The sequence below is a fragment of the Stegodyphus dumicola genome, chromosome 9 (assembly GCF_044657685.1).
Source record: "Stegodyphus dumicola isolate Sdum_Otavi_A_Nest chromosome 9, ASM4465768v1".
Lineage (NCBI taxonomy): Eukaryota > Metazoa > Arthropoda > Arachnida > Araneae > Eresidae > Stegodyphus > Stegodyphus dumicola.
In genome coordinates this window covers 14,561,718-14,850,075 of record NC_140776.1, presented here as the reverse complement: position 1 = coordinate 14,850,075, position 288,358 = coordinate 14,561,718, and the positions used below count along the sequence as shown (strand labels likewise).

General features: G+C 32.5%; 2 protein-coding genes across 2 annotated transcripts; one reads left to right on the top strand and one right to left on the bottom strand.

Annotated features, from left to right (window-relative positions):
- The first annotated feature begins 110,203 nt into the window (after window positions 1-110,203).
- On the top strand, window positions 110,204-233,620 carry PolG1 (DNA polymerase gamma, catalytic subunit tam). Its single transcript, XM_085823247.1, has 24 exons — window positions 110,204-110,704; window positions 122,044-122,357; window positions 135,267-135,465; window positions 146,314-146,475; window positions 161,704-161,835; window positions 163,131-163,210; window positions 167,274-167,456; window positions 169,118-169,289; window positions 174,416-174,540; window positions 181,963-182,041; window positions 182,127-182,263; window positions 184,401-184,566; window positions 195,551-195,634; window positions 199,256-199,413; window positions 202,736-202,789; window positions 206,951-207,068; window positions 207,360-207,495; window positions 209,593-209,699; window positions 224,416-224,555; window positions 224,665-224,748; window positions 224,844-224,958; window positions 225,213-225,464; window positions 233,241-233,358; window positions 233,453-233,620. Exons 1-24 carry the CDS (start codon window positions 110,468-110,470, stop codon window positions 233,518-233,520), a joined length of 3,420 nt encoding a protein of 1,139 aa, XP_085679373.1. The 5' UTR covers window positions 110,204-110,467; the 3' UTR covers window positions 233,521-233,620.
- Window positions 233,621-237,692: 4,072 nt separating this feature from the next.
- Window positions 237,693-287,767, bottom strand: Mnn1 (menin 1). Its single transcript, XM_035356238.2, has 6 exons — window positions 287,345-287,767; window positions 280,270-280,422; window positions 274,563-274,747; window positions 265,794-266,059; window positions 254,260-255,049; window positions 237,693-250,995 (listed from the first exon to the last, which is right to left on the bottom strand). The coding sequence occupies exons 1-6, from the start codon at window positions 287,760-287,762 to the stop codon at window positions 250,777-250,779; spliced, it is 2,031 nt and encodes a 676-aa protein (XP_035212129.1). The 5' UTR covers window positions 287,763-287,767; the 3' UTR covers window positions 237,693-250,776.
- Between the last annotated feature and the right edge of the window lie 591 nt (window positions 287,768-288,358).

Below are 288,358 nucleotides of genomic sequence, written 5' to 3'. Positions count from 1 at the left end.
CTCCTCAAATAATTTCTTAATAAGCCAAACCCCGATCCTATGTAATCCGGGGGCAGAATGGACTCTTAAACACTTAATTGTATAAGAAATTTTTCATAGGTAAAAGCATCTTCAATTTTGCAATAATCTTCCATATTGACCTCCCTCCGCGATACTTAAATCACTATCCTGCTTTACATATATGACTTTTTTCACAATTTTCCTATAAATCTCCTCCACAGAGGCGACCCCCACTTCCTGTGACTGTTTCAAAATCATTTGACTTCTTAACCTTCCTTTTGCAGTCCGATAATAATTATCATAATACTCCTTACTTAGTAGAAAGATCCTATTTATATAATTTCTTTTAGTTTTTTTAATTTTCCTTTTATAAAGAGCCAAATTTCTTTTTTATTCAATTTTTCTCTTAAGTCTAACATTATCATCGATCTCGCTAACCTGGGAACTCTTCCTTAGTGCACGAATAATCCTCCTTTGCTTGTCCAAATCTTGAGTCCACCAACTAGTAATTTGTCTTTGTTTTTTCTTACATTTTACTTTTAGATACTTATCCATATTATCGATTAATAATTCTTCCAGTCGAGAAACACACTCATTAATTTTCATTGATGTCTCGCACTTAATTATTCTATCTTCATAGTATTCAATGCTTTTACCAATATTATGATGCATATGTTTGACTTTTCTTAAATTTCTACTGTAAGCAAAGGGGTAATCATCTTCAATTTGGAAATCTTTCAGTCTCACTAAAATATATTTATGATCACTCAGTGATTCAGCATCTAGAATTTCCATTTCAGTGCTCCTCATTTTTAGTGTCGATGACCCAAGCGCGAGATCAGTCCATCCAACACCCACCGGCGAGGAAAAGGTAGGTCTAGAATCACTATCGTTAAAAAGTTGTAAATCATGTTGTAAAATAAAATCGTTGACTAAAATCCCGCTTTGATCCAAAGTCTTAGCCCCCCCCCCAGTTAAAACTTTTAGCATTAAAAATCACCAATTATAATAAAATCTTCTGCATATACGTTAAAACCTTCTTCCAGTTCACCAAGATGTCCATTCAGGTCTTCCGTCGGTGAGAAATAAACAGAGGTGAAACTCATTTTAAAAGCCTTCCCTTTCTACAGTAATTTTCAGAATACAATCGGAGGCCGCCCCTACGGAAAACTCCAAATTTTCATTCACACTAATAATGGCCGCTCTTCGGTTATCTGCGTTTATAGTCCTCCATTTACTTTTAACTAAACTGTGTAATACAGCGCTAATTGGTGACTTAATCAAGCTGATTTTAATCGCACAGTGAAAGTATAAACTAATAAAATAAGCGATAAAAAGCGAAAGATATGTTCAATCGCTTTTGTCTACGCCATGCTATGTCCACCTGCTGTACAGGTCATATTATGTTGCTTATTTTTTTTATTTATATTTTGTTTTGGTTATAAAAATGTTTTGTCAATATATATGTCACCATGCTATGTTCATATACAGGGCTATGGTCTGTATGCCGTGTAGGTTATATGACGGTGTGCATTTTATGTTACAAACCTGTGACGTCAATATGTTACGTCCCAATACTATGTATGTTATGTCTATGAGATGCTACAGTATGTCGCTACGCTATGTTTACCTTTCGTGTAGTTAAGTTACGTTGTGTATTTAATACTGAAAATATGTTATGTCCTTATGCTATGCTCATATCTTGTTGCAATGCTGTGTCACGTTATGTCTGTGCTACGCTATGATATGTCACCATGCAATGTCCACCTGTCGAGTATGTCATGCCACACTTTGAACAGTATGTTGTAAATATATAACCTCAATATGTTACGTCGCTCTCCTGTGTCCATATGTCATGATATGCTATGTTGCAACACTATGTCATGTCTTCTCTATGCTTAACTATGTTATGTAGCTATAACTATGCCGACCTGTCGTGTAGGTTATATTACGTTGTGTATTTAATGTTGTAAATATGTATGTCGCTATATTCTATAGTATGTCATGTCTATGCTGAGCTATGTTATGTGACCATGCAATGTCCATCTTTCGTGTAGGTAATGTTATTCTAGGTATTTTATGTTGTAAACATGTTACGTCGCTATGCTATGCTATAGATAGAGCGGGTCCCGGACTTTCCCCGATTAATCTTTGAAAGCCGTCCGAGTGTCCGTCCCTGCTGCCACCTGTGCCGAAGGGCCCGGGTTCGAATCCCGGAGAGGCACGGATATTTGTAAATCTATAGTGTCCGGGGGTGGTGGGAAGAGCGGTGGGAGTCTCTCGGACCTGTCGTCCCGGGTGCTCTCCATCAAAATTGGGGGCGAAACTGAGTTAAATCGCGCTGTCAGCTGTAAGGTGCTCAGGGGTGTTGCCAACGATAGGCGTAAACTTGCGCTCCTTGCCACGAGGAATTTCGTGGGATTGGGCTAACTATAGGTCAGACAAATGAGTATTAGAAATAACAACTGTTTATGTTTTGTGGCGAAAAAAGCATCTCCCTTAAAAAACCAATACAGTATTTTGCATTGTAACAAAAATAACCCGATTTCAGGTTGAGAAAGTAGTTGCATTTTGCTTTTGAACTCATTTAGACATTTTGAGGTGAACATAAGGTGCGATTTTCAAAAGTCATTACGCTTTTGTATAAGGTAAATTTTATAGACTAACTTTAATTTTTTAACTTGAGTAAAAACTACAATCTGTTAGAAATAATGCTCTAACTTAAAAAACATCCTGTATACCTAACTCAAAATTAAAAAAGGCTTTTCACCGGGAATCGCTTTTGAATTGCTATGTCTTACCATACTTAATTAGCTTTTGCTACAGATAATTGCTATTAAACAAGGCTGAAACTTCAAAAAACTGTAGACAGTTCAGCGTTGATTATTTGAACTTACTTTCATTTCATCATTGTCGAACATACACTTGCCCATGTGCCGCACACAGCAAAGTTTTAAGCAACGACTTCATGAAACCATCCTTGATGGAATGATTGAAGATCATCTTAGGAGATGTCATCCTGATAAAACAGGTAAAGATTTGAACTACTTTTAAACACTGAAAGAAAATTTTCAGATGAGACCCACGGTGAGTAAGTAGTATATTGATTTCGACAATTAGGAAGAGACGATGATGGTTTGCAGGCTGCTTACAATAAATCACTACTTGTAACAAGATCAGGAAAGCCCCATAGTAGAACGACTAATTCTGCCAGCCACTGAAGAGGTTTTAGAAGATATTGTACAGAAATCTGCATGCTTGAGATGTTTCTTATTTACTGCATTGCTAAAACTTTGAGAGGCAGAATGTATTGATCTCGTCAATCCTTCCTAAATGCAGTAAACAACATTCTTGAAATCTGAGGTTTCTCTTTCTCTCTCTTTCTCCCATTTGCGGGAAGAAAATGAAAAGAGCTTTCACTGATTATTTTTCTTTCACACTGAAGTACGCTGACTGTCACAAAGGCTTAAGTTTGACAAGAAGTTTTTACTTTTTAGAGGTTTTAGAAGTTAGGGATGCTAAAGATCACTTTTTGAAATAACATTTAATCAAATGGAAATCAGACACTGCTTATTTAACAGATTTGTTTACTAAATTTCACGAAGTTAACTTGCAGTTACGAAGTGACAATCTATGTTTAATAAAGAGCAACTCCATCATTGCAGATTTTATTTCCAGAACTACCTAATGAAGCAAAATACTGAATTGCAGAAATCTTCCAGTTTTTCACTGATAAACTGCCACGATAATTACACTTCGGCTTACGTTTAACGTTTAAATGCTGTTCGTACAGACTTGATGATGCATTGTCAATGTATATAGTAACATTCAGGGATCGGATATCATGTTCGAAGAAGAACCTATTGGAATAAGCCCTACCGAAAAACGTTAGATCCAGTTTAACCCTTTGCGGCACAGTGTGTCTGGTCTGGACACACCTAAACATTTCCTAAAATTGAATGAAAAATTATTTATAGGTTACTCTGAACCTTCTTTATTTATAGTAGATGGCAGCTCAACACAAACCAGTCCATATACTTTAGCCATGTTTAGTTTTTTAAGACCTTCATTTTTCAAAGAAATCTTCCAGATTTTTTAGGGTATAAAAGGAATTGTTTGAAAAGAAATTTCTATATTATTTTTTTGCTGTATACTAATCTTCTTATTCTATATTAATTTTAAATTTTTACCTTGAAATCTTGCCTAAAATCAAACGGCGAACCTTAGATGTGACCAGACCGGGCTCACCGATCATCTAGGACAACTGAGAGTGTGTATTCTTTCTTTCTCCGCATCTCATCGGTCAGTTCATTGACAACAATGCTCGTTTCAGCCCTCTTTTCGAAGCTCTATTCAATCAGTATGCCCACATTGGGCACACCCTCAGAATTAAAACGATAAGTGCTATCTTCACAAAATTTTACTTGTGTACTCCTCTAGGCCTAATTATACTGCCTATCTTTTCCTTTTCTTTTATCAAAACTCCAACTTTAAAAGGTAGCGTGCCGGAAAGGGTTAAAAAGGAATAGCAGAAATTTTGTTTTTAGAGAGATATGCTAGTACTTATCTTGCATGATGGATTATCGCAAGAAAGGTTTTGATAGCTTTTTTATCTTCATACCTCGTGGAAATGAGTTTACCTTCGTTGCCAGTCTCCTTACAAAAAAGTGGAGACAGACTGGAAATTACTGGCCGAGGAGATTTAAGATTAAACCTCACTAATTTGAAACCAAATATTAAAAATTTGCTATTAAAGGATTGCGTTCATACCTCCCATTAAAAGCTACATTTTTTATACCAGGATGTTACAAGATTTTCATTTTATGCCGTTTTAACAGTTAAAATATGTGAAAAAACGCTTTACATGTTTTCTTCTAAATTACAAATTTTCACTACAGTAAACCCTATCAAACTTAGTAACTATGTGTTAACTATCAAATAAGTTTAAAGTTGATGAATTATTAAAAATTCAGTAAAAAGGTAATGTTCTAAAACCAATTATCCAGTGTAAAATTTTGCCTGACAGCTGTCACTTTCAGGTAAATCGTTTCCATACATTTTACTTTTACCTAAATGTTTTGGAACCCTTTGGACGAAACTTTACCTTGGGTTTCACTCTGTTTTGGAACGTCCGAGTGTAAATATTACACTGCATGACTGATTTTGGAATGAAATCAAGGTAAGGATTATAAGATATTTTCTCCCTCCTTCCTGCATGCTTTCGTGGTGTAAAGGTATAACCCTCGGCGCGTATTCAAGAGGTCCAGGTTCGAGTCCCGGTGAGGGCATTGCTCAATTTTTTACATCTCCTGTTTCAAAACAACCTAAACTCTCTACCTCTCTTTAAAACAACCTAAACAATTAAAACTCTCTGCAGTGGCTCCCGAATTGAAAAGAAGGTGGTGAGCAATAATTCGTCAGCATCAGGATGTGGCGATCGGGTCCTCTAATCCCCGGTCGCTCTTTAAAAGTTAGGAGTACATAAGGTATTTTCTCCCTCCTTTCTGCATGCCTTCGTGGTGTAAAGGTACTACACTCGGCGGGTATTCGAGAGGTCCAGGTTCGAGTCCAGATGAGGACATTGCACATTTTTCACATGTCTTTTTAAAAAGAACATACAGTATCTACGGAAAACAGAAAAAAATGGCAAGTGGACAAAAATGTTTGAAATTCTGAGATATACATAAATTTATCAATCAATCTAGTTTAATTTTTTCTCTTTGGTAGTGTAATCTGATTCTTTTTTTCCAATTTAATGCCTAAGTAAGTGCAGACAATAATTTTATGAAAAGGGAATGTGACGTATCCAGCCCATCAGCACCTGCTTATTTCATGTTAAGACATGGAATTGATGGAATAACAACAACGAGCTTTATGTAAACTCTCATCTCCGGTTGATCTTTCGTAAATAAAACCTAATTTATTTATAAACTTTATTGTTCAATGTTAATTATAAATGCTACTCATTTTTTATTATTCTGTTCTCGAATACAGTGAACAATGATAATTATAAATGCTCATGTATACATCAGTTCTTATGTTTTGATCTGAAAATAACGCACCGATTTCAGTACAATATTGTTTTCAAACACATTTTACATGCAGTTACAAAACAGCTTCGTACCTAAACAGAAAGTAAGGATAATGCCAAAAAGCACTGCCTCAGAACGCGATCATCTTTTCTCTATTTTAAACCCAGAATGTGAGGTTCTCATTCATTTTAGAAAGCTGTAAAGACTTAGCTGGCCTTACTGAGAAAAAAATAAGCAAAAAATGCCATTCTATTAATGAGAAATTTTATCTCAGTTTTCTGAGACTCCTTTTTTGACGCTGTTTCGATAAACACCTTGCTTCTTATCGAAAAGTTTGAAGACAGTCGCACATGCAATAGAAATGGAAAATCCATTTAATTACAGCACTAGCAGGCGAGAGGGGAAAGAGGAATGGGATGGTGAGAAAATTTCTCTTTCCCTATCCTCGAACCCCTGAGGGAGATTCTTTCAACAGAACTGCTATCTTAATCTGCGTAAAGCGATTTCTTTGTTTTAAAGAGTCTCTTTATCATAGGGATGGTCTGCGCAAATTCGAATGAAGTTTCCGTCGACGTGTTTTCCCTTTTTGTCGATTTTTCCTCCTGCCGTGTGCACAGTTTACCTTTTCACATAATGAGTCCTTGCATAAAAGAGCTTGTTCGCCTGGAGCAACTATTGAATAAGGCGGAGTGGATATTTGCGTAATCGAGTCGAAGTGAAGTGAAGCGAGTTAATGACGAAATGAATGTTGGGAATTTGAATGCTGGCCGCTCGGCTTTGATGTCAAAAGTGTTTACCGCGGCTTGCCTTTTATGGAACTTTGTATTAAATACACAAGTTATTCGCAAAATTGGAAAGGGATTTAGTTTCAGATATTTATTTTTTCGTGAACGTTGGAAGCAGATGTATTTGATACAACACAGAATCATTAGAAGTTTGAAGGTATTCAGCTGAGCAAAAGGAGAGCGAGAAATAAACTGACAATAAATTCTGAGACAAGTTCTAAATGGATGAAGTTATTCAAAACATGACTTTTATCTGGTACTCTCCCAATATATCCTTTTAGTACCGTATTAAAATGTAAAAGTCGTGCTGAAAAATCCACATTACATTATATTGAACTAGATTTATATTAACTGTAAGGCATAAATTCGTCTTTATAATAATTTTCATGCATACCCATATTAGTATATAGTTTTCGTTGGGCGTCTACTTGTTACTACCTTGCACTAAGTAAGGCGAGTATTCTAATCATGAAAAATTTTGGACATCATATGTCAATGGAAATATCCATTTTCACGAATCCATGTCGGCGACTTTTTCGCGTGACGTCTCTAGGTACGGATAGAATAAAGGACTCTTTTTTCCGTAACGGAATGTAAAATGGAATTAAAATGATTTCAAAAGAGACTTTTCTTCGTGACGTCTGTAGGTACGAGTTTACGTATGTACGTATCTCGTATAACTCAAACCATTTAGCCGTAGAACCTTAAAATTTTATATGTCTGACTTGACTGCCATAACATCTGGTTGTGCACCTCCCTTTCTTATTGCAATCTAATTTGCTAAACGCATATATATAGTTCATAAGGGCTAAAATTTCGTTTTTTGATCTGTTAACGTTGGCGTAGCTTCTTAGAGTTTGCTTTCTGTGATTTGCTGTAGCTGATCTGCTGCTAGGTATTGCTCCGTTCATTTGCAGATTTGGAGTGATTATGACGTTATTTGGCATAGATCTCGGCCCACGGAGTTTAGGAATCTATATTGTAATTTCATTATTCAAGATGCATAAGCTGCTGAGTTATAGTAAATTTTTTGAAATCAAGATCCAGATTTGCAGGTTTGCGTAAAGGAAGTTCACAAGTAGGGAAGCAGAAGAATACATAGTGATCTGCATCTACCGTTTCTTCACAAGTGCAGTTTTCACTATTTGAGAGTCTTCTCTTGTAGAAATATTCTGGATATGACCCTGTTCCGCGATGTTTGGAAGAATTTGGTGATTAGGAGGAATCTGCTATTTCTAGTATTGGTGCTAACATCTGGAAAAATTCGTGGGTCCTTCGATCTGTTGCGGCGGTGTTCCATTCATCGCCATTTATCCCTTATATTTTTATTTATCACCTGTTGGTGTTTTTTAAGTAAACTGATATCAATAAATTCTTCTGGTTGCATTACAGGAACTTCTTTAGCTAAGCTGTCAGATGTACCATTGCCGATGTTGCGGGTGTGACCTGTAACCGAGAATTGTTATTTCAGTTTGAGTGATATTATTGGACATATTATTGACTTCGCAGGCTATTGTATTTGAAGTCGTAGGCTCTTGTCTGCGGATTAATAGTATTGCATCCAAGAATAAGCTGAGGGTGATTTGTACCTTCGTCATTATTGGAAGCATCATTTTTATGAAAATGGGTGGTCGTTGGTTTTAAGGTCTGATTAGTAGTTCTTTTCTACAGTGAGTTGTAAACATCTTGATTATTGCTGCAGTATGTCTGCCAGGCTTTGATTTTATCTTCAGCCATTATATGTTTGCATCTGGCTTTTTGCTTTTGGAAGACTAAATTTATTATGTTTCCTTCTCCGTGTTTTTCTGTGGAGAGATTGTTGATTTTGAGATCTGTCCAGCCTTTGCTTCAAATGTTATCAAAAATGGAAGGGTCCGCCGATTAATTATGTAGCACGAGATTGTTAGCATTTAGAAATTCAAATTCTTCATGTTGTACCCCTTTGAAGTTAGTGCTTGTATAACCCCAGGAAGACTGTGACAGTTGATGTTGTCCTAGGTGATTTAAGGGCTTTATAATAAAATTTAGGTTAAGATAAAAATTTAGAATAAGATAAAATTAGAGTAATATAAAAATTTAGCATAGGTAAAATTTAGTATAATATACAAATTTAGGATATATAAAATCTAGGATAAGATAAAAATTCAGGCCAAGATATAATTTAGGATTAAGATAAAAATTTAGGGTAAAATAAAACATAACATCAAGAGTCCGTATATGTTCCTCTGCTGAAGAAAAGTATATACTAGAGCAGTAGTCTCAAACTAAAATGTGGGCCGCAAACGGCTCTCGAAGCAATTTTACACGGCCCACGAATATATTTTCCATAAATTAATTATCATTATGATAACAAATTGAAGTAAATATTTGCGATTTTAATGATGTGAAGTCCAGTTTTACCAACGAATCCTTTTTCTTACGAAAAACAAACTGGATTAGCAGCTAAGAAAATCTACAAATGGAGTTAATTAATTCATACTCTGATATAAATCGTATTCGAAGATCTGAAGATACAAATTTTTAATGCTTGTTCCTACTTACTGAAAAGTAAATACCTTCAATTAGGAACTTTTGTAATAGAAATTACTATTTATTGTCCATTTTCCATGCGAATACATTTCATTGAAATTTCCAATATATATTTGGTAATGATCTTAATTGCAATTATTTTTTCTCAGCTACTTAGTTCTTTATTAGCTTCTAGTTTTCGTTTTCTTGTTATGTAAAAGCAGTAGTTATTTTATGTTCCTTCCTTTGTGGATAGAGACTGCATTAAGCATTTCTCAATCCTCCGTTAGTTCGGTGTCTTCCTCCATGGATATTTTCCTCGATTTGTTTATTAGAATAAGATTACGTGAGTACGGTATGACTCAAAGAATCAATCTATTGCCAGTCTCATTTACTACTTCATAAATGTGCTCGTAATTTTACTTGATTCATTTCGTAATTCAGCTTTACTTTTCGGCCTTCTCTTGAATGTTTGTATTAATCATATCATCTAAGACTTTTCGTAAACATTTAGTAAGCTGAACTATTGTGCCAACTCTTTTTCTGGTGCTTTATCCTTTCTCGCCACATACTTTTCTATTAAAATTTAGTTTTTACATTCACATTGACAAAAATCAGAAAATCTACTATAATACTGTCACAAAGAGAAATTTGATTGACTGATCCTGAAATAAATATCCAATTTACATCTAACTTAATTTTTAAAATACAAAAACTTATCAATGCACTTAATAATGTGGAAAATTATTGTGGTATTTATTTTTCGTGTTTACTAGGAGCATACATGTAACAGAAAAACTGATGTGATAAACTGGTGGTTAAACTGGTGTGATGAACTCATCACGGTAATAATAGTAATATGTGAAGTGGTTTCGCTTACCCCAAGGTAGGCTCCTAGTCTGTGCTCGACCGTGGTGAGAAAAGACGACCAACACAAAACGAAATTGTTGAACATAGTCACTTTATTTATAACTCTTTCCACGTTAATACGTTTTACTCCCTTGTACGAAGCAAAGGAAGTATTGTAATCTCGAAAACTTTCAGATATCATATTTTAAAGAAAATATCCATTTTGACCACTCTCGAATCCATCTGATTTACTTTTTTGCGTGATATATGTACGTACGGACAGAATAAAGAACTCTTTTTTCGTAAAATATTATGAAATGGATTTAAAATGGTTTCAGAAAAGATATGTTTCATGACGTCTGTACGTACATATACATCTTGTATAGATCAAAACGTAGTTGCCGTAGAATGTTCAAAATTAGTATATGGGATTGTAATAGCATCTTCGTGTGCACCTCCCTTTTTTGTTGCAATCGGCCTCACCAAACATATATGTATACATATTCTCATCCAGTTGCCCGACTCGGTAAACTCAGTATTTTTATTCTTGTATGTCGGTAAATAGTTGTGTATTTTTTGCTTTAAAAATGGTTCATTTTGCTTTAAAAATGGTCAAGTTTTTTATTCCTGTAGTTAATCTGTATGCAATAGCTGTAAAATTATCAAAAATTTAAAAGTTTAAGTGACGCTAGGACTAAAAGCTGCCATTTGTGTACATTTAAAAACCTTAATAGAATACTAAATTAAGTCAGTTTTCACATCGACTTCAAGGTCTTTTTGCCCAATGAAACCAAATGTTAATTTTCAATTTTGTGTACAGAATATTTTGTCTTCCTTCCCGCTGGCAGAATAGCTTGCTTTTGCGTAAAAATTCTAACTTCGTAATTGTGAAAAATTGCTTTTTTAACTGTTTTGAACTGCATTTGGTATTTTATGTTGTTCTGTATTTTACAATTTTTTATGGGATGTTTTGAGTTTTTATGTACTTTGGTCTTGCTGCGAAATGAAAACTGAAGTAATTATCTTTAATGAAATTCGAGGAAATGTGTTTTGTACAATTTAATATAGGCCGTACAAGGATGTCATATGGTATCCACATTTGATATTTTTATAAACCTTCAGGAAAGGAACTAATGACATGATCGGCGATATGCGGTGGAAACAACAGTTAAGCATCTCATCCAATGAATCAGTTCCATAGTGAGAAGAGCAACCAGTCAAAAAATTTCTCTAGCTTATCAAAAAAACTGAACCTGCATGAGTTCTTGTACGATGAAACTTCAAATTTCCTAAAGGTATAAAGTATTTGAGATTTGGTCAAATCCGGTGGGTTAATAATTGATTTACCCATCACACGGTAACCCTTCTTCTAGTTTACTTCTTTTCCTTCTAATAACCTTTCTCCCGTTTTAATCCTCCTCTCTTACTAATAAACTTCTACACCTCCCTCTAAAGAACTATCATCAGCTCTATTCTTCTTCTATCCTTCACTCCTTAAATAACCTCACTCATAGCCGCGAGACTTACCAAATCTCTGCCACGCAGACACTTAACCTCACAGGAATTTAAATTTTCTCTAGTCGGTTAGTTTTTGGGGGTCACTCTTTGTTTCTGACCATGAGACCACTCCTTGGCTAGGAGGGTCTGAGTATACCCCCTATGCCCCTCTAGTCGGTTAGTGTTTGGGATCTGTACCTTTTCGTTCTTTAATGAAGTTTCTGGCGCTGCCAACACTTTTACCTGTACCTGGTCTGATAAAATTGCTTATTTATGTTACAAAAAACAAGCTGGCCAATAGCTCTACTGCCTGAAGAAACTGAGGAAATTTCTTGGATGTGTTGATCATAATCTAATGCAATTCTCAGTTGTTTTCATAAATGTTGTCATAACTCAGAAACATAAATATAATATAATCTCGTCACAAAAATCCTTTTCTCACTTTAGTTTTTTTCCAAGAAGGTAAGGAAATCTACCCTCTATCCGACCCATCGTAAAGCCTGTAAGCTCTGAGTAATCTAAAATCATAACTGTGTCAAATCATATTTATGAGAAAGAGACCTTTTTATTACGATTTTTTTGTATGGATCATGTGCTTTAGGAAAGCTTTTTTAAGTTCTGTAATCGAATTGAATTTGAAAGCCCATTATTTGTATATAGCAGTTTTGTGTTAATGTTGCCTATATTAATTGGCCAGTCCTGATTACAAGGATCTGAGTTCTTCCAGGAATTTGAATACTAAATATTAGAACTGTAATTTTTTTAAACAATCAGATGTCTGTGCATAGTCATTGATTATATAGTTTTTATTAGGAATTAGTAAGGTGTATTTTAATCTTATAACAGTTATTTTTAATTTTGAAACCCTTTCCTTTCAATTCTTGTTTCCCACTTACAATTCCTTACCAGAATGAGTGTTTAGAATCACGTTGAATGCAAATGAGTTAGTAAATGTATTTAAATAAAGTTCAAGTTATTTCGAGAGAGAAGCGCTTAGGAGTTCTTAGTCGAGCGTGCTCGCCTGGTTATTTCGTTCTTGAATTATTATACTCAGCCGTATTGTACGTGCCTGTTGAAAATCGCCTGCTAGGTTAATGTGAGGGTCACGTAAATTAGGTATTTGTGTCTAGCTTCGGCTAAGTCTATTTAGTTTAGTATTAGATTAGTCTCTTATTTTCTTATCCTGGTTTAGAAGCTCGAGTGGAGGCTTTCATGTAAGCCCAAAAAAGGACCATCTGTTATTATTTCTTTGAGTGAATAGAAGGGTATTTTAACCCTTCTTATGTCTCTATAGGAGCTATTGAAACTCGGTGATAATTCATTATTTAGTTCACTAGGTTCCTGGACGATTCACTAGGTTCCTACCTAGACACTATCTAGACAATCACTAGGTTCCTATCCTAGGTTCACTTGGTTTGTATGTAGACAAAGTATTGAAGAACATTGTAATTTTATTAAGTTTAGATTTCGGTTGCTGGTATAGAACATAGAGGTCTTTGATTATCGCCGAAGTCAAGGCTTGGTCTTTTCAATGCTCCTTAGATGTCAACAGTAATGTAAAGAATCTTATACACTCTCATTACAATGTTACTTTTGCAAAAATAAGACAAATGAAATTTCTGGAGAAATCGTTCGTTCTGTCTTGACTGAAATCCTGACATATTTACAACAAATAATATACAAATAAGAAAAAAATATCCACTGCATAATTCAGAATCTATTAAAGAATAAATAAAACATGAATTCAAACTGCATTAAGAATTATCAGGTTTTTGAGTACATAGAATGCTCTGTTTCCTTGGAAGTCAAATCATTTACTTGTCTTTTCTAATTTCCAAATTGCTTAATTGGCACTTTAATGTCTATGTACATACTAAATTCTTTGAACGGCTTACAAAAATACGTCGCGTATATCAAGGGAAATTATTTTTATGACTTTATATTTGAATTTACGCTATTTCCCAGAAAATTTCCTTTTAACCTTCCTTTCAGTGTAATACATTATTCCTCTGGGATTTGTATTAAAAGAGTCAAAGAATTTCAATTCTGTGAAGAGCAGTATCTGAATAAACATACCAGCACATATTCATTTTGATTTCAATCAAAACATAAAAATTGCATTTAGCTGCTCCTAAGAATTCATATTCTATTCTCTTTCTAGTAAAGCCGTCAGGAAATAATCAAATTCTGAAAAGCTTTGTTTTCATTACTTTTTTCTTTCTCGTACTCTTCAAAAGTATCTAAAGGTATATGTATATGTGCTTGCATGAAAAACAATTTAACTATATTTTGAAAAGCCTTTATGATAAAAGTGAATTCTCAATGTTTTCTTTCAGAATAAATAATGCGCTAAGATACATCTTCCTGCTTTTAGTGAGAAGATGGCGGACAAGAAGATAAAACTTCTTTGACTGCCGAATGTTATGATTACGGATAGGAAGACAGGCACTGAGAAAGGGACTTTTATATTGGATTATTTCTGCTTTATTTTGTTAGAAAGTACGAACCTGAAGAATGTTTATATGGAAGTTATAAACTCGAAAATCAAAGTTAATGCAAAGAACCTATCTTGTCTACCTATATTATGTAAATTATGATTTGATACTAGGATTAGATGTTATAAGAAAACTTTTCCGGATAAGGAAACAAAGTAATAATGAAATAATTATTCTTTAACTTCTGATATGCGTTTTGGGAACAAACCTTTAGTTATTTTCTTTTTGAATACCATAAATGTAAATATACGCTGATAATATCTGAATTTATCTAACAAGAATGAGTGGATTATTGTTTTGTGGTTACAATTATTCTCGAAGAATACATTTAACAAATTATATTTTCTTCATTTTGTTAACATTTCAGAAATCATCGAAATTAAATTTAAAAATAGAAAAAACATCAAAAGACCTCATGTTGCACACATATGGTCATCAGCTTCTTTTCTACAAGCTCAATGGCAACCTCAACAACAGCTAAATGCTTCTGCAAGCTGTGTGACAGAATTTAAGATTCCGCTATTGAGACAAAGACGAGAGACGAAAGCAAAAGCAGCAGAATGACGCGGTTTGAGGGAGCAATAGAACTATGGACTGTTTATTGCATGGAGGTAGGAAGTTTCTTACCTGCATGTTTAATGATACCGTTTTGATGTGATGTCACTCCATTTGCATGATGCTCAGGACTCCTTTTTTCATCATACTTCTTTTCATTTTTCTACGTTGTCTTCGCGTTAATTATGTTCGGGTGTTCTGTTAAAATTCCAAAAATACTACCAACGTCTCCATCAATGGTGCTGAGTAACGATAACCTACAAACTCACATCGTATAACATGATGCGTTTACATTGAAACATCGTATAACATGATACGTTTACATTGGACACTCCATGCACAACCCGCCCCAAGACGACAGTAAATCGATGACAGTAACTGTTTCACACTTAAGCAGAATCACAAATAGCCTTGTTTCGCGGTTGCACCTAAACATGTTCAAAATGGAAATGAATCTAACAAGATTGAAACAAGATTTCAAGCTAGGCTAATTAAAAGAAAGTAATCCTCCAAAAAATGCTAAATGACTAAGTTTAGCAATCGCTCTGCTTATTTCTGTACCAGTAGTGGTTTCCCATTACTCTAACCTTGTAGAGTCACTAGGAATTTTTGAAGCACGATACGTTAAAAATGTACAATGCCCTATCCGGAACTTGAACCTGAATCTCGCGAATACAAGCCGAGTGTGCTACCGTTACACCACGAAGGCACGCAGAAAAGAGAAAGAAAGCGCCTTATTTACGCCTCCTTTTAAAGGGCGACACGGAACCCAAATAGCCAAATTCTGGTGGTGAAGAATCATCATTCACCGCCTTTTAGTTCCAATGCCACTGTCGAATCATTAGGTATTTTAGAAGCAGGAGATGTGAAAAATATGCAATGCCCTCACCGGGGCTCGAACCTGGACTTCTCGAATAAGCGCCGAGTGTGCCACCCTTACACCACGAAGGCATACAGAAAAGAGAGAGAAACTATATTACAACCTAACCACCGCGGTTAAAGTAAATTTCAGTGATTCGTATCAATCAGTAGGACAATGGAAGAAGCTTTCCAGTTTCAATGAACCATGCCCCATATCCTAATATTTGTGGGTCTTTTTCACATCTTTGAATGAAACATAAAGAATAAAACAAATTTCAAAAGTGCTGGAATAAATCTAGCCCCCCAAAAAGTAATTTTGAATTTTCTCTCTTTTTCTAATCTCATAAATACTAGTAAAAGGGCTGTCAGTATCCACACCTATTTCTCGAAAAGCCCCCTCTTGATTAAAGTCTCGACGCAGGATAGTGAGCTTCAGCTTCAAGCGGTTTTTGTTTGATGTCTACAACATTTCTATTTTCTAGGAATGCACTTACGAATAAATTCCTAACGTACAGTATCACATATAATAATAATTAGTAATTTCGGATACGGGGAGAAATATATCATACGATAATAATCAATAATCATATACAGTATCTAAGGGGGTAGTATCTAAGGTATCTATCTATACTTTACGGAATGCGCATACGAATAAATTCCTAACATACCAGTATCTAAGGGCTGTTATATTGTAAGGATCCTAAGTTTTACTAACGTTTATTTCATTTTAAAACTGTACTAACACTTATTATTTTCTACTTCCGGTCAGAATTAAATGCTGTAACTTGTTTATGCAAATTATCTTGCTAACGCCCAAGTATTTAAGTTGTGGCTTTTTGCCAAGAGTTAGAGAGAGAGTGAGGAAGCGAGTCGCTTGACACTGCATTCTTACGAGTTTCAATCGGTTGTTGTTTGCCTTTTAAGGACAGAGATTTGTTATGTTAAATGTTTCGACACCAAGGTTAAATAGTTTTACTTCTAGGTACCATGTTATATCTGAAATTCCTATATTGTTAAATGTTAAATATGAAACTACTTGCCGTTAAAGGTAGTAATCGTATAGTGAAAAGTGTACAGCATTTTTGCGTTGTGAAAAAAATGCATTCCGGGACCGCGCCGTGAGAGGATCGAAAACATAAAACATATACAAGATATAAAGGAAAAGTTCATATTAAATATATAAAGAAAACATACTGTAAGAGGTTCCAGATTAAATATCAGTTTATTCAATTACAACACAATAAGAAAAATCTTAACCTCATCTGAGAGTCTGTTCATTTAAATTCATAAAAAAACTTAAGGTTTGTCTGGTGATTTAAAAGAAAGGAAAGGGAAACAATTTAAGGCCTGAGAGTTAAATTTTAGATTTGACGTTGTTTTTTTTACTGCTAAGGACGTTTTTGAAAAGCTTGCCTAAAGTTCAAACACACCAAAAAAAAATAAAACTTATCTTGAAGGGACATCTTGAAGCGGAGGACTCTTATCTTATCCCGCGTTGATGTCGGCCGGCTAAAAATGTAGACTCCACTTCACTACTGTAGAACAGAAACAGGAGCACTGCTGCCCAGGACGGCTATCTGCTTGGTCCTGAAAGTCCTATGTCAACACGCAGGTAACTCGTTCAAATTTCGCCGGTCAGAAACGTTGTTGCTAGGAAATTACTGCTCGCCTGTTCTTACTCATCCCAAGAGCAAGCCTCACGGGTAACGTCCCAAGTAAGTTCCACCCACCAGTCAGTAAGGGAGAGAATCCAACTCCAATTTTCTTCAAGCCAGTTTTCAAGAGCAACGTCCACAAGTCCAGCAAACCCGAAAGTCAGCGAGTCCAAGAGTAAGTGAGTCCAGAGAAAGTGTGAATCCAACTCGAATTTCCTTCGTCTCCTTCACAAAACGGGCTCCCACTATGGCTTCACTTATCGCCCCCTTAATTATGGCAAAATCTTCGTTTTCAACTCCAGAATGCGGAAATAAGGGTGATCGCGCATGCGCGCCCTTCTTCACTTAGCCAACAACCGGACCCTCAATCGCCAAAAACCTGAATGACTTACATTGAAAGACAAGTAGCAACCTTTGACCTTTCCGTCACGTACTTTCCTCTCTTAAGGTCAACTAACAATGAAAATTCTTTCTCGAACATTCTAAAGCGCGCGAAATCATGACTTGGCGAAAATTGCCTCCCTTTCCCTGCTTCTTTCACAATGAATAAAAGTTTGTACAAGATTTGCAAATAAAAGAAAGTAAATAATATTCATTTATACTAAATAATATTTCCCGAAGCATCTGTTTCTCCCCAAAATTAAAGCCTTAAATTAAATAATTCAGAATCAAAATAAAATTTAAATTTCCATAAATCATAAAAATCATTCACCTAGTTTTTACAACGCTACCAGATAATTTCTCTACATAACATTCCTTTCCCCTAAGGAATTAAATTTTGGTTTACCAAAATTTAGCAGACAGACACTTCTTGAAATACCATGACTCATACTGTGCAATAAGGCTAAAGGATAACATAATGTAACAATATTTCACACGACTCCTTGGTAACAGTGACGTTACTGACACATTAAATTTCAAGTCCAAAATGTGCAAGTAAAACAACAAGATTAATCAAAGCAATTACTAATTAAAATACTCAAGGAAGATCATCAAAAATAATTAATCAAAAACATCAATTAAATCACTTAATTAATTACATAGAAATATTCAGAACACATACAAAAATAAAAATAAAAATAAGGCGCTAATCACAAACAAAATATGTCTAAGATCAATCAATAATGACAAAAAGAATTTCTCTTTTTTTTTTCCAGTTCATTGCATCACATTAGTGTTGCAGTCTCTGTGTGGCCACATTTCTGAACGTTTATTTATCTATTCATTCCTTTTCAGTCCATTAATGTAAACAATTTCACCTGAGGTCGAACACATTCTACTATTGTGACAATTTCTGCTGAGCACAATCATGGAGTACATTAAATGAGTACGGAGTTGTCAATGCAAGCGAGGGAAAACCCTGTCGTTAGAAATCATTGTGTTAACAACTCCCCCCTGCAGCCTTCAACGCGAGAAAATGAAAGCAACCAACCCCGGAATGTGAACTCAGCACCACAATACTCCTTAGTAGAGGAACTTGACCTTAAAAGAAACCAGATTTCACCCTCCTACGTCTCACCTTCGACCAAGGAAGAACAATCACTCTTTCAAAGTTGAAGAAGACTTTATCTTTCAATTTTTTCCTTACGATAGATAAGCCACTGAATGTGTTCGAATACACACACCTGAAGAAAGAAATAATCTAATCCAATTGTTCACACCAAAAAAAAATGAAATAAATAAAAATAAAATAAGTAACGCGCCGCAGATACATAAAATAAATTCCTGAGAAAATAAACACACTAATAATTCAAACAATTCCAAATAAAATATGTCACATGAACGTATTCAAATAAGGAGTAAAGACCCCTAAGTACTACGAAAATGAATAACTTCCAGGAATGAATCCCAAACAATCACGTCTAAGAACAGAAGCGGCCTGATCAGGGCCAAGCATTAGAAAAGAAAGGAACGTTACAACACAAGGAACCTCGGAACCAGCCGAAAATACCCCACACAAAGATCAGAAAGAAGGAAAACGTGATTGTCCAAAAATTCAATTCAACCAAAATCAATTCCGAAAATAGCATAACGAATACGCTGTGCAAATACCAATTAGAATTTTATCCAAGACACACAAAAATAATAGTAATAATACAACCTAATGCATATACAAAATAACGTTTGGCCAAACTGAAAAAGTCAAACTATATACAACAAAAAAAATATATATATATGAATATATTTCGCTAAAGTCTGATTTACTGAGTCCAAAAATAAATGTTTGCAAAGCCCTACATTAGTAAGCAACAAAACCCTGCGAATCCCTACGTCTCAGGTTATAAGGAATATCAGCACATTGATTATGAATTCTCTCTGGAGCATCAGAGTTGCACGCCTGCAATGAAGGAAAGTTTATACGTTCAGGTACCTTTGTCAATCTATCCACATGTACTACCTGCGACTGCTGTGGGCTCGTAACTGACTCAATTTTAAAATTCACTTTGGTGACCTGTTCGACCACTCTAAATGGACCCTTATTAAACTTCGCAAATTTCTTAGTCAATCCAGGCCGCAACACAGGAGTATAAAGATACACCATATCCCCTATTTTAATATTTTTTGAAAAGACAACCTTGTCTCTAATCTTTTCCTGTCTTTCAGCCGCTTCCGTTAAGTTTTTATTTACTAAAGAGAAAACCCTGCGGAGTCTTAAAATTAAATCCCTTGAATAAGTGTCTGTGTCACGATAAGTCTTAAAGTCTGTTTGTGTCAACAAATCAATAGGTAAATTTAAATCTCTTCCATAAAGAAAAAATGCTGGGCAGTCCAGTAATGCGCCATGCCATCCAGTTCTGTGCGCTAAAAGTGCGAAAGGCAAATGTCTGTCCCAATCTTCCTGCGTCTCACTCACAAGGTGGCTGAGAGAATTTATTAGAGTAGCATTTAAGCGTTCAACGACTCCGTCAGACTGCGGGTGGTAACTGGTGGTGGTGTGCTTAGTGATGCCTAATTTCTGATATACTTCTTTTATTGCATGTGAAATAAAATTCGAGCCCCTGTCAGTAACTACATGTAAAGGCACACCGTGAGCCGAAATAAAAAGTTCCAGTTTTTCTATGATAGATTCAGAAGTAAAGTCTTTCAAAGGATAAGCCTCGGGCCACCTCGTAAAATAATCAGTGATAACTATTCTTTCTATCGAACGGGAAGCCACAGGCACTCTCAGAAGAGGAGCCTTGTGAGAAGGCCGGTGACCCCTCCTTCTGATACAGGAATGACAAGATTTTACATAATTATGAATGTCCCTATACATGCCTTTCCAATAAAAGGATTTTTGAATACGTTGCAGTGTGCGATGGAACCCGGAATGTGCCGCCACCGGCGAATCGTGGTGCTCTTGCAGAATACGTGAAACTAAAGATCGTGGAACAACCAACCTGTGCAGTTTTTGCCAACGGGTACGTTGCTTAGCATATTCACAATATAAAATGCCATTACGCATAAAAAATTTCAAAAAACGAGGACTAGGAGTCAAATTTTTTTTTTATATCTGAAATAATCTGCTTACAATGCATATCTGAACCCTGCTCTTCTTTGAACGCCTGTAATAAGTCTGGACTGACAGAATTTTGAACAAGGTGCGTTACATTTACTGCTCTAGACAAGAAATCAGCTGTTACGTTCAATTTCCCTGGTTTATGTATTATTGTATAGTCAAATTGGGACAAGCTCATAATCCACCTAGCTATCCGAGAAGTGGGATCCTTCAATTTTAGCACGTGGGACAGCGACGCCTGATCTGAATAAATTGTGAACCTTTTCCCTAAAAGGTACTGGCGAAAAAAGGCAGTAGCCCAAACTACTGCTAAAACTTCCCTTTCAACTGTACTGTATCTGGTCTCCGGATCTTTTAACTTCCGGCTTGCGTAACAAATTGGATGCAAGAACCCAGTATCATCCTCCTGACAAAGAACAGCTCCTAAGGCTAAATTGGAAGCGTCCGTACAAAGCGAAAACGGTTTGGAAAAATTGGGTAGAGTTAAAATAGGTTCCTTTAAAAGTTCATTTTTAAGAGTGTCAAAGGAATTTTGAGCTTCATTGGTCCATTTAAATACAACTTTGTCTTTTGTTAGCTGTGTAAGAGGAAGAGCCTTCTGTGCGAAATTAGGTATAAATCTTCTATAAAACCCTACAAGCCCGAGAAACCTTCTAACTTCTTTTCTATTCCGAGGAGGAACAAATGCTTGTACCACTTTTAAATTTCTGTCATCTGGTTGTAAGATACCTTTTGATACCTTAAATCCTAGATAAGTTATTTGGCTTTTGAGAAAATGACACTTGGACGGTTTCAACTTAAGATTATGATTTCTGAGTCTGTCAAAAACTATTTTAAGCTTTTCAAGGTGTTCGTCAAAAGTACTCGAAGCTATCACAATGTCATCTATGTATATGCCTATTTTTAACGGGGACAGATTGGCTAAGACAACAGACATGAGCCTTTGAAAGGAACTGGGTGCTTTGCGCATTCCGAAAGGTGTCCGAAGCCATTCGTAATGCCCGGAAGGGGTCGAAAAACCACTTTTAAATGTGTCATCCGGGTGGATCTTCATTTGGAAAAATCCCGAAGTTAAGTCCAACGTTGAAAACAAATTCGCATCACCCAATTGTTCCACAAGCTCGAGCATATTAGGAAGAGGAAATGAATCTTCAACAGTTTTTTCATTAAGTTTCCGAAAATCCGTCACTAATCTATACGTATTATCAGCTTTCTTTACAAAAAGAACCGGCGCACTATATGGACTATCGCTTTCTTGAATAATATTGGAATCCAATAATTCTGTTATTTGCCTATCTAATTCCTCGCGAAGATGAAAAGGCACTTTGTATGACCTTTGTCGAACCGGAATACTATCCTTAAGGTTAATATTGTGTAGAATTGTATCGCACCCCGTTAGCTGAGTTACAGAAGAAGCGAAAATGTCATTGTAATGGCTTAAAAGCTTAGTCAAGTGCTGCTGCTGATCCGGTGACAAGTGAGAAAGGTCAAATTCTCCCCCCCCCCACGACTCAAAATCCTCTCCTTTCTCCATGGTCGTCGTGTTATTCACGCAAGCAGTTTCTATTGAAGACACAGTAACAGGAAGAATAGATGCTAACTTAGTTCTTTTGTTAATATGAATAGTCTGTGGAGTAAAATTTGCTATCTTAACGTTAAAAGTCTTAGAATCATTATTTAAGTTAACTGATCTTGCCACAGAGAATTTACTATGAGAGTTTTTATCAATCGGCTCTAATAGGACTGTGTCATGCGAATCATTAAACGTAGGAGCAATTACCTTTACTATATTCTCAGAAAACGGCAAAAGTTTATGTTTACGAACTGCATAGCAATAATCCAAGGAATCTATCGGTCTCGGAAAGAGACAATTTGAACTGTCACACCAACGTAAAGCAAAATTTTGCCCAAGTAATTGTTTAGTGCTAAAATCCAGCATGAGGGCATTATCAAGTAAAAACTGTGTTCCTAAAATGGCACCATAGTGCAAAGAAAAATCCTTGTCCTTAATGAGAAAATCAACAGGAAAAATCCTGCCTTGCAATACTACGGGAAGTGAAACTTTCCGTGTGATTAGAACATTCTGATTAGAAATTCCTTTTAAATAAAGTTTACAAGGAGAAAATGAAACTTTATCCCCTAACCCTGCAATAATTTTTTCCTCTATAATATTAACCGTTGCCCCCGAATCTATCAAAAATTTAATTTCTGTCTGTAATATAGAACCCTCTACTATTGGTAATGAATACTCTCCTGTAGTGACTACAAAGACGGATGGCACCTCCAAAAGGGCATTCGAGGAAGAAATGGAAGCGTGTTTCTCCCCACCCTTTTTCTAGTTTAAATTAAATGTCTGAGCTTGGTGATTCAATTTGCTACCAGTTGCACCTCGATCCTGAGATGCTACCGTCAAATGTTCGGGTGCCATATGAGAATTAAGTGTATTCGCCGTTCCTGCCTCTCTTTGTCGAAATCTGTGATCTGATCTACCCTGCTCGTTATTAGACCTGCCATATATATAACAATTTCTGCTTATGTGTCCTACCCGGTTACAACGGAAACATCTAGGCTGTAAGGATCTCGACCGAGGATTATGCCCCATCAAAGATTGCATTTGGCTCTGCAAAGTATTCATCATCTGTGTCAACTGGGTTAAGTTCTGTTGTTGCAATCGAATAGCCTCTACAAGCTCTACATTATCACCCGAAACACAAAGAGTGTCCTTGGAATTTACCGTACCCGTAGTATGGACCGCCTTAACTTCCGCTGACTGAAAATCTGCCTCAGCATGGTTTTTTATCCACATCTCTTCCTCCAAAACTGCGTGGTTTTTCGCTGCTACAAATGATTTATGATTATGGGGCAAAAGCAGACGTCTAAGGTGCAAATGCAATCCTTCTAGAAAAACAGATAATAGCAATTCCTGTCTCTGAGTCTCTGCTGCCGGATCGCCCATCCTTTCTACTGGCACTGTTTTGTAAGATAAAGCCTCGATACGCGCAGCGAATTGTCTGACTGACTCCCGCGGCTTTTGAAATGCCTGTATAAGGGAGCGAATATGGGAATGTAGACTTTGAACTGTTGTAAACCTGTCCTTCAAGGCACCTACCAGGTAGGAAAAATCAGCTTCGCTCCTCAAACGCGGATTATTCCTAACAAATTCCGCGGCTTCCCCCCCCCCCAAGTTTAACCCGAATTACCGTAACTTTATCTGACTCCGTCCATCCTACATGTGATGCTATCAGTTCGAGTCTATCTAAAAAATCAGCTAGGCTAATGCTATTTTCTCCTCCCGTAAAAATAGGAACTGACTCCAGTGGGTCCAAGCCAAAAACTGAAGTACCCTTTACGCCCGGGGCTGTCTCTTCCAACATCTCTACTGATGGGTCAGGCTGTCTAGTAGAACGGCGCGTTTTCTTCGACATATCGCCCTCTAATAGTTTTGAATCATTCAAAAAGTTTCCAAATTGTCAAGCTAATTTAATCAGCTGCCAGTTACGCGCAAAACTTAAAAGAACCTCCACTCATTGACAACTCCGGTACTTTTACAGAAAACATAAGTATCGATCATTACATCTAAAACATACTGAGTATTTCGAAAGCCTCAAAATTTGAAATTCACAAGCCTTCTTAAAACCTAATACTTTTGTACTAGTAAACAACCTAACAGGCACAGTATGAAATCATTGAATCACACGTACTAAAACACTAACTTTTTGGTTAATATTATACCAAAACAGTTTAACTAATCTTAAATTCAAGTCTTAACTTAAATTAGAGAATTAATATCCTGCAGTAACCAGTAAGCAAACATAATTCAAAGCAAAACCTTAATTAGTCCTCACACATAAAATTTAACACTTTCATAAAACAGTAAGTTATACAAAGTAAATAAATTCAAAAAATAAGTTACTGATTCGATCCTTCACTAAGCAGAGGTCACGGCACCAATGTTATGTTAAATGTTTCGACACCAAGGTTAAATAGTTTTACTTCTAGGTACCATGTTATATCTGAAATTCCTATATTGTTAAATGTTAAATATGAAACTACTTGCCGTTAAAGGTAGTAATCGTATAGTGAAACGTGTACAGCATTTTTGCGTTGTGAAAAAAATGCATTCCGGGACCGCGCCGTGAGAGGATCGAAAACATAAAACATATACAAGATATAAAGGAAAAGTTCATATTAAATATATAAAGAAAACATACTGTAAGAGGTTCCAGATTAAATATCAGTTTATTCAATTACAACACAATAAGAAAAATCTTAACCTCATCTGAGAGTCTGTTCATTTAAATTCATAAAAAAACTTAAGGTTTGTCTGGTGATTTAAAAGAAAGGAAAGGGAAACAATTTAAGGCCTGAGAGTTAAATTTTAGATTTGACGTTGTTTTTTTTACTGCTAAGGATGTTTTTGAAAAGCTTGCCTAAAGTTCAAACACACCAAAAAAAAATAAAACTTATCTTGAAGGGACATCTTGAAGCGGAGGACTCTTATCTTATCCCGCGTTGATGTCGGCCGGGCTCATCTTGACACTGGTTCTAAAAATGTAGACTCCACTTCACTACTGTAGAACAGAAACAGGAGCACTGCTGCCCAGGACGGCTATCCGCTTGGTCCTGAAAGTCCTATGTCAACACGCAGGTAACTCGTTCAAATTTCGCCGGTCAGAAACGTTGTTGCTAGGAAATTACTGCTCGCCTGTTCTTACTCATCCCAAGAGCAAGCTTCACGGGTAACGTCCCAAGTAAGTTCCACCCACCAGTCAGTAAGGGAGAGAATCCAACTCCAATTTTCTTCAAGCCAGTTTTCAAGAGCAACGTCCACAAGTCCAGCAAACCCGAAAGTCAGCGAGTCCAAGAGTAAGTGAGTCCAGAGAAAGTGTGAATCCAACTCGAATTTCCTTCGTCTCCTTCACAAAACGGGCTCCCACTATGGCTTCACTTATCGCCCCCTTAATTATGGCAAAATCTTCGTTTTCAACTCCAGAATGCGGAAATAAGGGTGATCGCGCATGCGCGCCCTTCTTCACTTAGCCAACAACCGGACCCTCAATCGCCAAAAACCTGAATGACTTACATTGAAAGACAAGTAGCAACCTTTGACCTTTCCGTCACGTACTTTCCTCTCTTAAGGTCAACTAACAATGAAAATTCTTTCTCGAACATTCTAAAGCGCGCGAAATCATGACTTGGCGAAAATTGCCTCCCTTTCCCTGCTTCTTTCACAATGAATAAAAGTTTGTACAAGATTTGCAAATAAAAGAAAATAAATAATATTCATTTATACTAAATAATATTTCCCGAAGCATCTGTTTCTCCCCAAAATTAAAGCCTTAAATTAAATAATTCAGAATCAAAATAAAATTTAAATTTCCATAAATCATAAAATCATTCACCTAGTTTTTACAACGCTATCAGATAATTTCTCTACATAACAGATTTGGCCCTCTTGATATTTGAAAACGTATTGTAGTTTCAGCAGCTCGGCGTACTACATACGTACCCTTTTAAAAAAGACCAGTCTTAGTGCTAGGCATTTGTATTCAAAGTTATCTTTTTAGTTAGCAGTTTATATTTTTACGTACAGACCACAAGTGGTTGGTCTCTGTATCCCGAAGTACGGGAGCACCTGTAAAGTAATCGAGAATAAAGGGTTCAGTATACCCTTCCTGCTTGTGTCGTCTATTCCACACAATCTGGAACGGAGCTTCAGTAAGCTCCCTGTTCTTATTCAGTTTACGTTATGTTTCCGAAGCAAATTAAAAGACATACATCTCCTGACAATATATAAAAATAATTAGTAATTGCCGACACGCCTGAAAAATATATCATACTATAATAATCAATAATCACATCTGCGAATCATATCTTTTAAGTGGAACTGTTGAATGTTTCTAATTCTCGAATAATGTTGAATTATTTAATCTTCTTCCAACTATCAATACACAAGTTCTACAACAACTCTGAACAAAAGACATCAAATTCAAAATTTTATTGTTGTTATTTATGTTGTTGCGAAATGCCCAGCTGCGGTAAGATAGCTTCTCCGTAAAGCGGAGATAAGTTACCAGAAAGTGACAGGGAAAGGCAGGTTTGTCAGATTTGAAGCGAAATCTGCCATTTGGCGATATTTAGCGACAAAATTGGCTCTATGCCTAGACGGAGCGAGAACAATCTAGAACGTAATCATAGCAGTTTCCAATAGAATGTTCTCGAAGGCAGGTCAAAAGCTATATATACGCTGCCTGTACGCAGGGTAGTAGAAAAAAATCTGAAACATCATTCTTCATGAAATAATTTTAAAGCCTAGTAATCAAACTGGGCCAAAATACCAGACATTGCATTTATAAGCTTAGATGGCAGAAGTCCTCTTGTTGCACAGTTCGCTGAATTTTGAACTCCCTGTAAATATCGCAGTTGAACATTTAATACTATGTTCATGTTTTTATGCTACTCTAATAGCAAAAAACGTTTACGATGGACTCTGCTTAAACTAGAATCAATGTAATCATTGAATCAGAAGACGCATTACCTTTGCACGTGAACGTCCATGAATACTAAAGAGTAATTCAATAAATTAACCAAAAATAAAGCAACATTTGCCAAATCGATTAAATCCATAAAAAAAGAAAATATGCATTGTTTTACACAATTACATAAAACATATACGTACAATAAACATAGTTTTTTAAAATTATCAATTCAAAAATACGATGTAGACTGTATTACTCCAGACGTATCTTTTACCTAATGATGTACAGAAAGTACAATATAGAATATGCTTGGGGTAATAATTATTGCTACTAAAATTTTTTCATGATTAAGGGAATTAATTGAATTGGCAAGTAAAAGAAAATTATTAATTCAAACTCAGTCTTTGAATTATTGCTTTATTAAGGAAAATTTCATTATATAAATACATACATGTTTTATTTAAGATTTTACTAAAAACGAAAACAACTGTTACTGTTACATAATATTACGAGGACTATTACTTTGTTCAAATTCATTTATCGTCAGTATAAATGATGTCTTCTTCGTTAGCTGCATTTCAGCTCCCGTCGTGTAGATTTGTCCTTAAAGTCTTAATACTCATATTTAATAGGAGGAATGAATTTCAAGAAGCCTGTCGTATCCTTCCTCTTTTCTCTTGGTCACAGATCTACCTGTTAGATTCAATAAAGGTTGATCTACATTTTTCAGACGTAGACCTACTACACATTTTCTTACATAAATGGTATTAAATTCGGTATCTTGGTTAAAGTCACACTTGAATTGTATGAGGTGCGGTTTCAACTTTTCTAATTTTATCCAGTGCATTTTACATTACAATATTACATTGAAACACTTTTGTCAGTTAGTGGAGGTAATACTTATTGTTAGAGAAATTTGTGTTGAATTCTACAGTTCGGAGCCAATCAATTGCTTTAATATTAATATTTAATAAAATTCAAACAAAGGCGTTAATCGATTTGGTAAGTTGTAGAGACATTAGGTTTTGTGAAGGTGAGAGACGTGAAATGAGCAATACCCTAGTCGAGAATCGAACCACGGACCTCTGGAATACGCGCCGAATGTGCTGACCACTACACCACGAAGTCATGCTAAGAAGGCGAGAGAAATACCTTATATACTCCCCCTTTTAACGGGCGACTGGGGTTTAGAGGATCCAATCGCCAAATGCTGTTGGTGAAGGCCATCTTCCACCTTTTCTTAGTTCGGGCGCCAATGTAGAGACATTAGGATGTTTCATGTTGAGAGACCACGAAGAAGGCGAGATAAATACCTTATATACTCCCCCTTTTAAAAGGCGACTGCGGTTTAGGGAATCCAATCATCAAATCCTGGTGGTGAAGACCATTCACCACCTTTTTTTAGTTCGGGCCATTAGGATTTTTGATGCTGAGAGACGTTTACGTATAGCCTATTGTAGCATTATACGTAGCTCCGACTATTCGTCCAAAAAGTTCGTCCCTCCACTGTACATTTTTATTTTTTTAAACATTTTTTTAATACAGTCGCTAACTGTAACGGGTAAAGCCTGCCACGTAATAAAATAGGTACCAGGTCTTGTGGCAATATAAATGAGATCAGTAATGGATTAATTCTTTACGATAAGCTCTTGAAAGGTTTGCAGGAAACATCAAGAATCCACATGAAGTTTGCTTATTTAACTCGACCCCTTTATAACTGCGTGATGGAACATGTAAAAGGATGGTTATATTTAACATTTCTTCATGTAATAAAAAATCTGTCTATTTCATATATACAGTCCAGGTTTGTTGCAAAGCCTCTTTCAAGAGAAGGAAATTTAGTTAAGCTAGACTTTTGAAATCCTAAACTTAGATGGAACTGTGCACAATATCACTTCTTAATGTATTTTGTGTATTTATCAGAAGAATGGATCTTCTGATAATGGTTTTCTTTCATTGATAAAACTTCCACGGATAAAGCTTTTCTTCCATTTCAGACTTAGGAGTTGCTTCAGGCACTGGATCGAATTTTCAATATTTGGAGAATATAATTTCGATTTCTAACTGAGTATTATTCAATTCGAATTTAAAACGGTTTCTCAGAATGAGCATTTTCCTCTCGTTCAGTTCGATCATTTCTCTGCACTAGAAATGGGATAATTATTCTTAACAGACTATCAATTTAACAAGGTTAATAAAATAGCAAATCTTCCAAGGTTAACCCTTTCCGGCACGCTACCTTTCAGAGTTGGAGTTTTGATAGAGAAAAGGTAGGCAGTCTAATTAGGCCTAGAGGAGTACACAAGTAAAATTTTGTGAAGATAGCACATCGTTACTTATCGTTTAATTCTGTGGGCACGCTGATTGAATAGAGCTTCGAAAAGAGGGCTGAAACGAGCATTGCTGTCAATGAACTGACCGATGAGATGCGGAGAAACAAAGAATACAGACTCTCAGTTGTCCTAGATTATCGGTGAGCCCTGTCTGGGCACACCTAGGGTTCGCCGTTTAATTTTAGGCAAGATTTCAAGGTAAAAATTTAAAATTAATATAGAATAAGGAGATGAGCATACAGCTAAAAAAATAACATAGAAATTTCTTTTCAAACAATTCCTTTTATACCCTAAAACAATCTGGAAGATTTCTTTGAAAAATGAGGGTCTTAAAAACTAAACATGGCTAAAATATATGGACTGGTTTGTGTTGAACTGCCATCTAGTATAAATAAAGAAGGTTCAGAGTAACCTATAGTAACCTATACATCCGTTTTCATTCAATTTTTCTGTGCTACAGAAGGAAATTTTTAGGTATGTCCAGACCGGACACACTGTGCCGCAAAGGGTTAAATGCTTAAAGTTTCTGCAGGTTTGAACGCAGCTTTTGAAGCAAATGCATACACCATATAAAATCCAATTAAATGCGAACGTTTGTTTGGTTCCATAAATAAAAAAATTCGCCATCAAAGCGGTTATTAATAGCAGAAAACTTATGACATGGCTATTCATATTTATGATACGAACATGGATTAAGCATACGTAAAGTTCACACTTCTTTTTCATGTTTAGTAATTGTATTAAAATGTTTCTGTCCATTCAATAATCATAGGAGTCAAATGATCATTGTGTATCAGCGAAAGAGAATTAGGTAAAGATTATCAGTTTGACCCAAAAAGAAGAATAGTAGCAATTTGAAAAACTCTCAAGTGACAGCAAATGACTTCCTTGTTATACACAAAGTAAATTTTTGGCTACATTTCATTTAAAGTTTATTTCCTCGAATTTCATTAGAGATATATTTCTCATTCCATGAATTCAGTTCTCACTTCGCGGAAAGGCAAAAGTACATAAAAACTTGAAACATTTCCATTAAAAATTGTAAATGCAAAAAATCATAAAATACTAAATGCAGTTAAACAAATTTAAAAACGATTACAAATAAAATTAGAGTTTTTTATGCAAAAACAAGCAATTACAGTGGGCAAGAAGGCATATTTTTTGGTGCACAAAACTGAAAGTTTACTTTTGATTCCAGTTGGCTAAAAGGCACAGAAGGTGCAAAAACTGACTGAATTCACACTTCTACTGTGTTTTAAGTGTAAATAAATGGCGGTTCATTAGTCTTAACTCTCCACTCAAACTTTTAATTTGTTGATAAATCTCTAACTATTGCATGCAGATTAACTAAAGGCACAAAATCCTTAACGGGAGCATAAAAGCTACATAATTCAATCACGTTTAAAGCAAAAGTTTTCTACGGCAAAAACAAGCAATTCAGCGTTCTACGGCTATCTGTTCTTGAGTTATGCAAGATACATACATACGTACGTACGTGCGTCACGTCAAGAAAAAAATCTCTTCTAAATACATTTTACAGACCTTTTTGGCAAAAGCAGTGCTTTGTTCTGTCCGTACGTACAGTTGTGACTCAAAAACATCGTTTAAATGGTTTCGAGAGCGGTTGAAATGGATATTTTCGTTGAAATATGATACCCGAAATTTTTCGGGATTACAATACTTCTTACAAGGAAGTAAAAATTCGTGTAAATTTATAAATAAATAGATAACGCTCTTTTCCCGTAGGGGAAAGTCACGTAGAAGTATGAAAACATATAAAACTTGCAGTTGCAGTAGACGTAAGCTTTTTTTCACTTTACAGAAGCATTATAGTTCGGTCTTAGTCCAACAAGTGTTGATGGAGATTAAAAATCCATTTCTAACTCAAAATGTTCACAGTAAAATTATAAGGTATATATCCCGCCTTCGTGGTGTAGTGGTCTGCACGCTCAGCGCACAGAGCCCCGGTGAGAACATTGCTCCTTTTTCATATCTCCTGCTTCGAAATAACCTAATGACTCTACAGTGGTGCCCGAACTAAAACGTGGTGAATGATGATTCTTCACCTCCAGGAGTTGGCGACTGAGTTCCCTAAAACCGCATTCGCCCTTTAAAAGGGGGAGTATATAATGTATTTCTCCCGCTTTCTTAGCGTGCCTTCGTGGTGTAGGGATCTGCACGCTCGATGCGTATTCGAGAGCTCCGTGGGTCGATTCCCGGCGAGGGCATTGCTCATTTATTATCTCCTGTTTCGAAAGAACCTAATGACTCGTAAAGAATAATAACCCGCAAAATAACCCGTAAAGAATTAAGAATCTTATTTGTACAAAAGACTGAAACGATGTCAGAAGATGGCGACAGGCATTTATGTATAGCTCACTTTCATTGTGCTTTTTTCCTCTATTTCTGCGCTCAGTGTCTATGCGTGGAGTTCTTGAATTCTCACTACTGCGATATTAGGAAAAACAGATATCCAGTGGCTTATCTCCTGCTCAGCAAATGATTATTCCCGGATGTTCAAAACTAGACACTTTAAGGCTGAAGTCATAGTCTTTCACTCTAAAGTTTCTTCGACATGACATTATTGCACAACAATGGCTTAAGTTAAGCAATTTTTTAATTTAATTTTCTTATTATATGTATGCATGAATTAATATATCATATATTACTTTAAAGAAAAATATTCCTTCATCCCACGTTTTTTCAATTTTCTTTCTTACATAACATATTTTTATCTGTATGTATATTTCAGTTTTTAATTTTGGGGTATTTATACATCAGCCCAAATGAATTCATGCAAATTTATTTAATAGATTTTTAAATATCAGTGCTTTATTCATGTAAATTTATACCAAATACATTTCCAATCTTATAAATACTAGAAATACTTTATAAGGTATTTTCTCCCTCCTTCCAGTATGCCAGCGGGGTGTAACTGTAGCACACTCGGCGCACATTTCAGAGGACCAGGCTCGAGCCTGACCAAGGGCATTGCACTTTTTTCACCTCTCTTGCCTCAGAAAAATCTAATGTCTCTACAGTGGCGCCCGAACTAAAAGTTGCGCAGTTGTTGTGACTTATCTCACTTGTCCAAAAGTAATATCAGGACAAACCTACGAAACTTTTCGTGACAAGGAGTGCAAAAATGCGTCTGTCATTAGCAAGAGCCTTGAGCACCATACAGGTGACAGTACAATTTTGCTCAGATCCGCCCCCAATTTTGATAGAGTGCACCCCCGGATGACGGGTCCGAAGGTCCTCCAATCCCTCTTACCTTACCACAACCTCTCGAGAGGACTTTCCGCTTGCTGCATATTTAGAATGCCCCCATGCCGCATGGACACTATACATTTACAAACATCTCAGTGATTTGAATCCGAGCCCTTCCGGTACCGCAGTGGGCTGCTTCGCAAAGACCCTCACTCATGTGGGTGCCCGCTCATACGGGAATAGAAGGAAATGAGAGATCAGATGTTGTCGCAAAGGAAGCAGCGGATTCAGCCACTTTGCGAGAAGTCCCGACCCTTAGGCCAGTCTCGAACCTAAAGAGTCGGACATTCCATCAGCTCCTAAGAATATGGCAAGAACGTTGGGATCAAGCCTCCACAGCGACACGTGTTTACAATCTCATTCCCAAGGTCAAGACAACAATCCAAACTAATAGCAATTACATGATGTATTTCCTCACTGGTCATGGGACCTTTCCTTCATACCTCTGCCGCTTTGGCTTGAGAGAGAATGGTAACTGTGAATTATTTGGAGGAGGGTCATCCAGACCATTTTGTGTTCTCCTGCCCCCACACAGCATTTAACAGCCTCAAGCAACCAGGAACCAGATTCTGGCCAAATTGGTTCCAGAATCTACAAAGTAACAGAGTTGCCCAGCGGAAACTGAAAGCAATAATTGAGTACTGTACTAGCAATTACTCTTCTGACGGTGGAAGATAGTAGTCATAAAAGTCTATATAAGCTAGCTCAATATGTCAGCAATAGAGTACGTGATATGTATGTTCAATATGTAATTTTGTATTTATGCTATTTATGCAGATTCTCATACATAAAGTTCGTACTGTATCTGAACGCTGTAATATATCTGTACATGTTTATATCTTTTATTTATGGTACCTAATTTATACTAAGGATCACGCGTACCTTAATGACATGCTTCTTGTAAACTTTAACTATCATGATAACGTATATTTATGGATGTATATATCAATATGAGTGAGAGTATGTATACTTTTATTTGTTTCGGAATATTTATGTATGTGAGTGTGTATATATCTGTATATGAGTTGGTATTTATATGTATATACATATATTTTGATTGTACTCTTCTTCAAGTGCCTTGTATGCACATGTATATATTTCTTTGTACGTTGTTGTACTCTTCTTCAAGTGCCTTGTATGCACATGTATATGTCTTTTTTGCATTTTATAAATGTCGTCTGCTTAACCGGGGCTGCCCAGGGATGCGGCCTGGTAGCAAGTGGTTGACTCCCGCCGAGTTGGTAACCAATTCTGCATGGATATATCTATACCTGTGTCGGAAGCCAACTCAGCGGTTTACCTCCTCTAACCACTATACCGCTTGGATGGGTGGTAGACGATAATTCGTCTCTACCAAGATTTGTGACTTGTTGCTCTAATCTCCAATCGCCCTTTCAAAGGGGGAGTATATAAGACATTTCTTTCCTCTTTCCAGCATGCCTTGGGGCTGTAACGGTAGCATACTCGGTGCGTATTCGAGAGACTCAGATTTGAGTCGAGGAGAAGCCACTGCGCATTTTTCACCTCTTCTGCTTGAGAAAAATTTAATGTCACTAAAACTTTTAAAGCTGCCCTCTTCTGTTAGCTCTTTATCGGCAAGGGCTTCGTCTTCTATGCTAGTTGATACATAGAGAATCCGGAATTAAACGCACATTTGTCCATGTAACAAAATCATGTATTTCCTATCATCATTGAAATGAATCACTAAAATATAATTACCCATGAAATGGTATAAATTAGAGTACAGATGCTAGATCTTAAACTGCCAATAATTACACTTACTGCTAATGAATAAAATTTATTTAAATGAATTTTAAAAAATCGTTTTATTCTCTTCGAATTATTACATTGCAGTTTTGAAAGAATAGGTACTTTTTCTCGAAACATCTACTATCTTACTGTATTCAATACATCAGATGTTTATCAAGAAAATAAGACAAAATTCATACGGCTTATTTATTAAAATTATAAAGAAAATATTTGCAAGGCGTGTTTGATATTGCAAAAAAAATTTATCATTTAACTTTAATCTACATATACTTTAAAATTAACATTTCAAGAGATTAGCTTTCCAAATATTTAGAGGTAAGTGTTACGGATTTTGTATTTATATAGTTAATTTTAGTAGAATTATAATTAAAATTCTTGTATTTTCCCGTGCAATGCAGGGAGAGACAAATTTGAAGAGAAAGCTATGCCGAAAAAGTAAAAATACAGGGGCACCTGCATTTTTATATTGAGTAAATGGATAGCTCAGTAATTTGTATTTAAGTTGAATAAATGTAACTGACCATTATGTTAGCTGTAACCGTATTCCATCTTCTTATTGCTTTTCAGAAATCTCGAGAAGCAGAAATTACTAGAAATTTCTCGCGACCGGTTGAAAATTATAGAAGGCCAGAGAGAGAGAGAGTCTCAGTTTAGTTGCTATTGTTGCGAGTTGTTATTTCGGCGTGAAATGAGAAATCCAAGTTAGCTTTCTCTTTAGATTCGCTTTGAACTTCGTTGTATTTTTAAGTTTTTTAGTAGTTTGAAGTATATCTACCGATTATACTGCGTGATATTTTAAACACTCGTAAGAATATCTCTGAGGAAAATTCCAGCGTTCTGATATATTTCTTTTGATAAGAATAAATTTTATTAACCTATTATCGGACTTGTGCATTCAATCTATTACAAACCGGTACACAAGTAACAATACATATACAAGAACTTTAACATTAAAAGGTATTTCTCCCACCTTCTTAGCATGCCTTCGTCGTATAGTGATCAACACGCTCGACGCGTATTCCATTAAAAGGTATTTCTCCCACCTTCTTAGCATGCCTTCGTCGTATAGTGATCAACACGCTCGACGCGTATTCGAGAGATCGGTGGTTTTTGTCCTGGTAAGGGCATTGTTCATTTTTCATCTCTCCTACTTCGAAATAACCTAATGTCACTACAGTGGCGCACGAACTAAAAGGTGGTGAATGATAATTCTTCACCACCAGGATTTGAGGTTGGTTTTCCCTAAAACCCCAGTTGCCCTTTAAAAGGGAGAGTATATAAGGTATTTCTCCCTCCTTCTTAGCATACCTTCGTCGTGTAGTAGTCAACACCCTCGACGCGTATTCGAGAGGTCCGTGATTCGAGTCCCGGCGAGTGCATTGCTCATTTTTCATGTCTCCTGCTTCGAAATAACATAATGTCTCTACAACATTTCAAGAGATTAGCTTTTCAAATGTTCAAAAGTATATAGAAAAGTGTTTTCTTTGCTCTTTTCTTCTCAGTTTTATGATCAAAAATACGAAAGGTGAAATTTTGACAGGCGGTATTTTTCTATAATAGAACAGTAGTAATAGTTAGAAAACCCCTATCTGTATTTATAATACGAAGAAATATGAAAACTTTTTTTTATGCTCGCAGTTTCAACTACACTTCAAAAATGTAATTTGTCTCAATTCATGATACTCAGAAGACATTCGAGAAAAATCAGACTAATTATGCGAGTAATTCTATGTCAGTGATTTTTCCAAATTTCGAATCACAACCTTAAACCAACGTTCTTCGCAACAGTGATCCTTACCCCATGTCCTCTAAACGAGCATTGCACGTGTGATTAAGTTTAATGTTTTTTCATCACTCTAATGTACCGAGCGCTTCGAAAGTAAGAGAGGAAAAGCTTTTCCTCTAATGAAACGGAAAAGAGGAGAATAGGAAAAAAGTAAATAATTCCTTGTGATGAAAGTCTAACGGACTGACTACAGCGAAGGGAACTTCCAAAGGGCAATTTCAGATCTCGAGCAATAAGTTATGACTGCAAATCTTCTTGTTTTCTTGCTGTAATCGGTTTTGATGGAGATTTAGCTCAAAGTGCTGCCCAGATGCTGAGTTCTCAGGAGGGCAAAGCTGCTTTCGTGTAGCTCCAGAGTAATTTTTAATTTCAATATCGCACGTAAATCGGGGTTTAAAGTTACAAATTATGTTCTCCCAGTTCTGAAAGTTGCGTTTTATTTCGAGAAGAAGATAATTAATTTTATGCTTCACCTAAGCATATTTCAGCTTTAAAATTTTTAGTTTTGTGTTCCATTTCAGAGACCGAAAACGCGTACAATCTGTAAACTATCCCATAATATCGTCTCCTGCCCAAAACTTTAGAGACGTTAGGTAATTTTGAAGCAGAAGACGTGAAAAATGGACAATGCCCTCTCCGGAACTCGAACCTGGACTCTCGAATACTCACCGAGTGTGCTAACCGTTACACCGAGTGCGCTAATTGAGGGTATTGCTGCTTTTTCAAGTCTGTTGCTTCAGAATAATCTAATGTTTCTACCAAGTGCAAATGTCTGTGGAATAACGCAACTCCATTGATTTTAAATCTTAGAAATACCTTTCTCACAAAAGCATATTATATATTTCCTGATCTTATAGGCTTGATTTCATACGGAATATTTTCATAACACATGTTTTCAACTTGTTTAATTATTGTGTACGCCTTCTTAATTTACCTTAGAATTCCTCATTTTTAAATACATTTTTATACATTGTTCTCTCCGCCCCCTCTAACTTTGTCCCAACTGTACAGCTGAAATCGAAAGAAGTCTTTTATTTTTTATGAAAAGTATCACGTTTCACTATTGATAGAGTTAGCCGTTATTTCTAAAAGTTCTGTAATAGATTAATCTAATAAATTATCAAAATTTTAATAATATTTCTTACATAGTTCCATTTTTTTAGTCTAGTTTATACCTTGACATAAAGCTACTTCAGAAATATTACCAACATCAAATGCCATAAACTTTTGACGATATGATATTCCCAATAATATTATTTAATAAGATCTAGTTTAAAATTTCAGTAACTTTTTCTTTGTTTTTTCCCCCTCAACATGAGCGAGCAAGGAAAGTCAACAGTTTAAACCAACTTATTAATTTTTTTTCATTTAATGTAACAGGCACCCGATGTTTCCTATAAATAAATAGGTATAGCCTTATTATATTTTCATTTTTATCAATTTTGAATGTAATAAACACACAAGTGTGTACAGTCGGTGCCTTTGCACTTACAAACTTTGAAGTCATTTCCAGAATTTTGGTAGTACAAATTTTGTAATGGGATGAGAATATAACTATTTGGTAACAATTTGGTAGTATATACATAAACATTTGAATTAATGTCTCATAAATTTTAGTTCGTGATACATAATAGCATAGTATATAATGAATAGATGTGATGATAGTGTAGTAATAATATATAGTATACAAAATATCTTAAAAGTTCACTATATTTCATAATGTTTCATACTAGTGTTAAGCTTGTTAATTCATTCATTACAGTAACGATAGTTCGCGATAGTTATGATAGTTCGTGGTAGTTCGTAATAGTTCATAATAAATTTGCAATAGTTCGTAATATTAATTGTTCGTAACACTTTTGCGGTGTTTTTACAAACATTCATGACAGTTCATAGGTTCATTTGTTATTTATAATGGTGGATTCATAAATTCATTCATAATAGGTCATAGTATTTCTAGCTCATACGTAATAGTATTTGTCATTTGTAATGGTGTATTTATAAATTCATTCATAATAGCTCATAGTATTTCATAAAGCTCCTTAGAGGTCATATGTAACAGTCCATTTGTCGTTTGTAATGGTGTATTAAGATATTCGTTCGTAATAGCTCATAGTATTTCATAAAGCTCTTTAGAGTTCATATAGTTCGTTATGATGTGAGCTTCATTTAGTTTATACTTATACACTTTTAAGGGCCCACCAGCGGCTGAGCGGTAAAGTCGCTGAACACTGGTAGTTCGGTCCACGGTTCGAATCCCACGAACGGGTTGGCTGCATGGGTGTTTTCGTGGTTTTCCACATGTGTAACGTGTATACGAGCCAGTTTCTCTTAGAAAGTCCTCCACGAAGGCGTCCCTCCACTTAGGCAGACAGCTCTCCAGGCTTTGTCGTAATTAAATAACCTAATCTAACCTTATACACTTTTATACATACGTTTTCATCGCACTATTATATACATTTGCATATGCACATTTATATACACTTTTGTTTTTTTTTTTTTTTTTAGTCCTATAAAAGTAATCATATTAGATCTTTAGGATCAAGCTTATAACAGATCATATTTTTCATAATTCATCAATTGTAGTATATGTTTGTATATTCATAACTAGAAAGCCCGGCGGTCATACGAAATGACCCCTGTTCTAGATATTATAAATTGTAATTAAAATGATTTGTGCAAAAATGTCTGCTAATTCAAACTGAATCACCCAGGGCAGGCGGCGAGGAGGCCACTTTGCTTACTGCCCCACGAGGTTTTCCCCTTCTACTTGCTTAATTGCTTAAAGTAGAGCGCAATGAAGGAAACTACTGGCGGTACATTTCTTAAGAGCCACCCCTAGCTCAATAAATAAAGGTGATGTAAATAATAAAATGTTAATTCATATGTCAAAGATCTCTTTGTATACAACATTTCTTGTGTAAATCTTTCCATCATTTTTAAGCTCGCCTTGCAGAGGACCATCCATTATTTTTAATTTTACATCCGTTCTTTCACGAACTCTTGAACAGGCAACATAAAGTTGACCTTGTCCAAATGCAGGCTCAGGTAAAAAAATGCCAAAACGCTTATGCGTTTGGCTCTGAGACCTATGGATGGTCATAGCAAAGGCAAGTTTTACGTGAAATTGGCTACGCTCACTTGAAACGGCAAACCTATGCCGTGGCAGCTTCACCCCATTGGCTAGTATAGTTACGCAAGCAACCCATAAACTATCGGTGACAAACAGACACTTAAGCCGCATATAATAAAGATATTTATTTATTTCATTTTTTTATTTATTTTTTCTTCGTTGCCGGTTGTTGCCAGTTGCATAATTCCGAATTCTATTATACAGAGATGTTAAATTTTTTATTAAATGTTAAATGCACGTGCTCTTGTATTTTTAATTTTTCCGGCTTAGCTTTCTCATAATATTCGTCACGCGATGCACTGCACGGGGAATAAAACAATTTACCGTTACGCAAGCAACCAATAAACTACCGGCGACAGACACTTAAGCCATATATATATATATATATAAGATTCGCAATAGTAAGATTTATTTATAATTCATAATAGAACTGTTCAATTAATGTAACAAATCCTCTATATGATCCAGCAGTGAGGAGTATCGTGATCTTCATTAATACCCAAGCAAAAATAGCAATGGCATTTGTAAATTTCCGATCAAGAAATAAATTATTACTTATTGCTACAATAGGTTCTGCAGTCTCTGCTTACAATAAGCATCAGATAAGAAAGTCGCATAATTCATCAGTATTTTGTAAGACTTTTCATGCGCATTATATAAATCTTTAATTGGAAATTTCATTTTTTTTAGCTGATCTATTACTTAAACCGCATGAGGGACACTGACGAACAATAATTATCAAAAACTTATTATCCATAATTTGTACGCCTTTTCAACAAATATCTGCAAATAATGCAGAATAAAATGCAAATATATATCCGCAGTTTCATACGTTTCACCAAAATTTAAATTAGTGTTTGAGTTATTTACATACTTTGCTATTTGAGCATCTAACTCCTTATGTTTTTCGGTACTATTCCGTTTTAAGGACCGTAAAAAAAATTGCAGCGAAAATGTATGCGCAAAAGCGCCAAATCTAGCAAACGCTCCAAATCTGGCATACGCACCCATTCAACAGCGCACCAAATTTAGCTGATTTCAAATTGCGTAAGTTTAGATAGTTCTATATTTCTTAAGACGCCATTGAAATAATAGTTTAATATTTAAATCCTTTTTTCGATATCCTACGGATTTAACAATTTGGAAATTGCCTATGACGAAAAGTCTGCAATAGTAGTTTTTCAAAGAAAAGGTATCATTCATTATAGAAAATTATGTTTGAACGATGAAATTATGCTTTAGCAATAGCTCTGTAGAGAAATAGTGATGCAGGAATCCATTCAGTTATGTTTAGCCTTTTTTAGATAAATTATAATAATGATCTGAAATAGTCATTTACTCTTATGCTTCCATTGAGTTATGTTTAGCCTTTTTATATAAATTATAATAATAAGTATTATATGAAATTAACCTTCCATCTAAATTAAAACAATAATCTTAAATAATTATTTGCTATTATACTTCCTTCCTTGCCTTAGGGTTGCCACAATTATTTTTGGCAGCACTGGCATCAACAATAGTTTGGCGATTTTGTACGGTCCTCAAAACGGAATAGTACCCGTCTTTCTATTATGTCCATTTTGAGGGCATCTTCCACAACCTTTTATTCTTGCAGTACATCTGCCTTGTAGTACTCTTGTAGTCATATTTAAACCCAAAATATTTTTAATTACCGGCCAACCAGTGGTTAGCGTCGCTGACTGCCGTGCCAAAGGGCCCGGGTTCGAATCCCTGAGAAGGCATGGATGTTTGTAAACGTATAGTGTCGGTGAGGGATGGCGGCACTCTAAATATGGGACGAGCCGAAAGTCCTCTCGTATGGTATGGTGGAAGGAGAGAGGGGTGGGAGACCCTCGGACACTCCTCGAGGCTCTCTCTATCAAACTTGGGGGAGGGGGAGGCGGAACCGAGCCAAATCGCACTGTCACCTGTTAGTTGCTGAGGGCTTTTGCTAACGACAGGCATAATCTAGCGCTCCTGGATAAGAGGAATTTCGTGGGCTTGTGCTCACTATGCCAGACAAGTGAGCATAAGCGACGAAAAGAACATATTTTTAATTACTCACATTTTATTTTAAATTAATTTTTTCAATCGTCGTAACTTTACTGAAATTTAATCTGCAGTCAGTAGTTAATTTTTGCCAAACATTGCACTTAAACAAGAACCTTCGTTCAATAACAACATTTTTCTGATGATAGTATTACATCTTGAGAATTTAACTCATTTTTCTTTTCCCATCTTCATCTGGATCTAAGCTTTGTACCAACATCCACACATTTCATTTTTAATAAGCTCATATTTCTTTCCCCATTTTTTTAGATTTCATTTCAGAAGCTAACAGTTTCAAAAATTTGTGTATGACAAATGACGATACGTATATATGTTGACACTTGTAACTGATTTCCTTTTTCCTTTATTTTTTGTACATATTTAATTTCGATTTTTAATTGCGTCGGACTGGCATTCCTTAGTAAACGTCGTATAATTTTTTTCTAAACGTTTCCATTTCTTCATAAGTTATCATAACATATTGCAATTGTTTTTTCTTTGATAAGATTGGAGGTTCAATACTATTCCATTATTTTATTATAAGATTGGAGGTTTCCATTATTTTTCCAATTCGATAAAATTAGAGGTTTCCATTATTTTTTGCATTGTCAACGTATAGGGACTTTGTAAGTTTAGTTATGTCTAAACATATCAAGTACTTTTCACTATAATATTTTTAGAACAATTCCATTAGACGGACCATAAAAAATCGCTAAACTATTGTTAATGCCAATGTTGCCAAAAATAATTACGCTAACCCTAACGCAAGAAAGAAAGCATAATCAATATATAGCATTACAGCGCGTGACGAATATTATGAGAAAGCTAAGCTGGGAAAATTAAAAATACAAGAGCACGTGCATTTAACATTTAATAAATAAATTTAACATCTATATATAATAGAATTCGGAAATATGCAACCGGCAAAAACCGATAACGATTAAAAAACAAATAAAATGAAATAAATAAATATCTTTATTATATGCGGCTTAAGTGTCTGTTTGTCGCCGATAGTTTATGGGTTGCTTGCGTAACTATACTAGCCAATGGGGTGAAGTTGCCACGGCACAGGATTGCCGTTTCAAGTGAACGTAGCCAGTTTCATGTAAAACTTGCCTTTGCTATGACCATCCATAGGTCTCAGAGCCAAACGCTTAAGCGTGTTGGCATTTTTTTACCTGAGCCTGCATTTGGACACGGTCAACTTTATGTTGCCTGTTCAAGAGTTCGTGAAAGAACGGACGTAAAATTAAAAATAATGGATGGTCCTCTGCAAGGCGAGCTTAAAAAGGATGGAAAGATTTACACAATGTTGTGTACAAAGAGATGTTTGAAATGTGAATTAACATTTTATTATTTAAATCACCTTTACTTATTGAGCTAGGGGTGGCTCTTAAGAAATGTACCGCCAGTGGTTTCCTTCATTTCACTCTACTTTTAAGCAATTAGGCAAGTAGAAGGGGGGAAATCCCATGGGGCAGTAAGAAAAAGGACGTCCTCGCCGCCTGCTGTGGGTAATTCAGTTTGAATTAGCAGACACCTTTGCACAAATCATTTTAATTACAATTTATAATATCTAGAACAGCGGTCATTTCGCATAACCGCCGGGTTTTCTAGTAGTAAATAGCTATCTAATATTATTGTTTTAATTTAGATGAAAGATCAATTTCATATAATACATTTTTAATAATTATAATTTATTAAAAAAAGGCTGAACATAATGGAAGCATAATAGTAAATAGCTGTCTTAGATTATTATTTTTAATTAGATGAAAGGTTAATTTCATATAATACATTTTTCATTACATTTATTCATATAAAAAAGCTAACCATACCTGAAATTAAACAGGAGGCATAAAATTTTATGTCTTCCAACATAGCAGGGAAAATTTCAGTTTTTTTATTCAAACGTCTGCACATAAACTCGGACAATTAAGAATCGCTATGCTGTCGAACAGGGCCCCTATGGCGTTTATTACGCCATTTATCACTGCTCCACAGCTGCTCTACTGTTTGTACATGACACCCACTTTTGGGGGTCCACAAAGTTGTAGTTGCGGTTGACAGTAAACTGTTCAAAACCGGCATCTTGCAGCTCAGTCCGACTTGTATCATATAGAGCAGTTAGTATAAATTTTAATGCTTCATCTGCGATATTGTCCTTTATGATGTTCAATAAGGTTTTCGCCGATCGATTGGAACAGCCATTAAGAAACATTCATTTGATTCTCTACACAAGATGCCGAAAACCCATTGTGGCGAAAGAACACGTCCAACATTATTCTTTTAACTGAAAAGCAAATACTTCAATAATTTTGCCACATCCACCGATTTTCAACTTAGGCCGAGGAATTAAAGCTGCGGCACACACCTCACGCCTGTTTTAGTCTACAACTGTATTGTGGTTCATCTTCAGCCATAGGTCACAACATTCAATAGATGTAATTTCCTGACACCAAAAATAGATGAGCATGGCCATAAGAAAGGGGATTTTCGATCCTTCGAACCAATTTTGACTTCTTGGTCCTTTCTTTTCGTGGTTTTCCCCATGTGTAACGTGTATACGAGCCAGTTTCCCTTAAAAGGTCCTCCACGAAGGCATCCCTCCCGTTAGGCAGATAGCCCTCGAGGCTTTGCCATAATCACACACACACACACACACACACACTTGGTCCTTTCTTCTGATTACAGGTTTCTTTCCTGCACCACCATTTCACTACTGAGTTACCGCTAATTTCATCTCGTGGTTGTTCGAACATAATTTCCTATCATGAATGATGCCTTTTATTTGAAAAGAATCTGTTGCAGACTTTTCGTCATTAGGCAATGCCCAACTTGTTAAATCTATAGCGTTGCCAAAAAAGTATTAAAAACATAAACTAGCATTTCAATGGTGATATAGAATTTACGCACTTTGAAAAAGGGAGGTAGAAAATACCTTATATACTCACCCCTTTTAAAGGGCGACTGCGAATTAGTGAACCCAGTCACCAAATCCGGGTGGTGAAGAATCATTATCCACTACCGTTTAGTTCGGGCACCACTGTAAAATCATTAGGATTTTGAAATAGGAAACACGAAAAATGATCCACGCCCTCGCCGGGATTCGAACCTGAACTTCTCGAATACACGCTGAATTTGCTACAGTTACACCACAAAGGCATGCAGAAAGAAGGAGGAACATAACTTATAACACTTCTACGTTTAATATTAATGTTTTTTTTATTCTTAAACGTTTGCTTTTTTAAATAAAAATGTTACTTTTACATCATACCATATATGAATAAAATGAGCCTTTTATTTCCTTGCGTAATGCAAGAACGCTCCCGCATCCAGTCTTAAAATTTCTGTTATTTTACTTAATTTCGCAAGGGAGAATTCATAAGTGGTAAAAATGCATTAATTTAATCTTTGCCATTAAATGAAATCTCAAACTTCAACATAAAATTTTACAAAAGTCGTCTGCTCATTTACGATTTAAATTTATAAATAATTAAATATCTACTTTGCAGGATGTTAGAAAATATTTTTGCAAAACTAATACCGAGGAACAATTTTCCACTGCTTTGAAATATTATCAAATCTTCAGAGAAATGAAGCATTTTATATTATAACTAATATAATTTTATACTTTTTGATGCAAATTTAGATTAAATTAGAAATTTCCAGTATTCTTCCTCAACCAAATTTATTTTGTTTAGCACAACAGTTGTTTTTTTTTTTTTAAGTCGTAATTTTATAATTAGTACCTCTTTATTTTTTTAATATACTATTCTGGTTTAGTAGAAAATTTTCCATTGATTTAACTTCCTTTTTAAAGCTTCTCACTTTCTCTTTCTTCTTATTGCTGAAGGAATTCTAACACAGTTTTGATTTATCCAGAGGGATATAACAATATTTGCAAGGTTTGACATTTATGAGTATAACACAATGGAAAAGAAAACATTTCATTAGCTTAGATGATGGAACAGTCGCTTATCTATTTGTGGAGATCTTATGAGCTTTATTAGTCACAGTTACCAGTTACCAATCACAAAAGCAACATTCTAATAATTTTTGCTCGGCAATCCCGTCCGTGGTTCGAATTCCGGCGAACAGGCTGCCCTGCATGAGCTTTTCGAGGTTTTTCCCATGTGTGACGTATCATATGAGCCAGTTTCAGTTCTTGGACAGTCCACCACGGAGACATTCCTCCCTTTAGTCAGCCCACCAGCGGCCCAACGATAAAGTCGCTGAACACTGGTAGTTCGGTCCGAGATTCGAATCCCGCGAACGGGCTGGCTGCATGGGAGTTTTCGTGGTTTTCCCCATGTGTAACGCGTATAGGAGCCAGTTTCCCTTAGAAAGTCCTCCACGAAGGCATCCCTCCCCTTAGGCAGATAGCCCTAGTGTGCTTTGTCATAATTAAATACACCTCCACCTACCTTTAGTCTGATTGCCCTCGAGTGCTTTGCCATAATCAAACAATACAAACCAAACCGAAGTAATATTTATTTTTATCTGGCTTACAAAATAAATGAAATCCATCATTTTTGCCTTTGTCGTCTATTATACAGCATAACATATAAATATATATTTTATTTTATTTTATTTAACGTATAAAAAATGTATGAAATAAAAAACACGAAGACGTTCTTTGTTACTCATGGAATTCACAGTCGGTGTTTAAATACATTTTTTAATATCCAGTAACCTTTTTATCAAGACAGAAGGTGAATGAATCAATATTTTCGTAATCGTTAATCCTCTTTATTTTTAAAACTGTAAATTCCAGAACAGATTTTTTTAATGGCGGTCACTAACCATTTTTAGGCTTTCGCCATTACTAAGTGTACCACCGGCTACCGTTACCTCCTGTGAGGGATTGGATTGGATTATTTAATTATGGCAAAGCACACGAGGGTTATCTACCTAAAGGGAGGGATGCCTTCGTGGAGGACTTTCTAAGGGAAACTGGCTCGTATACACGTTACACATGGGGAAAACCACGAAAACGCCCATGCAGTCACCCCTTTCGCGGGATTCGGACCGAACTACCAGTGTTCAGCATCTTTACCGCTCGGCCGCTGGTGGGCCACCTCCTGTGAAGGAACAGACAATTTACATCCATGCCTACTCAGGGACTCGAACTCCGGTGCCACACTCGACTTCATTGTACTCTTCTTCAAGTGCCTTGTATGCACATGTATATTTCTTTTTTGCATTTTATAAATGTCTTCTGCTCAGCCGGGGCTGCTCAGGGCTTCGGCCTGGCAGCTAGTGGTTGACTCCCACTGAGTTGGTAAGCTATTCTGCATGGATACATCTGTACCTGGGTCGGAAGCCAACTCAGCGGTTTACTCCCGTAACCACTATACCGTCTGGGCGGCAGAGAATCGATATGTTGAAGGTTATTCAACATAATATTTCCTTTAAACAATCTTGTTGTAATAAGAACATTTTTGGAGACAAGATGAATTCCTATTCTGAAGGGCCTCATTTTCGCCTTAGACGTAACTTATACGGAGCTTTTATTAGTCTTTTTTCTTAATTGCAATGAAAATGTTTTATTCGTCTCCTAATTGTCACTAATTGTTTTTCTTTTGTACCAATATTCTCAGATATATCAATCCAGCTTCCATGATACATAATGTTTGGTATAATCTTGAAACTGTCATAGATTTTCCCCTTGCGCAGAGGATCAACTTCTCCATACGCTTTGGTTCGGTGGGGGGATTCTTCATAAGATCATGAAACATAAATTCCTGTTACTGGTTCATACATAAAGAACCCCATCAAACTTTTCTATCTAAAATCGACAGGAAAACTTATTTTTCTTGCATTTTAGAACAGAAGATGTAAATGTAGTGTGACGTAAGGTCTTCAAATTTCTCAATAGTTAAGTAATTACAGTTACTTCTTCTCTCAACTATAAAAGTTAATAAAATTATTTCTCTATTTTTATTCATTACAATACAGTTAAAACAAGTTAATATCAGAAATTCGTCTGTGAAGGCCTATACAAAATTCCTCTCGTGTTTTCCTATAATTATATACACTGCGAAAAAAAAAAAAAAAGAGGTACAGTTCTATATCTTTCGTTCTACTGGGCCGATTGACGAAATTCAAATTGCGTTTTCCCTGTCTCGAAAGCGCAAATTATCTATTTTATTTATATATAGCATTATTCTAAAGTAGGTGTTTTGACATAAGATATGATTTCCTCTGAAATGATACGCTACTTTTTTCCCATATTTCGATTCTGCGACACAAATCATGCGTAAATATTAAATTTTGTAAAATTTGGTGCGAAATTTACGGAAAAATTCAAAAATTTATCTTGCCGCATTTTTTTGGGTTGCGCCAAGAATGATTTACTTGGCGAACTTCTTAATTTATAGCAACCTATTTTTCTTTCCCCCCCCTTTTTTTCCCTTTTTTTTTTTTTTTTTTTTTTTTTTTTTTTATTGTAAACGAGCAGAAGAAAAGTTATCCTTCATACAATTTTGACAAAAAATTTTAACAAATAATTTTAACACTTTTAAATAAAGTGCGTAAACTACATTTGCGTTATTATCGCTCAAAAAAAAGATGCCAAATTTCAAAACACGCCAATATGTAAATTCCTGTATATCTTAGAAAATCTTCAACAAAAAGCTCTAATTTTTTGTAGGTGTGCCTAGAAATATACATCTACTTTAAGAGGATGTTAAAAATTTTATAGGTTATAAATGCAAAAAGGTTTTCGAAAAATTTTTAAAAATACATATGTTAAAAATAAATCATAAGAAAAGTTAGAATTATATTTGGATTAAGTCTAAATTTCGAATTTTGGAAGAAGAAATCAAGTAAGTTTAATAAAAAAAAAGAATGATTAATAAATATTTATCAAATTAAATTAACATTGAGGGGCTAGAATTTTGAGAGCTATGGAAAAAAATGGCATATCATTTTAGAAAAAAAAATCAAAATGTGTCGAAATACCTACACTAGAACAATGCTATATATAAATCTAACACATATCCTAAGTCGAGCTTTCGAGACATGAAAGATGCAAGTTTAATTTCGTCAAGCGAACTAGTAGAACAGGAGATACAGAACTGCCCCAATTTTTTTTTGCAGCGTACGATTTGATTACTTTTAAAATATTTTAATTAGGATTAGTATCTAGCCTTTAATACCTATCCATAAATTAAAATAAACGACAGTGAATATGACAAAACTAATACACGAAAATCTGGAAGGTTTCAGATTTTATGTTACGCACAAAAGGGCGTTTTTTTAACGTTTTGTGCGTTACCTTTATTTATTAAGTATCATGTTTTTCGCACTTAAACCACATAAAATTCATTTCAACAGCAATATTACAAAATGTTTAGAAACAGCAAAACAGCCTATCTTTAGAATTTCCAATGCAGTCTTGCGTGCTGGAGATAATTTTTTTTACAGTGTTGTCATTACTCGCTTTAAAATCGTTGAGTTTGTTAATCAAAAATTTGTTAAAGTTCTACAAAATTTGAAACAGATAATAAAACAAATTCAAAATTCGAGCTTTCAGGTGCCCATGTTCGGTTGGAGAACTACGTTATTCAAAATTTGATTTCTCTGGGTACTGTTGTTTTTTTACAATGTGAGAAACACCTATGCAGATTCTTCATTATTGTTTCTTGAAATAGAATATATAGCGATAATATTTGGTGGCAACAGTCTGAAACATGAATGGACGCAGGAAGTGAAAAGGCGCAAAATACCGTTTTGAGACTAATAGCCCTTTCGGTCTAACAGCCAGAAATATTTCAGTAAAGAGCAAATGAATATTTATTAAAAATCTTTAAGAAATTAATAAGAGCGGAAAATCTTCAAATTCATAAATTAAAAAATAAACAAATAAAATTAATCTGACATAGTACTTACAGCATTGTCAAATTTACTGAGATGAATGATTTTTGCATTAACGTTAGAGCTATTTTGCGTAAATGACACTGACGCATTTTTAATTTTGACCTAACAAAATGAGAAATGTTACATATTAACCTCTCAAAATTGCGTGTTTCAGAATTTTAACTTCTTTTTCATTTTAATTTTGAAGAAAATGGAAAACCTGCTGCTGAAAAGAAAAAACATTTTTTTTTTCCTTTTTCATTTACTACCTAAGTAAAAGTAAATAGCTTTATTGCATTTTTCAAAATTAATTTTTCGAAATGTAAGGGGATTTCTCAAATGACTCAATAAGTACTTTCTTACGACCTTTAGGTTATTTATCCATTATTTGATATTTTAAGAGCGTAACTTAAAAAAGAAAGAAATTGAAAAATACAGAAAAGAATATATCGCAAAAAGGGAAAGAAATTCTGACTGGAAAACTAATATTCATTGAAAAAGGAAAGAAATTAAATTCTTTATTTATTCAGAGTTTCAAAATGTCGATAAAAGATAAACGGCAATTTTCTGAGGAGCAGTATAAAAATATACTCAGTATATTTGAATAAAATATAAAAAAAGACATAGCCCAAAATACATAGCGCATGCAATATTTGATTTTCTTTGCAGTTTATAATATAATTTTACTCATTTCTATTAAGTCGTATTTGCTTTGCAAATTGTTTTTATTAGAAAATGAAAATATATTATGGATTTTATTAGGCATTTAAGATGTTCTGCTGGCGTGTCTGCAGAATTGCTATCAGCTCTTAACGTTTTATCAAAACGTAAATACATATATGGAATTGACGACCAAATATTTAAATGGGGGTCTTTTAATAGTATAATAATAATAGTATATACTGTATTTAACTTTTATACAAACTAAAAAAGATATTTTTGGATTTCTATCAATATATCTATCACAAAAAAAATAAGTTATTGCCCAAAATAAAAAATAGCGCATGTAATGTTAAATTTTCTTTGTAATGTAAAATACACTTTTATTCATTACTATTAAATCGTATTTGCTTTAGAAAAGGTTTTTACTAGAAAATGAATATTAGGGTTATATTAAGGATTTAGGGATTATGTTAGGGATTTCAGTAGATATGCAGTATACTAGGGATTCTCAACTTTATGCCCGCCGATCATTTAACGTGTGCCCAACGCTGTGCGATCAAAATAAAAATAAAGTTTTCAATAAAATTATATATAAAAGTTTTTTTTTTTTTTTTTTTTTTTTTTATTATTATTTTGTTTTCATTTTTTAATTAATTTTTTTGCAATAGAAATTGCGTTCAACAGAGATACTAGCACAAAGCGAAATGCGATAATTTTTTTAGCCCAGAAGAGCTATTAATTTAGTTTTGGTATTTTGCGTTGAAAACTTTAAATCTCTCTTCACTTTTCAAACTGTTGCCACCAAATATTACAGGCCTTTATTATATTTAAACAAATTAAATAATGAAGAATCTGCATAAACGTATATATGTTTCTCGCATTGTAATATAACAATGGTACCTACAGCCACCAAAATTTGAATAACGTACGTTTCCATCCGAATATGGACATTTGGAAACCCAAATTTGGAATATGGAATGTGTTTTATTACCCATTTCATATTTTGTAAGACATTAAAGAATTTTTGATTAACAAACTCAACGATTTCAAAGCGAGCCATGGCAACACTGTACGGGAAAAATATGTTTATCTCCAGCGCGCAAGACTATATCTAAAATTCTCAAGATATGCTCATTTTAAAATTATTTTGCGATATTGCTGCTAAACTGAATTTAATGGTTTAAGTGCGAAGACCATGATATTTAATAAATAAAGGTAACCCACAAACCGTTAAAAAAAGCCCCTTTGAGAGTAATGTAAAACTCTAAAAGCTTTCAGATTTTTTTTTATGTATATCCAATTTTATGTGCATTTTTATGTACGACGGTATCTAGAGCCATCAAATTTTGAATAACGTAATCCTCCACCGAACATGGGCGACCGACGCCCGAATATCCAATTTTTTTTATTATGTACTAGCAGCTACGCGGCCAACCTTCGTCTGACTTTTAAATGTACTGGAAAAATGCCTGAAGGGAACACCAAACGTTAAATTTAAATACTGTGCACAATTTTATTCTGCAGAACAACTTCATCAAAAAAAAATACCACAAAATTGTTTTAAAAAAAGTGTATTACATACATAAAAATATTACAATGAAATGAGCAATATCCCTTAATACAAATATTAATTATACTAATAAATAAATTAATCAACTTCCCGTTGCCTTCTCTCAACAAACGCCCAGTATCCAAGAGAAACATTAAATTTAAAAACTGCACAGAATTATCGCCCTCATTTTTCCAAGTAGCAACAGTGGTGATTTTCAACAGTTAGCAGTTCAGTATACAATTGAATGAAAAACTGTTGCCAAAACCAAATTTCTAAAAGAATGAAACTCTTCAAAATGATGCGATAATATCGAAAAGATAAAATTTTAAAAAAAATCTGATTCGAATTTTGAAAAAATCGTTTCGAGTTGCACTGCCTCTTGTCTAGAGCACCTATATTAAAGTGACCAGATTTTAACATTATCAAAGCGGAACACCATTTACCGGCGGGGGGGGGGGGTTCTTGATTAAAAATGTGGTCTATATGGAGCAACACAAATTTCATAGAACGCATAAATAGTATTCTAATATATATTTTTTAATTTCAACATAAGTAAATTTTACAAATATAATACATTAAAAAATTACTTATAGTATTATTTTATTCTTTGTCATATTTCTCATACGAATGAATTCTTTCAGTAGATTGCTGTCGGTTTTTGTTGAATAACTTTTGGACAACTTGTGGTGTACAAGACCTGAACGAATGATTGTGATTATTAGCAAGAAAAGACATAATTCCTTCCGCTAATGCTAATTTCTTTTCTTCGTCTCCGTAAATTATTTTCTGAAAGAATTCCTGCATTTTGGAAGAAGATGCAGAAGTATTTAAATATTTTTTATGTTTCTGTGTCCCCGAGTAATTTGAAATACCATTCTTCCAGCCGAGCGAAATAGAAAATTCACTATTACATTTCTCACATTTTACCATGTAATCGCTTTTGGTGTTTTTTTTTTTTTTTTTTTTTTTTTTTTAAGAAAAGGAAATTCACTTCTTATATCATCTTTGAATTTGCATCCTCTGTTCTTACTCATTATATTAAAAATCTAAAGAAGTAATTTATTATAAATTTATAAATTATATTATAAATTTTTATCTATATATGTATATTGCTTAAAAACACAGTAAGTAGGTGCATAATTACATGAACATATTTTATTGTTCGTTTAAAAATTAAATTAAGTTGTTTGTTATAAAGTAACTATATTTGAAAAATTATTTTAACTTTAATCCTATATTTCTTTCTAAATAATACTAATATTAATTTATATTACTTTTCCTCTGAATTTGCCGTAACGTAGGTCATAAGCGTCACTTTCAAAGCCGACGCTAGACCTTTTACCGCCACTATGAAATAAAATATAAATAATAAGAGTACTGTCTGCTAAATTCAAGAACATTTATGTGTTTATGAAATAAATAAATAAATAAATTACGTACCTAAATTATCTGAATAGCTGATTTGTTGACATCCTTTGTTTAAACAGCACTAGCACGAAGTTTGATGTGTATCGTCTGAGAGACAGTTACAAAATTTTTCGTCATTGCCAATGCCAAAAAATGACAATAAGTCCAAACAATGGTGGTCGAATTCTAACAACTTGATCAACAATGCGAACTTTGATAAGCAGTTCTCGATAGTCAGTTGTCAACAATTATTTGTTATTATTAAAATTTAACTTTATAAAATTTTAAAAAATAATAATATAAGACTCATATCTTGGTGAAGTAGCCACATGGCTGCCGAAAACCGTATTCTCCCGCCGTTCCCTAGCTTGTCGTGCATTCTTTCCAAAAATCGAGACTTTTTTAAAACGTCGCAGGACGCGGAACAAATTGTTAAATGTCGGGACTGTCTCGCCAAAAGCGGGATGTCTGGTCACCTTAACCTATAACCTTAACCTATAACCTATAACCTTAACCAAATTTCGTAGCCCTGGGTCTATTAGCTTATGCGCAGCACCAACAAAAGACACGCAGACTCTTTCTTTTATTATATGTAGAGATTTCATATTTTGTCAAACTTTAATGAATTTTTGATTAAATAACCAACGATTTCAAACCAAGCAATGGCAACTCTGTACGGGAAAACATTTTATCTCCAGCGCGCGAGATTGTCTATCGGAAATTCTAAAGATATGCTGTTTTTAAATATTTTTATTGTGTATTTCAAATTCTGTAAGACCTTAACGAGTTTTCGATTAACAAACTCAACGATTTCAAAGCAAGCAGTGGCAACAACGTACGGGAAAAAGCATTTTTATGTCTAGCACACGAAACTTTCTATCAGAAATTCTAAACATAGGCTGTTTTTAAATATTTTTAACCGAAAGAAACATTATCTCAAATGCTTTCGAAGCGTTTATGTGTACGTAAATGAAAAAAACACCCCTTTGGGCATAATATAAAATGTGAAAGCTTTCAGATTTTATCTTTTTTTTTCCCCCACTACCAAAACTAAATGGCTGAAGAAATTTTTATACGTTGCCTTTACTGTATTTTCTCCCTCCTTTCTGCATGCCTTCGTGGTGTAACGGTAGCACAAACGACGCATATTCCAGAGGTCCAGGTTCGAATCCCGGCGAGGGCATTCCTCATTTTTCACATCTCCAAGATCGAAATGACCTAATGACTACAGCTTCTTCCTCTTTCCAATTATAAAAAACAAACTTCCATTAAATTGAATCTGATTATTGCTAAGCAATCACCGTAACTTTTACAGTTATTTGAAAGATTTTTTTTAGTATAAAAGTAAGTCAAAATGTTGCATGATTTCATACAAGCTCTTTCAGTTTAAATGATCATAAACATCATTCATGTATCTGTTCCATCCATTATATCTGCCGAAATGTTTTTTTGAAGAAAGAGTCGTGTTATCATTATATTAAAACTCACGGCTTTAAAATAAATACCCAGTTACTTTATTATTTTCTGCAGACGAATAGAATTATTTGCTCTGCGACAAAAATCAAAAGCATCAGGACACGAAGTACTTCTTATAAACTAAGTAATTCTTAACGTGGGGAGATCCATTGTTGACCGTTGTTTGACGACATCAGTCAGAAATTCAGACGTGATTTCGGTGCCGGCTAGTCTCTTCGTGACCCGCTCACTGGTCATCAATCATTCAGCAGCTCATCGCTCTTCATCAGTTCCTCCTTGCATTCCGGGCAAAAAGGAGACGTGGAATGAATTGGTGAAGATATCAGAAAAGAGAAAAAATGTGGATAAGCCAGAGGCAATATTTTATGGCTTAGTCCATGATAAAATGCAGAAAATGAATCCGCAATGAACTAAGCCACAGGTCAGAGAACAATGCAGTTATGCGTCTTCTCTTGAAATGAAGCCCCATATAATATGAATGGCAAAGAATATCAGTCACGTAATAGTGGGACGATCGAGATATTCGAAAGAATAGATGCCATAACAATCTCTTCAAGCACAGAAAACTCTTTGTTCATTTATGTCAGGTGGCTACTGAAATTTTCCGGCTTTCCAAGGCTTTACATAACTACTAACGGTTTTTTACTTAGCTTTTAATTTTATTGCTTGCTCATTCACATATACAGGAATACGGATACCAAGTAATGTGATTCATTATATATATTATTGCGTGCGCAGGGGTTCGTAATAGATTGAATGCACAAGTCCGATAATAGGTTAATAAAATTTATTCTTATCAAAGGAAATATATCAGAACTCTGGAATTTTCCATAGATATATTCGTACAAGATTGCACAGTATCACACATTATAATCAGTAGTTCTACTTCAAACTATTAAATCTGTTAAACACAAAGTAATGCGAAAGGCATCTAAAGAGAAAGTTAATCCGATCTCACGCTGAACTCGCAACAGTAACAACAGCAGCTAACTAAACAACTGAGAGCAGATGCTCTCTCTTCGGCCTTAAATAGTTTTCATCCGGTCGCGAGATGTTTCTAGTATTTTCTGCTTCTCGAAATCACTGGAAATTAGTACAAGGGTGCATTTACGGTTACAGCTAACATAGTGGTCAATTACATTTATTCATTGTCAATACAAATTGCCGAGATATCCATTTACTCAACGTTAAATGCAGGTAACCCTGTATTCTAACTTTTCCGGCATAGCTTTCTCTTCAAATTTGTCTCGCGCTGCATTGCATGAAGAAATGCAACGATTTTAATTATAGTTTTACTAAAATTGCCTATATAAATGCAGAATTCGTAACAATATTAATTTTAAATTCCATATAACGTTATTATCATACGAATTTTGTTTTAAAATCTGTTTGAATCACAAAGAATCTTAACCACTTCCCAGTTTTGCCCGAACGCCGTTCGGGTACTTTGAAATGGCACTTTACATTCTTTTCCAGTCTAATACACTGATTTGCCCGAAGTTTTTGCTTGTTTAGTGTGTAATGTTTCTAACAGATGGCGCTAGTAATCCAGTAAAGTTAGAATTCCAAAACAAGGTTTCAAGGTCAGGTTTTACTGAATTCTTTAACGCAAATAACGGAGCGAAATTTTTTTCCACTAGCTCGGTGTTCCGGCTACTGCGAATACTTTTTTTTTTTTTTTTTTTTTTTTTTTTCTCCAAATTTCGAGCTAAAATCGAAAAGGAAATGAATGATAATGAGCAGCTTATAACTGAAGATAACTCTGATATTGACTCAAATAGTGAATCTGAAATTTCACTAAATGATTCTGGAAGTAATGACAGTTTGTTGTCTGACTTCTCTAGTGATGAAGAAGCGGAAAGCCATAGATAATCTAACGCAAATTCGGAGCTTTTGTGAACTTGATATTAATAATCCTTCTTTCTTGATATTAATAATTCTTCTTTGGAATCGAACAGATATGTAATAACAATAAAACATTTTAAATTCTGACATCTATTTTTGTAAAGTGTTATTTCTAGTTCGCTTACTTCTTCGAAAAAAACCATCTTTAAGGAAAAATGTGCTTTTTAAGATGAAAATAAAAATTAGCATAAATCAATAAAGTCAACAATTGCAATAGTTCTGACTGCTGATTTGGGTTTATATAATGAATTTCTTCATAAAAATGTCTAACAAAAATATGCTTATTTTTTGTCATAATATGACGGAGCCTTTTAAAAGGTATTTCTCCCGTCTTCTTGACATGCCTTCGTGACATGGTGGTCTGCACGCTGTGCGCGTATTCCAGAGGTCCGTTGTTCGATTCCCGGCGAAGGCGGTTGCTCATTTTTCATATCTCCTGCTCCGGAGGAAAAAATTTCTCTACAAAGTAAGCTACAAAAGAAAATCTTAAATGAGCAAAATATCTCTTCAAGTATAATACAAGAAAATATTTCAGATGCTTCAGTGCTTTTAATGAATTAAAAATGTTAATGTAGAGAAATCTGATCCGGATAATGTAAAGTACATAACATGCTTTATTTGGATCAAACCAAAACACAAGATATCATTTCTTGTGTTTTACTTGTGTCTTCTTAGATTCAAGGAAGACATATGATATTTTCCTAGCAGTATTTTAAAGTGTTGATACTTTATTAAATGAAATCAAAATAACTCTACTGCTAAATTAAGCTGACATATCTCTTATAGCTTGTTTTAAATATCACAAACTCTTTTCCAGCATTCAGAATTTTAAGAATAATTTATCAATGGAAAAAATCCGAAAAGTAATAACAAAAAATAACATTCTTTTTCATTTCATGGATTAGATAAATGTTAACATTTATTTCCATGTCCATTGACAATTAACAAATAACACTTCCATTAGTGAATCAATAATTTCCACTTCTTCAATTTTTGGAAATTCATCTCCTTTTCTTCGTAACGAACTGAGCATCGGCTTGTAGAGACATTAGGTTATTTTGAAGCAGGATAGATGAAAAATGAGCAATTCATTCACCAGGACTAGAACCTGGACCTCTCGAAAACGCGCCGAGTGTGCTAACAGTTACACCACGAGGGAATGCTGGAAGGAAGGAGAAAATACCTAATAGGCTGATGTTTGCTTTTTTAATAATCAAGAAATCGCACAATCGCTTTTTCTACCAGATATATGTTTTAAGGGGCTTTCGAAGTCCATAAAAACACGGGATGTGTAAGAACATTTTGTGCTTAGAAAAGAGCTGTGAAAGTAAACCATCAAATTAATTTTCAATGGATCGCCTTTTGAAAATAAAGTGGAATGTAAACACATGGAGAAAAATTTAGCTTTTCAGATTCGAAAAAGTAATTTTTGCATATGAGCTTATAGCAAATGTAAGAGGACATGATGTAAGGTATAGGTAGACTGCGCAAAAAAAAAAAAAAGTAGGACAGTTCTGTAACTCCCATTCTACTGGGCCGATTGAGGAAATTCAAATTGCGTTTTTCATGTCTCGAAAGTGAGACTTAAGATATGTATTATTTATAAATAGCATTGTTCAAATATGGGTATTTTCACTCAAAATCGGACTTTTTCTGAAATGACAAGCCAATTTTTTTTTTTTCACATTTCGATTCAACGACTCAAATCGTACCAAATTCCGAAGTTTTGTAAAAATCTCACAAATAATTTTTAAAAATTTAGCTCTCAAAATTTTAGTTAGTCAATGTTAATTCACTTTGGTGTGTATTTATTAATTCAATTTGGTGTGTGGTCTCTATTTTTAAGAAACTTATTTGACTCCTTCCTACACAGTTCGAAATTTATATTCATTCCAAATAAAATTCACCCATTTTTTATGATTTATTTTTTAAACTTGTATATTTAAATAATTTCTATAAATTTTTCGAAAAAAGTTTTGAATAATAACCTATAAAATTTTTACAATCATCTTAAAGTAGATGTATTTCTTAAGCATACCTGCAAAAAAATTAAAATTTTTTACTCAAAAATTTGTATTTGTATGTTCGCGCGTTTTGAAATTTGCCATATTTGTTGAAAGCGATAATAACGGAAATGTGGTTTACGCACTTTGTTAAAATTATTTGAAAGTAGGAACAGTGGGACTTTTTTTCGCTCACCCACAATGTAAAAAGGTAGAAACGATGTCACTTTTTTGCCGCTCCTCTACAATGAAAGGGAAAGGATAGGAAAATAGGTTGCAATATACTAAGAAATTCGCCAAGTGAATTATTCTTGGCTCTCTTGGCAAACTTGTAAAAATACGCCAAGTTAAATATTGAATTTTCAAATTTACCAAATTTTACAAAATTTAATATTTAGGCATAATTTGAGTCGTAGAATAGAAATATGGAAAAAAATTGGTATATTATTTCAGAAAAAGTCCCATTTTGTGTCAAAATACCTATATTAGAACAAAGCTATATATAAATCTAATATATATCCTAAGTTGCGCTTTCAAGATATGGAAAACGCACTTTGAATTTCGTCAGTCTGCCCAATAGAACGGGAGATATAGAACTGTCCTTTTTTTTCCCGCAGTGTAAAAGTAAAAGATTAGCGACTGGTAATGCTTTCCATATTAAAACTACTTAAAGATATTCAAGCTTTATTGGAATTCACAAAGAAAATGTTGAGAGAAGTATCTGAAGCTTTACAAATGATCTACAGTTTACCTAGGTACCACCTCGTGCAATACCAGCAAAAATTTCCTTGTTTATACTCTCTTTTAACATGTTTCTCTTTCCTTTCCTGTAATAAGAGTGATTTCGAGAATCAAAGCGCGAGGGAATTCTCGTCAGGTCAGGTGTCATGAAAGTTTGGTCCACAGCTCTTGATTTCACGCTTCCGAAGAGTATGTTGATTGGCGGGATGGTCCTCTGGCTCTCATAGCTGTCAACGAATGTCAGTGCTCATTTGTCACACGTGTTTGTTTGTTTTATGCCAGGAGAGTAGCTTAGATATTTCCGGCAAAGGGAGAAACAAAAACACAGACCCGCAGGATATCAGCTTATATTTTCTGCCTTTGAAGATAACTACAATACTGTAATTCTTTTCATTTAATGGCAGATTTTTAGTTATTTCAATACATATATCTGGAAGTTTTGTTGCCATCGTTTATACAATGTTAAATTTTAGGACTGAGTATCCTTGGACTGCGTTGGAAGTTCATTTGTAAAATTCCAGTCAGATATTATTATAATAAATTGCCTTGTGATAAAAATGACTTCCTGATAAAAATAATTCTGCAAATTCTTAAGAAAACTTGTAGGGTTCTTCCCTCCTTTGTCTAGGACGAAACGTCGAGGAACCTAGTGAACTATGTAGCGACTTATTGCTGAGTTCAGAACAACTAGGACGTAGATTTGAGAAGGGTTAAAATACCCTTTTATTCACTCAAGTAAGAATAACAGTCGGCCCCTTCTCGGACTTACAACAAAGCCTCTACTCGTGCTTTAATTAAGAATAAGAAATAAGAAACTAAACTATAATTAACTAAACGAGACTTAGCCGAAGATAAACAAAATTATCTAACGTAGTTAGCCCTTAATTTAAGCTAGCTGCCGAATATCAAAAGGCACATAATAATACGGCCGACGGGAAACCCTTCAAGAATGACTTAGCCAGAAGGCAAACACGCGTTACTAAGGTTTCCTAGTACTTTCTATCGAAATAAGTTGAACCTTCCTTAAATACTACTTCTAACTCATTTGCATTCAACGAGATTCTAAAAACTCATTATGGTAGGGAATTGTAAGTGGAAACAAGAATTGATCCGAAAGGGCTTCAAAATTAAAATAATTGTTATAAAATTAAAATATACCTTACAAACTCAGTAGTCAGTAGTTAGTAGCACATTATTTAGTATCTTGAAGCATTTGAGTTTCCCATTAAATTTTTGTAGCGTTTCCGATTAAACCTTTTCGATTAGACTTTTATAGAAACCAATCAACAGGCAATTTCTTTTATATAAATTATATAAATCAATCGAGAAATGTAATTTTAACGATTTTAAGGCACTTGGCAAAAGCTTTTCGTACTATCTTTGGTGTCACTTTCTTTAAAAATGTTAAATATCATGCAAAAGCACAACAAAAATTGTGCGTATAAATTGTGTTAATTTATACGCAGAATTCTTATTATGAATACAAGATAGGTACAAGTACTGAGGGCACCATGTCATCGTCATGGACAAAAATGGTGTGGGCCCCCGTGTACTAACCATCTAGAGCAGGACAACTCCCTGGAGCTTCATGGTCTTGCATCGGGAGTTTATAATTTATATCAAAAATTGTACAATGCCATACAAGGTCTCTGTGCCACACTGAAGCCTTGAATTACAGTCATATTGCTTGTGGTGCACAGTTTTTACAGACAGGGCTAATTTATATAAAACTAGCACATGACAGACAGTACTAAATCATAACGTTACAGATAATAAATACCGTTACTAACTGTATAACATTGATACTAATTATACAATACTATTACTAAGTATACAATATTAAGTCGTGATAGACAATGTTAATTCATAACTAAAAATGCACAATGTTACTGTTGATATTACTTTGTTTTGTACACTGGACAGTGCTTATTATGAATACAGAGTTGGTTAATTTATTTATGACATTATGAGGTATTTCCTCCCTCCTTTCTGCATGCCTTCGTGGTGTAACGTCAGCACACTCGGCGCGTATTCGAAAGGTCCAGGTTTGAGTCTCGGCGCAATTTTCACATCTCCTGATTCCAAAAATATACCTAACGACTCTACAGTGACGCCCGAACTAAAAAGTGGTGGATGATGATTCGTCACCACCAGGGTTTGACGTCTGGGTGGCCTTTAAAAGCAGAGGTATACAAGATATCCCCCCCCTCCTTTCTGCAAACCTTCGTAGTGTTACGGCAGCACACTCGACGGGTATTCGAGAGGTCCAGGTTCTTGTCCCGGCGAGGATATTGCTCATTTTTCATGTCTCCTGCTTCAAAAATAACCTAATGTTTCTACAAACGAAATGCTTGATTTTTCAAACTTCGTCATGGAAGAGATTAAAGGAAAGAATTAGATGAACACTAAATTTGATAACAAATAAAATACGCTTTTCTATTTTCTCTATTGACCGTATTTGTGAATTTACGTTGGGTGCCAGTGATGAAGGTTTTTCTGCTTTAGTTACGCAAAGGAAACAGAAGCAATTAATCAAGACATGAATTATTATTGAAATATAAAGAGGCATTGATTTTAGATTGCGGAAAGTGTAATCGATTAATTAAAAGTAAGTTTAAGAAATTTTCGGCATCAAAAACAATATTTAATGTTCCATGTATGTATAAATTTTTTCTTTCGGGCAAGACAAAAAAATTCGTAGGTTTATTTATTTATTCATAATTCAAGTTTCTATGCATATAAATATGTAAGGAATGAGATTAGGGATTTTTTAAATTTGTTTGGAAGAAGAATTTATAGCTACAGGTATTATCAATTACAAAACATTCAACATATGTAAATTTTAGTTTCCTGTTTGAACTCAAAGATTTAATACGAATTTTTAAATTTGCACGTTTAAATATTTATTTTCCTTAATAAACCCAGCAATTTCAAATACCGAAAAACCTTCCCACTTATGTATTCTTTTCATTAATCTTTACCTGCATTATGTGATTCATTGTCTCAAGCTCACGCCATTGTATTAATAAAAAATTTTACTTAACTCTTAATCTCCAAAACAAAAATTTGATTTTTTTTACAGCTTTAAGTTGCATTTTATATGCTGAAATCAACAGGCAATTTTTGCAGTGTCAGGTTGGAACTCGAGAAAATATGCACGTATGTTCTCAAAACAAGAGAAATTCAAGAAATTAGGAGAAAAGAGGCATTTTCTTTCATAATTTCTTTTGTTCACATCTGCTGAAATTTATTATATCTATCTTATTTCAGAGGAATTATGCCTTCCTATTGACGCTTATCCAAAGCAACTTAAATTTAAAAATGCTGAAGCTTATTGGAGTCAAATAGCAAATATGAGTAAAATATAACCTGCTGATTTAAAAGCAGTGCTGATTAACCTCGAAACTTTCTTGCTATTCTCTCATTCTTCAATCCTTTTGTTTCATTTTTATTTTACGTATTTCTAAAGCCAATGGGTGTGAAGTAATTAATAGAGTTAGAAAATCAGTAGGGGATCCTTAGGAGAAAACAAATTTACTAGCTCTCAAAACAAAAAGTGTCTCGCAAAAAAAACATTTTTGTTATTTGGAATAAATTTAAATTACCAGACAATAAAAAAATGAAATTATAACAATGAAAAAAAACTCTGAAAGCTTTCGGATTTTATATTACGACCAAAGGGACTTTTTTTAACGTTTCGTGTATTATCTTTATTTATTAAATGTCCTGTTCTTTGCAAATTCAATTCAACAGCAATATCACAAAATAATTAAAAAAGATCATATCTTATAGAATTCCCAATACAGTCTCGCGTGCTGGAGATAGGAATGGACCTTTTTTTTTTTTTTTTTTTTTTTTTTTTTTTTTTTTTTGTAGAATGCTGCCATTGCTCATTTTGAAATCGTTGAGTTTGTTAATCAAAAATCCGTTAAAGTTTTACAAAATATGAAACAGATAATAAAACAAATTCCAAATTTGAACTTCCAGATGCCACATATTCGGATGGAAACGTACGTTACTCAAAATTTGATGATTCAAGATACCGTTGTTTTACCACGAAGCGAGAAACATACATGCATTTACGCAGATTTTTCCTTATTTAATTTCTTTAAATGTAATACAGGGCTCTCATATTTGGTGACAATAATTTGAAAAGTGAAACGATATTTCAACGCAAAATGCCAAAACGAAATTAATAGAATTAACGAATTCATTTTTGAAATATAATTAAGTTTGCTTATGTCGTTTAATGCAGAAAATTTAAAATATATATTAGAAGTCAGCAATTCCTCAAATTTAAAATACATGACAAACTCCATAACCTACATTATTTTAATTTCTATTTCAGTATATTCTTCCTCCACAGCAGTTCTATAATGTTGATGTCATTCTTGACAAAATAAAATTTCAAGCTAGTATTAGACAGATGGCGTCCTGGCATTTTTTAGCAAGAGCTGTCTTTCTGAACTTTTGCCTAAAGCACTTCCGCTGCTTTTATGAGTCATGTCTGATTTACAAAATATGCGTTCAAAAGAAAATAGAAATAAATGCTGATATGGAATATTTCAAATTTAAAATCTGACAATTTAAAGAATGAGCCTCGGTATTTCCGGATACTTGTGCGTGATTCCTGGAGGTATGTAAGATTTAATTTAAAATGAGCAGCAACCAAAATGCTGTGCAATAAATTTGCTTATTCAAAGTATGTGATACAATATGAGATGAATTTCAAACAGTTTTAAATTTACATATATTTAGACTTCCGCAGATTTAATGCGCTCAAACCTGGAAATATTGTTCAGGAATGATTCTTGCTCTAAATACATTTTGATAATATTTTAATATAAAAGAACATTAGTTTAAAAAAGAATGTTGAAATTGGCGTTCTATTTTTATTTACTTATTATTCGGCACTGTGTTACGAAAATAAATATTGAATAATAAAAAGTACATCTCCTTTAGAATTTACTTTTATTTAAAAGGTATTACGAAAGGAAATTTAGTTTCAATTTAAATATTTCTGCTTTCATTTTGCAGATATTTGTTATAAAATTCTGATGATTCTACTTGGTTACATTCATCCTGATAACACCCCCGTAGCGGGTACTGCTTGTATGTGTGTATCTGCAATATTTTTTTACATAACTACGTAAATTTAAATAAAGGTAATTAAAAAAATAATGAATGTCAATAATGTATTTTTTCTCACATAAAATTTTATTTACTGACTCGATATGCAAAATGTCTGCAAGGAAGTTTTTTTTCTCATAACTCTTTGGAATATAAAGATGCATCTTGTATTTTCACATGGTTTACTTTAATTATCTCAAATGATAATTTCACAAATTCTTGTTATCATGTTTTGCATTCAGTCGGGTGAGAGAAGGATTTATCATGCCATATATCACTGAACAGTTTATGACTAAGTATAAAACTTTGCTTTCTAAATCTACTTTTACAATTCGCGTTAAAAAAATTATCACATATTTTGCCTAAATTGTAGAGTTATACCGGTTTTTTGATGCTCGAGAAGTGAAAAATGAGCAATGCCCTCACCGGGACTCTAACCTGGACCTCACGAAAACGCGCTGAGTGTGCTACCGTTATGCAACGAAGGCATGCGGAAAGCAGAGAGAAAATATCTTATAAATAAATTAAAATTATTTTCATGAGCTCATTGTAAAACGCTGCTGTAAAGGGTATGAAAGATAAAGTTGGCCACTAGAAAGTTTATGTAATTCAACTTCACTGCTTCTTGTAAAACAATACAAATCTGAAGGCTTATGGCTGTGACTGTACCAATTAAAAGAAATTTTGTGGCAGAGTGAAGGATTCGTAAGAATGAACGAGTTGATGTACAAAATCATATGCATGTCAAAATCAGATTATGAACAGACAGAATTTCAATAATTATTAATACAAATTATAATTGTTACAGTTACTTATCTGACAAACACCAAAAGAACCTCAAAAATCTCAATTTTGGGATTAAAAAATATCCGATGGGGACACACGACTTCCTTGCATCACCTATTGGATTATACACATTTTTACTGCATTTCATTTAAACCCATTTCCTCGAATTTCATTAGAGATATATTTCTCGTTCAGTCAATTCAGCTCTCACTTCGCAACAGTCATTTGTAAACCAAATAATGCACAATTTATCAACATATAAAGTAAAATCTAACCTCACCGAGCCTAGTAATAGAGTGGGTATATATATATGTATACACTTTTGGTGTTACCGATTACAACCAAAATAGGATGTGCATCACTACATATTATAGTAGTACTATATACAAAATTTCAACGTTCTGAAGCAACTCGTTTTTGAGTTATACGAAATATATACGTACGTACATACGCACGCACAGACGTCAAGAAAAAATCTCTTCTGGCTACATTTTAATTCCCTTTTGCAACCTGTTTTGGGTAAAAGAGTCCTTTAATATGATCTTACATCTGTACAGATGTCATGCAAAAACATCCTTAAATTGCGTTCAATAGCGGTCAAAATGGATATTTTCAATGAAATATGATACGCGAAAATTTTCGCGATTACTATGCTTCCTTTACTTCATACAAAGAATTAAAAAGAAAACTTATATAATGATTTGGAACTACTCTTATATGCTCCCTTAGGTCACCAAATTTCTTTACGCCGCCATATTACTACCTAAATTTTTTGTCTACATTTCGAATTTTAAGCCTAAAATGTCTCCAAAAATGCGATTTTCGCACATGCAAAACTTCCTCCAAAGTTAATATATTACACGAAAAACACAATTCAAATCTTAAACTCCGCTGACAGCCACATACTTTACCAGCAACCATTTGACTGCAAATCCCCACAAGAACTATCGGAAACGCCCTTCTTCGTCCGAGTTCTCATAGCAGCTCCGCATTTCGTACTCCGTTTTAAAAGTCACACAGAAATTCCAAAAATACACTTCAATCCTCATAAACACATCCGTGAACAAAAGACTCGTTAACAACCCCAACATCGTACAGTTTAATACTAAATTTACTTTCCACACAACCTAAAATACGCGACTGAAATCTTGCCACCACGTCTATCATTGCAACATAGGCCATTTCAAAACACGCTTGACACGAACCAACGAGCAATTAAACCCCTCCAGTAAAAAAATTTTCAATGTCAGCAGGGTTGTCATATAACACGCAATCGCGCCAAAAACCAGTGCAGAACACATATCGCCACATTTGATATTAGGGCGCATATAAGAGTAGAGCCAATGATTTTAATGAGTAGTGCAATTTCGTAAAAACATTGAATTTTTCTAATTAGACACCTTGTGGTTTTAATACACGTGCCGCGTCTAAAAAATTCCAAAACTCATACAAATCTCATTTACCTGACAGGTGTAGCCTAGATGGTATAGTGGTTAGGTAAGCGTACTACGGTACCGAAGGCTCCAGGTTCGAATTTTCCGGATGTTTATAAATGTATAGTGCCGGTAAGATTGCTGAAATGCCCCCACCCACCGGATTACAGAGTGATCTTATGATCTAAAAGGGTCACCCCATTCAGACCACAAGCGACGGCGGCTCCCACCCAACGAAAAAACAAGCAAAAATAAGACGGGATAAAGTTTAAGTCAAATCAGGCCAAACAGGCAAATAGTAATCATAATTTAAAGCCCCGAGAAACCAGCCCCGGCATTCCGAGTAACTAATAAAGTTAATATAAACGAACTAAACAAAATGATAAAATGCATCCAGCTTGGTTGCACCAGTTTTTTTTCCCCTTTTTTGGTTTTTCTCAATAAATTAGCTGGAGAGACGACACAAAAGGAAAGCAGAAAACTAAAAATAACTAACTAAGAAAAATGTATGTTAGTAAATCCTAACAAAAATAAAAATAAGGAAAAATACATATACAAACACAAAAACAAACACATAAAACAACTATAGAAACAACACACATCCGGAATTGACAGGGGCACCAATACAAATCAAGAATTAAAATCCATAATATCCCAAAATTAATTAAAATAACAGTTAAAAAAATCCTACAAATTTTCATGCTATTTATAATACTTTCAATGTACGTCTCTCAAACCAAAATGCCAACAGCGTGCTTATTTTCATTAATAAAACTCATCAGAGTTCGAGAGAAATATTTGAAATGTTTTGCATTCAAATTCTTATAATCAAAAGACATAACATTAAACTTTTTCCTAATTAAATCTGTTAACAGACAGTCCACCACGAAGTGTCTGGCGTCACCAAGAACTCCACAATTCAAACAAATATCACTATCTTGAATGTTGAATCTCTTCAAGTATTTTGGGAATCTACCGTGTCCTGTAAATAATTCATTCGTGTCTATATCATTACAGATATACATTTTATTCGAAATATTAATATCTTTGATCAAATCTTTCTTTCTGTCAGAGTTCTCCCACTGTCTTTTCCATTCATTAATAAAATATCCTTTCATAAGAGTAAGAGTAACCTGTTTAGAGCCCGGAAGTTCTGTAGTAAATATATCCTCTTTAATAGCAGCCTCCTTGGTCAGAATGTCGGCCCTGTCATTACCTAGGTGGCCCACATGGGCTTTAACCCAGTGCAACACCATTTTAGGATACATACTTTCAAGCAGAAATTTTATCTCAGCAATAAATACATTTATATTGTCGGGGCGGGAGAGCAATTGAAGCAGCGAGTGACAATCAGTATATAAGTGAACAGTAGCCTTATTATGTGCACTCATCTTGATCCATTTTATAGCCTGTAAAACCGCAACACATTCTGTTTGAAAGATAGAGGTGTGTATAGTGTCGGTGCGACATGGCGGCACCTTAAATATGCGGCGAGTCGAAAGTCTTCTCGTGTGGACTGGTGAAAGGAGAGAGGGGTGGGAGACCCCACGGGATGCTCTCACTCAAAATTGGGGGGGGATGAAAAACAGAAGTCCAACCTGTCTTTCGAGTAGGCTCTGGCAACCATTGTTCCATGTAATATGCGCAAGACAACAACCTAGCAGGTCTTTCCGTCGATACCGTCGCTGTTCTGATGTCAATCGTAAATCACAGTCTAAATTACTGTGCATACTTATAATGAAAACATTTATTATTCTTTATTTTATCGGAAGAAAGTTGAACATTTTTGCGACGAATTACATATTGTCAAAATAATCACAGCTATCTGTTATAGTAAAAGACAAGAAAATAGATGCTCAAGCGATCCTCGCAACTTTTTCTAACTTCAAGAAAAGAATACAAAATCGAACGGTAACAGCTTTTGGCATGCAATGGCTCAATACATAAATCAATCATATTAAAAACAAGAAAGAAATATTCTTAAGAATTGCGTTTATATTTTTTAAATCGCTTAGTTTATTAATCAAAAATCTTTCAAGTTAAATTCAAGAGTATCTTGAGTTTTACTGAGTAGCAACACCTAGAACGTGGAAGATATAAGTATTTCACTTCCAATCGCGGCAACAACCTTTCCATTCGCGGCTTTGTTCATATTCATTCGATTAGGTTCCTTAGACCCAGGCACACTGGTGTTACACCACTCTCTTAAGTACTTGTTAACTAAAATTGAAAGTCATGTATCATATATTTTTCCGAATGGCAACAGTCTCGCACGCTGGTTATAAAAATGTTTTAGTTCGAACACTGTTGCCACAGCTCGCTTTCATATCGTTAAATTTGTTAATCAAAAATTTATTAAAGTTTTGCGAAATTAAAATTAAATAATTAAACAAATCCGAAATTCAAATTCAGGCTTCCAGGTGCACATGTTCAGGTGGATGACTACGGTATTCAAAACTAAATTGCTCTACGTATTTTTTCACAAGGCGAAGAACATATACATATATGCAGATTCTTCATTATTTAATTTCTTTGAAAATAATACAGGGTGATAATATCTGCTGACAACAGTTCGAAAAATGATATGCCGGTTTACAATGAACCGATGAAAAATCCCTTTTTCAGACTAATAGCCCCTTTTAAGCTAAAAAAAAAGAAGAAATAAATTATATTAAATAAATAACATCTGAATCTCTTTCGGGCACTTGGACTATGGTTTATCAGCAGAGATTGTCAATCGGCCTAGATGGAGTACAGAAGTAATTTATAGGATAATACATGAATATGCATTTGTATTAACTTGGGAATGTTCTACATCTTCCGTTTACGTGAAAAGTAATAAAGTACAGAACATCATTCAATGTAAATATTGAATGTTTTTAATGAGATATACCATCAATGAAGTTCATTGTTATTTAAATCAACCAGATTAAAAAGCAAAAAAATTTAATATTCTTAAGAACTGCATCGATTGTTTTTAAATAGATTAATTGATTAATCAATAGCAGACAGCTTAAATTTTAAAGATAAATATCTTATATTTTGCCAAATGGCAACAGACTCGAATGAAAAGTGAATCAACGCATTTACGTCGGGTACTTCAGCTAATCATGGGTAGAGTGATGTTATAGATTAGTTATAGTTCGTCAGAAAATAGTATAAATAGTTTGATAGATTAGTTAGATCAATATTCTAATATTTATATTGATATTACAGATTTATGGCCGTAATATTAAATTATAATTAACTTAATACAGAATACATTTAAAAAAAACAAACCTTTTTATTAGTTTGTCACCCGAACACTTTAACAAATTATGCAGTGACAGAATTTAAAATTTCCCAGTTTGCGGAAATAACAGAAACAAAGCTTAAAAATAAAAATCTGATGTGTCCACTGCATGATTTCCTTGTACTGCCTATTAAATTACACGCATTATTTTGCTGCACTTCAGTTAAGCTTATTTCTTTGAGTTTCATTAGAGGAAAATTTCTTATTCAATCATTTTAGTTCTCATTTCGTAGCAAGGCAAACATATAAAAAAACTCCATCTTCATTATAAATTGCAAAATAAAAAAAAAATCTAAAATATTAAGTACATATAAAAACATAATTTTTACAATTAAAATTAGAGTTTCTAAGCAGAAACCAGCAATTCGGCCAGCAGGTAGGAAGACGAAATTTTCGGTGCACAAAATTCCTATGGCCCTACCTATGGTTAACCTATGGCCCTACTGGAGAAAAAGAGCGTGAATTTGGTGCACTTAACCTATGGCCCTACTGGATTAAAAAGACACTGAATTTGGTGCAACTGACTTAATTCGCTATTCAACTAAGAGTTTCAAATGTAAACAAATGGTAGCCTCTTTAGGCTTAGTGCCATTTTTAAATCGTTGATAATTCTACAGCTATTGTATGCAGATTAACTAAAAGCACAGAAACCTTAACCGGAACATAAGAACAGCATAACTAAATCACTTTTAAAGCAAAAAAAAATGTAAAATTTATCAACATATAAGAATAAAAAAATAGAGTTCATCGAACCGGATAAAAGGTTGTGCTTTATATATATATATACACTATTCATTCATAATAATTTATAATAAGAAAACGTTCCGTATATCATCTCCAAGGTACAGGAATTCAATTTAAAACCACCAAAGAAAAACATTTTTTGTCAGTATTTTAAATGAAATTTTAAATAAGTTTTTTTTTTTTTTTTTTTTTTTTTTTTTTTTTTCTTTAGTGGTTTTAAACTGAATTTCTGTTCCTTCGAAATGATATATAGAAAGTTTTTTTTTATTATAAATTATTATGAATTATTGGCTTTACTTTACAGCTTTAGCGCAAGTCATAGGTTTTTTTTTTTTTTTTTTTTTTTTTTTTTTTTTTTTTTAAATTTACTTCTAATTACTTTCATTTAGACTTTATATATATATATAAAGAAATATAAAAAAAGTAGGCTAAAAAGTAGAATTTAAAAAATTTTTAAACCCGTCCTGTCCTATAGCTGCTGGATTGAAGTGGAATAAACTTAAAGCATCTAAATTTATTCTTAAATTGGAATAAAAAGCAAGGCAATTCCTCTGTAATATAATAATTGCAATCGTGCAAAAGAGGTTTAACACAAGATCAAACCAAATCCAATTAAAGAAAGAATTTATTGTAGAACAAACTCGATTAAATACAAATGCGAAATGGAAAATATACAAAATTATACAAATAAAAATTAATCTCCTTTTACTGAAACTCCAATTCAGAACTCATCAGGGGAAAAGGAAGTAAAGCTTCATAAAAGTCGATTAATATGTTTCGTTCTCCTGGTTCATTTGAGATCAAAAACCGTAATTCATCAAAATTTTATTAAAGATTTTAAAATTCACATAAATCCGAAAAACTCGAATCTCAAATGTACCAGAATTTTCCCTGCACATTTTTGAAACACTTAGAAAAAAGAATAAAACATAACATAAACAGAATAACATTGCGCCAAAATAACAATTAAAAAACCACAGAACTATACATTGTGTACATTGAAATTAAAAAAAAAAGAAAGAAAGAAAAAAGAATGTCTAAAACCAATATATGCTAATCCAAAATTCAAGTATAAATAAAGAGCAAAACTAACAATCATTTAGAGAAAACTATATATATATTCTGGCCTTTTTGTATATTATGTACATTTAACTTTGTACATTTCTTTGTACCTTTTTTATATATTCCAATTTTTCAACTTATATATCATAATTTTGCAAAGATTGCATTGTTTTTTATGTTTCTCTTGTTTTTCACGATTACTTGGAATTTTGTTTCATTAATATAGCAAAGGTTCACTTCTGCTTTCTATATTTAGAAATAGTTTTGAATTTTGCAAAGATTGCATTGTTTTTATATTTCTCATTTTTATTACGATTACTTCGAGTTCTATTTCATTAATACAGTAAAGATTCACTTCTGTTTATTATTTATATAAAAATAGTTTTGAATTAACGTGCATGAATGCGAAGGTGTCGGGGGACACTTTACTCAATGCAGTATAATAAAAATGTATAATAAAAATTTGTACTACTTCAGTTGGCTATATTAACTCGAGATTTCTAAAACATCCATTAACTTAACGGAAATCCTGCATTCAAAATGAATTCTTTATAGTACTCTACCTAATTTGACTATAATATCTCGAGTTTTCTAAAAATTTAGTAACTTAACGGAACTACAATTCTGGCTTTAACTAAATTTGCCAGTCTGGCATTATCATTCTTACCTACTAAATTTATATTATTAGAAGATAATATAATCAATATTTCTTTAGTAAATAAACTAGGTGTCTATATATGCATAATCATTTAGTCGCAAGGCAAAAGTGCATAACAGCTCAAAACATCTTCGTTAAAAATTTCGAAATACAGAAAAACATAAAAACTTATATTCATTTACTTGTATTTATATACCCGAACCAAGACTCTCCGTATTTTGTCATCTGAAATAGTGTGTGGTTTCCAAAATATCATTATTGTTCTTAGACACAAATGAAAAAGATATCCTGGAGCAAATATAGCATGAATTTGATTATCGGCTTGGTGGTTTCTGTGTAATTAAATGAATTTACACAGAGCACTTTTAAGTAAAACGTGGAACAGTTTTCCTTTCATTTTATAAATTACTGATCCTTCTACATTCATTAAAAGCCACCTACCTGAAATATTGATGTTAATTTCGCGTAACAATGACTTTCTGACTCTGCATCAGGTTTCTTGTCATAAACTCCAGAATCAACGGGACAGTAATAAAATTTCTCTCAGAGTAGTAAAACTCAAATTTTCAACCATAAGAAAGATAAAATGTTAGCTTATCTAACAAAAGTGAAAGGTATACAGGGAGCAAAAAATGGTTGAAAACCATTGAATTCATGAATCGTTTTTCCACACTACATACAGTTTTGAACAAATATAACTTCAGGCGGTACTGTTCTGTTATCAAGACCGAAGTTGTCGCCAAATGTTTCGATAAACTCGCCAAGGGATTGGTTCGTATGAAGTCGCCAGTGTTCACTTTTAAATTCGTTACAATGTTAACTTTTTTTTTAAAGGAAAAGAATGCCTTTTCAAAATGGGCTACGAGAATACAAATTTTAAAGACGTAACGGTAACTTGTGTTTTTATTATTATTGTATTTATCATGGATATGAAAATTTAGGGCTTACCTAACGATGAAACACCTTCCATATACAATTCTTCAGGAACGAGGAATTTTTCAGTCTGAAAGAAAGTGCACAAAAAACCATAAAATGAAGCTCTACTTCATTTCGAAGGAACACCGAAATGGAAAAAGATATATATGACGTATCAAGGAAACAAAAAAACAAACAAAAACGATTAATTTCTCAAAATGGATTTGAAGAATAGAGAATCAGTTTCTTACCGGCAATTCCTTTCATTTATGCATTGCGTTTAAAATTAACTTCCCTTGAATTTGATTAGTATCAACTTGATATAAATCATTGCATTGTTGTTGATTGGCACAGCTACATAAGGGAAGTCTGTGGCCATGTCTAGACCGTCAGTTAAAATAAGCAGCACTGGTAATATTGTCGAGGTCTTATTTTACGCATCGAAAAAAACAACGTTGGTCGTATCTTTCAGCCCCACATGGTGTACGGCAGAATTCGCCAGGGAAGAATTTTTAGTTGCTGTGCCTAAAATCTCTGCCAGGACTTTAACAGAACTAGTTATTGAAGAAAATACTATTGATGGCACTACAATGTACCGAGACAGTTGCAAAGGGTATAATAGTGAAGAATTAATAGAGACCGTATTTGAAAATTTCTACGTTAACCATAAATACAATTTTATTAATCCCGATACTAGCCGTCATCCGCAAACTATTGAGAGGTTGTGGGACGGTGCGAAATGACGAAATAAACATCAACGCGGCAGTGAGGGTAGCCAATTAGATTCTTATTTAATTGAGTTTATGGGATGGCAAAAACGTCCTAAAAGGCAATTTTTTTTTCTCTTTGTGTTGGTTTGATTTGGTTTATTTGTTTACTGCAAAGCATATTAGGATTATGTGCGTAATGGGAAAGATACCTTCACGGAGAACTTTCTTAGGAAAACTGGCTCGTATACACATTACAAATGGAGAAAACCACGAAAACGCCCAATCAGCCAGCCCGTTCAAATAGAAATAGTTTGATTAAAACCCAAAGTCTGAAACACCAGTGTTCGACGACCAGTGTTCTTCAAAGCCGTTGATGGGCCTTTGTTTCTCTGGAAAGTTGTTTTATTTACATTAAAATTTTCTAATACCGGTTATGATTCAGAAGTCAAACAACAAAAATCAGCGTTAATTCACAAAATTTTCACAGGACTAGTTTCGATGGTTTTACCGAACCATCATCTTCAGCTGCAAAACCGCAAATGAACAAGATAGGAAATAATGTTTAGATAAGATAAGAAAGCCTGGACAAGAATAAGCAAGTGGTGCCATCTGTTGGCGAAACCAGAACTAAAACATAATTTCTCTAAAAGCCGAAGGCAAATTTGGATTGGAATTAGGATCGTTAACTAGAACAGAAAGATTTTTATGAATGTGAAATGCCTCTAGAAAATCCAGTTCTCCAACGGAAGATGTTTTTTGAATAATTTTGGCAGCAGAAAAATTGAAAGTGTGATTTTCGGACCAACAATGTTGAGCAACAGAAGACTTCTGTGTTTCCTTTTTTCTAACATATGCCTCATGTTCTTTGACGCGAAATTTTAAGGCTCTCCTAGTTTGGCCAATGTAAATTAAACCGCACTCGCAAGGAATCCTATAAATACCCCAGGAATTCATATCCGGAATGGGGTCCTTGAGTATAGAAGTTGGAATTTTATTGATGGGAGAGTAAACAACCCGAAAGTTAAATTTCTGCAAAATATGTGCCACTTTATAGCTAATTGATGGAAAGAAGGCAATGACAACAGAATTTTTATAATCTCCTAAAATAAGAGTGTGGCTTTTAGTGTGTTGAGATGAGAATTTTTTAACTGCTTGATTAATAATGTTGGGTGAAAGCGCCTGTCAATAGCTATTGCTTTTAAATAATTTAGTTCTTCATCAAGGGCTAGTTTGGAGGAGCAAACTTGAAGAGCACGGAAAACATAGGAATAAAATGAAGCTAACTTTTGTTTAGTCGGATGACATGATTTAAAGTGTGGTGGAAGGCAAACCGATGAAGGTTTACGGTAAACTGTAGTACTGAAGTTGGATGTGTTATGTGTGACCAGAATGTCGAGAAACGGAAGAGAATTGCAAGTCTCAAGTTCAAAAGTGAACTGAATAGCAGGATCAATAGAATTCATTGTTGAAAGAACTCTATTTAAATCATCTTTATTACCTTCAAACAGGGTAAAAGTATCGTCTACGTAGCGGAACCATGCCGGGAAGTTTAAAGTTTCAAACAATTTTGATTCATAATAATGCATGTAGATATCAGCCAGGATGGGACTGAGGGGGCTTCCCATGGCTAATCCCTCAGTTTGCTTGTAATATTTATTTTGGAAAACAAAATGTGTTTGTTTCAAACAGAGTTGAGTGAGAGAAATTAGCTCATCAATTTCGATGCAAGAGAAATGAAATTCGCGAAGTCTGGTTTCTAGACATCTTAATGCACCCTCCACTGGGACATTGGTGAATAATGATTTTACATCAAAAGAAACCATGAGTAAATTACGAGGAGAAATGTTTTTAACCTTTTTTACAAACTCTATTGAATTTTTATGGTGTAAATGTTATTGTCTAATAGAGTGGAAAATCTAGAAACTAAATATTTAGCTAATGGATACGAGGCAGTACCTAAATTTGATACAATAGGGCGGAAAGGAATACCACTTTTATGAATTTTGGGAAGAGCATATAATCTGGCACAATTCGCAACAGATGGGATAAGCGAATGTTTTAAGTTGCTTGAAATGATTTGCGAAGATTTGATCGCAGTTTTTATTTTGGATAAGTCCGAAGGTGAAGGATCTTTAGGGATTTTATTGTATTTATCATGGATATGAAAATTTAGGGCTTACCTAACGATGAAACACCTTCCATATACAATTCTTCAGGAACGAGGAATCATATTGACTTTTTACTTAAATGTAAATGTAAAAAATTGATCCCCAATTTTATTCAAATCAAATCTAATCAAAAACCTTCGAGTCGCGTTTCAAGAATTCTGTTAAATTGCAAACTTGCCTTACTTCGGTCCGTGATAAGGGATACACGTCAACAATTGTCCAAAATTGAACATGAACTCTATAAGCTTCATCTGGAACTCGCTAAAACATATCCAAAATTCACTGCCCTTGAACAAAAGTCTTGGTCTAGAACGGAGAATGCAGTTAACCGTCATAAAAACACCCTTGCAGTTAAATTCGAAAAACTTCTTTTACAGTCTTCCAGTTCAAGTAGTTCAAAAAATCTTCCCATTGTAAACATCAAGCCAATAGTTAATATTTCTAATGTTAGTCTTTCAGAAGAACAAGAGAGAATTCTAAAATATAATTTTAACTTCTCACAAACCTGTAAACCCTCGATTCCAAAGATTTTGGCTCCTATCGAAAAAGCTTTCAAGTTCAGTAAAGTTTAAGATTCACAGAAAGAAATGATTAGGCATCTTATCGCTCATAATGTGAAATTCAATAATAAACCTTTGAAACCAAATCTAACTGCGAGAGAAAGAGCTACAATGCGCGAGATTCATTCTAACCCGGATATTGTCATTTCAAAGGCCGACAAAGGTGGCCAGATAGTCGTCATGGATAAGAACACTTACATCGATGGTGTCACTAAACTCTTAAACGAAGGACCATATAATCCGATCCCTAAAGATCCTTCACCTTCGGACTTATCCAAAATAAAAACTGCGATCAAATCTTCGCAAATCATTTCAAGCAACTTAAAACATTCGCTTATCCCATCTGTTGCGAATTGTGCCAGATTATATGCTCTTCCCAAAATTCATAAAAGTGGTATTCCTTTCCGCCCTATTGTATCTTCAAGTTTGCTCCTCCAAACTAGCCCTTGATGAAGAACTAAATTATTTAAAAGCAATAGCTATTGACAGGGGCTTTTCACCCAACATTATTAATCAAGCAGTTAAAAAATTCTCATCTCAACACACTAAAAGCCACACTCTTATTTTAGGAGATTATAAAAATTCTGTTGTCATTCCCTTCTTTCCATCAATTAGCTATAAAGTGGCACATATTTTGCAGAAATTTAACTTTCGGGTTGTTTACTCTCCCATCAATAAAATTCCAACTTCTATACTCAAGGACCCCATTCCGGATATGAATTCCTGGGGTATTTATAGGATTCCTTGCCAGTGCGGTTTAATTTACATTGGCCAAACTAAGAGAGCCTTAAAATTTCGCGTCAAAGAACATGAGGCATATGTTAGAAAAAAGGAAACACAGAAGTCTTCTGTTGCTCAACATTGTTGGTCCGAAAATCACACTTTCAATTTTTCTGCTGCCAAAATTATTCAAAAAACATCTTCCGTTGGAGAACTGGATTTTCTAGAGGCATTTCACATTCATAAATATCTTTCTGTTCTAGTTAACGATCCTAATTCCAATCCAAATTTGCCTTCGGCTTTTAGAGAAATTATGTTTTAGTTCTGGTTTCGCCAACAGATGGCGCCACTTGCTTATTCTTGTCCAGGCTTTCTTATCTTATCTAAACATTATTTCCTATCTTGTTCATTTGCGGTTTTGCAGCTGAAGATGATGGTTCGGTAAAACCATCGAAACTAGTCCTGTGAAAATTTTGTGAATTAACACTGATTTTTGTTGTTTGACTTCTGAATCAGTATTTATTCGGTGTGTTATTGTGTCTTAACCGGTTATGATGTTTTTTTCTCCCTTGGATTTTTCTGAAACTTAACCGTGTGGTAAATATTTTGACGATTATTCTTATGCTTCGAATTTTTCGCCAAGTCATCAGCTTTTGGCGATATTTGAATCCAGTCCCGATAACAGAATAGTACCCTTCAAGCTAAATAAAGCACAGAACTTCAAGATCCTCGACCAATGTCCACTTTCAAAAGCACATCTTAGGAAAAACTTAAGTTTCTTTATGAAGAGTTGCTTTATGTAATAGTTGTTAGCCTTGGCCATTTCAACATGGAAGCACTTAACAGGTGGCAATCGTTGCCTGCTATGAAGGGACGGGAAGTTACAGCCATGCCCTTATTCGGGATTCGAACCCAGACCCATAACTACGACAGTCAGACTCACTAACCACTATGCCTACTGTGCGGCAGAAAAATCTAACTAGTAGTACCTTCAGCTAGTTCAACAACCCTTTCAATGTGGAACACCAGCAGCTTAAACAGCATAAGAACAATATGTTGTATAGTTTTTAATGCTTTCGAAGTTGGAAAAGCTCTTCGATTTTACATCAGATTCAGTTTTTAAATTTTAATTTGTGTCATCCTTTCTACCACTGAAAACATTTTAATATCCAGAAACAGAGCTTCTGGAATTCCTGCTTCACAATGAAGTTTTCCATACCGATTCTGGTGAGAATAGTAGTGGCTGTCATCAAAACTGTAGTTTCCAACTATCAAAACCATAGTCATCAAAATCATTGTTTTAGTAGAGGCTCTTATCAAAACTTCCAACCGTCAGAACTATAGTCAGCAGAATGATAATTTTAATAGTGACTGTCATCAAACCAAATACAGGTCCAGAGAGAAGTTTGAATAAAGACGATAAGTACGATTTTCAAATTATTTTCATGATTTAAAGATCCAGGCGAGGGATGAAGTTAACTTACTTTTCTATTCAAATCTGATTTTACTTCAAATACCCTAAAATATATTATTGGTAAAGTTACTTTTTGTACTAAGTATGCATGATACATTCCCACTGTCGTTTAAATTTTTTTAAATTTAAAGACAATTTTTTGCACAATTAGTGTTCAAGCAAAGTACAGAAAGGATATGTAGGAAAATCAGTATGTGAAAAGGTTTATTAAGTCTGATCGTAAAATTTTTTTTCTGGTGAAGGAAGTTTCATGCATGTGATAAGGAAATTGTTGATTTGTAATATCTTAAAAAGACTTATGTGTAATTCCAATGAATTTTCGAATGAATAAGTTAAGCAATTAACTATGTAGCATTTTTGTGTATAACTTATTCATTAATAATATAATCATGTTGACAACTGAAAATTTACTTCCTTTTGTAGGGACTCTCTTGCTTGCATCTTTCTAACCATTGTAATTCGTTTGGGATATGTGCTGCCATCTGTTGTGAATTAATGTAACATCAAAGTTTCGGTAATACTTGAGATCGTTAGCTAATCGCCAGACTGAATTTAAAAAATATGAGATTAGGAGTAGAATCGCTGTTTTATATAATTACAACTAATTAATATTTCTATATCAATTATTAATTATAATATACAGTTTGAAACTGATGGCATTTCAAAATTCAATTCATATCACAACTCATACTTAAATTATATTTAAAAAAATTAAAAAGGTTTTTGAAGAATAAGCTTATTATGGGTATATTTAAAATGAGTATATCTAATGCACAAAAATGGGTATATCTAATGCACAAAAAGAAGAAATAGATATAATAGTTTTAATAATTAATTTAATAGCTTTAGTTTAATAATTCTATAGTTGACAATTTCATATACCGAATAATAAAAGCATTTCCTCGCGAAAATCCGACTGATTAATTAAAATATTGCTTTATTAATTAATAATTATAGTATACAGTTTGAAAATAATGGCGTTTCAAAATTCAGTTCATATTACAACTCATACTTAAATTATATTAATGTGTGTGTGTGTGATTATGGCAAAGCCTCGAGGGCTATCTGCCTAAGAGGAGGGATGCCTTCGTGGAGGACTTTCTAAGGGAAACTGGCTCGTATACACGTTACACATGGGGAAAACCATGAAAACGCCCATGCAGCCAGCCCGTTCGCGGGATTCGAACCTCGGACCGAACTACCAGTGTTCAGCGACTTTACCGCTCGGCCGCTGGTGGGCAAATTATATTAAAGAATTTAGTGTAAGTGAAAGATGCGATACACCGACATGCCCATAACATTCCTCCTGATATGCTAAGAGCTACTGTTGAGAATGCAGTGATACGATTTTTAGGAAAATAGTTGAAGCCATATTGAGCATACTTTGTAACACGTTTCAGAGAAACGATTAAACACATTTTAAACCGACGTCCTTATGTCTTATTTCGTTTAACAATATTGCATACAACGCCATTTCCTTCCCCTGGTGGTGAGTTTTTGAACTTTTTTTTTTTTTTTTTTTTTTTTTTTTTTTTTTTTTTTTTTTTGCAGAACATAAATTCCCATGACTTCCTTTACAAGATTACCAAGTTTGATAACATTTGGCCCAGTAGTTTTCCTTTTATGACCGTTTCAAAGTGGAACTTTATATTACAACCACCCTGTAGATCTATTTGTAAGAAATTAAATGTAAAAATTTAAAAACCATGAAAAAGCCATTTTATTTCCAATGAACTGAGTCCATAAAACTACCTCATATCACCCACATACTGTAAAATGGTAGTGTAGTGGGTCAGTTATTGCATGAGTAATAATAATTATTTTTAATTTCAAGTAGTTTGTAATTTTGCGTGTGTTTAATTCTTTTAATTGTAATTCTTTTGTGTTTAATTAACTTTTAGTCAACTAATTAACTTTTGTTAATATTTATATTTCCTATGCTGAATGGCAGCAAGTAATTATTAGCCCAAAGGGATTTGAGTCCCGAAGAACTAATACTTTCGTTTTGGCATTTTGCGCCGGACTCCTATAAATGTCGGTTCACTTTTTAAACTGTTGCCACAAAATGTTAGTCTTGCATTATATTTGAAGAAATTAAATAAGGAAAAAATCTGCATAAATGTATGAATATTTCTCGCATTGTGATAAAACAACGGTATCTAGAGCCATCCAATTTTGAATGACGTAATCCTACTGCGAATATGGGCATCTGAAATTCCAAATTTGAAATTTGGAATTTGTTTTATTACCGATTTCATGTTTTGTAAATTTTAACGAATTTTTGAGAAACAAACTCAACGATTTAAAAGCGAGCAACTGCAACATTCTACGTAAGGGGGGGAAACTTTTTATATCCAGCGCGCGAGATTCTGTATCGGAAATTCTAAAGATATGGTCATTTTAAAATTATTTTGCGACATTGCTATTGAACTAAATTTTATGGTTAAAGTGCAAGGAACATGATATGTAATAAGAAAAGGTAACACACAAAACGTTAAAAAACGCCCCTTTGGTCGTAATTTAAAGTCTGAAACATTTCAGATTTTTTTTCTTGTTCATATTTATAATTGTATTTCTTTTATGCTCAATGGCAACGAGTAATGATTCATGATTACTTTGTTTTTCGAATGTTGTTATTCTAGTATCAGCTCATTTTGATAGCTGAAAAATAAAAAGCAATAAACTTAACTATTTGTAATTTTTCCTGTTTCTAATTATAATTTAGTTTGAACATGAGTAGCCAAGACTACTGTAGTAAAATAAAAGTGGTAATATGACATTTGTAGAGAGTTTCGCACTACACAGGTTAAATTTTTAACTCTGAGTAATTGGATGTTAATGTCATGCTACTCTGGCTTTAAACAATCATCCGAGATATTGCCTTCCCTAGATTTCCTGCAGCGTAAACACGTGCATGCTTGAGACTTTACAAGTACAGTACTTTGTAAATGCTTGCTCAATAAACTTCCAGTGAAACACGCAATTTCAACATAACTCTATTTCACTTTAAATGGGAGTCATAAAACACAATTATTCGCTTGTTGAGAAATAATTTTGTCTTGAGCGGCACGTGTTGGCAATGTACTAGAGATCTGCTGCAACTTTAATATTTGGGAGATAGGTAAGGTAGCGATAACAATTAATATTTTATTCGGATCTAATATAAATAGGGTAAATTCGAAAACTTTTTACCTAAACCAAGGGGTCAAGTACTAATTGAAAATATGTTCAAAAATTATATAACTTCTTTACCGAAATTAAAAGTCTTCTTTTTTTTCATTTTATATGTTCTGCATGTTTTCCTAAACAAGCGAACAGGCATCATTTATTAGTTTCAAAGTTTTATTTTTTTCTTTAAGTCTATTAAATAGATATTTTTCCTTAATTTCTTAATATATATGCTAAATTAATTGTTAAGCTATAGCATTCTATAACACGTATTAAAAGGAAAGAGCTGTGACAAAATATTCTCTCCAGAAAGGCAGTTATAGCAGATTTGTTCAATTATCGCAACTAAAGTACAGCAATATCTCACGTAACGAAATACAGCAGTATCTCATATTAGTCCAGGTAATAGGTTTCGTTAGTATCTCACACTGCTTGTGTTACGAACCACATAATACGAGTTTCGAGAGGCTAATAGAAGACTTGGAAGATTCTTAGAGTAGCTTCCGAATACGAAAGCTACTCTGGTTTCGACTAGTTTACATCGATGGTTATTTTGTCTTGATTTGGTACATAAAACTGATGACTACACTTTTCGTTTCTATGGAGTTTAATGAAAACATCACCAAAATATATGACAGTAATACAGCAGCATCGCAACGGCGCACCAAAAGTTACATAATATAAACACACAGAAAAAAATTCTTTCTGTGCAACAGCACTCTCTACCATGAAACGTTGCAACACCCACCCCTGTACTCTATTAAGAGTACACTAAATTTACACATCAATAGTGAATGTTGATACAATTACAAATCAATATACACGAATCAGTACTGAAAATTACATTGCAAATTAATGCTACAAAGGCTGTTCACACATTTTTTAGACGACGTATATTGTATTCACAAAACTAAATTACATAAAATTCTTGTGTTTTAAACGTTCTATTTGACATCCCTTATTCTGAACTATCTTTCGACACCGCAATTTCCGGGATAATAATGCCTTTTGAAGTGGCAGAAGAGATATTCTATCCCATTCCTCCCGAACAGCTTTCCAGAGTCCTGTTAGGGTTTTGGGACAACGTTTGGATAATGCAGATTTTAAAAGTCCGAAAGCACAAAAATCCATAAGTGACACATCGGGAGATTTAGTAGGGATATCAGTGAAGGGTATGGCCTTGATACCAGTTTTTTGTTCCATTTCTTTTAGGAAATTTACAGTGGATTTTGATGTGTGACTGCTAGCTTTGTCCTGATGGAGTCTCACAGATGGATGGCACTGTGCGTAAAGCGATGGTATTTCATTCAGAACAATTGGCGATAAAATATGTTCCTGGTAGTATTTGGAGTTAATCTTGACATTTTTTGCACTCTCTTTATTTTTAACTTGCCATTATAAGAAAAACCAGCAACAATCGTGAATCCCTTAGAAAAACTTTCTTTCGATTCTTTGAACCATGTACTTAAATTTTTTTTCTCCCCTTTTATGATAATACGAGTAAATGGCTCTTTTTTTGTTACAATCATTTAAATACACCCATGCTTCATCTATTGTGACAATTGTTTTCCATTTTTCTTTGGATAAGTGTTTCTCATATAGAATTCTGCAGCGTGTCCTGCGTTGAGCGATATGCTTTGGAAGAAGACGATGCACATTGCGTTTTTTCGCTTTCTTAAGATTTAAATCAACGTTTATCATTTTGTTCACAGTGGACACCGAGCATTTTAATGATTGTGCAACTGTCCTTTGACTAGAGGGATTTTCTTTTAACATTAAACAACGTACCTTTGCAATAGTCGAAGATGTCCGTTTTTTCCTTGAATCCTTGTTTGGAATTTCTGTCCCACTTGAGGCTCTAATTTGACGTTTTTTTTTTTCCTTTCTTGTTGATGATATTACCTATCGATGCTTTAGATATCACAAAATCATGACTCTCACACCGTTTTGGGATACCGGACTATGCATATTTCTTTTCGGAAGAAGCGTAAATGTAGCCTTCGAACCACTGCTTTGTTAAATTCGCCATTTTTAATAAAAACAAAACTTTCAAGCCACAGACGATAATTTTGACTTTTAAAAACATAGTACAATTTCAATTACTTCTTTTGCAGCAAACGGTTTTTTATTACCGCTTACCAAAATCGTCTAAAACATGTGCGAACAGCCTCTGTATATGACACAAACATTTATTATGCGTAAGTTTTAAACTTCAAAAGGATAAATCAATTGGACGTGTCTTGGATAAAGTCCTTGAGAAGTACGAATCAAACATGAACGCACATACCCATCTCTACCTTTATAAACTTCTATAATTCCAAGAGGCCATAATAATTTTGATTTCGTTGACCCCTCTAGCAAACTTATTTTTCGGCTGAGTTACATCTCATTGTAACATTATACTAGTTCAGTTACAACATGATATGATTTACATATGCAGTGTTATATTTGCTAATTTTTTTTCATAAAATAATAATATTGAATTTAAATCAATTTCAAAACCTTTTCTTTATCCGTATTTTACATAAATATGTTCAGGTGAATTGCATTATCAAATTTAAATGAACGTGCTCCTGTATTTTTACTTTTCCGGCATAGCTTTCTCTTAAAATTTCTCTCGCGCTGCATTGCACATGTGCAAGTGCACATGTTCGAATACGCTTTCTTTTGAATTTTCTAAAATTTTCCTGAGTTTTTAATTAAACTGGACGACTTGAAAGACAACATTGCGAACACTGTACAGGACTAAAATAATTCGAATGTATAATAATAATTCGAATGCGAGACTAAAATAATTCGAAAATTCTAAACATACGCTGTTTTTAAATGTTTTGTAATTTTGCTGTTGAACCGAATTTTATGTGCCATAACTGCGAACAACATGATGTTTACTTAATAAATTTAATACACAAAACGTTAATAATAAAGAAGCAAAAAAAAAGGTTTTGCGAGCCATCTTATTTAAAAAAATTTACATTGATATAATAAACTGAGAAAAAGACTTACAAAAAATGGAAACTGTATGCTGATACTTCACACTGCATTGGGAATTCGAAACGTATGCTGCTTTTAAAATTTTTGTAATTTTGCTGTTGAACTGAAGATGGAGTAAGTTAGAAGAAAATTATGCTTAATAATAAAGCTAAAAAGAAAAAAAAATTCGCAGCAGTAAATGCAACAGCAGGCTGGAAGACCGCGAGCTCAGCGATAGCGTAAAAATAGCCTAAAAAAAACTTTTAAGAGTCAATTAAAATCTGAAACCCTTCAGACTTTTCTTTATCCCTCCCCTCTTTCTCAGTTCAGAAGTCTTTTCTCAGGTCATCATATCAGTGTTCAGTTGCTCAGTAAGATGGCTTACAAAACTTTTCTTTTACCTTTTTATTACCGTTCAATATATGAGCTTGAGGATATGAACACATAGTCCACAGTGAGAATCCTGCATACAACTAGAAGTTTCTTGCAATTGCACTTGATCTTTTTCCTCAAGAGTGGGATCAACATAACTTTTACAGTACAACTCCAACTTTTTTTTACTTTTATACTGCTAAGGAGGACTACTGACTGGGAACAAGCCCTTTATATATGATGTTCACCTTGCAGAAGCCATAACGGCATTTATTAAGTGTAAATTAAAAAAAAAAAAAAAAAGATTACAGAGTCACATCTACATAGGGAATACAAAGGACTACCTTGAATACATATGACATTCTTGATTGCATATATTAAGAAAAAAAAACTTATAAGTATAAAGCTGCATTGACACAAAACTGGTAAGGGTAAAACAAAAACAGTAAAATTTAAGACTTGTAAGGATCCTAAGTTTTACTAACGTTTATTTTATTTTAAATCTTTACTATCACTTCTTATTTTCTACTTCCGGCCAGAATTAAAAGCTTTTAACTTATTTATGCAAATTTGTCTTGCTAACGCCAAGTACTTAAGTTGTGGCTTTTTGCCAAGCAAGAGAGAGGAAGGAGTTATTAGAAGCAGGCCGCTTGCCATAGTTTTTTTTACTCGGTTGCTGGTTGCCTTCAAGGCCAGAGGTTTAATCCTCGTGATAATTTTAAACGTATCGTAGTTTTAGCAGCTCTCTGTACTACACGCGGCATTTTGTTAATTTATCGGCCAATCTTAAAGTAGACACTTGTATATTAATCCAAAGTTAGTTTTAATTAGAGCTTTTAGTTAGTATTTTTATATTCTTACGTTCAGACCACAAGTGGTTGGTCTCTGTATTCCGAAGGTCCGGAGAGCTCTGTAAAGATAGAAAAATAAAGAGTTTCGTATACCCTTCCTGTGTGTATTGTCTACTTCACAATTTATTGAACATAGCTTCAGTAAGCTCCCTGTTCCAAATCAGGACAGTTAATGTTTCCAAAGCAAGTAAAGAGGAACACCAATCCAGATAGTGGCTCCCAACGAAGAAGAATAACCATGGCCGAGTTTCAAGAAGAACCTGTGGTGCCTGCAGAAGGGGCTCAGAATCCAGAAATGCTAGCTGCCGCCCTGGAAGGATTTGGTTACATCGTCCAGACCATGCGCGCATCGATGAAACCAGAAGCAACATTTAATGGAAACTCACCGGTAACCAGTTTTTTGGAAAAATTGGATGACCACTTTATGCTGTATCCAGTACATGAGTTCCAAAAAGTCACCTTAGCTACCAGTGCTTTGAGGCGCCAAGCGCTTAATTGGTTCAAATGTATAGGCAGAAGCCTCTTGGGTCAAGCAGGAAGTCCCACCTATACTTACGAAAATTTCAAGGTGCCCTACTAAAAGCCTTCCCTGCTGTAAGGGATCGTGCGAAATTAGAAACGGAACTTTTTAGTATATATCAGCAAAGAATCGAAAATCTCTCAAGCTTTATTTTAAGAAAAATTCACGTCTTCAAACTCTTGTATGGAAACCGTCCGGATCCTGAGATAATTTAAGTGATTTTGCCGAGGTTACTTCCCCAAGTACAAGACTTTATTGAATTAAGGAATCCGACTACACTGGAAAAGTTATTTGAGCTAGCAATCCAGTTTGAAAGTAGAAGAACGTCGGACATTGAAAGAAGACGCCAGTATGAGCAACGAAGCCAATTTGGTGCGCCAAGGCCACAGCAAAGGCAGGAACACGGCTACGGAAGCAAAGCGAATCAGTGGGCAAGGAAACCCGAATATCTAAAAACAACCGGCGAACGTCGACAGTTCAATAGTAAGCCAGAAAAAATGTCTGAAGGCCAGCGGAAAAAGAAGGAAGGCATGGAAAGGAAGAAACAAAATTTTAACTAAAACGGATTTCTGCTGACGGGAGGGTGCGGAAATCCGAAGGCCAAGAAAACCCCTCTTCCTTCAAGTTAAATACAGTTATGGTGAAAAATTTGACTCTTCCAAAGATTGAAGTTTTGGTGAATAACATCCCAGCCACCGCACTCCTGGATACAGGCGCGCAGTGTTCCTGTGTAGCAGAAGAATTTTTTAAGAAGTATTTACGTAAATAACGCGTATATAATTCGGATAATACGACAGTGTTAGATGCGCAGGGAGCAAGATGCAAGTGCATAGGTAAATTAACGTTATACATTCGTATCAAGGACGAGCAAGTAAAGATTATGTTTTTTATCGTAAAAAAATTTACAAGCAGATGTCATTTTAGGGATAGATTTTGTTTCAGAGGCAGAAGCAACGCTGGATTTTAACGAAGCGTCCCTTAAGCTGACGATAAAACCAGTTCGAGAAGAAAGAACAGAACCACCGACGTTAAACCTCGACCACCTGCTTAAGGAAGAACAACAAAAAAATTCGACAAGTGGTAAGTGAATTTGCTTCGTTATTTAGTGATATTCCCGGATTTACTCAAGTTACTAACCATAGCATCGACACCGGAGATTCACTGCCAGTTCGCCACAAACCATATCGATATGATAAGAATAAAGAAAAAATTATAGAATGGCACATTCGAGATATGTTACGTAAAAAGATCATAACGCCCATCTCAAGTAGTTATGCTAGCCCGGTTGTGTTATGTAAGAAAAACAATGACTATCCGGTAACACATCCGAAAAGGTGGCGTTTTGCAATTGACTATCGTAAATTAAACTCCATGGCTAAATATCCGGTATATCCGTTACCTATTATTGAAGAAATTCTAAGGAACATAACTTCTACCAAATATATAACTACGTTAGACTTAACGACTGGTTATTTTCAAATAGGTGTTAAACCGGAAGATGTGCCTAAGACTGCTTTTATAACCAAGTCTGGCACTTATGCATTCTTGCGTATGCCGTTTGGCCTTTCAGGGGCACCGGCAACATTTCAGCGATGTATGGACATTGTGCTAAGGCCTGTTCTTGGAAAGACGACATTTATCTATGTAGACGATATCATTATTACTAGTGATAATCTGGACCAACATGTACAGGATTTAAGACAGGTGTTTTCATTAATAAATGAGGCCGGTCTAAAAATTAATGTCGAAAAGTGCAAATTTGCAGCCCCTGAATTAAAATACTTAGGTTACAAAATATCTCAGAAAGGAATCGAGACAGACGAATCAAAAATAATCGCTGTGCAAAAGCATCCGCCGCCAAATACGGCGAAGAAGCTCTCTTCTTTTCTAGGACTTTGTTCATATTATAGGTCCTTTATAAAAGATTTTGCAGCTATTGCTGAACCATTGTTAAAACTAAAAAGGAAAATGGCAAGATTCTCATGGACGGCCGAAGCCAATAGTGCTTTCGAAAAATTAAAGCAAGCATTAACGCAAGCCCCTGTTTTGAAATTTCCTGAGGACGATGAGAATTTAGAAATTTCAGCGGATGCTTCGGATTATGCGGTGGGAGCGGTACTTTCGCAAAATCAGCAGCCCGTGGCATTTTTAGTAGAACTTTAAATCAAACACAAAGAAATTATTCCACGACTGAGAGAGAGGCACTTGCAGTTCTGTTAGCAGTGCAAAAGTTCCGAGTCTATTTTGGAAAGGCGCCAATAACAGTGTATTCTGATCATGCGGCGGTAACTAGATTGTACTCAGGGAAAAACTTATCCCCAAGGTTAATAAGATGGGCACTCAAGTTACAAGAGTATAATCTGGTAATCAAGCACACCCCCGGAAAGGAAAATATCGTAGCAGATGCCCTATCCAGAATAAAAATAGATGAAGAAGGTAATACTGTAAAGGTGGCAATGCTCACAGCATGTACGATACATTCCCGAGAAACTAATAAGCGAACTGGGTAAGGATCCTGAATTTAAAAACATTTATGAGTATTTAAAGGATCCTGAAAATTTTAGCCACCAAGATATTGTGGCGATAAGAAATAGGGCGGCCCATTACGAACTAATAGATGGTCTATTGTTTTATACAAAAACTACGAATTCCAACAACGAATTTCGACCTGTTATCCCAGCTAGTCTTAGATTAAATATACTGCAGGAGTTACACGACTCCCCATTAGCTTCTCATGCTGGTATTCGAAAAACCATCCAACGCGTACGCGAAGCAGTTTATTTTCCTGAGCTGCAAAAGTTAACAAGGGCGTATGTCCAGTCCTGCCCAACATGTCAAGCAGTTAATTATATTAATTTCCGCCCGGCCGGGTTTCTAAATAGCATTAAATCCGAATTTCCAAATGAAATAATTGGCATCGATTTATTGGGCCCTTTCCCAAAAAGTCAGTTAAATAAAAGTCGGTATCTCCTTGTTATGGTTGATCATTTTAGTAAGTGGACCGAAATTGTTCCCTTAAATCGAGCCTCCGCGAAATTAGTTACTGATTCTATTTTAAATAAATATATTTTAAAATACGGGGCGCCCCTAAAAGTTATATCGGATAATGGTCCTCAATTTGTAAGTAATGTATTTGAAGACATGTGCCAAAAACTGGGCATACATCATTTAAAAATGGTCCCGTATCGGCCGCAATCAAATATAGCGGAACGGGTCAAGAGAAATACAGTGAAAATTATCCGTAGTTATGTTAAAAATTTTCATAAAAGCTGGGATAACTATGTCAATGAATTTGCTTTCGCCCTTAGGACCGCAAAACATGATACAACGGGCAAAACTCCTGCTGAGTTACTTTTAGGCAGAAAGATTATAACGCCGTTAGATAAATTATTTTATGTGCAACAAAGAGCCCCAGAATTTAAAATGGGTGATATAGAAAAATTAATTAAAAAAGCAAAAAAGAATACTGAAGTAGCACAGAGAAAACAGAAGCTGTATTATGATATGAAACGACGGGGAGTAACTTATAAAGTAGGGGATGAAGTGTTAAAAATTAAGCATTCACTTTCTTCAGCACCAGAAGATAAAACTGCCAAATTTTATCCACGATTTGAAGGACCATATGTCATAGAAAAAATAACTCAGGTTGTAGTGGTGTTAAAAGCCAGGAATGGTGAAACATGCACTGCAAACATTGACCAGATATAACCATTCTATAATCTTAATAAAATGCCAATATTTAAAGATCTTTTGCAGGATCCGGCACGGCAGGCACAAGCTCCAGAGGTGGAACAACGACAATCACAAGGGCAAGCGATTACTAGACAGGAGCAGTTGAAAAGAAAGTTCCCCCGTTGGAAAATTGAATGTAACAAGAAAAATAAGCCGTTCCACCGACCAGAAAAGAGGGGGCACGACCACCCCCAGAATGAAGAAGGGAGAAGTACGACGAATGCAAAGAGAGCCAGGAGAAATGACTGCAACTATAACCCGGCTCCAAAACGGAAGATCTACGCATCGGATAGGAATCTACGCAGCAAATGTCGACGAATGGATAAAGGAAGACCAGCTGCAGATGCAAAGAAGCAAGAAAAATTTGAACAGCCAGCAACGAGATCCAAGCAGGAACGAGAGAGATTTGTCCCGGTTCCGCCAAGACCAGCTGCCATCAAACGGCCGAGACCACAGGCAGAGGCGAAAAAGAACGTCTTCAAGGGTGACCGCACTGGAAGAAAAAGAAAGCTCATCGAGGAAAGAGCCGAAGGGCGAACCCGCACAAGAAAGAAGATAAACCAGACCATAGTCTTCGCCACTTTCCAAGACTGGGCAAAAAAAAGGATGTCTGAATATCACAAAGATAAGTAAAGCTTTATGTTACTTTGAAACCTTAAGTTAATTTTTCATTCTTACTACAAGTGGCAGAATTCAAGAAGTTTTACCTCATGTGAGGCCTACTTTTATTGCCAAAAAGGCGAGAAATGAGTTGTTACCTATTTTGGTATTGTTTTTCAATTACTCGCGAGTAAAACTAAAATTAATGTATAATAGGAATGTGTAAATACTTGAATATTGTAAAAGAATTGATAATCTTTAAGAAAGGTACCTTAAGAAAATTGTAAAAATTATTGTATAAAATTTTATTTAAAAGATTCTGGCAAGAAAGAAGTTTTAGTCTGAAAGACTTTTGAAATGTAGTATTTCAATGTAGAAGAATTGGCACTTGCTTGGAAAAGAATAGAAGTTAACTATGTACTACTAATGTATCTTTTAAAATGTGTAAAATTAACGGCATGTTAATATGTCCTTATATACAATGTGAACTGTTATTTTAAAAGTTAAGAAATACTGCGATATGTTAAAAGTGAAAGCAATGCCAAAAAATTTTAACTTATTCGTGAGACTGTAAAAAGAGCAAATTATTGTGAATATGTGTTAAAGGTTGAATGAATGTAGTTAGGCTCTCTGACGCTACACTTCAGAGTTAGCCACTTTTCAGAATAGTACCTCAGGGTTTAGAGATGAATATAAGGTGTGTTCTGAGGTCTTGTTATTTTGAATTTTAACACGTTAGTGTTTTGATTGCAGGCGGTAGTGTTGAACACTTGTACATAGACACGCTCGTGTTGGGTGTTTCCCTTTACAACACATGTCAGAGAGCACGGGAAGATAATTAAATAACGTCATGAATGAAATAAGAATGTTAAAAGAGAAATATAAGTATTCATGTTACTTGCCATTTAATTGTGTAACATTTCATTAAACTAGTATCTCTGGAAGGAACCAGATTTCAACTAGAAACTCCTGTTCAGATGCAGTACAGATGAAAAATCTTGTCCATGGAGTTGATAATGTAAAAGCGACATTTTTAATTTCTAGTTTCTAGTGAGAAATGTTTGTAAAAGATTGGCCTCGCGTTAGATTCTAGAGCTAAAAGTTTTCAACAAGGTAGTTTTAGACCTCAGTCTCAAACTAATTAACTCTGGCGGGAAGTATGTAAGGATCCTAAGTTTTACTAACGTTTATTTTAAAAGTTTTACTAACTAGCCCTTGATGAAGAACTAAATTATTTAAAAGCAATAGCTATTGACAGGGGCTTTTCACCCAACATTATTAATCAAGCAGTTAAAAAATTCTCATCTCAACACACTAAAAGCCACACTCTTATTTTAGGAGATTACAAAAATTCTGTTGTCATTCCCTTCTTTCCATCAATTAGCTATAAAGTTGCACATATTTTGCAGAAATTTAACTTCCGGGTTGTTTACTCTCCCATCAATAAAATTCCAACTTCTATACTCAAGGACCCCATTCCGGATATGAATTCCTGGGGTATTTATAGGATTCCTTGCCAGTGCGGTTTAATTTACATTGGCCAAACTAAGAGAGCCTTAAAATTTCGCGTCAAAGAACATGAGGCATATGTTAGAAAAAAGGAAACACAGAAGTCTTCTGTTGCTCAACATTGTTGGTCCGAAAATCACACTTTCAATTTTTCTGCTGCCAAAATTATTCAAAAAACATCTTCCATTGGAGAACTGGATTTTCTAGAGGCATTTCACATTCATAAAAATCTTTCTGTTCTAGTTAACGATCCTAATTCCAATCCAAATTTGCCTTCGGCTTTTAGAGAAATTATGTTTTAGTTCTGGTTTCGCCAACAGATGGCACCACTTGCTTATTCTTGTCCAGGCTTTCTTATCTTATCTAAACATTATTTCCTATCTTGTTCATTTGGGGTTTTGCAGCTGAAGATGATGGTTCGGTAAAACCATCGAAACTAGTCCTGTGAAAATTTTGTGAATTAACGCTGAGTTTTGTTGTTTGACTTCTGAATCAGTATTTATTCGGCGTGTTATTGTGTCTTAATTATAGAAGCCCCAAACAGGCTTACATTTTGCTTTCTTTTTTGCACGTGGTGTGGCCGCCATTTTATGATTGTAGGAGTTTAGGTGAGTACATTTTTGCAATTTTCAAGTTATGTTTATGTTTTGTACATTTGGATATTGTGCTTTGCTTGTCTGATTTCATGCATTTTGCTTAACATTTTGTTTTCTATTCATTTCAGTGAGGGATTTTTCTGCTATTTTGTGTGTACTTTATTATTGCTCAGTTAATTTAGTTTGATTTTCTGCATTGTTTATCATGCCTTCTACCGTTAATCGTTTCACTAAATTACGCCTGAAACGGCAAAAATTCCTGAATCATCTTGACTTTTTACTTAAATGTAAATGTAAAAAATTGATCCCCAATTTTATTCAAATCAAATCTAATCAAAAACCTTCGAGTCGCGTTTCAAGAATTCTGTTAAATTGCAAACTTGCCTTACTTCGGTCCGTGATAAGGGATACACGTCAACAATTGTCCAAAATTGAACATGAACTTTATAAGCTTCATCTGGAACTCGCTAAAACATATCCAAAATTCACTGCCCTTGAACAAAAGTCTTGGTCTAGAACGGAGAATGCAGTTAACCGTCATAAAAACACCCTTGCAGTTAAATTCGAAAAACTTCTTTTACAGTCTTCCAGTTCAAGTAGTTCAAAAAATCTTCCCATTGTAAACATCAAGCCAATAGTTAATATTTCTAATGTTAGTCTTTCAGAAGAACAAGAGAGAATTCTAAAATATAATTTTAACTTCTCACAAACCTGTAAACCCTCGATTCCAAAGATTTTGGCTCCTATCGAAAAAGCTTTCAAGTTCAGTAAAGTTTCAGATTCACAGAAAGAAATGATTAGGCATCTTATCGCTCATAATGTGAAATTCAATAATAAACCTTTGAAACCAAATCTAACTGCGAGAGAAAGAGCTACAATGCGCGAGATTCATTCTAACCCGTATATTGTCATTTCAAAGGCCGACAAAGGTGGCCAGATAGTCGTCATGGATAAGAACACTTACATCGATGGTGTCACTAAACTCTTAAACGAAGGACCATATAATCCGATCCCTAAAGATCCTTCACCTTCGGACTTATCCAAAATAAAAACTGCGATCAAATCTTCGCAAATCATTTCAAGCAACTTAAAACATTCGCTTATCCCATCTGTTGCGAATTGTGCCAGATTTTATGCTCTTCCCAAAATTCATAAAAGTGGTATTCCTTTCCGCCCTATTGTATCAAATTTAGGTACTGCCTCGTATCCATTAGCTAAATATTTAGTTTCTAGATTTTCCACTCTATTAGACAATAACATTTACACCATAAAAAATTCAATAGAGTTTGTAAAAAAGGTTAAAAACATTTCTCCTCGTAATTTACTCATGGTTTCTTTTGATGTAAAATCATTATTCACCAATGTCCCAGTGGAGGGTGCATTAAGATGTCTAGAAACCAGACTTCGCGAATTTCATTTCTCTTGCATCGAAATTGATGAGCTAATTTCTCTCACTCAACTCTGTTTGAAATAAACACATTTTGTTTTCCAAAATAAATATTACAAGCAAACTGAGGGATTAGCCATGGGAAGCCCCCTCAGTCCCATCCTGGCTGATATCTACATGCATTATTATGAATCAAAATTGTTTGAAACTTTAAACTTCCCGGCATGGTTCCGCTACGTAGACGATACTTTTACCCTGTTTGAAGGTAATAAAGATGATTTAAATAGAGTTCTTTCAACAATGAATTCTATTGATCCTGCTATTCAGTTCACTTTTGAACTTGAGACTTGCAATTCTCTTCCGTTTCTCGACATTCTGGTCACACGTAACACATCCAACTTCAGTACTACAGTTTACCGTAAAGCTTCATCGGTTTGCCTTCCACCACACTTTAAATCATGTCATCCGACTAAACAAAAGTTAGCTTCATTTTATTCCTATGTTTTCCGTGCTCTTCAAGTTTGCTCCTCCAAACTAGCCCTTGATGAAGAACTAAATTATTTAAAAGCAATAGCTATTGACAGGGGCTTTTCACCCAACATTATTAATCAAGCAGTTAAAAAATTCTCATCTCAACACACTAAAAGCCACACTCTTATTTTAGGAGATTACAAAAATTCTGTTGTCATTCCCTTCTTTCCATCAATTAGCTATAAAGTTGCACATATTTTGCAGAAATTTAACTTTCGGGTTGTTTACTCTCCCATCAATAAAATTCCAACTTCTATACTCAAGGACCCCATTCCGGATATGAATTCCTGGGGTATTTATAGGATTCCTTGCCAGTGCGGTTTAATTTACATTGGCCAAACTAAGAGAGCCTTAAAATTTCGCGTCAAAGAACATGAGGCATATGTTAGAAAAAAGGAAACACAGAAGTCTTCTGTTGCTCAACATTGTTGGTCCGAAAATCACACTTTCAATTTTTCTGCTGCCAAAATTATTCAAAAAACATCTTCCATTGGAGAACTGGATTTTCTAGAGGCATTTCACATTCATAAAAATCTTTCTGTTCTAGTTAACGATCCTAATTCCAATCCAAATTTGCCTTCGGCTTTTAGAGAAATTATGTTTTAGTTCTGGTTTCGCCAACAGATGGCACCACTTGCTTATTCTTGTCCAGGCTTTCTTATCTTATCTAAACATTATTTCCTATCTTGTTCATTTGGGGTTTTGCAGCTGAAGATGATGGTTCGGTAAAACCATCGAAACTAGTCCTGTGAAAATTTTGTGAATTAACGCTGAGTTTTGTTGTTTGACTTCTGAATCAACGTTTATTTTATTTTAAATCTTTACTATCACTTCTTATTTTCTACTTCCGGCCAGAATTAAAAGCTTTTAACTTATTTATGCAAATTTGTCTTGCTAACGCCAAGTACTTAAGTTGTGGCTTTTTGCCAAGCAAGAGAGAGGAAGGAGTTATTAGAAGCAGGCCGCTTGCCATAGTTTTTTTACTCAGTTTCTGGTTGCCTTCAAGGCCAGAGGTTTAATCCTCGTGATAATTTTAAACGTATCGTAGTTTTAGCAGCTCTCTGTACTACATGCGGCTTTTTGTTAATTTATCGGTCAATCTTAAAGTAGACACTTGTATATTAATCCAAAGTTAGTTTTAGTTAAAGCTTTTAGTTAGTATTTTTATATTCTTACGTTCAAACCACAAGTGGTTGGTCTCTGTATTCCGAAGGTCCAGAAAGCTCTGTAAAGATAGAAAAATAAATTGTTTCGTATACCCTTCCTGTGTGTATTGTCTACTTCACAATTTATTGAACATAGCTTCAGTAAGCTCCCTGTTCCGAATCAGGACAGTTAATGTTTCCAAAGCAAGAGGAACACCAATCCTGATAGACTAACAATGGAATTTCAAGCCTGCAGTTATACATCACACTGACTTACTATTATACAATTATACAATTACTATAATTCCGCACATTATTAAAAAAACCTATTATGCAGTGGCGTAGTTAGGGTGGGACATCTGTCCCCGGGCGCAGAATCCAAGGGGCGCCAAATTGATGCTACGAAATTTTTTAATGAAATATTTTTCATTTTTTGGTACACAGAAAGGGGCGCAAATTCTTCAGTTGTCCCCAGGCGCTGGAAACTCTAGCTACGCCCCTGATATTATGCAATATATTACTAGAATACCGAACAACACACTGGCATAGTAAAGCTGATACTACAAATAAAATACAACGTATACACTGCTCTTATCAGAAAAGTAGACAATTCTGTACATGACGCTGTACTGTAACGTTAAAACTAATCAAAAGATACTAGACAATAACCTTCGGAAACAGTCGCAGTGATAATTAGGAAGTTAATACTCGTATATTGTAGCAGAGTTAGAATACTGAGTCAATTCAAAACATTAAATCCAGCAAAACATTTCAATACATATTTACAAAGTTCTACAACCAAGAAAGTCTGGTTCAGTACTACTATTATACATCCCATTTACTTATCATTATACAACACTAAGCTGTTATACTCCACATTAAAAGAAAATAAATTATACAACATACTTAATGGAGTGCTGTACACACACTGAAATGAAATGGCGAATACTACAAAATAACAATCAATATACAATGTGCTTATCAGAAAGTTGGTTCTGAGGCCACGAATATTTGTTAGAAACTGTTACATTTTGCACAATACTAGAAACTGTAACAAAACATTTGCACACAATATTTCATGGTACTACCCGAGAGCTCTATATATGTATTTACTATTATACCGCAAATTTAATTTGAAAACATAACACAACGCACTTACTACTTAACAGGTCAATACATTAAGACAATATGTAAATTGAAATACACAGAATACAATACAAAAATTAAGTAAATGCAATAGTGCAACTCCAACTATCCGAACTCCGAACAATCCGAATGGCTGATTATCAGAATCGTTTTCAGAATTTAAGAGAAAAATTAAGACGGAAACTTTTCGTCGTTCACCACGGCTTCTAAAAGAAAACGTCTTGTGTTACCGTTAGCGAATGAATTAAAAATTATATAGTAATCGGATAAAGGAGTTATAGGTAAACAGTTGGCTGAGATGTACGGTATTGGATAATCAATGATTTCCGACATTAAAAGGAGCAAATGGTGTGTGATTCATCAGACCCTGAATTTCAAATTGTAAATGATGATGAACTTAGTGAAAGTGTGAGAGAAGAAAGTAACGAGGAGGGAGATGACCTTAATAGCAAGCGGATGCGCAACTTAACTGCCCGAAAACGGATGAAGACAGTCAGACAGCTTATTTTGACCCAGATGTCTAGCAAGCAATGACTTTCAGCACTTGTAAGTAATGTACAGTACGCTATATAACTCGTACATAAAAGTTTTGCCTTTTCATTTTAATTAATTAAAATCTCTTTTTCTTTAAAAATAGTTTTTTTCCTCCTATTTTCAACATACAGTAATTAATTACAGTGTACGTAGACTTATGATTCTTTCTTCGTAAAAAATCCAATTATCCGAATTTTTGATTATTCGGTTGGGGTCCGGTTTCAAATGATTCGGATAATTGGAATTCTACGGTACTTCTATTGGAAGCACAAACGTATCACTACTTTCTTTTTTTTTTTTTTTTTTTTTTTTTTTTTTTTTTTTTTTTTTCTGAATATAATTTACGAAATTCTGATAAGCATTTTCGCAGTTTCTAAATTATTACTACTCTTGATTTTCGAAAACATAAAGAAGCTTCTCATTACAGAAGGTATCGAACTGTGATATTGTTGCATTGCAGTTATCCTGTGAGATGTCCCGTGTTGGTCCTCTGACTATGAACGTGGCAACACCAACAAATGCAAAATTTTTCATATTCATTAGCTAGCGCGCTTTGCGGATAAAACTTATTTTTTCTGAGGCATAGAAATTATTATAGAGAGCATTTTATTCTTAGATAACCGAAAGATCACTATTCATCGTGAGTTTTCGGTTATCAGAATACTGTGTACATTGCTTTATCTTCTCATATATTCCATTAGTAGCTCTCGTTAAATCTTTAAAAATATTTTATAGAAAAATTTTTCCAGTTGTTGACATTCTAATTATTTAAAAAAGAAAAAAGAAAAAAAAGCAGAAAAAATATGCATGCCCTTGAGTACTGAGACATTTAATTGTAAATAAAGAATTTATTGTCACATATGGTTGGTGGCGACATCTATCGGTACTGAATGATAATAATTTAAGACACAATAATTCAGAAGGCAAACAACAAAAATCAGCGTTAATTTACAAAATTTTCACAGGACTAGTTTCGATGGTTTTACCGAACCATCATCTTCAGCTGCAAAACCGCAAATGAACAAGATAGGAAATAATGTTTAGATAAGGTAAGAAAGCCTGGACAAGAATAAGCAAGTGGCGCCATCTGTTGGCGAAACCAGAACTAAAACATAATTTCTCTAAAAGCCGAAGGCAAATTTGGATTGGAATTAGGATCGTTAACTAGAACAGAAAGATTTTTATGAATGTGAAATGCCTCTAGAAAATCCAGTTCTCCAATGGAAGATGTTTTTTGAATAATTTTGGCAGCAGAAAAATTGAAAGTGTGATTTTCGGACCAACAATGTTGAGCAACAGAAGACTTCTGTGTTTCCTTTTTTCTAACATATGCCTCATGTTCTTTGACGCGAAATTTTAAGGCTCTCTTAGTTTGGCCAATGTAAATTAAACCGCACTGGCAAGGAATCCTATAAATACCCCAGGAATTCATATCCGGAATGGGGTCCTTGAGTATAGAAGTTGGAATTTTATTGATGGGAGAGTAAACAACCCGAAAGTTAAATTTCTGCAAAATATGTGCAACTTTATAGCTAATTGATGGAAAGAAGGGAATGACAACAGAATTTTTATAATCTCCTAAAATAAGAGTGTGGCTTTTAGTGTGTTGAGATGAGAATTTTTTAACTGCTTGATTAATAATGTTGGGTGAAAAGCCCCTGTCAATAGCTATTGCTTTTAAATAATTTAGTTCTTCATCAAGGGCTAGTTTGGAGGAGCAAACTTGAAGAGCACGGAAAACATAGGAATAAAATGAAGCTAACTTTTGTTTAGTCGGATGACATGATTTAAAGTGTGGTGGAAGGCAAACCGATGAAGGTTTACGGTAAACTGTAGTACTGAAGTTGGATGTGTTACGTGTGACCAGAATGTCGAGAAACGGAAGAGAATTGCAAGTCTCAAGTTCAAAAGTGAACTGAATAGCAGGATCAATAGAATTCATTGTTGAAAGAACTCTATTTAAATCATCTTTATTACCTTCAAACAGGGTAAAAGTATCGTCTACGTAGCGGAACCATGCCGGGAAGTTTAAAGTTTCAAACAATTTTGATTCATAATAATGCATGTAGATATCAGCCAGGATGGGACTGAGGGGGCTTCCCATGGCTAATCCCTCAGTTTGCTTGTAATATTTATTTTGGAAAACAAAATGTGTTTGTTTCAAACACATAATAATAATTTGCTGGAAATAATCTTTTCCCCGACGAAAAAATTACATAAAATTACGATTAGTTATAACTTCCGATATTATCAATAAAATGAAATAAAAAAAAATATAACAAATTCTTTGGCTATTATGTCACAGATCATATAATGTATCACTGATTGAAATATTAGTCTTATTATTCAAAAAACATTCATAATAAAAATAGTTCTTAAAAGTCTGAAAGGTTTCATTGGGACGCTAGGCGTCCCACCTTTTTTATCAGTTTTTATCTCCCAGATGAAAGCTGCAAAATTCCATTTAAAATACATATAATTACGCCTTTTAGTTCTCTAAATGTATAACAGATGGCAGCACTAGTATTCTTTCATGGAAATAATGTAAAATTTAAATTTTTTGCAGGTCTAATTTTGAAACAGGTTTTTTTCCTTAATTTCTGTTGTAATTTAAATCGTCTGGACAACAGCTTTTGGTGTTAGAATGAATATTTTTATGTGAAAGTTTCCTTTTCTAAAAAAAATATTATTTGAATTCATATATATTAATTAAGAATGTTTGAAATTAAAAGGTGGGACCAAATACGTCCCACATGCAAATTTATATTTTTTGATAAATTGCAATAATGTTAAAACTTGAAAAATATTTACTATTTTTTCCGAAAGAAAGGAAAATATAACTCTGCAACATGGAATGCCATTGAATACTGAATGGATATGTAAGCGTTATTCGCCATAGAAAAATACCCTAAGCAGAGGAAAGGGAGGTAAAATGTAAATCATGACAGCCTTCTAAATATCTTTCTTCCTTTTTAAACCTGTAGCAAATAAAGTACTGGAGCGAAAATCTTCTCTGTTTCAAATCTATTATGAAGTCATTAAAAAATATCTAAAAAGTCGTGCAGAGATCGACTTTTTTTTTAATTATGTAATTCTTTTTAAAAAAACATATTTTTTATTTTGCGAATATGATCAATATTTTCTAGATAATTATTCAAAAATGTTTTTTATATCTTGCATTTTCATTTGGTTGCTAACACTAGCGCTTTAGATAAGCATGTTAGAAGAATTGAGGCTGTGGCAAAGATGCCATTTTACTGCTCTACGTGCGCGGTGGGACAAGCAGTGTGTAGTTAATTACTCTAGGGCTATCTGGCTAAGGGAAGGGATGCCTTCGTAGAAGACTTTCTAAGGTAAACTGGCTCGTATGCACGTTACACATGGGAAAACCACGAAAGCACCCATGCAGCCAGCCCGTTCGCGGGATTCAAGCCTCGGACCGAACTACCAGTGTTCAGCGACTTTACCGCTCGGCTGCTGATGGGCCCGTGTGACAACGGGTATCCTACCATGTCATGAATTACCTTAAAGGTTTACCTGCGTTTTTTATTTATTTTTTTTTCATGAAATAACGTTGTATTAGGAACTAGTTATCTATGTGTAAAGTTATTTTTTCCAAAAAATTTTTTTCATGCACCGAACCTCAAAAGGTTAAATAAGAATAGGGTCATATGATTCCTGCCTAGGTTTCTCAATCATGGCAACAACAGAAACTGAATCATCACTAAGAGAAAACGTTATTACTTGCTTTACATTGTAATTTATAGTTATATACGTTACAAAATTATCTTTAATACTTAAACTATTATCATGTGATTGACTTCTATCTCGAATAAATTCCTGAATTTGAACGGTGGAAACACCTAACCGTGCATAATTTTTTTATTTGATCACGACAACTTTGACTAAGCTGTGGAAATTCGGAATTTTCAAACGGACAGCTCATTTCGGACAGCTCATGATTATTACCTGAATAAAAAACAGTTGTCTCAAGATCTTGTTCCGCAGAAACTGAAATTCTAGATGGACATCTGAAGCTTAATGGTAAAGTACCTTTAAGATTTTTTAGACTTGAAACTGGCACTGTTTTTTTTTTTTTTGTGTGTGTGTGTGTGTGTGTGTGTGTGTGTGTGTGTGTTAACATTGAAGTGACAACAATAATAATGATATGCTTTATTAACCTTACGTGCACTCACAAAACACTTTTTAAAAGAACTGAATGTTTCCTTAGAATGAGATTCTAAAAGCCATGGCTGAAACTCCACCACTTATGAAAGCTCCTTCACAGCCATCTCACAATTGTGAAATTTACCCAAATGTTTATTATGATCACTAATAAATCGGAAGGATGCCTTGCAATCATGAAAAATAAGTGGTTTACAAATATTTAAATTATTTTTAGAATAGATATTTTAGGTTACTGCAGGTTTTACAGTTAACTACCTCACAGTTGTCACAAATATATGATTTTGAATGAATTTCAGAGGACACAGATTTACACCTCTTTTATGATTAAAAAATGATTGTCTTGACGCATATGATTTCACACAAACCTCATACATTCTCGGATATTTATTTTCTATTTCGTTGCCATTTTTATGATAGTACACACAAATTATCCTTTTTTAAAATTTTACAGTTATGTTAGTGTCTTGACAGTTTCTTTACAAGAAAAATATTTATTACAACATGGACAAATTAGAGTTGCTGTTTTCAGATAGCCCTTTTCAGATTTCTGTATATTACTTTCAACCTGATTAGAATCATTTACACCCCCAAACTTAATGTCAGAACACTCTATATAATTTTTAAGAATAGAAAACTTTAAAAAAATGAAAATAAGGATGGTAAAAAATTTGCACAAGAATCAACAACTGCTGGGAAAGTATTGGAATCGGTGACAAGCTGAGTAGATGAAACAGAGTAGCAAAAGTCAGTAGGCTGAGAATTGACAAGCGAAATAACAGAAAATCTAGGGGCAGATGAAGTGGCATTACGCAAATCAAAAGCAGTGCTGAAAATGAACCCTCAAGAACTGGAAAATTCGACATATAAGTACAAGAACTGAAACTGATACCAAGCCAAGATGATGATGAATCAGGGCACCAAGAGCCAGCAGGCTGAGAATTAGACACCGAGTTTCCAGGAAGTCCAAAAATAGATGCATTATCAGGACGTTGAGATCCATTAGAATTTAGAAAACCTAATGTAGTGTCGACAGAACATTTGAGAGCTGGAAAATTCAAAACACTAGAACTGCTCTCCAAAATTGTACTAGTAAAACGTTTCAAAAGATCTGCATAAAGTGTCTTAAGAGGTAAATTAAAAAAAACTTACACTAGTGATGACTGAACATTCAAGAAGTGGAAAATCCAATAAACTCGAAATATTGGGGTTACTATTCAAAACAGAGCTAGTAAAACAATCATGCTTTAAGTAAAGTTTATAAGAAACATGGAGCAAGAAATCTCTAGAATTACAGATCCGAATACTGGAAACTAAAGAACCACGTTTCAAAACATCTGAAAATACTGGTTTGGAAATATCAGCACCAAGATTACTATCCAAACGAGTGCTTAGAAGAGAAGGAATATCTAATAAACCTGGGAAACTGCTAAAGCAGGTAGAACAAAAAGGTGCACTTAACCTCTGCAACAAACAGAAGAGTCGAAGTTATCCTGATACCTTTTACAAAGATCTTTCCCATCTACTCATTACCTCTCTGATTAAGGTGCAAACCGTCTCTAGATAAACAAGTATTTCAAGAATAGTCAAATGAAGCGCAAGAGAAAAGCCCATCTTTACCTTGGTATGTTGCTAGAAGTCTAGAATTTATCTTTACTATGTTCCTATTAAGTTCTTGTAGGTCATACAAGTTACTATCTCGAAATAAATCCAGACATCCCGGGAGAACACCTGAAAGCAGAATGACCTTCGGGTTTAAAAGTTCAATTCCCTTTTACAGACAACCATATTTACCGGGTGTTTCATCTAAATCGTCATTTGAATTATTGGTACCAGCGTGTGTTGAGAATAATCACATGTACTCCCCGTTTCTGATTTAATGTCATGTATTTTAACCGTAACTGTTTTATACTTTTGCTTAGGTTGATCTGGCAACAGTTGTAGTGTTCTTGGTCATGGTTTGATATGTAGAAACGTGCTGTTCCATGTGCGTGAAATTCCATCATTTAATAAAGCCTCTACTTAATTATCATCGGCCTCTGATTCACCTTTTTTTAAATCTTTACAGCAGAGCGTGGTTCTTATATTGAACACGCTAGAGGCGGAGCAGTTATATTTGTTTTGTGGAACTTATTTGTTTGGAACAGAATCGCGCGTTAAGTGAAATTTGAAATGGCAGCACGTGATGAGAACACAAGGTATTGTGTTGAGCCGTTTAACGGTAAAAACTTTTCTCTGTTTAAGCGCCGTGTTGAAGCTGTGTTTGCAGCCAAAGAACTTGATAAATATTTAGTCGTTGAAGCGGATGAAACGAAAGTTGCTGAAATCAAAGATGCAAAAAAGGCTTACGCATTGCTGCTAACCCTTCTGGATGATGCCATATTGGCGACCATGTCGAGTGAATCTTCTGCATGTGAAATTTGGAGCAGTTTAAAGAATAAATACCATAAGGTGAGTGAAGTTAGTCAAATATTAGTACGAAAGAAATTATTGACACTGAAGAAACGTCGAGATTGCAGTGTGCAGTCACATATTAACGAATTGTTGGCGATCGTAAATGAACTTCGTCTCTCGGGTGCTGAAGTCAAAGATATGGGTGTGATTATTTATTTGTTGATGTCGCTACCTTCTGAGTACGACATTATTAAATCTACGATTGAGAACCAGCCAAATGAAATGCTTACGCTGGACTTTGTTATGCAAAGGCTCTTGAATGCTGAAGAATTGCAAGGTGAGAGAAATTCTTACGATTCTCGTATTTCTGGCTCAAGTAATAACGTATCTTTTAGCGCTGATAAGCGTGATATCATCTGCCACAAATGTAAAAGTAAAGGTCATATTGCCAAGCTTTGCAAGAAAAAATTAGTTTGTTTTGGATGGGGACGCCCAGGGCATTACAAGAAGGATTGCAGATTTAAGCATAAATCAGATTATAGAGAATCGGTTGCAGTAACATTCATGGTTGGCGAGCCTGCTGGAAATTTCATTCTGGATTCTGGAGCATCTACACACATGTGTAATAAAGGTGAGTGGTTTGAAGAAACTAAACCTTTTTCTGGAACTGTTGCATGTGCTTCGAAAAATGAAGTTTTAAAGGTAGAAGGTATTAGTGCAGTACCTGGAACATTAAATGGAAGAGAAATATTACTTAAAGATGTGTTATATGTGCCTGAGTTGAACGGTCAATTAATATCTGTGAAGAATATTCAAAAAGCAGGTTACAGTGTAATTTTTAAGAATGATGTAGCTGTTATTGAAAAGAGGAATGAAAAATTTGAGTTTGCTAAACTCAATGAGAAAGGACAGTATGTGAGTCAATTTGAACCTGTTAAAGCTTCAACATACATTGCAAATCATAGTGCAGAATTATGGCACAGTCGCATGGGGCACTCATCTGATAAAATATTAAAAGAAATGGGTTTGCCAGTATCTGAATCACCTTCAAGCTTTTGTGAAGAGTGTGTACTAGCAAAACATTCCAACACTCCTATGAACAAAGGTCCTAGAAGCAGAGAGCATGTGCCAATGAGAATGGTACACACTGACATATGTGATCCCATTGATCCACCTACTAGGGAAGGTGAAAAGTATTTTGTTACAATCATAGACGATTTTTCTAGATTTACTGAAGTGCATCTCTTAAAGCACAAAAGTGACATAAATGAAGTGTTTAAATTGTTCCTAAAGCAGAATCCTGATGTCTACAAAATTCGGTGTGATAATGCCAAGGGCCAAGGAATACGTGTCTGGTGAACTAGCTCGTTATTGCAAGAAAAATGGTGTTATGATAGATCCTGCTCCTCCATATTCACCTTCTTTAAATGGTGTGGCTGAGAGAGCCAAAAGATATCTTTTAGAGAAGGCCCGAGCTCTAATATGTGAAGCAAAGCTTTCTAAATCCTTCTGGGGCTGTGCTGTACAGACAGCTGCATATCTTAAGAATAGAATTCCAAATCAGACTGTGGAAAATGTACCTTATAAGCTCAAATATGAAGCCGCCTGATTTGAATATTATTAAGGTGTTTGGATCTGATGCAGACATGAGAGTTCCTGATAACTTAAGAAAGAAATTGGATCCAAAATCAAAAAAGATGATTTTTATTGGATACTCTACCATGGGTTATCGTTTACTGGACCCAGTCACAAATCATGTTGTGGTTTCTCGAAATGTATTGTTAAATGAAGAGAAAAAGAAATGTATCTCAGTTCAAGATGATTTTTCCATAGAAAGTAAAGATCCTGCTAAAGATAAAGTAGTATATGATTCAAGTGATGTAGAATCCAGAAATCTTGAAGAAAGTCATGAAGAAATTACTAGGCAAAGAAGAAATATAAAATTACCTGTAAAGTTGAATGATTACTTTGTGTATGAAGCTAATGTGGCAACTCTTGATACAGTAACATATGAGGATATAACATCATTGCCAACAGAAGTCCTATGGAGGAAAGCCATGGATGAGGAAATAGCTTCTCTTAATAAAAATAAAGTGGGGGAGTCAGTCAACTTGCCAAAGGATGAAAAGCCAATATCCTGTAAATGGGTGTTGCGCATCAAACGAAACAATGTTTACAAAGCTAGATTGGTTGCTCGTGGCTTTGAACAGAAGCCAGGTATTGATTACTTTGAGACCTATGCTCCTGTAATTAGTACATCATCACTTCGACTTGTGCTGGCTATCATTGTTCAAAAAAATCTTGAAATCTATGCATTAGATGTAAAGACTGCATTTCTGAATGGTGATCTCCAAGAAACAATCTACATAGAACAACCAATGGGCTACAGTGACAACAGTGGTCATGTGTGCAAGCTTCTTAAGAGTCTTTATGGACTTAAGCAAGCACCGAGGCAGTGGTTCAAGAGATTTAGTGATTTTATAATTCTGTTAAACTTCCAACAACTTAACTGTGAAGCATGTACTTTTGTAAGAAGAACTAAACAGAGTGAAATATTTATTGGGCTGTATGTGGATGACTTGCTAATTGCTGGTTCTAATGATTCAGAGGTAAAAATTGTGATTGAACTACTTAGAAATGAATTTGAGTTGTCCAAGGCTGAAGTTGCAAATGAATTTCTTGGAATAAGTTTTGAATATTCACAGAACAAACTTACTTTAGGCCAAAGGTCTTATGTTGAAAAATTGTTAAATAGATTTAGAATGTTAGATTGTAAGCCATCTGATACTCCTCTAGTGCAAAGTCAACTTCATCAAATTTTGCGAATGGTGAAAAATTTCATGGCCCTTATCGTGAACTTGTAGGTGCTTTGCTGTATCTGTCTACGACAACTCGTCCTGATATTCTGTTTTCTGTGAACTGTCTGAGTCAGATACAAGAACAACCCACTAACAGTGCTTGGGCTGGTCTGAAGCAAATTCTTCGATATTTAAAGGGGACATCTGAACTGAAATTATTATTTTGTAAATCTAATAGTGTTGATATTATGTTAAATGTTTATGTTGATGCCTATTGGGGGTCAGATACAAATGATAGAAATTCTATTTCAGGGACATTATTTTCTTTAATGATTGTCCTGTAACTTGGTCTGTTAAAAAGCAAACATCTATTGCTCTGTCCTCTACTGAGACAGAAATTTTGGCTTCAGCAAAAGCTATTCAAGACCTAACTGTACTTTATAATGTGTCTAAAGAAGTTCTAGGTGTCGACAATATTAAAGTTTCAGTTTATGAGGATAATCAAGCTGTAATTAAAGCAATATTAAATGAAAGTAATTGTGATAGACTAAAACATTTGAACATTAAATTAAAGTATATTAGGGATATTGTAAAATTGTATGATATAAATCTTGTATATGTTTCTAGTGAAAATCAGTTAGCTGATTTGTTTACAAAATGCTTGCCTAAACCAAGATTATGGTATTTAAGAGATAAATTTAAAATAATATGTGATTAAGGGAGGGTGTTGAGAATAATCACATGTACTCCCCGTTTCTGATTTAATGTCATGTATTTTAACCATAACTGTTTTATACTTTTGCTTAGGTTGATCTGGCAACAGTTGTAGTGTTCTTGGTCATGGTTTGATATGTAGAAACGTGCTGTTCCATGTGCATGAAATTCCATCATTTAATAAAGCCTCTACTTAATTATCATCGGCCTCTGATTCACCTTTTTCAAATCTTTACAGCGTGGACCAAAACTAAATGAAAATTAGTGTTCATAAAGGTAACCTCACGTGTCAACTTTACAATATTAGCCCCTGGAAAGCAACAAAAATCAAATTCATAATCAGGTAAATTCGCAGACAAATATTCTTTTAAATATTTAATAACCTGTGAATAATCATAGAATCCCCGATTATGAGTATTATCATCTTTTAAGACTACCTAGTCGAAGACATGGCTAAAATAAGATGATTAAAACACAAATTATCAGCTCTAATACTACGTACCTAATTACATCGGACGCAAGTACAAGCAAATTGCCCAGAACCGTATTGCTTACTTACAGAAATTACATTGGCTTCAATTTTCAGTTTACTACGCTAGTGAACTAATTTTTAAATTTAAAATTTTGGACATACGTCACTCGAATCTGTGAATAATTATAAATTTTATAATGAGTCGGACCTCGGTGCCGAGGTCCATTCAACCCACACACAGATCGTATTTTATTCTCGAGTGTCAAGATGTAGAAACATCTTTTTACTCGACTTCTGATAATGATCGGGTGGGAGGAGAAAGAGTAAGGTGGAAGGAATTGTGCAGAGTCGTAGCTAGGGTTTTCAGCGCCCAGGGACAACTGAAGATTTTGCTCCCCCTACTGCTTGCCAAGGATGGAAAACATTTAATTCCAAAATGTCGTAACATGAATTTGGCGCCCCTTGGATTCTGAAACCCCTTGGCGGGGACAGATGCCCCCCTTGCCCCCCTCTAGCTACACGGTATTGTGGGAGGCGGAAAAAAGAGATTGAGGTCCGCACTAGCGGCGGCGAAAAAAAAGGGGGGTGGCAAGTTTAGTGTCGTTATAAGATGTAGCCGCAGGTGATAAACCGCAGAGTCAGTTTAGCGTGAATGAGTCAATTAAGGTTGTAATTCTTATGTGGATAGGATGTCACATGGGTACCGATGTTTTTCTCTGGGATGCGGGGAGTGTCTGAGAGTGCTAATAAGGCTATTACTGTGGGTTTGTACTGAATAAAAGAAGTTGACCGCTAATCGTTTAATATACTCTTGAATAAGTTCGATTCGAAGGTCTCTGTGAATATAGATGTTTGGAATATACCAAGGAGCTTTGATAATTTCTCGTAGAATTTCATTTTGTAGAATTTGTAACTGTTTAATATTGGTTTTACCTGCATGTCCCCAGATCGGTGCTGCATAAAGGAGGGCTGGGCGAAGTATGGAGCGATATAGAATTAATTGTTTTGTAGTAGATAAGTTGCTTTTTCTACCAAGAAGAGGTCGCACAGTAGCTGTGGTGATTTTAAATTTTTGTACTACGGACCGGAAGTGGGTTCTGAAGGTAAGCTTTGGTCAAGGGTAACTCCAAGGTATTTGGTTTCATTAATCCAGTCTATTTCTTCGTCAAATATTTCAGAGGGTGGAGGATAGTATTTCATGTTTCCTTTACGGAAAATTATTATCTTAGTTTTATCAGTGTTAATTTTAATCCTCCAAACGGTGAGCCATTTTTCCAGTTTTATGAGATAGTTTTGGAGTTGGTTTCTTACGGCGATAACTGTGCAGGCTCTAGTAAGCATGGAGGTGTCATCGGCAAAGAGTGCAAGAAGAACAGAAGGGTCTTTAGGGATGTCTTGTGTATATAAAAATTAAAAAGGTACGGCGAAAGTGCCGACCCCTGTAAGGCGCCAGCATTGATTACTCTGGTGGTAGAGTAAGCAGTACCGATTTTGATTCTGAATGTTCTGTTGCTGAGAAAAAAGGCTATTAAGCGAATAAAATGATCTGGAAAGTTGAGAGTGATTAGTTTGTAAATAAGGCCTCGATACCATACCATGTCAAAAGCTTTAGCGATATCGAGGAATATAGCACCGGTCGGAAACTTGCAGTTCCATTCAACCCTAGCGCATGAGCGTCGTCTTCTATCCCATTGGTTATTTTTTTAGAGGAAACCGATGATTTGTCTTAGGGCAGAAAGACTGTGTTTAAGAGGATACTTATTTATTATTTCAGTTTCCGCGCGCTAAGTTTATAAATGTAAAAATGTTTATTGCTACAATGTTTGTGTAAAATTGAGCTTTTTTCTTCCATAAAGGACAAAAAAAAAAAAAAAAAAAAAAAAAAAAAAAAAGGAACTTGATGGATTCTAAAAATCCAAACCTCTGACTTTTTTTTTTTTTTTTGCTGTAGCTGCATTTTTATGTATTATAAGCAGCAAAATTTGTGCATTGATGTTCTCGAATTCTTATATAAATTGAAAGGAAATGGCTTTGAGAAATATAATTCCGGTTAATTATAGTATTCTAAGGTTCTCTCACAGGAGTTGTCAGCTAAATAAGACTAATGAAGAAAAGCATTCAAGATTTAATGCAATAAATATACAAATGCTTTCTTATGACCTTCATCGACAAATATTTGGAACTAAACGTGAAATAAAACCAGATGCAAAAACTTTATCTAAAGTTATATCTCACCTAAGCCAACATAATTTATGGGAAGCTGTAAGCATATATTTGCATATATTTTGTAATTAAACCTTAATTTTCTAATTTATCTTTCTTTTTTTGTTGCATACTTGAAATACTGTATAATATATTTTCAGAGCACTGATTTATGCTCAACGTGATCTTTCTGAGCTATCATTTCACTGGCAGTTAATGTGTATGTTTTTCGTGTTAATTTTCAAAACGCAACTTTCGAATAATGTTAGCAAAGTAGTGTATAGTGTACGATTTTTACGTGTTAATTTTCAAAGGGCAACTTTCGAATAATGTTAGCAAAGCAGTGTATACTTTGTTAATACTTTGTGATATAAACTAACACTTTGTCTGCATAATTTATGGGGTGCTAACCAGGGCTGTGGAGTCAGAATCGGAGTTGGCCAGATTTGGGGATAAAAGGAGTCAGAGGTGGAGTCGCTAAAAACAGGTCGACTCCAGTTTTTGTTGGACAGTTTGAATCTGAAATTAAATTTAAATGAATTGAAAACAATTAATGACAAGCTGAGTTATTATTTTTATTTATGAACTATATACAGTAATAAATGGTTATTTTCTATTTTATTGACATATTAACAAATAAATATAAGGGAGGAGAATGAATGTGATATTTGCCATTAGTGATTAAATTGATTCATTTAGTTCCAAATCTCGCTGGTAAATTTAGGTAAGCGGCAACAGCAGCAAGAACTCCCAAATTTGATGCCATTCTTAGGAAGCAAGCAGGGAAAGGAGCAATTATAGATGAAGCAAAGTGGTGATATAGAAGTTGTTAGAATTAAGAACTTTTTTGAAGATGTAAATAACCCTAATGTTTCACTAACAGAAAGACTGCGGAATGATCTTGCAGAATTGGAAACTCTTCTTTCTATACTGTATATAGCCACAAAAAAGCTGCAATCTGAAGAACTGATAGGAGGTGAGAACGGAAGAATGGGATGTTTGTTCTTTCTAAAATAAAGGGTTTACTGCAGAAGGAATCATTTTTCCAATGAATAAAAGAGAAACTAGTTTGCTATACAATGAGATCATGCTGGTTTCAATAAATGTAGATCCGAAGTACTGAATTTTCTTGGATGAGGAACAAATTAAAAAGGCAAAGGGAGCCATCTATGAACTTTCATTAAGAATGAAATTATTCTCAGAACAATTAAAGAATTCGAATCAGGATAGTCAAACTGCAGACATTGCAATTGAGTCACTATCATCCTCTTCCAGTGATGAATTAGAATTTGAGAAATATTTTTGGATAATATTGAAAAAGCTAAGGCAAAGTGAATGAAAATAAAGAACCAAGAGCTTTTAGATGTAAAAATACAAACAAGATTTCTACATGGCCTTTGAAGAAATAGAGAAATATTATTGCACTTGTAAGACACCTCTTTTAGAACTTCTAAAAATCTATCCTGAAAAGTTAAAAGAAATAGCCCTATCAGTAACAGCTCTTCCTCCTATTCAAGTTAGTGTGGAAAATTCTCAGCACTGAAGTTTATCAAATCTGATCTATGGCCCTCCAACAAAGATCTTGCCAAAGCCAAATTTACTGTTTCTTAGAAATAACTAATGCCAGTTTTCCGTTTCATAATAAATGCTAATTAATATAAATAATTTACTATGCCATCATTTTTTTTTTTTTTTTTTTTTTTTTCTGTAGCATCTATTATTTCTTTTATATTAAAAAAATAAGCTTTAACCCGTTTATATATGTTTACATATATATATATGAAGAAGTCAGAGTCGGACTCTTTAAAATTCCAGGAGTCGGAGTTGGTCATCTTCCCTACTAACTCCACAACCTTGGTGCTAACACATGCACCAGTGTTTGCTATGAATATCAAGATTGTTTTATATTGTTAAAGATGAAGCTGGACGAGCTTACTTGTCACTGAGTAATTACAATGAATATGTGTTTTGTTACTGTGAACTCCATACTCTTTCACTGGCTCACAACACAATGATGGGTATCTTTAAATATCGTATAGTGTGTAGTGTGTGTGTGACACATGTGCATGTGAGATGGCACTATAGGTATTTATTGCCCTTATGGATGTCAGAACTCCCCTCTTTTACAATGGCATATGTTCCTTTTGCACGAATTTTGTACATATGTTTTATAATTACTGTATTAGCATTTTCTTAAGTCTTGTACCAAAATAGTCGCTCATATTATCTAAAAAAATATTTGGGTAAAATTATATTTATGCGTGCCTCTTGGCGATAATTGGTGGCTTTAGACCATACATGGATACCGAGCTTGTGAAATTCTTTGACGTGTTATTTTGGCTTTGTGTAGCAGTGATTTTTGCTCCAAAGATTGCCTCTACACAAATCCAAAGTAACAAGTCAAAGACGTGCATAAACTAGGCATTGCGCACTCCCTTGACTTTGTCCATGTACACAGCGATCTATATTTACTTAAGTGAAAGGAACAGGTAACAAAAAATATATAATCTTAATAAACTACATTTTAAATGAAACAATGAAATAACATAAAAAAAGATAATTCATCTTGGTACTACACAAAGGAAATATCCACTTATTTATGAATTTACATGTTTTCCCTCAAAGAAAATTCCTTAACAGCATCCAAAATCTTCTAAAATTATGTGAACTATAATCTGTATAGTGGCATCACCACATAAATTTGCAAAAATAAGAGTAAAAAATATCCTCCATAGTGCCAGTATCCTCCGGCATTTCGACCATATGCATTTCCTTTCTACAAACGGGACACTTATAATGGCTACCAAGTAAACCTTCATTCACACACCAGTCAATTAATGCTTTTTTCCCTTTCGTTTCAAATTGTATAGAAACTCAAATTAATCTTACAACATTCAGCCATTTTACAGCATGAACCACAAAATAACAATGTACCAAAATCCATCCCATCATTCATTCACTGCAATCATGTAACCAATTACATAATAATAGGGTTTCCATAGCATTCAACTACTCAGGTTATCATAAATGAAACAACTTAGCGATATTAGGATCTTTGGCTGATCTTTTCTGTTATTTGCAATTCATTTAGTTTTGTAACTGATAAAATTTAATGGAAATCACAATTTTGAAGTGCTCAGAATCCAAGTGTCACTAATTCTAGCACAGTGTTTTTATTCTTGGCATTTTATTTGCCTTATTCTTAAAAATAAAATGGTGAAAATATATTTCAGTGTGCCCCTTGGGGAAAATTGAAAATTGGCCAGCAAGGCACAATTTCTAGATGGCTGCTACACAAAATCAAAACAACAAGTCAAAGAATTGCACAAACTTGGTGTCCATGTACACATCGATCTATTTTCACTTAAAAAACATAAGAGAATTGCACAAAGTTGGCATTACACACTCCCTTGACTTTGTCCATGTACACATCGATCTATTTTCACTTTAAAAAAAATCATTAGAATAATGACATCGTATAAAGTTAAGACAAAGTTACTCATTACCAAAATTGAACAAAATTTATAGCGAATCAATGCTCAATAAGCTGCATTTTAAACCACAGAATGAAATAACATGAAAAAGGAAATATATGTGATCGCATATATGCACTACAAAAAGGAAATATCAGCTTGCCATATTTAGAAATTTCTGTGGCACACAAAATTCTATAACAGTATCCAAAAACATTCTAAAGTTATCTGAACTAGAATTTGCATATTACCGTCACCACATAAATTCACAAAAATAAGAGTTGAAAATGTCCTTTATAGTGCCGGACTGTCGGTGGCATTTCTTGCATGAACCTTTCTTGCAACAAACCATCTGAACTATCTTTATGTTCGACCATACACATTTCCTTCATACAAAAAGAACAGTTATAATTACTACTAAGTAAACTTTCATTTACACACCAGGTCAATTAATGTTTTTTCCCCTTTTGTTCTAAATCATACAGAAATTTCTAATCTTGTCACATGTAGCCATTTTATGGTGTACGGCAAAAAATAAGCAACTTACTTCCTAACTGACATCTAGTGCAGAAATAAGCCCTTACAAATATTTTCCCATCAGTCAAATTCACCGCAATCACGCAACCAATCATGTCATAATAGGGTTTCCATAACATTCAACTACTCAGGTTACTATAAATAAAACAACTTGCTGATAATCTAAGGGGTATACCCTAAAATATAGACAATCCAATAAAATATTGATATATGGCATAACTGCCAAATTAGTCTTGCAGATTTCTTTGCACCTGAAGCAGAGGGACCTGTGTCCTCAGAACAGTTAAGTTTTTAAAGAAATGTGCCAAACACAAGGTTGTTCCTTTGCTAATTTTATGTTGCATTTTGACATATTTATCTTCTGTTTTGATAATAAATTCTTCCCATAACCCCAAAAGATTACTTTTGGTTACTACAGTACAATTATGGTTGTTATTGTTTATTTAAGAATTTGTTTTGTATGTTAGTGTTCTTAGATTCAAAATTGTATGCAGCTTTAAAAAAAAATAAAAGCATGTAGTTGTTTTGCAGAAAATTTTCTACATGTAAAATGTTTATATATATCATATTGAATATGAAAATACATGAATAGTTTTCTTCATAGTGTGATACCATTTTACTGTATAACTTCAACAGTTCTTAATTTCCAACATTCACTGAAGCGTAATGAAACTATTTAAGGCTGATAATAGCTCGCTCTAATGTATTTTCTAATCTAATTGAAAAACAACATATGAGTTTATATTGCATTTAAAATCTTCGAGGTGATATGCCAGAGCAAAACCAGATGAGAACTGACATTTCTAAAACCTGTGCATTTTTTATTTTCTGAGAAATGTTGCCCAGATGGTGTAGTAGTTAGGGGAGCCTATTATGGTACCAAAGAGCCTAAATTTGAATCTTGAAAAAGGCATGGTTGTAACTGCCCATCTCTTCATAGGAGGCAATGGTGGCTGCCGATTAGGTACCTCCACAATAAAATGGCCACCATTTCTGACCTTAAGAGTGGCCAGTGCTGAATAGGCAAGTGCACATCATCGGATTAAAAAAAAAGCTTTGAGAAATGGTAGTGTTAATACTTGCTGAAAAGTATTAGAATAAAAACTGGGAGGTTAGAGTGGAGAGAAGGGTACCCCTTGTATTATCACGAAGTTGTTGTTTCATTTTTCGCCAAGTTGTTGTTTCATTTATGGTAGCCTGATTAGTTGAATGTTGTAGAAACCCTATTATGACGTAATTGGTTGCATGATTGCAGTAAATTTGTAAGGGCTTATGGTCTGTGTGTGTTGGTTAGGAAGTATATTGCTTGTTTTGTGGTTTAGATGGTAAAATGGCCGAATGTGGTAAGATTAATTTGAAGTTTTTGTAAGATTTGGAAAAAAAAAAGGAAATGAGCATTACTTGACTGGTGTGTAAATGAAGGTCTACTTAGTAGCCTTTATTAGGTATCCTGTTTGTAGGAAGGAAATGTGTATAGTCGAACGTCAGAAATGCATACGGTCAAACATCGCTACAGAGAATATTTTTTACTTTTATTTTGTGAATTTAGGTGGCTACAGCAATATACAGATTCTATTTCAGATAATTTTAGGAAGTTTTTGGATGTTGTTAAGGAATTTTGTTTGACTGAAAACATGTTAATTCTTAAGTGGATATTTCCTTTGCGTAGTGCTAAGATGAATTTCCTTTTTTATGTTATTTCATTGTTTGATTTAAAATGTAATTTATTGAAATTATATATATATTTTTTTGGCTGCTTCTTTGACTTTTTCTGCAAAGCTCAATGTGTACATGGACAAAGTCAAGGGAGTGCGCAAAGCCCAGTTCGTGCAATTCTCTGATGTATTTTTAAGTTAAAATAGGTTGATGTGTGCATGGATAAAGTCAAGGGAGGGCGCAATGCCATTTTTGTGCAATTCTGGGATGTTTTTTTAAGTGAAAATAGGTCGATGTGTACATGGATACCAAGTTTGTGCAATTCTTTGTCTTGTTAAATTCAAAATATTGCACAAACTCGGTATCCATTTACTGCCAAGAATCACCAATGGATACTTATAAATATGCTGGTACTTTCCCATTTTGCCGGTGCAGGCGATAAAGTTGCCAAAATGGTATAAACGATGCCAAACGGAATATCCTCCCTGGTAACCTTTTACTCTTGATTTTCAAAACAAGTTGCAGCAATTTCGTATCGGATTGATTGTTTCTTTCAACAGTGGCATAAAATTACATACAATTTTTACCAGCTAGTTCAATTTTGTGCCCTAAGTGATAGAAATTACTTTCAATGTGTTGGGCTTAGCTTCGCTGGCGCTGTGGATATTGCTTCTTTTTCTTTTGGAAAAATTTAAATTTCTTCTTCTTTTCTGTTAAATAAAATTTTTTAGAGCATATCGTGCTGATAACGTGATGGAAATTACTTAAATGGCAGATATATTTTGAATATATAGTAGAAAGAAATAAGCAAACCACAAATGCACATTACATGTTTAGTTAGCCAAGTAAATAAACATGTAACATGCATTTGTGGTTTGCTTATTTCTTTCTACTATATTTTCAAAATATACAGTCAAAAGTCGTTAATCCGGACACCAAAGCTACAAACTTTCTGCGCATGCGTCAACGCATGCGCGTAATACCTTTACGCATACGCATAACACATATAACAGACGGTATAAGCTAAGCTAAAATTATCTAATTATCTATTTCAGTTAATGTTGCAGATTGCGTTGTTCCTTAATCTTCGAATTGGAACTGGCTTATTATTTTTTGCAGACTGCTAGAGCAATTTTATAAAAGTAAGCTTGAACTTTCGATTATGTCAAATAGAATTTCCGATATATATTTACTAATATGTAAAGGATCTACAATGTGAAAGTATGTTTCGATGTCCATCAAACAAAAAGTGAAATTGCTGCAAAAAATGGATAAAGGCATGTCCTTTGTTTCTCTAACCATTCCGAAATCTGTTTATCAATTTCACGCTGCTCTGCAGGGGGGGGGCATCGTGGTGCACAATGAACTGGAAGTTGATCTGTCAGCACTATCCTTATCTTCAGGGCAGATGTTTTTATTTTATTCAGTTTATAATTCCCTACTAAATGTAGTATTTCATCTTGATGTATTCCGTCTTTGATATGATTTAAATTAAATTACTTGTCATTATAAATATCACTAGTACACATCAAATAGTTTTCTGGTTGCAATTTTCTAATTTTGACTATGCGTAATGTATGCTTTACGCATGTGCGTGTTGAAAGAAATGTTTAATAAAGTAAACAAATAAATATTAAGCTTTTTTTTTTTTGTAAATTTTGATACCCTTTAAATCATAATTGCTCTTTATTTCAAAAATTATGGTTTCATGTTTTTAATTTTGTAATTTCTGCATGCCATTTTACCAGATTTAAACTGATGATCTATAATCCCGAAAAATCGATAATCCGGAATCGCCGAAGTCCCGACGAATCCGAATTAAAGACTTTTGACTGTAATAGCTTATTATTGGTATTTTGGTTGGTGCCAGCTAATACCAAGTACCTATACTTTATCTTGATACTTTTGAAAAAAAGTATTTTTCTATTCTTCAGAGCAGTATTTTTTTTAGATAAAAATAAAAATAAATGAAGGTCTCTTCCACAAAAGAAAATTTTCTTGATAGAATAGGAGCAACTACTGACAATTGTTCACTATCATCATTAATGTTCTCACACTGTTCAACAGCAGCTACCGGTGTTGAGAAAGATATTAAATATGAGGCAAAATGATGTTCAGCAAGTTCTAATGTTCAAGCAAGTTCTAAATTATAAACATTTTATAGTTTCACATATTATATTTTTCCTATAAAAAACTATTAACATTTTATGTCTAATGATATTCATTTGGAAATTCACACAATTCTAAAACTTCTCCCCTTCCTAGTCTTTTAAACTACCTTCCTCAGAAAGTGTCTATGAGTGGATGTCAAACAAAATTTAATTAAATTTATGTTATCCAGATCAGTAATAGAATGTTTTCAAATTCAAAGCTATGCACATGAGTTTTTTAGGTACTGCTCTTATATATGCCCTCAGATGTATGGTATCACCAAATGGGGTGATATGTGTTCTGTGTTGGTTTTTGGCATGATTGTGTGTTCTGCGATGATGTTTGACACAATGTTGTTTATATGGCAACCCTTTTGATGTTGAAACTTGATTTTGCTGGAGTGGTTTTTATTTGCTGGTTGGTTGGTTTGGTGGTTGTTTTGAAATGGCTTATGTTGCAATGAAAGACATGATGGCAAAATTTCAGTCGCGTATTTTGGATTGTGTACAAGGTAAATTTAGTATTAAAAGGTACAGATAAAATTTTATTCATGAATGTATGCTGGACTTTGTATGCTCTGTGTCTCGGAAGATAGTGGGGAAAGGATAAAGTAGTGGAAATTGATAAGTTTTGCTGGTGTTTGAAATTGATGGTTCTTTTCCATTTCGCCGGTGCAGGCGATAAAGTCACCAAAAATGATATAACCTACTCCAAATGATATATTTCCAATGGTAAACTTTTACCGCCACATTTTCAAAACAAGTCACAGCTGTTTTTTATTAGTCATGTCTTTACCCTAATACGTAAAAAAAAAGGATGAAAAACCAATGGAAAATATTGATTTGCCCAGAACGGAGGAAGAATCTGTCAAATTTTTTTAAGCGAAAGGCGTTTTGAGCTAAAATTGCTACTTGTGATAATAATCATGAAATGAAATTGTATCTCAGAGACTAAATTTAGTGGCGCTGCGACCTTCCAGTTTGTCGCAGTAAAAGAAGTATCTGGTAAGACACATAGTTTAAGTCATCAAAATCGAATTTCTTGTAGTGTGTGAGGTTTATTTGTGGTTGGAGCAAAGAGTAACTTCAGTTAAATCGTGTAAAAAATCAGTCAGTTGAAAATCAGTTATATAACAATTGTGGACTCGAAGAACTACATAAATACTACTCAAATAACTACACAAGGTTTGTGTGGATTCTTTGCTTAAACATAAATAATGGAAAATAGTAGAACCTGATATGAACCTGACATGATGAAAGTATGTTCACGAAGCGCAAAAAACAATGCAGGACGGATTCTACCACAACAGTGGATCTTTGGTTGAGCTTGTCGTAAAACAAAAGAATGTTTCCTTGTAAAGCTGCCAGATCGTTACATGAGCATTATATTAGAAACAATTAAGGAAAATTTGAAAAATTATATATTATAAAATATAATACGTTAAGATTCGTGGAAATCATGCTGGACTGAAAAACTGGCAGAGGAAAGTTTCGAACATTTCAAAGTGAACTATGAATACAATTTTGTTGATACTGGAACACACAAAAAATAGAAAACTCTTGCGTAGCATCAAATGGCGAAATAAGAAACACAGAACAAGGCACATCATCATCTAAAAAGTTATCTCACGGAATTTATGTGCAGAATTGGAACGAAAGACCCATTTGAAAAAAATGTAAACGATATTAAAATGTGTATGCCTCTAAAGAAAAGATTGTTAGAACCAACATTTGTTAGCCTTTTTTTTTTATATATATATTCTGCCATTAAAGTCTCCTTGGTGAAATTTGCACTAGCAAAAAAGAAAAGTACCAAATTGATATTTCTGCTGTTTGAAGAAGCGTTCACAATAGCAAGTGCATTTTATTTTATTGTTGTTCTTATTTTGTAGAATGTTATGCTCATTGTTTTTTGCTAGGAATTTCTGTCGTTATTGTTGTTTTATGAATTGTTTTTAGTTTATTTTGTTAATTTGTGTGCAATGCCACAACTGTGCACGATGCTTAGATTGTGCAATTTGATTTTTTTTAAAGTTAAAACAGAATGCTGTGTACATGGTATTGTTTGAAATTTATTGTTGCTATGTTAGTTTATTTTAGCAAGGTGTGCGTAATTCCTAGATTCCTACGCTGCATAGATTGTGCAATTCTCTGTTTTTAAGTTAAAACATATCACTGTGTACAGGGATTCTTATCAAATATTTTTGGTTAAAAACTTTATGTTTTTGCTATCTAAATTTTTTGTGTTTGTTTCAGGTTTTTGGCATAAATTGTATGTTAAAAACGTGGGTTTTGCAAAAATGCGATTTTTGCAGACATTTTAGGTTTAAAGTTCGAAATGTAGACAAAAAATTTAGATAGTAATGTGGAGCCGTGGAGTTTCTCACCAAATATGTTTGGTGAGAAATTTGTCACCAATCGAGGGCGTATATAAGAGTAGTTCCTTTCTTTACTATAAATGTTCAGATATAGTTATGTAAGCAAAGAAAAAAATTTATAAGCACTTTCACATAAATTGCATCTGCAAATATAGCTGGATAAAAAGTTTGCATGCTTTTATAATCAACTAAAAGCATGCAATTCATAGGATCACTGTATCAGTGATTTTAAATGTATCTCATCAAATTAGCAAATAAGTTTTTAAATGGCAAAGTTTTTTTTTTTTTTTTTTTTTTTTTTTTTTCTTTCTTATTTATTTTTATCTATCTGATAGTATTCAAAATATCTTGCATGTCAATTTCCTATTGTTTTAGTTATTTTGTGTATGATTTTCTGGTACTTGCATACTGTTGCCCCCACCTTGGCACAGTTTCGTGATTTTTTACAGATAAAGAGGTAAATGTTGCTTAGATGCAAGTTGGTGATTTTCATGACTTTTTTTTTAAATTATTCTCAAACTGTTAATATTTATTGTAAGTTGGCAAAAATTAACAAATGTGAAAAGGAAATATACTTTAGTAATTTAATGTAATACTTTAAAAATAAAAACACTTACATTTTTCTCCAAATCTTTCTGTAATTTTTTTGTGCTATTCTCTCCAAGTACACAGCAATCTGGTTACTCTTAAAAAAATCAGAACATTGCAGAGATTTGGCATCACGCAATCTCCAGTAACATCTGCTATCTACCCAATACATTTTCTCGTTCTTCCCTTTAGATTTTGCATCAGAATTCTGTATTTCTGAAAAATTTTATTCTTCCATTGCTGGCAAATTCCATAAGTGCATAATTTAAAATTAAGTTTAAGACATGAAATATTACAATTAATTTATAAAAGTCATAGAAATGTAACAAAAAGATTTAGTACAAAAATGATGATGTTGCAATACTGAAGGATTGTTATAAGCGTGGATGTCTGAAGAATTGTTATATACATGGCTGCCAGAGTTTGGCACGCTCTGAAATTTTGGCTCCTAAGGTGATTGTGATAATAATGTAAGCACTGATTTTCTGTTAGTGCCTGTGTGTATTGTTCAGAGAAATCAAATTATTTATTCCTCTGTATGTGAGTCATCAAGTATATGGTGAAGATGTTTTTGTTGTTATTTTATGTAATCTTTGTTTGATTTGTTTCTTTTATAGGAAACCAGTACTCTGCCTGATATAAACTTCAAGATTCCTGATCTATATAAATCTGACATTGAAAAGCATTTTAAATACATAGCAAATCAATTACTATGTGATTACAAGAATTTGCTAGTCAAGCTTTTAAATTCCAAACTTCCAAAACTGCCACAAAGGTGGAATCTATATGAAGGATGGATGCAATACGATAATTCTGGTGAAGCAAGACCTGTAGATTTTCCTGAAGAATCTGCATTAGTTTTTGATGTTGAAGTCTGCATGCAAGATGGAAATTTCCCTACAATGGCTACTGCTGTATCTGAAAAGTACTGGTATGTATGTATGCATTACATGATCCGAAGTATCCAGACACACCTAAAAGGTACTGGATTAGTGCACACTGGCATTATGTTATGAGCTTTGACAGGCAAGTTTAATACAGTTATTACATCATAAAAAGTGCAAAATAAGAAGAAAAAGTGATTTAAATATGTTTGAACATGATAAAGTTTTCCAGTAATACATTGTGAAAAATCTCTTACAAAATTTCTGTGGTGTTATACCTACGGTGACCAGACGTCCTTTATTTCAGAGGACAGTCCTTTATTTGAAGGCTCTGTCCTCTAACTTTATTTATTTCCTGAAATAAGCATATTGTCCTTTATTTTGAGAAATCGTCGCAAAATCAAATTTCTCAAATTGGTTTTCTGCAACTCTAGATCGTAATATGTAAATATAAACCTATATTTACATATTACATTATTTAAAACTCGTTGAACATATTAATGTCTGCTTCTATTGTTTTAATAAACCTTTTGAATTACTAAGTTTTTTGGAGTTTTTTTTTATCAGGAGGCGTCCATAAATGATCGCAATATTTGGGATAATTTTGACCCTGCCCATCCCCAATCCCCATGTCACAATTTGTCACACCTTGGAAGACCCCAAATTAACATTTGTGACGTCACACGAGCGCACAAACCCCCACCCCTAACACAAAATTATTGAGCATGAATTTAAATTACCATACCCCCCCCCCTCATGTCACGTTACAAGTGTCCTTTATTTTCTCCGAAAAAATATGGTCACCGTAGTTATACCTTCTCCTTTCCACCATAAATACACTCTATAACAAAAAAAAAAAAAAAAAAAAAAAAAATTGATGCACCAAGAAGGAATCATCCAATTACTTTGAAATTTCATAAGTTGTTTTGACCAAATATGCTAATGAGTAAAATTTGGTGTCTAATGAATGAGTAGTGCAATCTCCAGCGCATCAGAGCTGCGCATCCAGCAGATGTATATAGAGAGCTGTTCATCAATGGTTGTTAAAAATTTTTGTTGCAGTGCGATTTAGGATACCCTTCAATGACTGAAGAAATACCTCGCCGCAGGATGAGCTCATTATGAGCAACTGCCAAAGTTTGAAAGAGGTTGTGTCATTGGATTGAAAGAAGCAGCTTGGGCAAATCGGAGAATCACTCGTCACATGAGTCGAAGTGATATGGCAATTAGAAGCTGATGGAAAGAATGGGTGGACAGTGGCAGATTTCAGCGTCATGATGGTAGCAGTCGACCTAGGGCCACAACAGATCGAGAGGACAGAATAATTATCAGATCAGCTGTCACAGTGCCTGATTCATCACTATCAACCATCAGACAGGCAACCCGCACACGAGTTTACAATATGACCATTCCCAGATGGCTGATAGAGCGAAATCTATGCTCGTACCAACCGTTACACCACCTGCCACTCATGCCTGCACACTATCGAGCCAGATTACAGTGTTGTTTAGCTCGATCAGGTTGGAATGATGCTGACTGGGGACGTGTCTTCAGCAACAAATCCTGCTTCCAACTTTGTTGTGACGATCTTCGAAGGCGTGTCTCTGGAGATGCCAAGAACAGAGTGCCAATCCTGCTTGCACTATTCCATTCCACATAGGCCCTCAACCAGAAGTTATGGTCTTTGGTGCCATTTCCCTTGATAGCCGGACCCCTTTGGTCATTATTAGAGGAACACTTACAGCACTGTGGTACGTCAACGATATTCTGAGACCTGTTTTGTTACTATTCCTTTTGAAGTACCCTGGCCTTATTTTTCAAGAAGATAATGCCAGACCACATATGGCACGTGTTGCTATAAACTGTCTTATAGCTTGTCAAACACTTCCTTGGCCAGCCAGATCTCTCTCCCATTGAGCATGTCTGGGATATGATGGGAAGGCGACTGCATTTACCAGGGAATGTTGATAAACTAGTCCGACAATTGGAGCAAATCTGGTGAGAAATACTGCAGGAGACCATCCGGGAGCTTTATCAATCTATGCCACACCGTGTGGCAGCTTGCATCCAGGCTAGATTATTACTACTTTATTGAGCTCGTTACTTTGTAACTATGTAACTCTGAAATAAATCATTCAATTGTTCTGAAGTTTTAATCATTTTCTATTCTGTACATAATCTTCCTATCCACCAATTTTTGTCTCCGGTGGACAACTCCTTCTTGGTGTGTCGATCTTTTTTTTTTTTTTTTTTTTTTTTTTGTTATAAAATGTATTATTATAATCAAACCTGAAATCAAAATATATGACTGTGCAACCCGAACCTTGTTGGTTATGCTATCTACCAAATAGAGATCAAAGAGTACTGAAAAGGATTATGAAAAAAGGTTTTCATCACCAACTTCAATAAAAGCAGTGAAATCAACTTGATATATGTGTGGATCCCAGACCTGAGCTTAACAGCATACATCCAAAAATAGAATAGCTTTGCAAGAATCAGCTGGCTTATCCATCTCGTTAGATGTGAGTATCAACATTAATTTAATTTTTCATTAATAAGATAAAAATCACAAAAATTTATTAGCTTGAATCATTAAAAATGAAAACAAAATTCCTGTGTTGCATCAATATAAAATTAAATGTGTTTTTAAAATATAAGTGTGCTAGTAATAATATATGTTACAAATTGCTAACAAAGGGGATAAAAAAAAGGTTGTCCGCAGGACATTTACATTGTATCAGCAAAAAACATTCCTATCAAATTTCCAAGCTGAATCTCACTACTATCACACTTAAATTAAAAGCTGTAAAGTTTAGATTTCATGCCAAAGCAACTATATATAAACTAAAAATTAACACTACCAGTGTTTAGCACAGCTTAACCAGTAATATAAGCTTTAACTGCATTGAGCCTTGAGCACTAGCAACATGTATTATGAAGTGGTGAATCTTTCTACATTATCTCATAATGGGAATGTTATGTGTAGGTGTGTTGAATGCTAAATGAATGGTTATTCATTCATCTGGCATTGTGCCTAAAGTAAAGCTTAATCTATGCCACATGAATGTGCCATAGCATGTTAAAGTAAGCATAAGCATAAGGATTCTGAGGCTGTTTTTCATAGACTTGACATTTTTTGCTTTAAAAGAAACTCTAAATTGAGAGAAGACTATCTCAATAGTTTCGATCAGCGGTTCTCAACCTTTTGACTAGTGTGTACCATCTAAACAAAAATTGAAAACCTTTAGTAGCGCCACTACAAAGTACTACTACCACTACCATTACCACTCTTAAACAAAGCTCAGATCGCATAAATTTACGAGTGTTAGAGAAAAAACTCAATCATTATATTGGGGTTTTAATTTTGAATGTAATAGTTAAAAATACTTTGCTTCTTTGCTTACCACATATTTTTCTTTTGCGTACCACCAGTTGAAAACCCCTGGTTTAGATCAATGTTTCAGAAGCTTTTTTTCAAGTTGGGACCACTTTTATGAGTTAATAACAAGGCGGTCCACAGAACATTTTTACAAGTTAAAATATTCTGCATACCTGGTTTTTATCCCTTTCAAAACAGTTTTTAGCATATATTGCTACCAGGATATTTATATTTTAAAAATACATTTAATTTTATTTTGATGTTAAATAGGAAATTTATTTTCATTTTAAATAATTTTAAAATAACAGATTTTCATGATCTTATTAATGAAAAATCAAATGCATGTTGGTACTTACAATTAATGAGATAAGCATGCCAGTTCTTGCGCAGTTGTTCTAGTATTTTTGGATGGTGGATGCTGGTAAGCTTGTAGAGACATTAGGCTCTTTTTGAAAGCAGGAGAGATAAAAAATGAGCAATACCCTCACCATGACTCTAACCACGGACCTCTCGAAATATGCGCCATGTGTGCTGACCACTACACCACAAAGGCATGCTAAGAAGGCGGGAGAAATACCTTATATACCCCCCTTTTAAAGAACGACTGGGAATAGGGGACCCTATCTCAAAATCCTGGTGGTGGAGAATCATCCGCCACCTTTTTTAGTTCGGGTGCCACTGTAAATACATTAGGTTCTTTTGAAAGCAGGAGAGATGAAAAATAAGCAATACCCTTGATGGGACTCGAACCACAGACCTCTCGAAGCATGTACCGAGTGTGCTGACCACTACACCACGAAGGCAAGTGAAGTACCTTATAAGCTTAGGTTTGAGATATGCACACAAAGTCGATTTCAGTACTTTGCTTTTATTTGAGTTTGTGATGTTAACCCTCTCTCACACAAAGAGGCAAACTGAATTGTAGTTTTCAAAGTACAGTTGTACAGTTCACTATATTCTGTTTTTATTGGCAGTGAGCCCAGATGTGCAGGATGGCAAGAAGCACCACAAAGCATAGTGCTTTAAATATTTCTTTTGTTGCTAAGACTAAAGGGGCACATCCATATGTAGGGTAACCGGTAATAAATTTCATAAAATGTCAATCTTCAGAGAAAAGGTGATAGATGATTTCGAAACTTTAAGATTTTCAGCTGTAATGTGACAGCAGTTATTTGAATTTTATTTTTTATCTTTTTTGGAAATCTTAGGAGCAACAAAGGCAGGCTTCAAAGACCACTTGTTGTCTGTGGGCCATAGTTTGAAAAACATTCTTTAAGACAATTCTGTGTTGCTTATATCATAGCAACAATTTGTTGTAGGTCCATTCCTGTTTCAATACAATCATGTTCCTGTCAGAGTTGCCAAAGTGTGCAGCTTTTCACAAGTCTGAATACTTTTAAGAAAATGCTATTAAAATTGCTAATTTTTCACTACTCTCATTATGCTATTTTTACTACCTTAAAAATTTTATTAATCTTGAGGCATATATATTTTTACATAATATATCTATGAAAACTAATTTTCAATAATAGTAATTTACAACAATAAAAGTAATAATTTACCTATATTTAAATAAAAGTTGTCATATGGCAATTTTATATTCAGAGGGAAATCAAAATTATCTTAGAATTAATTAAGTACAGATTAAAAAAATAAAGTAGGCATAGAAATTTTCAGATTTACTCAGGTCTAATTCATAAAAGAGATAAAAATCAAAATACAGACGAAAAATTGTTTACAGTAACTTTGTTAGCATGTGGGACTTCTGATGTCACTAGAGTATATCTTATCCTACATCTCTGGCAATGCTTTTACTACCCATAGGTTACATGCCTGACAGGCAGGGCTTAGTTTCTAAAGTTAGAAGTGCCAGAGCCTTATGCAAGACCGTCAGAAAAGAGGAACAAGAGTAAATAAATAAATAATAATAATAATAACAAATATGAGAATTTTCAGATTTTAAATTACGTCTAAAGGGACTTTTTTTAACATTTTGTATGCTACCTTTATTTATTAAATATCATGTTCTTTGCACTTAAACCATAAAATTCAGTTTCACAGCAATGTCACAGAATAATTTTAAAATGAGCATATCTTTAGAATTTCTGATACACAGTTCCACGTACTGGAGATAAAATGGTTTTCCCCCCTGTAGAGTGTTGCCATTGCTTGCTTTTAAATTGCAGTTTCTTAATTAAAAATTCATTAAAATTACAAAATATGAAATTGATAATAAAACAAATTTCAAATTTGAGCCTTCAGATGCCCATATTCGCAGTAGGATTACGTCATTCAAAATTGGATGGCTGTAAGTACTGTTGTTTTACCACAATGCAAGAAACATACATACATTTATACAGCATCTTCATTATTTAATTTCTTCAAATATAATACAGGGCGATAGTATTTGGTGGCAACGATTTGAAAAGTGATACAGCCTTTTAAAGTTTTCAACGCAAAATCGCTAAACAAAAATAAAATGGCCGTTAAAATCATTACTAATTTAAAAATTAAATAGTTAATTATTAATATTAATAATGAATGTTAATGTTTTGTTATTTAATTAATAACTAATTATTATTCATTAAAATAATTAAAGATTAAAGTAATTAAATTATTAAAATTAAATTAAAATTTAATAAGTGATTTTTAATATAATTTTATTGCTAAAAATGACATTTTCGAGATCAGAATTTTACTGAAATTGTTGTTCAGTTACATAGAAGAAGTGCTGGAGCCTTCTTATTTATTGCTTCAGGATGCACTCCGTCTAGAATTATGATTTATCTGAAAACCTAAGAAGTACTGGAGCCAGGCTCCAGCGCAATTTAAACTCTGCTGACCTATCAACAAACAAGCGGTAAAGTTACTGAATACTAGTAGTTTGACCTGGGTTTGATTCCAGACAAACATTCTGGCTGCATGGGAATTGTGGTTTTCCCCATGTGTAACCTGGATACCATACAGATTCCCTTTGTGAATGATTTGTAAAAAGATATTCCTTCCTGTAGGGATAGAATAGGGATACAAGTATTGTCCTGTAGGGAGGTATCCGTAGCATGCTTTGCCAGAATGAAATACACCAAACCTTCTCTGTGGGACAAATTAAAAATGTTGGCTGTATGCCAGGCTGCATTGTTTCACATTGGTGATAGAACTACCCACTTCTCAAGTAAAAATAATGCTTTACATTCAATTCAAGCTGCAATATTTAAAAAAATCAGTATAATTCTTCAATAGAAAGACAGCTGTCATTACAATAAAAGGTGGAGTTGGATTCTTTTAATTTCTTATTTTACAAGAAAACCATAATGTTAAGGTGCCTGAATACTTTTGATCACTTAATATATATACTAGTCAGTTACCTTCCATTTAGTATTTTTAAATTATTAATCTTTATGTACTCTGTAATGTTATGTTTTTTATAATAATTATGATTCCATGTTTATATTTTTTAAATATTTCCACAGTATTATTTGTAGTTTTGAGAAGTTTAAAGAAGGCAGTCTGAAACTGTCTTCCATAAAGTGAATTAAAGATAAGAATATTTCAAACCATGCCAAATCACTATGTCATATTATTACTCAAAATTTATTTTTATCAAAAACTGTTGTATCATTATTGTATAGTATAATAGATAAAGGTCCATTAGAATTATTTTTATGGTGTGGTACGGTAAAAATTATACTATTGTGTGAGAAATATTTATGACATAAATTCAAAAAAGGCCTTGAGAGGAAGCGTATATTAATAGCATCTCCCACATAGTTGAATTACAAAAAGCATTTTATATTTATATCATTTTTGTTTGATAGAGATTATAATGCAACTTTACAAGTATCAATTGTTATTCATTAACAAATTTATTAATAAAAAAAAGAATAGTTTGTTCTGTATGAAATATATCTATAGAAAATTAACATTTAAGTAAGTATAAATATTCAGTGTGATAATATTTTAAATTAGTAATAAACCAGTAACCCTTTATTAATGTGATTTATTAATCCCTTAACTCTTATTAAATATATTTTTAGAAGAGAATTCATATAATGGCCAAGACTGTTGCTGTTACAAATCACTACCCATGCATCATACTATGTGCCTTGTGTCCTTGGGTGAGTACAGTCACTATCCCCATCGTACCTCTGATGCAGATTAGAATTTGCTCAGTCAAGGTTGGCAATAGCAAGACTGATGAGCAAACAACATTTGCCTCAGAGTGGGAAAAAATTAATTATGAATTCATTCGAGAAAACATCTGAAATTTGGCAGAAACTCTAAGCTTAGTATGAAAACAAGTTTGAGTGCTCTAAATGGTTTATTCAAGACCAGAGCACATGAAGAACATCCATCACCCCTAATAAACACTGATAGTGTGAATGCAGTTATTCCTGAAAATAGGCGCATCACTTTAAAAAAACTTGCATTTCAGTACTTTCAATCAATAATAGTTTAAGAACTATTGTACAAAGACATTTGCATTATGGCAAGGTACATGCCGTGCTGATTCCATGCATGTTGACAGATAAGAAAGTGATGTTCATGTTAACTGCCAGTTTTCTCTTATGACAGTTTTAAGATAAAGTGATGCATATTGGAAGCCCATAATGACCCACAATGAAACATGTATCCATGACTTCAAATCTGAGTCTTAGGCTTAATTCCCCTTGGAAGGCACACAGTTTGTGGATAACAGTGCTGTCACTGTCAGTATTCAGGTGTGGATTCACAGCCAAATGAAATATTTCTGTGGAAAAAAAAAACATAAAATTGTTTCCAGAACATTGGTATAACTGTATCGACTCTAGAGAAGAATATGTTGAAGGATGACATGCTCAACTCTTGCATTCACTATTAAGATTTTGGTTTAAAAAAAAAGTCAATCCCAGTCATATTTGAAACACCTTGTTGTATCTGTTTTTTATTCTTGCTACGTATTTTAATTCAACATCAGAATTTTTATTGATAACACCAGCTTTGATTTTATAAACTTCACTGCTGAAAATACTGATTTGTATTGGATAGAAATATTATAATATAATACCATCATATCCACCTGTAATTCATTCCAGGATGAATTTAAGCAAACCACTGTACAAGAATAGGGGAAAATTTGGTCTTTGTAGAATCACAATGCAAATGACATTTAAATTTACAAATAATATGGATGACATTTGCATTTGGCATTTTCATCATTCATTTCTCATGAGATATAATGTCAGATGAACTTTAATAGCTTATGAAATTTGCTAAGAGCCCAGTGAATTAAGTGGCCATGAATGCTAAATGTTTCCTGCTTATTCCCATACTTAACTTTTGAATTTAAGACATTACATATAAATAAGGTTTAAATGAAGTATATTTATTAGTGTATTACTGACTACCAATAAGTATTTGGACACCTGTGATAGAAAAGAAAAACTAACTTTATTCAAAATCAATACAGTCAAAAGTCTTTAATCCGGACTCGTCGGTACTTCGGCGATTCGGGATTATAGATCATCAGTTTAAATCTGGTAAGATGGCATGCAGAAATTATAAAATTAAAAATATGAAACCGTAATTTATGGAATAAAGAGCAATTATGATCTAAAGGGTATCAAAATTTACAAAAAAAAAGCTTAATATTTATTTGTTTACTTTATTAAACATTTCTTTCAATGTGTGCATGCATAAAGCGTTCCCCCTCCCCCCGCCACAAAGCAGCGTGAAATTGATAAACAGATTTCAGAATGGTTAGAGAAACAAAGGATATGCCTTTATCCACTTTTTGTTCGATGGACATCGAAATATACTTTCGCTTTGTAGATCCTTTGGGAGCTCCAGCATCGGAAATTCTATTTGACATAATCGAAAGTTCAAGTTTTTATAAAATTTCTCTAACAGTCTGCAAAAAATAATAAGCCGGATCCAATTCGAAGATTAAGGAACAACGCAATCTGCAACATTAACTGAAATAAATAATTAGATAATTTTAGCTTATACCGTCCGTTATACATTAAACGCGCATGCGTAAACTTATTATATGCATGCGCAGCCATAAAGGTCTTATGTGCATGTGTAAGCGCGATGCATGCGCAGAAAGTTTGTAGCTCTGAGGTCCGGATTATGGATGTCCGAATTAATGACTTTTGACTGTAGTTGGTAGAGCCTCCACGAGAGGTAATTACAGCGTGGACCCTTCGGGGCACCACATTAACAGAGCAGTGCGGTTGGACTTTGTGATCAAAGGCTTATGGGCAGCAGCACGGCCATGAAAACCAAGCAGATGTGCTTCCTTACGGATGGTATTCATTGAAACAATACTCCCGGATGCCTGTTGAAACTCCTCGCAGATGAGGGCCATGGGTTGGGTGCGGTTCTTCCGAATTTCTCTGGACAGCACTCGTCAGTCTCTATCTCCTAGTTTCGTTGGTCTGCCGACTCGGGGCACATTCCGACAATCACCGCTCACCTTCCACTTCTTAATCACATAGGCCACTGTCGATTTTGGGCACTTCAGATTGCTAGATATGTCCCTTAAAGATCGGCCACATTTGTGATACCCGATAATTATACCTTTCTCGAAATCAGAGAGCTCTGAACTGCGAGGCATCTTGCATGCGACTAAAGCCGATGCTGTTTCCTACACGATATATACCAGCGGAGTCCATGATTACCTTAGGACCACAGATATCGTAATTTGTATAGGTGTCCAAATACTTATTGGTAGTCAGAAATTAAATGGTCCAATAAATCATTGTACTCACAGAGTCAGTTCTCCATGACATTATAAGACATTATAACCTTCAGCATTCACCCACTCACATTCAGTGCTGCCATTGATTGCTGGTAACAGTTTTGCAATGAGGTTTTTGGAATGCCTTTCAGGAGATTCTCCGTTTTTGCCTCAGGTAAAATGGCTTTCCTTTAAGCAAGATTTAACTTAATAAGGAAATTTTAAAAAGTCACACAGAGCCAAATCAAGTGAATTAGGAGGATACCCCATCACAGTAATGTTTTTGCTGGTCAGAAACTGCTTGACAGATAAGGCCGTGTAAGCAGGTGCATTGTCCTGGCGCAACAGCCATCCATTACTTCACAACTGTGCAGTTGCACATGTTCACTCAATGACACAGCATTCCCAACTGGCGTGATCGGTTAAGTCGAAACTGGACACATGGATAGAGGAGGTGTGAGGGATGGTGTCCCCAAAACAGTTGTTGCCAACTCCACTTTTTGTGTCACACCTCGTGTGTATATATATATATATACGCCGAAAATTTATTATTAGGAACAGATATATATTATTATGAAATGTACAGGCGTGGTAAGATGGCTTCCCCGCAAAGCAGTTTCAGGGTTGCCATAAAATGGCAAGGGAAAACACAGGGTTGCCACATTTGGCGAGAAATCGTCCATTTGGCGACAAAATTGGCGATATACCATGGACAAATGTAGAAACTCCTGGAACGAATTCTTACCGGTTTAGCCCAGAATGTTCTTGAACACAAGCCGAAAGCTATATAAACCCTGCTGGTCCGCAGTCAGTGTGTGCTTCATCGAGAGAGCGAGTCAGAGTCCCTCGTCTGGAGTGAGAGTGTGTGTGCCTCGTCAAAAGGGCGAGTTAGTTAGTATCGAGTTGATGTCTTGTCTAGCAAGTCAATCCCTGCGAAGTCGATCGAGTTGACAGCCGAGCAGGGAGTGCCGAGTCGTCGAGGTGCATCGAAAGCGTCTCTTCGTATGATGTCGCGGTTAGTGCATTGTCGAGAGAGTGTGCTGAGCTCCAGGAATGACTGAACCGAAGAGTCAGGAGCTGTGCTCTGTGTGTCTTCAAGAGCATCGCGAGTTGTGGCGTGGAGAGTCTCGAGAGTACGTGGAGTTCCAAGAACGACCAAGCAGAGTCGGGTGCTTTGCAGGAATCTGTCTCCACTGTGATAGCCTGAAGGCTGTGTCGCTGATTGTTCCAGCGCGTTTATAGTAGATCTTCGACGACTGTAAAAAGTGTTATTGGAGCTGTTCTGATTAATATGGACTGAATAAAGTGTGTTTTGATGCTTCATCAAGTGTCGTCGTTATTCACTCCAAATCCACACGAACCACGTGCAAACAGGAAGGAAGAAAATAACGTAACAACTGGTGTCAGAAGAATAAAAAACGTAACAATATGTATATTTTATCAAGCATAGGAAAAATTACAAAGAGTAAAAATGTTATCTCTGAATGCAGAAACTAATTTCTTTTTAATCAATTATTGTCATTCTTTTTCGAGATCTGTCAATTAATTCCATAGGTTATATACCTTCAACATTTCATTATTCATTTAAGTTAGATATCTAATCTCATTATCACTTAATATCCTAAGGCTGCTAACAAAAGATTAAATCTTTTGATTTAAAAATGCATTGCTGCTAGCAGATGTATGTGGTAGTTTAGAAAATTTAATGAATTATTTCAAAATTTATTTAATTCTTTTTTTCTTTTAAAAGATTCTTTTTGATCTACCTAAAAAAAAAAAAAAAAAAAAGATTAGAAATACATGCTGATTATTTACTAACCACCATTAAACAAGAATATGCAAGAATAATTCAACTCTAAATGCATAAAAATTTAGTTTTTGAAAAAAATTCTGCTCAACATAGTTTGGTCCTCATAAGTACATAGATGTCTATTTCAATGTGAAAAATTCCAGGAACATTGATTTGGTAGACCAGGGTAAAAAATTAATTTCAAGTGGATAAAGTTACTTTTCGAGTGATACTACATTTTATCAGGTTAGATAAATGGAAAAACTGTTTTGCTTGATGTCAATTTCAATTTGGAAAGAATTATCATAATTTCTGTTCAAGAATAACACTATTTTTTTATTATTATTCTTAATTTTAATCAAAGAACATTGTCATTGAGAGCAGTTTTTGTTTTGTTTGCAAATCTTCTAAAATAGACATATAAGCTTTAAATCTCATAAAGTAAAAACAATTTAATGTTGAATATATTGTTCTTTAATAAACTAATGTATTGTGAATAGAATGATAATGTAAGTTATGAAAAAAATTAACTGAGCTTTTGCTTGTGCAGTTACTGTTGTTGCGATGCCATCTTGTGGTGAAAATGGTAATTGCACTGTTGTAGTATTCATGGCATCGTAGTTGCATGACGTCCAGGGTTCAAATTTTTACACTTGCATTTTACACGTGCATCTCAAAGTTTCTCCTTTCAGTAGAAATAAGACAAACTTTACATAAACAATCAATATTAAGTATAGTTTTGAAATTAGAAACCTGCTGTGCAATCTTCTCTTTATACATAATGTAGATAGTATTACTCATAACTGCTTTGTTCACATGTAGTACCTTTCATGCAGATTTGACATTTGTTGCATGTTGCCTTCATGGTATAGCAATTCTGATGGCCATCAATGTGTTTATACTTCCGTGTTAAAAATTCTGTAAAATTTCCTAATTTCATTTGCATGTATATCTGTTTGTATTTGTTTTCTCATATATGTGTAACTTTGAAACACATGTCCAGAGCTATATCTATTCATACGTAATTTAGATTTGCTTTTTAATATCTGTATTACTTTGTAAATTTTCAGGTATTTATGGTGTAGTGAAAAATTAGTCCAGAATCAATTTGTGCTGTCAAAGAATGTTTCCTTGAATGATCTTATACCTCTAGAAACAAAGAAAGGAGAGGTGAAACCTCCAGGAAATGAAAAATGGGTTCCAAGACTTATTATTGGGCATAATGTGGCTTTTGATCGAACATATGTGAAAGAACAGTATTTTTTAGAGGTAAACTCTGCTTATTTTCTGCTAAATTTAAATTAGGTGAATAGTAATTTTTTTTTAAGTCTTTCAGACACAAATGTTGATATGTCTTAAATGTAGCTGTTGATATATAGCTACAAATGTTGATATGTCTTAAATGACCAAAATGGACTGTGTGATTAATTGGTCTCTCGCATCCAACTTGTTGGCCATGCCTGCTATGAACACATGATAATGGTGTCAAACTTTGAAATAAAAGCCATTGCATATTGGTTTAGAAACATTTATTTCCAGCTATTATCTTCATTGTTGAAATAGTTACCCCCTATTGCACTGTTTTTTAGATTAAAATATAGTTTCAATCTAAAAAAAGAAAATTTTTTTGAACAATCTTTTTTATATTAAAACCAGAATTCTGATAAATATAAAAGATCCCCAGAATCCTTAAAGTAGAAAAACGTTAAAAGAAATGAAAAAATTCATACCAGCTATAATTTTTATGAGACCTTAATGACTAAAGAAGGAATTGCAGTATACTTTAGTACTACTCTTTAATAGGATTTCTTATATTAGGAAAACAATGAGCAGAATTAGCTGGAAACAAATCTGGAATTTCTGGCATTTTAGTGGTAACTTGTTTGTTCAAAATGTGGGTGACAGCAAAGTTGGATTGGTTCTCCAACATCTGTTGAAGCAATTACATACTATTTGTAAGCCACCATAGGAATTTTCTCTGAATGAGGCAATGATTCTATATGAAGACCATTTAAGGATATTGAATTGATTTATTCTATTTCCCATCAATAGCTATATATCATAATAAAATAACACCACACACATTACACAGTTTCAATACGTTTATTTTCCATAGCGACTCTCTGGCGCTAGGTTTCACCTTACAGCGTAACATATGAATCGCAACATCCAATGTACCCCAAAAATCAAGTTTCTCATAGAATACATTTCAATACCAATTCCGGCGGCGCATGCGCCATTAGCCAAGATTCCGCTATGGCGCCAAGCATTTCTCAGCTAATACAAAACACTCCCGGCGTTGAAATTAATAATTTCAAACTATTATTTCAATAAATGTAAATATAAAGCTACTACAATAAATTACTTCACAATAACAAATCACAATATTGAAAAATATACATTCAAATTATTACAACAAATACTAGTTTATAATAGAAATAAACCATCATTCTACAAGAAGTATACATATATCTCAAACATTTCCTTTCAGCAAATGCTGATTAGGCAATCTTACAGTTACTACTCTTATTTTCTTATCCCTACCATGAAAAACCTCAGCTATTCTCCCCACTAACCATTTGGTTGAAGGCAAATTTTCATCTTTTTTTAATACAAGAGTTCCCAACTGAACGTCATCCTTTAAAAATTTCCACTTGTGACGTTCTTGTAAATTATTAAGATAATCACGTTTCCATAATTTCCAAATTTTTTTGTGTATACTTAGAGATTCTTTGCCATTTAGAAAGTCTGTTTTCATTTATGTTGGATAAATCTGGCTCAGCTAGAGTTGTGATAGGTCTACCAACCAAAAAGTGACCTGGGTTCAAAGTTTCAAAATTATTGTAATCAGCTGAAATTGGAGTAAGAGGTCTTGAGTTCAATACTTCTTCAATTTCAGTTAAAACAGTTAAAAATTCTTCTAAAGTTAAACACTGATTACCAATAACTCTCTTCAAATGACTCAAATGACAAAATTTGGGAGGCCAGGGTTAAATGATTTAAACCTAGCCTCCCAAATTTCGGTGGAGTTTGGGAGGCCGGGGTTAAATCATTTAATTGTGTGTTTTCCACAAACAGGAATCGCACTGCGTCTTGATCTTTTTCTGCCAAAGCAATCTGCAAAAATGCTTTTTCTACATCCGGTGAAATTGCAACTTTATTTAATCGGAAATTAATTAGCACATGGAACATATTAGGATTTAAATTTGTCCCTGTCCATAGACAATCGTTCAGTGATAGCTGCCCGAACTCATGTGAGCTGCCATCAAACACTATTCTAGTCTTCGTTGGAGCACTGGTTTCTCTAAATACCGGTTGGTGTGGTAGGTAAAACACTGGTTTACCGATAGGTATATTTCCATCTGACACTCTTTCAATGATATATTGCTTGAGATAATCATCTAATATTTCACTATATGTAGAAAACAGTGTTTTGTCATAATTCATTCGCTTTGCAAGAGTTTTTAATCTATTTTCCACTACTTGGTAATTATCAGCTAATTCCCTCCAGTCCCTTTTCCAAGGTAAAGTAACCTCATAGCGACCAGCTTTAAAACAAACTGTCTTATTAAATATTTCCAATGCTTTGTCTTCCTCATGACAATAAGGATCATAATTAAGACACAATAACACGCCGAATAAATACCAATTCAGAAGTTAAACAACAAAAATCAGCGTTATATTTACAAAATTTTCACAGGACTAGTTACTAGTTTCGATGGTTTTACCGAACCACCATCTTCAGCTGCAAAACCGCAAATGAACCAGATGGGAAAAATGATTAGATAAGATAAGAAAGCCTGGATAAGAATAAGCAAGTGGCACCATCAGTTGGTGAAACCAGAACTAAAACATAATTTCTTTAAAGGCCGAAGGCAAATTTGGATTGGAATTAGGATCATTAACTAGAACAGAAAGATTTTTATGAATGTGAAATGCCTCTAGAAAATCCAATTCTCCAATGGAAGATGTTTTTTGAATAATTTTGGCAGCAGAAAAACTGAAAGTGTGGTTTTCGGACCAACAATGTTGAGCAACAGAAGACTTCTGTGTTTCCTTTTTTCTAACATATGCCTCATGTTCCTTGACGCGAAATTTTAAGGCTCTCTTAGTTTGGCCAATGTAAATTAAACCACACTGGCAAGGGATCCTATAAATACCCCAGGAATTCATATCCGGAATGGGGTCCTTGAGTATGGAACTCGGAATTTTATTGATGGGAGAATAAACAACCCGAAAGTTAAATTTCTGCAAAATATGTGCAACTTTATAGCTAATTGATGGAAAGAAGGGAATGACAACAGAATTTTTATAATCTCCTAAAACAAGAGTGTGGCTTTTAGTGTGTTGAGCTGAGAATTTTTTAACTGCTTGATTAATAATGTTGGGTGGAAAGCCCCTGTCAATAGCTATTGCTTTTAAATAATTTAGTTCTTCATCAAGGGCTAGTTTGGAGGAGCAAACTTGAAGAGCACGGAAAACATAGGAATAAAATGAAGCTAACTTTTGTTTAGTCAGATGACTTGATTTAAAGTGTGGTGGAAGGCAAACCAATGAAGGTTTACGGTAAACCGTAGTACTGAAGTTGGATGTGTTATGTGTGACCAGAATGTCGAGAAACGGAAGAGAATTGCAAGTCTCAAGTTTAAAAGTGAACTGACTAGCAGGATCAATAGAAAATAAATATTTAGCTAGCGGATACGAGGCAGTATCTAAATTTGATTTTAATTATTGTCTAATTAGACAATAACATTTACACCATAAAAAATTCAATAGAGTTTGTTAAAAAAAGTTAAAAACATTTCTCCTAGTAATTTACTCATGGTTTCTTTTGATGTAAAATCATTATTCACCAATGTCCCAGTGAAGGGTGCATTAAGATGTCTAGAAACCAGACTTCGCGAATTTCATTTCTCTTGCATCGAAATTGATGAGCTAATTTCTCTCACTCAACTCTGTTTGAAACAAACACATTTTGTTTTCCACAATAAATATTACAAGCAAACTGAGGGATTAGCCATGGGAAGCCCCCTCAGTCCCATCCTGGCTGATATCTACATACATTATTATGAATCAAAATTGTTTGAAACTTTAAACTTCCCGGTATGGTTCGTTCCGCTATGTAAATGATACTTTTACTCTGTTTGAAGGTAATAATGATGATTTAAATAAAGTTCTTTCAACAATGAATTCTATTGATCCTGCTATTCAGTTCACTTTTGAACTTGAGACTTGCAATTCTCTTCCGTTTCTCGACATTCTGGTCACACATAACACATCCAACTTCAGTACTACGGTTTACCGTAAACCTTCATCGGTTTGCCTTCCACCACACTTTAAATCATGTCATCCGACTAAACAAAAGTTAGCTTCATTTTATTCCTATGTTTTCCGTGCTCTTCAAGTTTGCTCCTCCAAACTAGCCCTTGATGAAGAACTAAATTATTTAAAAGCAATAGCTATTGACAGGGGCTTTCCACCCAACATTATTAATCAAGCAGTTAAAAAATTCTCAGCTCAACACACTAAAAGGCACACTCTTGTTTTAGGAGATTATAAAAATTCTGTTGTCATTTCCTTCTTTCCATCAATTAGCTATAAAGTTGCACATATTTTGCAGAAATTTAACTTTCGGGTTGTTTATTCTCCCATCAATAAAATTCCAACTTCTATACTCAAGGACCCCATTCCTGATATGAATTCCTGGGGTATTTATAGGATTGCCAGTGTGGTTTAATTTACATTGGCCAAACTAAGAGAGCCTTAAAGTTTCGCGTCAAAGAACATGAGGCATATGTTAGAAAAAAGGAAACACAGAAGTCTTCTGTTGCTCAACATTGTTGGTCCGAAAATCACACTTTCAATTTTTCTGCTGCCAAAATTATTCAAAAAACATCTTCCATTGATGAACTTTCTAGAGGCATTTCACATTCATAAAAATCTTTCTGTTCTAGTTAACGATCCTAATTCCAATCCAAATTTGCCTTCGGCCTTTAAAGAAATTATGTTTTAGTTCTGGTTTCACCAACAGATGGCGCCACTTGCTTATTCTTGTCCAGGCTTTCTTATCTTATCTAATCATTTTTCCTATCTGGTTCATTTGCGGTTTTGCAGCTGAAGATGGTGGTTCGGTAAAATCATCGAAACTAGTCCTGTGAAAATTTTGTAAATATAACGCTGATTTTTGTTGTTTAACTTCTGAATAAGGATCATCTTTAATTCCTAATGATTCTAGTTCAAAGAACATTTTCAATTCACTCTCTGAATTATTATTTATTAACCCACAATACGATAAATTATTTCTCTGTAAATCATTTACATTTCCACTAACTATATATCCAAACACACTATTTTGTAATATTAAGCCTGTGTTAGGAACATAGATCTTACCAGCTCGTAATATATCATAAAAAACTTCCACGCCAAGCAACAGGTTTACTTTCTCTGGTATATAAAATTCCGGATCTACTAAATTCACCTTCTCAGGAATCACAAGGTTACTAACATCGATAAACTTTGCGGGAGTTAAACCTGCTATTTTTGAAATTACCAAAACCTCTAGTTTCCTTTTATAGGTTTGTTCCTGATTACAGATAAGGGCAACTGTTTTTCTTTTTATCGTAGTTGAAATACCTGATATACTGCAAACCGAAATATTTGTCTTTTCCCTTTTTAAATTAAGTATATCCACTAATTCAGTGGTACAAAAACAAGAATCACTTCCACTATCGCATAACACTTTCACCTTAATTAAAATTCCATCGTTAGTCTCAATGAATACAAAGGCAGTAGATAAAATCACGTTTTTCCCACTGTTAGTACCCGTAGCAGCTGTAAAGGTTTCGTTTTGAGTTTTAGTTGGAAAGCAGGTGCATGTACATTTAACGCATTGCTGTTTTGATCACCCAACTCCTGATCTGAAGTGTCTGCTCTTTCTACTGTGGTGCTAACAGAATTATTTTCGTTTTGATAACACAAGAGAAAGCTATGTTTTTTCTTACACTTCTTGCACAAGTAATTAGAACGGCATTTTCTCACACTGTGCTGACAACTTTGGAGGAATAAATTTCCACTCTATACCTTCAGTGGTATAAAAACTCGCTAAATTCTCATCTGGACACTCAACCAATTTTTGCAATTTTTTGAGTTCTACACTAGTACCAATAAGGGTTTTAGAATTATCACTCTTTGTTCCAGTACATTTTCCCCTTCTAGAGAAAAAACATTTTAAGCTCGAAATAAAAGATTGGCTAGTTTGGTCTGTCACAAAGTCTAAGTGTATGGCTTTTGTACTCATACATACATATACTACGACATAAATTTTGTTCAAAACTCCCTTACGTTGATTCTTAAACTTTATTGCAAATGGGCTGCAGAAATCAACACCAGTTATGTTAAATGGGTATGATGGTGTGACCCGCTCTTTGGGCAGCTCGGCCATTATTTGTTGAACTGTGATGGATTTATTCTTAAAACATGTCACACATCTGTAGATGATCTTTCTACAATTATTTCTGCTATTGAGTGGCCAGAACCTTTGTCTTACCTGATGTAACAGTGATTGTGATCCTAAATGAAAGTACTTCAAATGAAAATGCTCTAAAATAATAGTAGTTAAACGATGTTTACTAGGTAAAATTATAGGGTGTTTACTATTAGCGGGTAGTTCCGAATAGGACAATAGTCCACCCACTCTAATTAGCCCCATGTTATCAAGAAACACATTCAGTGATGCTAATATACTTTTGAGGTTTACACACTTACCTCTTTTTAATTGATTTATATCGTCTCTAAACTCACTTTTTTGGGCCTCTAATAAAATATACACCTCAGCATCCTTTATCTCTTCTAAAGTAAGTATTCCATACCTCCTTACCTGAGGGTTCTTAAGATTATGGATAAACCTGAAAATGAAATTTACAAAACGAATAAGTTTAGTATAATTAGAAGACAAATTAAGAATATCATTAAAGAGGTTTGGTTCATTACATGCAATTAAAACTAAGTTAGAATCGTTATGCAGTTCATTGTCCTTTTTAAGTTCATTTGGACACACTTCTTCAACTACCACAAACGATAAGTCCTGATGAGGAATCTCTGAGCATGTTAGAAAGTCACAGCATGACCACCATTTGGAACAGTTCACAAGAAAGTCAATTTGAACACCACGCATCATAACATCTGCTGGGTTCTCTTTTGTTGAACAATAGAACCACTCTGTCGGCTGTGTTAACTTCCTAATCTCGTTAACTCTGTTGGTGATGAAAAATTTCCATTTGGTACTGGTACCTTTAATCCATTTGGTACCTTTAATCCAGCATAGCACTATTTTGGCATCAGTCCAATAAAATATTCTCGAGGATTTCTTTTGATCAAGCAATTTTTTCACTCCAGAACCCAAACGCGCTGCTAGTAATGCACCAAGTAATTCAAAACGAGGTAACGCAATTCTTTTCACAGGTGCAACACGACATTTTGATGCGACGAAACTTGCAGAAATTTCTTCTTGCTTACGAAGTTTTACGTAGACAACAGTACCGTACGCCCGAACAAAGAATCGAAATTAGAATTTACCTCTGTCTCAAGCACTTTAAATTTATTCTTTAGTACTTCCAAGTCACTTCTTTGGACATTTTCGTCCACAACCTTTTGTTTTAACTTTGTTAACTGTATTTTAAAGGACATTTTTTCGCTAATATCTCCTTTAGTGACATTTTAATTAGCAAATAAAGAGCTTCAAAAAGGTACAATGAGCTTCAAAAAGGAGGAGGGTACTTACCCTTTTGTTTCTACAGAACTTCAATCTGGAAGTATCCTATGTAATTCGTCATTTCACAAAACCGAAAGTAATATCACAGTCTCATAAACTTCATTAGCTGTTTCGGCTCTGATCGGCCACAAAATTGAATCGACTTATTCTATTTCCCGTCGATAGCTATATATCATAATAAAATAACACCACACACATTACACAGTTTCAATACATTTATTTTCCATAGCGACTCTCTGGCGCTAGGTTTCATGTTACAGCGTAACATATGAATCACAACATCCAATGTACCCCAAAAATCAAGTTTCTCACAGAATACATTTCAATGCCAATTCCGGCAGCGCATGCGCCATTAGCTAAGATTCCGCTCTGGCGCCAAGCATTTCTCAGCTAATACAAAACAGATATACACATATAATTCTGGAAAACTTTTAAAATAAGGAATTTTAATAGAAATAGTTAGTAAAGCTACTGCAAGTTACATATGTAATATGAAAATTTACATAGTAGATGGCAAAAAATTAGAAAACACAATTTTCTGTGTTCCAGAACCAAATTGTATTCTGTGGCATCATGTCTGTCAAGGTAATTATTAGAATAATGTTGCCACCACAGAATGTTTGCTTCAACGAAACACTTAAGCTTACTCTGCAATAAAAAGCAACAGAAGCCTTCTGAGGTCTTTTGAAAAATTTGGCAACAGTTTGAAAGCAGGGAAAGCATTTCTTGCAAGAAAAATATCATCCTTCTCCAGATTTGAAAAGATGAGAGACAAGTTAGTATAGTCAATACATTGCATAAGCTACCATTGAAAGACAAGAAAGAAAAAGAGAAGGCAAAGGGAAAAAGACCTCTTTCATTCATAAATATAATAAATATATGAAGAATGTAAACAGTATCTTAGTCCTCAGGAAAATTAGCAAAAAAGTCATATTTTGGTACTTAAATTGGGCTATCATTACTCCTAAAATGTGCAGTTTTCAATATATTCAGGATCCGTTATAAATATCACAACTCTGACTAAATGCTGTCATACAAGAATTTCTTGCTTGAAACAACTAACTACTTGAAACGCAACTGAAAACAACTATTAGGTAGTAGTTAACACTAACAAAGGAAGTGGAAAGGGAAGAAGGGTCCAAAAAATCATGACTTCCAGGACACTGCATGAAGAGCCACTGGATAGATTATTAGAGGAGATGTGAAAAAAAAAATAAGTTGGAAACATTAATGATAGAAAATAAGTAGTACCCATCAAAGACATGTCATGTTTGTGCTGCACAAGAGAAAAAGGAAGAAACATATATATATGGTCTCTTTTCACTGTGGATGTACATAAAGAAGAATGTTTTGAGAGGTATCGCACACTGATGCACTGCTAGAATAGAATACCTAGTGAGTAAAGAAATAAAATTTTAATTATGTATGTGACAAGAAACGTTTTTCTCATTTGAAAAGAGTGGTATGCTATTCCAAAGTTGTAAAGTTAAAAGGCCTAAAGTTTAAATGACCAGTCTGCAGCTATGAATACTGCCTATCCCTGTAGCCTTTGCAGTATACTGCCTAAGCTGCTGTGCAGCTTAGGCAATATTCATAGCTGCCTAAGCTGTTAACTCTTTTACATCGAGAGAGGACCAAATCTCTTTTACTCAAACATCGAAAACGCCTGTGTATACGAATTTCTGTTGGAATACTTTTCCTTCCCCCATGACAAATTAAATACTACAATGCTAACAATAACCTACTTAAGTAAAGCAACAACTTCTTTCTTGAACGCTTTCACCCTGTGTGAAATTCCCCCTTGGAACAGAATTGCAACTTCGGGCATCAATAGCTAAACATTGACAGCAAACAAAGAAAAAAGAAGGTGCATTAAAATAACAGAACTACTTTTAGTTGCTTGAAAAGAATGATTGACATGCCATTTAACAACTCTTGAAAGCAATGAGAAATGCAGTAATGTGATTGGGGAAAGCACTAGGTAGGAAATTAGTCAGGCGGTCGGGCGGCCTGCCATTGTCTGAATGCTCGGGTGTTTGGGACGACTTCAATGTGAAAAAGTAATTATGAAATGTATCATATCTTAAGCACAAAATTAGTGAATTAGTGAAATATGATAAATATGTTATTTTAACACATGTGTGTGTCTGGGTTTGGTATAAAGTTAATTACTAAGTAGTGCCTTTTTATCTAATATGTTTCATTAATTATCACTTACAGAAATTTTATATTTCCTCCAAATAGTTTAGAGAAAGCTCTAGAAAATGTTTAGTTTTAATTTTTAAAAAAAAGTTATCTAACTCAGCAAATTTATTTTATAATAGCTTCACAAGTTTTCCATGTAAAAATATAAAATTTCTTGTATTTAACTTACTGAAGCATAGTAAAAGCTGTATTTGAATTGTTACCCCGCCAGTGCCTGAGTAGTAAAGTCGCTAAACATTGGAAGTGATGTCTGGGGTTCTAATCCCAGTAAAGTGGCTGGATGCATGGGCATTTTAGTGGTCTTCCCCGTGTGTCATGTGTATACAAGCCAGTCTTAGAAAGTTCTCCATGAAGACAACCATCCACATAGGCAGATAATACTCAAGTTCTTTGCCATAATCAGTTCAACCAAACCAAAAACCAAGTATTTAAATTTTGGGGTCTGCAAAAACCAAATAAAAAAGTTTAAAAAATTTAAAACCAGTGCACTTTAAGTACTGAATCTATTTGCCAAAAATTCCCAGCTTTATTCTGAGAAATTTTGCATGTAGAAGTACATTTTTAGGATCAATATTTTAATAAAATCTGTATTCAACATTTTTCAAAAGCATTATATTTCTTCAAAAAAGTCATTCTTAGATTGGCATACATTTTGAATAGTAGTGATTTTGTGGGCAATCAGGCATAAATCTGTCTTTCCTCAAAAGCCAAAAATGTTTTAGGAATTAGATGTTTTATAATGTAATGCAAAACAAAGCCAGCCACAAAGAAAAAGACTGATTACAAATTTAGAGCACATATCAGCTCCAGAGCAATAACAAAAATCTAGCATTGTCTTATTTTGTGCTGATTTCTTTCATTCATGGGTCTTTATGTTGAACATTTTCTTAATATGGCATGTGAAAAATTTTGAATTCTTCAAAATTGCTCTTGTTAAATTTTTCAGGAGTTAATTACGGGTGCAGTTCTAGTCTTATGTTAAAATGGGTATTTTTGGACAAAGAGCTTCTCATAGTAACAATAATAATGTAATATTATATTTTAGGCCTGAACAGTTTCAAATCTCAGTGACTTGCTGTTTTAAAATAAAAAGCAGAGCTTTTCATATTTAATTAAAATTATTTATGTTATTTATTTTTCAGCAAACCAAAGCAAAGTTTTTGGATACTATGTCTCTACACATGTGTATGTCTGGTTTAACTGGACTGCAAAGAGCAATGTCTATTGCTTATAAGAAAACAGAAGGCAACAGAAACAAGAACACAGAGAATGAAGTAGAGAATGATTTTTTTAACCCAAGTCTGGTAAGACGGAAGTGTTATGTTTTCTTTATACGATTATGATGTTTGGTTTGGTAATTGCATGTTTGTAGACTTTTTTAAATTTTGATATTTTTATAATTTCTTAAATAAAAAATGTATTTTCCCCCAAATTTGCTATTACTGTATAAATTTCTAATATTTCTTTCCCTCACTTATGAAATGATTGATATTTTACTATAAAATCTGTATTAATATAAGTGATAAAGATAGAAGAGAAACACGCCTCAAATAAATCATAAAAGTGAAGCAACACAAGTTGTTGCTTCACTTTTATAAGTAATAAAACTGATTTATTTTAGCATGATAAATGTTATGAGTTTTTTTTCATTTTTACAGTTTTATGATGTTATTTATAAAATATGGGTTTTATATTTTTAGAGATATTTTTTCCAGGTATATATTACTAATACTGGATGCCAAAACTGATCATAGCATGTCTATATATGTCTGCTTGTCTATTGTAGTTATGGTCTATTGTAGTGTTCAGGACGTAGCACAATAAGACTTTATTGAGTTGGTTCATTAAAATTAAACCTATAGGAATTCATGTCTAAAAGTAGCAAAAGTTTATATAGTCCTCTTAGGGAACATACAGTACATACTTTAAAAAGGCTATTGAAGAATTACCTCTTAGACCTTGTGAAACAAAACAAAAGTCAGAAGAAGTTTGTATAAGACTCTTTTATTCGAACACAAACTTAACAATTACCCAACTTAGGTTTACACAAGCCAAGCACTTCTGTCTTAACAGAAATATGTAATCATGAACAAATTCAAAATGTGGTAGATTAGCCTAATGTGTCACAGGCTAATTTAACACGCAGGCAAGGCTCTGATTTGTAGAAAACTGGTGAGACAAAGCCGAATGGCTAGAAGCACTTAATGCCACTAAATCAAGTTCATAATAATCACAGCATAACATGGCCTGGAATAGGCAGACATGCTCTAAAACTAACTTCCGAAACTCTTGCTTAAATAGCACTTCTTTGTACCTTAATCTGAATAAACGCTTGCTGTCTCATTTACATTCTGGCATGAAAAGCATGGGTGAAGAGATTACCATATTTGATGACATATAAGACGCACCCTTATTTAAAAGGCCACACACGAGGAAAAAATGTTTTAATAGTCCATGCAATAGCGCGGTACCACAATAACTTAAAATGTGGTTTCTTTTAGTTCTCATGTTTTGTAAAAGCCAAATAAACAATCATTGAATGCAATTACCAAACATATTTTTATTAAGGAAAATTAACAAACGGTAAGCTATTTTGAACATGATATGTAAATTTCAGTAATGACTAAATGAATGAACGACAAGCAATCAAACATAATACAAAATAAAGCAGAAACAACAAAAAACACAGATTCATAACACAGAACATAGTAGCACTGATACCAACACATGTGTCGGCTGAGTCAAAGAAAGTCTATGTAAAGAAGGAAAGGCTCCATAGACGTAATGTGACTGTCGAACCTGTTCAAACTTCGACATCAGCTTCGAGCTTTGGTGCTTTTTGGCGACACATATTTCACGCATGCGCAAAATAATTATGGTTGAAAAAGTTATGTGTATCTAGACCTTTATCCGGGCTAAAAATAGCATTCAGTATTGAAAGTTAACCTGTGTCCTTCACGTATAAGACCCAGGTAATTTTTTGAGACCAAATTTAGGTAAAAAAGTGCGTCTTATATGCCGTCAAATACTGTAATAGGAAAGTGCTAACTTAAAATGAACTAGTAGTTAAAAATCAGTAAACTTCACAAGTTACTTACTTGTTCATCTTATATCTCTACAGATTTTCGTATTTCTAAAAATTCCTGGTAGTATTCAACAATAAAGTATCTCAATAAATTGAATTTTGAGACTTTATTTACACATAGTAGTGTGCTGGAAACAGAATAAAATGAGCATTTGTTGCAGAAAAAACTGTCACTTCAAGATAATTATTTAAAAATATGGTTGAGTAATACAGTTTCCAAGATACAGAGAGTGTCGAGTGCCCTTGCACAGCAGATGAACATCATATGTTGTCTTTTGATGAACATCATGTCTTCTTTGTACCTTAATCTGAATAAATGCTTGCTGTCTCATTTACATTCTGGCACGAAAAGCATGGGTGAAGAGATTACCATATTTGACGACATATAAGACGCATCCTTATTTAAAAGGCCACACACGAGGAAAAAAAGTTTTAATAGTCCATGCAATATCGCGGTACCACAATAACTTAAAATGTGGTTTTCTTGCTTTGAAACTATAAAGCATAGATACTAAACAATATTTACAAAATATGAGACAGTAAATCATACCATTAGTCAGTTTTGCTCAAGGGAGATATGCTAACCACTTTCAAAGTTTTTTTGGCAACATCAGAAACAAGAAGCAGTCAAACTGTTGCAAAATCACCTTTGGAATGGATTTATCTAGCAAACGCAGTGTTCCATATTTTAGAACAACTCAGTTTATAGAGTGCCTCTCTAGTTTTATACAGGGTAAATCTGAGAAAGTAGGCAAAACTTTCGGGAGTAACAGAAGGCAGCTATACGAGCGATATTCATCATAGAATGTATGGTCAGAATGCAATTAGTTAAAGGACATTTTTTCACCATCACATTTAAAGAATTGACACGAGAATGAGAAGAGATAATTCAGAAAACACTTTATTAGTGGAATAGGCTCATAAAAATTGTTCAAAAGACCTTTTGCCAGCTGTAGTGCAGGCATTACCCGAATATTGCCAACAACAATGGTGATCCTGGCGACTAGATACATATTGGTTTCTATGGGGCAGTTGTAAATTAGGCTTTTCATATGGCTCCACAAGAAAAAGTCCAAGCATGAGAGATCCAATGATCTTCGTGGCCAAACTATGGAACCTCAATCAATCCATCACCTGGAAATTTCATGGTTCATATAACCATCAGTGCTCTCAGTAATCCATGGTAGAATATGCCATTGGGTGCTTGGACCGTCCCTTTTCATACCATTTGTTTACAATGCCACATAGAGGCTCGCCGTTTGCATTCCAACCATACATTCTATGACGAATATTTCTCATATAGCTATTTTCTATCACCTCTACAGTTCTGCCCACTTGTTCAGATTCACCCTGTACATGGCTTTTCATAGTATCATATGATGAGACATCTGCACTTAAGTCTTTGTATTTTACTTGCTAACAATAGAACTGTTAACACTACAATGAAATCTCTCATTATAACCATCTATTATCAAAAACTATTTCTAAAATTGGCAGTATTTCTTACAATATGGTTAAACTTCTTAACTGAACACATTTCCCTATAGTAACTGCTGCCATAAAAAACCAAAACTGTTTTGAGCCATGGGTAGCCTTAGGGAAGGTTACAATGTATTTTTGCATTTTTATTAAAATTATTACAGAATGCAGAACACAAAATTATTATTGTGAAAATGTAGATTTCTATGTTTATTTATATTTTATTTACTAAATGAAGTAACTAAAATTAAGTATCGCACCTAGAAATTTATATTATTATACTTTTACTTAAACTAATTGATGCCCATTGAATTCTATAGGTATTTCCTTTCATTAAAAAACTGGTGAAGTAATCTGCAGGTATTTTTAAAATAGAATGTATAACACTGCTTAATGTGAATTTTTATTTGAGACTCAGAAACAGGCATTATGCCATAAAATGCTTTGCAAAAACTTTCCAGAGGCTGATAACTTATCATGATTAGCAAGCTAAATGATTACAACACAGTAAATGTTAATGATTTTACATCTCACATTTGATTTTGTAAATGTTTCAGATTTTTATAGCCATTTTGTGAAAAATAATATAATAGTATAAAGTGAATGTAAATTGTATAATTTTTGTTAGACTACAAATAACATAGTAATCAGACATTTACTGTTCTAGCAAATAAAAATCAAGTATATTTTTAAAAATTTTATATTTCACTGGATTCTTATTGTTTTTTTTTTTTTTTTTTTTTTAATATTTAATAATTTAATCATAGATTCAGCTTCCTCCCTTCCTATTTTTGCCTAATATTTCTCCATATCTTGTATTTTAAATTTGAATTGTGTAAAGAATTTTGCTGTCAAATTTTCTGTTCTATTACTTACCAATTCACTCGGGTTGCAATGAAAATATGTTTTGATTATTTTAGGGCAGTTTTGTTATAGTCACATATTTCTAGCAATATATTTAAAGCCATTGTCTTCATAACATTAAGATGTAATTTACACGTTAGTTTCATGCTGATCATTTCAAAATGTCCATATGTTTATTATTTATCCACTACACCATACTTTAATTTAAGATTACAGATTCAACAGATGGTGTTCACCTCTATATCAAACCTTCTTCATCATGTTGTGCTGCTAAAGCAGGGTTCGTACGGTCCTTATAGGTTCTTAAAAGTCCTTAGTTTTTTGGAATCGATTTTTGGTTCTTAAAAGTCATTTCAAAAGTCGATTTCGGTCCTTAAAGGTCAAATTCGTTCAAAATTGACAGGAGGTCCTTAATTTAATTAAACTAAAAGTTCTGTCTGTTTTTACGACTGCCATTTTGAGTGTGAATTAGCATTTTGCAGTAATATTTTTGGCAATTCACTGACAAATATGGTTATTTTTTGAATGGGCGAATGTGTTCATGGGTCATAATTTATTCCTATTTGTAATATAACTGGGGGATACTCGAGTTTCTGAGCAAGAAGTGAAACATAAGCATTTCAAATTATTTCATTTTTTGTAATGAAGAGCTCTCAAACAACTTTCCGCATTTGAGGATGTGAATTCTTTTATTAAATGGTTCTAAATTTGGCGACTTATCAACATTTTGGCAATTTTAATATTAGTTTCTATGGAAAATTTTTAATTCTGAAATCTGGGAAATTTTTGGCAACTTTTTTAGAACATTCTAACACTGATAAATTTCATTAAAGTAATGATAATGTATTGGAATTATATTTAAGAAATAACATTAAAATAAAGCATTTTTTTCTCACTGTCATATTATAAAGTTTCATTTTAGCCACATATTATACAATGTTTTGAATCTGAAAAATATGCAAGGTATAATGCTATAAAGCACAATTTACGAAACAGCTTTTAGCAAAAGCAAAATAGCTATGTAATTAATTAAAAACGTCTTTTTAATTTTTTCATGGTAAGAGTTTTTCCCATATCTCAGAATGTTCAGAATTCTCAGAATATGCATCAGTTTCTCTTTCTCTATTTTTCACTAGATACATATGCATGGAAAATATCAAAAATGCTTCTAATTTTATCATATGGAAAGGCAGTATAAAAAGAAATTTTTTTATTAATAAAGAAATTGAAAATTGATATTCAAAAGATTCATCTAATATGTCTTAATGCATCATACACAGGGCTGGCGCTGGACATTTTGCCACCTGATGCAGTCTCTGTGGATCCTAAATTCTGCTGCCTTGTGCCTTTCTAAATTCTGCTTCCAGTGCCTGCTCTAAATTCTAAAAGTTTTGCCATTTCTAGATTTTGTTGCTCGGTGTGTCAATAAATTCTAAAAATTATGCCACACCAGCTCTGTGAACGGACCTTACATATGTATTTCATATTTCTTCTGAATGGTTGTATTACAGTACAAAGTCTTTAATCCAGACCAGACTCATTCGGACTTCGGTGATTCTGGATTAGGGTTTTTTCTGGATTATGGATCATCAATTTAAATCTGGTAAGATGGCATGCAGAAATTATGAAATTAAAAATATGAAACCGTAATTTATGAAATAAAGAGCAATTATGATCTAAAGGGTATCAAAATTTACAAAAAAAAATGCTTAATATTTATTTGTTTACTTTATTAAGCATTTCTTTCAATGCAAGTTGTTTAAGTTGCTTCGTTTTATGTGCTAATACTTTCTGTTTAATTCTATAAACAGACATAATTTCTTGCTCTTACAAAGTTTTGCTGTTCAAGTCCTGTAATTACTGTGCCGAGAATACTGACTAACTTGTCAATCGAAATTTTTTCATTTTCACTAACCTCTCTGTCACTTTCTTCATGCCTTTATCCATTTTTTGCAGCAGTTCCACTTTATGTTTGATGGACATCGAAACATGCTTTCGCTTTGTAGATCCTTTGGCAGCTCCAGAATCGGAAACTCTTTTTGACATAATCAAAAGTTCAAGCTTAGTTTTTATAAAATTGCTGTAATAGTCTGCAAAAAATAATAAGCCAGATCCAATTAGAAGATTAAGGAATAACGCAATCTGCAACATTGGCTGAAATAGATAATTAGATAATTTTAGTCTAGCTTATACCGTCTGTTATACATTAAACGCGCATGCGTAAAGGTAATATGCAAATTCGTAAACGCATATGCTATGCATATGCAATGCTGCGCATGCACAGAAAGTTTGTAGCTTTGAGGTCCAGATTATAGATCATTCCGGATTATGGACGTCCGGATTAAAGACTTTGTACTGTATTAAAGAAATGCTTTTTTCATACATTTTAAATACATTTTGTCTTTTAGAATAACAGAAATCTTTAATTAAATCCAAAAATTCTAAAGTGGAAAGGAAACATACTGAAGAAATGAACTAAATATGTAAAGAGAAAGAAAATTATTCTTGAGAGATATGTAGTTATTATTATATAAATTACCCAGTTGTTAACAATTTCAGCCTTTACTATAATTTCCCATTTCTATTTCCTCACCAGAATGCAAATCACTGAGACAGTTTTTAAACTGAGGTTTTTTGGAGTGTAAGACAAGAGTGTATTTCTGACCTCCACTTGCTTCCTGTATTAGTTCCTATCAGCTCTGATAATTTCCATTACCGCTGCTGACATTTGAGTTTATTATGACGATAGAGTTATTGAACCAGATTAAATTGAAATTAAATTGGCCACTTGTGTTTGATCACTAGTCCATATTTTTATTTTGAATTTGAGTCTTCTTGTTAAGTACATCACCACGAACTGTAATTGATTTTGTTAGCATAAGAACATGCCTTTATGTTCTATATTCTTTTTAAATAAGAAGCTTATTTAAACCTCTGATTTATAGTTACTTTCAGACATAGCCATAATTTGTTTCATGTCTGTTGGAGGGGTGGACTATTTAACTTTTACTAGATCAATTAAACCCTCATAGGTAGTGTATTGTGGAGAGGTTCACAGTTAGAAGGCAGAAACTAATGAGAACATTGTTTTGCATATTGAGACAAATTTCTAATGTTAAAAAAGATGCTTAAGGAGAAGAAAATCGATATAATTTATATCGTCTGGACAGGCCTTCAAATTAAAAAGACGCATAATTGTTTTGTTTTCTTGCTACAAAACATAAATGCTTAATGTGTTTAAAAATCAATGTCATAAATTGCATGTGTTTTAAACTGTGAAATTTTATTAGATTGTGATATTAATATGGTTTTTTTAACAAATATTGTTAAAAAATAAACTTAATTTGATAGTGTCCATGTAAATCCATATGACTAAGGTTGTCTAATACCTAATTTAATTACTTATAACTAAGTGCTTATCCTTAAAAATTATTTTTGCATATTAAAGCGGGTTATTGGCTTTCATTAACCTTTACAGTGGTCACAAGGTGAAACACAAAAATATAAAAATTCATGTAAAACTTATTCTTCGCATCTAGTGAAACTTAAAATAATGCAAAACAACTTATCACCTCTAGTGCTTTAGTGGCTTAATAGAACCTTAAAGTATATTATACATGAAGCTACAGCACTAACTGCTTCAGACATAGCTCAGCTAACTTTCAAAACTTACTAACTGTGCTTACATCAGGCCTTTCAGGTTTGTTCTGATCAGCAGGTTTCTCTCTAGGCAAGCAGGAGCGGTCTTTGTTTATGAATCATGCTGATTATGATTTTAATTCTCTTTTAACCTATGTTGCTTGACATAAAAATCTACTTACTAAACCTCTAGACTGAGCAAGGATGTGACAAAATGAGACATTAAAAATAAAGAAGTTAACTGTTAGTAAAATGTACCTAAAATGTCACTTATCTTCTTTCAAATATGCCCAGTTATTATAAGTGTAAAATATTTAATGCTACTTGGTAAATTTCATAATATTTATTTTATTCTAAAACATATTAATAATTATGTTAAGCCATGTTTTATAATAATGCATCCTACTTACGGATCTCTTTTATTTTTAGGATGGCATTAAAAAGTGAAGTTCAGGCATAGATATAGTATTTTTAATTGAATTTATTCAGTTCCCATTTGCTCATAGGTCTTTAATATTTTTCATTAATTGTCCTTAAAAGTACTTAATTTCCGTGTGCAGAAATGTGTACGAACCCTGTAGTGCCATTGTCTGAGATTCTTCTTTGGATCTTTTCTATACTGTAAATTGACCAAAATTGCCAAATATGTTAAATTAATTTATATCATTAAATAATATAATATTCAAATACAGTGAATCCTCTTGTGCTAAATCCCTTCCATAGAAAACTATCTCTGGAAATGATCAATACTTCTAGGTGCCATGAATAAACATTGTTATTGATAATTATGATGATACTCTCTAAGACAGTACTTTGTCTCCTGAGCAGTGCTATGAAATACACTATATGGCATTCATCAAAATATATAACTTCACTATCAAGCTATAGTACTTTACATAAATCAAAGAGGTATTTTTATATCTCTTTTTATATCCAAGGAAAAAGAAAGAAACATTTTTATGGAATAAAGTAGTTAACATTTTTGATTCAACATGTTTTTGCTTGCCTTTTTTTTTTTTTTTTTTTTTTGTTAATATGATCTTGTTTGAAATAAAGATAAAAGCAGTTCATTTGGATTTTGATGCTACTGCGGTTAGTCACAATGATCTTTTAGTTAATCTGTGTATACATTAAAAAGAAGGAGGAGGTGAATTCAAGTAGCCTTAGATTAAAATGTTTTCAAATCAAAAAAGGAAAGTTTTAAGTTTTGAAACACAGTTAAAAGTCATTGAAGATATTCTTTTAGGGCAGTTCTCAGATTTCAGTAGATGGATACTTTAGTAATGTGACAAGTGTTTTTTGAAATTATTAAGCAAAATTTCAATGAAGTTTTAAACAAAAGTTCCCTTTTACATATTTCAAAATGTTTTTTTATTTATTTCAGAAAATTATGTGTATGATAATTTGTCATTTATTTCTTTTTGCTAGAATATTTATCCTGACATTTGGTTCATAACTTTATTAATGATAATAATCAAAAATTGATCTACTATTGTAATTAATTGATATAAAATCCAACATAATACATTTCTATTTCAAGATCTCACTAACAGCTGAACAAGAAATTTGTCAAATAATTATAGTTCAGTTTGAGTTCAAGTGCTACTGAACAAACTAGCTATGTGGTAGTTTCATGGTTTCCTATATATGTAACTTAAGTACAAGCCAGTTTCCTGTGAAACGTCCCCCATAAATGTCTTCATCTATCTTGGCCGAAAGCCTGTGCATGCTTTGGCATAATCAGAAATAATCCAAAACAATCCACTTTGATATTTTTTAGCAGATTCCAAAGCCTCAAATGAAGTGAATTTATGGTACAAATCAGTAATCATTACAAGTAATTGTCATCGCCTGTAAGGTCACTCACACAGAAGATGAAACTATCTGGAATCATAAGTGTTTGCCTTGGGAAGGATTCACTATATTTAAAATTCTTATTTCTCATAGTTTGGAGGAAAGAAAGCTGATTTTTTTTTTTCTTTTTACTAATCTTGAATCTTTCCCTTTCCTCCCAGCCATCAGGCCTGCGCCGACAATAGGTGCATTGTCGTGCGGCCCATGACGTTGTCAAGTGAAAGAGTCATTAAAGAATCATGTAGTCATTAAAACAAGCAGTTCTTCTCACTGCCTGTCTGAACAGGAAAATTCTTGTCTTATTTTAACGCACCTACGAAGCTGGACTCGGGTAAAACCTGGGAAGCTACTGATTAGGATCTGCACCCAGGCAATCTCGGCCACGGGTGTTTAAAATCAGTCTTCACAGGACTGGAGTCATCGCTGGCAATGGCTGATTCAGGCTCGACAGAGACCATGTGGTACGGTTTTGTCCGTTCCGTTAATTGTCGTGAAGCTATATAGTCAGATATTCATGGTTGTCCAGGGCGAATGACCCCTGTCGGTGTAGCTGGTGAATTCAAATTTAAACTGCTTGAGGTTTCCAGTGGGCGCCTGGAGCCTCAAAACTGCATAATCCTTTCTTGGTTTCTCCCTGGGGGTTCCTAAAGCCGACATCTATATACCATGACGTAGTGTTAGCAGGCCGGATTGGTGGCCCAGTCTGTCTGTATAAATGACTTCATTCTGCTCTCCGGGGTTGGGCCCCTGTTGATGGCAGTTGTTTTGATCATCCCTCCTACACAAGGGCATGGAATGTGAGTTGCTGAGAATTCCTGTCGACTTAGCTTAGTCTTAGCTCGTCGACTCTAACAATAGGATAGCGGCCTCTAGAATCGCCTCTAGGGATTAGGGCGTTTAACTACGTTAAGGCAGCCTCAAGGTTACCAGGTTTGAGTGTCCGTTCCTCTTAGCACACTCTGTTATTTGACCAAAAAGTTATAAGTAGGAGCCATTAAGTAGCGTCTAGCCTTAGCATGGTTTATGCTTGATGCTTGCGCAATGAGAAGCTTCGTAGGCATTATTGGCTGGCGTCCATTATACAGAATTGGCGATGTATCATAAGATTGGCAACTAACATGTTGTTATTCCACTAAATTTTGTCAAGTTGCAGAAGTTAAACCTGAACAAGAAGTTTGAAGAGTTGAAGAAGATAAGCTGTTACTGATTTCTTATATTTAGTGGGATTAGTATGAAAAGTAATTTTGTATGTTTAGAATGTTATAAGACCTACTTTTGATTATCTTTTGGATTACCACTAATGTAAGATAATGTAATCAAGAATATGAAAAGGAAAGACCAAAATATGTTATTCGATGATTTTACCGAACCACCATCTTCAGCTGCAAAACCGCAAATGAACCAGATAGGAAAAATGATTAGATAAGATAAGAAAGCCTGGACAAGAATAAGCAAGTGGCGCCATCTGTTGGTGAAACCAGAACTAAAACATAATTTCTTTAAAGGCCGAAGGCAAATTTGGATTGGAATTAGGATCGTTAACTAGAACAGAAAGATTTTTATGAATGTGAAATGCCTCTAGAAAGTTCATCAATGGAAGATGTTTTTTGAATAATTTTGGCAGCAGAAAAATTGAAAGTGTGATTTTCGGACCAACAATGTTGAGCAACAGAAGACTTCTGTGTTTCCTTTTTTCTAACATATGCCTCATGTTCTTTGACGCGAAACTTTAAGGCTCTCTTAGTTTGGCCAATGTAAATTAAACCACACTGGCAATCCTATAAATACCCCAGGAATTCATATCCGGAATGGGGTCCTTGAGTATAGAAGTTGGAATTTTATTGATGGAAGAATAAACGACCCTAAAGTTAAATTTCTGCAAAATACGTGCAACTTTATAGCTAATTGATGGAAAGAAGGGAATGACAACAGAATTTTTATAATCTCCTAAAATAAGAGTGTGGCTTTTAGTGTGTTGAGATGAGAATTTTTTAACTGCTTCATTAATAATGTTGGGTGAAAAGCCCCTGTCAATAGCTATTGCTTTTAAATAATTTAGTTCTTTATGAAGGGATAGTTTAGAGGAGCAGACTTGAAGAGCATGGAAAACATAGGAATAAAATGAAGCTAACTTTTGTTTAGTCAGATGACAAGTGTGGTGGAAGGCAAACCGATGAAGGTTTACGGTAAACCGTAGTACTGAAGTTGGATGTGTTACATGTGGCCAGAATGTCAAGAAACAGAAGAGAATTGCAAGTCTCAAGTTCAAAAGTAAACTGAATAGCAGGATCAGTGGAATTCATTGTTGAAAGAACTTTACTTAAATCATTTTTATTATCTTCAAACAGGGTAAAAGTATCATTTACATAGCGGAACGAACCATACCGGGAAGTTTAAAGTATCAAGCAATTTTGATTCATAATAATGCATGTAGATATCAGCCAGGATGGGACTGAGGGGGCTTCCCATGGCTAAATGTTTATTTTGCAAAATTTGGCTTGTAATATTTATTTTGCAAAACAAAATGCATTTGCTTCAAACAGAGTTGAGTGAGAGAAATTAACTCATCAATTTCAATGCAAGAGAAATTAAATTCGTGAAATCTGGTTTCTAGACATCTTAATGCACCCTCCACTGGAACATTGTTTAATAATGATTTTACATCAAAAGAAACATGAGTAAATTTCTAGGAGAAATGTTTTTAACTTTTTTTACAAACTCTGTTGAATTTTTTATGGTGTAAAAGTTATTGTCTAATAGAGTTGAAAATCTAGAAACTAAATATTTAGCTAGCGGATACGAGGCAGTATCTAAATTTGATTTTATCAAATTTAGGTACTGCCTCATATTAGAGATACTATTACCTTTTTTATAGGACCTTATTTTTATTTCCTATTAAATACAGCATCCATTTCTATCTCTCCTTTTAAAAACATCATTTATCACAAATTTTGTTATGTCTATAGCTAAGGGAATATTTACGAAATGTTCAACATGGAAGAATCATGAAAACTGCCATACGTTCGCCTCTTGCTAAAGTCTATAAGCGGCTATTGACCTTGAACAAAGCTCAAATCGGAAAAATTTACAAATGTTAGAGAAAAAACTAAATCAGGATGTTGAGTTTTTAATTTTTTAATTTAACAGTTAAAAATACTGTGCTTCTTTGTGTACCACCTATTTTTCTCTTCCATACCACCAGTTGAGAACCCCTACCATAGATAATACTTTCAATAACATTGCGCCAATGCTTAGTCTCTTCTTTTAATAAATTTTGAAATTTCGAATCAACGTTCAAAATTGTTCTAAAAAATCGCACCAAAGATGTAGATTCCAGAAGTGCATTTTATATTTTTCATGAACTTTTAAGTGTTTATTTAAGTGGTTCCAGTCATTAAATTCAGAATTACTCAATTTTATGCTGCTGAAATTGTTAAAAATTTTGCAACAGAAACAGTAAACTGAATTTGTTTCCGAAGAATTTAGCAGCCAATACCTTTTAACACTTTCGTTGTTTGGCAAGATTCCACATAACTACTTTTGTTTGGTTTCTCATAATATTATGTTAATAATACTTCATTTTAAGTGTTAATTATAAGCAGTTTCTCTTTAATATCGTCACTGCAAAAGGCGCTTGCTGGACATTTGCACGACTTCGCCGATCAGGCTTGTCGTGAGCCTGCCAGCCATCATATCCAGCAGAGTAGGCTGTAATTTTTAACAGCCTTTGGCAAATTGTTATTTAACGATATATTCTCCATCAATTAATAACTGTCTTATTGATGTCTGGATGCACTGCTTCTATAATTTTAATATTTGTGACAATATTATGTTGTATTCCATAAGACAACTTTTGATGATCTTCCAGATCTTCTTTTGTTTTGAATTAACATTTCAAATAATGCTTTCTTATATCAAAAACTGGTAATTTCTTTAAATTAATCATTCTTAATGTGCAAGTAGAAAACAGTAATTAATTCCTGTTTTCCTCTTGCAGATTAAGAATTAGTTTATGAATTTTCATTTACATATAATTTCTTGTGGCGGCTGTGATGAAAAAAAAAATTTCAGATATGATATAACTTGCAAACATTTTTGAAGAATTATAGGGAATTATTTTTCATACACTGGCAATTACTTGGAGGAAAGTAATATTATAAATAATATCTATTGTAGTTGATTTTGCAATGTTATCAAAGTCCCGATACCTTTGTGTGATATGATTTTCTTAGAAAAAAGAAAATTGTTAATATTTGAAACTTAGTATTTTCTATTATAAAAAACATTCTTAACATAAAAAGAAGACTAGACAAAGGTATACTTTAAAAAAATGTTTTAGTTTTAGTGCAATGTATATAAAATTTTTGACATTATTTTTAAGAATTAAAAGTTCTATTTTGTTAAACAGTGTAAATGTGGGGTATTGAATAATTACCCCAACAATAAGATAGCTAACTGTGGTGTGAAAGTTTTAATGCAGAAGCAATGATCAAAGGCAAATCTACCATATATGAAAAACAATGAACTCCTGATTAACCAAAATAATGCCAGGCACAGTGTGCTCAATTAATCCAAGAAGAGTTCTTAAAAATGCAAAAAGATGAATAACTCATATATTAACAGAAAAATAATGTTAGCAATTTGCCTGTATTTTCAAATGGTTTATTCTGCAAAATAAGTTCATTTAGTTATGTAAATTAAAATACAAGTAGTATCTAAAACAAAAAGAAAATGCTGTAAATAATGGAAGAATAAACATCATTAGAAGTGAAAAAACTAAGTTATAAATTTCATTAAAGAACAAAACTTGTAAGTGAATTTGAAGGTTCCTTAAAAAAAAAAAAAAGAAAAAAAAAAAAAAAAAACCCTTTTTTTTTTTTTTTTTTTTTTTTTTTTGTAGATTTCATTTAGCAGATATCCCTTAGAAAATTTTGTTTTATGCTGATGATTTATGACAGTAATTCTTCTGTTTTTCATCAGTAAGCAAATGTAATATTTTTAGAGAGAAATAATCTGCAAATCAATTAATTGAGTTGGCTATATAATAATTACATATAAATGTATTGAGATGCTGTATCTGTTTAGGGAGAAAGCAGAGTTAAGTATAAAAATTTGACAAAGTATATACGAAATGTTTATTTGAATTTAACACATACAATATTATCTCATTCATGTAAAGCTAATTTAAATTTTGCAAAATTAGTTCGCAGCAGTAATTAATCTTTTACTTGTTTACAATTGAATTTTCATAATTTAAAATTTAAATTACCTTTATATGAGTGAAATAATGTTGCATGTGTTAAATTCAAATTTCATTCCTTGCAGAAATGGCGCAAGAGAATTTTTAAAATTTTATTTAACTTTACATAGGTTTCTTATAAAACAAAATATTTATGATGTTCTTACTATAAGTATGCACATAAATGTTGCTTTATAATTAATTCATATTCTGTATATAAAAAAATTCATACTACTTTATATTCTTACATTTTAACTACTTTACATTCATACTATTATACTACTTGTATATACTACCTGCTGTATATTCATACTAGTAAAATTTAAAACTGTGTATTAATTTTGAAAAAATTGTATTATTTAATTCTTACAGGGTTGGTCAAACATTAGTTCCTTAAATAATCTATCTGATGTATATAAATTATATTGTGAAGGAGTTCTAGAAAAATCTGCAAGAGAAATTTTTATCACAGGATCACTTAGTGATGTAAAAGATAAATTTCAGGTTTGTTTTGAAATTTTGCCATTATTTTTTTATGTGTGATGAATGTTATTTAACCCAATTACAGATCATAACTCTAGTTTTGTACTTACTTCATTTCAGTCATGCACCACGCAAAATAAAAAAGACATTTTTAGTTTGCTTTTTTTGGGAAATTTGTGCTGAAGAGGAAGAGAAGTATAACTATATAATTTATTTGTAGAAACCACAGCTACATATCGTACTGATATGGCTATCATGCTAGTTGTAACTGTGATACTAACCATCGTGCGGAGGTGTTTTGAGTCATGGTAATAAACTAATTCTTAAATTGCACACTTATTAAAATAGCCTAAACCTGCTTTGCTTAGTCAGAAATTGCTCAAGTAAAAGTTGGATGGGGATTTCATTAAAAAAAAAATTATGATTATGAATAAGCTTAATTAAAAAAATCTTAAAGGAAAATAGCTACTAAAAGTACAGCATTAGCAAATGTTCAAAATTTGACACAGTTTCGGCAATACGGAAGGTAAGAACTCTATTGCAATTGTGGCAGAGTAAATCAGGATAATATGCACTCATGATATGTGAAAATGGAAAACTCATATTGGAATTATAGTTAATGTAGCCAAGTACTGAAAATTTCAGTGCAAATATCAGAGTCTCATGATTGCATGATATTCTAAATAACGGACTGTAGCATAAAACATCAGAATTGTGTATATTGAAAAAAAAAAAAATAATAATAATAATAATATTTAACAGCACTCTCCCCCCCCCAAAAAAAAAATAAAGAAGAGGAAAATGACTTAAAAAAACATAAAAGTGGAGAAACAATTGTTAATTACAGACAGACATTACAAATATTGTATCTTTTGCAATTGTCAAGTGTACATTGCATATGTCTAATAATGCAAACTACAATAGCATGATACATTCAGTTGGTATGCTTTGTAATTTCCTTTTTATCCATTGTACCAATTTTACCATTGTAATTTCCTTTTTACCATTACATGGTTTTTGAATCTGCTCATGAAAAATTGTGTTTAAGTAGAACTAATTAGGTATATTTTTATAAATACTTATTTTAATCTTTCTTTTCATAACCTTCCATTCATTAGAACAGTATTTATACTATCGAGACAAATATAAAAATAAGCTGTTTTTAGTAGTAGTATAATATATCAAGTAGTAATAAGTCTTATGATTACATAAAACTAGCAGCTCTAATTTTTATCCATTATGTATGTCATCTTTTAGTTCTTGAATATTGATTGTCTATTTATGCACTGCAATAAGCAGAATGTTATGTTTTACAGGAACTAGCAACTTACTGTGCCCTTGACACCATGGCTACGTATGAAATACTCAGAAAAATAATGCCCATGTTTTTTCAGAGGTAATTATGAAATTTATTATGGACCTGTGGTTCTTGGTACAATAATAATGAGTAGCAGTTTAACTTCTGTACTGGTAATTTACACTAGTCTACAAAGAAAGCTTTTTTTAGTCAGCATAAGTAAAACTTAATTTTCTGAAACTAAGAACTTTTACCTACCTCTTATATTAAAAATGCTATCAGTCTTTTTATACCATATAGTTTTCTTTCTTTCTTTCTTTCTTTTTATTATTTTTTTATGGATGTTATGAAGATACTGAGTGCCTAGTACATATTGTATTTGCAATGTCAGGAAAAATTTATTGCATTTTATCTTATTCATATATGTTCTTATATGTATATCATTTTCATATTGCACAATGCTATGGAACATTATTTTGGAGATTAATAAAACAAAGATTTTTAAATGTTTTCTGTTATATAATTATTTTAGGTGCCTCAGCATCATTACAGTGCAGCCTCAGCATCAGGACTGGATGCTGACGCTGCACTGTAATGATCCATTAAGAAATATAAGCACATGCTTAGGGTATCAAGGAAAGGGGGCTCCAAAAAATTTTCCATTGCCTGTTTTACTATGGAATGCATGATGTAGCTAAACCAACACCATGAAAAGGGTTGAACAATTGAGGGTTGAGAAAAGGAATGAAGAAAAACTGGCATAAGTATATGTGGGAGCACCAAAATCTTTTCTATATAGGAATACTGAGATGTAGAAACTCAGAAAATACTAATGGCAAAGCATGTGGATGGCATATTGAACAGAAAGAATTCTCATTGCATAGAATGTTAAATCCTTAATGAATATTAAACTTGACACTCGAGATGGATTAAGTTACATTTTTATTTAAATTGACATTTGTGGCCACAATTTACTTGGCACTCTAATCCTATTTCCAGAACATTTACATTTTTGATACTGTTGCTGTAGGAAGAGAGCACTGTGAAATTGCGTTTAAGTAGCACAGAAGTTGAAATGAGGTGTGTTTTTATCCAATTTGGCAGTCTGTTAAGAGAAAAGTTTTGGTTTAGATTAGAAAGGTTACAGTTCTCAAGCGTTTAGGTTCCAAACTAAGAACTAATTTATTTTGTAAGAGTTCAAGCTACAAAGCAGACAATAATTGAAACTACTCGAATAATAATAAAACACAGGTGACCATTTCATCTTTAGAATTTATATCATCATTGCAAATTTTGAAAAGACAAGCATTTACTTTTTATGTTAAAAATAAACAGTATAGTTATTTCCAACATACATCATTGAGTTTATATACTTTCTTTCTTATGATGGGCTAAGTGTATGGTGAAAAAAATTCATTTCAGTGCTGTGTTTTTTCTGAATAGAATAGCCATGCATTTGCATTTATGCAATCAACTCTGAAATTTATGGTTAATGTTATTCATTGAAGTAACATATCATAAATACTTTCCTTTTAACAGCAAAAAACTGGTTAAATTTGAAGTAGTTCTGCTGTTTTGTGATTTCTCCCCCCCCCCATTAGGGGATTTGTGATTTCTCCCCCCCCCCCAAGTTTATTCATAAGATTTATTGAGTTGAAGTCATCATTTCTAGATGAGGCACCTGCAGCATTTGTTTCAAAATAACACTGTTCCAGTTTCTGAAAATGCTTCTGTTTTAACTAGTACCAAATAATGATGTTTCTTTTAAACCAAAAAGTGTGTAAATTTGAAATGGAAAAGGTGTATTCACGAAGCGCAGTCAACTGATGAAGTTCTGCAGAGAGTCTAAAATATTTTTAAATATTCGCCCACCTCTCAATTCTAATATTATATGCTTAATCTTTGAAGAAAATAATCCAGTGATAATGAAAACTTGACCTCTTTAAAGCTGTAAAACAGGTTTGAAGTTTAAGCCAGTTAGAAATTTTCTTCTTCTTCTTCTCTCTCTTCTTTTTTTAGCCCAGAAGGGCTATTAATTTCATTTTGGCATTTGTATTGGTTCACTATAAACACCGTTTTACTTTAAAGAAATCAAATAATGAAGAATCTGCATGAATGTAGGTATGTTTCTCACACTATTAGAAAACAATGTTATATAGAGACATCAAATTTTGAAGCCCGAATTTGGAATTTGTTTTAGTATCTGATTTATATTTTGTAAAACTATAATGAATTTTTAATTAACAAACTCAACGATTTCAATGCGAACAATGGCAACACTGTATGGGGGGAAAAGAAAACATTTTTATCTCCAATGCATGAGACTGTATGTCAGAAATTCTAAAGATATGCTCTTTTTAAATTCCCCCCACCCTATATAGCTGTTGAATTGAATTTTATGCTTTAAGTGCGAAGAACATGATAAATAAAGGTAATGCACGAGACGTTTAAAAAACACCCTTTTGGGCATAATGTAAAATCTGAAAGCTTTCAGTTTTTATTCAGTTTTTCAGTTTTTTATTTTTATTTATTTATTTAACTATTCAAATTTTTAAGTTGCCCAAATAAATGAAATAGCATGGAAACCAATTATAATTGGTTTTAGTAGCACTTACACACTAATATGTTTATTAAATTGTAGATTGTCTTTATATAAACTGATAGCATCACATACCAGAAAACACACTAAATTGCAACCTATTTTATTGAACTAAAAAAAAAATTCCTGCCAACTTTTCCATTTTCATTGAAATTAATGGTATTCAGTGTTAAAAATTGCATGAAATGGCCAGTTACTTTAGTGAACCAAAAGTCCTCACAATCTCTACTGGCACATTTTTTATCACACTGACACATACATATTATTCATCACTTTCATAGGTTCTTTGTGTAAGGGAGTTATTGCTCATATCTGTACTGCTTTTTCCATAGATCTCCATATATCCCTCATAGATGCCAAAGTTGAAAATATTTCACCATATTTGGTGCACCTTCAACCACAGCTATTTGTAATTGCCTTAGATTTCAAATTATATGCACTAAATTTTTAATTAAAACTTAAAAAAAGGTTACAGATATGAATGAATATTAAATATGCACAAATTTTCAACATCAAATGTATAAAACAAATGGAGACTAATCAGGAAAATTTATAGGATTTTGTTTTTGGATGAGAGGGGAAATACAACTAAAAACACAGTTACAAATAAAGTTGTGCAAATATGTGTTTAATATTAAATATGAAGCAAAAAATAATGTATGCATACAAGAGATTTATGTAATTAATATATAATTGGAACTGAAGTAGAATATTTTTGTATGAAATAAAGTTAATTACTCCTGTATGAAGTAATTTCGTTTATTAGCTTGCTTGTGCAGATAAGCAAGCTAATAAATGCTAATGTTTTTTCAAGTGGAAAAAACTTGAAATTATTGTACACTTTTATGAATCAAGGTTTTAATTTCATTACAAAGGGTAGTGTATTTTTTTGCTAATGAATTACTAAGTTATTGACATTCATTTAAGTGAAATTTTTTTCCTGTGAAGTAAAATAGAGTTTCCTTAGTATACTAGCTAACATATTGACAGTTTTTCTACCAGTGAATGCATAATTTAATTGTGATTTATATATCTTTCCTGTAAAATCAAAATTCTTGTTATTTTAGCTTACTTTTGACTTCATTAAAACAAATTGCAATTTTGTGTTACATTATGAGATTGTGTTGAATCTAAATATTCATTTCCAAAATGTAATATAGTAACAATATGTCTTTAGTTAAAATACCCTTTGCTAAAAATGCTTTTGTTAAAATGTCACATTCAAATTTTTTCTGTTGTTTTAATAAAACTTTTTTTCTCTCTTTATTTTGAGAAGGGTCACTGACCTTCCCTCTTAATACGTGTTTGACACAAGTTTACTATGATATAAAGCAAATACTTTTAGTGATTTACAATATAAACATGCACACATATTTCAAGTAACTAAAATTTAAACTGTAATTTTTGTCACTAATTAAATTAATTTTTTTTAGTATAAATGAAAGCACTTATTTTGAACTAGTTGCAGAAAATATATTAAATGCTTCTGTAAGTTGAATTCCAAATTAATAGTTATTAAAAAAATTACTTATTATAATCTACAAATTAAGATTTATATTCCAGATTTCCTCATCCAGTAACATTGTGTGGATTATTAGAAATGTCGTCTGCATATTTACCTGTAAATCAAAACTGGGAAAGATATCTTCATGAAGCACAGTCTACATATGATGATCTACAGCAGGAGTTGAAACATTCTCTCATACATTTAGCTAATGATGCTTGCTCCTTGCTTCATAATGATTTGTAAGTAATCTGTGATATCTTTTTTTTTTTTTTTTAAACCCAGGAGCACACATGCTAGGTCCAAAAGACCCGATTCGTGTTCTTTGAAGAAAATATTGTAATTCTTCAGAAAACATGTTGCATCTATGCTAATAATAAATTGTATAATAAAATTTAAAAACTATGCACATTAAACTTTTTAATTTCTCCAAATGCTTTTATGAAATAAAATTTCTTAAAGGAGTAGAAAATCGTATTATATATTAGCATAGGAAAAAAAATAGTATACCATTACTCTATATCCTTATTTTCTTTATTAGCACTATAGACGCAGAGAACAAATGTTAGCAGAGAATTGAAAAAAGCGTTTTTGTGTGTTCCAAATGCAAATTTTTCACATTCGGCGAAGCACATTTTCATTTGTCTGTGCTTTTTCGTTGGGCAAATGATACATCTTTTTTCTTCTTTTTTTTTTTTTTTTTTTCCCTTTTTTTCTTTTCTTTTTTTTTTTTTTTTATTTCATTTATGTTTTCCCGTTTCTGATAATTTTTTTTCAATAAAAGAATTTATGTCATTCTCACTCTCGCTTTCAAAATCTATATCACTGTCTGAATCAATATCACATGAACAAAAAACTCATGATCACTTCCATCATCATTTTCTTCAATATATCCTTCGCCTTTGCCAGTTGTTACATCTAATAACTTTTGAAAAATTTCTTCATTGTAAGATAAATTGCACGACATGCTCCAGGTACTGCAAAGTGCTATTCGTCATGAATTAATTTTGTTAGAGAATTTCCTGAGCAATCTGATACGTAGCATAGAAAATCACTGCAAAGCTTGCATCTTGGTCGCAGATGACAACACAGCTTATTAATTTTTTCTATGTATCTCTAGAATCTTGAAATACTGCTCTTCCACACACACCGCCTTATAATTTTTTTTTTTTTTTTTTTTTTTTTTAAATAGGCAGTTTTTCAGATTAAAGATGTGCCAGGTATGGCAAAATAAAAGTCTTGTGCAAGCTTTTTTTTTTTTTTTTTATATGAGTTTGTATAGTTGTCACATTATTCTTTCTCCCTGTTCTGTATTATCCTGTTGTGAATCCATCATCATGTGTAGTTTAGGGGGTGTGAAGACAAAATCATGAATCATCTACTATGAGTCATCTACTATCAGTTGTCACGCAAATGAATAAACTAGAAATTTCCATGAATACCATTATCCCATTCATCTATTCCTTATTTAAAATATGATTTCTTTTGCATACTATAGTTATGAATCTATTAAAAATGAGTTGTTTGAAATAATATATCTTTTTCTTATTAAACGTTTTGGCTGTGCTGTTTTTCTGTTACTTTGTCTGCATTTTTATGATTACTTTAACAACAAACAAGGGTAGCTTAATGTCTTCATTTGTAGCTAGATTGTATTTGTTTCTAGGTGCAATAAAATGTTCTAGTTTCTAGGTGCAATAAACATTCTGTTCTAGCAATGAAACATTCTAGTTGCAATAAAACATATTTCATCCTAAATGAAAAATTTATTACATTTTTGGTGGTTTTTCTGCATAAATTTGAATAGCAGATAACTCTCTTAGCATACATTGTTTATTTTGGTATGACTTATACTATTGCACATTCAAATATTTATTAAAATATTTCTTTTTAAATGCATTAGATATAAAGATGATCCTTGGCTGTGGGATTTAGACTGGTCTGTTCAAAGTATCAAATTTAGAAAAGCAGCTCCTGAAACAACAAAGAAGAGAAAGAGCAAAAGCAAAAAAGAAATTGGTACTGAAAGTAAAGAAAAAATATCTGATGGCGAATCTAAGCATCCTGTTGCTGAAGTATATATTTTCTTAATCTATATTAGTAATTTTTTAAATGAAAGTTATATGTCTAATTTCTGTATATATTAAAAGTGGATTAATCTTGACTGCAGAAATGTCTGCTATCCAGTTTTGGGGCCACTATGTTCCAGGGTGTTTAAGATCCATGCAACTGGCAGCATTGCCGTTCTTTAATTTTCAATGCACTTGGTCTGGCAAATAGCCAAGTTCCTAGAATACTGCTTTTCAACAAGTTGTAACCTTTATAAAATATCATCTTTCAGTGTATAACTGTATTTGCAATTTAATATCAAGAAATTTATATCTAAGTAATATACAGTACGAAGTTCGAAATCCGGACTGGTCGGGGCTTCGGCGATTCCGGATTTGGGATTTTTCCAAATAATAGATCATCAATTTAAATTTGGTAAGATGGCATGCAGAAATTATACAATTAAAAATATGAAATCGTAATTTATGAAATAAACACAATTATGATCTAAAGGGTATCAAAATTTACAAAAAAAGCTTAATATTTATTTGTTTACTTTATTAAGCATTTCTTTCAATGTAAGTTGTTTAAGATGCTTCCACTAAAAATTCAAAAAGTTCTTTTTTCTTGTGTCATATACAGTGGACTTTCCAATGCCATACTCCTCGCATAATTTTAAGGCGGATATGCCTTTATGCATTTTTTGCAGCAATTCCACTTTTTGTTTAATGGATATCGAAATATGGTTTTGCTTTGTAGATTCTTTGGCAACTCCAGAATTAGAAAGTCTTTTCAGCATAATCGAAAGTTCAAGCTTAGTTTTTATAAAATTGCCGTAATAATGACAGTCTGCAAAAAATAATAAGCTGGATCAAATTCAGTTGGATCAGGGGGCACTGCTACATTAATTGAAATGCCTTAGAATCAGTAAAGATAATTTTAGCCTAGCTTAATAGCATCTGTTATACGAGGGTTGAAAAATAGTGGCAACTTTACCTTGAAACTTACACAAGGATTGGCATACACAAATAGGATATGGGAGCGGTGAGGTGGCACTGTTGTTGATGTGTAAAGTGCAAAAAACAGTCAATCTGCTTAGAAGGGTAGTTGTTGTGTGGCATTAAAGTGAGGAGTTTCGTTTTCCTTGCTCTAAAGTATGTTTTCAAAAGTTGATCCGCAGTTGTGGCTTAAAATCCAGGTTGCCCATAGCAAAAATGCAACAGAATGCCATCGAGGATTAGTGGAAGCCTGCGGCACGCGGATTTGCAACACACAGGTCGGCCCTCCATTCCTCAAGAGCAGATTCACATCCTGCAGTCTCCTTATCATAGACTGCTGATTAGAATTATCCTTAGAGGTTGGTCTGAGTCATCAAACGGTGTGGCGCATAATGAAGAAATCTCTCAACATGAGGAAAATTGCTTCCTACTGGGTTCCACATTGACTAACCGAAGTATAAAAATGGCACCAGTTTGCTCTGGCTGGCACCCACTTGGAAAGATACTACAATGAAGGAGGCTCATTTCTGCAGCGTATTGTCACCATTGATGAGACATGGGCATGAGCCTATGAGCCTGAATTAAAGCATCAATCAAATGAATGGCATCACCAAGGTTCGCAACCTCCACAGAAATGTCGACAGGAACTCAGTTGGGTGAAGGTTATGTGGATTATGGCATACGACTGGGACGGGTGATTTTTACACATGCTGTACCTGAAGGACAAACTGTCAATGCAGACTACTATTGCCAATTTCTACAGCACCATCTGCATCCAACTATGCTGTGCAAATGTCCACGTTTATTGCACAACAATCTCCCTATCATATCGCATAACAATGCTCGTTTCCATGTCGCAAAAAAATGTCACTCTCCTTTTGCGATGATGGCAGTGGGAAATCCTGGAACACCCTCCCTACTCACCCCACATGAGTCCTTGTGACTTCGATCTTTCCGAAGTTGAAGGAAGTTCTCCGAGGTCACCGATTTCATGACATTTCATCTGTACTCAACGCAGTAGGGTGCTCCGTTGCTCACATCAACAATGAACACCTTGCTGCTGGTCTACGATGGCTTCCCGACATTGGCAAAAGGTTATAAGCTTTGCTGGTGATTACATAGAAGGAATGTAATGCAATTGTACTTGTAAGTTCATTAAAAATTGATTTATACCTATGTTGCCATTACTTAATTTACAGCCTTTGTACATTATTCACTGTGTATCACAAGATTGGCAATGAAAGCCAAGTTAAGACACAATAACACGCCGAATAAATACTAATTCAGAAGTCAAACAACAAAAATCAGCGTTATATTTACAAAATTTTCACAGGACTAGTTTTGATGGTTTTACCGAACCACCATCTTCAGCTGCAAAACCGCAAATGAACCAGATAGGAAATAATGATTAGATAAGATAAGAAAGCCTGGACAAGAATAAGCAAGTGGTGCCATCTGTTGGTGAAACCAGAACTAAAACATAATTTCTTTAAAGGCCGAAGGCAAATTTGGATTGGAATTAGGATCGTTAACTAGAACAGAAAGATTTTTATGAATGTGAAATGCCTCTAGAAAGTTCATCAATGGAAGATGTTTTTTGAATAATTTTGGCAGCAGAAAAACTGAAAGTGTGGTTTTCGGACCAGCAATGTTGAGCAACAGAAGACTTCTGTGTTTCCTTTTTTCTAACATATGCCTCATGTTTCTTGACGCGAAATTTTAAGGCTCTCTTAGTTTGGCCAATGTAAATTAAATCACAATGGCAAGGAATCTTATAAATACCCCAGGAATTCATATCCGGAATGGGGTCCTTGAGTATGGAACTCGGAATTTTATTGATGGGAGAATAAACAACCCTAAAGTTAAATTTCTGCAAAATATGTGCAACTTTATAGCTAATTGATGGAAAGAAGGGAATGACAACAGAATTTTTATAATCTCCTAAAACAAGAGTGTGCCTTTTAGTGTGTTGAGATGAGAATTTTTTAACTGCTTGATTAATAATGTTGGGTGGAAGATGCTGAAGATGGTGGTTCGTTAAAACCATCGAAACTAGTCCTGTGAAAATTTTGTAAATATAACGCTGATTTTTGTTGTTTGACTTCTGAATTAGAAAACCAAGTTGTTTTACTAAATTTGCCTTGCTCCTATTGCGTACTGAATTAAATCTGAATTATATTAGTTTAGTTATTTACTATACCTACATTTATTTCTTGCACATGCTTCAAACTAATCTGAATCCTGAATAAATAAACTCCCACATATACTTAAGGCTTTATCTAATGCCGGCGCTCTGTACCGCCTGGTGCAGTCTCTACGGGTCCTAAATTCTGCTACAAAGTGCTTTCCTAAGTTCTAAATTTTCACTGTGCCTAAACTTTGGATCCCAGTGCTTTCCCTAAATCATAAAAACTTCTCATCCCTTAATTAATTTTACCACTCGGTGCTTTTCCAAATTTCAAAAATGTTGTCTTCCCTAAATTCTGCCGTCCAGTGCTGACATATTCTGCCGCCACTTCTGGGTTTATAGTGAATAACATATCAGTTATTCTTAATTAAAATAGCACTAAATGTAATCTTTTGGCCTATTAGTTTCATTAACAAAATTTATTTTTAGCATATGAAAAGAAATTTTTGTTGAATTTTTCCTCGTCAACATTTCTTAGAGCATTTAAAAATCTATAATCATCGCCAAGCATATTGTTAGCATAAAACGTTGCCATACTCTTGTTATTCAATTACTAATGTAAAAAAAGTTTAGACATCACAGCATGAGCTATTACTGAAGCTTTCATGTATTGATAAACATGCGGTGATGAAAGCAAAATATAATAAATAATGACTCACCAGGTTGGCGTCAGTGATATAAAACAGGTGAATTTTTCAGTTTGAGATGTATGCCAAGTAGATATTCAGCTATGGAGCCAAATTATTAATCTCACAACTTTATGCTTACATGATTGTTCTTCCATAACGAGGTATTTTATTTAGTACCTAAGTGAAATTAAGAATCAAAATTTTTAAGTGAAAATCTCTACATGTTTTATTATGGAAGGAAAAATCAAATGCGCTTGCATAAAGCATTAATAAAAAAAAAAGTTTGTGGCTTTGATGTCCGGATTTTAGATCATTTCGGATTGTGCTGTATATCTTTATTTTATTTTTAACTAGTCGCCATGCAGCCAGCCTTTGTCTGGCTTTTAAATGTACTGCAAAACAAACATCATATCCAAGTACGTCTTGACAAACATCCAGTATCCAAGAGAAACATTAAATTTAAAAACTGCACAGAAATATCCTCATTTTTCTGAGTGGCAACAGAGCTGATATCAGCAACAATGGCAACAGTGATATATCAGCAACAATGACTGCGTGCCATTGTTGCTTCCTGCCATCAATTTGATGCAATTTCATCAAAAAACATAAAATTAAAAAAACTTATTTGAATTTTGAAAAAACGCTTCCAAGTGCATTGGCTCTTTTCTAGATGCACCTATGTACCAAATTTCGTAGCCCTGCATCTGTTAACTTACGCACAGCATAAAGGAAAGATACACACACATGCAGACAGGCAGACTCTTCCTTTTATTTTATATAGATATAATAGCTAATTAACATAATTCAAAATGTATTTTAATTGTATTTTTGTGGATATTTGCACCATTACTGTAATTTATAAGAAGACAATGTTTCTTATGCTATGTATTATCTGCAGAATAATTGATTTATTTAAACAAAAAGATGACCTAGAAAAAAATGTGTGAATTAAGTTTTGCCTCATACTTCCATTCTGTCTTTTTTTTTTATCATATAGTTATTTCTTTTGAAGAGATTAACATCACTTATATGGAGTGAAGTAATGTAAAAGAAAAGTTTTTTAAATAATAAAATTTTATACTAATGCAATTCTTTTAACATTGATTTCTCTCTAATTGTATTAGAAGTCAATATCTAGTCTTCAAAAAATAGTTTTGTTTTGTGTATAAAATACATTTCTTTTCAATTAATATACATGATTTTATAAATCTACATTTAAATAAGAGCACTAGTAGTGTTTTATTTATTATTATCTGATCTTCCATGTGTGTGAATGTATATATATATATAATTGCTTTTTGTGTATAGCTTGTATATTTTGTCTCTGAATATTTTAGGAGCATGCTATTCCTGAAATTGAGAAAGAAAATTGTGATAAGTCTTTAGATTCATCTGTCCAAAAGGTTTATAAATCTGCTGCAACTTTAAGAAAAGTTCGTCCATTTTTACCAGGTTATCCAGCGTGAGTCATACTTACCTACAATATTCTGTTCTCAAAAGACAAAATTTTTCTTTAAATTAACTGACTTGATTCTATGACTATACTCAAAGCAAATAAAGAATTTTCCATGCAGTTAATTTTGAAAAAGTATTAAATACATGTATTCTTGAATGCAAATTTAAAAAGAGAAATCAAAATTTTGTGGACACTTTAAGATTTTCCCTTATTTTATTTACATAATCAAATATGTCACAGTTATTTAAGAACATTTAACTTTTTTTATATGTAGTCTTTATGGTCTGTCTTATCGGTTTTTTATAATAATGTTAAATATTAACTGAAATAGGTTTATTTAAATCAGAAGTTAATGGAAGATATCAAATTGCAGTTCATGAAAATTTTGAGAAAAATTGTCTTAAAGATTTGTAAATTAAGTGTTAACATATATAAAGCATAGAAAGATGAGAAATTTGTGATATATTATGCATCATCAAGTCATTATGTAATATTTTAGTGATCTTTAAAATTGCTGTCAAAGCACATAATAAAAATACTACTAAAAAAGTAAAAATTTTAAAAAAAAAAAAATTGTTGTTAGTAAAAATCCTTTCCTCATTTCAATATAATGGATACTGAACCTTGTAGGAAGAACAAAGCTAAATTTTCAGAATGAACAAGATACTTTTATTTGAATTTTAAAACAGAACCAAAAAATTAAAGGCTGCAACTCTTAACTATCAAAATTTTAAACTCTTAACTACTACAGTTAAACTCTTACAACTATTAAAATACTAAAATATTAAACTCTCTAAACAAAATATATAAAAATCTTCCGAATTCTTTTTTTGTTGCCACACCGTAAAATGCAAGTTCTTGTCCTATTATTTATATTTCACGTTCTCTTTAAGTCACGATCTTTACAAGTCCCCCCACAAGAAGCACATTCGTCACCGTAGAGACAATGCTGCTCAGAGTTCATTGAGAGAGAGTTAACTGCTAACCTTGATAAAGCATCAGCATTCCCATGTGAACTTCCTTTGTGGTATGTCACAGTCATGTTATACCAGATTTTGTACAGATGCATTCACTAATGTCTTTGTTTACTACCACTTTTTTAACAGTTTCATCTAAACATGGCTCTTTCAATGCTGGCATATCAGTCATCCCAGATATTTTTGCATCAGCAATTGACACAACTAAATTTTTAAAACTCTTTTCTAAATCATTACTATAGTTTTGTTCAGAATTTGAATTTGGCAGTGATTTATTGCAGTTGGAATTTTTTTCCAGGTTTTGGTCAGAAGCTGTTTTTTTTTTTTTTTTTTTTTTGGATTTGCTTTTAGCACTTTTCTTGTTACTTTTCCCAGAAACGTTTTTGCTAACTTTATTATTTATTTTAACTCAGTGGTAAAAGAAGTTTCATCTTCTTTTATCACTGAGGTTTCTTCAGTATCAGGAAGTTTTTCTTTACAAGCAGAAGTATATAAACATCTTACACCTGACTCTGGAGAATCATTTTCCTCTCCATTCATTTTATTATCAGCTGCAAGCAATATAAACTTATTTTCCCCAACTTCTTCATTATTTTTTATATCTGTTTGATCTTTATCTCTGTCACAATTTACAGGTGCACTGTTTTCTTTTACCTCATCCTGAATATTACTTGTGCTTTTTTCGTTTTCATTATGCAGTTCAGAAATCAATGTAGCATGATCTGAGTTTAGAGCTTTGTTTTCCACAGCATCTGTTAGATCAGAAAAACTTTCCAGATTTTTTGATCCACTATCGAGATTTGAGTTTATATTAATTTCTTTTATACCAGAACATGTATCACTTGTTGAACTTTCTTTAATATCAGCTTGACGTGAATCATTCTTTGAAGTAGAATGAATTTCATTTTCATGTGCAGAAATTTGTTCATCAGTGTTTGGTAATTCACACTTTTTACTTAACTGACCATCAGATACAATGCAATCTGCATTCCCATCATTTATTTTACTTTCCAATTCTTTTTTGATTTTATTTTCTGCACAGTTTGGAGAGTCCTTTTTAGAACTGTCAATGTCTTCAACAACTGCTGGTTTGATATGGTTATTTTTAAAGGGCACATCAATTTCTTTGTTTGCTTTACAATCTTTATCTTTTTGAATATGCGATTTAGAATTATTGATTACAACCTCACACTTATTCATTCCTTCACCTGGAATGTCTGAGTTAGAATCTGCCAATACATCATTATTCTTTGGCAAAGATTTAATTTTTTCTGCGTCAGCATTATCACATTTACTTTTACAGGATTCATCATCTGTCTTTTTGTACTCTAAGAGGGATGCATCCCAATGACGATCACTGTTCCACAGTTCGATATTTCCACAGAGCGTTTCATAAGCTGAAGAACTCAATAGCAAGTCAGTAACTAGCTTTTTTGAAACAGCACACGTATTGGACACTCTACCGTGAAAATCATCGTCAATTTTCATCTGGAAAATCTTTAGTGGAGTAATTTCGTTTTCACCAAAAGCAGAAGATATCTCGATTTTACTTTCTCCTTCGCAAGGTATGTTGTCAACCAATTTCTCATGGACTACTGAAATTTGTACTCCCGTGTCTATGATTCCATTTAGAATAATATCTCCACATTTAACTTTGACAAGTTTTAATTCATCTATGTTTCTAGACACGTCCACTGATTTTGAGACAGGAATAGAGATCTTGGCAGTTAGCACTTCTGGTTTTTCTTTTTCTGCAAGGGGTGCTTGTGTTTGTATTAAGTTGTTTTGTGCTGTTGCAGAAGCACTTCTTGGTATCCGATTTTTGGTACATAACTTAGATGTATGACCTTTTTTTCCACAATTATAGCAAGTTAGTTTGAAACTAGCCTTTTGTGGTTTGTTACTCTTACGGAATGGGTACATTCTTGGCGTGTTTACAGCGGACAGCGATTTATTTCTGAAAGCTCTTTCTGGAAGTGGAGAATGAGGTTGCCATTTTTCATTAGTTCTGTCTGTTGATGGATTACCACCAGTCCGTTTTGAGATATTACGAACACTGTCATATTCGTCAAAGTTATCAGCTAATTTGGTTGGAGAAACGAACTTCGCCCAGTCGTCAAGAAGATGGTCTCTTACTTCAAAAGGTACTCTTTTCTTAATTTGGTCAGTAATAATCAAGTCTTTTAACGTGGTAAAATTTGTGATTTCAAGACCATTGATCCATTCTTCAAAATAACTTGTAATTTCGTAGCGAAAATCTCTCCATGATTTTTCAGAGCTCTTTTGGTGCATCACAAATTTTTTTCTGAAGCTTTCAGGATTTAATTTAAATCTCTTGAATAAAATGGCCTTAATGTACTCATAATCTTCAAAATTTTCTTCAGATTCCCTACCAATTAATTGAATGACTTCAGATGGCATTAAAGTCAATAAACATGAAACCCAATCTTTAGGATCAATCTTTGTCCTTTAAGCTTGTCTTTCAAATAAGGATAAATAAATCACAATATCATCTGTCTTAAATTGAATTTGGGAATAAGCTTAATTAAATCAAAATTATGATGTCCATTTTCATTTGTTGGTGGAGTTTGTGTTAGTCCACCAGATTCAATTTCGTGTTTCCTCAATTCAAACTCCATTTGCTCTCTTTTCTGCTGTGCTTCTAATTCTTCTTTCCTTCGTTGTTCCTCAATCTCTTCTTTCCTTCGCTGTTCCTCAAGCTCTTCTTTCCTTCGCTGTTCCTCAATCTCTTCTTTCCTTCGCTGTTCCTCAATCCCTTCTTTCTCCTTTCTTCGCTGTTCCTCTTCTTTTCTTTTCCTCTCTTCAATAATCGTTAAAAACACTTCTTTAGCAAATGATTCATCATATGTATCACTTTGAATTATTTCATTTTTTATCACCACGATTTTCATACTTGGATCTACTTAAATTTCTAATTCAGCAGCTAAAACCAGCAAATCCTCTTTTTTCCCACATCCCATAAAAGCAATGTCTCGATTTTAAATAAACCTTATTCTTTGCAAATTTAATAAAAAAAAACTAATTTCTTGTTAATGCATCCTTTAATTTATCCTTAACATTAGTTAAAATATGAACTCCCCGATTGCGGTTTTCTCTTTCTTTGGGGAAACAAAAAAACAAAAAAAAAATCATTTCTATGTGTAACACTGTAGCAGTTGGCTGACGCCAAATACTGATTTCTGATTTTATTCAGTCAATAGACTCTTAGTTTTATAAAAAGCAATTTTTTTTCTTTTTCTATTTAAATATAATTCACAATGAATTTAATTTTATTCAGCACGAAAATCAATCAGTGGAATCAATACTTAATGTGTTGTTCACCTACTCTGGCGAGTCAAACGAAATTACATTTGAACACTGGTGTATTCATTACTTTGACAAGTAAATAAACTAAGATTCCATGATGGAAACAATAATTAACTTTTCATAATCTTAATTAATTATTTTATGTTTACAAGGTAAATTGAGCTCTCACCTTAGTTATTTTGGTTCATAATTATATGCGGGGAAACCCCGATCCTACCGGCTGCGCCAGTAAAAATCCTTTCCTCATTTCAATATAATGGATATTGAACCTTGTAGGAAGAACAAAGCTAAATTTTCAGAATGAACAAGATACTTTTATTTGAATTTTAAAACAGAACCAAAAAAATAAAGGCTGCAACTCTTAACTATCAAAATTTTAAACTCTTAACTACTATAATTAAACTCTTACAACTATTAAAATACTAAAATCTTAAACTCTCTAAACAAAATATATAAAAATCTTCTGAATTCTCTTCTTGTTGCCACACCGTAAAATGCAAGTTCTTGTCCTATTATTTATATTTCACGTTCTTTTTAAGTCACGATCTTTACAAGTCATGATCTTTACAAGTCACGATCTTTACATTGTTCAATAGTAAAATTTAGGTGTAGAAAAGTCAGTAAAGATATATTAATCATACACATACCCATAGTTGTATTTAATGAGCATAAAATTAAACTACACGTTTAGTCATAATAGTGCTTAAGATTATTGGAGGAATTAAACCAACAAGGATCATTTCATAAATCAGCATCATTTCATAAATTTTCAAGACTAGTTTTAAAGGTTTAAATATAAATTATGGGAATCATCTGCACATTGCAGCTGAAGAAAAGAGTTCTATATTTAAACCTACAAAACTAATCCTGCAAATTTATGAATATTATGCCAATTCTTGTGGCTTCTCCAATAATCATTATTCGGCATGTTATTTTAACTCAAATAAGTCCTCAATATGTTAATGTATCACTACATCTTAATGTAAAGGGATAAGATACGATAGAAGTAGTAATGAAAGAATAGATTGTTTGTCATTAGCAGATTTTATAGATTTCTTGATGTTTCATCTCTGGGCCATTGTCTGTTCTAAATTAAAATATGATACACATTTGTAGTTATGGTCATACTCTGTGTACGTTCCATCATTTAAAAATAGTGGATTGTAAATTGACTTGATATTCCCTCAGTGTAGAACTTAAGAAGCCTGAGAGTCATAATGTTGACTGAAACTTCTTTATTGGCTTTCAAACATTAAATTGGCGGAGGAACGGCGAAGAACACGTTGAAACCTCCAACTTCAGTAACGGCTTACCAAGCAAACCTCTGCTTAGTTGAAACTCCAGTAATTCACAGCAACCTCAAAGCTCTAAAGCGAGCTTTAAAATCCTAACAAATTTGCGTCTGCGCGGCTCCTCGGTACAAAGAAAGAAATACAATTTGCATAAGATCGAACACTCTGGTCCATCAGAATGACAGCCATGGTAATGTTCAGTTCCATTATATATTGTTGTAAGGGCAGCATACACACTTGTTTGATGTCTTCCTCAGAGGCAGAAATCTCAAAACCTCTTGATCAAGACAGCCAGATAATGTGTGGTCAGGTAACAGTAGCTGTATAGCTGAATCCCAAGTTAAGCAGCTGCCCATTAAGATAAGCCTGGCTTACGCTTTGAAAGTGATATGCAGTCTTATTTAATTTTTCTGAATTTTAATGTTCAGATATCAGTTAGCTGAATTAAGCAAAAGGGGATCCAGTTTGGGTTGTGAGATATATTATAAAAGAGACATCTACCATGTCATGAAGAATTTGTGAACCACTGGTGTAGAGCTTGTAAAAACAAAATATTGTGTTTAGCATTATAGTTTAAGAAAATGATTTAGAAATTATTCAAAAGTCACTTTTTATACTCATAAAAGTATCATAGTTTTGTATTTTCGTATATCACTTCTGTATTGCATATTTCAGTACATATTCTTTGTATAATGTACTGAAACAAATAGAAGTTGGTATATTAAACACATTTTGCTCATCATCAAATAAAAACTTAATTAGATTATTAACCTGTTAAGGATTTTAATTCTGAATTATTTCTTTGTGGCTTTGAGTTTTCCTATCTTTTAAACTATTTTTAATTTTACCCATTTTTAGAAATTTATACTTGTAAAGAAGATGAAAGGCTTTAGCTGAGAAATAAAAGATTTAATTCAGAATTTTTATAAAACTTTATTAAAAGGTAATCTGAATAAGCAAAGAAATGCTTAATGTAGTCTTTCTCTCTTCCCCCCCCTTCATCATTTGAATTGCAATAAAAGAAAATATTTTTAACCCTATTGAAACCCAATTTCTGTCTGAAAATTACTTTTTCTTCAGTCATCAAAAATTAATCACATAATGTTTTTTTTTTTTTTAATTTTCATTTAACTGTTATAGAAATATATGAGCATAAAAGTTTTAACATAATTTCATTACAGTATCACAATATTATGTACTAATACTAAAAATATAAAATTTAAAGTAATATAAACCCAAGATTAGTATAATTAGAAAGAAATAAGAAATTAATATAAACCCAACATTGAATGACTGATTAAAAATTAAAAGCACTGTAGTTAGTTAATAGGTAAGAAATGGCAGAAAATTTGACAAGAAAAGCAAAATTAACTGAATGAAGTGAGAAATTTAGTTTCAAAATGATGTGTTTCAGATATGGTAAAACTTGAAATAAATCCATAGCTAGTATTTCTGTTATTAAGTTGTTACTTTATTTAGCATAAATAGTAGATATTTTATTTTACATCTAAATAGACAAAATAGCATAACACTGGAATTATTAACATTAAAATTACCTAATTTGATTACATGTAATTTTTATTTTAATATTGTTAAAAATATAACAAACTTGATTTTTTATGTATGTTACAATCTTGGCAACACCCAGTGTATTAGAACATTATGCTTTTTTACAGTCATTCTCATTACTATATTTTTCCCACGTAATTTTTTTAAATTAATTTTTTTACTGTTAATTCCATCCAGATAGAGGTGTAAAAACTGATCATTGAACTGGTGGTCATGAGTATATGTAATTAACTTATTGAAAAATGCATTTAATTGTATTTTAGCTGGTACAGAGATCTGTGTGACAAGAATATTGCAGATAACATAGATTGGGAACCTGGCCCAAACCTTATCAGCACTCAGGTAATGGTTAATTATTTTTTTTTTTTTTTTTACTTTGAAAAGAAATTTTTTTTTAGCATTTAATAATCTTTTATTATTATTATAGATGCGCAGTGTACCCAAATTAATGCGCTTGACATGGGATGGATTTCCTTTGCACCATGATGCTAAACATAAATGGGGATACTTAGTTCCCAATTTTAAAACTGCAGATATTACAGATAATTGTCATTTTCCATTAAAGTAAGTTTTCTTTCATGGTTTTCATATGATTCTTTCAAACATATTGACTTTATTACATTTAATTATTTCACCATTTTAATAATGAGTTGCATTAAAAGTCATGGATCATTGTGCAATACTTCCTTTTAATAACCAGCAAAAGTTTTATTTCTTAATGTTTTTGTGTATTTTAATAATATGTAGTAAAAAATGTTTCTTGTTTTAATTATTGTTTTCAAAATTATCATAAAACCTTTTCTTAAGACCTTTAACTTTATTTTGAATATTGTAACTGTTTTATCAGTCCAGTAATTAGAGCATTCTAAAGTTCATATCAGTATACTTGAAATCTGGCTGTTTAGCATTTTTAAATTCCAGATCAGGGAAAAGAAAAAAAAAAAAAAAATTCAAACATTTTTACCAGAATGTTTTTACCAGCATAATGTAACCATTTTATTACATATAGTATGCCTATTCCCTTGATTTTGTCCTGCATATTTTTAGGTATTACTTTGAAGTTTCTCCTAAAAGATTTTAGACTCTAAATTTAAAAGTGATCTTATTTCAGTCAACATATTAATTGATCACTTTCTTTTTACTGGTGACTTTCATTTTAGTCATAATAATAAAACTTTCAGTCTAAAAACACTGAAAACAATTGAATAATACAAAAAGTTGGTTTACATCCTGAGCAAAAAATAATTTTCTGCTAAACTAATTTCAGAATTCAACTCCCTTTAACAAAACTTGCCTCAGATTTTACTGAAAATTTTTTCATCAGCTATTCCTTCTTAAAGTACTCTGTAGACCATTGTGGTCAACAATTTTTGGTTCATCAAAATAGGGCAAGCTCTTATAGGCAAAAATTACAGTTTACAAGTGAGAAGACTGCTTTTCTGATTTGTGCACAACTATTTCCCTATTATCCAAAATTACATTGAAAGTGGCAAAAAAACAATGGAAACTCAGCTGCCTGTTGTTCTTTTAATTGCAATTTCTATTATATGTGAGTGTCTGAGATAGTACAATGAGCAAAATGAATCTAGCAGAAAATAAAGAATAAAAATTAGTGCAAGACAACAACAACAAAAAAAAAATCATAATTTAAAATAAGGCATATTATGCAATTAGATATTCCTCTCACTCCTCCCCCCCCCACTGTATTTAGAATAAAAAGCTAAAATATTATTTTAAAGAATATAATATCATATTTTGTTTTAATCTAGATTGAAAATTTGAGCAATCTAGGAAAATAAAAGATATTTGATATTTATCATGGCATAGCTAGAGAGTATTTTGAAAAGAGTCTAAATACTGTATTTTCTGTATACAGTAGTAAACAAACTGAGGAACTATAATGTGACTTTTCAAGTCTGATCTTGATCATTATAGATACTGTATAATATACTAGGCTAAAAATTTATCTTTGTTATCAACTGCTCAAATCTAGTGGTGGTAATGTTAGAAGAAACCTTCTGTTCTGTTATCTGTTATGATGATAGGTGCAAAACTGATGAGTAATCAAAGTTCTCATGTGTTTCTTCAGTTTCTTGTTGAACTATCATTATCCAGTTTTAGCTTCTGCATATAAAATTAATTTCAAAAAATAATACTGCATCAAGTTATTATAAATCAAGGTATAAGATCTAAGTTTCATTTCTAACAGTAAAACTGATAAAGAATTATGCATAAATAAAAACAGTACTATTTAATCTTATTGAAAAAAATGATGTTGTAATAATATTAAAATAAGTTCAGTAGTTGCATAACTCAACTCTGACTGTAAAGGGAAGTTAATTCTATGTAAGGGCATTGCTTTCATTCCACAATTGATTTTTCTTAACTGCTAAGTTAGTAAATATTATCATGTTCAAACATTAGAATCTGATACATCAAATTGAATAATAAATGAAAATTTTTAATATGTTTCCATAAGATCTCTCCTCTTCATAATTAAAATTATACATCTATACTACTATGTTTTCAAGGAGAATGACATAAATATTTATTTGCAGTAACATTTGATTTTTTAAAAATATATATACACATATATATTAGTATTTTTAAATAGTTAGTAATGCATACTTACTGTTATTTAAAATATGATATAAATTATTATCTATCCTTTCTTTGATTTTCTGTAATCATGTAATTTCAGGAATTTTTTATGTGTCGTTTATCATAATGCGAAAACAAGTTCAAAACCTCAGAATGAGCCAAGGATTGACTTATTTTGGTCCAAAATAAAAGAGCCTGCCGAAAATAAAAAAGAAGAAGCTGAAATCTGGAAGTCAATCTTAGCCAAAGGAAAAAAAGAAAATCCTGTAATCCTTTTAAATATGTCATTTGAATATTCTTAAAGTTCTTACCTCCTATATATCCGTTTATTCACAGGTTGTAGATTTCAAATGAACTAGGTTATTCCAAAGTTTTCCTTATATATATATGTAGAATTTGACTTGATTCACAGCATGAGAGCACGAAGTAATATTTAAATGGTTTATTTAATATAAAGAAATAAAAGTAATTAAGAAAAGTATATAAAGATGAAGTTAACGGTATGCAGGATTAACATAATGATGTAAAGGCATAACATCGAAAGCACAATATAAGTTTATAAACTCTTGAAGACGTGTGAGCCGTCTGCTCACGTCTGCCCTCCACTCTCGACCAGGTCTCAGTGCTGTCTGGGATGATTCTTACTGCGCTGGGTGATGCTATACTGATGACGTCATAACGGGCAATTCTACTTCAGCATTGGATGTTGTGATTTCCCACATATATATTGTATATTGTGCATGTTCATACATATCATATTTATCTAAACATAAATTTTGTTGCAAGGAATTCTGTCTTGCAAGAATTTTGTGCTTAAATTGTGTGTTAATTATTATGTAAGTCACGGAAGAACACATTTCACATATCATACTATTTTAGTTTAAAAATGCGTCTATACTGCTAATTTTGTAAAACGTATGTTATAATATTGCTTTGCGTACACAAAAATGCTTGTGATATTAAAAAATTTCAATAAGGTGATGTTAGTCTCAAAGATTCCCTTTGTTGTTCTAAGCATCATCACTCTTGGTAATGATATATTATAAACTGCTGTTGCAAGAAATCATCATTCAACTTTAAAAGATTTACTGAAAAATATTAATTCATTGTTATCAGCATCTGACACCATTTACAAGGGGTGTTTTCATCTTTACAACTTTTGTAAATAAGTTCCAGATTAATTGATAAATATTACTAAGGAGATTATATCAACATCTGAACTACTTTCCATTCTTGAGAGACTCCATTGCTGTATTTTAGCAGTAAAGTAAGTGATTTTGGAAAGTAGGGTACCATACAAGAATAAGTATTAAGGGAAATGAGATTAAGAATAAATGGTGGGTTCATTCAAAGAGACAGACTTTGCCATCAGTTTAAGTTTTATAAAATATTTGGAGATAATTATTATTTGATGAAATATTGGAGATAATTATTATTACATCACTATCATGTACCTGCAAAGATAATAAAAAAAAAGAAAAAAAGAGAGTATCAGGTCCTTAGGTTTTGAGCTGATACAAACATCAAATCAATTTGACCATGGCTTCATATGGTCAGCCGCAGTAGATGTCAAATTTGGTCCTTCATGGCATCCTACTTTCTTGACTTCATATCTATCATTTGATCGAACAGCTATGATTTTATACGGTCCATGAAACTTAGGTCGTAGTTTCAAACAAGTCTCATATTGAGTTCTCTGAATGGCTACCAAGTCGCCAATCTTGTATAGTTTCGGTTTCTTACGTTTCTTGTTGAATTCTTTACGATTCTCTTCTTGTACCTTCAAAATGTTGTTTTTAGCATCTTCTCTCATCTCATCGTGTTCTTGCATCAATTGCTTTAAATATTCTTCATTCAATATTTCACTAATTCTCAAATGTTCTTTATTCTTCATTTTCGTGCCTATGAGAAGCTCAAACGGTGAATATTTTGTACTTCTCGTAGTTGTACTGTTGATTATCCTCTGGACATCTGAAACATACTTAAACCATTTTGTTGAATCTTCATGTGATAATTTTGACAAAACAGGAATCAAAACTCTATGAATTCGCTCAATTTGTCCGTTACCTCTTGGAATACCGGTAGTAATTTTGACATGTTCTATTCCTTCTTCAGTACAATAAGCTGAAAATTCTTTCGATGTAAAGGCACTACCTCGATCTGAAATGATTCTGGCTGGATTTCCAAATACAGTCTGTTGTTGCTTCAATTTTGAAATAACTTCTTGTGTAGTTGGTGATTTCACTGGATAGAACCAAGTAAATTTCGTAAAAGCGTCGACAACAGTTAGAATGTGTTGGTATCTCTTGTTCGTTGATGGAAGAGGTCCAATAAAGTCGATATGATACGTACTCAAGGGAACGTTTTCTTTCAGTACAGGATGAAGAAATCCTTCTGCTTTTCCTTGCTTCTTGTTGTACAGTATACATTCTATACAGTTAGCAATTACTTTTTCAACTTTGCATTTCAGTCTGGGAATATAGAATTCTTGCTCTACGGCATTCACAGTTTTATCTACAGCAAAGTGACCTTTTTTATGTACCTTCTGTATGATTTCATTCTGTAGGGATTCTGGCACTACTAGAAGATCTTTACCATTTTCAAATTTGTACAAAATATCATTTCTCACGAAGAATCCATTTTCTTCTCCCTTCTCAACTAAATTCTTTATCAATTTCACATGTTCATCTTCATTCTGTTGTTGTGCTAACCGAATCTTCTCAGTTACATCGGATGTATATGATGTTAAAATTAGAGCATTTCTACTTAAAGCATCAGCATGTTTCATTTGGCTTCCTGAACGATGTACAATTTCGTAATCGAATTCTTCAATGAACATTGCCCATCTTGTAATTTTAGGAGTTAAATCTTTCTTATCTAAAGTTTTCTGAAAAGCGCTACAATCAGTTACAATTTTGAATTTAGTCCCTAACAAATAGTTTCGAAATTTCTTCAGAGCTTCTATTACTGCAAGGGCTTCTAATTCGTAACTACAGAGTTTCTCTTGCTGCGGTGAAGTCTTCTTACTCATATACTGGATTGGGTGATAATTACCATCATCAGACAATTGGAGTAATACCGCACCAAAGCCTTGACTACTAGCATCAGTATGAAGTTCTAATGGATATCCTTGCCTAAATATGTGTAGAACAGGTGCCTGAGAGAGAATTTCTTTTAATCTGCAAAACGCTTCCTGTTGTTCGGAATCGAACTTAAAACCAATACCTTTTCTAAGTAAGTCACTAAGAGGTTTAGCTATTTTAGCATACTGAGGAATGAATTTACGAAAATATCCCGTTAGTCCTAAAAAGCTTTGTAGTTGTTTACAGTTACGCGGTCGTGGAAAGTTTCGGACAGCAACAGTTTTGGAAGGTGATGGTCGAATAGTTCCGTTTTCAATTACATGTCCCAAAAATTCAATTTTACGTTTTAAGAATTGGCACTTTTTGAAATTTATTTGTAACCCATACTCCGAAGCAGTTTTGAGTACTCTTTCTAATTTGTCTAAACATTCAACTTCATCATTAGCCGGTATGACTATATCATCCATATAAATAATTAGTACACCCTCATTTAACAAGTCACGAAATACTGAATAAATATATCTTTGAAAAACATTTGGACTAATACATAAACTAAAAGAAGCCTTAAGAAATTCGTAGATACCATTATGTGTTACAAAAGCAGTATATTTGGTGCAATTTTCGTCTATGTCTACATGGAAAAAGCCATTTTTCAAATCTAGTGTCGTGAAGACTTTTGACTGTTCTAAGCGATCAAGTACTTCCGGAATTAAAGGCAGTGGAAATTTGTCTTTAATAATCTTCTTATTCAATTTCCGATAATCTATACATAAACGTTTCGAATTATTACGCTTGTTACACAAAACAATAGGCGCCGAATAATTAGAATTGCTAGGCTTTATTATGCCCTCTTTCAACCATTCCTTAATTTGATCGTCATCAAATTTTTGTTCCGCAAAAGACATGTATCTTCTATTTTGACAGACAGGAATATCATCGCATAAATTTATTTGCATCTTGAAGTCAGATTGTCTATTTTTCCGTGGTTGGTACGAATTAATTAAATTACACAGTCTTTCTTTATGTTCTGCATTCGAAATATGCGATAAATCAATCTCGTTGACAGAAATAGCATTCACCAGATGTGAAAGGTAATTAAACGTCGAGCTACTTCCACTTTCGGGACTTTTGTTTACATTAACAGAGACGCCAGACGATCGCGAAGGATCATAAACATTCTTCAATGAGACAGCAATATTCAAATTTCCCATAACGCAACGAACGTTAGAATTTCGATATGACTCAGCAGTTATCAAGTTTACATTACTTTTATTCCGATGAGAAATTATTTGAAGGCCATTCTCAGTAAAAGAGAAGTTAAACTGATTCAATACATCCAAACCTAATACAATTTGATTACATAATGACTTAACAACATAAATTTTCGTACGCAGTGAAAAACTATCAATTGAAATATCAGAAATGAAAAAGCCGATGGGGTACGTTTGCTTTGATTCAATTCCGTTTAATGTGATATTGCTACAATTTAAATTAGGAGAACCAATCTGCTTCTGTAACTCTACGCTGCATATTGTTACATCTGAACCAGTGTCAACCAAACTATTAACTAAATGATTATTTATTTCTACAGTCTTCATAATTCTATGCTTGTCGGAAATTCGTTGTAATAAAGCTGCTTGTTGTGTCTCGGGGGTCTGCTCTGGACAGTTTGTTGAATAATGCCCAAACTTCTTACATTTTATACATTTTACACCCTTTGATTTGTTTACACAATGCTTTGAATAATGCCCAAATTCCTGGCAATTAAAACATTTGACCTTATTAACGTTAGATTGATTTTGGTTTGATGACGAAAGCTTACTTCTATCTTTAACTTGAGTGTCTACTTTCGGTTTCGGATTTTTAAACTTATCATTGTCCGATCTCATCTTATCATAAATTTTAAGCCTTTGTTTAAATTCAGATATTGTTTCACAACCATACAGTATAGTTTTCCTCACTACAGAATCGGGAATACCATCAATAACATATTTAATTAATGAAGCATCTTCAATGTTACCTCGCGAACACATTTCTTTCATTTTCAAAAAATACTCATCTAAAGATTCATTAGGCATTAATTTACGTTTACATAACATTTCATGCAACTCAGCAGAATTAAAAGCTTTACCATATTCAGATTTCAAAAGCTTTTTTAACTTACACCAGTCATTAACTTTAGGTTCACTCTGAATAAATAGTTTCGCTTTACCTTTTAATGATCTTTTAGCAAAAACTAATTTATGCAAATCACTCAATTTTAAAGAATTTATAACATCTTCGAATTCATCAATCCATTTATCAACATTTTCATATGCATTACCAGAAAAAGGATTAACAATACTTTCAATATCAGAAAAACTAAGATGAGGTTTAAAATGATCTTGAATTGGAAGCTGCATACTGTTATTTACTTGAGACTCATTAAAACCAGGATTGTCTCTTTGATTATCATCAAGCATTACTTCAGAAAATTTATTAATAGTTTCATCTTCAATATCACTATTTTCTTCATGCAAAATATTTTCAAATAATACAGATAAATCACATAGGAAAGAGACAATTCGGGTTACTACTTCCGATTTCAAACCTTCTGAATTTATGCACAATACATTGCAAACTTTAATTAACTCATTCAAAGTAAAACTATTCTGCACTGCATCTATTTTCTTATTAAATTCTTCAGAATCTGGTTTAAATATAAAGCCAGAAAATTCACGTAATCTTTTCCGGTTTTTTCGATCTCCATCAGTATTAAAAATAAGCTTATGCAAACTTTTGATTTCAGAACTTTTACTGTTCTTTAAAGCTGCTTCCAATTCTGGAATTTCTACTAACTTCATATTGGAAAGAAAGTTTTGTACTCACCCGACAGATGATCATCGTCAATTGGGTAATCCACACTTTATACGAGTAATCCAATAAATCGAATAACTTTCACTCAGTAGTTCAAAGGACAGTTCTACTACTCGCACATTTTGGAATTCGAGGCCGCACGGTTGGTCGCCATATTTTTTGTAGAATTTGACTTGATTCACAGCATGAGAGCACGAAGTAATATTTAAATGGTTTATTTAATATAAAGAAATAAAAGTAATTAAGAAAAGTATATAAAGATGAAGTTAACGGTATGCAGGATTAACATAATGATGTAAAGGCATAACATCGAAAGCACAATATAAGTTTATAAACTCTTGAAGACGTGTGAGCCGTCTGCTCACGTCTGCCCTCCACTCTCGACCAGGTCTCAGTGCTGTCTGGGATGATTCTTACTGCGCTGGGTGATGCTATACTGATGACGTCATAACGGGCAATTCTACTTCAGCATTGGACGTTGTGATTTCCCACATATATATTGTATATTGTGCATGTTCATACATATCATATTTATCTAAACATAAATTTTGTTGCAAGGAATTCTGTCTTGCTTTTTGCTTAAATTTTGTGCTTAAATTGTGTGTTAATTATTATGTAAGTCACGGAAGAACACATTTCACATATCATACTATTTTAGTTTAAAAATGCGTCTATACTGCTAATTTTGTAAAACGTATGTTATAATATTGCTTTGCGTACACAAAAATGCTTGTGATATTAAAAAATTTCAATAAGGTGATGTTAGTCTCAAAGATTCCCTTTGTTGTTCTAAGCATCATCACTCTTGGTAATGATATATTATAAACTGCTGTTGCAAGAAATCATCATTCAACTTTAAAAGATTTACTGAAAAATATTAATTCATTGTTATCAGCATCTGATACCATTTACAAGGGGTGTTTTCATCTTTACAACTTTTGTAAATAAGTTCCAGATTAATTGATAAATATTACTAAGGAGATTATATCAACATCTGAACTACTTTCCATTCTTGAGAGACTCCATTGCTGTATTTTAGCAGTAAAGTAAGTGATTTTGGAAAGTAGGGTACCATACAAGAATAAGTATTAATGGAAATGAGATTAAGAATAAATGGTGGGTTCATTCAAAGAGACAGACTTTGCCATCAGTTTAAGTTTTATAAAATATTTGGAGATAATTATTATTTGATCCAAATAATAATTGTTAAAATACATCATGAACAGCCTAATCAACTGAAAGAGAAGATATGTTTTTGGTCGGTCACAAATGTATTTTTTGCAAAAATAATGCATGTTCTTATAGTGCAAGAATCGTTTGTATTAAGATTCAGAAATTCAACTGTTAAAAGCTTCTGCATTCTTTGTAGTCTCTTTGCTTTTCATCTGAATTGCCTTTATTTGTAACGTTTTTTAATGAAAAACAATAAGGTTAACAAGACTCATTGAAACTGAACTTTTATTACTTTATTTCCCTAATTTTTCATTTAATTTTAGAACTATTATTAAAAATTATGCTTGATTACTTCAATAATTAAATTTTTACTAAATATTGCTTTAGCACTTCAGATGCAAATGCCTTGGCAATTTTATGCATAACAATAATCGCTAATTCATTTAATATTATCTCAGAATATGCCATTAAGATTAATAAATGATTAATAAATTTTAACTGTCAGCTTCAATGACTGTAATAACAAAAATACTCAAAGTGAAGACTGACGTTATCATGACTTTGCATCATCATGTCATTCTCTAAATTTCATTTAATGTTATTGTAAAATTAACACTAATTGGAAACATTCTTAATTGTATCTTTTCTTGCTTAATCTGGGGAAGGGGTGGTCTCTGTATTTTTCTGATCCTATGTTGCTCTTAATTATAAGATGCAGCACTGAATTTCATTACATTAACAAAAAATAATCTTTGATTCTAAAAAAAATTCAATGGAATAAGATGCTAAAGTACATGTGGCAAATATTTTTTTTTTTTTTTTATAATCGAATTTTAATTTTTTAGCAAAAATAATTTTCTTAATAATTAATTTGAGAAAACTTATTGCTTTGTAATAATTTCTAATTCAGAAAAATCTATGATCCTGTCACACCATATTTTTATCAATACTTGTATGGGTTGGCATGTGCCTTAAAACTGAAGAAATGCAGTATAGTCTCTTTATTTATGAGCACTCATTATTAACTTTCATCATGCATGTATGCACAAAATTTATGACAAATTCTGTTTTTAATGCACGATTTTTGCATATCGAAGCTGAGATGTCTGAAGGTTATTTCTATTCCTCCTTTCTACACTTCCCCACATCATAGAATGTGCCAGCAGGAAGTCATTTGACTTTTTCTTGTTTTAACTGGGCTTTTGTGCTACGTGTCAGCTTTTTCATAAAATTTACGACATGTGCATGCTCGTGTTTTAAAATTTGGAAAATATTTTTCTCTCAAATATTTTCTAATTTTGTGTTGTTAATTGCCGTGTATTATTTTAATTTGTATACATTTGGCTCTGTAATTTTTATATCGGTTTTTATGGCAAAAAATGATGTGCAACCAGCTGATTTTGCTCACATTCTTCAAGAATTATCTGATGAAGAAAAGGAAGACAAGGAAACCTTTGGAGGGGAGAACAATAGCGATTTCCATTCCTTATTTTCTTTTATTTCTATTTTTTAGAAATAAATAAAAACATTAAAGTTAGTTTAAAGTGTGTTTTTTAACCAGTAAGAAGTAAATTTCCTTGAAATTTGTGTGTGTGAAATGTGTGTTTTCCTTTTTATTTGTCTATGTTTGCCTTGGATGAATATTAAAATTAGCTTTGATTTTAAAATATAATTATTAAATAATAAATTTAAAATTTTATGTAATGAAATAGATCATTGCATTTCCATCTCACTAACATAAAAACTTAAAAATAATTCACTCATATTTGAATGTGATATTATTTGTATTTTGCAATGATAAGGTTAATATGCTATTTCTTAACAAATTTATTATTAATATTCACTCATTTCTGTCGTTTTTCGTGCCAAAAAAGGTAAAATAACAGATGTCGTAAAAAATATGACGCGTGCGTGCTCATGAAAAATTGCCAAGCATGCGTGCTAGAAGGTTAATAACAGAACTTCACCAGGTGACAAGTTTGTGGCTAAATTTAAAAAGTGAAAAATGAGCATTCAAGATCATTAGAACCATTTTTAGTTTGCTCAGAACTGTGGATGCTTCATGTAATATCATTATTAATGAACACGTGATTTCGTTAAGTATCACGTATTTAGATCTAATCTTGATAGATTATCATTTAGCAATCATGTTACCTATGCAGTGACTAGTTTAAAATTGACAATTCTAAAATTAGAATTGTCAATTTAAGCCCAGCACCTATGTAAATGACAAAGTACATAAGGCTTTTATGAGTACCTATGCTTTTATTGTGTGCTGGTTAAAATTAAACATTGAAACAAAATTGCTGTTTTAATTTCTATCCACAATAAAGGTCTATCATGATGCATACAGCTTCTGTCTGGGCAACTTTGTTATGCTACAATCATTGCCATCATGCTATTAGCTCTTGAGCAGTCAAATGCTTTTGAGCAATGTCACTATAGTTCTGAAGTGCAATACACATATCTTAATGATCGGGATTAGAAATTTATCCAGACATACATAAAACAAAAAGAAAATAATCAGCTAAGTTAAATTGAAATAAACGAAGTGGTGTCATAGTCTGTCAAAAATCTAAACTAAGCTACCATGGCAGAATGTGGGTTCTAAACAATATCTTTGCCAGGAGTAGACCTAATCTCTGGCTATCAATACAAAGAGTTATCTCATTTTTAACTTCATTTAAACCGCGTGTGTCTGTTAATTTTTAAAAATATTTACATACAAGTCAGCATTTAAAAAAATTTTTAATTTTATGAAGTTTAAAAGACATTAAAGAGGAGGAGATATGATGAAAGAAGACTGTGATATCTTGGGATATATAAACTTTTTTTAAAATCCTAGAGATATCTGAAATCTCATAAAGATTATGGTATCATGAATAAGATATCTCATCTTTGGTAATCTTAAGAGCATTCTAAATGTAATAGTTCTGGTATTAAATTTTATGTTCTTTATTATATTACAATCATGACAGTAGAAATGATTAAGGAACTTTGATTTTTTTAGAGTAAAACCACTGTTTTCTCTATCATCGTTGTGAAGTCAGAACACCTTTAACTATTTTTTGGTTTCTGAAAAGACTTTTTGTCTTCTGCTCCTATAAATTTCTAGTATATTTTCAGTTGTAATATACCAGTGTAAAGTCAAATTTTTATAAGCTCAGTAATATCTCATTGTCTGCTGATGATAGTTCTATAATATTCTATGTATAACTATATAACATAAAACATATAAAATGATGGATTTGGTGCAATATTGGCCAGTCATGTAGGATCTGAGTAATTCTAGTTTAAATGATAACATGGCGATTAAGTACGCTAATTCAATTTAATAATATAAATGAATTAAATAAAATATTAATCAATATATAAGCCATAAACTGGGTAGAATAGAATATAGTGTTATTGAGCTTTATTTAATTTTTTCAGAGTCTTTGAATAATTCTTTGTAGGGTTTCAGTAAATTCTGAAATACCTTTTTTTTTAAACTTCACTTCCCTTTTCATGGGGAAAACCCAGCTTCCCCTCCCCTCCCCCCAATTTCAACTCCAGTGTTATGAAAATGTCGTGACATATGATCATTTATTTTGATCGCTTCTTCTAAACCTTCTACATTTCAAGTCATGGCTTACTATATAAGCTATTATTATAATGCTCATATGTGGAGTTCTACCTAAAGGTACAATTCATAACTGTGAGTTGCACGAACAATCATTTATTCTATAAGGTTTCATTATTTATTACGTAAAGCAGAAAACGGAGCAAATCAATACCCTTATCTTGCAATTTTCTTCACCAGTGTCGAAGCATACCAGTATTTTGGCAAGAACTTCAATGTGAAGGTACAAGTGAAGCTCAGAATTTGAGCATTAAACAAGTGCATGTACAAGCAATAAAAATATAAAAATAAAATAATATAGTATATGAATTTAACAATAAATTAGGAAAGATTGTAATACTTGGAAAGATGTACAAGTTTCAGAATTTGCTTCAGTTTTTTTTAGTACGAAATCTATTTTTTCAGTTTTTAAACAATATTCGGATTTTTTAAGGAATCTTATTTTTACATACTATTTGGATAATCATAATATTAGATTTTATCCAAGTAACATTCTTTATTAAAATTTTATTTTAGGTCAGTTCTGATGGAGGAGATCTCAGTATAGGACCTCATGACATTGGTATTGATGGTTGTTTATTTTATCGTCTCCCTCATAAGGTTAGTTGCAAAAAATTTTGTGCCCTTTTCTGGAAAATGATATTCTGATGCTATTTTTAGAATAGTGCTGCATTTTTAATACATTTCATTTTTATAACATTTTTAGTTGTGATTAAGTTCTGTCTGATTAAGTCTGTTTTTAGTTGTGATATTCTGAATCTGCTGACAAACAATTTCTTTGTTTTGCCTTGTTTGGAACTGTTAAGTTTCTAATACCTTTGTCACTTACTGAAATGCATCAAAAGATTCAAAGTATACTCATTCCCTTGATAGTATTTCAATGTTTCCTGTATTATTAATTTTTATCGCAATGTTCCCACTCTGAATTTGGATTTATATTGATTGCTGCCTATAAACTATTATTATGGCATCTATTTTTTTCTTACATTATTCAGATTATATTATTCTGATTACATTATTTAGATTTACATTATTCAAATTTCTGAAATATATCGCTGAACAACTAGTCCTGTCACTACAAAGTAAAAGAACTAGATCTCTCAAAATAGCCATGGCCAGATTCAGAAGTGGGCATCTTAGATGCATGAAATTCAACAGATGGAGGACCTTTCTCTCGTGTACCTATTCTCTCCCTGCCTCTTCCGCACACCTACTGGATTGTATAGGCATCTCCCTGAGACAGCTGTCGGATGAGCAGTATGATGTTAGAGATTCATTTGTGCAGTAAGGTCCCTTGGACTTGGTGTAGGCCTCAAGGGGATTAGTAACAAGGACTGCCCCAAGGGGATTAGTAACAACAATATCAGATTGCTGAATGATTACCAGTGATGTTGCTATCGCCAAGTAACCTTAGTAAAATTCTCAGAATTTACTTTTATTTCATCAGTCTACCCTACAGGGTTGGACATCACAATCCAAAATGTATCAATTTCTGCTGCTAAAGAAATTTTATAAGACACTTCTTAACAAGAGACATCATCTTATTTCATATTTGCCACAAATAAAGTGGGCAGGCCAGTATTAGATCGTATATTATTCTTAATGCCAAAAAATTAAAAATGTATTTTGTGGGAATGATAGATTTATAATATTAACAGTATTAATTCAGTAGTTAAATGAATCATAAGTGCATTTTTACGACAGCAAATGCATGTATGCTAACTAGGAATTTCCCCCTTCCCTTCTTTATCCGACCGAACAGTGATATCTTCCTGAACTGGAAATAAATATGCTGAGTCCTTTACAGTTATATAATCAAATTTTATTTCTTATCTCTGCTGTATTAACTAACAAATCATACTGAAAAATATTATATTCCTTTGCATATTTCACCCCCTCCCTTTTTTTCCTAATTTTATCATTTGAAAATTGAGAGGAGGAAAATGCAAGTAATTTTTTTGAGGGACGCAGTTACAGTAAGAATATGTAATGAAAAGTAGTCATAGATAAACTACAGGTAACTGTCACAGTATTATTTCTTTAAAAGAAACCTACATTCCAATAAGAATACATAGTGATATTAATGTTGCAATATCTAGTAAGATATCTTCATTTCTACTTCCCTGTAATTTGAATCTTACCCGCTCTATTGTTGTCTCTGCCACTCCTTAGGCCTCAAATCATCATAAATAGTTAAAGAGTGTGAATGTGCAGCTGACTAAAATTAGGCTGAATTTCAATGCTTGTTTGCTTTGCTGATATTGATTGGGTTTTTTATTAAGATGGCATAAAGTTCAGCAGTTAGAAGGGAACTTTGGAAATAATTTGCGAGCTTTACTAATAAGATACAAAACTTTCTCTATGGATGAATCCATTTTAAAATTTAGGGAAGCTCATTCTCTGAATGCATTGAGGAAGGAGAAAATTAGGCAGGTATTTTTTAAATTATCAGAACCTGGTGCTAAAATTTTACAGGAATGGGGGAATACACGAGGAAACTCTTTTATAAGTGTCATCTCATTATCCTATTTGTTTAAGATATTAGCACCTGATGTGAATTTTAATTTCTTTATTTTTGCATTCTTTTTAAGAGCCATTATTAGTTTATATTTCTTAGATTATTTCCATTTGGTCTTTGAATAACATTCTTACTAGTCTGATTAGATATCGCATGACTTAGAAAAAATTATCTTTATGTTAAATTTGGTGATTTTTATGTATGCATAATTCTTTTATTATGAAAAAAAAATATTATAAGCTCAAACACACAAACACAGAATTATTTTACTGCACTTTAATTTTTTTTTCCTTCCCGAAAAAGCAGATTCTTAAATCAATAAATGTTCTTAAATCAACATCAGTTGAAATGTGTTGCCATTTTTATTTGATGGAGATGATATAAATGGTAAATGGGATAGTATTCTTCTGGGAAATATTACTCAACAGTTGTAGATATGTCATTGCATCAGTATGACTGAGCTGTTTACACTAAGAATGATGAAAGGTAACTTATATTAATATCCTTATAAAGATGAAAGAAGTCAATGTTAAAGTCATTGTTAGCCTTATTCACCCCCCACCCCAAAAGTAACTGATTTTTGGAACACATTGCGATGTCATAATGACACCAGTGAGCGCTGCAGTTAAAATTAGCATAAAATTCCTAAGTTTCACAATGTTATTCCTCATAAAAATTAATTGAAAATCACATAAAATTATGAAAATGTAAAGAATACAAAACAGACAGCGTTATAAATATGCTTTAGGGTTAAAATGACATCAATGGACATTATAGCCTTATAAGGTATTTCTTCCGCCTTCTTAGCATGCTTTCATGGTGTGGTGGTCTGCACACTCAGTGCGTAATTGAGAGGTCCGCAGTTCAATTCTCGGCAAAGGCATTGCATATTTTTCATCTTGCCTGCTTCCAAAAAATACCTAATGTCTCTACAGTGGCACCTGAATTAAAAGGGTGTTGGGTTATGATTTTCCTCACCCAGGATTAAGCAATTGGGTCCCCTAAAAAATATCCCCAGTTGCCCTTTAAAGGAGGGAGTATATTTGCATGTCTTCAATGTGTGGTGGTCTGCATGCGTAATTGAGAGGTCCGCTGTTCGATTCCCGACAAAGGCGTTGCATATTTTTCATCTTGCCTGCTTCCAAAAAATACCTAAGGTCTCTACAAACTCAATCTGATTTTGTATTCTGTTGGTAGTTATTAGCATATTGTTCTAAAACGTTTCAATTTTTTTTTTTTTTTTTTTTTTTTTTTTTTTTTCTATTTCATAGTTTTAACACAATTTATATGAAATAAATGCAAATATGATTTACATTCCAAACTGTACATGGTAATTGTAATAAGTTTTTGTTGATTGATGTAAGCTATATTTTGTAACATATTTTATAAAAATTCCTTATTTTAACTTATGAATGGCTCATTTAAAGATATACAATTGTATATACAATTGACAGAAAGCTTTCAAATACTATATCAATTAAAACGTTGAATTGTTTTAGATTTACAGCTATGGTGCAGTTAGTATAGTACTTAGATAGTCAATATTAATTAATGCTAACTACAAAGTAAGTTTTATTTTATCTTAGATATAAAACTGGCTGTTTTTTCACAATTTTCAATCCCAGGTATTCTCTCCCTCTCTTTATTTCGTTTATTTTTTAAACATTGTATTAGACTGCAACTTTGTCTTATTCTTTTTTTAGGATGGCCCTCATAAAAGAGTTGGTAACCCTTTGTCAAAAGATTTTTCCTTTAAAGTTGAAGATGGGACTTTTAAAACTTGGGGTGAAGGCCAAGCTGATAGAGCTCTTCTGCTTAGTAAGATGATATCATATTGGAAAAATAACCGTGAGCGTATAATGTATGTGTTAATTTGATAATTGTTTTAATAATTTCCAATCTTTTGTACTTATTTTAAATGTTTCTTGAAAGAGGATATTTCAAGGTTAATCATTATTGCTCATTTCCATAATCTTTCCAGTATTCCTCCGAAGAAATTATATTTCAGTCTAGAATATTAAGATTTTTATAAAATTAGTATAAGCTTTAGTTTAAGCACCCTTAATTACTGAAATTTTTAGCATTTAAATGTTCAAGGTATCAAAAATTATGCAACACTTATAAAAGAAATGACGCTAATTAAAATTAATAAGTATAAATATGTGTAAAATAATAAGTAAATACAACAAGCTCTTGTTAACAAAAATATCAAGAGTATGTGTTACAAAAAATTTATGTTAACTAGAGATTCAGATTTCATTTTTGGAATAATTTTTTCTATACTTTAATCATTTACAGTATATAGTTACATAATACTGCATTATATAATGTATGTCATCATAAGAAATACTACATTAATTACTATACTATAACTTGTAAAATGCACTCACTGATCACCAACTTTACAACTGACAGTACTCATGGCTTCCGTAAAACTAGCAGTTGATTCCGAAGCTTCATTCCACAATATCAAAGGTGTGTAATATTTTTTGGCAGGTGGGTAGAATGATATTGTCCTCCTCACGTTTTTCTGATGACATTTGTTGCACCTCAGTTACAACTGCTTGTTCCTCAGATTCCACTAGAGCACACATGACAATATCATCATCTGCTCTAACAAACTTTTCAAAACTCATTGTTAATGCAATGGTCCAGATTTTCAAGCAATGTTACTCATGCTGGCCATGTTATAAAGAACACAGTGTATTCTGTTAGGTTCTTGATTAAGACGGACCAAAAATTTCTGAATGCAATCTTAGCAGAGAAACAACAAGAGAAATATATGAAAAACTTTGAAAGTTCATGTTAAATGATAAAATCTAACAATGCAATGGACTAAAAATCAGTTAAAGTTCATGCTAACCAAAATTCCCATTAACTGATAAAACTCTGTATAAAATCATATACATTGCTGCCAGGACAAAATTTTATTCTTATTAACCGAGTGTTCACGTTAAGTGAGTTCGTATCAAGAGGGGATTACTGTATATTTTAACAGGAATATCTCGGTGGCATTTAAAATTATCAGCTACATTTTATTTTATTATTTATGCTTATGCATGTTAAAAATAATAATAAAATTAAAATATCAGTAAATATTTACATAGAAATAGTCAGGGACTTTTGTAGTATTTTTAGACCACAAATTAGGGGGAATAACAGTTATACTTTATGATAAATATATATATCACCTTTTGGGGGCCATGTTAAGTACCATTTCACTAAATGATGTTAATAATAAATAATTTTTTATTGGTTTTCAAAAACTGAATATCAAGCATCATTGGGAAACTTATAGTGTTATGAATTAATGTTCAAAAAAGTTTGCATTATTATTTTTCTCAACTGCAGAGTGACCATCACACATGATGTGTATCCCTTATAGCTACAGAAATCAGACATCAGAGAATGTAGCAGATTCAAATTACAGATATCATTTTTTGTTTCCCATTTCTGTTTTTAAGTGTTATTCTTTTTATTGCAGCTTCTAAAGGAGGGCTAATATTTTAAATATGTAAGAACATTTTTTATGCATTAGAAAATGAATGTTAAATTAATGTATTAATTTAAAATTGTATTCGAATTTGACTTTTCTGTTAAAATGATTTCAAATATTGGAACTACATTTTTATGAACTTTCGCACTAAATTCTGCATCTTTTGTGAGGAAGGGGGCAGGAATTCAGCTAAGAGGGAAAGTGTTAATAGAGCAAAATCATCGAATTCATTTTTAAAAATATATATTCTCTTGATTATATACATATATTTTTTAAATGAGATTAAGAAATAAATTTGACAAATATATTAAGTATATGTTAGAAATAATTAATTTTTATTTGCTACTTGTGTTATTAGATATTAAAGAAAGTAAAATCAACATTATTATTTAATACCAGTCAGTGATACGCTATAAATGAAAGTTATATTGTTTTTATTGAATATGTAGCATAAATGATATGCTCACATTCTTGAATTTGATATCCAGTGCATTTTGATTTTGTATGAACCCATGTTTTTGAGTTTCATTTCAAGAAGTGTATTTGAACTCATTTTAAGTGTCTTTCCATACCTCTTTTCCCTCAAACAAGAAAAATTCAAACAAATATATGGTCATGTAATGTTAAATAAAAAGAGTGAATTTCACTGAAATCTACTGATGATTATAGATTTGCCATGACTGTCATAGAGCATACTAAATAGAACAAGTTTTGTGTAGTTTATGAAATTTCAACTTTACAGTTCTAATATTTTTAAACATGAAGCATCTCTGTGCCTCTTATTACTGTATTATATGAAATGCTTAGGGTATCAATGAAAAGGGTATATCACAGAAAGGTGCTTAGGGACTCAAGGATCCGGGGGGGAGATCACAAAAATTTCTCATTTCCTGTTTTAAAATGGAGTGTCTGGGCTAGATAAACCAAGACTAAAAGAGAAAGAATGTCAAAAAACAGGCATTATGCTTACTATAAATGTATGTGAGACCACCAAAATCTTTTAATTGCTGAGGACTTTTAACAGTCTTAATCCGACCCTGATGAGAAAAATGTGAATATTCATGGTGTAAGAGAAAGGCAAGTTGTTTATAAAGAGATGAACCTCTTAGCTTCTATTAAAATGTTCATTTACTGCATACATATTGAATTTTTTCTGGTACTGAAACAGCACACAAGCAGATATACTGCAATAATGATCGATCAGTTACTAAGTCTGAACCATCTTAATGGAGAGCGTCATCCATATCAATTTGCGATATGGGTGATACTGTTAATTATTCATATCAAATGTGTATTTTTTACAAAAGCCATTTGATTTGTATGACAATATGTGTTGTTAACCTTCCTGTACAAAGAATGACGTTTCTGTTGCTAAGCCTTTTTCGCTGAAAGAAGGTGCAGTGTGAATATTTTGACATTCAGACATGAAAGATTAGATTTCCATGTTTCCTAATTCATTGGTCATTATTACCATTAGCTAACTGTTTTCTTTTGAAATAGGTTTGGCTGAGTATTAATTCATGGCACTCTCTGTTTAGTGGCATTATCTCTTTATGGCACTCTATGGTGCTTTTGTCTAAGTGCAGGAGTAATGATAACACCTTAGATGGTTTATATGTATATTTAATTTACTGTTTCACACATTTGTAAATACATGTACTAAATAACATGTTTATTTTATTTACAGCTCTCAGATGGTTGTGTGGTTAAAAGAGGAAGAATTGCCTGCTGCAGTTAAATTGTAAATATGTGCCCATATTAAATGAATTTTTCAAATATAATTTTACGTTATTAAAAAGTATATAAATATATTTTATACATATATGAGCTCTTTCTAAAACAGTCATTCACAATTATAGGTGATTTTGATCTTTTGTGAGGTTAGTTGACTTTTAAGTAATCTTTAATACCATTGTTTGTTATGTTGTCAGATGTTAACATGCAATTTGAACATTTGGTTCATTCTTAAAATTTATGTCAGTTCCAAATACGAAGACTATTACATTACTTGAAAGATAATTTGATGTGGAATTTTTAAATTTTATAAGCTCAACTGAATAAAAGTTTATTTTTTTCTTTAGTCACTTTAAAAAGTAGTCATCATGAGAAGTTTCTTGTATATATTGGGTCATATAAAAAGTCTCCACAGTTTTTTACAACTAGATGGTATTGATGCCTCTACATCCAGTGACAGTCACCTGATTGTCTTAAACAAACATGTGTTTAAAAAGTGACATTCAACTTCCATTGTTTGTGAAGGTAGTGTTCTAATTCATTGCTTGTGTAAAAGTTACATTTATTTGAAAATTAGTGAAATATCTGAAGAAATACACTATATGATGCTTTGTTTACTATTAAAAAAAGTAATGCTGAGAAATTTGTGAAGTGTACAGTGAGAATGCTCTGAGTAAACGGTTATGTTCAGTGTTCAATGGTAGGGAAAGGGAATTGTCCAATATGAGCTGCTGTATGGTCAAACCATCAATTCAGCCCTGTACCATGCACAACTTGAGCATTTGAATGAAGCAATCCAGAAAGAGCGACTAGAATTGGCCAATAGAAAGAGTTGTGTTCCATCATGACAATGTGCGGCCAAATACATCTTTGATTACTCGGAACAAATTGACAGAACTTGGTTGGGAAGTTTTGATGCGTCCACCATATATCCCAGACCTTACACTATCTGACTACTATTTGTTTAGATCTTTGCAAAACTTTCTTGGTGATAAAAAATTGGCTGACCAAAGAGCCACTGAAAATCACTTGGCCAAGTTTTTCTATGATAAACCACAGAAGTTCTACACCAATGGAATTATAAAGCTACCCAAAAAATTTCAAAAGGTCATAGATAATAATAGTCAATATGTACTTGATTAAAATTGATTTTCCATAAAGAAAATCTTTGTTAAAAAATGTACCAAAAAACCGCAGAGACTTTTTATGTGGTTCAATATAAAAGGAAAGATATAAAAGAAGAAAAATGCACTCTACCAAAATACAAAAAAAGAGAGATTTCTTATTTAAATACTAATCAGGATATTTAGGATTGTTAATATTCAGAGTTGTTGAATCTATTTTATTACACAATCATAAACTGGATAACCTATTGAGTACTCTTCTGAGATACTTTGGCTTTTTGAACTTAAGTTACAAATTTCGTATTGCATATCATAATGAAAATAATTACGTATGAGAAGAGTGATATTAAAATATGAATTATATGTATGACTTCAATTACAGAGGCATTAGATTCAAGTGGATGAAAAGTATGTCTTACTCAATATCCCAAATGAGAAATCCATATGTTGTCACAAATGTAATTATCAGCTTAAGATTATATATATAAATGGATTATGCAAAATTTTCTTTGAATTTTCTCTACGAATATTTTGTAGTGAAAGTTTTGAGGTTTCAAAATTTTGTTATTTGTGTTCAATTGTGTAGACACTTTTATTTTGTCAAAAATATTTCCACTTGTAGAAAAAAATGGAATCAAAATTATATTTTATTATTTTTTAAAGGATAATCAAAGTCATGAATATTTTGTTTAAATAGGGTTAAAAGTTTATTTCTGAAACCTTTTTATTGCTTTACATCATTTTACATTTTTAAATATATGGGAATAAATTTTTGTGTGTTTCATTTCTGATATTTGGAATAATATTAAAATATCTCAAAGACCTAAAATTTTAAAAGTTTACAAATTAATAGCCCATAATTAATCCACATAGATGGAGGAATATGTTAGTAATCAAAGATCCACGCAGTTAGATAAGATTTCTGCTAGAATTGAAATGAAAATCTAGGAAGCTAAAAAAAATCTAGGAATTTTAAATATGCAGGTGAATCATAATTCCATATGGATATCATGTTTTGCAACAAAACATTATATACAATAATAAATTACTATTGCTGAAATTGCCAGTTTTATGAAAGATAATATGTATGCATATTTATATAGTAAGCTTTTACTGCAGAGAAAGTTGTGGAGTAATTTGATAAGTATTCCAGAGATGCATTCAATATGCTATTCAGTTTGTGAATAATAAAAGAATCATAAGCAGTTTTTATTTTATTTATAAAAGTTTTCCTTACATTTTATGGAAAGTATTCAGGAAAAAAATGTAGCAAAGACTTAAATTCTGTCTCTAATTTTTATGGATTTTCATGCAGAAGGTACTGATCATATTTAAAAAAAAAATGATTGGCTGTAACATTTTTCATCTTTTCCTTTGAAAGTCATGAATGCACCTTATTAAGACCATATATTATACTTAACTTCTTATGTTTATGTTCAGATCATTGTCTATTCCAGTATAATACGAGCTTTAAATTGAAACTGTTGGCACTATTTTCAAACTGAATTACAAATTCATCCCTTATTATACAGCTTGGAAGATGCAAGAAAAGCACAACATTAGTGTGAACCAAATTTCAAAATTTCTTATGAATAACAAATTGGATTATTTTGAACCAAGAGTATTTGAAATTCTGTTACTTTAAAATTAATCATCAATTCTTTAGTACTGTTATTTATTTATTTATTTCAAGTATTTTCCTCTTTCAACAAAAGTATCTAAGAATATGCAAATACATATATTTTTTCAAGCTCATGAAGATGCAAAAATGTGAATAATACCTGAAAATATTGGGCATAAGTAACAAAATAAGGAATTACATAAATTTTTACTTTGTGCTTACAATATATATATATATAATGCAAAATAAAATTAAAATTATTTTTTAAATTCATCACATATTAAATTCAGAATAAAATACATGCAAAAATCAAAAAATCAGAAGTGCACTGGCAAACTGCAAAAAATAGAGGGTCAAAATGTGCCAAAACCAAAAATGAAATATGAAATTTACCTTTCGTTGCATCATCATCAGGGGGCTGGTGCAATGAAAGAAGTAAGTTTCAGTTTGGCCAAGATTGAAAAATAATTGGTGTCTTCTGCCCTAAATTCTCTCATCATACCAATAAATTATTATATATATATATGTAAAATATAAAAAAAATACGATGGCTTTGCTCTTTGCGAACCAGCAACCTTTAATTAATTTTCTGCAATTCAGGATCGTCCCCTAACCCAGTACCTGCTAGAACATTCACGCCTATTACATAACCTCCTCATATAAATGCTGCGTCATAAGTTTTCTACATTTTTCTAGAAGCTACTCTGTTACATAACCATTCATATAAATGCTGAGTCAGAAGTTCTCCTAGACAGATGCCTTCTCGCCTTCGTCCTGCTAACGCTTCCGCTATGCTCCTCTTTATTTGTTAGAACATTATGATGTATTAAAGTTTAAAGTCAGTCGTATCTAATAGTTCAATTACTGAATAAGTTATTTGATTAACTTCATCTGGAAAAAGTCGTCTGCTATAAATTAAAATAAAGATATGCTTGCTGTTAAAAATGAAAAGTCCTGAGTCGTCATTTTTCTCCGTGTTTCAATCACCCCAGCTTCGTTAACCATCTGCCAGAACGTGTAATGGAATAGCCTCACCATTCGCCCACGATGTGTTGGAATAACTGAAAACATTACATATATATGTTTGAATGATCTAAAATTCACTTAGTTCAAAAACAAGTTTTTCTAAGACTCTCTCTCTATATATACATACACACACAGAAAATGTGTATGGTAGGATTTAAAGTTTTTAATTGTAAAATTGTAAATAAACCATACACACATATAGAAAGTGTGTATGGTAGGATTTAAAATTTTTAATTATTTGTAATTGTAAAATTTTTAATTGTAAATGCTATCTGAAAAACCTTAAATTAAAAAAATTATGTTCATGAGGTAATGAAAGGAACTTAGTAAAATAATTTTAAAGTATATTCTTTTATTAATATCTGACATCTAATGATGTACTTGAACTTTTTGAAAGGAGCAAACATTATGATACAGATAATTCATATGGTACAATACTCCCTCATTTAATTCCTGCTGGAACAGTGACAAGAAGAGCTGTTGAACCAACGTGGCTTACAGCTAGTAATGCTTATGTAAGTATCATACTGTTATATTGTTAAGGAATAATTATTAATATTGTATTGTAATCTTTTCTGTTAAATATAATTAACTTTTCTATAGCATTGTAATGGAAGTTATTTTTGTGTGCTAAATAGGAGTCTGAATGCAAAAATACTTGTAGACTAATTAATTCAATATTTAAAATGGCTTCATATTTTTAAATATTTCATTTGATGTTTGATATTATTTGATGAACTAAATTTATTTCAATATGAAAGGAAATATAATTTTCAAAGACTGAAAATTTGCATTCAATTTATTAGGGGGATCGTGTTGGAAGTGAGTTAAAATCAATGATTCAAGCCCCACCTGGATACCATTTTGTTGGAGCTGATGTTGATTCTCAAGAACTGTGGCTTGCAGCAATATTCGGGGATTCAATGTTTGCAAAAATTCATGGTATTTATTTTTCATTAGTTTGATATCATTTTATTTTCTGTTCACTGTTTCATTTCATATTATAGTTTAAGCATCTGCATTTCTTTGATGTATGTTATGGCTGTTCTTTCAAATCCATTGATTAACTGTTAGTGATGTATATACATCTAGTAGCATACTAAGGAACATATAGTTGCAGCCATTGGGAACTCCAGACTGTGTGTGAATCATCTGGAATATTAAATCACAGACCAAAATACTTTTTTATGCTTTCATGAATTATCAATACTAATAATTAAATTGATGAAAAATTTTTGAAAGTCATAGTAGAGTTATATTAATTTAAATAAAAAAATGCTTTAAAAAAAGAGAGAAAGAGATAGTGAATGCCTTACAGGTTAGAGCATTTAATATGCATTATATCACACAATATTTGTAGCTAAAAGAAAAAAGTAGTTGAAACTGAGCAAACTGAAATAAGCTGAACTGATTTTTTTCCCTGAATACTGATATTTTTTCCTATAAATTAAAACCTGATCAATTTATATCAAATAATTAATTTTTATTTCTTTTTAAATGTCCGAATTCCAAACCTAGTTATCAGTTCTGTTGCTGAAATCTCATGTTTGCCAATGCACAGCTAAAAGATATTTTTCCTATTTGCTTCTGGGCCCACCAGCAGTCGAGCAGTAAAGTTGCTGAACACTGGTAGTTCAGTCAAGAGTTTGAATCCCTGTGAACAGGTTGGCTGTATGGATGTTTCCATGATTTTCTCCATATGTAATGGGTATACGAGGCAGTTTCCCTTAAAAAGTCCAAGAAAGCATCCCTCCCCTTAGGTACATAGCCCTTATTTTCTTTGACATAATTAAACAAACCAACCCTATTTGCTTCTAGTTTCAGATTATTTAATAGAATAGGAACTCTTCTTACCTGAGGAATGCTTGCATTTTATTTTTACCAATTTACTTAGGGTCTAAAAGTTAAAATGCTGAAAAGGGAACTTGAATGGGCTTACAGATTTGATGTGTCTGAAGTTAGAACTTGTTAAGGAAAGGAAAAATTTTTCCTATCTAGTAAAGATCTGGGTAATTGTAGGAATTAAATAGCGTAAATTTAATATTAAGCTACAATAATATGCAGGGTGTCCCATAAATATTGGCAGACCATAAAAAATCATATAAAATCAACAAACTGGTATGTCAAAATCCTGTTGGAATATAAATACTTATCTCAGAGATGGTCCTTTCTCTCCATAAATTACACATTTTAGTTCAAATTTTTGCCATTTTTTGATGCTATACCATTAATATCATGAAAATGTTCAAATTTAAATCTTTTTAAAGAAGACTTAGTTCATGAGGGATATGATCAGAAGTTGTGCACCTGAGTTACATTAATGTTAGTATTTTAATGGCCTCACAAATGAAAATGAATAAATACTGTATAACCTTAATTTTTCTCATGTTGTTCTTATAGTATGATACTACATTGCGGTGTTTGGGGAAAATTCAAATGAAAATGCACTTTGGGTGAAAAAGTATAATGCATTTTTTGTTTCAAACTACACCCCGACACACTATTTCTTTTATTTTATATAATATTTTTGTATATATTATATTTAGAATTCAAATTTATGGAACACCCTATTGTATCTTATATGTATATAAAAATAATGACTTATATGTTGTGTGAATGTGTGTATTCTCTAAAAGTTATACCACATGATCCAAAAGTAACAGAAAAGTTCAAATTTCTATAATTTGAAAATGGCATTTCTGTAACGATCTCTTCTTGTCCATAGCCAGATAAATAATCTCAAGAGAATACCTGGTTCTCTAAAAGGTAAAGGTTGTACTAATTAAAAGCATATTTATTTTGAAAAATTATGATTTACTTCTGAAGTCACACTAATTTATCTACTCAGTATTTTTATATTGCAAATTATTTATGAGGAATTTAAATATTTATTACTTTAACCATCTGCAATGTTTGACATGTATTGGATTAAAGGAGGTGGGAAAATTAAAGCTGCAGTGAATCAGAAGTTCTGATGATTAATTGAATGCAAAAACCTATTTAACAAAATTTATCATATAATTTCATTCTGTTTCATAGGATGTACTGCTTTTGGCTGGATGACTTTGCAAGGAAAAAAGTCTGCTGGTACTGACATGCATAGCAGAACAGCTGCCTCTGTTGGCATTGCTAGGGATCAAGCTAAAGTAATTTAGTGTCATATATTTATTTTTCTGTTTATTTTTTATATAAAATTATCTTACTTTCTAATTAGAAAATATCTTCAAAAACTGAATCATGTTTACTGACTGAACTGAAAAAAGTACACCAAGATAAATTTTTAAATTTCTCACTGAAAATTACAAAATTTAATATCTAGCAGGGTTCGTACAGTCCTTAATTTTTCAAAAATGATTTTTGGTCCTTAAAAGTCCTTAATTTGGGCCAAAATGAATAAACGGTTCTTAATTTTGCTAATTTGACATTTCTTATCATTTCTAATTATTGCCATTCTCAGTGTGAATTGCGATTTCTCATGAATATGGAATTAAAATTACACGGCTCTTAACCAATCTGTTGGCGGATTTGCATTGCAAACGATTAAAAAAAAATATAAAAAATAAAAATTAACTACCCGAACGAAAGTATTGGTGTCTGATTGGCTATTCACCCAATCTTTCGAAACAGGTGTTATCCATAAATTTAGGCAGATTGTGACGAAAGCGTAAAGCCGGAAGTTTTTTTAAGAGGCGAAAGTGATGATGAAGGAGCTCGAGGGAAAAAAAAGGGGGGGATTCTGAAAATATTTGCCAAAATTAGAGCAGTCCCAACCTGGAAGGCCACAACCTTTCCGACGCCAATAGGAAAGAGATGCCTGGAAAGTGCATTTTCAATAAACTGTGGCCTCATCAAGCTGACTATAAAGACTGGATATTGATGGATGACAATCCTTATAAAGCTAAATGTGGTCTTTGTCTGAAACAAATTGAAATTTCTAGAATGGGAGAGTCAGCGCTGAAAATTCACATGAAAATTAAGTTTTGTTTTATCATTTCAATTTGTTTTTACACGGTTTTGCTTAGCTTAATTTCTGTGTTTGTTTCAATTAAGCCATAAATTAATTTTTTATCACCTTCTACGGAGTTTCTTCTCTTTTGCACATACTATATGTATGGGATATCGGGATTACGAGTTTATTTCTCCAGATGGTCTGTTATCGATTTCGCGGGAAATCTGTTGGCTCCATTTCGATTTTAGGTCGCCAAGGGCAAATTCGGTAACGCTAGCCGAGAAAAAGTGAAGTTCGGAAATACGTTTTGAAGCTTCAATAGACAATTAAGTATTTGGTTTAATCCTATGCTGTTAATAGTAATGCATTATTTTTGCTAATGGCGATACAATTATTAGTTGAAAACAACTAACTAATTAAAAATTTTTAAATATTTTTAAAGCTGAAAACAACTAATTGAAACTAATTTTCCTGAATTAACTCGCAAAATTAACTTTCATGAATTGCTAAAGTTATTGGGTAGAAGTTTAACTGAAAATATACATTCCATATTATATATATATAATACGGAATATATATATAGTCCAACATCTGGACTCGTCGGGACTTCGGCGATCCCAGATTTGAGATTTTTCCGGATATTAGATCATTTTAAATCTACTAAGATGGCACGTAGAAATTATAAAATTGAAAATATGAAATCGTGATTTATGAAATAATGAAGCATTTATGATTTAAAGGGTATAAAAATTTAGAAAAGAAAAGAACTTAATATTTTTATGTTTACTTTATTAAACATTTCTTTCAATGTGAGTTGTTTGATTTGTTTTCTCTGCTAATACTTTAGACTAATACTATAGACATATAATTTATTGTTCAGTTATTAAGTTCCATTGTTCAAGTCCTGTAATTGCTGTGTTGAGAATTCCAAATAACTTGTCAATCAAAATTTTTTCTCATTCAGTAACCTCTCTGTTACTTTCTTCACTATCGGTAGCTGTATTTTCTGGATTTAGAACCATACTACAGATTTCGCCTTCCGTTAATTGATTGATGATTGGGGCATTGTCATCGCAATGAAAAACTTCTGTTTAACTTCCCTAAATTCTGCCGCCTGGTGCGGCCATGCGAGCTCTGGTGCTGGTTCTGGCTTTATGTGAATAACAAATCAGTTATTCTTAATTCAAATAGCACTAAATATAATCGTTTGTCCTATGAGTATCATCAACAAAATCTATTTTTAGCATAAGGAAAGAAATTTCTGTTAAATCTCCCATTGTCAACATTTTAGCGCATTAAACTTAAATCTGTAATCGGATAATACTCTGTTATTTGGCGTCGCTGCATGAGTCATCACTCAAGTTGTCATCCGTTGATAAACACGCGGTGATGAAAGGTGACAATAAATAATGCGGTGACACTAAATAATGATTCGCGATTTCGGCACAATAAATAATTGCAGTGACAATAAATAATGATCACGCGGTGACAATAAATAATGATTCGCGATTTCGGCATCAAGGATATAAAATATTAGTTGGTGTAAAATTAGCAAATGTTTTGGTTTCAGATTATGCCAAGCAGATACGCAGCTATGGAGTCAAGTTACTAATCACACAAATTTATGCTAAAATAATTATTTCTTCAATAATGAGATATTTTATTTAGCGCCAAACTGAGAATAAGAATTGGGATTTCCGGCATGTTTTTTTATGATGAGGAAAAAAATTTAATGCGCATGCGTAAAGCATACCCCTTCCCTCCAAAAAAAGCCCTAAAAAATTGGTTGGTGGTGGCTTTGAGGTCCGGATTTTAGATCATTCCAGATATTGGATGTCCGGATCTCGGACTTTGTACTGTATATATATATATAGTAAAAAATGTATATTTTCAGTACTCATTTCTTATTATATATATATATATACATACATTATATACATATACACTCATGTCCATAAATTAAGGATAATGCAAAATCAGGCAAAGGAAGAGTTAGGAGCAAAACAAATTTGACTTATTTGTAAAGCTTATTTATTAAACATAAGGTAAAGAGCAAAAAAGGATGCTATATGTTTGATATTATTAAAAAAAATAGCGACTTTTTCCTCCCTAGAGCAAATTACAAAAAAAAACTATTTACAAAAAACCAATATTACATGGTTGGTATGATTGTTAATACATTGTATGTCTCCCAGATGATACAATACAGTCCGTACAACGCCTAGGAATGCTGAGTATCAAATTATCGATCTGATCTTGGGGGATATTACACCACTCAAAAAGCAATGCTCTCCGAAGTTCCAGTAGACATGTAGGAGGAGGTTGACAGGCTGCAATTCGTCGGCCAAGCATGTTCCACACGTGCTCTACTGGATTCAAGTCCGGTGAGAATGCTGGCCAGTCCATACGGGTGATATCCTCCAATTGAAGGCATTCGCTTACGATGTTTGCATGGTGAGGACGGGCGTTGTCATCCATAAACACAAATTGTGTGCCCATGCACCCCGAAACAAACGTACATGTTGTTCCAGAATGATGTCCCGATAGATTTGGCTTGTCATGGTTCCAATTGGAACATGCAGCTCAGTTCTGGAACCCAGAATAATTCCACCCCAAACAAGCACTCCTGCACCACCATAACGGTGTCATTCAATGATGTTTTCTTGGTGATAACGGGTACCTGGAGCTCTCCATATGAAAGTCCGGCAAGAATCAGACTGCAAGCTAAACCTGGACTCGTCGAGAAACATCACACAAGCCCACTGTTGCGGTGTCCACAATGCATGCTCTCTACTCCATGCTAACCGCAGGTGACAGTGAGTTGCAGTAAGTGTAACGCATCTGACAGGTCTACGAGCATATAGATCAATCTGCCCTAAGCGTCTGTACATGGTCTGCCTTGAAATTGTCATACCAGTGGCTGAAGAGAGCTGACAAGACAGGTCTGGGGCTGTGCTCCGCCTGTTTCTTTTGGCAGTAACTGCCAAATACCGTTCCTCATTCGGCGTTGTAACTCTCGACCTGTGCTGTAACGTCTACTCACATTACCATCATCTTGGAATCGTTGCCAAAGCATGGAGATGACACTCTGGGCAATTCCAAGTTTGTCTGATACTTCAGCTGAGTACACCCACATTCCAGACGGCCAATAATTCTACCATGTAAAAAATCATCCAAATGCGTCCTTTAACTCATAACTATTCGGTTATTGCACTGAAATGCTTATAAAGCGCCTGCGAACAATTTTACTCCTTTGCCTGTATTTCTTATATATCACTCTCTTACACTCTCTTCATTGTGACGTACCATTGGTGTCATCTGGTTACTTCCTGAAATTTGCATATGATTCTTGAAGATGTGTGTAGTGATTTTACAGGTGATATATTTATTTTAGAGTTCGATTTCCGCGTGACTCCGAATTATCCTTAATTTATGGACATGAGTGTATATGCGATACTTAATTTTGCTAATGCCTTGCATGTAATGCCCCTTTTAGGTGCAAAACATCTCTCCCTTCTCAACTGCAGAGTTTCTTCTAACAGTATCATGAATTTTTTCAAGTTAGAAGAACCATCTACTTCAGGAAAAGATGTAACTGCTAATTCAACATCAATAAGTGTAGAAAATAATAAAATCAATTCTTTTCTTTTCAAATCTGAAGTTACAGATGCAGAAATATTGTGGGCTTTTAAGTGCATCAAAAGCCACTATTCTTTTAAATCGTGCAATGGTATTGGGCCGTTATTCACTAAAATGTTCCCAGATAGTTCCATTGCAAAACAGTTTTTATGTGGTGAAAAGAAATGTGCTTATATCTGTTATTTTGGTCTTGGCCCTTATTTTAAAACTTTGTTACTAAAGCATTGTAAAAATGCTGAGTTTTTTACATTACTATTTGATGAGACTCTTAATCTAACAAATCAAAAGAAGCAACTACATATTCATGTGAGGTACTGACATCACGAAAATAAGGTCAGAACTCAGTACCTTACTTCTGCATTTATAGGGCATGCAACAAGTGAAATTATTTTATCCAAATATTATGAATGTGTTGAAAAACTAGACTTGTCATAACTCTTACAAATATCGATGGATGGTCCTGCAGTAAACTGGAAACTTTATGATTTATTGCAACAGGACTTGACAAAGAAATATAACATTCAATGCTTGACATTAGGGACATGCAGTTTACACATTCTTAACAATGCTTTCAAGCATGGGATGTCATCCACTGGCTGGGACATTCCATCATTCTTATCCTCCTTATACTGGATTTTTAAAGATTCTCCTGCAAGATGTGAAGATTTTTTAAGTATATCTGGCTTAGAAAAGCTACCTGTGAAGTTCTGCTTTTACCGATGGTTGCAAAATGTCCCAGCAGTTGAAAGAGCCATTGAAATATGGGATGACTTACTACTGTACATTAAAAATGTTGAAATGGGGAAGTTTAAAAGAAATTCATCGAAATCCTTCTCAAATATTTTGGAGGCAACTAAAGATAAAACATTTCTTATAAAATTTAATTTTTTTCTCTCTCTGTCGAAAATATTATTGCCTTTCCTTGAATATTATCAAAGTGATAAACCACTTATTCCCTTTTTTGCTGAAGATATCTTAAAACTTGTAAATGATTGCCTTCAGCACTTTAAAATTTTGAAACTAGAATATTCAAAAATAACTAAAGCAGAAAATCTTTATAAATTTAATTTTAATGATGAAATTGTTATAATGATAAAAGTAAAGTTTATTTGGGATTCATTGCTGAGCAGTTAATGAATGACAAATGCCGCAAGAAGGACATTTCACAAGCTGAAAGTTTTGCATTGAAACAAGAAGGTCAACAATGTGTCTTAACAATGGTACAACACTTAATGTCTAAATGTCCAATAAATTATTCTCTTATTCGAAATGCATCTTGTATAGACCCGCGATTGATGGTTAAAAGTCCAGAAAAAGCCCAGAACAAAATGATAGTTCTAATGGTATTAATGCGGAATAAACGTGTTTTACAAGATGATTATGATGAAATTCTGCTGCAGTTTGGAGAGTTTCTAAACAAAGTAGTTAAGACAAATTTACATGAATTTTCTACTTTTGATCCTCAAAATCTTTCTCTTGACACATTTCTCACTTCTTATTTTCATGATTTTCACTATTCAAAAGTATGGAAAATAGTGGAAATGATTCTTATCTTGTCACATGGACAGGCCTCTGTGCAAAGGGGCTTCTCTGTAAATAAAGCAATTGAAATTGAAAATTTAAGTGACTCATAATACATTTTTCAATGCACAGTATTTGATTACATAAAATTTTCTGGGGGTGTTCTTAATATTGAAATTAATAAAGAAATGAGATCAGCAGCAGCTTCTGCAAGGTCTAAATATATGCAGTATTTAGAAGAACAAAAATCTTTAACTAAATCTGAAAATTCAAAGAGGAAAAGAAATATTATTGAGGAAGAAATTGATTATATGAAGCAGAAGAAAAAATTTCTTCAAAGGGACATTAAAGATATTAATGAAGAAGTAGATGCTTTAGCAGATGAAGCTGAGACCAGCAGGAACATTGATTTGTTTATCAAAGCAAATGAACTTAGAAGAATAGTTAAAGAAAAGGAAATAGACATAAATAAATTAGATGTTAAAACAGCTGAAAGATTTCAGATTTAAAAAAAGCACAAATGTTTTGTATCTTTTATTGTACAGTTTATTATTTCTAGTATCTTTCAAAAAACCAAGGAAATAAATTGTATGTTTACAAATCAGTTATTTTAATCTGCAAAATATTCTTACATTGTGATTATAATAGTAGTTGACTCTGTTTAAATAAATATCAAATAAGCTAAATAATAATCATTAAATCTCTAAAATAGTGACTGTTATTAGTGTAAAATACACTTATACATGTTTTTCAAGAAATTATGTTCCTAATTTATTGTTATCTACTTCATAACTTGTAGGGAGTTAGTTCAATTTTCAAAATTGTTTTATGGTAAGTATTAAATTGAATTTAATAACAGTGCATAATACACACTTCTGTTAGTTTCTTAAAGTGAAATTACAAGCATGAAGTCGGTTGTATGGATAATTGCTTTATTCTATTCGTTTTTTTGTTTGCTGATAGGTCCTTAATTTTTTCTTTGGTGGTCCTTAAAAGTCCTTAATTTTCATGTAAGGAAATGTGTACGAACCCTGGTCTAGGTATAATTTGAGTAGTAGGATCAAAACGTGGAAAAAAATTGGTATGTTATTTCATAAAAAGTCCGATTTTATGTTAAAATACCTATATTAGAACAATGCTATATTTAAATCTAATATATATCCTAAAGTCGCGCTTTCGAGACATGGAAAACCCAAGTTAAATTTCGACAATCGGTCCAGTAGAACGGGAGTTCAGTCTGAGCCGGCCCATTTTTAGGATATTGTATTTATAAGTTTGTGGATCTATATTATATTATTATATTGTTCTAATGAGTTGTACAATATATTGTCCATTCATATAATTCTAATAATATGATATCCTAATCTCTGCTGCTTCAAAAAAGGCAATATTGAGACAATTAAATGTTACCAACTCTGTCTCCATGCAGACCATGTTATTTTAGATAGTACAGATACCAAAGATTAGCTCTTTTCCTAAATCATTTTAAAATATATAATCATTTATCTGGAATAGAAATCTTCAGATCTCATTTACACTGTTTACTGTTACACTGTTTTTTTTTTTTTTTTTTTTTTTATATCTAGAATACAAGAAATGGATAGCAATTTACAGTGGGGAAATTAATGTTAATAATAATAAAATAATATAAATGTAAAAATTAACAATAACATTAGTATGTCTAATTCATGTATGTTGTAATTATTTTATAAATTATTTCTTTAACCTTTCTTTCAGAATTGATGTACCATATTTTTCTCTCTCAATGTTCAAGGAGTAAAATTAAATGAAATAGGAGAAAAAAAATATATGAACAAATAGGGTAATAAATAAACTTCTTTGCAAATTTTGTTAAATAAATATTAAGCAATGAATATTCAGATAAACTTGTAAAGAACTACCTGCTACTTACATATTCTTCTGCATTTGCTATAAATATCTCTCCTTCCACCGTTATTCTTGCTTTTAATGAAAAAAAAATTTTTGATATTGTTCTTTACTTAATATGTTTCACAAACAATAATCAATCAACAAATGGACTGTATTCCTTCACTTTTATTTCATTACACTAATTATAAATAAAATGTCAGCAATGCGAAATAATTGATACAAAATAAGCGAGCCATTCTACATGGCTGTCACAAACACAATTCTATCAATCAATTACCTTGTTGCCACACATAAAGTTCAAAACTAAAGGAAGAAAAACAAAAGAAATTTACGCTGTTTGCAACAATAAAATGAAGCAAACAATACTCACATAAACATCCTGGCCCTCGTTGAAATCCCAGGGGATTTCAACAGTTAGAGCATTTTAAAACTTCTTAGTCTGTAATAAAAGATAAACATAAGAAAAATAATACTAAATATTATATGCGAAGCAGTTCATAGTTTTTAGTCTGAATAGGAAGAGGACACAATTTCACGACTGGTCGTTTTATGACACCATGACCAGTTTTAATACTAGCAACTCTGACTCTTTGATCTGAGCCCGGATGAACAGCAATTATTCTCCCTAACCTCCATTTAAGAGGCGGAAGGTTGTCTTCTTTGATGAGGACTAAGTCATTGACTTCTAAATTGTTTTGACTTGTTTTCCATTTAGGTCTTTGCTGAAGCTGAGACAGGTATTCTCGACTCCATCTTTTCCAGAAGTGCTGAAAAATAAACTGTCTCACATGCCATCTGTCAATGTGATTGAAGGAACTATAATTTAGGTCTGGTTCAGGTATGGTAGTTAAAGACGTTCCTGTTAGGAAATGACCAGGTGTTAATGCAGTTAAATCATTTGGATCAGCCGATGTTGGACACAATGGCCTAGAGTTGAGACAAGCTTCAACCTGCGCTATCAAGGTCTGAAATTCCGGATAGGTCAGTACAGTATCACCAACAGTCCTTTTTAGATGTAATTTCATTGACTTTACTGCTGATTTCCATAGTCCACCAAAATGGGGAGATGATGGCGGGTTGAATATCCATTTTATTTCCTCTAAAGACAAAAATTTGTGAATTTCTTGATTTTGCTTACATTGCAAAAAAACATTTTCTGATTTCTTTGTCGGCACCTTTAAAGTTAGTACCGCAGTCACTATAAATCTCAAATGGTTTCCCTCTTCTTGCAATAAATCGTTTCAATGCACTTAAAAATGCCTTTTTTGACAAATCTTCTACCACTTCAAGATGTACTGCCTTGATTACAAAACACACAAATAAGCATACGTAACATTTAAATGATTTTTGTCCACGTCCTGCACGATGTTTAATCATGAACGGTCCAGAAAAATCTATTCCAGTTCGATGAAATGATCGAGATTGTGTTACTCTAGATTCCGGTAGATCAGCCATTATTTGACTTGCAGTTTTAGCTCTAAGTTTGCAACACGTGATACAAGATCTTACTACTTTTCGGATAGCAGATCTAGCAGCTATGATCCAAAATTGTCTAATTAAAGATAGAAGAAGTTCCGGTGCTGCATGCAGATATTTGACATGAAAGTGTCTAATTATGATTTCTGTCAGATTGTGTTTTGAAGGTAATAAGATTGGATGTTTTTCATTTTCTGATAGTTGCGCATTTTTCAGTCTTCCTCCTGCACTTAACACTTTGTTGTCATCTAAAATTGGACACAAGCTAAGGAGGTTGCTGTTTGTAGGTAAGTCCTTTCCCAACTCCAAACATTGAATTTCTTTAAAAAAGTGAAATCGCTGTATTATTCGGACAATACAGAAAGTTGCAGCTCGAATTTCATTACTAGATAAAAAAGACGTATTTCTTTCCAGATATGCTACTTTAGAATTCGATATGAATCTTAATATCCAAGCAAATATGTGTTGTAACTTTGGAAATGAAGATGTATTTGATATAATAGCAAGTTCCTGTACAGGTTCAGAAACTACAAATGAGACTGTTTTACGTGCATCTGGTAATGCCTCCTCTTCTATAAGAATATTTTTAGACAAGGCAATCTCACTGCACTTTAACCAAGAAGGACCATTCCACCACAATTGATGAGATAATAGTTCTGCAGAAAGTAACCCATGCGAAGCACAATCAGCTGGATTTTCCTTTCCATCAACATGACTCCAGTTCTCAGGTGGTAAGATGGATTGTATTTCAGAAACTCTATTGGATACGAATACTTGCCATTTTTTAGGATCTGACCTTAGCCATGACAACACGATTTGTGAATCACTCTAAGCTTGCACTAAATCAAAATTTATAACTAATGCAGCTTTTACAGACTGAATCAAGCGTGCCAATAACACTACTGCACATAATTCCAGTCTTGGAATCGTAATAGATTTTAATAGTGCTACACGAGTTTTAGCTGTTACGAGTTTAACATTAATGTCAGAGTTATTGCAAGTTTTTATATAAATAACTGCTGCATAACCTCTCGAAAATAATCAGGTAGCAGAATTTTCCTAGGTATATTTATAGAATTCAAAAGTTTTAACTTCTCTACATAGATTTCTCCAATTTCGATCAATCTTTTCTGTTACAGGATCATCCCATGACAATTGTAATTTCCACAATTGCTGAAGGATCATTTTAGCGAGAATTACAAACGGAGCTATCCACCCCAATGGATCGAATAGTTTTGCTACGAATGACAAAATAATTCTTTTAGTCGGAACACTTTGATACTCTATTACACCGACATTACATTAGAATTCATCATTGTCCAGATGCCATTCCAATACCAGAACTTTCAATGTTTTGTCTTCTATTACACGATGAATATTGTCACTATCTGTGTTTGTTAAGCCAGAGGTTTTTAACAATGACAGTTCACTTGTCAACCATTTGTGAAGCTCAAAACCATTACTTTTTAGCAGTTGTTGCAATTCGTCTATCAATGCAATACCTTCCGAACTATCTTTTACACCTGTTAACATATCATCAACATAAAAATCTCTTAAAACTATATTCTTTGCCTTTGGAAAGTTCAATCCTTCGTCAATCGCTAACTGACGCAAAACTTTGGTTGCAAGATATGGAGCAGCTGCAGTTCCATATGTAACTGTTTTCAAATGACAAACTTGTATTTGTTTATACGGGCTATCTCTCCATAATATTCTCTGAAAATCTCTATCTTTTTCATGAACCTTTATCTGTCTGTACATCATTTTAATATTAGCGGTTATTGCAATGTTATGAAGTCTAAATCTTAGTAAAATACAAATTAAGTCATCTTGTATTTTTGGGCCTATCATTAGCGTATCATTTAAAGAAACACCTGTGGTTGTTTTAGCGCTCGCATCAAAAACAACTCTCAATTTTGTTGTTAAGCTAGAGTCGTCCAACACGAAGTAATGTGGGATATAATAGTGTTTATTCTCTAATTCATAATCTCTGTCTGGCACTAATTCTACGTGTTCTAGTGAAAAGTACTCTTTCATAAACTGAATATACTGGTTGTAAATTTCTTTCATAGATAACAGCCTCTTCTCCAAGTATTGAAATCTTCTGTACGCCATTTCACGGGAGTCACCTAGAACATCTCTATTGTCTTTGAATGGTAATGCAACTGAATAACGACCTGATGTGTCTCTAAAATGCGAGTTTTTAAAATGTTCTTCACAAAGTTTTTCTTCATTTGTTAAAGGTTGTACATTTGGAAACTTTTCTAACTCCCAGAAAGAATTTACTAACTCATCTGTGTTTGTATTCAAATGATTCACATATATTGGCTCAAAATTTGTAGTACCAGAAATTATCCATCCCAACCTTGAATTTAGAGCAAATGGTAGATCAGGACCACGTTTGACAATTTCTCTCATCATTAAATAAAGAAATATATTTACTCCAAATAAAATGTCAACTGGTTGTGACTTGTAAAATAATGGATCAGCTAATTGTAAATCACTGAAGTTATCGAAGATGATTGATGGCAAAGATACATAGGGAATGTTATCTGTCACCTTGTCCAGTACAAACGCTGATGTTGATACACGAATATCACTTTTAAAATGAGAAGTGAATACTAAATCGACTTCCCCATTACTTGTAGTATTAAATTCTCCTAGACATGATACAGAAATGGAATTATCTTTCACTCATAATCCTAATTTCTTCACACAATCCCTTGAAATAAATTATCTCTGAGATCCAGTGTCACATAAACATCTACACTTCACAAACTGTTTTTCAGAATTTTGAACTTTTATTAAAGCAGTACACAATAAAATGTGACTGGTTTGATTACCTTTTGCATTCGAATCATAATGAGAGGCACAAACTGTGGCTGAAACGTCCTTAGGACTCGTTAATTCATCTCTTTTAGGGATAGATTGCGTAGGCGGAGATATACTGTTTAACTGAGTTTTATTCTTTGAATTATTTACAATGTGCAAAATACTGTGATGCTTCTTAAAGCAATGTTGACATGTATTTAAACTCTTGCATTTTGGGGCAAGTGCATATTAGATAAACAATTAAAACAGTAACGATTAGATTTTACAAATTCTATCCTTTGCTGAACCGATAAATTTAAAAATTTCAAACATTTGGCTAAACTATGATCTTCTTTACAATAACCACAACCCAAAGTAGCAACCAGAACATTATTCTTATTTTCAAACACAGTTTTAGGTACCTTATTACTTGTTAATTTGCTATTTTGAAGTATTCTTGCATAGTTTTTTAGGAATTCAATTAAAGTCATAAGTTTTGGAATCTCATTAGATTTTAACTGACGTTCCCACCATAATTTTGTAGAAGGGTCTAATTTTTGCAAAATTAAATAAGTCATTAAAGTGTCACCAAAATTATCAATGGTTTGATTCAATACTTCTAAAGAACCAATTACTTCATTAATATTGTCAACTAAATTTAAATTAGCAAATGCTGATTCATTTTGAATAGTTGGTAAGCTTAGAAAACGTTTAATATATGCAAAAATTTGTTCTCTCTTATTTGAATATCTTTCGTCTAAGAGATTCCATGCTATTTCAAAATTACAATCCGAAATTTGAATGGTTTGAATAATGCGATATGCTTCACCTTTCAACGAAGCCTTCAAATACTGCAGTTTTTTAGCATTAGGTAAATTTGTATTATTTCTTACACAAGCACTGAAAAGATCTTTAAAAGCTATCTCCATTCTGTAATATTACCACCAAAAGTCGATAATGTTAACTTGGGTAATTTAATATCGTCAAGAACCTGTTCTGAAATTACACTATTAGAATTATTTTTACTATTTTGATTTTTTAATATTTTTTCACCTTTAAATTTACACAAATAAATTTTATCTGTGTACTCCTGAACATTATCTATTTCATTTTCTAATTCTTTAGTATCTGTAATTAAACCTTCTATTTCAGAATCAAGCTTCCTTAACTCAATTTCTTTTTCTTTTTTTTTTTTTTTTTTTTTTTTTTTTTTCAATAATTCGACACATTCCTCTAGTTCTATTAAATTAATTTCATCTGCAGTTAAGTTTCAATTTTCTTTACATAATTAGTAACGCTCCTGTGTAAAACCATTCTTTTTGTTTTAAAAGTTATAAGTTCACTCATAATTGATCAATTCAAAAACAGAAATTGTTCTTAAATCACTTAACACTATTATTAAAATGAAATCGAATTCTATGCTGTATTACAACATTGTTCATAAAATTTAACAACAAATTAAACGAATTTTTGTTCAAAATCCACTTACCTCACAAAGTGGAGTAATTTTTCACCAACCATATGCATATTTGCATTGTTAGAATACGCTTAGAACAGTCCCTATCTTCACTAGCTCTCCGGCTAGACTTTTGACCAACAATAAATGTTCATAAACTTAATATGTTTCACAAACAATAATCAATCAACAAATGGACTGTATTCCTTCACTTTTATTTCATTACACTAATTATAAATAAAATGTCAACGATGCGAAATAATTGATACAAAATAAGCGAGCCATTCTACATGGCTGTCACAAACACAATTCTATCAATCAATTATCTTGTTGCCACTAAAGGTTCAAAACTAAAGGAACAAAAACAAAGGAAATTTATGCTGTTTGCAACAATAAAATGAAGCAAACGATACTCACATAAACAGATATATTAAAAAGACTTTTCTTTCTCTTCTTTCTCTGACAAGTGCCAAATTCAAAGTTTTGTACTTAGTCCATTGCGTTACTTTTTTTAATGTTCAGTATTGTAATTGCTATAAAAGTGCCAAAGTTTAAACATTCTTTTGTAATAAAAGAGCAGCATTAGTTTTGATCTGATGCACAAGCTATATTCCCCTTCATTAAATGATTTTCATCCTTCTTATTCACAACTGTTCTATTTTTCTTTTTACATCCTGCCCAATATTTTCAGATTTATCCAGAATCATTTCAATATTTATCCAGAATTGATATATTCCTGTTAACTATCATATGCAGAAACTAAAAACATTCACTATGTCTTAAGTTCTTCAGTCTATCCTTGGACAAACAGTAACAACTCATGACGATTAAACTTATCTCGAAATGCCGAGACTTATAACTCGTTCATGACATTTCAACTGGGTATAACCATTTGCACAGCAGAGAAAGCAGCCAGAAGCTTTGATTAAAAACTTATTTTATATTTACCTCTTTCAGCTTGTAAAATTGCTGAAATGCATCGTCTTATGTCATTCGTAATTCATCATAATTCTGGAGAGTTTTCTGTTTATAGAAAGTTTTAAGAATCCCCCAGCATGTTTATAGTTCTTCAGTTATGTTTACAGTGTTCTTCATGAATCATTTTTCATTTTGTTCACAGATTTTAAATTATTCACGTATTTATGGTGCTGGAAAAGCACATGCTCAAAGGTTGTTAATGCAGTTTAATCATCGCTTGACTTTAGATGAAGCCAAACAGAAAGTTAAGAAAATGTATTCTGAAACTAAAGGCATCCAAAAGTAAATCTGAGTTTTGAAATTTATTTTAAATTCTAAATGATTATTAAAACTTTGTATGCATTTTCTCATGTCTTATTATATTTATTACAACAATTTTTTTCCTGTGCAGAACTGTTGTGGGTGAGGATGAAATAAGTGATGATGGTTATATTTTTACTCCTGGTCCTCAAAGGCGCATATGGGTAGGAGGCAGGTAAGCATATTTTTCTTATTTTATATCACTTAGGAGAAAATCAGTATCTTTTGATTGATTGAAATTTAAAATAATTAATATTTCTTTTTCAACAGTGAATCCCACATGTTTAATAAACTTGAAGAAATTGCTCTTTCTCAAAAGCCTAGTACACCAGCATTGAATTGCAGAATAAGTCGCGCTTTAGAACCAAAAGCTGTTGACAAAAATGTGAGCTATTTGTATCTTACATAACTTCAAATTGTGAAAAAAAAATTTTGAAATAGATTTTTTGGAAGTGTTAATAAAATTTTGTAATTTTTTTTTAATTTCATGTATAATGTAATAAAGAAATTTTTCAAATAATAAATTTTATAAATGAATAAACAACATTTATAATGTTGTTTATTCATTTGTAAATATAATTTTACAAAGTATAATTTTACTAAGTATAATTTTAATTATTATTTAAACATCTATTTCAGTTCATGCCTAGTCGCATTAACTGGGTGGTGCAAAGTTCTGCAGTGGATTTCTTGCATTTGATGTTAGTTTGCATGAAATGGCTTTTCACAGAATTTAATATCAGTGGCCGTTTTTCTATATGTATACACGATGAAGTTCGCTACCTTGTAAAGAGTGAAGACAGATACAGAGCAGCATTAGCACTTCAGATTACGAATCTTTTAACTCGATCTTTCTTTACTTCAAGATTAGGAATGTATGACTTACCACAGGTAAATCAACACTGTATTACTAGTATTCTTTTCCTAGTAAAAAGTTGCATAAAACATAGTATTATATATAATATGAATGGACTTATGTGGTACAGTGTACACTTTGTTACCTATATTCTTTGTTTACCATTTAATAAAAGACACAATTTTATTTCTTTTATTTTTAAATAGTAAATTATTAAAAATTCTGGTATAGTTATTACAAAGTATTCAAAAGTTCTGAAATTAAATATTTATTAGAAAGGGAAATTTTAACTTTGAATTTTAAAATGTGAAAGTAGGCTTTTGAGTATTTGTCAGAGTAATAAGACAGTGTAAAAATATCCTAATTAATCTATTCAAATAATTTAACAAGACTTCCACAAATTAAATATTTTAAGTGTTTTATGCATCTGATAATATATGAAAATAATTTTAGCAAATTTAAAAAGTACTGTTGTTGAAGCCTCATATTCTGTGCTGGTTGTATGAATCATATTAGACTTAACAAGCATCATAATATTTTATTAAATATAAACATTACTCGGTGTCATATTCAGAAGTGAGTTTATATTGTTGTGGGTTATGAATTCATTGATATCTCTCTAAATGGTCTTTCCAGGTAAACAAGAAGAAAGTTATAGTTTATTATAAAAATTAACTCTACTTAGCACAATAAATAACAGCAAAGCACTTGGAGAGAATGCAGATATTAAGAATTTCCTTCTTAGTGCATAAAAAGTATTGTCGTTATTACAAAATCTCACACCTGAATAACAGCTAATTTGTTTAAGTTCTTAGAACCGTATTTATGTAGTGTAGTACGAGTACTGGCCTGGTGTAGCATGAATTTCTGGAAGCTTCAAGTAAAGAATTTCTGGAAGCTTCAAGTGTGCCAGGATGCCACATCCTAGGTAGTGCAATCCTCACAACAAGAAGCAAGTATAGCAAATTCCTTGAAAGGGATGTTGCTAATGGAAGGACAGTTGATAGATAGTCATGTGAGGTGAGAAGGCCTAAACCCCCACAGATGCATTCACTAACAGCATTGTCCATTTTGTTAAATGAAAATATCCTAATTTTGGCTTTGGTATTGTCTTTGAGATATGTTTCCTGTAAAGCAAAGCATACTGGCTGATGGTCATCCTCATTACCATAATAAAGTGCAAATCTATCATGGTTCACTGCTTTAGGATTAGAAAGTTTTTGGATACGCACCACTACAGGCTAAATGAAGAGTCACTTTGAATGTGCATTTTCCTTGGGGAAATCAGTAATTCCCACATGCAGCTTTTTGGAGAGTTTCTACTGTACCATTAATGATATGTTCTTTTCTAGGAAAAAGAGTAGTGTTCTATTGAGCATTTATCCTATAGCAGCTTACTTCATTTTCATTCACTTCAAACACTGATATTTCTTTATCAGAGGTGTACAGTTCATTATTTCTGATGTCAGGGAAATGAGAGGGCTGATTATCTTGCAAAGAAGGGATCTTCTGTTTTTCGGAAACACCTTGTGAAATTGTGATTCCATTCAACTAAATTAAAAATAGCTAGGGTTTCCAGATGCTTTCTTCATGGTACAGCTTTGCATCTTTAGAGTGGCAGACTTTGGAATGCACTCTTTCTAGACCACTACTTGTTCCTGACTCAGCTCAAGCGACTGCTTTTGCAACTTTTAGAATGTTAACTGGGCTCGATTGCCTCTGTGCTCGTCTTTTTCATTTTGTAATTGTGGACTGTCCTGCGTTTTCTCTTTGTATTACTGGACAAGATATGACTGCTTTATATTTGAGCGAGTGCCCTGCACTATCTGCCTTTTCTTGTCATGTGGTGAGATATTGGAGAGCCCATTGTCTAATGGTGTAGTGGCCAAACAACAGGCATTTGATAAATTATTTCTGATGTCTGAATAAAAGCCATATTTCTTTAAAAAGTAAAGCATGCTTGGACCTGTAAATATCAACCACACTAACTGTATGCTCATATATTTTCATAATGCAAACTTAATATGTGCATTCACATTTTGGTGTATTGACATTTTTTCTGTGTTCAGAATCTGAAGATATAAGGTTGGAGTCATATGCAGAAGATGACTGTTCAAAGGCTTGGCTACATAGGCTTACAAAATAGTCATACTTAGATCGGTATCTATTATCATATGGGATGAAAAACTACTGATTTCCCCTTCCTTGCATAGCCCTTGATTTCTGCCATGAAGTGAAGATGTTTGAAGAATGTTGCACTTCCTGCATATGGCAGTCTTTGCCCCCCCCCCCGACAATGGCTGCTTATTAATTTCCCTGATCTTCTTTCAGGCTATTTTTTAACTTCTGAGCTGAAAGCATTTGGCACTGTTTCCTTAAAAGACCCTGTCTGTTACAATTCCATGCATTTTGTTTTATTAGTAGTAGTAGTATTCCATTTCGCCTTGAACACTGCCATCTCCTGTAGTTTTTTCAGCTCAGTCACCGCTTTCAGCATTGTATCTTTCTTACTGCTGACGCACCTTACAGGGCAACAACAATCTTTTCAAATCTTTATTATTTGCTGAAGCTTGCTAGATATCAGTATCCCTAATAGCATTCACAAAATACATAAGCTACCAAAGTGAAGACATCAGTGTTTCATACTATAATTATATTCTGAATTATACAATTTAAGGTATTAAAAACATGAATAATAAATGAGTACACTACAAGTTATCCCTATTTTTTGAGAGTATAAAATTAATATATTCCAAAATATAAGAATGAAGACATCATTCTTACATTTCCAAACTTTAAATAGCACATTCACATTGGGTTTATCCAACCTAGTGGAGACAAATAATCACAATAAATAGGGTTTATTAGGGAGACTTAAGAACCAATTTTTCATAGGCATTGGCCCTGAAGCAAACTGTTGTAAGTGTAAAACGATAATGATATTATATAATGTGAAAAATTGAAAATAAAGAAGGATTTTGCAGTGAACACAAACAATGTTATGCACAGGAAGAATTTTTTAAAAAAATTAACTTAATGGAAACAAGTATAATGCTGAAAGATATAAAATAGGTAGCTCTTTGGCACAAATTATATTTTAAAATTAAATTTAAACTACTGAAATAAATGAATTTTCAGAAACTCCATGCTCATCTTTTTCATTTCAACATTGTGGACTCTCAAATGCGTTCTCTTTGTATGACTAGACCAGATATGACTGCTTTACAGTTGGACGAGTGCCCTGCACTATATGCTTTTTCTTGTATGACAAGATATTGGAGAGCTCATTGTCAGGTGGTGAGATATTGAAGCACCCATTGCCATCTGGTGAGATCTTGGAGAGCCCATTTTTTTATTTATCAAATGCTAGGCCAAATGGAAAATGAAAAAGGATTTTGCAGTGATTGGAGAGCCTATTGTCAGGTGGTGAGATATTGAAGAGCCTATTGTCATCTGGTGAGATATTGAAGAGCCTGTTTTTTATTTATTCAAATGCCTGCAGTGGAAGCAACAACAGCAATGAAATAAATATAAAATTAAAAATAAAAATGCTAGTACTTTCAGTACTGAGAGATAAGACTGTTGTGCATAACTGATTGCGAGTATGTATTGCTACATTTAGAAGCCTCCAACTAAAAAAATTTTAAAAAATGCTGATTTAAATGAGGATTGCAGTTTACATGCTCGGAGCAATAACTACTTTGTGGGATAATCAGCTAAAATATTACATAGGTGGGGTGTAAAGCTGTGCTTGGACTCTTATTGCAAGCATTCATTGAAATGCTGAATTATTCCCCCCCCCCTTTTTTTTTCCTCCATTATTCTTATTTATGTATGTACATTATGAAGCAGTAAGTGAACTTAATAACGGATATCGCCTGTCTTAACTGAAATTCAGTACAGATTTTAAAAAAATAGCAAAAAAAAAATATGCACATAAATATGATCAAATGTACAATAGAGTATAAAAAAAAATCTAAACAAAATATACATGAATGAGTGAATGAACTTTTAATCCTTTTGAATTTTTTGACAAAGAATTTAATCTCAAATCATATTGAATGAAATTAGACATATAGCATTTTATTTTTAAAAAAACTGAAATCATAAACTAATTTTAAAAAATAAAAATGCTCATAATCAAAGTTCATAATTTATTATGATTTTATTCTAAATATTGTATAGTTTTGTTGTATTGCATAAGAATTAACTTTTATATTATAATTATGTTATTACTATGCATTTTAATACACGTATTTAAAAAGATGAGCAAAATTAAGAATTTTAGTGTGAAAAATCTAGCACAAACGCAGATAAAATTCAATGAGTTTAATTTTTTAAAAATTAATGATTGATCTAGCTGGGAAAATGTGAAACGAGTGTGACCGTTTAGAAGCAGGGCAGTCAATCATGGAAACAGCCACATGTCTGAATACTTCAAGACAGTCTCTAAGCTATGGAAACAGTTTCAAAATGATGGAAGTGTTGTAAGGAGGCCTGGACAAGGTCGGAAACGAATGACAACTGCTTCTGAAGATCGGTATCTGGCATTAACTGCCCGTCTTAACAGAAAGGCTACTGCTCGCCAGTTAAGTTCAGAGCTTGCAGCCGCCACTGGAACTGTTGCATCACGGCAAACAATATACAGAAGGCTTAATGAAAAAGGCCTTTATGCCAGAAAGCCAACGGTATGTGTTTTACTGTCTTCACAGAAAAAGAGGGATCTCTTTAATTGGTGTAAAGAACATCAAAACTGGACTGAACATCAAAGGTCCCATGTTCTCTTTACTGATGAGTCGTGGTTTAGTTTAACTGGTGATTCTAAACGTGTTTACATCTGGAGGGAGTCAGGAACACGAAATGATCCCTCGAACATTGTGGAACGTGACCGTTTCGGTAGTGGAGGTGTGATGGTATGGGGTGGAATAATGATCGATGGACGTACGCCCCTACACGTGTTCAGCAGCGGATCTGTGACAGGCCAGATATATCGAGATGAGGTCTTAGATCCTTATGTAAGACTTTTCAGGGCTGCATATGGATCTGACTTTTTATTTATGGATGATAATGCCCGTCCACATCGAGCAAACCTCGTTGATGAATTCCTTGAAAGTGAAGACATTAAGCGAATACCTTGGCCACCAAACTCTCCTGACCTTAACTCGATAGAGAACTTATGGGACTACCTTGGAACAGCAATTGCAAGTATACATCCTCCTCCTAGAGATGTAAATGCTCTGAAGACGGCATTGCTGGAAGAGTGGAGATTAATTCCCCAAACTGTGGTTAACAACGTTATTTCTAGCCTTAAAACACGTTGTGATATGTGTGTACAAGTCAGGGGAGATCATATTCCATATTAAATTCGTAAGACTTAATTCTTTTTCTGATTCATTCCTTTTTTTCTTAACTCTCTTTGTGACACTTTATTACCATTTTTATTGTTTCATGCTACAATTTTATATCATATGAGGTGATCTTCAATTTTTTCTTTTGCATTTATGTGTCATCATGTTATGTATGATTCCACGAAAATTCATTAAATTATAAGTCATAGTCTCTGAAAAATCTGTGAATTTATGCATGTAAACATAATTTTGGACATGAGTGTATTATACAATATAGCAGAATTCACAGCTCTGGGGGATATCCAGTTTGCTTATAGGCTATCAAGAACTGACACTTATTAAACATTCAAGCAAATGTAAATGTAATGGGTAAACTGAATTAGATCAGAATTCTGTACCTCAGGTTATCTCCACTAGAGCTGTTGGGAATCAAGTGTGAATGATATTCTACAGAGCAATTCTGCACCATAAGGTCATTACATTTCAATTAATTAAAAGAAATGTTCTTCAATATAATATATGTTTTCATACCCTTTTTTTTTAATTATTATAATCCGACTAGAATAAATATATAATAACAGGTAGACTTGAAATAAATTAAAATTGTCCAATAAATTATCTTATCTTGAATTGGATTTCAGTCACTCATATTCTAATAGGAAGCAACTTCTTTAAAACATGTATGAATACTTATTAATCTGATTAGCATTAAAATGATGTTTCAACAGGTGCTGAATGGAATGTTTGTTACTCAATTAAAATGATCTACAGTGATACATTGTTATCAGTCCTTTTGCTGATCATGCAGCAAAGTATTTCATCTCTTTAGGTTATTGCTTTTATGCAGCATATTGTCTACATTGTTACATTAAGTGGAGCTTCCTTTCCCATCCACAAAAATATTTATAGAATTTTTTATTTCTACACTAACAATGTGGACAAGGAATGGAAAGAACCAAAAAAATTATATAATTTTCATAAACTCAAAATGATATAGTACATTTTTGAAGATTTGAAGTAATGGGTTAATTATTTATGAAAACATACTAGCTTACTTTCTTCATTATTGTGTGTAGTTGTGAGTTTCTTTAGATTCTAGAAGTTAAAACACTTGTTGGCAACAATGTTGATTCTTTTATCCTGCATAAATTTTGTGAATGATTTAATTTCTGTTCAAGAGAATTTTTTCATGTTTCATCCATTTGAAATAAGAAAATTCTTTTGGCTTAATCCATAAATTCAAATAGTCTATGCAACCAACATTTACCCTCTCTTCTTTAATTAAATCTTTCATTATTTAAAGAGCCGTTCATTTTTGAAAACTTAAAATTTACAGCTTCAGTTTTCAAATGTTTATATTCATGTTTTAAATGCATCTTGGAAATTAACTTAATCCTAAGAAATGAAGGCATGTCAACAAAAATGAGGATGTTTGAAAACCCCATTTTACCTTATTTCAAGTTATGAACAGTGAAGCATATCATAAACTGAAATAGCAGAAAACAGGTTAAAATTAGTCTCTGTTGGACAATAATCTGACAGTGTTTCAACTAAGTATATGGTATCTAAATTATCAGATGAGTGGAAAGAAAATGCCAGGCATAATTTTGTGACATAAAACTACATTTTAATATAATAGCATAATTTTGTGACATTAAAACTACATATATTGTGTCTAATGTCGTAGCTTTTCATACAGAATTAACTGATACATTTTGCACATATTTCTCGAAAGAAACCCTATGAAATGCTTCATATTCTTCAGCTTTATGGTGATCTGATTTAAAGAAAATTGCAAATGAATATTTTACAACCCTTGTTTACAAAATGATAATGTCTGCCAGTACTACTGGGCCTAAAAATATATTCTCCAGCTTCTCATTTCATTTATTCACAGTAAATTATGAAATTCTTTGAGTTTTGAAACAGCAATGAAATTGGTTTTCTCCTATAAACTACTTTATGGAAGATCAGGCTGAACTTGAATGATGAATCTCGTTCTATATAACATTTGAATAAATATTGCAAGACTGAACTTACTGAATTTTAAAATAAATGTTGCTCTACTGCTTACTGTGCTACAATAGGTTTTCAGTTGTAAAATAACATATTGTTTCCACATTAGCTTTTTAATTACTTATAGCTGTGGTTTAATAACAAACAGTTAATACTTTGGCAGAAAATTTCCGGCCCTGGTGTTAACGTTCAAAGGAGAAAATGTATTCTACTCTTTTGTACCAAATGAGATTAGCCTAAAACCCCTTTCCTCACAATTTCTGTCTTGACATATATTTAGTAAGTTCTGATTTTTGCCTAGCTATTGATGCAATATTTTGTGAGAAAAATAATTAATATAATTTCTTCATTTTTTCTTCTTTAATATATATGACACAAATGGAATCCCTGAAGTATATTTTTTATGCATTAGTAGCTATGTGAATAACAAGTGTTTCTTCTTTTCAGTCAGTAGCATTCTTTAGCTCAGTAGACGTAGATACTGTTTTGAGAAAAGAAGTAAACATGGATTCAACAACACCATCTAATCCCCATGGATTGCATAAGGGATATGGAATACCACCAGGTAAAGTGTGATTATTTAATATCATGTTTGTGTTAAAGTTTTCATCTAAAATAAACTACAAAGCTTTATTTAACAATCTTTAAATATTTTATAGGAGAAGCTCTAGATATTTTTGAAATTCTTAAGAAGACAGATGGGAATTTATTTAACACTGAGAAATAAATAATTATTTGTATGTAACTGTAAATATTATTTTTCTGATTAGTTTCTGAAAACAAATTTGTTCTGTATATTTTTTATATAAATTATTTTCTAAAAGCTTGGCATGTATGATTTTAATAATGAACATAAAACACAAAGTCATCCATTAAAGTAAATTATATTTTTTTATTCTAACGTGAAATTCCACTAGGTAAAATGTAGTAGTAGTTCTTATAATTTGCAAAAGTGCTGCATGCCAATTCAAGGAGGAGGAAGAATTAATTTCCTTTGGTTTCTTAATTTGGCAGATAAATTTTATGTAATTCTTCATTTTTGTATTTACCTTTATCTTTTCTTTTACAAAATTTTGTACCATTCAAAGTAGTTTGATGTTCCTGGTCTCTAATATTTGTTAAAATTTTTAGAAATAGGAATGTATAATTTTATTGTCATAGTATAAATGGCAAACAAAAATTTAAAAAATAAACCAATATCTTGCTGAAAGAACTGAAAGATTTAGATTTTTTCCTAATTTAGATATTTTTGCATGACTTATATGTAGTATTTATATACACATATATTTTACCCTAAATCCAGTTTACCGGGATACCCCAAAATTTACCCAGTATAAAGTAATTTAGATCTTATATCAAAATAATATATAGACAAATAACTTTACAACAAGTGAGCGGAGGGGGGAGAAATAAATTGTGTAACGATGTTTGTTTTTTAATAATTTTAAAGTTTTTTTTCCTAAAATGTTGTCTTCATTGTCATCAAGTTGTTGATTTGCCTGTTCATGATATCCATAGTGGGAAAGCTTTCCTTACTGTCTAGCTTCTCATCTGCTGTAAACTGTTCATTAATCACATCTTGTAGCTGCTCCATGTAAAGACCCTTTGATCTGCAATTCTGGTTCTTTTACCAGTTCATAAGCATCATCATTACCCTTCTTTATATCAAAGGAACATTCTCTGAAATACTATTTCTTCCACCACTGCAGCATTCAGTTCAGGCTTCTGTAAGTCTTAGATTGTTGTATTAAACTGGCCAGCAATTCATCCATGCAGATCTTTTTTTTTTTTTTTTTTTTTTTTTTTTTTTTTTTTAAACCTTAATCTCCAGTCTTGTTTATAATCTTTAGGTAGAGAAATGTTCTTACTAAAAATTTTTGAATTTCCAAAATTCAAAAATTTGGATAGTTTCTTGAAACTGAAGATTACTTATTGATCCATAGGCTGGATGAGAGTAGTAGTATTATAAGAAAGATTCCCACTTTGATGAAGTTGTATTTAGCACTAAAATCTTCTAATCTTAGGTGGTAAAAGTTGCACTATTTCATATCAAAAGGGTTTTTTTTTTTTTTTTTTTTTTTTTTTTTTTTTTTTTTCCAGAAACAAACTTTTCTCTTCCAAAAATTTCTTAACACTAGAGACAAAAACATCATTAAACCATCCACTAAAAACTGCTAAGTTACTCAGGATTAGAATTTTCCCTTAACATTACACCCTTAACATCTTTTCTTGTGAATTTTTTTTTTTTTTTTTTTTTTTACTTTTTTTTATTAATGCATTTAGGGAAAATAAACTAGCAGAAATTTTACCTTGAAGTCCCCATTAGCACATAGAAGAAGGGTTAATATATTATAGGCTTAAGTATTGTTAAGACTCCTCTTTCTTTGTAATGCAAGTGCTCTTTGACATTTTCTTCTATAGAAAAGACTCAGCTCATCTTGTCATAATTGAATAAAAAAAAAAGAAAAAAGTTCTCTTTAAATAGAGTATTTAAATTCAAAAACAATTTTTTCAGCAGCATGTTACTGGTAGTAGCAACCTGTCTTATGCCTAAAGCACATTACAAATGCTTGTTTGCTTTTTGAAGTCTTACCGACTGATATTATTCAAAGCCCCTACTGCCGCTAAGAATTTTCGGACACCCTACACTTCTGAGTCAGACACGAAAAGAACACTTTGCCAACTCCCCCACTAGAAAGAATGTAAGTTACTTAATACCTTTCTGGCCTTTATATCTTCATGTACATTCACTGATCTTATTTATATTTTTTTATATATTATTATTTTTATATTATTTTTATGTTTTCTTTGATTTGTTTTTACAAAGTTTGCATTATTTATCTTTTTTATAATCTTCTATGTTTATTTCTACTTTACTTTGATTTCGATTTCATAATGACAATTTCCAATGTTTAATTTCTACAAATAATATAGTACTCAAATACATAAAGATGATAGTGTCGGGGACGGTTACTTGAGTTTTACAGGATTTCTCTACAGTAATTGATTTTTATGAGTAGCAACTATTCGCGGAAATATTTGGCCTGACCCATTTCTTTTATTTACTGCTTTACGAGTAAGGAGTTTTTACCTTTTTTTCTACATCAGCCACCTTGTTCTTCGTTAGTCCGTATGATTGATTTAGACATATATTTAGCAGCCAGGTTTAATAATAAATAATACCAGTTTTTCATTCCATAAAAATCCCTCCCCATTTTTATCATATCCATAACTATGACATTCTTTTGAAGAATTTTCAACACAACTTCCTTGGTGCCATTTTGAAACGGTGTCATTAGACGATGGCTCAAAAGCAGACAACTTTGAAATATTCATTGAATCAGCAACATATGACTGTGAATGCCATTACACTGCCTAGGTGAATACACAAAGTACTATTCCATCATTACATTTGCTTCAGATTCAGTGGTTTCATGGTTGTTACATAAGCTATCAATTATGCTTTTCTAAATGTTTGAATTTTATTCTGACCAACCCTTTGAACATTTTTATTTACCATCAGAATAATCATGTCACTACATAGCTAACTTATTTCAGCTTCAGGATTCTTTCAGAAAGCTACTGATGTCTTCTGTTCAAGGCTACCTTAGATCCTATAGCAATGTGAATAATTGGGTGAGCACCCCCCTGAAATTAAACAGTTTTTTAATATAAGCAGTGATTTTTAGAAACAGAGGATTTAGAATTTTCTGAAAAATTACTGAAGTTATTGCATATTTACATAGTTAAAAATATGCTTGATGCAAATTAATTAGAAGTAATAATTAAAATTATTATGTGTAAAACAAGAGAAGCCACTTATTAGTAAAATGAAGGAAAACCGTGTTTTGAAACAAAATGATAGGCAGCACACACTTTACACAAAATGATTGCAAAATAGATTTCATAGTGATAAATAAAATAAATGCAACACAACAAACTTCTTGCATTGATAGAATGTGAAAGAAAATGGATTTAAATACATACTAAGACCTCTAAACCAAATTATTTTTATCAATAATTAAAATAATGCATTATCTGATGATAATGAAACAGATTTGCAAAAATCATAAAATTTTCTAATAAGACTGAATGCATTTAGTCTTCTGTTATAATGTATTATCACTCTATCACCAGTACAGAATTTAAAAATGAAAACTTAATAGAAGCAATGCAAGATCTAGACAAAGATTTGCATTTAATAGAGAAGAAAACTAGATGTAGTAACTTTTTAGAGAAGCTAGGGGAATCAGTTTTGAATAAATGTTTGTGGATACTTTTAATAACATAATGAAGTGAGAATTATAATGCAAATTTAGAAATGTTACAGAAAGATTTGAAATGTAGTTATAGTGAATGAAGTTAGGTATGATGCATTGTCTACATTTGCATAAAATTTGCAGAATGTAATTTACAAAAACAATTTTTAACATCTTAAATGAATGGAAATAGTATGAGATGTAATTACAAAAAATGTTCGTCTTATAAGAAGACTGTAAACAAAACAAATGGAAAGAATAAGAAATAAAATTTTAAAATATAATAAATTAAATAAAATGACCTAAGATGTAAAGAAAGATGAAGGTCAAAAACAGAAACTTCCCAGAAAAAAGGTATAAAAGAAAATATTAGTAAACAAATACAGAATATTAAAGGATGAACAAAATAGCAATGGGATATTCTGTATCTAACATGTATAAATATTTTAATTACAATGATTTCTCTATGTAAAAAATACCTCCCAATAATTATTTTGTAATTTCTAGCTACACATAAATAATGTCTAAACAGAAATATAGTATATTCACTATTCTACATTATTTTTCAGGGATGTGGAAAACAATGTTGATTTATGTTAAAGTGTATGTTTTAAACAAAATACTATTTATGGACAACAAATCAGCTTCTAACAACATTTAATGGCATCCTGAGAAGATAATCAGGCCATAGACAAGAAAAATTCTATACTAACAATTGGCCATACTTCTTGTGATATCTCCCAACAATATCCTCTACAGGTGGTCCAATATTCTGTACATCAAACAAAAATAAATTCACTTTTCATTCACAAAAATAGAGCCATTTCCTATAAACAACAATCTTGTGCGCCAGCAAACACAAATTTAACAAATACTGTTGGCTTAGCCATGAACTCTACAAAACATTACAATAGGCCTTTGATTGGCATATCACACTAAACACCTGCAAATCATTCAAAATTTCTAACATTCGATCTACTCAAGACTCTTTTGAGCTCAGCATATCTAATAATATTTTTTAGACACACACATATAAATGTATTTATATATTCACAAATGGACAGAATCCATAAACCATCATTAGCAGGTGTATCACATAATATGGCAATCTTAACACAGATTCAAGAGTGTTTTTAAGCTCATTATGAACTTCTGTACAATATTAATTACACATCTATTGCATAAGAACCATATCGCAAAAATCATCTTCAAATTATGCAGCAATATAAAATTACATGCTTTTCTTCAAATATGAATGTTAAAAATTTAATTTAAAAAACATAACCTGAATCTACTCATTTAGTAGTACACTAACTAATATGATTATAAAATACTATAAAATGTCCATATTCCTCTCTGATGCAATTAACATACATTAATGTCATGAGAATATTGTAAAAAATATGTACAGTCTAAGTTTTAATGAACTATATAATTATGGTATTCATTAAAACTAATAAATAACATAAAATCAATGAGATAAATGAATCTCTTCTGCTAGAAAGAGATTCAATTAAAGTCCAGAATACTATACAATATTATACATATTTTTTTAAGCTTACTGTTAAATACTTTTCTAGAAAAATTCACAAGCTTTTGCTTCATATATTCTAAATATCTGCATCTGCTTATAAACTGCAATAGAATTTCTACTATTACTTTCTATCTACTCTTTAAAAAAAGGGGAGGGAGGATACTAAAAGAGTTAATGTAATGTACACTAAGAAAGTTAAATAACGAATTACAACACTGAACGTTTTCCCTGCTGCCTACTTAAAAATTTGACTCAAAAGAATAACTTATAAACTACTATATGCTACATTGTAGAAAATACTCTTTTGATTGCATGAATTGAATGTAATAAAAAATCTGTGGTAGTCCATATTCAAGTATTTTATGTTTAATCAATTTTTAAAAAAATTTTGCTTTTTTACAACATTCTCTTGGTATATTTATCTTACTTTCTTAGTCCTTCATACGGAATAAGAATTAATTCCATGTGAAATAAAAAGCTGTTTATATAGCATCCTGCTTTCTTATAAGACATACGTTTGCATGCCTCAAGGAAGTCTATGTGACTTTATTTAAAATCCATATCATTCTACATATTTTTTAAAAAATAATAGCTAGCATGAAAAAGGTAAGCCTTTCATTTTACACATTATTCTTTTAAAACTTATTTCAAAATCTAAACATCAATAAGTCAAATGAAAAGCAAAAACAATGATATCACTACTAAAATTCAATTTTTAATTTTATAGTAAATGTGAAATAGATGATTGCAGGTATATGTTCCAGGCTTTAGCAGTATTTTTAAACAATTTATATTAAAGCTGAAATTTTCTAAAAAAACTTCAATTCAAAGATGGTCATGTACTAGATTTAAAAAATTATAAATTAATCAACAGTCATTTTTGTTCAGTCTTTACCTGGAATAGTTGAGGATAAAAAAATAATCTGTAGCAACAATAAGATTTATTTATAGTAGCTAAAAATGATTTGAGAATTCCATTTGTGAGAAAAATTTAATTTAGCAAATAGCTATATTGTTAACTGGAAAATTCTGTATGTAGAAACACTCCATGTAAAATAAGTACTTTTAAAATATTCAAATGTAGAGAGGGATAAAAATGAGATATCAAAACTAAACTGCAGAAAACACAGATAGATGGTTGATAAAAAAATGAGTGGATGCTAAAATTTGAAAGGGGGGGGACTTATTTTCCAACTTAAATAAGATTTTTAAAAAAAAAGCTATTTTTGAATCTCGCACTAGTTCTTCCTTCAACACAGCAATTTTTTATTTCAAATCAAACTTCGACTACAAAATCTACCTGTATGCTAATGTACTTCCTTCTCTTAATTCTTTATTTTCTGTGATCAGGACTTTTCAAACTCTAGGCATCTCTTGGAACTACACGAGCTACCAAAAAATTCAACTTTTCAAAGTTAGTGTTGCTTCATCAAGCACTTGGCATTATTCTGATTACCGATTTGAATGTAAAATTTGATATAAAAAGAGTTCTGATATCTGTCACTGCAACTACATGCCAAAAAAAAAAAGCTTTCTTTCAGCATAAACAATGGTCTAACATTTTGATTTTTGCAGGTTTATGCCGATAATAACTTCAATGAAAGGAAACTCCCTTCTTTCAAGTGAAGTGAACTGTTTAATTTAGGCCAAGGAAGTTGATCATTATTGTTTTTTTTTTTTTTTTTTTTTTCCAACAGTTGTCGAATACTTAAGTATTGGAAATAATATGATCTAATAACATTTGCTTGCTTCAATTATCCTTTTTTTAATTATTGCAGATCAGAAATTCTAATGGCAGATATTTCAACTTTGTTTTAAATCTCTCAGCCCTCATCAATACTTGTAAATTTAATATAACTTTATACGTATACTAATTTGGAACTATTCAGAGTGCTTTATGATTCAAGCATTTAATAACAACAAATCAGACTTTTCAAATCTTCATTAATGAAATAGCATTCAGTAATCGGTATATGCATAAAAACTGAGAAACTGTTAGAAGAAAAAAAAAATTAGTTAAGCTTTGTCTCAAAATATTCTTTTATTTCATATTTCCCACCTTCTGCTTCAAAGGAACTCTATAAAATAATTTATATGATCAAGGATTATTCAATAAAGTTTCAATTATATTTAGCATAATTCTCTTAATTATACAACACGCTTCTGGACTTTAAGCTAAAAATTAAGATTTTATGTGGTGACTGTACATATGCCTCAAACTATTTGAACAGCATTTTACTTTTAAACAGAAATAATTTTAGCAGACCTTTCAGGTGTAACTGTAGAAAAACAGAGGAAGTAAGATTTAATTAAAAACTTATTAAAATTCTCTACAGTATAATACGAAATTTTACATGCACAAAAATAAAATACATATTTAATCCATGAATATATATGTAATGAATCTTACATTGATATGGCTCTTATAAATTCAGTATCTAAGGAAAAAAACACTTACGAAACTGTGTTTTACACAAATGGCTTAACGATCCCTCTCCAAACAATATAATGCTTATATATACATAATATTTTTACACAATACAGTGATAAGAAAATGGCACAATGGTTTAATGTTTGCTAGAAACAATTTAAAGTCTTACTATAAGTAAAGCAGAATAGTACACAACAAACTGGTAATATTTCACAAACAGAAATAAATGACATTACAAATAAACATATTAATCCAATGAAGTGCACAACTTGAATAACTATGTGCAAATTTTTCTTATACTGTACTAAAGATGTGCATTAGAAGACTAGATTAAAAGCATTAAATAGCAGTATCTAACAACAATTAAATAATTTTGTTAAACAAATTTCACAACAAAATAATAATTAATTTTGCATTCAGTATCAAAAATCTTTAAAAAATTAAGCATTTGCAGCTATAAAATGAAATACATAACCACCATTTTGACATTTTAAAAATATCAAAGAACTTTAATAAATCTGTGTAAATAAAATATAATTATGTACAAATTACTAATATTTAAAAAAATGAAATGCTCAAATATGTTTGACTAACAAAGCGACAGCAACTGTTTTTTCATAAAAACTGTAGGTAACTACTATTATATATTTGTACATTTTCTTCCTAATAGCAACTGATTGCATAGATAGTTGGAAATATACAGTGAAGTTCACGCTGACACCTACAATTTTAAAAAAAATTTTAAATAGCGACATAAATTCAAAAACTACTAAAAATTTCCAAATAATACCACCTACTATTTTTTGTTAATCACAAAAATAATTTTAGTAAAATTACTGACTATGTTTTGATTTAAATTATTTCAACCACTGTAGCATCATCTTTTAAGCAATAACAATCACAACTAGAGAGTTCTTACATTATAGGTTGATTGTTGGCAATTTACTTTTTCATATAATGTTAATCACCATTCAAAATCATATTATTAAATTTATTAAGATAATTTAATTGAATAAATAATTTATAAAATAAACAAAGGAAGAATGTAAAAATACATTTCTATAAATATTCACAAAAGAATTTTGAAATATCTTGGGAGTAAGATATAAAACAAATTTCTAATTGTCACAATTAAACTTCATAATGAAATTTAAATTTATATATTTCACACAACTAAATTCCTATATGAATATCTGATAACGGTTATTCCATTTACAGAAATAGATTACATATTCACCAAAATTTGCAACAATAAAAAAACATATATTTTCACAAGACATAAAAACATTCTTAATTTCCCCTAAATTTTTTACAGACTCATGCATAATTTACATAGAAAATAAGTTAGCCTTTTTTACGAAAAATAAAACAGCCGCAACAGGAAAAGAAATGAGTAGTCAGAAAATGCATTAGAACAAATACTACAATCCTCAACTTTTCCTAATAAAAGCATCTTAATTGCTCTTCTGATTCAAAACACTATACTATTTAAGTTGCTAGGATTAAAATGTGACAGCTAATTAAAAAATATATGCTGATTCTTGTTTCTTCAACTCCTTCACTATTGTATTAATATCTCATATAATAAAAAGCAAGATGATATGGTTACAATTTTACTTAAATTTTGCAATGGTTACTATGAATGATGAAGAAAATGGGAAAATGAGCTGTAATTTGACTCATCTTTTAAACTAAAATTCTTAATGTCATAAAACACATTTGAAACTGAACTTACAACATAAATGAATTTATATAATTCTTCTTACCTGTTATAATTCTAAAAACACATATATATGTTTCAAGAGTTATATATATATATAACTATGAAACACTTAAAAACTTCTCAAAGATTAACTATGATTGATTACCACATACTTTATATCCAAAACTTTGGAAGTTTAAATGTTTTTGTCTTTCCACTTGTATCATTATGACTTTTTTTTTTTTTTTTTTCCTATTGCATGTTTTACTCATATAACAATATTTTTTATTTACCACTTTTTCATGCATACTGAAATTTAATTGCAGATATAATAACAAATTTTACATTTTTTAAATTTCTGAATTCAGAATTTCTTAATGATTAATTAACAAATATTCATGATCCATGCAAGCATTTTTGGCAAACAATGATTTAAGTTTGGAAAAACAAAGTTAGTAAAAAGATGGTCAATTTTTTAAACTATCTTGTATCATAATTATCTTTTTTACTTTTCAGAAATCAAAGTGAATAATAAGCATGTTTGGAAACATTTTAAAAATACATTTCAATTATTAAAGATATAAAATACATTCAAGATTCTTTTGAAGTCCTCTTTCTAAAATCAATATAAACTAATAAATGGTTCAATTGTCTTCTCTTAATATAAATTAGCATAGTTATTATAGATAAAACAAATAAAAACATGTGCATACAAAAAATACTAAAATTAATATAAATGCAATTTTGAAAACTAGAAATGCACAAAAGAAAGCTTTAAAGAAATATTTAAGTTAAAAACATTGCTAGCTTATTTTATGATGTAAAAATGTCACTAATGTAAGCTTCAAATTATATCTCGCTCCCTTTATAACAATTAAACAGATCAAATAGTGACACTGTGTACTAGATATAATAAAAGTGCTAACAAAAACATGTAACATAGTTATTGATATAATATATATATATATCAATAAATTCTTGTTCAGTTACGAAGTTCAACTGTTCAAGCCCTGTAAATGCTGTATCAAGATTTCTCATTGTGGCCAATGTCAATAATTGTCATTGTCACTGGTCTCTAACCAACAAATGTTTGGAAGTGACAAGCAGGAATCTCAGTTACACAGGAGAAAAATTGCCTTTACAGCACGTCTGCTTTTTTTCTTGTCTATTCTCCATTCTTAGCTTTTGTATCAGAAAACAAGACTAATTTTTTTTTATTTAAAAGTCCCATTATTAGTAAATCATTTCGGATATAGTACGTTCAGATTTCAGAATTTGTGTTGGATACTATTCAACAAAAATTACAGTTTTTCAAATAAATTACATAAATGAAACTTCTCAAACAAAATTAAAGAATACTATGATTAACTGTTCAAAGACTTACTAATCAAATTAATGTGGCAGAACAAACAGAGCTTATGACAAGTTAAAGATTTAATAAAGAAGGGGAGGAGAAAAGGATGCAATAAACAAAATGTTGCCTTGTGGTTTAGATTTGAACAATCTAAGTTTAAGCAAATTACTATATACATGAATGAAAAATTACTTCTAAATATTTAGAAAAAAACAGTAAATCAAGTTTTTACAACATTAAAAGACATAAGAAAAGAAGATTCTGTAACAATAATGCATTTGTAACAGTTTTAAAATTATTCTGCATATTTACCATATTAAATCATACTTAATTTTCAAATATCTAAATAATGACTTACACAATTTAATGCAGAAGCTAATCATATTTGAAAAGATCAATAGACTGATATTATATTTTGCATTCAGATACCAAGAAATTATTTTAAGATTACTACTTGTAAATCTTTGGATATTTATAATAGCAATAAAATTTTGTTTTCATAAATTTATTAAAAAGTTACTTTAGTTTACTGAAGGATGATACATAAATAATCAGAGCATTAAGCTAAATAAGCACAGGCATCAAGGAAAAAAGGGCATCATAAAATGGTCTTTAGGAATGGTGCCACTAAAATTTCCTATTGTCAATTTTACCATGGAATATATGGTGCAGGTGACTAAGAGAGAAGGAAATGGGGGGAGGCGGAAATTTATGTGGGGACACCAAAATCCTTTAAGTGCTTGCAACCTCTGAAAATCTTAATCTGGCCCAGTAAATATATTAAAAACTAAACATTTTCTGTTTTAATATATTTACTGGGCCAGATTAAGATTTTCAGAGATTGTTCCTTGTAAAAAACAACATTTGTTATTTCATTAAAAGATAAATATCTATCTATTTACAATTTAAATGCATGCCATACATATGGAAACATACCATGGAATGTTTATAAATGGAATGCATAACTTTTAATAAGTATCTGAAAGCAATAACTGAGTCCAACTAGCTTAATTATAAGTCATTTCTAACAGACATCAGATGCATTTAATGCTTACTTTTGTTATCTGTTAAAAAAAAGGGGGGAATACAAATGTAAGTAACCAATGTAAGTGTATTATTAGGACTGAGGAAGGAAAAGAGTATGTCGTGATACATTAAAGCTTATGTGTCATATAAAAAAATTAGAAGTTAAAATAAAATACATATATAATTTGCTTTATTATTATTCAGTTTTTTTTTTCCCCAAAAGCATTTTTAAGTTAAAAAATTTGCTGTTCATTTATAAAAGCAAAAAAAGCAGCTCAGACAGATTTACTACTTTTTCTTCTATATCGCATAAAATATCCTTCAAGTCAATTTTATTATCATAAACAACTTACATTTATATAGATTTACTGAACACTTCAATCTCATTAGCTAAATGTGTCTCATTCTGTGGCAGTGTTTAAAACACAGCTTATGTTCTAATAATCATATGATATAAAACAGTGTAAGTTTCCCCCCCCATGTTAATTTTGTTTTATTCTTAAAATTCTAATAAGAGTAAAAAGGTTTCAAAAAATACAAAATAACTTCCATCACTCGTAAGATATTTCAATTCTCGCTCTCAAATGAAACATGACATATTTATACATGCATACTGCAGTAATGAACACAAAATATCAACAGATATTTTTTTTAATAATTAGTGCATAAACTATGGCAACATATGCTACATTAAAGGGCCTAATGCAAAATCTTCATTATACAATGCAGATGTATCAACAGATTCTTGGGGTTTTAAGTTAGATAATATAATAAAACATTTTAGAATGTTTTGGAAATATTAACAAAAAAAAGGGGAGAGAGAGGAATCATGAAATTTTTACTTTGGAAAAAAACAAATCAAAATGCATTGAGGGAAAAAAGAAACTTGAGTTGTTTCGACTCAACAATTTTCTCAAAGAAGACAGTTGCAGCATTCATAGTATGAAACCTACATCATTGCATATTGTTGGGGATGCAATTTAATCTGAATAAGTACTAAATGAAAAGATGATCAAACAAAATTAATGAAATTGAGAAAAATAAAAACATTTAAGTTTACAAACATAAAACTACAACACTACACATAAAATATTATTTTATATATTAGCTCTTAGAAGAAAGAATGAAAAAGTTACATGCTATATGATAATAAAAAATTTTACACTACATTAACTTAGATATTAATTTGCACTGTTCATACTGCATCTTTCTGACAAAGAAAGGGAAAATAGAAAACCCTTAGGTGTTAAATAAGAAATCAGAACCTGATAGAAATATTTATTGAGATTAGCTAGCCTCATAACAGTCAAAGGATAATGTTCTTAACTTTTCATAAATCTGACTTCATCTAAACTTCCCATACAAATTTGTGATAATTTTTTCTTAACAATTACTTCAAATCATACTGCAAATGCTGTTATGAAAAACGAATTAAGTCAATAAAACTTGCATATCTTCAAGAAAATTTTCTTCCTTCACACAAGATTCCATGAATGGTTATATCAATTTAGATCATAAAAAAAAATAAAATGATACAACAAACATACTTTAAATTTCAGCATTTAAATACTGATTATATACATGTTATAATGCAAAGAACCCCCAAGATACAACAATCACCAAAACAACTCTAAAAACATAACAAATGTATATAAAAATAAATTTTAACGCAAAATACAAGCTTTTCCTTTGCCTTTAGTCATCAGCTTTTAATATGCACAGCCATAAAAAATAACCATTTCAAAAACAAAACCCCCAGCATGAATTTTTTTAAGAAGCATATTTAAAAAAAAAATTTACTTAAATTTCTAATATCCATTTAGTTAAAATCTGAAAAATATTTAAATTCCCTTGAAATACATCCAACTACAATTTTGGTATTTCAAAAAAGTTCATTTGAATACTGATTTATTTTACTGCTGATTTTTACTATTATATTGTAGGAAGTAAAAATTCAGTAATACTGTGGAGATTTTTTTTTTAATTTTAAATGATTTCAAATATAAGACTCCATATGTATGAAATTTCTTATGTATTATTATATATATTTCTTATGTATATTTTCCATATGTATTAATTTTATAAATGCAGATGACAAAATTAATAAGCTCTTGGTATAATCATCACCTGTTAATAATCTTGATAAGCTGGATGATTACTATAATTGAGAATATTGTTAATATTCATACTGTGTATAAAATTTCTGACATAGTTTCTCAAGAATGCACCTGCAAGTTAAAAGTTCACAGATCTCTCTCAAAATTTAAATAATTGACATCATTTCAGATATTACAGCAAAAGGGATGTAAACTTTGCGACAGATAAAGCCCTTAAATAATAATATATATTTTTGTAACTAATCAAATCAGTTAAACTGGCATTATATTCAAAATTAAAATAAGGTGGAAAATACAAGTTTTCTCTTACTTGAATTATGAATTTTTAAGGACCTGAAAAATTCATTTTTGTATGCAAATACAATTATTTTATTATGCTCTGCTTTATTGAATTTTACATGAAATCTGTAATATGATTTTTTTTTAAAATGATAGTTTGAAGCAGATTATATCACACAAATTGATTGATGCTACTTTGTGCAAGTCCATCTAGATTTTCAAATGACTATGATTTGATTTTTATTGTTAAATTTATCCTTCTCCTTCACTTTTTTTTTGTTTGTTTTTTTAGTGTAGGATAATATGGTAGCAACATTTTGGCATTTTTTGCAACATTTCGGATTTTTCATTATAGTTTATTTACAAAAGCCCTTAAACACTCAATGACACTTAATGCATTTTACTTTTAAAATATTCATTGAGGTTTTATTTCCTTTCGCTATTTTTAAAATTGTCCTCATAGAAACCAATATGATGGACTTCGTTATTTACTTTTATTTAAACAAATTATGCAGCCAACAAACTTCAACATCCTGAATAGCAAACAGCCATAAACATCCAAGCAAGATTCTCCGGATAATGATTACAATTTAAGTATTTTTAGAATAAATTTTGCATATATTTAAGTGAATATATATTGGAAACATAACTTATAATTTACTTATAATGGGAGGTGGGGACTGTGCAATTCATTTGTTATGGTTGACTGGAATTGTATCTGCAATATTTTGAAATACAGCTCTCCACCAATTAAGCACTAGATTGGAGGACACTGAAAACATCCAAAAAATTAATGCCTAAATAAAACAAATAACACAATATTCTTTTGACATTGTACATTGTTAGCTTAAATATACTACTGAGAATTCTTTTTAAAATTAAAATTCATCATTAACATATTTCTTCAAAAATGTTTACTTTCAGAATAAGTACTTTCTCATTGATAAATAAAAATATGTTCGAGGTTCATAAAAACCTTAATGTCCTACCAGCATTGGGATACACATTTTCAAAATTCTTACATAAAAATATAGAAGTTCTGTATTTTGTTTCATCTTGTATATTAGCACATTTTAATTTATAAAGAAGCTTAAAAAGTATATGTAAAAGCTATTAAGATGTTTCTTCTAACACTCTTAAAAATAGATATTGTAAAAAAAAAAAATGCTGATCAAGTTATTTGGCTTCTGCATTAATTCCAAATTCACAACATATTATATTATTTGACAATATTTTACTTTATATAAAAAAATCTACAACCTAACAAATGTAAATTTGGATATGATGTTGTCAAACAGTTTTAGATTATTACTGTGGTGTCTTCAATTGTCAAATAAGACTGTTAATGGGCACTGCTTACGCTATCAAATACGCAGCGAGAAATGAAGGTGATTTTCGTGTTTGAAGAAACAGAAGTTCCTTGCACTTGAAGACAGACTATGTAGTAACTGTGTTATGAATTATTTAAAAAATGATTCTGCATGCGGCAAATGGCATAAAATCAAGGTCGATGTTCGACCAATAATGGCTCTGTCCCAAATCAAAAATTTTAATTTGTTAAAGGCTTGAATTTTTTATTTATTCTAATGCTTCATTTATTAAGAGCAATTTTGACAGATTTTTGTTGAACAAAAAGCATGTTTTTATTGTAATGTACGAAACACAATTTGACTGTTTTGTTCAAAAAAAAATACTTTGTCATATTTGAATTTCTAATTTTACAAGAAAAATAAACTACTAGATTGTGCTAGTTCATTAATATTGCAGTTTAATTTTTAAAAACTGCACTTTGAAAAGTTCCTGTGAGGGAAGGAAGTTAAGACTGTAGTGTCTTCAACTGCTCAATAAGTTAGACTAACAGAGGGTGCTGTTACAGATATTCAGCTGTCAAATATCTAGCAAATAATTTTTAAATCCTTGTGCTCCAAAATGAATGATGAAGTATAACAATTGTATATAAAAATAAAATTGCGTTAAGAATTATCAAAAAATTAATTTTGTATGTGACACATGGTATACAATAAATGTTGATGTTCAACTAAATGGTGGAATTCTTCCAAATCTTCATTGCAATATATATCAGCAATATGGTACCATGAAAGAAGTCCTGGAGAATTTTAATTATAAGCTAAATAGCTTTTTTGAAACCAAGATCAAGTAGTTGACAATCGTAATATTCTAGTTCTAAATGATCATCACAATACAATAGTACAATTATGGGGAAAAAGGAGAATTTAAAAAAATTATGACAAATTAATACAAAATGTCAATTATTAGCCAAATAAATCTTAAAATTACGTACAGCTACGCCACCAAACAAAAGAAGTTTTAAAAATTATAAATCACAATGTATGGATTACATCATTATGATAAATAATGCAAGCTCCCAAAACAGATATTGCAAATGTAACAATTGTGCAATGAAATGGGAATGATGCATAATAAAAGCTGATGTTCAATTTTTGCATAACAAATTTAGTTTCACGTATTTTATCATAAGGACAGCATAAAAAATGCACTGGAACTTTGTTTTTTAACCCTAGAGCAGCACAATCACTTTTATCAGTGGTGAGATTAATGTCATTTTATATACAACTTTGTTTTCTTATTTCTTTAATGATCATCCAAATGAATGTAATACCATAAAAAAGAGTAAAATCAGTAATTATAAGTAACTAACAAGTAAATGCTGTTTAAACACAGCTTTTTATAAGCAGATCCAAAAAGCTGTGCCACTCAAAGGGTTAAGATACAAAATAAAATATGCTCAACAAATAATGTGTATGTTTCATATCACACAAGGTTTACAACACAACAGTGAAATATGAACCTTATACTGCACCACAAAGAGAAAATTATTTCATTTCTGCCTTTTCATCTAATAACAGAAAGTCAGAGATGAATTTAACTTTGGAATAACAACATTTGTAACAGAGAATAAAGACATTTACATATTGCCTCTGACAAAGAGCAAAGAATCACCACCTTCATCAGACTTTGTTATATAAGCAATGCTTTTTTAACACTGATACAGATACCTAATTTTGATCTCCTTTTGATATATTTCTGGGACAAATACAACAGGAAAATCAGGTGTATTTTATACACCATTTTAGCACTTCTCCTAAGTACAATCTTGATATATTTACTTACTGAAACAAATATCAAAGACAGTAAAGGAAGAAGTTTGACAATGGGCCATATACACATGCGAATCACAGCTGCGACACTTTTTCCGTCGCCTTTTAAGTATCACACACCGGTGGCCTGACTATGGCCTGTTATTCTCGCCTACTTCTCTTCGTTGTGCGTCCAGCAGACATGAAATCAAATTCATTTGTTTGACGCCCCCTCTTTACAACTTGAACTTGAGACTGTGCAGTAAGCAGTAACTGGATTGCTGATGTATTTAATTTTTCAGCAAGCAATAAATCTTTTAAGCCTTTCATCTTCTGACTCATCAAAGTGACACATGCAGAATCTGTGATCTTGTTATCAACCTTTTAAAAAACATAAAATGTCAACAAATTTTTAACACAAAAATTAAAATAGTACAATTGAAAATAATTCAAATCATTTAAATCAGCTAAAACAGCTTCATAAAAAAGACAGTCTTCAAAAGAATTAAAAGGACATAAAATTTTATTATTTAAAGCTATCACATAGCTCATTCTCTCTTTGTTTTGAGTCGACTACTGCATAATTTTAAATGAAATACGATTCAATTATTATCACAGATAAATTTTTTCTACAATTTCAAATAGCATTACTTATTGGAAATGTCTTAAGGACATTTAATTTTCACACTTTTAAGATATATATAGAGAATTTCCTAAATTCAAAATTTTATGTGATAATTTTAGAAGAGTTGACATTTTATTCATTTAATTACACTAAACTGTTTAGATGATAAAGTGGTAGCAAAATCAGCTAGAATTTTCCTTGAATTTTTTTTTTTTTTTTTTTTTTTTTTTTTTTTTTCAATTTCAAGACAATTTACAAGGTAAAAGAGTAAAAATATATTACAAAAGTTTCTATAAAATAAGCTTTTAGTTAAAATTCATGAAATATTAATGAACTAAAAGTAAAAAAATAATTTATTATGTAGTTTAAGGGTGCATCAGATTAAATAATTTTCTTTAAAAAATCCATCTACAGTTTTATATCATGAATAACAGTGTGTGCCTATGCAACTAAATCTATTTTCATTGTACTGTCAGGAGTTTAAGCCATTATCTTTATAAATTTGTGAAGGGCACCCTATGCTTTTATTATTTGTGATATAAAACTACAGATGGATTTTGTAAAGAAAATTATTTAATCTCTTGCAACCATGAAACTATATGATAAATTATGTTTTTAATTTTAGTTCATTAATTATTCTATAGGTTTTAAATAAAAGTTAATTTTATAAAAACTTGTTTTTTATCTTTTTAGTCTCAATGACATATCAATCTCAACTGAAAAATCGGCTTTCAACAATGACTAACAACTCTTTAGCTTACAATAATTTTGCTTGCAACGATGTCAAATGATTAAAAAAAATAGTGAATTTGCAGAAAACTGAGAAACTATGTTAAAAATCTTCCACAAACTTTATTTTAAAATCCTTTATCTCTCTCACTCCCTCTAATAGTGCAAACATAAAAACCTGAGAGTTGTAGAGTTCCTCATTTTGAGATGCTGAGTTACTGTTGAACGTCAAGAATCTTAAAAACTGATAAGTGAATAATCGCTTGAGTTCACATGCTCGAGTGTCGCTTGAGTGACAGAAAATAAGATGGAAGGATAAATAGCCCTTTATTATTCAAATAAGATTTAACAGAACTCCGTCTTGGAGTGTAAAATAAAAGCTGACACTTATGCTTGAACTTAAGAGGCTAAGAATTAAGGCTAATCTTAAGAGGCTAATCTAAACTAAAGAGATATAGCCGAAGCTATCCAGATTCTAATCGAGCTGGCCCCTTAACGCTAATTGACTGCAAAGCTGTCAAGGGCCTAAAGTACGGCCGAGCATAATAATAGCTTACGAGAGAGTAGCCAAAAAGGCGGACGCGTGCAGACAGAATACCTGGTAACTCTTTCCCTAAGACCGAAGAACTTTGCAGTTAAATACCCCTCTTCCTCATTATGTATTCAGACATGATTCTAAAGCTACGTTCTGGCCGGAAGTAGTAAGTTGAAGTTAAGAATCAACAGGAAAGGAAAATTTAACTGTTAATAAAATTAACATAATCTTTACAGAGTTTTAGTTTGTTCATTCAACAAAGACATATATGAAAAATGGTTTCAATTTAAAATTTTAAAAAAATCGCTTCACTACATTGCAGTCTCATCCATAATGAATGTAATGAGCAAAATTTGAGCTTCACAGCTTCTCAGAGAACAGCTGTAAAAATGTACTATAATGTTTTGACGATTAAGTGACAAACATCATGGGAGGGGGGTCAAATAAAGGTTTATAAAAACACAGCTAGTTTTTAAAGTAATCTAATTAATATTTTTTTATGCTTCTTGTTTTAAAAAATGAAAGAGAGTTTGTTTTATAACCTTTGAAAATTTCAAATCCTTGAAACAGATATTTATGATGCTAGAATTTTAAATTCCTATAAAAGATATTATGTACTATAGTAAAACTAAGAAAATCAATTTTTAAAATGAATGCTGATGAAAATGTATAATAAACTTACGAACTGGAAAAAAAATTAAATGACACAGCAGATTTCATTACAAATAATTTTAAATATTAATCAATCGATTTATAAAATTAACTGTACATACAAAGTCTATGTATAAAAATGTTGAGAGAGAAATAGCAATTATAAAATGACAGAATATTTCCACAGTACACTTAACAGATTTTCAAGGAATTATTTGTAGCAAAGGGAACTAGTAAATGCAATTACAACATTTAACTTTGTTTTTGGGCAATACTTTTTGCTCTCTTCTTCCTACTGCAGCCCTTAAAAAAAATTGCACAAAATCACAGGGTTAATCTTTTATAATTCTCGTTTTAAAAAAAAATAATAATTGTTTTATAATCCTTCAAAACTTCAAATCCTTGTGATACATTTTTAAATGCTGAAATTTTAAAAAATACTGCACATCAAACAAAGAAAGAGATTTTTTAAATTTGCCCCCAAAAAATCAGAAATTATATTAAAAGTGTCATAAAAGTTTCATTAAGAAGATTTCTCTCTACTTCATCCAACGGTGCAAATAATAAAATTCTGAGACTTTTTTCATTAAACATAGAAATACATGAAAAGTATTCCAATGCAAAATTTTAAAAAATCAATATCAAATTCTGAAAATTTGTTTCAACATGTGTTGTCATAAACAGTGCTCAGCTTATCAGAAAGTAGTCTAAAAAACCGATCACAAATTTTTTACCACAGTAACAAACACCATGAGTGAACTAAATAAAACGTTTAAATTCTTTATTATTTTTTCAAATATTATATTATTATTTTTTCAAATATTATAAATATTAGCTTTTAAATAGTTGAGAGTTTTTTTTTTTTTTTTTTTTAAGATAAGTAGTTTGTGTGTGTGCCTATGTGTGGGTGGATAACTTACCTCTTATCTCATCTCTTTTTAACTTATTCAATTCTGGTAAAAGCCACCATAATACTTGCTTGATCCATCCCCTCTATACAATTACCTTACACACCATAGGATAAATATGCATTACATGTTAACTTCATATTACAATTAGCAAGTCACATGATCATAACCACTAAAATATGAAAGTGTAATGATACCTGCAAAAACCTAGATGCTGAGTCTATATCTAAGCCTGTTTCCATGCACTGGTCAGGAAGAGAAGTTCCATTTGGTTTAGAAATGAGTACATCATGTGCTTCTGTTGATGATGACGCACTAGATGACCGAGAAGAAAAAGGCTCACCCGATCCTAACAGATATTCCGGGTTTAAAATATTATCTGCACATGCTGCAGCCAAAGCTTTGATATTGGGATGAGGCTCTTCATCAGAGTTAATCTGTGTTTCTAGATTCTGCAAGAACTCAGATTCTTGGCCAACTGCTGTTGCTGTTCGCCTACTTTTACCCCTACCTCCCTCTTCCGAAGAAGCACTTTTGATTTTATTGGACTTTGAAGATTTTTCCTCTGATGATCCATTAACAGAGTTTTCTTTTCCACTTTTAATAGGTAGTCTATCAGGGGATTTTTTTTCTTCGTTTTTTTCATATTCAGTTGCATCATCATCTATATCTAATTTATTTCCAGAAGCTGTGATATCTACCATACATCTCACACTTCCAGGAAACTTGGAAATTGTGGATACAAGTGGTTTTGCCCATCCTATATGCAGAACAGGAGTAGAAGATCCCTCTTCCCATTCACACAATCCATCATAAAAACGTAATAAATATGCAAAACATTCAGGATCTTGCAGTAAAGGAGTTTCTGCCTGACCTGATGGTTCACATCCACTAGAACTGACTACTTTGACTATATGTGGAATCAATTCATTTGCTATTTCCAAAAATTCTTTATATATCTCTTCATCATCTCGACTATAATTATACCTGTAATAATAAACTATTATTACACGAAAAATAAATAAGTACTTACAACATAATAAAAGATAATTTATCATGAAATACAAATATTAGATGTATAAAAATACTATTATACAAAACTGAATATAAGAAATTTTAAATATTTTTTTATATTCTGAGTCACAGCCTTGAATCTTAAATGTGCAGCTAAACAATTAAAAGATACATTAATAATTTACTTTTTATATCCTCAAGCTCTGCTTTCAAGAAAATGAACATTACAATAACCATTTTTTTTAACTAAAGAAACAGGACAATATTTAAATTTATAAATTATATATACAGTTACACCTAATATAAAGAGTAGATTGATATAAAAAAGGTATTTAATTTTTTGGAAAAGATAACGTGTAAGTATTTGGCATCCAAATATTGGCTTTTCAATACAGAAATTAATTTTAAAAAATGCAGCAACTTCAAACTTGACAATTTAGAGCAGGCATGTCCAACCTTCAATCCAGCTAAATAAAGTCTTAAATAATATATGACTTTCATGCAGCAGTTTAAAATTTTGTGACATTTTTTCTGATTTATGATTTTCTTACAAAATCCTAAACATTAGTACATAATTTTTGCAATTTTTTCACAATCAAACTTCGTGAACTGCAGAGATGACAACTGATTTGTGGATACTCTCCAATTTGTATCGCACAGTCAAATAAACATCAATCTTTTATACCAGGTGTTCTCAACCAGTGGTATGTGCGTACCACTAGTATTTTAGCAAAGTATTTTTAACTATTAAATTCAAAAATTAAAACCCCAACATCCTGATTGAGGTTTTTCTCTAACACTCGTAAATTTATGCGATCTAAGCTTTATTCAAGAGTGGTGGTACTAAAAGTATTAAATTTTTGTTTAGATGGTATGCGTTAGTCAAAAGCTTGAGAACCGCTGTTTTATACCAAATGTTTTTCAAATCATCTAACAGGTCAGCATCATTCAGCCACAGCCAGCTTGAAGCATAGGCATCCTAGGCCACCACCAAGAGCGATTTCTGGAGGCATTAACAGTACAAATAACCTACATAGGATACATAGCATCAACTTTACGAATCCCTTAGGCTGTAAAAAATGCTGTAGCTGTGTCTCCACTGAGCAAAATCTCTGTTATGCTAACTTGCTTCACATTGTACAGGTGTGAAAGTTATACTAACAGAAAAAAAAAAAAAGTAAATTCGTTTTCATTAGGATTGCCACATTTAAGACATGCCTAAAAAAGTCAGCCAATTATTTTGGTTAAATGATTTTAAACCAGTTAAAAAAAGCCAGTTCTTTCCTTTTATATTAAAGGGTTGTCTTAAAAGTGCTGTCTGGATTTCATCTATACTACTCATTACATCCTACATATATACTTATACATTATACATACTAAATGCTTCAATTATAAGATGACTCTTTTAATTTAATGATTAATACAAAGTCATAATTAAAAAATTATAAATATATTTAAGGAAAAATAATAACATATTTTCACCTAAAAACACTTAATTTTCCATGCACTTTCACCATTCATCTGCCTTGATTTTAAAAATTTATACACCTTAGCCCCTCTTTTTTTATCTCTCCATTTAGCAATTTCTCATTTTATTCTATATTCAACCACAGTTGAGAAAATTATTTTAATTCAAGCAGAAAAAGGAAGATACCTGTAACCTTATGATGAAATCACACAAGCCAGTAAGCAGAATTTTATTTTTTTATAAAGTTCCACAATATTTTGCTGGAAAATGTTCAACGATAAAAAAGAAATCCTGAATCAGTAAGTCTCTGTAACTTATCTTCAGTTTAAATACATTTATTACAATAGTGCTTCTCTTGGATATATTTTTCTGTTTTTTCTTCTTGTTTATTAGTTAATGTACTCCAAGATATAATAAATAACTAATAATTATATCTAAAAAATAAAACGGTTCTACATAATTTGTTAAACCATCTCTTTAGTATCTCTAAATATTTATTGTCGTCTTGCAGTCTAGACTTCTTGCAATGACTTTCAATTGACTAAGCAATTAAATAAATTTCGGCATTATTTAAAATTAATCTGAATTGTAACTCAAACTCCTGCAAAAGCTCCTGTCTTTTACTCAACATATTTATGAAATGTTTCAATAAATGTTCTGAGACACACTTCTTGTGAATTAATTCTGTTTCTTGGTGGAATTAGAAGCAATAATCTCTCTCTCTCTTTCTTGAACATTCTATTTATTTTTTAATGTATTTTGGCAGCTGGTGCAGCCACACCAGGTGGGATAATTTAAGGGAGCAAAATTTTTAGAATTTACAGAAGCATTGAGCAACAAAATTAAGGAATGGTAAAATCTTTAGAAATAAGGAAAGACACTAGAACACAAAATTTAGAGGTGGCAGAACTTCAGGGAAGTACTTGGCAGCAGAATTTAGGATGTGCAGCAACTGTACTGGGTCACAAAATATTTAGCATTGGCGCTAGATATTATTTATTCAGTTTTCAGATAAGCCTTAAGCATGAGTAGGAAGCAGGTATAAGTATAATAAATAACTAAACTATTATAATTCAGGCTTAACTTCGTCAGCATGCGATCGAAGCAAGATAAAATTTAGCGGAACATATCTTTAGTCACTAATTTCATGATTCACTGCCAATGGCACATAGTAGATGCTAGTTAAGTTTTATAGACACATGATAGCCATGAATTTGAACATTTTCAGATATTGCAAACAAAAACTTAAATTTTCCAAATAATGGAATGTGTGGAGAAATGGTAACAAATGAAGATGATATAACAAAAATTTTTGTGATGGCAATGGCCTAGTCATCAATAGGCTAATTAGATGGCAAAATCAAAGTATGTTCTAAATCTAGAAAACATCGCTATCGATAGTAGAAGAGGTGACAGAGAAATTGCTTAGAAGAATAAAATTTCAATTGACAATTTAGTGGAAGTTCTCAACATGGCAATTATAGGACTTGAACATACTCCTTATTTTTACATTTATTTCAATTACAAAGGATAATACCACAAGTATGATTCGTTGCACTAAAATTTCAATACTGTAAAGCAGCGTTTCTCAAACCTTTCTCTAATGGGGACCAATTTTAAAAATCAGAATATTCCACAGAGCACCTTATTCTTTCTAGTCCCTTTCAAAAGCATTTGCAATTATTTTAGCATATGTTACTGCCAATATACTTATATTCTTGAAATGCAATAAATGAAATTTATTTAATTTTATATTGACATTAATTAGTTAATAGAAAAAAGTTATATTAATAAAATAATAATTTCAAGACTTTTAGAATTTGGATAAGCTTCATTTTATTAACTAAAAATTAAGTAAGTGTTGGTACTCACATTAAAGACATGAATGTATCTGCCAATTTTTGCACAGCTGTTCCACATCTGTATATGTGCTGGTAGGCTTAAATATGAGAACATCACATACATCAAGTCAATTTCTGTCCTTTGTTTTTATTTAGTGATAGAAACCCTTTTTACTTCCTTATACAAAGTAAAGGAGGTACAGTCAAAAGTCGTTAATTTGGACACCCATAATCCGTAATGATCTATAATCCGGACCTCAAAGCTAAAAACTTTATGCGCATGCGCCGCGTTGACACATGCGCATAAGACCTTTACGACAGCGCATATGCGTGTGCGCCAGCGCAGAATACGTTTTTGCGTGCACATTTAATGTATAACGGACGGTATAAGCTAAAATTATCTAATTATCTATTTCAGTTAATGTTGATGATTGCGTTGTTCCTTAATCTTCGAATTGGATGTGGCTTATTATTTTTTGCAGACTGTAAGAGCAATTTTATAAAAGTAAACTTGAACTTTCGATTATATCAAATAGAATTTCCGATGCTGGAGTTCCCAAAGGATATACAAAACGAAAGTATGTTTCGATGTCCGTCAAACAAAAAGTGGAATTGCTGCAAAAAATGGATAAAGACATGAAGAATGTGACAGAGAGGTTAGTGAAAACGAAAAAATTTCGATAGACAAGTTAGTCGGTATTCTCGGCACAGCAATTACGGGACTTGAACAGCGGAACTTTGTAACTAAACAAGAAATTATGTCTGTTTATAGAATTAAAGAGAAAGTATTATCACATAAAACGAAGCAACTTAAACAACTTACATTGAAAGAAATATTTAATAAAGTAAACAAATAAATATTAAGCCTTTTTTTTGTAAATTTTGATACCCTTTAGATCATAATTGTCCTTTATTTCATAAATTACGGTTTCATATTTTTAATTTTAGAATTTCTGCATGCCATCTTACGAGATTTAAACTGATGATCTATAATCCGGAAAAATCGATAATCCGGAATCGCCGAAATCCCGACGAGTCCGGATTAACGACTTTTGACTGTATTGTAATACTGAAAAACTGCGGGTACCATATTCCGATGAAAATATCCACTTTTAACGCTATCAAATGCAATTTAACAATGTTTTCGTCTGACATCATGTAAGGATAGAATAAAGGGCTCTTTCCCAAAACGAATTATAAAACTGATTTAAAATGGATTCATAAGATATTTTTTTCATGGCATACGTACATACATATCTTGCATCACTCAAGAAGGAATGTCCTCACAGTGTTAAAATTTTGTATGTGGAACTGCTATAACACGTAGGTGTGTACCTCCCTTTTTGGTTGCAATTGGCCACACCAAAAGTATATATACATATCCATTTTGTTTTTCGGATCGGTGAGCTCAGTTTTTTTTATTCTTATACGTTGGTAAATTGTGCATTTTTTGCTTTAAAAATGGTTGAATTATGTTGTTCTTATCTTCCAATTAAAGTTTTTATGCCTTTAGTTAACCTACATGGTATAGTTGTAGAATTATCAACAATTTAAAAGTTGTTTCAATACAGCTAAGCACTTAAACAACAACTACAGTCAAAAGTCGTTAATCCGGACTCGTCGGGACTTCGGCGATTCCAGATTATCAATTTTTCCGGATTATAGATCATCAGTTTAAATCTCGTAAAATGGCATGCAGAAATTCTAAAATTAAAAATATGAAACCGTAATTTATGAAATAAAGAACAATTATGATCTAAAGGGTATCAAAATTTACAAAAAAAAAAAAAAAAAGCTTACTATTTATTTGTTTACTTTATTAAACATTTCTTTCAACGTAAGTTGTTTAAGTTGCTTTGTTTTATGTGATAATACTTTCTCTTTAATTCTATAAACAGACATAATTTCTTGTTCAGTTACAAAGTTTCGCTGTTTAAGTCATGTAATTGCTGTGCCGAGAATACCGACTAATTTGTCAATCGAAATTTTTTCTTTTTCACTAACCTCTCTGTCACCTTCTTCATGTCTTTATCCATTTTTTGCAGCAATTCCACTTTTTGTTAAGGGACATCGAAACATACTTTCGTTTTGTAGATCCTTTGGGAGCTACAGCATTGGAAATTCTATTTGACATAATCAAAAGTTCAAGTTTACTTTTATAAAATTGCTCTTACAGTCTGAAAAAAGTAATAAGCCGGATCCAGTTCAAAGATTAAGGAACAACGCAATCATCAGCATTAACTGAAATAGATAATTAGATCATTTTAGCTTATACCGTCCGTTATACATTAAACGCGCACGCGAAATTGTATTCTGCACTTGCGGACACGCATATGCGCATTCATAAAGGTCTTATGCACACGCGTGCGCATGTGTCAATGCGGCGCACGCGCAGAAAGTTTTTAGCTTTCAGGGGCGGATTATAGATCATTCCGGACTATGGGTGTCCAAATTAACGACTTTTGACTGTAATTGTTTTACTACAGCAGCCATATTTTTTTGCGTTTGAAACTTAGCAGAATAGTGGATTTGTTGCCAATCTAGAGAAACTAAGCTTCGCAGAAAGAAAAATAACATAGTCTTTTAATACTGCAAATTAAATCATGCTTAATCCATACTGGAATTATTGTTTAAGTTATTAAATTACACCATATATTGACTCAGCATAGCATCCACAACAAATTAAATCAGTTTCTTCACTTTAAGTGTCTTTTTACAGAGTGGAACCGAAAGGAAACTTTTACTTTTGTGCACCGAAAAATCTGCTTTTTTGCCTGCTGGTCAAATTGCTTGCTTTTGAGCAGAAACTCTAATTTTAATTGTAAAAATTGATTTAACTGCATTTGGTGTTTTATGTTTTTCTACATCTTTCAATTTTTAATGAAGATATTTTGAATTTTTATGTATTTTTGCCTTGCTGCGAAATGATAATTGAATTAATTGAACGAGAAATATACCTTTAACGACGTTTGAGAAAATAAGGGTTTCCTATTAGCAGCAAATATTGTTGTCAGTCTGACTTGGACAGAGAAGAACATTTACGAGTAGCACATGAGTATTAAGTTAATGGCATTGAATCGTCTGTGAAAAACTCTTTTTTTATTTGTTCAATTTCTTTTATACATCGTTTTATATTTATTATAGTATTTGAATAGAACATGTGGCAATGATTAGATAATTCTTCAGATCATATGATTTTTGTGCATTCTGGGTTATAAAATGAATGAAATAAATGTAATTCTATTAAATGAATCTAGCACAAGACTGTCGCTATGGTAAACAAATATAGTGAATTTTAAAGATATCTCTATGTATTGGCATTTATTCTATTGTGGTTTATGTGCTATTGATGAAGTAGAATTCAATAAGTTTAAATGAAATGCAGGAAAAAAAAATGTGTATAATTTAATGTTTCTTACAAGGAAGTCATGTGGTGTACACATCAGATTTGTTACACAGATATAAGTAGAAGCAAACTGACTTATAATTCCACATTGCATAGTTCATTATATTCCATTTTCACTGATTACGAGATCCAGAAATTAACCATATGTTCTGCCTAGAATTTTACTTTAAGTCTAATGTCACTGAAGTTCAATAACTGTTCCCTTTCATTCAATGAGTTTGTTAGTTTCAAAATCACAGTGGAAAGGATGAAAATTCGTTATTATTTACCACTTGAAAATAAATTTCAAATTGTAACATCAGAGTTTCAAGATTAATTCTTTTCCAATAATTATAATGGGCACTGAGAACAGTCAAAGAATTGTTAACCTGGTAGATACAGATATAGTTTATTCAGCTTTCAGAATTTGAGTGCACTAAGTCATCAGCAAAAAATGATGCAAAATCTTGTTAATTTCATTAAAAAATAACAAGACATATTTGTAAATCTAGAAGAACCACAATGGCAGGCTTCAAGAACCATTTGTTATCCATAAACCATAGTTTGAGAAAAACTAATTTACAGCATCCAATTAATAATCATCCAGACGTTTAGCATACCACTGTAAGACTGTCTGTTTGCTTAGTCTACTTCTGATAAATTTCAGGAGTTATTAGCAGATATAAAAAAGTTTTCATTCTGAAAGAAGTCTATTAATCCTTAATTAACAAGGATGAAAGATCATAAAATCATAATTATATTTAACACATATGAAAAAATAAATGAAAATTTGATCAAAAAGTAGAGAAATTAGTTCTTAAAATATGTAATACAAACAAAGCTTTGACATGAAAAATTATATTTACCTGCATAATAGCAAAGCATAAAATGTGTTAGTCAATCTAGATGAATTTTAAACTGAACAAACTCAATAAAAATAATTAGAAAAAACTTCTATTGTAACACGAAATATGAAGCAGTAAAAATGTATAATTTGAAAAACAAGAATAAACATCAAATTACCTGAATGAAGAATCCAGAAACATGGCTAATTTGAATGAAGTGTTAATTCGCTTGAATTCAACATATGGAATAAGTTGAAGTGTTAAAAAGCAAAATAATTAAACTAAAATCTTAAACTGCAGTGCTAAAAACCAGGACCGATCTCCTGATGATAATGATGATGATGCAAGGGAAGTTGTAAATTTATTTTCATTTTTTGGCATATTTTGCTGTGTCCCTATTTATTGCAGTCTGCCACTGCACTTCTTTTTAAGCTTTTGTGTGTGATTTATTCCGAATTGAATATTTAATGAATTTTATATGTATTTTTTATTTCATTTTGTGTGTGTATGTTTGTATATACGAGGGCTATCCAGAAAGTAGATTACGTTTTGGAATAAAAAAATAAACAAAGTATAGGAAACAAATTTTATTATATACAGATGAAAGCCACACTCAAATACTACTTTTCTACATAGTCACCATACAAATTAAGGCATTTATCGTAGCGATGTACGAGCTTGGAAATTCCTTCGTCGAAAAATTCGGCCGCCTGCGCCTTCAACCACTTCGTTACCTCTTCTTGCCTTCCATCTTGCACAAAACTTGTGGTAACCAAGCTTTTCGCGGATGATTTCGTGCAACAAACTTCGCGAAATTTGTGGAAAACTCAAAGAAAGTTCCGTTATTGTGAAATTTCGATTTTCACGGACTTTAGCATCGACTTTTTCGAGAAGTTCGGCGGTCACTATGCTGGGTCTCCCACTTCGATCTTCGTCGTGAACATTGGTTCGGCCATTTTGAAATCTTATGACCCACTGACGCACTCCACCTTCAGTGATAATGTTGTCCCCATACACTTCACGAAGCTGCCGATAGATTTCTATCGGTTTACAGTTTTTTGCAGTCAGAAACCTTATTACTGAGCGCACCTCGCAGCTCGCGGGATTTTCAATTAACGCAGACATTTCAAACCGTCACAGTATCTGAACAGAGCACAGCACGAACCTCTCACTAGCACGGCTAGATGCAGACTGAGCTGCGCAACGCTCTGATCCCAAGATGGCCGCGCTAGCCCCGCCCCTAGCGGACACAGACGGAAACGTAATCTACTTCCTGGATGGCCCTCGTATATATATATATATGAAAACTAGAAGTTGATACATAAAAAATCAGAAGAAATGTGTTTACTAAAAACAATATTTGGTATTTACGTTTAAACTGCCATGCTTTCTATTAATTTATTAAACTTTACCTGGTTTCTGAGAACAAATGTTCATCAGAAAATAATAATAATAAATAAAATTATAATCATATATGCAAAGGATCAAACAAACAGAGAACTGTCACTTACATTAATACTTTCAACAATATGAGCTCAAGCTCATTCGTAAAAATGTAGAAGACAAGTAGGTCAGCTTGAAATTTAAATTTAGATAAAATTCAATGTTGTGGGAACATTGAATTTTCATTTATATATTTAAATCCTTAACAAAATTATCCTTTTCCCTCAATCACAGAACAAAATACATCTCTATGTAAAGGTGGTGTCCAATTCTTCAAGCAAATTTAGGAATAATCAATGTTGCAATGATCCTCAAACAATCTGAGTTAACACTTTTTAAAACAATATTCATAACACTGTGAATATTTCAACAGTTGTGCATAAAAACTGTGTTGATGAAACAAACAATGATACCTTCAAACTGGGGAAGGATGATAAAATTCATTAGAACACAATGCTTGCATGCCAGTATTTTTCCCATGACCACAGATGGCTATTTGTTACAACTGCAGGAAGTTCTTTTTATCAGAATACATATTCTGTAAAGCATTTTATCAGAATACATATTCTGCAAAGTTACTTCACACATATTACCAAACACATTCTTTTGGATAATTAATTTACTAAGAGAATCAAGTATTACTAAATTATCAAATATTCTTATAACATCAGAAGTTGAATGCCATTTGTACCAATCAACCACATTCAGTAAATAACAGTGAAAAATAAGCACAACTAGTCAGCTATCTGATAACAGTATGTCTTGATTTTGACTAGTTCAGTTAATCACCGATTTTTCATGGTAAGGGTACAAATTAAAACTCTTTTTTACTAGAAAATCAGCTCAATATTAATAAAGTCCAACTTTTGACACAAATTCAAATCTTAATAACTATTCATTTGCTTAGTCCCATGCTAAAATGCAACTGTCACAAATGCAATTGTCACAGAGAATCACAAATACATGCTAGCCATACTTACCACTAACCAGAATGACACATGCACATAACCAAAAAGATCAGACAGACAATTGTAACAGCAATATTCTTAATTTAAATTTTTGTACTATAAGATTTAAGTCATGTTTTTCCCATTTTAAAAAAAAAAGTTGTTAGGACACATCAGTGGGCTTCCTCTTCACATACGCTTCTAGCAGAACATCAGTGTACTGTCAATTAATTTAATATACTGTGAAGAGCACATAACTTAATCTACTCACATAATTCACAGCTGGATGACAACTTTAATGGTAGTGAGATTTTAAAAAATCATATTTTTTAATCTACTAATATGTTAAGTGAAACACTGTTTGTAGAAATAACGGTAGAATACAAGTAAATAATCAAAAGATGTTAAAACTCGAACTGGCATTTACTAAAATTAAAAAAAAAAAAAAAAAAATTCAAGCCCAAATGTTTTTTAAAAATTTCCAGAGTAGTACATAAAGACAACAAGCACATAAAAGGTGTACCCCAGAAGTCATGAAATATATATTATATATAGAGAGAGATAGAGTAAAACTATTTTACAAAAAAAAAAATACTGATAAAAAGAGTAATACTATTTTACAAAATTTTTTACAGCAACAAAATTATACATAATTGTGTTCAACAAAAGAGAGCAAGCAATATTAATTTACACAAATTTTCTAAAGCAACAAAAATATTTATTACGATTACACTTGATGAAAGACAAAAAGAGCAATTTTTTAAGCAACAAAACACAATGCCACATACTTTCTAATTACATCAGCAGCATTAGCCCAGGCTTCAAGTGCACCTTTATAACGTCCATTCCGGTAGAGGTACCCTCCAAGGTATGTATATGGATAAACATGCATATTGCAATAATAACTTTGAGCAGCTAATATAGACTCTCGAAAGAGTTCTATAGGTGGAGGACGACCAGGACTAGGAGATATCTCTTCCAAATCACCAAGATTTCCCAAAGCCATTGGGTAAGTTTTTAAATGGTTTAAATCATACAAGAGCCATAGAAGTTGCTAAAATGATAATAAAATTATTATTATTTGTACTTATCTACTTTCTTCATATCACATAAGTACTTTTGACCCCTGAAAATGGAAAATAAGAAGTAATGAATAAAAAACTTCCTTGATAATAAACAAAAATTCAACAATACCAAATTTAAATAGCAAGAGAAACATGCCAATGTAAAATTTTAAATTATGTAAAGCGGCAATCTTATTTTGATGTATTTTATAAATTAATCAATTTTGAGGATGATAAGACAAAGGTTCTTCTCATCAGGAGTAAAAAAAAAAATGCAGCAGGAACAAGAAAAATACACAAGATCACAATACAGACACACCCACGGTCCAAACAGATAGACATCTCATGCTCAAGGCCCATAGGGTTTGTACATTTATATCATGCATCCTAGCTCAGGAATTATTTTGCTCCTGAAAAAGAGGGAGTGTATGATCACCCTCAAATTCAATTTAAAACAAAATAAGATCACTGTTTTGTCTAAATTTAAACACCATTTTTTTTTTATGCTACTCTCTTTTCAAAGACATTTCTGCACAGTAGAATTTTATATAAATCATACATGTAACACATTATTTTAAGTGAACAGAACTTAGCGATAACCCAAGGGGCACCCTTTAAAATATACTCTTACCTGAAAGAGATATATTTGTAACCTTTTTAAAATTAGCATGACAATGTTGTTATAACTAAAACTCTGAATTTAGGATACCGGCTTTAAAGTGGCATCTGCTAGCAATACAGAAATTTAAATATATTAACTCATCTTTTGGCTCTAAAAGTTTTATGAAGATCACTAAATCCTAGTATCACCTTGAGGGAGATGCACTTTTTCAGTATAATGCAAATAGCCTTAGAACACAGGTTCACTTCTTGCACCATTTTTTGTATTATACAACACATTATTCATTAAACCAGCCATACAATGCAAGAAACATCTATGGGATCTACAAGGATCATCTACAAGGATGTCAAACTCGCGGCCCACAACAAATATTTTTGCGGCCCGGCCAATATATCGGCAAATAATAATATATAATAATAAAATAATATATCGACAAAGAAAAAAATTAAATGTTTACTGCTAAGCAATTAACGATAATTTATTCAGTGTTGTTAGACTACTCACAGCGAGCTGACACACACACTACTTAAATTACAAATATGTGTGAGTAGCTTGCGTTCAGCTACCTTCGGCTTTTGGGGGACACGTGCACTCAGAACTTGTACGCATCTCCCGATAGCCGAATGTGGCTGAACTCATGGTCTCAGTTTTCCAATCATAGTTTTGTACGATATATTGGTGCACGCATGTGCATGCACTTTGCTTTATTATTAATTATTACTTAATTCATATTGTTACGGATTTCATAGTTATTTATTTAGTTAGTTTTTTTTATTTAGAATTGTAATTAGATTTGCTTCATGTTGCCTTAGCAACGCAGACGATTTTCGAAAAGACAGCTGCGTTGGAAGGTAAAAAATAGAACAGTGCATGCATTTAATACCTAATAAATAAATATCTCGTAATTGCTGTCCACAAAAATCCAGATATTTATAGATGTTTCCAGTATATTCGAGAAATTAATTATAAAGCTTTTAAAAGCCGAGAACAAACAACTCATCTCGGTAGTAGCTGTAGTTCTAGCGAACTGTTTGTTTACTTAATGCTGTGATTGATTTGTAGCGATTTCACTGTGAGAGAGAATTAGTTTCTCTGTTTTGAATTGATTTTTGCTAAACGTTTGACATTTTGTGATATTGTTAGAATATTTTTAAAGAAATATTTCAGCATTTTGATTTATCTCTTGTGGAAAGAATAAATGTTTGTTAACTTTTTAACGTTAACCATGTTTATTCCAGCCCTTTGTATTCAGTATGTCTATATAAAACCAAGTGGTAGTAAAATTAAACGAAAAATCGCTGACGAACACAGAATATTCCAAGTAAAATGGGAATTAGAATATTTTTGCTCTGAAATAAAAGATAAAATAATCTGCTTGATATGTAATAATACTATTAATGTACCAAAGTTATATAATATTAAACGTCATTACGAACAACACAATATAACAATATAACAATTACGAAGGATTAATGAGAGAAGAAAAGTTGAAAGAGCTCAAGTTAGGAGTGAAAAAGCAACAGTCCATGTTTAGTAAAGTATTGCCAGAAAGTGAAGCGGCGGTACATGCAAGCTACGTCTTGTCCTAGTTGATAGCTAAACATTCGAAGCCTTTTACTGACGGTGATTTCATCAAGGAATGCCTAATGAAAGCTGGAGAAATTGTTTGTCCTGGAAATGTGAAGGCTTTTCAATCAATTTCATTGTCTCGAAATACAGTTGCAGAAAGAGTTACTGATTTAGCCGTGAATTTAAGTGATCAGATCAAAGCAAAATCATCTAATTTCGAAAGTTTCTCGATTGCCTGTGACGAGAGCATGGACATTAGTGGCAAAGCTCAATTAGCAGTGTTTCTTCGTTCTTGTCACAAGAATTTTAACATTTTTGAGGAATTACTGGAACTTATACCGATGCCTGGTACTACCACAGGAGAAGATATATTTACTTGTGTTTTTGGACTTCTGCAGAAATACAATCTACCTTTGGCAAAATTAAATTCTGTAGCTACAGATGGCGCTCCATCAATGACCGGGAAAAACAACGGCTTTGTAGCATTACTAAGAAAAAAACTTAGTGAAATTCACGGTTCAAACATTCATCATATGCATTATATTATACATCAAGAAGTTCTATGGACGAAAGTAATAAATATGGAGAATGTTTTGTCATATATAAAAAAAATTATAAATTTTATAAGATCTCGAGGTTTAAATCAGCGTCAATTCACTGCTTTCTTAAGTGAGTTAGATAGTGAATATTCGGGTTTGTCCTACTATACTGAGGTACGTTGGTTATCTTGCTCCAAGATTCTCAAACAATTCTGGGATTTGAAAGAAGAAATATGTCAGTTTTTAAAAACGAAAAATCAAGACGTAAGTTTGTTTTACGATCCAATATGGATACAAGATTTATCTTTCTTGGTTGATATAACCAAACACTTAACCGATTTAAATTTATCGTCACAAGGAAAAGATCATATCATTACGAACATGTTTGACATAATTAAAGCATTCAAATGTCAACTAGTTCTTTGGGAAAAACAACTTAAAAATGAAGATTTGACGCACTTCCCGACATGCAGCATGAACAAATCAAGTTTAGATACTTGTTCGTATCAAAAATACGCAGAAAAAATTGCAAATTTAACAACTGAACTTGAAACGAGGTTTAATGATTTTAGTTCCCTCGAAGACAATTTTTTTTTTTTTTCCCCCTTCGATTTTCTCAATAAGTATTGACTCAGTACCCAGCCATATGCAAATGGAGGTGATCGAGATTCAATGCAACTCAAATTTGAAAGCAAAATTCATTGAAGTGGGCGTGCCTGAATTTTACAAATATTTACCAGCCAGGTTTGAAAATACTCGAAAATTCGCATATGAAATTATTTCCATGTTTGGTAGCACTTATCGGTGCGAGCAGTTATTTTCAGTCATGAAAGGTAATAAGTCTCCTATTAGAAACCGTATTAATGATGCACATCTTGGGTCAGCATTGAAAGTTATCACTGCAAACAAAATTTCTCCCGAAATAGGAAAGATAATAGCAGAGAAGAGATGTCAAGTATCAGGACGTAAACATTAAATTTTTCTTGTTCTTTTCTATATAAATATATATATATATATATGTTTATTATTGTATTATTCAAAATAAATCTACATTTCTATGAATATTGATTTTTTTTTTTGGGGGGGGGGGGCCCGCCTAAAGTTAAACCTTGTTTGTTTGGCCCAAGTGTACCTATGAGTTTGACATCCCTGATCTAAAAGATCTGAAAGTTGCATAACAAGTACAACGATACAACAAAATAAACGATACAGTACATGAGCATATTGCGATCATCTTAAATGAAAACCACTTAGATGCAGCATAAAAGAAGAGAATAAATTGTGGATTTTTCAAATGCGAATCATGTTCGTACATTTTGTTTGCATAAAAAGTCTTCTGATATGCCTCATCAGAAGGTGAAACTCATTAAAATGCAAGGTACTCGTAAGAGTCAGAATTCAAGCATGGAAGAACTGCAGCACACCATGACTATGATCTGTATGATAGGAATAAAAAAAAAAAAAAAATCAATGAATGCAGAAGGAACATGAAAAATGCATCAGATAAGAAAAATGTGCACACACCAATGACCAAGAGGAGAGACATCTAATGCTTAAGGCCTACTGAGTTCAAAGATAAACATTGTGCACCACAGCTCTGGAATCAAGAATACGTGGCATAGCAAACAGATCACCATCTGCAACATAAGTGATTCTTCATAAAGCAGCCATTGCTTTGTCTTCCTTTGAAAGTACAGCACAGACCCTGTATGATAAATATTTTCTCATATTTATTTCTTATCAAATGCGGTAAAAATATATTTATGGGTGCCCCTTGGTGATAATCGGCAATTTTTGGTGGTACATGGACACTGAGTTTGTGCAACTCTTTGACTTGTTATTTTGGCTTTATGTAGTGGTGATTTTTGTGCCAAAAACGTTTGTAAATCCACATTACAAAAAGCCAAAATAACAACTCAAAGAACTGCACAAACTCGGTATCCATGTACACATCAACCTACTTCAAAAAAAAAAAAATCAGAGAATTGCACAAACTTGGCATTGCACACTCCCTTGACTTTGTCCATGTACACATCGATTTATTTTCACTTAAAAAGTCAGAGGAGCAGCCAGTTCTACACTAAAGCCAAACAAAAAATATGTAATCTCAATAAACTATATTTTAATTTATTTTATTTTTCAAATGTCAGTTACATTGGCCATTAGGCCATTAAACTCCTTGCTTGCCAATAGCACTGAAATCTATAAGAAAAATTTGTCAGTGCTTCACACAAAATTCCAAACGTTCAAAATTCCAAATGTTTCGCCATCACTGCTCATCCACTATTACATAAAACACTCAATGGCGAATCAGCTAATCCAATGCGAATTAAATGATTCTGTAGACAGTCATATCCCATCAATAGTCTAAACGATACAACCGCAACTGTTCGCGGGTGGTCAGGAACAAAAGCTGGGTTTGATGAGAGAACACTCCAAGGCTTGCCCTCACAAGCCTGAGTGCCAAAATCTCTAAAACTACATTTTAAATTAAACAATGAAATAGCACAAAAAAGGGAATTCATCTTAGCACTACACAAAGGAAATATCAATGTTCAGTCAAACAAAATTCCTTCTTCTGAACTAAAATCTGTAAACTGGCATCACCATAAAAATAGGAGTCAAAAATATCCTCCATAGTACCTTATCATCTGACTTTCGACCATACGTATTTCCTTTGTACAAACAAGATACTTATAATGGCTACTAAGTAAACCTTCATTTACACACCAATCAATTAATGCTTTTTTCCCTTTCATTCCAAATCATACAGAAATTCAAATTAATCTTACCACATTCAGCCATTTTACCATGTAAGCCATAAAATCACCAACGTACTTCCTAACCAACATCCAACACACTTAAAAATCTTTTCCCATCATTTAAATTCCCCACAATCACGCAACCAATTACGTCATAATAGGGTTTCAAAAACATTCAACTAATAAATGAAACTTAGCAATAACCCAAGGAGCACCCTTTTAAATATACTCTTACTTAAAATGCTTCTTTCTATTATTATTTAATAACAAGAAAATACCTCCCGCCCAATCGGTATAGTGGGTTGGAGTCACTCACTGACTGCTGTGTCGAAGGGCCCGAGTTCGAATCCCGGAGAAGGCATGGATGTTCATGAATGTATAGTGTCCGTGTGGCATGGGGGCACTCTAAATATGAGGCATGCCAAAAGTCCTTTCAAGAGGTTGATGGCAGGGAAAGAGAGGTGGGAGGCCCTCAGACCTGTCCCCCCAAAGTGCTCTCCTTCAAAATTGGAGAAGGAACTGAGCTAAATAGCACTGTCACCTTGTAAGGTGCTCAAGGCTGTTGACAATGACAGGCATAAACTTGCACCCCTTGCCACAAGGAATTCTTTGGGCTTCGGCTGACTATAGGTCGAACAAGTGACCATTAGCAACAACAGAAAATACCTACGAGTCACAAAGATAGCCAAAGAAACATGTTTCACCAGTTTACAAAGTCCTCACTGAGCTGGCGACTTTTGATGGGGGGGGAGGAGAATAAGCAAAAAGTACCCAATCCTACTTTTTTATGCAGCACCATATCCTTGTGCAGCAGCACAACAAGGTCTAATTGTTAAAGAATCGCATTACTCACTGAGAAACCAGCCCAGTACCTGGGGTCACAATAGAGATTTTTTTAAGCAACTGAATGCTTGTATGCATCTTAAGTGGCTAGATATTCAATTCCTGGTATAAAGTAAAATATGAATTGCAGGTCTGTATCCAATACCTCAGCTACCATTATATCACTGATATATTAAACTTGTAGTTTTCCTACATCTTCAAAACTTCTGAGGAGCTACTTATAAACAGGACAAGGAATGCCCAAATGCTGTACATAATGCCCAACATTTCCTTTAACAAACAGCATATTATATTTCTAGCTTGCCTACATATTCACCAAATTTTTCACTGATTAAATATTTTTTATTCATGTTGCACAAAAACTGGCATAACTGCAGACAGGCAGAAACAACAGAACAAAGAGAAATTACAATATATGAATTCTGTCAAAATCAAAGGTTCATTGACAGTTATATCCTTAATTTCCATCCGTAATCTATTCCATTCTACGTCCAACTATATAGTAACAGTTATTGCTGACCATGATTACAATGCACAGTATTGATCTCTGCATGTTCTATGCATGTAACCTAAACGCAATTTTATTTTTTAACTTGAAGCATATAATATTTGTAAAAGAAAGGCAGTTCTGTTATTTTTGTTCTCCACACAGTAGCATTTTTAATGCATTTAAAATTTAAATGGTCAAAAATTCTTAATTTAAAATGGCAGAATTTAAAATATTATACAGTCAAAAGACGTTAATCCGGACTCGTCGGGACTTCGGCAATTCCGGATTATCGATTTTTCCGGATTATAGATCATCAGTTTAAATCTCGTAAGATGGCATGCAGAAATTCTAAAATTAAAAATATGAAACCGTAATTTATGAAATAAAGAACAATTATAATCTATAGGGTATCAAAATTTACAAAAAAAAAAAAAAAAAGCTTAATATTTATTTGTTTACTTTATTAAACATTTCTTTCAATGTAAGTTGTTTAAGTTGTTTCGTTTTATGTGATAATACTTTCTCTTTAATTCTATAAACAGACATAATTTCTTGTTCAGTTACAAAGTTCCGCTATTCAAGTCCCGTTAATTGCTGTGCAGAGAATACCGACTAACTTGTCAATCGAAATTTTTTCATTTTCACTAACCTCTCGATCACATTCTTCATGTCTTTATCCATTTTTTGCAGCAATTCCACTTTTTGTTTGATGGACATCGAAACATACTTTCGTTTTGTACCATCCTTTGGAGCTCCAGAATCGGAAATTCTATTTGACATAATCGAAAGTTCAAGTTTACTTTTATAAAATTGCTCTTACAGTCTGCAAAAAATAATAAGCCGCATCCAATTCGAAGATTAAGAAACAACGCAATCATCAACATTAACTGAAATAGATAATTAGATAATTTTAGCTTATACCGTCCGTTATACGTTAAACACGCACGCGAAAACGTATTCTGCGCTTGCGCACATGCATATGCGCAGTCGTAAAAGGTCTTACGGGCACGCGTAAATGCCTATGTGCATGTGTCAACGCGGCGCATGCGCAGAAAGTTTTTAGCTTTCAGGTCTGGATTATAGATCATTCCGGATTATGGGTGTCCGAATTAACGACTTTTGACTGTACTACTGAAGTCAAAATTACATCATTAATAAATTAGTATTAGTCAAGTAAACCAAACAGTGGGCAAATATAATGGTCAATACTAAATGAAAATTTCTGATGTATTTAGAATTTAACACAAAAAAAATAATAAAGTATTTAATGGAAAATACCACTAAAAATACATAACGGAAAGGTCTGCTCGTGTTTGTTAAAATATTATAACACAAAAGTAATTCCCAGAAGCAATTTGAAAATTACAGAAACGAACATACTTTTTAGAGCAATTTTAATTATACAACATGATTTAAAATTCTTCAATAATTTTAACTAGCAATCACATTTAATTTTTCAGTTTACAAAGTTGTGTTAAATTATCAGCATACATATAAAAAAAAATTGTTCAGTCAAATACATTACTTTTCTATACATAGATCATGCATTAATAGTCTTCAATAGCTTCAATTTATAAAATTCCAGTAATAAATTCATAATAAACAATTTAAATAAATTAACCACTCTACTTAAAGAGATAAATTGCATAAAGGAAATAACTCACATACCTGCTGTAATCGAGCCAATTCTATACTGTCAGACATAGCATTAATAGAAGGGTTAATACCAGAAACAAGGGCTGCTACTTCCATACGTCTTGTACACCTAACTGGATAGCCATTCAGGTACAGCCAAGATTTTTCAGTAACACCACATGTTACTGGTTGGCCCCTTTTGTCTTCATTCCCCTTCCCTATAAAACATTATTAAGTCATACTATCTTCATTCTGTTAAAAATACACAAAAGATGTTGAAGTGACTTTTTACATTCATCGGAACTTTTGCAACAAGATTTCTATTATAGCTTCATGTAGGCTTATATATCTTCTAGCATTTTGCTTTGTATTGCTATTTTTAAAGTTCCAAATTCTATTTTACTTTGAACACTGGCATATTGTTTTCTCTGCTGCATTCTCGATTTTGGAAGCCATTTCCTTCTTTCGGTTCAAATGTATGATCTAGAATTTTTTAGACAGCAAAAAGGCAATTATTTGCTTTGTTATCTTCACACAAGTTAAATAACAACTATAAACAATCATCATCCAACTTCAAAAGAAATGTTTCAGCTAATCTCTTCAATACACATTGCTTAGGGAAGTAAAGTTGGCAGTTACACCTGAACTTACATTACTGTAGTTATAATTAGCATAACACAATAAATGAAAATCTCACATACACTATTGGATAACCCGTATTATTATAACACATACTAAAAATCAGGCATATCAGAAACATAAAACATGGACTGCCTAAACTATCTTCTTCCATTATAATTGCTTATGTTTTCATTTGAATAATAAATATTATAATTAATTAAATTACTTTAAAGAAATAGAGACAATGAATAATTCATTTCTTATACTTCTATCCTAAACTTGCTGTTTTAATTACAATCACAATAAATATACAATCTCAGAGAATTGCTATCAGTAAAAAAGTACATTGGCACCATCTCCTTGTCACCTTGTGGAGCAATGCACATGTTCCAGTGTTCCTACCACAAATGCAGCCTCAAAATCTTTTTGTGTGAGTGAGTCCATAACTTTTTGAAATTCACACTGGATCTTAGCAATGATGTAAAAGTACAACCTTTCAGTTACAGCTTTACGTTTCGAAAAGGGAAGATGCATAGTGAGTAGAGCAGGTGCAGATGTGATAACATGTCATGGTTGGTGACAAATTCATTAACAAAGATCATGAACAAAAAGCACTTAGTGACAAGGTGCACTGTCATTATGGAGAATCCGAAGCACATGGAATATATTATTCGCAATTATATGTAATGACATATTATTGATACGTACAACAGTGTCAGCAATATCAACCATTCACGGATATTTGACCTGAAAAAAATTCTCAAATTCGTTCCACGTTTTCAGAGGTGAAGCTTGCAGAAGGCCTTTCAGATCGCCATCTTCAAGGGATGACTTTATGCTTCTGAAGCACCTCTGAAACTCAAAATAGTGAGTAAAATTTATTTTCGAAGCCTGTCGAATGCCTATGTGGTAGATTTGCCTGCTTCAATTCAGAATCATGTCTTAGCTCACTGTTTCAGTTTTCCATCTGCAATGTAATCACAGACTACCACACAACCGAGTACACAAAATTACCACTATAATAATTTACAATATAAACACAGTGATGTTTCTTGGCACACCGCCTTATAAAGACTGAAGATCAGTATAGCTGCTAGTGAAACCTCTGCTATCATTTATGTTATAAAATTAATCTTGGAACTTTTTAATACATCCACATAAAAAAAATTTATGAAGAATTACATGTAACATTAATGAAATTTACTAAGAAATAAATTCACTTTTGTGAAGTATGATATGTAGGAAACAAGAATACTGTAGCAGGCCTGCGTCAAGCCTGATCGACGCTGTTGTGCATATGTTTAGCGAGCGCCGTTATGAAGTGACGATATTAAAGGGAAAATGCTTATGGTTAACACTTAAAATGAAGTATTATTAACACAATAATATGAGAAACCAAACAAATGTACTTTTGTCGAATCTTGCCTAACAAGGAAAGAGTTAAAGGGGATTGGTTGCTAAATTCTGCTGAAGCAAATTCTGTTTATTGTTTTTGTTGCAAAATTTTTAACAATTTCAGCAGCATAAAATTGAGTAGTTCTGAATTTTATGACTGTAACCACTTAAATGAGCACTTAAAAGTTCATGAAAAAAGTAAAATATGTTTCCGGAATCTACACCTTTGGTCCGATTTCTTAGAACGATTTCGAAAGAATAAAACTGTTGATTTGTAATTTCAAAATTTATTTTAAAAAGAGTTTCTTTTACTGAAAGCAAAATTTATTCTTTCAATAACATTGCCACGATGTTATTGAAAGAATTATCTATGCCATTCAGTTTTTACACAAACAAAACTCAGCTTTACGTGATTCCAGTAACAAATTATTCGAGAGAAATAATAATTTTTTTAAAGTGTATAGAAATGATTGCCAAATTTGACCCTATCATGTATGTAATACTAATAAAATTCAAACTAAAAAAAAATATGCTTCATTAGCTTGGGAGATAAAATGCAAAATTAAACAACTGGCTTATTCATTGATTAGAAACAATTATGAAATAATATAAAATAAATTATTTTAAATAATGTCAAACAGGCAAAATATTTTTCTACATTGCTTGATTATACTCCTGATGTCAACCATTAAGAGCAGATACCAGATTGTGCGAGGTATCTTAATTTAGGAAATACAGACATGAATATTGAAGAAAGGTTTTTAGTATTTTGTGTTACAACAGATATGACCAGTGAAGGACTAACAACATTCTTATTAAAGACTTTTGAGGAAAATGGTTTAGATCAGGGGTTCTCAACCGGTGGTATGCAAAAGAAACAGGTGGTAAGCATAGAAGCAAAGTATTTTTAAGTGTTAAATTCAAAAATTAAAACCCTAACATCCTAATTGAGTTTTTTCTCCAACACTCATAAATTTATGCAATCTGAGCTTTGTTCAAGAGTGGTTGTGGCAGTAGTACTTTGTAGTGGTGGTACTAAAGGTTTTCAATTTTTGTTTAGATGGTACACGTTTCTCAAAAGGTTGAGAACCGCTGGTTTAGATATTAATAATTTAAGCGGCGAAGGGAACGACAATGGTTCAAAAATAAGAGATAAACAGTTTTCGAGTAATTATGCTCAAATTGTTGCTTTTACGAATTAAAAAGTTAACCTATGTTTAACATAATATGTAACTGCACTTACCTTTTTTTATGTAGAATAACAATAATAACAGGCAATCACTAAAAAAAAACCACAAAAAAGATAAATGCTGCACAAATTACTACGACTGAAACAGTAAACACAAAATAAGGATTATGCAATTTGTCGAATGTGTCTATGGCACCGGCGTCTACCCTTACATACACATCAGCATCACATATTTTCACATTCAAAAGAACACCAGAGGTGAACTCCTGTCCTGGTTATAAACTTTCAGTCAAATAAGAGAGTGTGCTAAGATGAAGGGGCACTCAAAACTGGCAAGCTTGATGATGCCTTAACATAGTTAAATGCCCCAACCCCTAGAGGCGATCCAAAAAGCCGCTAACCTATTGGTCGAATTGACGAGCTAAGAATAAGCTGAGTTGACAGGAATTCTCAGCAACTCACATTCCACGCCCCCGTCCTAGAGGGATGGTAAAAACATCTGCCATCAACAGGGGCCCTAACCCGGAGAGCAGAACGAAGTCACTTAAACACTGCCAGACAGACCGGGCCACCAATCCGGCTGCTAACACTCGTCGTGGTATATAGATGTCAGCTTTAGGTGCCCCCAGGGAGAAACCAAGGAAGGATATGAATATGCAGTTTTGAGGCTCTAGACACCCACTGGAAACCTCAAGCAGTTTAAATGCTCGCTGAATTCGCCAACTCCCCCGACGGGGGTATTTTGCCCTGGACAACCATGATTATCTGATTATATAGCTCCACCACAACCAACGGAACGGACAAGACAGTACCATATGGTTCCTGTCAAGCCTGAACCAGCCATCACAAGCAAAGACTCCAGTCCTGTGAAGACTGATTTTAAACACCCCTGGCTGAGACTGCCTAGGTACAGATCCTAATCGGTAGCTTCCCAGGTTTTACCCGAGTTGACCTCTGGGGTACGTTCAAATACGACAAGAATTTTCCTGTTCAGGAAAGCAGTGAGAGGGACTTGTTTTAATGACTGAACAGTGCTTTTCTGACTTGACATTGTCGTGCGACCTTGCACATATTATCAGCGTGGGCCTGTACTGTAAAATAAAAAGCATACAGCAAAAAGGGGTTTGCCAAAAGTAAACTATCCTACATAAAATATTTTAAGTAATCAAGCAAGTACCTGGCCGAGAAGTCCTCAAACCACTATGTTTTGCATGAAGCATACTGGTCAGCCAACAATGGTATGAATAAAAAGAAAAACCCAAGACACGCAAATTTTGGTGCAGGTCAAACAATCTCAAATAGCAGCAGAATTCAAGCATAGCACTTTTTATAAAATTCTGAATGAAGACCTGAATATGTATCATGTTAAGCAACACACTTTCTGTGTGTCCTGACAAAAGATTAACACGGAGAACATATAATTATTTGGAGTGACATTATTAATGGCACCAACATGAGACAGAACATTTATTAATTATGTCATATCAAAAGATAAAACATATTGCAAGAAAATACACATAAACTCTATTTTTCTTCAAAATTGAAAAATCTCAAATTCACATTTGATTATGATATATCTTGGCAAACAACCTTTTAAAAAATGCAACAAAAAAAACTGTTATAAACACATCGGGATTCAAGCAGGTAATGAATTTGATATTAGTTGGTAAGTCTTTCACCACAGTCAGACCTACCATACCTCTGAAATGAAGAATTAATTAGAATTGAACTCCACTACAAAGAGTTAGACTACAAGACTGAGACACACTGAAAGAGGGTTACATTCTTGATAAAGAAACTACAGAAAAGAAAAATTGCAAGAAAAAATATAATCTTAGAAATGGATTTAAGTCTATATACAAAATAACAGCTCAGAACCAAAAGAAGCTGGATTGGTACACAAAATGGTTAATCATACATACAACTTTGTTGATCTAGGAACTGGCATACATGATCAACATGTAGAAAGAATATGAAGATCTATCAAACAGAATAATAAAATACACAGGGAGAGAAACATCCCCATCACCACATACAATCATATTTAGTAAGATTTACATAGCACCAAGATTGAAGGTGCTTTAAATCTATTCTTAAAGTGATTGCCATAAAAATTTGCCCCAGAACAAAAAGTATAGTTTTTGTTAAAAATATACTTTTGTTCTGGGGCTACTATATATACTGTTTGCTATAAGTATATTATTAATGGTTTTCTGAGATTAATAAAAACTAAACTATGTAATAACATGTATGTATGAAATCATAATTTTTTGTAATTATAAGGCATCACTATTTTTTTCCCTTTAAAAATCATCAAACTGTGTCAAGGCAGTTATGCAAGTTTCAAATATTTATTTCATCAAAACTCTAAAAATAAAAACTTAATTAAGAGTTGCTCTTCAAGAAATTATAAAACAAAAATTCATGGAAGACATTTATTTTGGGAAAGGTCCAACAAGATTGGTTTTATAGGAATAAGCCATATGAAATCATCTGATGCCTAGTTATACAAATTTAAGAAAAAATTAAAATTACCATGCCACGTAACTTCAGCAGTTTCTTCCGAGTCTTTGCCATATGTGACCCAAGCATGATCTTCAGACAATGCCAAATGAACATCTTTATATCCCAAAACTTGAAATGCAGCAACAACAGCAAATGCAACACCAAAACAGTCCAGTTTGTTTCCTAAAATTTGAGAAAAGAAACATCAGATATTCGAGAGACGGGGAGTACATAGCATTGCATATCAAAAATCTTCACATGAAAAATCTTTTTCACCACTAACCTTTTTTAAAGTCTTTAAATCATGTTTTGATTAGATTTACAGTTGAAATTCTATTTAAACATCATAATGACCTAAACAAAATACTTTGCCCAAACATAATTAATCACGTAAGATGGAGATATCTGTTAAAAAGTTAGGACTGAAAAAAGAAATAAAAATAAAAACAATGTTATTAAAATTACTTCATTGGAAAAAAATGTATATATTTTTAACACTTAATCTGAAGTTAATTAATTTTACCTATTAGATACTAAATTAAAAAAAAAAAAGAAAGAAAAGGAGAATGTAAAAATTTATTTAAGCTTTTCAAATGAATTTTTCACATTCTATTAGTGTCGTAAGATCAACCATGTCTAAAATAGACAAAAGCCAAATGCACAAAAGCCTATAAGGATAGATGTCTTTGTGTAAGATTTTTTATTCTCTGGCCATCAGTCGGACAATCTAACGTGCACCAATTCCATCTTCGCATCACAGTGACTTGATTTTATCCAAAAACTATTTCGCAGAAGTATAGTCTGTAGCCTCTATAAATATCAATTCTTCTTTTGTTAAACTTAGAAACTTGTTTTTAAGAGAGCCATTTCTTTTGATGAGGCATACTGTAGTTTCTCATGCAAAGAAACAGCATAAAAACATACAATTTTAGACTAAAAACAGCATATAGTTCTCCCTTTCTGCTGCCCAGCTGTATGCTTTGGATGGATAACTTCAACTAATTTTTGTATTGAAGATTACTCTATTATGTATCATATTCTTCTATAATACAGTACAGTCTTTAATCCGGACCTCAAAGCTACAAACTTTCTGTGCATACGTAGTGTTTACGCATGCACATAATACCTTTACGCATGCGCATATGCGTTTATGCATGCACATAATATGTTTATGCATGTGCGTTTAATGTATAACGGACGGTATAAGATAGGCTAAAATTATCTAATTATCTATTTCAATTAATGTTGCAGATTGTGTCGTTCCTTAATCTTCTAACTGGATCTGGCTTATTATTTTTTTCAGACTGTTAGAGCAATTTTATAAAAAGTAAGCTTGAACTTTCGATTATGTCAAAAAGAGTTTCCGATTCTGGAGCTGCCAAACGATCTACTAAGCGAAAGCATGTTTTGATGTTCATCAAACAAAAAGTGGAATTGCTGCAAAAAATGGATAAAGGCATGAAGAAAGTGACAGAGAGGTTAGTGAAAACGAAAAAATTTCTATTGACAAGTTAGTCGGTTATTCTCCGCACAGCAATTACAAGACTTGAACAGCGGAACTTTGTAATTGAACAAGAAATTATGTCTGTTTATAGAATTAAAGAGAAAGTATTAGCACATAAAATAAAGCAAATTAAATAACTTACATTGAAAGAAATGTTTAATAAAGTAAACAAATAAATATTAAGCTTTTTTTTTTTTTTTTTTTTTTTTTTTTTTTTTTGTAAATTTTGATACCCTTTAGATCGTAATTGCTCTTTATTTCATAAATTACGGTTTTATATTTTTAATTTTATAATTTCTGCATGCCATCTTACCTGATTTAAATTGATGATCTATAATCCGGAAAAACCCCTAATACGGAATCGCCGAAGTCCCGATGAGTCCAGATTAAAGACTTTGTACTGTAATTGCAGTCAGTAGAGCTTTCAAAGAAATGTCTTATTTCCCTATTCTTTTCTACATTTCACTCCATACATGTTCGATAGGATTAAAGTAAGGGATAGGATTAAAGTAACACAGAATTTTAATGAAAGGTGTACTTTTAAATCCACTATGCATTTTGCAGCGCTAACTTTTGGGTTTGTTTGATTTTTTTTGTATAACAAATCTCTGATTTCTTCTTGTTAGCATAAAATGTGGCACAGACTTAAGTGCATTTTCCGCAGGTCTACTTTTACCATCTTTTAAAGAATGAAAAACTAAACTAAACAAAATTTATCATTGATTTCTGGTGTCTAGCCACATTCACTTCATATATGGAACTATTAATATATTCTGCAAAACAAGTAATAATTTCAAAATACAAACAATAATTTACATAATGCAATTTTATTTAAAACAAAAAATGACAAGAAACTTCATTTGCCAAAACATCTCAACAAACATTTTGAGTGCCCAAATTATTATACGAGTTACTGATTAACACTTTTTGCTTAAATAATTTTATCACATGGAATATTTTCATGATATTTATTTTGTAACATACAAGGCTTAAAATGAAACAGTATATTAGAAAAAAAAATTAATTTGTGCAGAAAAAGCAGTATATTAGAAAAAAAAATTAATTTGTGCATAAATTTAGTATAAGATCTACGCAAATAACTTTCAAAAATACAAGTGTACGAAAACATATTAATGTAAATAATATTCAGTGTGTTAAAAAATTGATGATGACATGATCAGCATATATTTACCAAACCTAATCCAGAATTACCTGGTTAAACATGACATGTACATGAACCCTCTCAGCATTTTGGACATAAAATTGCATATGGAAGGTAAGCTTTTGTATTCATTACACATGAAAATTTCTGCCACGTATTAATGTGTACGATTTCAGTTTGGATGTATACTAAAAGAAAAGGAATCAAGGTACAAAATGAGAGAGCTGTTTTTTTTCATTATAATCAAGAAAATTGCATTTATTCATAACATTTTGAGGAACTTTGAAATTTCTGGGCTAAACCCATAATGCTCGGAGGATTAAATTAGCCAAAAAAACAAAAACAAAAAAAAAAAAAAAATACTACCTATTTGGCATACGTAAATAAAATTTGCTGGTTGAAAATATTAAATACATTTTTTAAAAAAAATCTGAAGCTTTCAGATTTTACATTACTTACAAAAGGACTTTTTTTTAACGTTTTGTGTGTTACTTCTATTTATTAATTAATATTCTTCGCACATAAACCATAAAATTCAATTCAACAACGATATCGCAAAATAATTTTAAAATAAGCATATGTTTAGAATTTTTTATACACAGTCTCGCGTGCTGAAGATAATTCCCCCCCCCTCGTACAGTGTTGCCATTGCTCGCTTTCAAACCATTAAGCTTGTTAAACAAAAATTTGTTAAATCATTACAAAATATGAAATCGATAATAAAACAAATTCCAAATTACGGCTTCCAGATGCCCATATTCGGTGCAGGTGCTTCATTACTTAATTTCTTAAAATATAACACAGGTTTCTTTAAATATAACATATATTTGGTCGCAACAATTTGAAAATTGAAACGGACGTTTAAAGTTTTTGACTCAAAATGCCAAAACGAAATTAATTGCCCTTCGAGGCCAACGCCCTTTGGGCTAATAATGTTAGCAGGAAACAAAATTACATAAGTATGTTAAAATCAGCATAAAAGATAATGTTAGTTATTGAAAATGATTTCTGATTAAATCTATTATTATAAAAGAGTTAAAAATTCTTGTATGCTTATATAAAGTATTACTTCATTTCCTTTTAACTAGACCCATCTAAACCCAAAAAGCGCTTTCTTTTTTCCCAAGAAACCGCCATTAAGAAAACTGGTAAAGGCATACTACCCTATTGGGAAATCATCTTTAATCAGATTTAAAATTTCCCAGAATGGGTCATGGTTGTTTTGTTTAATTTTATACTGAAACAATTATTCAAGCAAGTTATCTGCCAGATTTTCTCTGTTTCTCTCTTTTTGGTAATTTTACTTTCAAGAAACATAGCATAGAATCACACAAAATAATTATAAATATTATTTTGAGGATTAAATTATGCATGCAAACAATGCTAAGATGAACTATCAATGTGATAGTACAATATGCAGATTGCAGGCAGGAATGAAGGAAAGCAAGAGGAAGTGTTGCTACTTTGAACAAATACATTTGTGGGACTACTAGCTTTGAATTATTATTGCCATTATCTGCAATGTTTACATTTACGAATCTCAGGCAGTGCTTCTAAAATTCATGCTGCAATTTTTTTTTTTTTTTTTTTTTTTTTTTTTTTTTTTTTTTTTTTGGCAATGCTTTTCACCCTGTGTACATCTAATTTTTGTTCAGAAAACTGCAAAACAGATGTGTGGTACATGCATAGCTGTCTCATAAATACTTTTTGGTGACACTATGGATTGCCATATAACACTTTTTTTTTTTTTTTTGTTTGTTTGTTTTTGGTAAAGGTGAAGATAATCAGAAAGTAACCATTTATCCTTTCATTTAGGAGTTAAAGAGCATCTCCCAGATATATTACGCAGACTGAAAAATTTATTTTGCTACTTTTGTGCTGAATTCCAATACCCATCGTTTTAATGGCTTGTCAGTTGACAGCTCTTCGTCAATTGCGGCTTTTTTGATAAGTTTTTTGGGTTAGAGTACAGAGAAGGGTATTATCAAGAAGTTTCATTTATTGCAAGTTGTTGTTTTATTTACCATCAAGTTGTTTCATTTGTGGTAGCCTGAGTAGTTGAATGTTATGGAAACTCTAATATAACTTAATCAGTTGCATGATTGCAGTAAATTTGTAAGGGCTTTTGGTGTGTGTATTGGTTAGAAAGTTATAATGCTTGTTTTGTAATTTAGACGGTAAAATGGCCGAATGCAGTAAGAATAATTTTAAGTCTCTGCATGATATGGAAAGAAAGAGAAAAAGAACATTACTTGACTGATATGTAAATGAAGGTTTACTTAGTAGCCATTATTAGGTGTCTTGTTTGTGGGAAGGAAATGTGCATGGTCAAACGTTGGAAATGCGTACGGTAAAACGTTGTTATGGATGATATTTTTTACTCTTATTTTGTGAATTTATGTGGTTACACCAGTATACAGATTCTAGTTCAGGTAATTTTAGGAAGTTTTTGGATGCTGTTACGAAATTTTGTTTGACTGAAGACGTGTTAATTCGTAAATAAGGTTACATGGGTATTTCCTTTGTGTAGTGCAAAGATGAATTTCCTTTTTTATGTTATTTCACCGTTTGATTTAAAATATCGTTTATTGACGTTATGTATTTTTTTTTTTTTTTTTTTTTTTTTTTTTTTGGCTGCTCCTTCGACTTTTTAAGCAAGTATAGTTCGATATGTACATGGACAAAGTCAAGGGAGTGTGCAAAGCCTAGTTCATGCAATTCTCTGATGTTTTTTAAAATGAAAACAGGTTGATGTGTACATGGATAAAGTCAAGGGAGTGTGCAATGCCATTTCTGTGCAATTTTGGGATTTTTTTAAGGGAAAATAGATCAATGTGTACCGCCAAAAATCACCAAGAGGTACCCGTAAATATACTTTAACCATTCTTTGATTTACTGGAAATTTTTTCTGACAATAATGATTAGGAGATTTGAAATTTTACGAATGTTATTAATAACCAACAAAGTTCAAAAAGTCAAAATTTACTGCTTTACTCTTATTTATAGATGAACCATTAATCTTTATTCTAAAAAGGAGAGGAATTTTCATCATAAAATAGAAAGTTTTTATTTTAAAACGATTACTGTATGTAATGTACTGCCTCATGGAACAACCATTCAAAAATGTGACATACATTTGCAAATTTTTTATTTTTATAAAATTTCACAGTATTTATTCTTATTAATTACAATATATAATTCTTTGATTTTTCAATCAATAATTTCATAATATGCAAATTAAGATTCCTCCCCCTCATTGATTTGTTCACATGCATAGCTTGCATTTCTATAAAATAAAAGACAGATGTTAAGTCACTATTAAGGACTGGCTGCTTTTATGAGTGTGTGTGTGTGTCTGTGAGTATGGCAAAGCCTCGAGGGCTATCTGCCTAAGAGGAGGGATGCCTTCGTGGAAGACTTTCTAAGGGAAACTGGCTCGTATACACGTTACACATGGGGAAAATCACGAAAACGCCGATGCAGCCAGCCCGTTCGCGGGATTCAAACCTCGAACCGAACTACCAGTGTTCAGCGACTTTACCGCTCGGCCGCTGGTGGGCCAGCTGCTTTTATGAAGGGATACTTATATTAAATAATTATATATTTAGGACTAGCTGCTTTTATGAAGAGATATTTATGTTAAAAGTCCAAAATTTTACATACCACTTTTTTAGTTTAACTATTCTATTTTGAAGTGTTAAAATTATGATTTTTCCTTAAATAATTTTATATTTATTTATATTTTTCAATATCACTAAGCTTCTTTCAATATTTATATACTGAAATAACATTATTTTATATTAACATTATTATATATTAATAATGAAACTGAGTATTTCATAACCACAGTTTTAAAAACTAATGCCTAACTTTCCTCACAATACAAAATCTTTCACGAAAATTAACTACATGTCAATTCACAAGAGAACAATTGCACATCAATATTTCTTCTGATAATAAATCCAGTAAAATTTTTAAAATATGGCAGCAACTTCTCAAAACTTACAACCTAAATCACATTTAACAGTAACTAATTTTACATAACAAAATAAACAAAACAGTTTTGGCGCTTAACCATACCGCCAAATTACGCCAACACATAACCAAATTTAATAACTGCACGATTTAACCTGAGAGAGAGAGTTTAAGCTTGCATATACTAGGAGATAAACAGTAAATGTGTATGAAAGGGATTCCTTTCTACAATTAAAGGTTACAGAAATTGACCTGTATTTCTGAAAACCGCAAATTTGGCGACTATCTTATCAAATCCAACCTTACCGGTACCCCAACGAATACACGTGTTTCATGTAAAACCGGAAATTAATAATTCAGAGGCACATTGAAATCATTATATTTTCTCATACCCATAGAAAATACCTTGAGGAATCTGACGCACGTGATATTCATTTGGTTTATTTTTCAGTAATTTTACTTACCGGTTAAATAACTGAAAAGAGATTGCAGATGTGCGCGATCTTTATAATAACTTCTCGTTAAAGATCCCCAAATAATATCAGACACTTTCTTTACTAATTCACGGGTAGCGCAACGGCTGCTGCGATACTGAGTCAAATCCACTGAACCTTTAATCTGACATTTGAACTTGGCGTATAATGCATCCACCGTGGAAATATCAACCACTGGAAACATAGGTTCAAGGACATTTTCTACGTCACTATTTAAAGGTAAAACCCTGTTGCATGTCAGCAAATTCTCAATGTATCCAACAACAATAGAGAGTAATGCTAAATTAGGTTCATCATTATTCTCAATCTGAGCTTTAAATAAATGAATAACATCTTTCACGTTTTGCAACGGAAAGTGCCGTTTCACGCCTTCAGTTAAAGCCGCCATCTTGATACAATATTTATCTTCAGTTTATACGCAGTTATAAACATAAGTTAGAAATGTAGCCACCTGCTGATATACTATTAGTATAATATGTATCCGACTGAAGTTACTTTGTGTCAAAAAGAATACGACACTTTACACTAATATTTTATTTATAATTCTCACAAATCTGACAAAATTAACATTCAGATGAAATATTTAAGTTGCATTCTGGATAATAAAGCCGGTGTATAATGTAAAATTTGGGATAGGGGGAGAAAAAAGCCCAGCTTGTCATAGGATTTAAGGAAAACTATACTGATTTCAAAATAGTTGATATAGGTCTCCCTTCTTCAAGATTAAAATAATTTTGCATTCTGAAGAACAACGAATGTTATTCCTCATTTTTCGGTGATGCATTCAGAATGATGAGATCGTGACAGTAGGGCAGAATTAAGACCTATAGAGGCACTTGAAGGGGTTTTTTTTTTTTTTTTCCTTCTCTTTCTTGGTTTCGGCTCAACTGTACTATACATTCTATGGCAAAGCTATAGAATGCATACAATTCGGGGAGATTTTTTTTGGTGCTCTCTTTCCTCTTGTGGTGCCTTCTTTCCTTG

Coding starts and splice junctions, on each gene's coding strand:
- PolG1 (XM_085823247.1), top strand. CDS start 110,468: ATGGCTTTGAGAAATATAATTCCGGTTAATTATAGTATTCTAAGGTTC. Junction 169,290..174,415: donor CTAAGCATCCTGTTGCTGAA/GTATATATTTTC, acceptor TGAATATTTTAG/GAGCATGCTATTCCTGAAAT. Junction 202,790..206,950: donor TTGCCTGCTGCAGTTAAATT/GTAAATATGTGC, acceptor ACTTTTTGAAAG/GAGCAAACATTATGATACAG.
- Mnn1 (XM_035356238.2), bottom strand. CDS start 287,762: ATGGCGGCTTTAACTGAAGGCGTGAAACGGCACTTTCCGTTGCAAAAC. Junction 280,423..287,344: donor TCTTTTCAGTTATTTAACCG/GTAAGTAAAATT, acceptor CTCAAATTTTAG/GAAACAAACTGGACTGTTTT. Junction 255,050..265,793: donor GCTGCTGATGTAATTAGAAA/GTATGTGGCATT, acceptor TTATTATTACAG/GTATAATTATAGTCGAGATG.